General features: G+C 45.1%; 12 protein-coding genes and 2 pseudogenes across 44 annotated transcripts in view; 10 read left to right on the top strand and 4 right to left on the bottom strand.

The window, feature by feature from the left end:
- Nucleotides 1-1749, bottom strand: part of LOC104676054 (zinc finger protein 845) — a 21950-nt gene extending 20201 nt beyond the window's left edge. The window contains exon 1 of the mRNA XM_030942020.1: nt 1705-1749. The gene's annotated coding sequence lies outside the window, so the exon portion shown is untranslated. The remainder of the gene's footprint in view (nt 1-1704) is intronic.
- Nucleotides 1750-13003: 11254 nt separating this feature from the next.
- On the bottom strand, nt 13004-16455 carry LOC104676045 (protein FAM90A27P-like). The gene is made up of 4 exons (XM_010380733.2): nt 16336-16455; nt 15691-15890; nt 15102-15210; nt 13004-13951 (listed from the first exon to the last, which is right to left on the bottom strand). Exons 1-4 carry the CDS (start codon nt 16453-16455, stop codon nt 13004-13006), a joined length of 1377 nt encoding a protein of 458 aa, XP_010379035.2.
- A 10551-nt stretch (nt 16456-27006) lies between these two features.
- Nucleotides 27007-47131, top strand: LOC104676046 (zinc finger protein 816-like). 3 transcript variants are annotated; one of them, XM_030942037.1, is made up of 5 exons: nt 27007-27142; nt 36557-36605; nt 37067-37144; nt 42436-42562; nt 44020-47131. In XM_030942037.1, the coding sequence occupies exons 3-5, from the start codon at nt 37082-37084 to the stop codon at nt 46341-46343; spliced, it is 2514 nt and encodes an 837-aa protein (XP_030797897.1). In that variant the 5' UTR covers nt 27007-27142; nt 36557-36605; nt 37067-37081; the 3' UTR covers nt 46344-47131. The 3 variants fall into 3 exon arrangements, with proteins under 3 accessions (XP_030797897.1, XP_030797898.1, XP_030797899.1); XM_030942038.1 differs by lacking the exon at nt 36557-36605 and having other exon boundaries at nt 27014-27142; XM_030942039.1 differs by lacking the exons at nt 27007-27142; nt 36557-36605; nt 37067-37144 and adding an exon at nt 41977-42025.
- Nucleotides 47132-54428: 7297 nt separating this feature from the next.
- On the top strand, nt 54429-72454 carry LOC104672713 (zinc finger protein 813-like). The gene is made up of 4 exons (XM_030942102.1): nt 54429-54463; nt 62268-62355; nt 71508-71634; nt 71830-72454. Exons 2-4 carry the CDS (start codon nt 62341-62343, stop codon nt 72363-72365), a joined length of 678 nt encoding a protein of 225 aa, XP_030797962.1. The 5' UTR covers nt 54429-54463; nt 62268-62340; the 3' UTR covers nt 72366-72454.
- LOC115900754 (zinc finger protein 845-like) lies at nt 72368-77906 on the top strand (the record flags this gene model as incomplete). Its single annotated transcript, XM_030942355.1, has 3 exons — nt 72368-72543; nt 72943-73428; nt 77894-77906. Coding segments are annotated over 3 exons (675 nt in total), but the record flags the coding sequence as incomplete, so codon positions are not given.
- A 34-nt stretch (nt 77907-77940) lies between these two features.
- Nucleotides 77941-78918, bottom strand: LOC104672652 (vomeronasal type-1 receptor 2). Its single transcript, XM_010376479.2, has one exon. It carries the CDS (start codon nt 78916-78918, stop codon nt 77974-77976), a length of 945 nt encoding a protein of 314 aa, XP_010374781.2. The 3' UTR covers nt 77941-77973.
- An 8296-nt stretch (nt 78919-87214) lies between these two features.
- ZNF677 (zinc finger protein 677) lies at nt 87215-113524 on the top strand. Of its 6 annotated transcripts, XM_030942085.1 has the most exons (6): nt 87275-87347; nt 89276-89349; nt 90733-90913; nt 91031-91274; nt 100563-100716; nt 111137-113524. In XM_030942085.1, exons 5-6 carry the CDS (start codon nt 100656-100658, stop codon nt 112705-112707), a joined length of 1632 nt encoding a protein of 543 aa, XP_030797945.1. In that variant the 5' UTR covers nt 87275-87347; nt 89276-89349; nt 90733-90913; nt 91031-91274; nt 100563-100655; the 3' UTR covers nt 112708-113524. The 6 variants fall into 6 exon arrangements, with proteins under 6 accessions (XP_010374780.2, XP_030797945.1, XP_030797940.1 ...); XM_010376478.2 differs by lacking the exon at nt 91031-91274 and having other exon boundaries at nt 87215-87347; nt 90843-90913; XM_030942080.1 differs by lacking the exon at nt 91031-91274 and having other exon boundaries at nt 111137-113523.
- Nucleotides 102465-103195, top strand: LOC104672650 (annotated as a pseudogene). Its single transcript, XR_749422.2, has one exon. The product of XR_749422.2 is annotated as an acyl carrier protein, mitochondrial-like (transcript).
- Nucleotides 113525-119082: 5558 nt separating the features above from the next.
- LOC104672714 (zinc finger protein 665-like) lies at nt 119083-146620 on the bottom strand. Of its 7 annotated transcripts, XM_030942035.1 has the most exons (6): nt 146467-146620; nt 142551-142637; nt 139116-139242; nt 138163-138291; nt 130228-130987; nt 127472-129723 (listed from the first exon to the last, which is right to left on the bottom strand). In XM_030942035.1, the coding sequence occupies exons 1-6, from the start codon at nt 146491-146493 to the stop codon at nt 128784-128786; spliced, it is 2070 nt and encodes a 689-aa protein (XP_030797895.1). In that variant the 5' UTR covers nt 146494-146620; the 3' UTR covers nt 127472-128783. The 7 variants fall into 7 exon arrangements, with proteins under 7 accessions (XP_030797896.1, XP_030797895.1, XP_030797890.1 ...); XM_030942036.1 differs by lacking the exons at nt 127472-129723; nt 130228-130987 and adding an exon at nt 119083-119445; XM_030942030.1 differs by having other exon boundaries at nt 127472-130987.
- LOC104672715 lies at nt 146530-153043 on the top strand (annotated as a pseudogene).
- A 13934-nt stretch (nt 153044-166977) lies between these two features.
- LOC104672654 (zinc finger protein 665) lies at nt 166978-177440 on the top strand. The gene is made up of 4 exons (XM_030942354.1): nt 166978-167091; nt 169817-169943; nt 175230-175417; nt 175824-177440. Exons 1-4 carry the CDS (start codon nt 166978-166980, stop codon nt 177438-177440), a joined length of 2046 nt encoding a protein of 681 aa, XP_030798214.1.
- Nucleotides 177441-181900: 4460 nt separating this feature from the next.
- Nucleotides 181901-202549, top strand: ZNF347 (zinc finger protein 347). Of its 7 annotated transcripts, none has more exons than XM_010376482.2 (5): nt 181901-181960; nt 187477-187537; nt 193110-193236; nt 193665-193796; nt 199498-202549. In XM_010376482.2, the coding sequence occupies exons 2-5, from the start codon at nt 187523-187525 to the stop codon at nt 201744-201746; spliced, it is 2523 nt and encodes an 840-aa protein (XP_010374784.2). In that variant the 5' UTR covers nt 181901-181960; nt 187477-187522; the 3' UTR covers nt 201747-202549. The 7 variants fall into 7 exon arrangements, with proteins under 7 accessions (XP_010374784.2, XP_010374785.2, XP_030797887.1 ...); XM_010376483.2 differs by having other exon boundaries at nt 193668-193796; nt 199498-202139; XM_030942027.1 differs by having other exon boundaries at nt 181928-182073.
- A 7942-nt stretch (nt 202550-210491) lies between these two features.
- ZNF415 (zinc finger protein 415) lies at nt 210492-232319 on the top strand. Of its 8 annotated transcripts, none has more exons than XM_030942067.1 (5): nt 210492-210556; nt 215941-216153; nt 219914-220029; nt 222952-223078; nt 230296-232319. In XM_030942067.1, exons 2-5 carry the CDS (start codon nt 216084-216086, stop codon nt 231825-231827), a joined length of 1845 nt encoding a protein of 614 aa, XP_030797927.1. In that variant the 5' UTR covers nt 210492-210556; nt 215941-216083; the 3' UTR covers nt 231828-232319. The 8 variants fall into 8 exon arrangements, with proteins under 8 accessions (XP_030797927.1, XP_030797930.1, XP_030797928.1 ...); XM_030942068.1 differs by having other exon boundaries at nt 210498-210556; nt 215945-216153; XM_030942070.1 differs by lacking the exon at nt 219914-220029.
- Nucleotides 232320-238351: 6032 nt separating this feature from the next.
- On the top strand, nt 238352-278743 carry ZNF160 (zinc finger protein 160). 6 transcript variants are annotated; one of them, XM_010376490.2, is made up of 8 exons: nt 238352-238634; nt 248175-248354; nt 251830-251914; nt 252020-252144; nt 257368-257427; nt 269109-269235; nt 270035-270163; nt 274425-278743. In XM_010376490.2, the coding sequence occupies exons 5-8, from the start codon at nt 257413-257415 to the stop codon at nt 276608-276610; spliced, it is 2457 nt and encodes an 818-aa protein (XP_010374792.1). In that variant the 5' UTR covers nt 238352-238634; nt 248175-248354; nt 251830-251914; nt 252020-252144; nt 257368-257412; the 3' UTR covers nt 276611-278743. The 6 variants fall into 6 exon arrangements, with proteins under 6 accessions (XP_010374792.1, XP_030797905.1, XP_030797903.1 ...); XM_030942045.1 differs by lacking the exon at nt 270035-270163; XM_030942043.1 differs by lacking the exon at nt 248175-248354 and having other exon boundaries at nt 238465-238634; nt 257372-257427; nt 274425-277889.
- The last annotated feature ends 6229 nt before the right edge of the window (nt 278744-284972 follow it).

Below are 284972 nucleotides of genomic sequence, written 5' to 3'. Positions count from 1 at the left end.
GAGAATGGCATAAACCCGGGAGGCGGAGTTTGCAGTGAGCTGAGATCTGGCCACTGCACTCCAGCCTGGGTGACAGAGCGAGACTCCTCAAAAAAAAAAAAATAAATAAAAATAAAAAATAAAAAAATAAAATAAAATAAAATAAAATTCTCAATATCATCTGTATAATTTAAACAAGTTTTAAGTTATTAGATTATATACAGAGAAGTCAACATGTCACAACTAATCATATCCAATGAACTCACCCATTCACCTGAACCCAAAGTCCCCCACTCCTTTTAATCTTTTGAGACAGGGTCCCCCTCTGTTGACCAGGCTGGAGTGCAGTGGCATGATCTCGGCTCACTGCAGCCTGGACCTCCTGGGCTCAAGTAATCCTCCTGCCTCAGCCTCCAGAGTAGCTGGGATTACAGGTGTGCACCATCATGCCCGGTTAATTTTTTTTTCTTTTGGCAGAGATGGGGGTCTCACTATGTTGGCCAGGCTGGCCTCGAACTCCTGTACTCAAGCAATCCCCTTGCCTCAGTCTCCTAAACTGCTGGGATTACAGGCGTGAGACACGGCGCTCAGCCCCTCTGTCTTCATTACTGTGCTTCCCTCCCTAATTCTGTACCTATCTCTCATTCTCCCCTTCTCTCTCTAGCTCTTGTTTTCTTTTTCCCTGGGATCTGCTCCTCCTGCTTTTTTTTCTTTTTTTTTTTCATTTTTGCTCTCTTGGCAAATCCCTCAGCCATCCTCTATTTTGCCATCTGTTATGGTCTTTCTCATTCTTCTTCTGTCTCAGGTTTTCTTTTTTTTTTTTTTTTTTTTTTTTTTGAGACGGAGTCTTGCTCTGCCACCCAGGCTGGAGTGCAGTGGCCGGATCTCAGCTCACTGCAAGCTCTGCCTCCCGGGTTTTTTACGCCATTCTCCTGCCTCAGCCTCCCGAGTAGCTGGGACTACAGGCGCCCGCCTCGTCGCCCGGCGAGTTTTTTGTATTTTTAAGTAGAGACAGGGTTTCACCGTATTAGCGAGGATGGTCTCGATCTCCTGACCTCGTGATCCGCCCGTCTCGGCCTCCCAAAGTGCTGGGATTACAGGCTTGAGCCACCGCGCCCGGCCTGTCTCAGGTTTTCTACTGCTCTCTCTCAGTGTCCTGATCCCTTTGGCCCACACAATCACAGGGGGCTTTGGAGTAAGACGCCCGCATCCCGGAGAAAGAAGCGCAGTTTCCAGGGGCTGGGCTGGGCAGGCAAGAACAACCGGTGTCATAGGACAGCCCGGGCACCTCCCCCACGCGGGCTCAGGGTAAGCGGTGACGGCGGCGGGGAGACCTGGGGAGCATAAGGGCCCGGAATCAGGAGGGAGGTGGGGGGCGACGGCGCCTTAAGACAAGGCTGGGAGGCGCCAAGGGCGGGAATCCGCCTTGCCTAAGGACTTTAAAAAGTGCGGGTCGGGAGGAGTCAGAAAAAGGTTTTGAGCAGGAAAACTACGCGATGGGAAGTGTATACACTGCCCTGTAAGAAAAAGACCCACGAAGGGACCATGTTCAGGGCGACTTTAAACCCAAAAGGAGGCAACCCCTGGACTCTCACGGGGACGTCTAAATTTGCCCTGGGCGAATGAAGACGGGTGAGAATTTCCAGGTCTATGGGGACTCCAGGTCCCAGGTACAGAAGCGCCGGGGACCTAGGAAACGCAGACTTAACACAGCGCAAAACTCACCGCTGCGGTGGGACCGTCACTCCACGCGATCCGCTTCCGGGTTTGCGCGAATCTGCGCGCGCAGGACAGCAGCCAGGCCGGGGCGGGACCCATGAGAAGGTGGGGGGGGCCTGGGCGAGGTAGGGGCGGGGCGCGAGACTGAGAGACCGTACACTTTAGAATTAGCAGAGGGCGGGGCCGGGGCGGGACCTGGGCGCCTCTCGACCTCGCTCCCAGCGCCTCTGTTGTTTGAGCTTTGGAGGCCGGACCGGCCAGGAAGGCTGAGGCGTGATTCAAAAGCCCTGTAATTGTCTGAAACGGGGATGCAAACTAGAATGTGAAATGCAAAGCCCTGCCTGGGTGGAGCGTAACGATTTCAGGCTGGCGCCCCAAATAATAGAATAGAAATCCTCTCCCTTTTTATTCACTGGGAAAGGAGAGTCCACCCTATGGTCAGCTTCAGAGACTTTCCTAGGGCCACCGCCTGGGATGCGGGACGGAGTGCTCAGGCCAGGAAGGAGTGAGGTCACCACCTGCTGCTTAAACCCAGCAGAGATGCGGGCACAGGGCCGAAAGCCTGAGGTTGCAGCTACTCAGAAAGCAGCGGCGGGAGGATCGCTGAACCTGGGGCTTCAAGTTAGCCTGGGCGGCAAAGTAACACCTCCTCCTGCAGCGATTCCTTCCTCGTCTCTCTCTCTCTCTCTTTTAAATTTCTTTAAGTAAAATTTTTGATTGTGTGAGATAGGGATCCAACATTATTCTTCTTCATGTGAATATCCAGTGAGTTGTCCCAGCACATTTGTGGAAGAGATCTATTACTGTTATTCTTATATTAACATTTTTATTTTCTTTCTTGAGACAGAGTATTTATCTGTCACCCAGGCTAGAGTGCAGTGGTGAGATCTCGGCTCACTGCAACCTTCACCCCCTGGGTTAAAGTAGTTCTCTTGCCTCAGCCTCCCAACTAGCTGGGATTACAGACGGGAGCCACCAAGCCTGACTAATTGTTTTGTAATTTTAGTAGAGACGGGGTTTCGTCACGTTGGCCAGGCTGGATTCGAACTCCTGACGTCAAGTGATCCAGCCGCCTCCTCCTCCCAAACTGTTGGGATTACAGGCGTTAGCCACCGCGTCTGGTCAGGAAAACTCTTAGAACTTGGGTCTGCATACCACTGGACTCAGGTTGCATGACCACATTCCTTTCAAAGCTCAGAATTATTTAAAGGTCCATACCTTTACATTGGAATTATTTGATGTTTGAAATATTTGACTTCCTACCGAGGTACAGGTACTGTCTCCCTTGTTGTTTGCCTTTCAAAGAGAGACCCCAAGTCCTTCAGAAATACATCCCTGGGTTTTTAAGCTGAGAAAAGGATTACGTTGTTTCTAAAAAATACCACTTCAAGCCAGGCGCGGTGGCTCACACCTGTAGTCCCAGTGGTTTAAGAGGCCGAGGCGGGCGGATCGCCTGAGGTCGGGAGTTCGAGACCAGCCTGACCAAAATGGAGAAACCCCATCTGTAGTAAAAATACAAGGTTAGCTGGGCATGCTGGTACATGCCTGTAATCCCAGCTACTCAAGTGGCTGAGGCAGGAGAATCGCTTGAACCTGGGAGACAGACGTTGCCGTGAGCGGAGATCACGCCATTGCACTCCAGTGTGGGCAACAAGAGCAAAACTCTGTCTAAAAAAAAGCCTCAAGGCCGGGCGCGGTGGCTCAAGCCTGTAATCCCAGCACTTTGGGAGGCCGAGACGGGCGGAACACGAGGTCAGGAGATCGAGACCATCCTGGCTAACACGGTGAAACCCCGTCTCTACTAAAAAATACAGAAAACTAGCCGGGCGAGGTGGCGGGCGCCTGTAGTCCCAGCTACTCGGGAGGCTGAGGCAGGAGAATGGTGTAAACCCGGGAGGCAGAGCTTGCAGTGAGCTGAGATCTGGCCACTGCACTCCAGCCTGGGCGACAGAGCGAAACTCCGTCTCAAAAAAAAAAAAAAAAAAAAAAAAAAAAAAGCCTCAGGAGACAGAGAAAATGCATTTACAAATTTTCTAAATAAATGTCCTAGGAAAAGAGACGAAAAAGTATCTTTTTTTACTTTCAAAGGAGGAATTATACCTCTCATTTATTTGCTTGTTTGTTTGAGACAGGGGCTCGCTCTGTCACCCAGGCTGGAGTGTGGTGGCGAGATTAGAGCTCACTGCAACCATAAAATCCCTGGCTCAAGTGATTCGACCTCAGTGCCCCGAGCAGGTGGGACCACAGGCGTGCACCACCACACCTGACTCATTTTTTGATTTTTAATAGAGACGACGTCTCACTACGTTGCCCAGGCTGATCTTGAAATCCTGGGCTCAAGCGATCCTCCCGCCTCGGCCTCTCAAAGTGCTGGAATTACAGATGTGAGCCACCGCTCCAAGACCTGACTTTACTTCAGTGAAATATGAAATTATCCTCCACCTCCTATGTGTAATAGGCAGTTTTGCATGTCACCTTTCAGTTTCCATTATCCACTCAAACAACCCAGGACTTTGCTTAGTTTAATAAGACTTTCTAATTGTCAGTCCCTGCTGCAACCAGCGCCCCACTCCACCCCTTTACCGATGTCCCCGCCCCTCTCCCCCGCCCTGCCCCAGACGGAGGGGAGCTCAGCCCCGCCTGCAGGACGCGCGACTCTACCTGCTCAAAAAAGGCCCTTTGCATTAAAGCCATTTTCAATTTAAGAGGAAAAACTATTCAGCGTTCAGCACAGGTGGTCCACTACAGTAAGTTGTTTTACCTTCGATTGCTTGAAATATTAACTTAAAACGGGCAGGAAGCATCCATGTGATATTAGGGGTAACATCACGGCACATGAAAATCAATCCACCAATCGGAACCCGGAGGATCCAGTCCTAGAGGGAGAGGATGACAGCCGGTGACATCCATGGCCCAGCTGAGGAGAGAGCCCGAACCCACCCCCTCCAGGCCTGGCTCTTTAGAATCACACACCTTCGGGATTTCGCCCCCTTGACGACGATAACGCTCTGGCGCTGCTCCTGCCGGATGTCCGACCCGGCCCCAGGCCGCCTCCTCCCTCTTGCCCCGCCCCAGTTCCCTTCCAGGCCCCGCACCCACAGCGGCCTCCACCCTCTAGCCCCGACCCAGCACCTGTTCAGGCCCCGCCCCCTCTTTGACCTTCCCCCCCTCCCGCCCGTCACCGCCCAGTGTCCAGGCCCCGCCCAGAAAGAGTCCAGGACCCACCCATGGTTTTTCTGCACGTAGCGCCCGGGGCTGACTCACATGACTGTTTCCTTTTCTTTTTCTTTTTTTTTTTTCCTTTCTGCTTCAAACCTGCCTTTCGCAGCAGCACCCTAGCCCCGAGTCCAGCCACACCAGGAATCTGGGCGCTTCGGAATGTTGAAATCCCCACGCGAGTTTGTGCAGTTATCAGGGAGTCCCAGGTTCACCATGGGAAGCTCACAGGCCCGGTGGCTCTGCAGCTTTTACATCGTTTTACACGATGTCCTACCCCTTTCAGGATCCTATTGCCTTTTTCTTTTCTTTTTTTTTTTTTTTTTTTTTTTGAGACAGAGTCTCGCTCTGTCGCCCAGGCTGGAGTGCAGTGGCACGATCTCGGCTCACTGCAAGCTCCGCCTCCCGGGTTTATGCCATTCTCCTGCCTCAGCCTCCCGAGTAGCTGGGACTACAGGCGCCGGCCACCTCGCCCGGCTAGTTTTTTGTATTTTTTAAGTAGAGACGGGGTTTCACCGTTTTCGCCAGGATGGTCTCGATCTCCTGACCTCGTGATCCGCCCGTCTCGGCCTCCCAAAGTGCTAGGATTACAGCCTATTGCCCTTTTCATTAATCCCAGTTGGCGGCTGCTGAGTGCCTCATCCTTATCCACCCATGTTTCCCAGCTGTCAGCCCCTTTGTTACCATGAACGGTGACTCCAGTGTCCATCTTTTCTTGGCATGGTGGATGAGGACTACGAAATTCCTATTTTTATGAGAATTAGATCAACCTCGCCCGGCTAGTTTTTTGTAGTTTTTTTTTAGTAGAGATGGGGTTTCACCGTGTTAGCCAGGATGGTCTCGATCTCCTGACCTCGTGATCCGCCCGTCTCTGCCTCCCAAAGTGCTGGGATTACAGGCTTGAGCCACCGCGCCCGGCCCCTTTCTGTCTTTTTTTTTTTTTGAGAAGGTGTCTCGCTCTGTCACCCGGGCTGTAGTGCGATGGTGTGATCTCAGCTCACTGCAACCTCCACTTCCTGAGTTCAAGTGATCCTCCTGCCTCAGCCTCCCGAGTAGCTGGGACTACAGGTGTACACCACCACACTCGGCTTTTTTTTTTTTTGTACTTTTAGTAGAGATGGGGTTTCACCATATTGGCCAGGCTGGTCATGAACTCCTGACCTCAAGGTCCTGATCTGCCCACCTCGGCCTCCAAAGTGCTGGGATTACAGGCGTGAGCCACTGCACCCAGTCACAATTTTTTTTTTTTTAAGAAGTCGTTCTTCAAACAAATGACTTCCTGCAATTTGGGAGATGACTTTTTAGAACAGTTTTATTGAGGTATCATTGATGAACAAACCTCCCTATACGGAAAAAAGTAGAACTTGACGTTTTCATAGGGCATATTGTGGAATGATTACTATATTCCAGTTCAATAACATACCTATCACCTCAACATAGTTACTATCTTTTTGTGAGGGGTGAGAAGATGAAATTTAAGATCTATCCTCTTAGAAAATTTCACACATAACAATTTAGTATTTTTAAACAGTCATTCCTAAACTGTACGTTACATCTCCAGAAAGTATTAATCTTGCATACGTTTCTCTTTGTACCCTTTGACCAACTTTCTCCCATTTCTCTCCCCTGCTGTCCCTGGCAACCACCGTCCCACTCTCTGATTCTATGAGTGTGACTATTTTACATTCTATACGTAAGTAGGATCATTCAGTATTTCTCTTTTTAAAAAATAAATTTTACTGAACGGAGGTTCCCCAACAGGAAAACCCTTAGGTTAAAACAATTCGCCGGGCGCGGTGGCTCAAGTCTGTAATCCCAGCACTTTGGGAGGCCGAGACGGGCGGATCACGAGGTCAGGAGATCGAGACCATCCCGGCTAACACGGTGAAACCCCGTCTCTACTAAAAAATAGAAAAAACTAGCCAAGCGACGTGGCGGGCGCCTGTAGTCCCAGCTACTTGGGAGGCTGAGGCAGGAGAATAGAGTAAACCCAGGAGGCGGAGCTTGCAGTGAGCTGAGATCCGACCACTGCACTCCAGCCTGGGCGACAGAGCGAGACTCCGTCTCAAAAAAAAAAAAAAAAAAATTCAATTATTGATTCCTTGGCTAACAACTAGATTGAACTACTGATATGACTTGCAGCTGAAGTGTCCTGGAAAACATATTTTACAATTTTTCACTCTTTTCTTTTTTAAAATGTTGAATATTACAGGTCAAATTCAATTTCATATAACCAAACTGAAGCGGAAGACAGTGCTAAGGTGAAGAACTAAGGATTTGCATAGTAAAACAGGAACAGGGCAGTTATAATTTAATTTTTAAAACTCTCATTTAAATTTGCAGCACTTTAAACGAATATTACTTATTCGTTTAAATCAACTTTGTTCATTAGTACTTAGCAATCAACAGAGTTTAGGAGACCATAAAAATACTCTTTCTGTTGGAAATACAACAAAAATATAATTTTTAAAAGTTTAACTTTCAGCCGGGCGTGGTGGCTCAAGCCTGTAATCCCAGCACTTTGGGAGGCCGAGATGGGCGGATCACGAGGTCAGGAGATCGAGACCATCCTGGCTAACACGGTGAAACCCCGTCTCTACTAAAAAAATACAAAAATCTAGCCGGGCGAGGTGGCGGGTGCCTGTAGTCCCAGCTACTCGGGAGGCTGAGGAGGGAGAATGGCGTAAACCCGGGAGGCAGAGCTTGCAGTGAGCTGAGATCTGGCCACTGCACTCCAGCCTGGGCGACAGAGCGAGACTCCGTCTCAAAAAAAAAAAAAAAAAAAAAAAAAAAAAAAGTTTAACTTTCAAACTATTCTCTGTAGTAACTCACATCTACAATACATTTGTTTTGAGAATCTTGAAATGTGAACCCTGAGTGTTCCATGCAGCATTTTAAAACTTCCAGTTTTACCCATTTTTGACTCTTTTTAAGTGTATTTGAACAAATCTTCTTTTTTATTTTATTTATTTATTTTTTTTGACAGGGTGTCACTCTGTCATCCAGGCTGGAATGCAGTGTTGTAATCTCAGCTCACTGCAGCCTCCACCTCCCAGGCTCAGGGGATCCTCCCATCTCAGCCTGTCAAGTTGTTGGGACCATGGACATGTGCTACCACACCTGGCTAATTTTTGTTTTGCATGTTTAGTAGAGACAGGGGTTTTACTATGTTACCCATGCAAAATGTTAAACCATAGATTTACCTCTGTTCAATTTTATTAGAAACTGTGGAAAATTTCCAAGATGTTTTTCTTTCTTTTTTTCATAAATCAGTTTTGAAACCCACCAGCTGTATATGAGATTCCTGGTTTATCCACATTCTGTCAATACTTTATAATTTCTGTGATTTTCATTTTAGTCTTTGTTGGTGTGTGATGGTTTTAGGAATTGGTTTTATTTGAATTTTTTGATTACTAAGGAATTTGATTGCCTTTTCATATGTTTAAGAACTTTTCAGGTTTTTTTGGTTTTGTTTTGAAATGTCTTCTGGTGAATGTTTCATTTTTTTCAGTTGTGTTGTATTTCTTTTCCTTGCTGATTTATTGAAGTACTTTATATATTCTGGATTTAATGTTTTTCTTGGTTCTCTCTACCTTTCTTTCTCTTTCATTGCCTTTCTTTGGATGAAGATCAGCTCTTAAATTTAATGTAATAGAAATTGTCATTTCAAGGCCGGGCGCGGTGGCTCAAGCCTGTAATCCCAGCACTTTGGGAGGCCGAGATGGGCGGATCACGAGGTCAGGAGATCGAGACCATCCTAGCTAACATGGTGAAACCCCGTCTCTACTAAAAAATACAAAAAAACTAGCCGGGCGAGGTGGCGGGCGCCTGTAGTCCCAGCTACCCGGGAGGCTGAGGCAGGAGAATGGCGTAAACCCGGGACGCGGAGCTTGCAGTGAGCTGAGATCCGGCCACTGCACTCCAGCCTGGGTGACAGAGCGCGACTCCGTCTCAAAAAAAAAAAAAAAAAAATTGTCATTTCCACACTTGACTAATTTTCCCCGTGTCAGAATAATTTTCCTATTCTAACACCACAGAGGTGTACCCTTCTGATTTCTTCTATAAATTCCATTATTCACCTTTAAAATTTAAATCAACTCTCCAGTCAGATTCACTTTGTTGGGTTGAGAGTAACAATTGATATGATTTTCTCATCAGGTTGAGCAATTTCAGCTTATATGGAAAATGTCATAACCTGGTTGCTTTTCTCTTCTCCCACTTGTTATTGCCTTCCAGGAAACATCACATCCTCCTTGGAGCTCACTTCCCATGAAGACTCGAGGTCGCTCTCTCCAACGCTTCCTGCTTGCTGAAGTCGGCACCAATCCCTGGCACCGGCAAACGAGACCTTGGTGTCCAGAATCGTCAGCGGGTATTTGCTTAGATGATCAGTTACTCTCATGGTTTTAGGGCAGAGTCTATCCTTTTTTTTTTTTTTTTTTGAGATAGAGTCTCACTCTGTCGCCAGGCTGGAGTGCAGTGGCGCGATCTCAGCTCACTGCAACCTCTGTCTCCCGGGTTCAAGCGATTCTCCTGCCTCAGCCTCCCGAGTACCTGGGACTACAGGCACCCGCCACCACACCCAGCTGATTTTTGTATTTCTAGTAGAGACAGGGTTTCACCATATTGGCCAGGCTGGTCTTGAACTCCTGACCTCGTGATCTGCCCACCTCGGCCTCCCAAAGTGCTGGGATGACAGGCGTGAGCCACCGTGCCCGGCCCCAGTGTACCTTTTAGAGTCATTTTCCCTGTGTAGCCCTCTTGTTTTTGACATCATTTGTCCACTCCTGTTCCAAAGCATCCTTTCAAGGATTGTTGTGTAAGAAATCATTCTCAGAGATGTTAATGCTGCCATCACTGAGGGTAAAAGACAGACATGACCATGTAACAAAGATTCTGCCTCCCACTTGAAGGCCCTACATATTTCATGACAGCCTTGATGATGGTGGGATGCTGAGAGAGAAATGATTTTCTGGAAAAGGAAAGGATGGGTTGAGGGATGAGAGAAGGCACTGTGGTCATGGAGTAAATGTGTTCATCAAGCTGGAAACAAGGAGGAGTAGGAAGCCTCCCTGATCCTGCATGCTAGTGAAAGTGAAGCTCATGTCAGGGAAGAAGGATTTTTTTTTTTTTTTTTGAGACGGAGTCTCGCTCTGTCACCCAGGCTGGAGTGCAGTGGCCGGATCTCAGCTCACTGCAAGCTCCGCGTCCCGGGTTTACGCCATTCTCCTGCCTCAGCCTCCCGGGTAGCTGGGACTACAGGCGCCCGCCACCTCGCCCGGCTAGTTTTTTTGTATTTTTTAGTAGAGACGGGGTTTCACCATGTTAGCTAGGATGGTCTCGATCTCCTGACCTCGTGATCCGCCCATCTCGGCCTCCCAAAGTGCTGGGATTACAGGCTTGAGCCACCGCGCCCGGCCGGAAGAAGGATTTAAACAAGCAACTGAATGTGCTTTGCTTACTGTTCATTCTTTCCCTGGCAGAACAGTGAAGACTCAAGGGTGGCCAAATTGATAGAGAGCTCTGGGTGACTTGAAAGCATTCTAGCTTCCTTATTTGAGCCTTATGCAGACAGCAGGCAGGTGGCACTGGGAAGGCTGAGCTTTGCTGCTGCCTTCCTTACCAGTGCAGATGCTCTCCTTCTCTACTCCCCAGTTCCTTCTCTGTGCCTATCCTGACTTCGTCAGCATTAAAGAAGAAACTAAATATTCTTGGAATTTGTTGTAAGTGGGGAACTCAAACTTCTACAGCTCTGCTGGATACGCATGCCCCTGTTCCCATCCTGGCCTCTGTGGTGCAAGGCAGCGGGGGTGGGCTAGGTGCAGGAGAGGCTGAAAGCCCCCGGGGGATAAGCATGGGTCATGGATGCAAGCATGGGCAGAAAAAGCCTCAGTATCTGGCCCTCCCTGGTTGCTGAAAGTACAAGCAGAAGAAGGAAGCTTCACAGAACTTACTGTGAAGAAACGAAAGAGAAAACCTCCTCTACCCTGGCAGCCCCCATGCTCGCCTCGTCTACACCCCTGCATTTCCCTCAGGCTGCCTGGGATCACGTGGTACAGCCGGCTAGAGTGCAACTTCTGTATCAGGGAAACTGTTTGTGCAGCAAACTGGGTGGCCGGACTTGAAGAGGTGGCTCTCACGTAATGTATATTTAGAAATCACCGGACTGAAGCACGCTGGAGGAGTTCAACATGAGTTTCCAGATCACTCTTTATATTTTCATGGTTTCCGGCCGCCATCCACTAGGCAGCCTGGAGGCTTCCACCCACTGTGTTTTAGGGACCAGGTCCTGGGGAGACAGGGACGCTTTCCAGAGGCTGAAATCCCACCCTCAGAGCCTTCTGATCTTTCTGGATTCAGGAGGGTTTCCTCCCAAGGTGAAAAGGGGAGGAGGCGGGTTAGGGAAGCATTGTCTTCTCCCTCTCCCTCCAGTGTTTCCTAACCTTCACACCATGTTTGACTTAACCACACAGGGTCCACCCACCCCTATATCCAGCCTCACACGGGACTTACAGCATGACTCTCTCCACGGGTGGGACCCAGCCAGGAGTAGTGGTTGAAACTCACCAGGAGATTCCAATGTGCAACCCAATTGAGGGTCAGTTTCTTTTCGTGCTTATCCCACTTTAACCCACCTGTGAAACACCTGGGGTTGTTATTCAGCTGCAGATACTGATTCAGCCCGGGCAACCTGTGCCTGAGGGTCTGTGTTTCTCAGAAGCTACAGGTCTGCGGGTGACACTCTGGGCACCCAGTCCTCTTTGCTCAAGTAAATGAAACACGATGATTGGAATGTAAGGAAATTGGCCTGAGGTGAAAAGGAAAACTCAAAACACCTGTTAAGAGGTGTCATGGTTCAGAGAATTTTATTCATATGGAAAGAAATTAACCAAACAGAATTTTACAATGACTTTTAATAACAAAGGATCCAAGGCTAATAGAGTACATCGTTATAAATGAAATTCATTCACAAACTTAAAGTTACTCTATTGTTTACATGTGGTATGATAATGATAATAGTAAGATACATTTTACCATGTGCCATTCATGGCGTGCTTAGCATAAGTTACAGAATCCACTGAATCACTCCAACATGGAGAATATTGGTACCTCAACTTTACACGTGCGCTAGCTGAGATGCCCTCTCTGTCACAGTGGAAATCAGAGTCTAGGTAGCTTTGTAAAATAAATGGACTATTTCCCTTGTTTGGTATCCTGGTAAAATGTATACGGTATAAAAAAAGAACAGTTTCTTAAATGTTCGAATTCACTGATAAAAAAAACACATTCTTCCAAGAAAAAAAAAAAATCCCCATTTTTCCAAGGCTAAGCATTTCTCACTACAACTCTCCTTCACAGTCAAATATTGTGGAGTCAGTAGATACTGAGGTTTTCCACTACCATGGAAGGGCCCTTTGCCCAGAATTACTCAAATCTCAGTCGTTGGCTCCCTCCCCCAGATGAGTGTCAAAGCTTTCTATTGACACTAGTGGAACACTGTTTGCTTACGTTTACTCCGTTTCTCACATAATTATATGTAATTGAAAAAGAAAAGTAGGCCGGGCGCGGTGGCTCAAGCCTGTAATCCCAGCACTTTGGGAGGCCGAGACGGGCGAATCACGAGGTCAGGAGATCGAAACCATCCTGGCTAACACGGTGAAACCCCGTCTCTACTAAAAATACAAAAAAATTAGCTGGGCGAGGTGCCGGGCGCCTGTAGTCCCAGCTACTTGGGAGGCTGAGGCAGGAGAATGGCGTAAACCCGGGACGCGGAGCTTGCAGTGAGCTGAGATCCGGCCACTGCACTCCAGCCTGGCGGCAGAGCGAGACTCTGTCTCAAAAAAAAAAAAAAAAAAGAAAAGTATAGGACACTTTCATAAGCCCCCTTTTAATGCAGGTTACATTTACATAATGTAAATAGGCAGGGTTCCTTGATCCCCGGTAGTATCTGGGCTCCACGTTTGAACAGGCGCCGCTGCCAGGGAGTGCTGACCCCGCACAGGGCTGCTTCCTGCCTCTCCGCTTCTCAGCCCTTCAGCCACTTCCAAGTCACATGCGCTTGAAGCCGGGTCTCCTTGCCTTGGGGGCCTCAGTCACTGTCACTGTCCTCAGAGGAGGAAGTGACCCGAAGGTCCTCATAGAGGACACTCCTTGAGACCTGGGGACACCGGTCCTCAGGCTCCCTTGAGACGTGAGGGCTCTGAGCAGAAGCAGAGTTCTCAGGAGGGCGGGACGTGGGAGGCGTCCTGAACCTGGGGCTCTCCTGTCCCTCGTCCCCTCTCATGAAGGTGACACTGCCGGGCCTCCCTGGAACATGAACGGGTGGTCCAGCCTGGAGGACGGGGCAGCCCTGGGCTGGGCCCAAGAAAGGTGAGCTGGGTAGGGGCTGGAGGTTGACTCTGGGCTGCAGGGCTGCTGTCTTGGTGGCTGCTGTCTCTGTGGTCGCCTTGGGAGCCTGTTTGGATCCAAGTCCAGTTGCCATGAAGGGAGGCTGGAGTGTCCGCACAGCGCCCACATCCGGGAACTGAGTTCTCAGTGCGGGGGTCTGGAAGGAGCTGAGTCTCGCTCTCTTTGTGGGATTTTGGACGTTCTGGGTGGGGACGGGGCCAGGCTGCTTTCCTGGCATCTGGGTTCTGGAGTCCTGGCCACACTTTCGTCTGACTTGCTGTGGTCCGGGCTTTGCATCTGCATCAGGACGTTTGATTTCTGCCTGGGATTTCAGGCCGGGACCCAGCGCAGATGCCTTCATGGCAGGCTGGGGAGCCCCGTGGGAGGACACGTCAGGCCTGTTGGCTGGCGGCCTGGCACTGAGAGTGGGGTTCCGGTGGGAGCTCTTCAGAACAGGGAGCAGGGAGGCAGTAATGTCCCCGCCATGTCCCTTGGTGGGTCCACAGGTGCTCAGTTCAGCTCGATCATTGGGACCCGAAGGGCAGAGTAATGTCATCCCAGGTATGTAGACAGGCGGTGGACCTGTGGACACAGGGCCCAGGACAGATCTCTTCTTGGTGCCGTGGACAGGCAGAGGCATGGTAGGATGCTGCAGGAGAAAACACCTCACATGAGACAGCTCAGCAGTAGAATTTCCAAACTCTATGAAGCAGGGAACTCACATGTCAAACCACATCACAACAGAAGCTGTGTGAACACGAGAAGCTAGGACAGGCTGACATGAGAAACAGAGGAGAATAACACACACGGGGATTGCGTCTAAATCAGGATCAAATATAGGGAAGACCCTACAAAAGAGATAGCACACAGGAAATTAAACGTCACAGAAAAGGATGTACACATGGTCACTGGATATATGCAGAACTGTCACTTCAGGAATAGTGTTGGGGAAAGATGGCCTCCCATTCTGTTTGCTGTGACTATCACGTATGAAAATTAAAACTGTCTTTATGCTGTCTGTTGTTAATATCAAGGGAATATCAATTCCCCACACAACGTGGAGACTGGAAACGGCACAGCTCCTTTTGAAAGCAGATGTAAGAACATGTATAAGAATGAAGGAGATGCCTTATCTGCAGCCAGTATCCCGAAGGCATCTGATCAGTCACTCCCCACGGGCACTGAAATGCGCCCAGCAGCATCTGCTGGCCAACTTGCAAATAAAGGCACAGAAACCAACTTTCAAATAAAGAAGCTGAGGCTGGGCGCGGTGGCTCATGCCTGTAATTTCCACACTTTGGGAGGCTGAGGCGGGCGGATCACAAGGTCAGGAGCTCGAGATCATCCTGGCTAACACGGTGAAACCCCGTCTCTACTAAAAATACAAAAAATTAGCCAGGCGTGGTGGCGGATACCTGTAGTCCCAGCTACTTGGGAGACTGAGGCAGGAGAATGGCGTGAACCCAGGAGTCGGAGCTCACAGTGAGCCGAGATTGCACCACTGCACTCCAGCCTGGGTGACAGAGCGAGACTCCACCTCAAAAAGAAGAAGAAGAAGAAGGAGGAGGAGGAGGAAGAGGAGGAGGAGGAGGAGGAGGAAGAAGAAGGAGGAGGAGAAGGAGGAAGAGGAGGACGAGGAAGAGGAGGAGGAGGAAACTGGAGTATGCAAAGTCCTCGGGTAGCACAGTTCTCCTGCAGGGCAGCCTAGGTCTAAACATGATCCCCACCCATGAGGGGCACAGAAGTGAAGGAATCAGGCACCCAGAGGAGAAACAGAGGAGGGGCCAGGGAATGCTCACCCTCAGGAAGAAACAGGCTTTCACTGGCTCCTTCCAGGTTCCCTGTGTTTTCTCTTGGGGACTCCTGGGAAATGTCTGCGTCGGAGCTTTGCTCTGTTGCTGCTGGGGCCTGTGGAAGAAATCACGTTCACCATCCGGACCCACCTGGTTCTCCTGCCCACACCAGTGAATGGGAACCAAGCACCCTCCCGGAACCCAGCCCAGCCCTTGCTTTGGGTGAGGGAGACATTCAGGCCTCTATGAACTTGGCCAAGACAGCCCCTTCTCTCATCTCAGAGGTAGCCCTACTTCCAGGAAGCTCCCCCACTTGCATGGCCATGGCCCCAGGTCCCCTAAGTTCATTCAGACCCTGGTGCTGCTCTGCCGACCACAGGCAACATCCCCAGGTCTCCACAGCCCCTGCCCTCTAGAGACTCTCAGCACTGGAATAAGCTCAGAGTGTGGACCCTGGAAGGCAGCGGCCCCCGCCCACCTGCACGTGGAGCTTTCTTGTGTGTGCTTAGAGAAGGCTGCACAGAAAGAGTAGGGGAGACACCAGCTCCTGAGGCGCTGACCTCACGAATAGTCCTTGACCCTGCAAAATCCTTACCTTGAACCTTGCTCCTTTTCTCTGTCAATCCTCATGAAGGGCCCTGGAGCCTGGGGTAGCTGGGGCTTTGCTGGTTGCAGGTTCTCCTTCCCCTTGTGTGAGCCCCGGGGCTGCAGAGGAAGGGCCCCACTCCACCTCTTCATGGGGCAGGTCTCGCTCCTGGCTGAGTGCCCAAAGGCCCCGCAGTTCTTGCATTTCACCTGCAGGTGGAGGAGGAGAGAGGGCAGTGAGTCAACAGCAATCACAGGCACCTGCGAACGTTCACACACGACCTGGCGGTTGGAGATGGATTATTTTAGGAGGGGGACATAGGCCCATGGGCTGTGGGTTGCCAGGAAACTCAAAATATTATTGTCCTCCCGAGAGCCCATTTAACAGGGATTCTCAGGAGGAAGGACGCGTGTGTCTGAGAGTGAAGATAATGAACCGGTGTTGAGGACTTGGCAAACACCAGGCTGCACATGACACTGGACAGAGAATGAGGCTGCGCCTCAGAGACTCGGAATGGGCCAATCTGCCAGGGAGGAGGGCACAGACCTGTCAGCCTGAGTCCAGTGGGAACCCCTAAGTCATAAACACGGTTCCCATGTTCAAGCCCACTCTCTGGTGCCCATTGGTTACCCACATTTTCAAGCCCCCACTGACCCTGGATTCCTCCTCCTCTGCTGGGGGAGTCCTCTGCCCCATGGGTGTCCTCTGCTGCTTCTGTGGGTTCTTGGCTGTGGGGGGCCTCTGAGCCTGGTGACGGACAGGATGACCTGCCATCTGTGGCAGGTCCTTCAGCTTCTGATCAGTCCTCTTTATTAATTGATTGTTGGATTTCCTAGTCATCAGAAAAAGAGAAAGCATTACACAGACACCAGACGAAAGTCCCTCCTACCCTTATTTACCCAAGTAGGGATGGAGGGACACACTGGCCACTGAGTCTCACCCACTGTAACTTGGTCCTCTCTGAACCCAGGTCCCAGTTGTGCTATTTTGTGACTCTCTCCCAGCCTGGCCTACTCCCAGAACAGGACACAGATTTTATCAACCAAACGCTGCTTGATTTCTAAAGGGAGAAGTGAGATTTGCAGCCTTGCATAAAAGTTTTCTGGGCTCTGAGTTTGTGTGCAGTCAGTGCCTCAGAGCTGAAACCCTCTGACAATATTAATCAAAGCCAAGAGACGAATAGCTAACAACTAGTGATTTTTTTTCCAGCTAGTTCCAGACAACCCGCTGTTTCACAAAATGATTTCTCACTCTGAAAACCTACCAGAAGCTCAAAGCTTTGCAAAGCTTTCTTACTCAACCTATGGACACTCGTGACGTTCCACAGGAGACCCCTGTGACCACACGCCACTCTTCACACAGAGGCAGGCACAAAGCCACACCAGGACCAGCCTGCTGAGGATCCTGTGATGCTGACATGTATGTGCATGTTCACGCCAGGCATCGCACACATCACAGCCCATGTTGTGGGGGGACACGCAAGATGGACGCCCCCAGGTATGTTCAGCGGAAACCTTGAGCCCACACTGTGCTTGGCCGTCCCATCCTTACTCCCTAATATTTGTCTTACCTCCCCTCTTGGGATCCACGTCTTTGTGAAATTGTGGGGGGCCGGTCCACCAAAGCCTGACATTTTTCATTCGAGACACAGCGGGCGGTCAGATCCTCTCCGGGCTTCAGAGGAAATCGCAGAAGAACCTCCACAGAGGCAAGAACAACCCATTTCTCTGTCATCAAGTCAATCTAATGCAGAGAACAGAGAATGGAGCGGCAACCTGAGTTCTACAGGCAGGAGGAAGGCTTGGCAGAGGAGAGGAGGAACTCCCAGCTTCCTGAGATTTTAAAGGGAATGCTGGACAGTCTCACATTTCATTGTTTTTTCTTTCTTTTTTTCAAAGAAGCCATTATATGAAAAAGATACTTGTACACACATGTTTACAGCAGCACAATTCGCAATTGCAAAAATATGGAAGCAGTCCAAATGTCCAACAATCAACGAGTGGATAAAGGAACTATGGTGTGTGTGTCTGTGTGTAGGTATCTCTCTCTCTCTCTCTCTCTCTATCTATCTCTCTCTCTATCTATCTATCTCTCTATCTGTCTATCTATCAATCAATCAATCTGATAGAATACTACTGAGCCATAAAAGGAAGAAATTAATGGCCTTCGCAGCCACCTGGATGGGATTGGAGACTTTATTCTCTGTGAATGAGTCAGGAATGCAAAACCAAACACCTTAAGTCTTCACGCATGCGCGGGAGCTAAGCTATGAGGACGCAAAGGCAATCTCAACAGTTCTTTACTCCAGAGCCGCTGAGGAGTTTGCTGGTGACCTTCAAATGGCCCAAGAGTGACAGCCCAGGGTATCGGGAAGAGCTGCTGTTCCCAGGTGGGAACTAAGGGGCGGTGGCATTGCCATTTTCCCCTGTCCCTGAGAGGAATTACAAATCGATTTTAACGGGTCAGTGTCCGTGTGTGGAGGTTGTGACACCCTGACTATGACCCGATCCTGGGCGGGGAGCCTGCTTCAGCCGTCCCCCCTAGGCTTGGACTCCCCGCCTTCCACCTGCCTCCCAGGTGACCCCGCAGCTCCCGCACTCACATCTCTTTGTGGGATCCCCCACTGCTTTAAGAACTGCTTCCCCTGTTCCATGGAGAGAGTGTTGGGGTCCATTGCTGCTGGTCCTGCCCCAGGGATTCTGTTTCCCTGTGGAGGGAAGAAAACAAGACGCTGATTCCTTCCTATCCCTGGAATCTCCCAGGGGCAGGATGCAGTCAGCCCCATCTCTCTGCTGTGTCTACCGTGTCCCTAGGAGTAAACTCACACATCCTGTCATTCAACCTACACGGACGCAACTTTCTCTTTCTTTCATGTCTTTCTGGTGACACCAATGTGAATGAGAAAAGCAGGTGATCTAGAAAAGCAATTGTTCACTGGACTTAGCATGTTTGATATGTATGCAATGCAGGTCCCTTCCCTAGAGACCCTCATGGTATACCATCAAACATCTGGGTAATTTGATCATGGAATTGGCCTCAAAGAATATTCAATATATTAGAAAACTGGATATTTTAACCATCCGTACACCTCCTTGTCAAAACTAGATATACCTACATTTTATAAGTTCTTTCTAATATTAAGGATGTTTTAAACTATGAAGCACATTCTTTGAAATTTCTGAAATCAAACTCCTTGAGATCAAGCAAGATATTCAAGGGAAACCATCAAGTGCCAGGAAAATACAAAATAAAGCACTTTTATGTCAAAACTGATGAGCAGTGGAAAACCTAGGTTCAGGGGAAATGTCTTTGTCTAAATGACCACAGTGATAGGGAAACAGGAGCAGGGGAGAGTGAGGGCGACACCATTTATAAATCAACTCCATCTGAAGACTAGTGAGGCACAGTCCTGGCCAGTCACCAGCCATGTCCTAAGACGTTTGCAGCTGAGGAAGCAGCATAGCAATGCTTGCAAGACAGACTCCTATGAAAGCAAAAGGTCCAGATGCCCCACATCCAAAGCAATAGATGCCTTCAAGATAATGGTAGCTATGCTTTCCTAACCTACACATTAGAATGTCAAGAAGGGTTTTCTTTAAATCAACAGAATACTAAACGTTGTCACGCTGTCAGCCCACCGCATGTAGACACAGCTTAGTTAAATCTTCACATGGAAAAGACCTCTATATCAGAACAACTTAAAAAAAAAGACGGTGCATTTTCCGGTCACATTCTGAGGTTGCCCTACTCTGTAATGTAGTAGCTTTCAGTAAACTCTCTTCTCTCTGTTCTCTGCAACTCGCAAGGAATTTCTTCCTGTGTGAGAACAAAGAACCATCTCCTGGGGTCTCAATCGGGCCTTTTTTTTTTTTTTTTGCCACAACATGATTGAAAAAAGATAAAATTTGGGGAAGTGCTCAGGTCTATAGAGACAGAACAACATGCGATTACAAAAATGAAAAGATGGAAATGGTCAAACAATAAGTTGGAGCAGATGAAAAATAAAGAGAACATGACAGGAAAACGTGCTCTTTATTTGAAAGCAGCAGTAGGATACATTACCACGGGTTCCCACAGAAAGATAATAAAATGCACCTTCACAGATCATATTCGGAAAAAGAGAAGGCAATACTGCCATGAAAATACAAAAAAAAAAAGATCAGGGGATGCTACATTGGGGGCAAACACATTCGAAAATCTAGAATAAAGTGTGCTTTCCTCTTCAAAATCCAAATCACCAAAATTGAGAGGTAAAGAAACATTTTTAACTGCATACTTAAGTAGAACCATTCTTTATTCCAGCATTATAGATTGGGTGCTCCCAGCCTAACTCCTGCTTGGCTTACTCTATGGGTAGAGGCTCAGGGCCCTGAATTTTTACCAGCTCCTAGCCAAGGCCAATGAGTATACTGATATAAAAGATAAGTGAAGAAATCTCTTATTTAAAGACCCTCCATCAAAGGCACCAGGTCTCCATAACTGCTCATCCGGCACCCACACAATTCAGGGTGCTGGGTGAGTATTCCTTGCAAATGTTGACCTTCATGTGATCATTAAAATTTTGTTTTTAATTTTTTTATTTTGTTTTTTGTTTTTCTTCTTTTTTTATACATATATATATTTTTCGATCATTACAATTTCTGAAACGTTTTTTGAATCAGGCTCTGTCTTAAGAAATACTATGAAGCAATTAAGTAATCTTTACCTCAACATCTAAAACCACCCACTACAGAGGTTTCTCACGCTTCTATTTCTCCTGTTGGAATAAACCAAGGCCCAAAGTAGTAGTGGACAACCTGTTGTCTTCCTTCCCTCCAGCAGCCACTCGGGGAAGTGGACCCTCGGCGAACTCTACTCCTCACAGTGGGGCTTCCACGATGAAGGGAGCAAAGACCACTGAGGGGAAGGTCCGTTCTCCTGCTGGCATTTATACTGCCCCAGAGCCCCGCAGCCACTCCCCCTGGCTAACCTAATCGTGATGTAATCACATCTCATCTAATTACCTCTCCCTCTTTCTCCATTTCTTAGTTATTCTGTTCCTAGCACTTTCATTTTATCACACATGTGTACATCCAAAACAAATAACACAATTTTCTGTTTGCCCTTCCCATCATTTTAAAATTTAACCTAGAACTATATATTTGGAACAACATACACTATTTTCTGCATGTTTAAAATGTTCATACATAAGCCCAGGCTGTCTCATTCTGTGTCTCTAAAGGGGACGGGCAGCTCAGTCTCCCATGGCAGGGAGTTCAGTGGAAACCAGGACTGGACATTCTGGCCTTTGTGGGGCCAAGGATAAGTGAGGTCTAAGAACAGCCTGGCTCACTGTGAGTCCGGGAATGGACTAGAGTATGCAGTGTGGCTATGGGGGATGGGTCACCCAAACTCTCCATGTATCCGTGGGATTTTTAAAAGCCCACCTCAGACGGGGAGTACTGCAAGAAGCCAAGTGTCAGTTCCAGGGACAGCTCCTGGAAAGAGTCAGTGGCTCTTGCTTTTAATCTCTGATGGGAACAGGAAGGCAAGCACGGCTCCAGGGTGTGGACAGGAGCTCAGCAACTCACCGGGATTTAAACATCCTGAGGTCTGGGCAGCACTTGGGGGTTGGGGATGGAGTGTAGACTCGCCTCTCTGCAGAGATGAGATGGGAGTTGATAGAGTTTGGATGTGTGTCCCTGCCCCAATCTCCTATGGAACTGTCATCCCCAGTGTTTGACCTGGGGCCTGGTGGGAGATGATTGGATCATGGGGGCGATTTTCTCATGAATGGTTTAGCCTCCTCCCCTGTGGTTGTGTCCTTGCCAGAGTGAGTGAGTTCTCATGAGATCTGGGCATTTAACAGTGTCCAGCACCTGCCTCCCCACTCTCTTGTCTCTGTTTTTGCCATGTGAAATGCCTAATCCCTCTTTGCCTTCCGCCATGAATAAAAGCTCCCTGAGGCCTCCCTAGAGAAAGATGCTGCAATATTTCCCATACAGCCTGCAGAACCATGAGCTGATTAATTCTCTTTTCTTTATTTATGACCCAGCCTCAGTTATTTCTTCATAGCAATGCAAGGAAGGGCCTGATAAAGGAGTGTTCCCAAGAATTCTCGCAGAGATATCAGGGTGTGGGGTCTCTCTGTCCTATTCGGGTGGGTTTCTCACTCACAGGCTTCCCGAACCTCTCCTGTGACAAAGGACAGAGGGAGAGGTCGCCCTTTCTATATTTCAAGGTCCTTCTGCCTGTGGGTGCAATGGTGGTGTGGGGTAGAGAATATGAAGTTAAAAAGGCGTATTTTCAAAATTCACATGGGATTTCCCAAGATAATCTCATCTGAGGAAGACGCTCTGGGAATGAAGAAGAGCAAGAGAAACATTTTCATTTGCATTCATATTTTACCTCCCCCACATTTATACTAAAAATTCACATACAATGATTCAGTTAGACAGGAGGAATACTTTTTTGAGATATGGTATAGCATTGTAACTATGGTTAACAATAAGGTATATTATTAATACGTAGAATTGAAAAGACTGAATTTCAATCATCCTCACCAAAAAAGTGTTAAGTATGTCAGGAATTCAGATGTTAATTTGATTGACTTACAATTTCCACAGCATATACATCTATCAAATTAGCACAATACACCCCATAAATATAGACAATTATTATTTATCAATTAAATTTGTTTTATTAAATTCACACACAAATGAAAACCGAAAAACGGCCAGTAACTGATTTCTGCACCCAATTCTTTCACCCTCAATCATACAGTACGTACTGTGTGACCCTATGCAAAAATAAAATCTCACGTTTAGCGCTATCAATTACGGGAAAAAAGAGTTGGTTTTTTTTTGATACGGAGTCTCGCTCTGTCGCCCAGGCTGGAGTGCAGTGGCGCAACCTCGGCTCACGGTAAGCTCCGCCTCCAAGGTTCCCGCCATTCTCCTGCCTCAGCCTCCCGAGTAACTGGGACTACAGGCGCCCGCCGCCACGTCCGGCTAATTTTTTGTATTTTATTTAGTGGAGACAGGGTTTCAACGTGTTGGCCAGGGTGGTCTGAATCTCCTGACCTCATCATCTGCCCGCCTTGGCCCACCAAAGTGCTGGAATTACAGGCGTGAGCCACCGCACCCAGCCAAGAGTATTTTTTTTTAAGCAAAGATGTTTCCAATTATAGTGGATTATTTTTTATTGCAAATATTTAATAGATTCAAAAAGATTTCTAAGGTGTCTCTTATAAGTATATATAATTTGCTTTTAATTGACAAATAGTTCTTATGCATACTCACGGAGTACGTGGCGACCTTGGGATAGGTTTAATGCGTGGTGATTAGATTAGGGTGACTGGCATGTCGGTCGTTTCAAGCCTGGGTCATGTCTGTGTATTGGGGACGTTCACTCTCCTCCCTCTAGCTACTGGAAACCCTGCATTATTGTTAACGGTAGGCATCCTGCTGTGCCGTGGAGCACAACACAGTGGGCTCGAGGGCGCGCTCCCCAGCCTGGGCGCTCCGGAGGCGTCTCCTGGCAGGACTGAGCCACGTGGGCGTGGACCGCACGGGGTCGGTGACTTCAAAAGCCCCACTTAGGTCCTCTGCACTTACCCCCTGCAGAGCACCGACAGCCCTGCTCTGGAAGCGCGTGTCTGCTTAGATGTCCTGAGCAATGTATTGCACCAGGCGCTGGAAGGGAAGTTTGCAAATGAGGAGTTCAGTGGATTTCTAAACAAGCCCAATTTCACCGGAGCGGAGTCCCGCGGGGACCAGCAGGTTCTTTCTCGCTCCGGGAGAGGGCGCTCCTGCCCGGTGTTTGTAGCGGCGGCTTCCTGGCCGCTTCCCAGCGTGGATTTGCACCCGGTGGATTTCCTGCGGGTGGGCGGTGCATGACCCTGGTTGGGATCCTTGTTTACCCCAGCGTCCCGAGGAGCTGGGACTACAAGTGCCCACCACCACGCCCGGCTAATTTTTTTTTTGTATTTTTTTGGTAGAGATGGGCTTTCACCGTGTTAGCCAGGATGCTCTCGATCTCCTGACCTCGTGATCCGCTAGCCTTGGCCTCCCAAAGTACTGGGATTACTAGTTTGCTTTTTCTAAGGAGCTCTTAATAGCTTAATTTATCATTTCCCCCTTTACAGTTTATGATTTTTGCTCTCTTTAAGAAATCTTTTCCTATACTAAGAACAAAGCGATATTATGTTTTGTCGTGTTTTGTTTAAGTCGTTGTTAATTATCATTTACAATTTAATTGATCAACCCATTCAGAATGAGTTACTCCGTGGGTGGTGATTTCTATTTTTTCCATTAAGTCAACACATTTTAACTTCTTCTGGAAATGTTGTATTCTGCTTTCTGTTGATTTGCCCTCCCCTGTTCTTGCTTACTCAGGTCATCACCATCACACCTTTGGAGCTGATTTTTCTGTGAAGTCTCCTGACTATTCTATTTCTTCCTCCCTCCTTCAGTCTATAGCAATCCTACAGTTCCACACACCAAGGTCAGTCTTCCTTTGAAAATTCTCAATGGGCCTTTTTGATCTGAGTGTCCCTTATTGCCATATATTAAAGGGAAAGCAGACTGTGTTGGGAGAAAATCCTCCATGGATCCCTCAAGTGTTTTTTTCAAGTGATCTTATACCCACTTCTGTTCCAGATTACCTTTTCAGGTTTTTGTTCGTTTGTTTTGTTTTCTTTTTCTTTTTTACATCAAAGAGCTTTGGAATATAGCGGTAGTATCACTCTCCAAAGCAAGGAGCAGGTTAATTACCTGACTCATAAAGATTATGCCTTCCCTGAGGCAAAGATGGGGTAGTTTTGATTGCAGCCCTATTTAAAAGATTGGGGTTTCTTAAGCTCCAGGTTGTTCATCTGTGAAGCACATCTACTGTGCGTGTGGCGTCCACCTGGGCCCTTTTGCATCAACTCCATGGGGCTTGGCAGAGCAAGAGAAATGGATGTGAACGTGAAGCTCTTGGTGCCTATTGTGCCATGAATAGTAATGTCTTTTTCTCAGTCCCTGGAGTCTTGGATTTTCTGGTGGATCACCCTGAGGTCAGGAGTTCAGGACCAGCCTGGCCAACATGGCAAAACCTCATCTGTACTAAAAATACAAATATTAGCTGGGCATGGTGGCACGCGCCTGTAATCCCAGCTACTCGGGAGGCTGAGTCAGGAGAATCGCTTGAACTCAGGAGACGGAGGTTGTGGTGAGCCGAGACCGCGCCATTGTGCTCCAGCCTAAGCAACCTTTGAGTTTCATCTCAAAGATGAATAAATAAATTAGTTAATTTTTAAAACATAAAGATGGGGTTTAACCATGTTGCCTAGACTGGTCTCCAACTCTTGGCCACTAGTCATCTGCCTGCCTCGGCCTCCCATCGTGCTGGGATTACAGGCACGAGCCACCACCCCTAGTCACATTATGCTTTTTTAAACTTGCTAATATTTTAGATACGCTAATTTCCCCTCTAAACATAATCATATTTTAGCTGATTACCAGGGGTGTGAGAAAAATACAGTTCATAGTACATGTTAACTTCCAGATATTGCCATAAAATTATTGCATGCAGAAATGAGGTGATTTATAATTTTATACTTTTTTTCTTTTTTTGAGACGCAGTCTCACTCTGTCACCCAGGCTGGAGTGCAGTATTGAAATCTCGGCTCACTGCAACCTCCATCTCCTGGGTTCAAGTGATTCTCCTGCCTCAACCTCTTAAGTAGCTGGGATTATAGACGTGTGCCGCCATGCTCAGCTAATATTTGTATTTTTAGTACAGATGGGATTTTGCCATACTGGCCAGGCTGGTCTCGAACTCCTGACCTCGGGGTGATCCACCCGCCTTGGCCTCCCAAAGTGCTGGGATTACAGGTGTGAGGCACTGTGCCCAGCCCATTTTATAATTTAGTTATATTTTCTTCAGGCACACATAAAACAGAATAACCTGACTGCAATGTCTCCTTAGTAATATCTCATAATTATTCTCTACATGAAAATAAATCCCGGCCGGGCGCGGTGGCTCAAGCCTGTAATCCCAGCACTTTGGGAGGCCGAGACGGGCGGATCACAAGGTCAGGAGATCAAGACCATCCTGGCAAACACAGTGAAACCCCGTCTCTACTAAAAATACAAAAAACTAGCCGGGCGAGGTGGCGGGCGCCTGTAGTCCCAGCTAATTGGGAGGCTGAGGCAGGAGAATGGCGGTAACCCGGGAGGCGGAGCTTGCAGTGAGCTGAGATCCGGCCACTGCACTCCAGCCTGGGCGACAGAGCAAGACTCCGCCTCAAAAAAAAAAAAAAAAAAAAAAAAAAGTATTTGATGTCTAATGCCTCCCTAAAGTGTCTAAGAAGAAGCTGTTACTCATCACCTTGGACACACGTTCTCAGGACCTCCTGAGAGTCATTCATATTTAGCTTAGAATAAATATCTTAAAATATTTTACAGAGTTTGACTCTTTTCCATGACAAGAATAATTCATTTTAAGTGCGGCATGAAATAACAAACGTAAGGAACAACTGGGCAATTTATAGGCACTGTTAACAATGTCAGTGCTTTTTTTAAAAATCACTCTTTTGCTTATTGAGACGGAGGAGGGAGCTTTGGGGTAGAGCGTCTTACTTTGTCGCCCAGGCTGGCCAGGACCTCCGAGCTCAGCGATCCTCTCGCCCCTGCTTCCTGAGTAGCTGGGACCCTAGACTCCTGCCACCCCGCCCTTATCCCTGCTGTGTTTATGCAGCAGGTAGTGACCTCACTCCTCCCTGGCCTGAGCCCTCCGCTCCGCACCCCAGGCGGTGGCCCTAGGGAAGTCTCAGGAGCTGAGCACAGGGTGGACTCAGTGAATGGAGAATTGAAAGGGAGTGGATTTCTCTTCTGTTCTGTGGGCCATCAGCATGAAATTGTATGTTTCGCTCAGGCAAGGCTTTGCATTTCACATTCTAGTTTGCATTCCTGCCCTAGACAATTTCGAGGCTTTGGAATTAAATTGCTAAAATTGATTTCAATAGCAAGGAACTTTCCTGGATCCAATTTTCGCCACAAGGCGACTTCTCAGGGAGATACTGTCTCCCCAACTGCTGAGCCGCTCCAGCCTCACTGGCGGGTTTCGCCTCCAAAACCGGGAAAACAGAGGCACCGAGAGGGAGAAGTAGGGAAGCTCAGGCCCCGCCCCCTTCCCGCCCCCGCGGACCCCTCACAGTCCCAGGGCTCTACTCTCCCGCCCCCGGCCCCTGGTCCTTCGCGCCCTGCCCCAGCCTCGCTCAGGCCCCACCCACCTCTTCGGGGGACTAGCCCAGGTTTGGCTTCGGTCCTGCGCTGATTGGCACAGACCCGGAAGCGGATGGCGTGGTCTGAAGGTTGAACCATCACGTCTGCGCTTCCCAGTTCTCTTGGCGCTGCTATACCCGCGACGTGGGGTCCCCACAGACCGACCCCTCTTTCTCAACCCAGAGCAAATTGAGACGTCCGGGTGAGAGTCGGTGAGTCGCCTCCTTTTGAGTTTAAAATCGCCCTGAGGCTGGTCCCGTCCTCGGTCTTTCTGCAGTGGGGGCTGTGCAGACACCTCCTGTCGCGAAACTTTCCTTTCCTAAAATCCTTCCTGACTGTCCTCCTGCCTCGCGCTGTTTCAAATCCCCACCCGCGAGCTGGATTCTCGCCATGCTCGAGAGCGCCCGCCAGCCTCGCTCTCGGCGGCCCCTGGAGCGCAGCGCTGCAGCCCCAGTGCCGGGGGTCAGGAAAGCACTCCACACGGTGGGAGGGGGCCCGAGCGAGCGTCTCCAGGGCACCGTTTACAACGTGTTGGGGGATTAAAATATTTCTTTTGAGGTCCCTATGGGCTACCCCTTATCTGGATGAAGGATCTGGCCTTTGGCCAATGAAATGCTGAGGTGAATTGGCCCGAGGCCAGAGCAGATGGGTGCGCTATGCGGATGGAGGGGTGGCCGGTGCTTGGCCCTGGCCACTCCTGGGCTCTTTCCCTTTCCATCTGAGACGTGGTGGAAATGGAAGGGCTACAGGAGAGTAGCCTTTGTTCCTTTGTTACTCCGGGTGGGGAGATGGGGTTTTTACCTTTGGTCTAGTTTTGTAAAGTTCACGTTAATTGGCCTTAGAGTCCCAGAGCCAGGACCCAGGTGTTTCCTTTTCTTCTTTGTTATTGGAGATGGTCTCTGTGCCTACGTATCCAGTACAGTCCAGCGGGGGCCGTCCAGTCTCAGTGAAATTCTGGATGAGCCCAGGCAGTCTGTAATTTAGAAAATGTACTTAATGGGTCCTTTTCAGTAGGGTTTAGACCTCACCAAGTGGCTGTCCTTGTGCTGTTGTACAACTTCCGTCCTAGACAATTGAGCTTTCTTACGGGGATGGTGAAGTTTTTTCTTTCCTTAGCTACATAGCACTGTCTGATAATTGAGGTTTTCAGGACCCAGAAGTTGCTAGCTTGGGCTTTCTGAACTGGAATCGTGTCAGGAACTGGATCAGTGCGCACCAACTCTCGGGCTTCGGGCTTCCTAAGGCCATCGGTCTCTGACAGTGGTTCCTCCACATACATAACAAGAAGTAACATTGAGGGAATGAGCTACATTTTCTGCTAAGTACAGAAACAAGTTCCTTGCCTTTTTTTTTGGAAGCTCTGGTGCTGGCAGATTTAGCTCATTATAAAAAGCTTGAAACACTGGTTTGGGAGAGCGCATGTGGACCTCCCCTCGGACTAAAATGGCAGCTTGGGGGTTTAGCTTTGTCCTGTTGATCCTCAGGGTTACATGTTCTCTTGTTTTTCTAACGGGAGTGTAGGAGATTAGTGATTATTAGTTCTAGTAGGTTACAGTGACGGGTAGCACAGGAGGGGTTGGCTTTTTTTTTTAAGGTAAACTTGGTCTTTTTAATCCTTTTCTAAGTAGCCTGAATAACACATGGCCAATAGGCACAATTTTCACACACCTCTGCATCATGACAAACGTATTTATTTCTACTGTGTAGCTCCTTTCTTCGTTAAGAGATCCACATCTTAATCTGAGCTTGTTACTATTAATGGCTGCACAAGCATCAGATTTAAAGTTTCTTGTTTGGGGATTCTTTTTCTTCTGTTCTAGTTGTTATTTTACTTGTATCACCTAGGAAAAGACCAGTTCTTAATCTTATTTGAAAAATGGTGGTTGCAGCGGGCTTCATGGGTGACAACACATATCAGGTTGGTCATTTCCTGGGGTACATACCTTGTCCTGAGTGGCATTGTACAAATAAGTTCCTTTTAACATTCCTGTACATTCATAATAACTATAGAACAGAAAGATTGTTTTAATTTGCTGTCCTAGCTCAGTGACCTGATGAATACACTGGGAACAGTCCTTAGTTTGAGGAAGGTCAGGTGAAGCCTTTACTGTACAAGTCTAAAATTTAAGAAAAGCGAGTCCCATGATGAGCCTCCTCATGCTTCGGCCGTGTGTAGACCAGTCAGCTTCCGGGTGTGACTGGAGCAGGGCTTGTCATCTTCTTCAGGGTCACTTTCAGGGGTTATGTGGGCTTGGTCTTGCCTCCCAGGTTTCAGGTGCAGGTTTTACACAGCAGTGGTGGATCCAGGCTGGGATTCCTTCTACTTTCACAGCGGTGGGTGTGGTCAGGATGAGGGTCTGGGATCCTTTCCACTGTGGGCGCAAAGGGGCTACGTTCCAGTCCTTGATCCACACTCATCACCTGCGGAAAAAGAGTGAACGGGGGAGAATAAGCTAACGGGGCATCTCTCATTTACCTAGGCTGAAGTCGTTTGTGTCATTTTCCTAAGGCCTGTAGCTGTCTCTGTAACTCAGTTTCACCTAACTCTCGGAGTGCCCGGGAGTCCCCGTGGTATGGGAGGGGGTCTATGGTATAATATTTTATAAGGGGAATAGCCTGTTCTCTCAGAGGGAGGGAGTACATCTAGTCTTCAGCAATACCATAGGGAGAGCCTGTATCTATTTTAATCCTGTTTCCTGACACACTTTCCTTAAGCTATTTTTGATAGTCCGATTTATCCGCTTCACCTTTCCAGAACTCTGAGGTTGGTAGGTGGCAACCAGTTTCCATGTGATCTTTAATACCTTTGCCATCTTCTGTACTGAGTCAGCCACTAAAGCTGGCCTGCTATCTGAGCTGATCCATAAGGGCAGTCCAAATCTAGGAATTAGATCTCGAAGAAGCTTTCTTCACAGGTTACTTCACAAGCTTTCTCAGTTTGTGTGGGAAAAGCCTCCACCTTCCTAGAGTAGGTACACTCGAGAACTAGTAAATACTTGTTACTTCTACACTTTGGCATTTCTGGGAAGTCCACCTGGAGATCTTCAAAGGGGACTGCTTCATGAGCTTGTATGCCGGCGGAACGGCTGAACCCTGCCTGGCATTGTGCTGTCGGCAGGTAACACACCGCTGCGCCACGGTTTTGACAAGGGCTGACAAATGCTAGATGTAGAAGTACCAGCCTAACAACTTTTCAAGTGACTCCTGACCTAGATGGGTGGTTTCATGCACCCCCAGTACAACTGCGGCTCCTAGCAGCGGTGGCACAGCTACTCTCCTATTTGGTAACCGGATCCTTCCTTCTTCCATGACCTGTCCTCCCTCTGCCTGGAGAAAGTCTTTTTCTTCTTTAGAATAAGTAGGTACCAGGTCAGGTGCTTGAGGGAGCAGGGGGGCTGTGACTGATGCCTAGTGGGGGGGATGCTGCTTTTAGAGCTTCTGAGTCAGCTGTGGAGTTCCCTAAGGTAACTGAGGTGGACGCTTGCTGGTGTCCTCTGCAGTGCATGACTGCCACCTTGTGGGCTTTCTATACTGCTTCTAATTGCAAGATTTCTTGCTGATATTTTATGTCTTTTTTCTCCAGATTTCAACAGGCCCTTTTCTTTATATAATGTTCCATGCACTTGCAGGATTAAAAAGGCATACCGAAGGCCAGGCGTGGTGGCTCACGTCTGTAATCCCAGCACTTTAGGAGGCCGAGCCTGGCGGATCTCTACATCAGGAGATCGAGACCATCCTGTCTAACATGGTGAAACCTGGTCTCTACTAAAAATACAAAAAATTAGCCAGGCTTGGTCACGGGCACCTGTAGTGCACTCCAGCCTTGGCGACGGAGCATGACTCTGTCTCAAAAAAAAAAAAAAGGCATACTGAGAGTCAGTGTAAATGTTTTCAGTCTTACCTTCACTGAGTTCTAAGGCCTGAATTAAAGCAATGAGCTTGACTTTCTGGGCTGAACTGCCCTGGGGCAATGATCTGGTGTCAACGGCAGTGTCCAGGGTTACCACCGCATATCCTGCACATCTGTCTCCTTATGGGTTGATGAACCTGCTCCTGTCCACGTATTGCTGCCAGTCTACTGATGCCCAAGGCTGGTCCCGGAGGTCAGGCCTGCTAGAGTAAACTGAGTCCAACACTTCTACACAGTTATGCTCGACAGGGCTCTCTGATACCGGGAGCAAGGTGGCGGGTTCAGGGTGTTACAAACTTCAGTGGTTATGCAGGGATTTTCACAGAGCAAGCTTTGGTACTTGGTTAGTCTAGACTACCAATGATGTCCTTTGGTAGTCATTAAAGTCACCACAGCATGGGGGCCTTTATGTTCAGGTTTTGCCTAAGAGTTAGTTTATGTGCTTCTTGTGCTAGCAGGGCAGTTGCTGCCAAGGCCCTCAAACGTGGGGGCTAACCTTTAGAAACCCCGTCTAGTTGTTTAGAGAGGTAGGCCACTGGCCTCAGCCAGGGCCCCACAGTTTGGGTCAAAACTTTACCTGCCATCTTTTCTCTCTCGGAAACGTACGGTATAAAAGGCTGTGTCAGATCAGGTAATCCCAGGGCTGGGGCTTACGTAAGATTTTCTTTTAACTCATGAAAGGCTTGCTGTTGTTGGGATCCCCATTCAGAAGGCTCCTGGTCCTCCCCGTTTGTGACTGCGTACAGAGGCTTGGCAAGTACTGCAATGTGTGGGATCCACAGTCTGCAGAACCTCAGAGCTCCTAAGAATTTTTTCACCTGCTTTCTGGTTTTAGGCTTCAGTAGGTTGCAAAAGACCCGCTTTCTTTCTGACCCCAGGCTGCGCTCCCCCTGTTGGATAGTAAATCCTAGGTTACGTACCTGCTGTTAGCAGATCTGGACTTGCTTCTTGGACACCTTATACCTACAGTCCTCCAGGGGCTGGAGTAGGGCATCCGTTCCCTTGGCACACCCGACTGCCATGGGGTGTCCGTGCAGAATGTCATCAATGTACTAGCAACACGCAGCCCAGGCCTCTGGAGGGAAACTTCTGGAGGTCCCGAGCCAGTGCTTCCCCGAAGATGGTCGGGGAGTTCTTGAACCCTTGCAGAAGCCAGGTCCAAGTGTACTGAGTGGTGACACCTGACCCCAGATCTTCCTACTGAAAGGCGAAGAGCTTCTGGCTCTCAGGGGCTAGTCTAATGTTAAAGCATCTTTCAGGTCTAAGCAGGAGAACCAGCTGTCCTCAGCTGACAGCAACCTTAACAACGTGCACGGGTTAGGTACTGTTGGGTGTAAAGTCACTGTAGCTTGACTGACTAAGCGCAAGTCCTGTACCGGCCTGTAGTCCTTGGTCCCTGGCTTGGGAACAGGCAGGAGGGGAGGGTTCCATGGAGACTGACAAGGGACTATAATACTAAAGGCTCTCAGGCGCTTGAGATGGACCTGGATACTTTCAAGAGCTTCTCTGGAGACCGGGTACTGTTTTTGCTTGACTGGCTTGGCCCTACACGGAACTTTTGTAAGTACTGGGGATTGGTTAACTGCCAACCCTGGAGGGTTGTCTTCTGTCTACACCCTTGGCCACTGCTTAGCCAGAGTTGGTCTTATCTCTTGGCCCGGCTCAGTTAAGAAAACTCTCCATTCCTTCTCCCAGGGGACCGTAAGGGCCATAATGACTCCCGTTCCGGGTAACCTTGGCTGTAAAGAGCCATGCTCTGTAGAAGAGATGGTGGCTCTCAGCTTGCTAAGCAAGTCCTTTCCTAGCAAGGCCAAGGAGTCAGACATGTACAAGAACTGGTGAATCACTTTATGTTTTCCTACAGTACAATTCCAGGGCAAGCAGAAAGCTTGCTTTGCTGAAACTCCCATGGCTCCGATTATATCAATAGTCTTTTTGGATAAGGGGGCAACTGAGGTGGTTACTACTGAATGTTCAGCATCGGTATTGATAAGAAAATCAATGTCTTTGCCCCTAACTGTCATCCTGACCATGGGCTCTTTGGGGGCACTTGAACCCCGTCCTCGTCAGTCCTATAACTCTTCTGCCAGATTGAGCATGGCCCATTCCTCTTTGTCTGGGGCCTCCTGCTCTGAGTCACCTTGTTTTCCTTTTAGCTGAGGGCACTTGTCCTTCTAGTGTCCTATTTCTCGACAATAAGCACACTGGTTATGCTTCAAGCTTGGATAGCCAGGCCGAGTATCTTTCCAAGGGCCCCTCTTCTCTTGCCTCTTCGGGGGGGACCCCTCTGATTGCTGCGGCTAACAGGTGGGCGATTCGCCGGGCCTGGCATTCACTCTCTCTCTGCGGTTTTCCTTACGGTTTACTGCGTCCTTGTTTACAAACACCTGGTTAGCTTTTTTTTTTTTTTTTTTTTTTTTTTTGAGACAGAGTTTCACTCTTATTGCCCAGGCTGGAGTGCAATGGTGTGATCTCGGCTCACCGCAACGTCTGCCTCCCAGATTCAATCAATTCTCCTGCCTCAGCATCCCGAGTAGCTGGGATTACAGGTGTGCACCACCACGCCCAGCTAATTCTGTATTTTTAGTAGAGATGGGGTTTCTCCATGTTGAGGCTGGTCTCAAACTCCTGACCTCAGGTGATCCACCCGCCTCGGCATCTGAAAGTGCCGGGATTACAGGCATGAGCCACCGTGCCTGGCCTCTGGTTAGCTACTTCTCATAACTGTGACATATTCATCCCTGCAAACCCGGCCTGTTTCTGCAGTTTTCTTTTTTTTTTTTTTTGAGACGGAGTCTCACTCTGTCGCCCAGGCTGGAGCGCAGTGGCCGGATCTCAGCTCACTGCAAGCTCCGCCTCCCGGGTTTACGCCATTCTCCTGCCTCAGCCTCCCGAGCAGCTGGGACTACAGGCGCCCACCACCTCGCCCGGCTAGTCTTTTGTATTTTTTTTTTTTAGTAGAGACGGGGTTTCACCGTGTTAGCCAGGATGGTCTCGATCTCCTGACCTCGTGATCCGCCCGTCTCGGCCTCCCAAAGTGCTGGGATTACAGGCTTGAGCCACCGCGCCCGGCCTGTTTCTGCAGTTTTCTTCTAATGTTTTCTGAGCTTTGACTAAAGCCATGTTAATCATGTGCTGATTTTCAGGGCTATCGGGATGGAAGGGAGTAGACATACGATAGGCCTCACACAGCCTCTCGTAGAATTGTGCTGGACTTTCTTCTTTTCCCTGGATGACCTCAGAGACCTTGTTAACGTTTGTGGCCTTCCAGGCTCCGCTCTTTAATCCTTCCAGGAGAGCTGCCCTGTGTGGGTTCAGCCTTTGCATGTCCTCTCTTTCATTTGGGTCCCAGCGGGGGTCAGTTCCTGGGAACTGGGTCCTTACATACTCTTGGGGGTTTTGGTAACCAGCCGGTGCCTGTTCCTCCAGCCACTTAGTCGCTGCTTGGAGCTCTCTCCACCTTTCATCTGTGTTAGAGAGGAACGTGAGCGTGCTCTTCCTTATGAGGTAGCGTCAGCCTGAGTGGGGTTATAGGTCAGGATGATAGTTTGAAGCAGAACAGGTAGAGCTTGTGGCTTTTCAGTATAGGACGAAGTATTGTTTTTCCAGTTGAGAAGGTGGACAGAGGTAAATGGCTGGTACACAAAACACGCCTCTCCACCATGTGCCCATCCTCATCTATCCCAGTACACCGCTGCTCTCTCAGGGGCATTTGTACCCCAGTTTTGGGTTGTAAAGGAGCTGCCAAGGGAGGGGTTTCTCCTGAGGCTTCACATCCTCTCTTGTCTACTCTGGGTGGCCTAGAGGTGTGTGTGTCTTGTGGAGGCGCAAGTTCTGTGGGCTCAGGAGTGGGGAGCCTCTCTCCCTGGTAAGGGGAAGGCACCACTGGGATCACTGGTGCCATCTCCTGCAATGGGTCTTCTGGTGTTGGGTCGGACAGAACTTTAGGAGTTTTTTTCCTTCAGCGGGTGGAGCGGGATCTTTCCTTGGCTATCTGTCCCTTTGCTGCTGGCACTGCTGCTACCTGCCTTCTTAGCCACTGTGGGGGTCTAGTACCAGCTGTAACCAAGTATCTGTGTACGGGAACTGGTCTAGGTGTCCTGGCTTTCCAGTTACCTTGTGCATACCTTTGAAACAAGAGACCTGTCCTGGCTTCTCTCTGATGGCCAACCCACTTCTAATGCTGGCCAATCTATCTCACATAAGTTCTAAGTTTGCCTGGTGTCATAGTAACTCCATAGTCTCTGTTAAATCCTTTCTTGAAATTTTTCAACGTAGTTCCTCGTGGAGTGGGCTTACTTTGTGTCTGACTCATTTTTCCTCAAGACAAAACAACACTCACACTACAAGAAGGAAAGGGTAAAAGATCACTCACTCATCTAATTCACACTAAATCAAGATCAAAACCAACGCCAAAGGGTCGTTAAAGGCACGCCTGTTTGTCAAGCAATTCAAAACAAGTTAAAATCAAAACCAAAACCAAAGTGCCAATGAAGGCACGCCATGGGTGATCAAGCCACACTTCCACTCAAATGCAGTGGGCAAGTTCCCAAGACTGGTCTTACCGTGTTTCAGATGACCAGGCTCCAAGTCCCAGTTCCTTTCCGGTGTTTGGCCAGTGTTGATCCTCCATGGGGGCCTGCCATGCACCACTCTGATGAGGCATTCCACTGGGGCAAATGCCTACCTGGGAGCGCTCTCAGGATCTGCATCGTTCAAGCTGGTCAGAGTCCCCCGCAGGGATGCTCCACAGGGCAGGCCTAAGCCACCTAAGGGGCTTCCTCAACCATCCATTAATTACCTCACTTCCCAGTCATAGAACCAAGAAATGTAGCAGGACAAGCTGCAGACAAAACCCCTCAGACACCGGGTTAAAGAAGGAAGTGGCTTTATTCAGAGCCAGGAACATCGTTGGACTCCTGTCTCGAGAACCAAGCTCCCCGAAAAAGAAATTCCTGGCTTGTTTTTGTTTTTGTTTTTTTGAGATGGAGTCTTGCTCTGTCGCTCAGGCTGGAGTGCAGTGGCACAATCTCGGCTCACTGAAAGCTCCACCTCCCAGGTTCACGCCATTCTCCTGCCTCAGCCTCCCAAGTAGTTGGGACTACAGGCACCCGCCACTGCACCCGGCTAATGTTTTGTATTTTTAGTAGAGACGGGGTTTCACCATGTAGCCAGGATGGTCTCGATCTCCTGATCTCGTGATCCGCCCAGCTTGGCGTCCCAAAGTGCTGGGATTACAGGCATGAGCCACTGTGCCTGGCCAATTCCTGGCACTTTTAAGGGCTTGCAACTCTAAGGGGTCCACGTGAAAGGGTCATGATAGATCAAGCAAGTGGGGTACATGACTAGGGACTACATGCATCAGCTAACAGAACAGAAAGTTTTGCAATGCTTCTTGATACAATGTCTGGAATTTACATATAACATAAGTAGTTTAGGTCAGGGGTTGATATTATTATTTTTATTTTTAACCACCAGGGCCGGGTGGTGGTGCCAAGGCCATCTGGCTATCTTCTGTTTCTAACTTTTTGCTTTCTCCCTTTTCTCCTGTCTTGTGAACTAGGCAAGGGGGAGGGAGGAGGGCTGCAGGAGAAGTGGTGGTCTTCCTACCTCAGCCTCCAGAGTAGCTGGGACCACAGCCACGCACCACCACACCACGCTGATTTTTGTGTTCTTGGTAGAGACGGGCTTTCACCATGTTGCTCTCCAACACCAGGGCTCAAAGGATCCAGTCTCATTGGCCTCCGGAAGTGCTGGGATTTCAGGTATGCTGTTTCATCAAAGATTGCTATTGTCATAGGATGGGACCCACACTCAATAATACTTACAATGGCGCTGGTGGTCCTCGTCTGTGTCCAGCATTAAACATCAAGGCAGTTTCCTCCATGTTGAGAGCTGAGATCAGCCTGTGATCCATAGGGAGGTGAGGGGACTGTGCTCTGTGTGGGGTTTGGTTAGGGCCAGATCTGTGGCCTGGAGATCTGTGCCCTGCTTCAGCATGTGTGTGTGTGTGGACTATTCCAGGAGGGGAGCAAGATCTAAAACGGGTCAAAATTACCCTTGTAGGTCTTGCTGTGGGACGTTCTTATCTCTGCATGATCTCTGGTGCAGTGGGCAGCAGAAGACCATCTTTCTCTCGGCTGAGGTCTCCCCCGTGTGTGTGTTTTGTCACAGGAAAGGAGTGAGTGGTTTCTAAACATTAAATCTCTGATTTTTTCACACACAGGATTTCCAAAGACTCATGTTACATGAGGAAGCCACCAAGAAGAGCAAAGAAAAGGATCCAGGGATGGCTCTTCCTCAGGTGAGTGATATTCCTCGGTGGATTCCGCTGTCTCTTTCCTTTCTGAAATGCCAAGCATTGTAGTAGCCAGTCTTCTGTGAGTCTGAAGCGTCCTGCCTCACACATTTGCTCGCACTCACCCAAGACTTTTCTCAGTCCTTGTCATGTTCACTTAAATTCCATCTCCTATAACCTAGTGAATGAGCTTGGGAAGAGGCGGCACAGGGCATGGGCCTGGGAAGGGCTCACACCAGACATGGATGAGGACGGGGTGAGGGTCCCGTGCAGTCAGTGATGTTGGGCAGCAGGGATTGTTCAGTGGCCACATCTGGATGCACGTTTAGCTCTTTCTGGACCAGATCAGAGAAACTGTATATGAAAGTCATTCATTAATGTGCGCTGGTATCTGGTAAATTCTGGAAAAGGAGACAAACTAGGGGAGATATTTTGTGTCTGATTTTGTAATGCATCTGAAGCTACACTAGTGAGTCAATATGTCTCTGACTCCACACTTTTTGTTTTAGGAGACAGGGTGTCACACTCGGGCCCAGTCTCGAGTGCAATGGCACAATTCTAGTTAACAGCAGCCTCCAATTCCTGGGCTCAAGTGATCCCCACATTAGACTCCCAAAGAGCTAGGATGACAGGCATGTGCCACCATGCATGGCTGATTCTTTTATTTCTTATTATTTAGAGTTAGGGACTTGCTATGTTGTCCAGGCTGGAGTGCAGTGGCACAGTCATAGCTCACTGTAGCCTTGAACTCCTGGCCTCAAGTGATCCTCCCACCTGAGCCTCCCAAATTGCTGGGATTATAGGTGTGAGAAAGCCCAGCAGGACTCTGCACTGTCAATGGCTTGGAATAGAATCGAAAGTGGAGATAGATGTCAGTGACAGAGTTAGCTTTATTCCATCACTGACTTCAAATTATAAAATCAATGTAAATATCTAAATGCAGGGGATTCTTTCAATCATTCCCAGCACTTTGACCCCACAGAGACTTTTGTTTTGTTTTGTTTTGTTTTTTGTTTTTTGATTTTTTTTTTGCACGGACTCTGATGAAGCAAGCATTTGAGGTAAAAATGATTATAAGTTTGCTCTGACATAAGAGTACAAGTTACGTCGTTAGAGATGATGGAGTCATTCTTTTTCTACCCATTATTATTAAATGATTCTTTTATTTTAAACACCACACACTGTATATATGTGTTGTGTAGTAAAAGTCCGAAGACAAGTGCACGTATGCATCCCCTATCCTGTCCAACCTTCCACCCATCCCCATGGCTCAATGGGGAATCACTGTTGAGGGTTCCGTGGCAAGTCAGTGCAATCCTTTAGTGTATCCATACATCGTTATGAGACTTTAGAAAAAATTATTTGATGAATGGCTTTTTTTGTTTGTTTGTTTGGCATGTTTTTTGAGACAGGGTCTCACTCTTGTCACCCGCCTGGAGTGTAGAGGCACATTGCAACCTCTGGCTCTCAGGTTCAAATGAGTCTTAGGCTTCAGCCAACTGAGTAGCTGCAGTTACAGACACGTGCTACACTCCTGGCTAATTACTGTATTATTAGTACAGATGGGGTTTCCCCATGTTGGCCAGGCTGGTCTCGTACTCTTGGCCTCAATTGATCCTCCCGCCACGGCCTCCCAAAGTGCTGGGATTTCAGGTGTGAGTCCCGCTCCCAGCCTGATGAATGTTTTGTTACGGTATTTTGTCCAGCAAGTTCTGAAAATGTTCATGTTTCCAAGGTAGAAAACAAGATAGCTCGCCTTTTAAATCCTCCTTGGAGCTTTCTCTGAATGAAGACACGTGAGTCCTTGACAGTTTTGTTTCGTTTCTTTTTGTTGTTTGTTTTTTTTTTAGATGGAGTTTCATTCTTGTTGCCCAGGCTGGAGTGCAGTGGCATGATTTCAGCTCACTGCAACTTCCGCCTCCCAGGTTCAAGTGATTTTCCTGCCTCAGTCTCCCAAGTAGCTGGGATTATAGGCATGCGCCACCATTCCCAGCTAATTTTGTATTTTTACTACAGACAGGGTTTGTCCCTGTTGATCAGGCTGGTCTGGAACTCCCGACATCAGGTTATCCACCCATTTCAGCCTTCCAAAGTGCTGGGATTATAGCCATGAGCCACCACGTTCGGCCTTTTTCTTAAAAAAAAAGAAATTTTATTTTTGAGTTGGTCTCCCTCTCATTTTTTTGAGATGGTACAGCCCAGGCTGGAGTGCAGTGGCATGATCTCGGCTTACTGCAACCTCTGCCTTTCATGTTCAAGCGCTTCTCCTGCCTCAGCCTCTAGAGTAGCCGGGACTACAGGAGCCCGCCACCACACCCGGCTAATCTTTATATTTTTACTAGAGACAAGGTTTCAACATATTGACCAGGCTGGTCTCCGAACTCCTGACCACAAGTGATCCGCCCACCTTGACCTCCCAAAGTCCTGGGACTACAGGTGTGAACCACTTCACCCATCCCCTTTTCACTACCTTTTTTTTTTTTTTTTTTTTTTTTTTTTAGACGGAGTCTCGCTCTGTCGCCCAGGCTGGAGTGCAGTGGCCGGATCTCAGCTCACTGCAAGCTCCGCCTCCCGGGTTCATGCCATTCTCTCGCCTCAGCCTCCCGAGTAGCTGGGACTACAGGCGCCCGCCACCTCACCCGGCTAATTTTTTTGTATTTTTTTTAGTAGAGACGGGGTTTCACCGTGTTAGCCAGGATGGTCTCGATCTCCTGACCTCGTGATCCACCCGTCTCGGCCTCCCAAAGTGCTGGGATTACAGGCTTGAGCCACCGCGCCCGGCTACTAACTTTTAATTTACATAATGATTTCTGATTTTGAACGCATGTATTGAGTTTTTCCATTTAGTTACTGTATTTTTAGCCTAAAAGTCTCTGTGTAGTTCTTCATAATTTCTGTATGTTGGTTGACCTTCTCCTTTTCTTCATGCATTGCTTTTGTGATTTCTTGAAGTTGTATCTTAATTCAATGAGCTTCCAACTTTTTGGGGGTTGGAGGTGACGAGATCTCACTCTGTCCCCCAGGCTGGAGTGCAGTGGTGTGATCTTGGTTCACTTCAACCACTTCACTTCAGTCTAAAGCAGTCCTCCCACCTCAGCCTGGCGAGTCGCTGTGGATGTGTCCTCTCCAGGTGTTTGCTTATAATCTCTGAACTGAAGTTAATTTAAGTGTGTGTGGATGTGATTTGAAGTATGTGCAGAAGTGCATTAATGGATAAGCCTTTTTTTTTTTTTTTTTTTTTAAGGCGGAGTCTCTCTTTATCACTAGGCTGGAGTGCAGTGGAGCTATCTCGGCTCAATGCAACCTCCACCTCCCGGTTTCAAGCGATTCTCCTGCCTCAGCCTCCCGAGTAGCTGGGACTACAGGCGCGTGCCACCATATCCAGCTAATTTTTGTATTTTTAGTAGAGAGGGTTTTCACCATGTTTGCCAGGATGGTCTCTATCTCCTGACCTCGTGATCCACCCACCTCAGCCTCCCAAAGTGCTGGGATTACAGGTGTGAGCCACCCGCACCCGGCTTTTTATATTTATTTTTTATTTTTTATATTTTGAGTCAGAGTCTCACTCTGTTGTGAGGCTGGAGTGCTGTGGCACCATCTCAGATCACTGCAGCCTCCACCTCCCAGGTTCAAGTGATTCTCCTGCCTCAGCCTCCTGAGTAGCTGGGACTACAGGCATGTGCCACCACATCCTGCTAATTTTTGTGTATTTTATATTTTCTTATTTTTTTGAGACAAAGTCTCACTCTTGTCCCCAGGCTGGAGTGTGATGGTGCAATCTCAGCTCACTGCAACCTCTGCCTCCCAGGTTCAAGCGATTCTCCTGCCTCAGCCCCCCGAGTAGCTGGGATTACAGGCGCCTGCCACCACGCTAATTTTTGTATTTTTAGTAGAGACGGGGTTTGACCATGTTGGCCAGGCTGGTCTGGAATTCCTGACTTCAGGTGATCCACCCACCTCAGCCTCCCAAAGTGAGCCACGGTGCCTGGCTTTTTTTTTTTTTTTTTTTTTTTTTTTTTTTTTTTTTTTTGAGACATAGTCTCACTTTGTCAACAGGGTAGAGCGCTGTGGCACCATCTCAGCTCATTACAACCTCCACCTCCCGAGTTCAAGCGATTCTCCTGTCTCAGCCTCCCGAATAGCTGGGACTACAGGCACGCGACCATGCCCAGCTAATTTTTGTATTTTTGGTAGAGACGAGATTTCACCATGTTGGCCAGAATGGTCTCTATTTCTTGACCTTATGATCCGCCTGCCTCAGCCTTCCAAAGTGCTGGGATTACAGGCGTGACCTACCACGTGCGGCCAAGCCCAGGGTTTATGTAGAAAAGACATCATTTGCAATATATATACTTTTTTTTGTTTGTTTAGAAAGAGTGTCACACTGTTGCCCAGGCGGCATTGCAGTGGTGTGATCTTGGCTTAGGGCAACCTCCGCTTCCAGAGAGTTCAAGCAATTTTCTTTCCTCAGCTTCCTGAATCGCTGGGATTACAGGCACCCCCCCACCATTCCCAGCCAGTTTTTTAATTTTTAGTAGATACAGAGTTTCATCGTGTTGGAGAGGTTGGTCTCAAACTCCTGACCTTAAGTGATCCATCCACCTTGGTCTCCCAAAGTGATGGGATTACAGGTGTGAGCCAACATGCCTGGATTTATTAATATATATATAGATACACATATCTATATGTGTATATATAGGTGTGTGTGTATATATATATGTGTGTGTGTATATATATATATATATATTTTTTTTTTTTTTTTCAGATGGAGTCTTACTCTGCAGCCCAAGCTGAAGTGCAGTGGCATGATTTTGGCTCACTGCAAACTTTGCCTCTGGTTATCAAGTTATTCTCCTGCCTGAGCCTCCCAAGTAACTGGGACTAGAGGTGTGTACCACCACACCTGGGTTTTTTATTTTTATTTTTTGTATCTTTAGTAGAGACAGAGTTTCCCCATGTTGTCCTGGGTGGTCTCAAACTCCTGAGCTCAGACGATCCAACTGCCTCGGCCTCCCAAAGTGTGGTGATTTTAGGTGTGAGCCACTGTGCCAGGCCATATATTTTTTATATTGTCCATAAAACTGAGACTTCCACAGTGACTTAGGGGATTTTAAAATCTATCATGAAAAAGTACAATAAAACGCAACTACACAGAAAAATTTTTTAAAAATACCTTAATGTGGATTTGTCAGAACACAGTCTTGGATCAAATCAATACTTATTTTCTCTTTTCTCATTTCATATGAAGGTGATAACTCAGTCCTCCATGTTTTGTTGAAATGTGTTTTTCATTTTAGGGACGCGTGACTTTCAGGGATGTGGCTATAGAATTCTCACTGGTGGAGTGGAAATGCCTGGACCCTGTGCAGAGGGCTTTATACACGGCCGTGATGTTGGAGAACTACAGGAACCTGGAGTTTGTGGGTGAGGAAAATGTCCCTCTAGACGTGAGGAATCTGTCCTTGTCTATCTTGGCTCTTCCTGGTTTTGTATTCTCTTGTGATGTTGCCCCGTCCATGTTTTTGATGTACATGTCATTGTTTTCTGCAGTGATGACCCTCCTATCTGTCATGGATAGCTTCTTTTTTTTTTTTTTTTTGAGACGGAGTCTCGCTCTGTCGCCCAGGCTGGAGTGCAGTGGCTGGATCTCGGCTCACTGCAAGCTCCGCCTCCCGGGTTTACGCCATTCTCCTGCCTCAGCCTCCCGAGTAGCTGGGACTACAGGCGCCCGCCATCTTGCCCGGCTAATTTTTTGTATTTTTTAGTAGAGACGGGGTTTCCCCGTGTTAGCCAGGATGGTCTCGATCTCCTGACCTCGTGATCCACCCGTCTCGGCCTCCCAAAGTGCTGGGATTATAGGCTTGAGCCACCGCGCCCGGCCATGGATAGCTTCTTAGAGCTGTCTGTTTTTACATAAAAACAGAAAATTCATGAACACTTTGACTAATACAATTGAACATCATCCTGGCAGAGATGTCCCTGGAAGCCCTGAGTAGAATTGTCAGCGTAGCCCAGGATACGAGATAGAAAGCATGACAGTGACTGAGAAGTGTTTCCAGCTGTGGTTCTGGTTTTGTTTTCTTTTTCTTTGTTTGTTTTGAGACAGAGTCTCCCTCTGTTGAACAGGCTGGAGTGCAGTGTCATGATCTCAGCTTATTGCAACCTCTGCCCCCTGGGTTCAAGCAATTCTTGTACCTCAGTCTCTCAACCTAACTAGAATTACAGGCACCTGCCTCCATACCTGGCCGATTTTTGTATTTTTAGTAGACATAGGGTATCACCATGTTGGCCAGGCTGGTCTTGAACTCCTGGCCTCAAGCAATTTGCCTGCCTCAGCCTCCAAGTGTTGGGATTACAGGCATGAGTCACCACACTTGGCCTTTCGTTCTGGTTTTTGAGAACCATCACAGAAGTGTCTCTCGCTGGCACTGTGACAGTGTTCATCACATAAACTAATGATAATTTTCTCTAAGCAGCAGTCACTGCTATAGAAAATTCCTCCTAGGGAGGACATCATTCAGGCTTACTGCCTCATACATATGAGGCTCTTGACTGAACTCTTTTTTTTTTTTGACACAGAATTTTGCTCTTGTTACCCAGACTGGAGTGCAATGTCATGATCTCCACTCACTGCCACCTCTGCCTCCTGGGTTCAAGCAATTCTGCTGCCTCAGCCTCCCGAGTAACCGGGATTACAGGCACCCACCACCATGCCTGGCTAATTTTTGTATTTTTAGTAGAGACAGGGTGTTTCTAAACTTTGAAGATCACATTTGGGAAGTTTAAGTATTCCTTTTTGTGTAATATTTACACACTTCAATATTAACTATTATTTACCATCTGTACTTAATTAGAAACCTATTGGTCTTTATGTTTTTTAGATAGCTTTTTAAAATTCGTGATGGAGTTCTCATCAACTGGGCACAGTAATACTGGAGAAGGGTTCCACACAGGGACATTGGAAAGACATAAAAGTCATCCCATTGGAGATTTTTGCTTCCCAGAAATCAAAAAAGATATTCATCACTTTGAGTTTCAGTGGCAAGAAGTTGAAAGAAATGGCCATGAAGCACCTATGACAGAAACCAAAGAGTTGACTGGTAGTACAGACCGACATGATCAAAGGCATGCTGGAAACAAGCCTATTAAAGATCAGCTTGGATCAAGCTTTCATTCGCATCTGCCTGAACTGCACATATTTCCGACCGAAGGGAAAATTAGTAACCAAGTGGACAAGTCTGTCAGTGGTGCTTCCTCAGCTTCAGCATCCCAAAGAATTTCTTGTAGACTCAAAACCCATATTTCTAATAAGTATGGGAAGAATTTCCTCCATTCTTCATTATCCACACAAATACGGGAAGTACGCATGAGAGAAAAACCTTGCCAATATAATGAGTGTGGCAAAGCGTGTAATTATAGCTCACTCTTAAGGAGCCATCACATAACCCATTCAAGAGAGAAACAATATAAATGTGATGTATGTGGCAAGATCTTTAATCAGAAGCGATATCTTGCATGTCATTGTAGATGTCACACTGGTAAGAAAACCTACAACTGTAATGAGTGTGGGAAGACCTTCAGTCAAACATCATCTTTTACATGCCATCGTAGACTTCATACTGGACAGAAACCTTACAAGTGTAGTGAATGTGGCAAGACATTCAGTTGGAAGTCATCCCTTAGATGCCATCGTAGACTTCATACTGGAGAGAAACCTTACAAGTGTAAGGAGTGTGGCAAGACCTTCCATCAGAAGACATCCCTTCAATGCCATCATACAGTTCACACTGGAGAGAAAGCTTACAAGTGTAATGAGTGTGGCAAGACCTTTAGTCAGATGTCATCCCTTACATGCCATCGTAGACTTCATACTGGAGAGAAACCTTACAAGTGTAATGAGTGTGGCAAGACCTTCAGTCGGAAGTCATCCCTTATATGCCATTGTAGACTCCATACTGGAGAGAAACCTTACAAGTGTAATGAGTGCGGCAAGACCTTCATTCGGAAGTCATCCCTTATATGCCATTGTAGACTCCATACTGGAGAGAAACCTTACAAGTGTAATGAGTGTGGCAAGACCTTCAGTCAGAAGACAACCCTTACATGCCATCTTAGACTTCATACTGGAGAGAAACCTTACAAGTGTAATGAGTGTGGCAAGACCTTCAGTCAGAAGACAACCCTTACATGCCATCTTAGACTTCATACTGGAGAGAAACCTTACAAGTGTAATGAATGTGGCAAGACCTTCCGTCGAAATTCAGGCCTTGTAATTCATAAGGCAATTCATAGTGAAGAGAAACCTTACAAGTGTAATGAGTGTGGCAAGACCTTCCGTCAGAAGTCATACCTTCAATGTCATCATAGACTTCATACTGGAGAGAAACTTTACACATGTAATGAATGTGGCAGGGTTTTTAGTAGAAGACAAAACTTTGCACATCATCATAGACTTCATACTGGAGAGAAACCTTACAAATGTGAGGAATGTGACAAAGTTTACATTCGCAGATCACAGCTTGAAACACATAGGATAATTCATACTGGAGAGAGATCATACAAATGTAAGGTTTGTGACAAGGCTTTCTGGAAAAAGTCATGCCTTGTACACCATAAGAGAGTTCATACTGGGGAGAAACCGTACAAGTGTAATAAATGTGGCAAGACCTTCAGTCAGAAGTCAAATCTTCAATGTCATCATACACTTCATACTGGAGAGAAACCTTACACATGTAATGAATGTGGCAAGGTTTTTGGTAGAAAAGCACACCTTGCGCGTCATCATAGAATTCATACTGGAGAGAAACCTTACAAATGTGAAGAATGTGACAAAGTTTTCAGTCGCAAATCACACCTTGAAAGACATAAGAGAATTCATACTGGAGAAAAACCGTACAAATGTAAGGTTTGTGACAAGGCTTTCCGGAGTGATTCATGCCTTGCACAACATCGGAGAGTTCATACTGGAGAGAAACCTTACAAGTGTAATGAATGTGGCAAGGTTTTTAATCAAAAAGCACACCTTGCACAACATCAGAGAGTTCATACTGGAGAGAAACCTTACAAGTGTAATGAGTGTGACAGAGCCTTTAGTGGGAAGTCAACACTCATTCACCATCAAGCCATCCATGGTGTAGGGAAACTTTACAAATGTAATGATTCTCACAAAGTCCTCAATAATGCTACGACCATTGCAAATCATTAGAGAATCCATAAAGAAGAGAGATCTTGTGAAGGGGGCCACCCGTTCCACACCTGTGGGTGTTTCTAGTCAGGTGGGACTAGAGACTGAGAAAAATAAGACACAGAGACGAAGTATAGAGGAAGAAAAGTGGGCCCAGGGGACTGGCTCTCAGTATATGGAGGACCCGTGCTGGCACCAGTCTCTGAGTTCCCTCAGTATTTATTGATCACTATCTCTACCATCTCGGTGAGGGGGATGTGGCAGGACTATAGGGTAATGGTGGGGAGAGGGTCAGCAGGAAAATGTGAGCAAAGGACTCTGCGTCAGAAATAAGTTTAAGGAAAGGTGCTGTGCCTCGACGTGCACGTAGGCCAGATTTATGTTTGACTTTACATAAGCATCTCAATGCAGTAAACAGCAGTATTGCCGCCAGCATGTCTCACCTCCAGCCATAAGGAGGTTTTATCCTATCTCAGCAAATAAAATGTATGATCGAGTTTTACACTGAGACATTCCATTCCCAGGAAGGAGCAGGAGACAGACGCCTTTCTCTTATCTCCACTGCAAAGAGGCCTTCCTCTTTCACTGATCCTCCTCAGCACAGACCGTTTATGGGTGTCGGGCTGGGGGACGGTCAGGTTTTTCCCTTCCCATGAGGCCATATCTCAGGCTGTCTCACTGTGGAGAAACCTTGGACAATACCCAGACTTTTTTGGGCAGAGGTCCTTGCAGCCTTCTGTAGTGCATTGTGTCCCTGGGTACTTGAGACTGGAGAATGGCAATGACTTTTACCAAGCATGCTGCGTGCACACACCTTTTTTTTTTTTTTTTTTTTTTTTTTTTGAGACGGAGTCTCGCTCTGTGGCCCAGGCTGGAGTACAGTGGCCGGATCTCAGCTCACTGCAAGCTCCGCCTCCCGGGTTCACGCCATTCTCCTGCCTCAGCCTCCCGAGTAGCTGGGACTACAGGCGCCCGCCACCTCGCCCGGCTAGTTTTTTGTATTTTTTAGTAAGAGACGGGGTTTCACCGTGTTAGCCAGGATGGTCTTGATCTCCTGACCTCGTGATCCACCCGTTTCGGCCTCCCAAAGTGCTGGGATTACAGGCTTGAGCCACCGCGCCCGGCCTGCAAACACATTTTTAACAAAGCATATCCTGCACAGCCCTAAATCCATTAAACCTTGAGTCAATACAGCACATGATTTTGCGAGCACAGGGTTGGGCCTAGGGTTACAGATTAACAGCATCTCAAGGCAGAAGAGTTTTTCTTAGTACAGATCAAAATGAAGTTTCTTATGTCTTCCTTTTTCTACATAGACACAGTAACAGTCTGATCTATCTTTCACCCACAATCTGAAAAGTGTAATAAATGTGGCAAATTTTTCAGACATTGTTCATAATTTATAGTTCATCAGTGAACTCATACTGGAGAGAAACCTTACAAATGTCATGACTGGCAAGGTCTTCAGTCAAGCTTCATCCTATGCAAAACAGGAGAATTCATACAGGAGAGAAACCTCACAAGTGTGATGATTGTGACAAAGCCTTTACTTCCCATTCACAAATCATTAGGCTTCAGAGAATCTATACTGGACAGAAATCTTACAAATGTCATAAGGGTGGCAAGGTCTTCAGTCCGGGTACTCCATGCAGAACATCAGAAAATTCATTTTTGAGATAATTGTTCCAAATGAATATAGAAAATCATAAAGCTTTAATTGACATTAGAGTCAACTCCGCATTGACTTGAGTTTGAGTTGACTTAACATTGAGTTCAAGCATTAATTGACATGAAAAGTGTTAATGTGAAGAAGAATGGGCCAGGTGTGGTGGCTCATGCCTATAATCCCAGCACTTTGGGAGGCCAAGGCAGGTAAATCACTTGAGGTCAGCAGCCTGGCCAACAGCCTTGAGCCACTATACCCAGCCTGGTTTCAATTTTTATTTTTTGAGATAGAGTCTTGCTCTTGTCGCCCAGGCTGTAGTGCAATGACATGATCTCAGCTCACTGGAACCTCTGCCTCCTGCATTCAAGCAATTATCCTGCCTCAGCCTCCTGCGTAGCTGGGATCAGTGGTGTGCGCCAACACCATGCTAATTTTTGTATTTTTATTTAATTTATATTTAATTTTATCTTTGTTTTGAGATAGAGTCTCGCTCTTGTCACCCAGGCTGGAGTGTGGTGTGACCTCACTGCAAGCTTTGCCTCCTGGATTCAAGCAATTGTCCTGCCTCAGCCTCCTGAGTAGCTGGGATGACAGGCGCCTGCCACCATGCCTGGCTAATTTTTGTATTTTTAGTAGGGGGTTTCTCTATATTGGTCAGGGTGGTCTCAAACTCCTGACCCCAGCTGATCCACCCGCCTCGGCCTCCCAAAGTGGAAGGATTACAGGCAAGAGCCACTGCGACTGACCTTTTTTTTTTTTTTTTTTTTGAGCCTGTTTTGCAGCCTTTACAAAAATCAGGGTTTTCCCACGAGATCACGAAGATTTTCACATAAGGGACTTCTGACCATTTGTGTTGGTGTTGCTGTTGGCAGTAAAGGTCAAGCAGGAATATGGTAATAACATTCAACCTTCCCACTTTTGGCCACGATCCTACCTTTCTAGTTGATATTTTGGCCAAACTCAGTTACTTGGGAGGCTGAGGCAGGAGAATCACTTGAACCCAAGAGGTGGAGGTTGCAGTGAGCAGAGATTGCACCATTGTACTCCAGCCTGGACAAAACAAAGTCTTTTTTTTTTTTTTTTTTTTGAGACGGAGTCTCGCTCTGTCGCCCAGGCTGGAGTGCAGTGGCCGGATCTCAGCTCACTGCAAGATCCGCCTCCCGGGTTTACGCCATTCTCCTGCCTCAGCCTCCCCAGTAGCTGGGACTACAGGCGCCCGCCACCTCACCCGGCTAGTTTTTTGTATTTTTTAGTAGAGACGGGGTTTCACCGGGTTAGCCAGGATGGTCTCGATCTCCTGACCTCGTGATCCGCCCGTCTCGGCCTCCCAAAGTGCTGGGATTACAGGCTTGAGCCACCGCGCCTGGCCAAAACAAAGTCTTAAAAAAAAAAAAGTCATGCCTTTTCTCCTCCTCTTGTGGTGTGTGCTTGACTCGTCTTCTCGCCAGGTCTTCTCACAAGACTTTCAGGATTAAGTGAGTCCTGACCAAGAAACAAAAGCAAAATTGTCCCATTTCCTAGTGGATTTGCATGAAAACTGGTAATAAGGTCACAACTATGTTACCATATCAAGCTGAAAATGTCACCACTGTCTGGAGAGTTGGACATGTTTCATTGGGAATATATTTTTTATCTCTGAATCTGTTATGAATGCATTTGTTGGCTGGGTTCGGTAATACGTGAAACATTTCGTTTCAAAAAAATGTCAAGTGAAGTAATTCAATAGAGTACCTTACTCTTTGTTTTGTTTTTTTTGAGATGGAGACTCCACTATGTTCAGTGGATCACAGCTGTGGTCCATGCACCTTGGGAGACTGAGGTGGGAGGATTGCTTGAGACCGAGTCTCCTGGGAATCTTCTCGTCTCTTCGAACCCATTTCATGACAGACCCTTGGACTCTACATTGTCATCTACCTGTGACCCGGAAGCCCCCCAATTCCAGTTATTCCACCTTTCCACAGCGAACCAGTATATATCTTACATGTTTTGATTGATGTATTATGTCTCCCTAAAATGTGTAAAAGCAAACTGCAGGCTGAACACCTTGAGCACACGTCGTCAGGACCTCCTGAGGCTGCGCCACGGGGGCATTTTTAACCTTGGCAAAATAGATTTCTAAATTGATTGAGACCCAGCAGATACTTCACAAACTCATGAACACAGAAAAAATCAAGAGAGAACAGGAAAAAAACTAGACGGAAAGCACAAAATCAGGTCCAAACTGTGAACCCCTTCGTATTTATTCAACATAAGGAAATGCTCTTCAACTTTGTGTGGAAGATAGATTACTAATATTTGATTAAAATAAAAACCCGTTCTACGTAATGTTAGCCAATTTAAACCGGCAAATAGTGATCAATTATATGCATGCATGAAACTTCCTAATATTTCACTTAGTATTGCTGTTACTGCGTTCTTGGAGTAGGAGCTCAGTCTGTCAGATACATTACAGGCGAGTGGTGTCTCTCCATAGTTGGGCTTAGGTCTCTGTGTTGCATGAGTGGATAAACTGTTAAGCAGGAACCTAGCAGAGCTAGGATGACAAAGTTCATGTCCGTTAAAACTAGCAAGACATATCCCTTGCTGCTCACGCATGAGTCACGGCTATAAGATGTTTACGGTTAAGGAAAGCAGCTTAATGATACCTGTAAGGACAAACTCCTACAGAAACATGATGTCCAGACGACCCAATAGCCCATGACAATGTTTGCTTTTAAGATAGCAGGCTGGTCTCAGACTCCTGACCTCCGGTGATCCGCCTGCCTCGACCTTCCAAAGTGCTGGGATTACAGGCGTGAGCCACCACGCCCGGCCAAAGATAGCTTCAAACCAACAAAGTAATAAGTTTTGTCACACTGTCAGCCCACTGGCAGGGAGACATACCTTAGCTTTCATGTAGGCCCCTATGTAAGAAAAACTTCATGAGGAGGCGGTCCCCCTGCTTTCTAAGGACACCCTGCCGTGTCACTGGTAGCTTTCAATCAACTCTCCTCACTGCACTGGGACACTCATCTTGAATTCTTTACTGCACAAGATCCAAGAACTCTAACGTGAGGTGTGGACTGTGACCCCATTTTAGGCAACAAAACGACTGAACGTTACACAAAAACAGACGGTTGATCTAATTCTCATAAAAATAGGAATTTCATAGTCCTCATCCACCATGCCAAGAAAAGATCGACACTGGAGTCACTGTTCATGGTAACAAAGGGGCTGACAGCTGGGAAACATGGATGGATAAGGATGAGGCGCTCAGCAGCCGCCAACTGGCATTAATGAAAAGGGCAATAGGATCCTGAAACGGGGAGGACATCGTGTAAAACGATGTAAAAGCTGCAGAGCCACCGGGCCTGCGAGCTTCCCATGGTGAACCTGGGACTCCCTGATAACTGCACAAACTCGCATGAGGATTTCAACATTCCGAAGCGCCCAGATTCCTGGTGTGGCTGGACTCGGGGCTAGGGTGCTGCGAAAGGTAGGTTTGAAGCAGAAAGAAAAAAAAAAAAAAGAAAACAGTCATCTGAGTCAGCTCCTGGCGCTACGTGCAGAAAAACTTTGGGTGGATCCTGGACCCTTTCTTGGCGGGGCCCGGACACTGGGCGGTGACGGGCGGGAGGGGGGAAGGTCAAAGAGGGGGCGGGGCCTGAACAGGTGCTGGGTCCGGGCTAGAGGGTGGAGGCCGCTGTGGGTGCGGGGCCTGGAAGGGAACTGGGGCGGGGCAAGAGGGAGGAGGCGGCCTGGGGCCGGGTCGGACAGCCGGCAGGAGCGGCGCCAGAGGGTTATCGTCGTCTAGGGGGCGAAATCCCGAAGGTGTGTGATTCTAAAGAGCCAGGCCTGGAGGGGGTGGGTTCGGGCTCTCTCCTCAGCTGGGCCATGGATGTCGCCGGCTGTCATCCTCTCCCTCTAGGACTGGATCCTCCGGGTTCCGAGTGGTGGATTGATTTTCATGTGCTGTGATGTTACCCCTAATATCACATGGATGTTTCCTGCCCGAATATTTCAAGCAATCGAAGGTAAAACAACTTACTGTAGTGGACCACTTGTGCTGAACGCTGAATAGTTTTTCCTCTTAAATTGAAAATGGCTTTAATGCAAAGGGCCTTTTTTGAGCAGGTAGAGTCACGCGTCCTGCAGGCGGGTCTGAGCTCCCCTCCGTCTGGGGCAGGGCGGGGGAGAGGGGCGGGGACCTCGGTAAAGGGATGGAGTGGGGCGCTGGTTGCAGCGGAGACTGACAATTAGAAAGTCTTATTAAACTAAGCAAGGTTCTGGGTTGTTTGAGTGGATAATGGAAACTGAAAGGTGACATGCAAAACTGCCTATTACACACAGGAGGTGGAGGATAATTTCATGTTTCACGGAAGTAAAGTCAGGTCTTGGAGCGGTGGCTCACATCTGTAATTCCAGCCCTTTGAGAGGCCGAGACGGGAGGATCGCTTGAGCCCAGGATTTCGAGATCAGCTTGGGCAACGTAGCGAGACGTCGTCTCTACTAAAAATCAAAAAATGAGTCAGGTGTGGTGGTGCACGCCTGTGGTCCCACCTGCTCGGGGCACTGAGGTCGGATCACTTGAGCCAGGGATTTTATGGTTGCAGTGAGCTCTAATCTCGCCACCACACTCCAGCCTGGGTGACAGAGCGAGCCCCTGTCTCAAACAAACAAGCAAATAAATGAGAGGTATAATTCCTCCTTTGAAAGTAAAAAAAGATACTTTTTCGTCTCTTTTCCTAGGACATTTATTTAGAAAATTTGTAAATGCATTTTCTCTGTCTCCTGAGGCTTTTCTTGAGACAGAGTTTTGCTCTTGTTGCCCACACTGGAGTGCAATGGCGTGATCTCCGCTCACGGCAACATCTGTCTCCCAGGTTCAAGCGATTCTCCTGCTTCAGCCACTTGAGTAGCTGGGATTACAGGCATGTACCAGCATGGCCAGCTAACCTTGTATTTTTACTACAGATGGGGTTTCTCCATTTTGGTCAGGCTGGTCTCGAACTCCCGACCTCAGGCGATCCGCCCGCCTCGGCCTCTTAAACCACTGGGACTACAGGTGTCAGCCACCGCGCCTGGCTTGCAGTGGTATTTTTTAGAAACAACGTAATCCTTTTCTCAGCTTAAAAACCCAGGGATGTATTTCTGAAGGACTTGGGGTCTCTCTTTGAAAGGCAAACAACAAGGGAGACAGTACCTGTACCTCGGTAGGAAGTCAAATATTTCAAACATCAAATAATTCCAATGTAAAGGTATGGACCTTTAAATAATTCTGAGCTTTGAAAGGAATGTGGTCATGCAACCTGAGTCCAGTGGTATGCAGACCCAAGTTCTAAGAGTTTTCCTGACCAGACGCGGTGGCTAACGCCTGTAATCCCAACAGTTTGGGAGGAGGAGGCGGCTGGATCACTTGACGTCAGGAGTTCGAATCTAGCCTGGCCAACGTGACGAAACCCCGTCTCTACTAAAATTACAAAACAATTAGCCAGGCTTGGTGGCTCCCGTCTGTAATCCCAGCTAGTTGGGAGGCTGAGGCAAGAGAACTACTTTAACCCAGGGGGTGAAGGTTGCAGTGAGCCGAGATCTCACCACTGCACTCTAGCCTGGGTGACAGATAAATACTCTGTCTCAAAAAAGAAAAGAAAAGAAAAATGTAAATATAAGAATAACAGTAATAGATCTCTTCCACAAATGTGCTGGGACAACTCACTGGATATTCACATGAAGAAGAATAATGTTGGATCCCTATCTCACACAATCAAAAATTTTACTTAAAGAAATTTAAAAGAGAGAGAGAGAGAGACGAGGAAGGAATCGCTGCAGGAGGAGGTGTTACTTTGCCGCCCAGGCTAACTTGAAGCCCCAGGTTCAGCGATCCTCCCGCCGCTGCTTTCTGAGTAGCTGCAACCTCAGGCTTTCGGCCCTGTGCCCGCATCTCTGCTGGGTTTAAGCAGCAGGTGGTGACCTCACTCCTTCCTGGCCTGAGCACTCCGTCCCGCATCCCAGGCGGTGGCCCTAGGAAAGTCTCTGAAGCTGAGCGTAGGGTGGACTCTCCTTTCCCAGTGAATAAAAAGGGAGAGGATTTCTATTCTATTATTTGGGCCGTCAGCCTGAAATCATTACGCTCCACCCAGGCAGGGCTTTGCATTTCACATTCTAGTTTGCATCCCCGTTTCAGACAATTACAGGGCTTTTGAATCACGCCTCAGCCTTCCTGGCCGGTCCGGCCTCCAAAGCTCAAACAACAGACGCGCTGGGAGCGAGGTCGAGAGGCGCCCAGGTCCCGCCCCGGCCCCGCCCTCTGCTAATTCTAAAGTGTACGGTCTCTCAGTCTCGCGCCCCGCCCCTACCTCGCCCAGGCCCCGCCCCTACCTCGCCCAGGCCCCGCCCACCTTCTCGTGGGTCCAGCCCGGCCTGGCTTCTGTCCTGCGCGCGCAGATTCGCGCAAACCCCGAAGCGGATCGCGTGGAGTGACGGTCCCACCGCAGCGGTGAGTTTTGCGCTGTGTTAAGTCTGCGTTTCCTAGGTCCCCGGCGCTTCTGTACCTGGGACCTGGGGTCCCCATAGACCTGGAAATTCTCACCCGTCTTCATTCGCCCAGAGCAAATTTAGACGTCCCCGTGAGAGTCCAGGGGTTGCCTCCTTTTTGGGTTTAAAGTGGCCCTGAAGATGGTCCCTTCGTGGGTCTTTTTCTTACAGGGCAGTGTATACACTTCCCATCGCGTAGTTTTCCTGCTCAAAACCTTTTTCTGACTCCTCCCGACCCGCACTTTTTAAAGTCCTTAGGCAAGGCGGATTCCCGCCCTTGGCGCCTCCCAGCCTTGTCTTAAGGCGCCGTCGCCCCCCACCTCCCTCCTGATTCCGGGCCCTTATGCTCCCCAGGTCTCCCCACCGCCGTCACCGCTTACCCTGAGCCCGCGTGAGGGAGGTGCCCGGGGCTGTCCTATGACACCGGTTGTTCTTGCCTGCCCAGCCCAGCCCCTGGAAACTGCGCTTCTTTCTCCGGGATGCGGGCGTCTTACTCCAAAGCCCCCTGTGATTGTGTGGGCCAAAGGGATCAGGACACTGAGAGAGAGCGGTAGAAAACCTGAGACAGAGAAGAAGAATGAGAAAGACCATAACAGATGGCAAAGTAGAGGATGGCTGAGGGATTTGCCAAGAGAGCAAAAATGAAAAAAAAAGAAAAAGAAAAAAGAAAGCAGGAGGAGCAGATCCCAGGGAAAAAGAAAAGAAAACAAGAGCTAGAGAGAGAAGGCGAGAATGAGAGAGATGTACAGAATTAGGGAGGGAAGCACCGTAATGAAGACAGAGGGGCTGAGCGCAGTGTCTCACGCCTGTAATCCCAGCAGTTTAGGAGACTGAGGCAAGGGGATTGCTTGAGTACAGGAGTTCGAGGCCAGCCTGGCCAACATAGTGAGACCCCCATCTCTGCCAAAAGAAAAAAAAAATTAACCGGGCGTGATGGTGCACACCTGTAATCCCAGCTACTCTGGAGGCTGAGGCAGGAGGATTACTTGAGCCCAGGAGGTCCAGGCTGCAGTGAGCCGAGATCATGCCACTGCACTCCAGCCTGGTCAACAGAGGGGGACCCTGTCTCAAAAGATTAAAAGGAGTGGGGGACTTTGGGTTCAGATGAATGGGTGAGTTCATTGGATATGATTAGTTGTGACATGTTGACTTCTCTGTATATAATCTAATAACTTAAAACTTGTTTAAATTACACAGATAATATTGAGAATTTTAAAATTCTTATCTATAAGGCATGTACATTCTATAAATCTTGGCATCAGAGGTCAGCTTCCACTTGGAATCCCTATACAGCCAGAGGGTAGTGACTTAATTCAATTGTGAGACACTCTCTTCCCTTTTCCCATGGTGGGGTAGGGGCAGTGAAATGGGAGAATCATTTTCTGTTGTTATGTAATAGTTTTACTTTAATTAATGTATATTTTGAGACAGGGTCTGGCTCTGTCCCCCAGGCTGGAGTGCAGTGGTGTGATCTCCTCTAACTGTAGCCTCGACCTCCTAGACTCAAGCAATCCTCCTGCCTCAGCCTCCTGAGTAGCTGGGACCACAGGCGTGAGCCACCAAACCCGGCTAAGTTTTATACTTTTTTTTTTTTTTTTTTTTTGGCAGAAATGGGATTTCACTATGTTTCCCAGGCTGGTCTCAATTCTGGCATCAAAGGATCGTCCGGCCTTGGCCTCCCAAATTACTGGGATTACAGGTGGGATTACAGAGAGGAGCCACCGTGCCTGGCCTACATAGTCATCGTTTGTTTGTTTGTTTGAGATGGAATCTCACTCTTTTCCAGGATGGAGGGCAGTGGCACAATCTCGGCTCACTGCAATTTCCGCTTCCCAGGTTCAGACGATTCTCCTGCCTCAGCCTCCCGAGTAGCTGGGATTACAGGCATGAGCCACCATGTCCAGCAAATTCTGTGTTTTTAGTAGAGACGGGGTTTCTTCATATTGGTCATGCTGGTCTCAAACTCCCAACCTCAGATGATCCACCCGCCTTGGCCCCCCAAATGCTGGGATTACAGGCATGAGCCACCACGCCTAGCCCATAGTACTTTTTAAAGGAGCAGTGGCTCACGCCTGTAATCCCAGCACTTTGGTAGGCTGAGGCGGGTGGATCACAAGGATCACAAGGTCAGGAGTTTGAGACCAGCCTGACCAACATGGTGAAATCCCTTTGCTCCTAAAAATTTTAAAATTAGCTGGGTGTAGTGGCACGTGCCTGTAATTCCAGCTACTTAGGAGGCTGAGACAGGAGAATCACTTGAACCTGGGAGGTGGAGGTTGCAGTGAGCCAAGATTGCGCCACTGTACTCCATCCTGGGTGAGAGTGAGACTCCATCTCAAAAAAAAAAAAAAAAAAAAAAAAAGACCATCAAAGCTGAGTGTGGTGGCTCCTGCCTGTAATCACAGCACTTTGGGAGCCAATCACCGAAGGTCAGTAGTTCACGACCATTCTGGCCAACATGCTGAAACCCTGTCTCTAGTAAAAATACTGAAAACCTAAGCCGGACGTGATGGCGTGCACCTGTAGTTCCAGCTGCTCAGGAGGCTGAGGCATGAGAATCACACGGACTTGGGAGGTAGAGGTTACAGTGAATCGAAATGATACCACTGCCCTGCAGTCTGGGGGGCAGAGCGCGTCTTCATCTCAGAAAAACAAAGAAACAACAACAAAAAATGAAAGCAAAAGGGACATCGAAAGTGCTTTTGTTCTCATCGTGTAACATATTTTCTTTCTGGTTCCTCTTCATTTCTTTCCTTCTTTTTTTTTGGCAGTTTTACTTTGAGATAAATCTTGGTTTTAAATATTTCTTTTTTAATCCATAATCACTTCTGAAAGATGCCTTTGTGGCATCCTATAACCAGCTCCCATCATTCCTTTCTGTACATGTATACGGTCCAGTTATTTTCCGGTTGACATCTGAATTTGTTCGATTTTTGAAAAAACAATTTCAAAATAGTTTCTGTTTGAAATTAGTTGCGTCCGATCAGATCGAGGTCTGCATGCTTTCTAGTCTTTATTATTTATTGGAAACCTTTAATATCGAAATGTAATTTAACCAGTTAGTCTATTTTTCGGTTTTCTTTCCTTATGTCATTTGTTAAAATCTTGAGCTGTGAGCTATTAAGTGCATGTTTCCCTCAAGGCACCTCTGGTCCATTTGGACAAATGTTGAAAGCCCAGCTCCTCACTGTGGCTCCACAGCCCGGTGTCCAGGGCCCCTGCCAGTGTCCAGCCTCCTCCTGGGAGCTTGCCCTCATCTCCTGACTCCCTCTGCCCCAGGCATATTGCTTTTCTCTTTTCCCAAACACTAAAACCCTTCCTGTCTCAGGTCGCTGTCCCTGCTCTTACCCTATGTCCCTAAATGATCACAGCCCTGTCCCTTTCTCCTCTTTCAGGTCTAGGCTGAGAGATGTCTCCCATGCCCTCCCACCCCCATCTGAAGTTCCCTCTGCCTGTCAGTCTCTATCATGTTACTCAGATTTTATTATCTCTGCATCAGTCACATCAGAAACACTCTTCTTATTTTATTTTATTTTTTTTGAGACAGTCTCACTCGATCATGCAGTCTGTGAGTGCAGTCTCGTGACCTTCTCTCCCTGCAGCCTCTATCTCCTGGGTTCAAGCGATTCTTCTGCCTTACCCTTGCAAGTAGCTGAAATTAAATGTGTGTGCCACCACACCCGGCTCATTTTTGTATTTTAATTTAAATTTAATTTAATTAATTTTACTTTTGAGTCCCAACCTGTCTCCCAGGCTGGAGTGCAGTGGCGTAATCATGGTTCACTGCAACCTCCACCTGCCGGGTTAAAGCAATTCTCCTGCCTCAGCCTCCTGTGTAGCCGGGATTTACAGACTCCCACCAAGCCCAGCTACTTTGTCTATTTTTAGTAGAGATGGAGTTTCACCATGTTGGTCAGGCTGGTCTCAAACTCCTGACCTCAAGTGATCCACCTGCCTTGGCCTCCCAGAGTGCTAGTGTTACAGTCATGAGCCACCACGCCCGCCCCAACTTTTGTGTTTTTAGTAGAGACAGGGTTTCACCATGTTGGCCAGGCTGGTCTCGAACTCATGACCTCCGGTGATCCATCTGCCTAGGCCTACCAGTGTGCTGGGATTACAGGCAAGAGCTGCTGTGCCCGCCCCGAGATGCCATTCTGCTTGGATTATTTTGAGTGTTTTGTGTCTCCCTTTGTTGGAGGATACACATTTCCCATCTTGGCCACAGGACAACTGCAGCACCTACTCTGGGGTTGTGGTTTAGATGCTGAGGCGTCCTCAGGGAAGACTCAGGGCCTGCGGCAAGTGTGAGGATGGTCCCACATTTCTTCTGGAAATTTCAACTCTAATTGGTCTGAAATTCTTGTGGCTATTTATTTCAGTCAAAATAAGAGGAGAAGGGCTCACTAAGGTCAGAAGAGCCCTACAGACCAGACCCTGGGTCCTCAGGCAGTGCCGAGTCATCCCCATTTTTGTCATCTGTGTCACTGCCTCACTCCAGCTCCCGGGTCTTCCGTGCTCTGCACATCACCAGGGCCCAGGTTGGCCATCATGAGCAGGGGCTTTGCCACCAGCAGGTGATGCACTCAGAGTCAGGGTCCTGGGTTCCCTTCAGGAAGGATGGGGAGGTAGTCAGGGACCTGAGGGGCATGAAGGACACACCCCTACACAACTAGTTCTGTTCCGGAGGAGCTGGAGGCTCCGTGACTTCAGGAAAGATTCTTCCAAGGATGAGAGTGCAAATAGCACAGTGAACTGCAGCCCGAGGGCCACCTCCTCCTGCCAGGACAGTGGCGATGATTCTCTACTGGCTTTTCCTTGCCTGTCACAACACATGAGCATACACACACACACACACACACAGTCACAAGGCTGCTGGGGAGCCGAAGGTCAAGATGCTATAATGTAAATATGTGGCCAGGTGTGGTGGCTCATGCCTGTAGCCCTACCGCTTTGGAAGGCCGAGGCAGGCAGATGATGAAGACCAGCCTGGCCAACATAGTGAAATCCCATCTCTACTACAAAAAAAAGAGAAAAGAAAAGAAATGAGCCAGGCATAGCAGTGTGCATCTGTAATCCCAGCTACTTGGGAGACTGAGGCAGGAGAATGGCTTGAACCCAGGAGGCAGAGGTTGCAGTGAGCTGATTGTGCCATTGCACTTCAGTGCAGTGACAGAGCAAGACTCCATCTCTGTATGAATAAATATGCTATAATGTAAGTGTGGAACACAAATATTTTTTCCACAAAGAGGGGCCACCGGTTCCTAGGAAGGAAGTTTGAGGGTTACATCACTGGTCATGGCTGGAAGACTTAGGAACTGGAGGAAGGAAAAGCCGTATTTATCCTCACAGGATGCTCCTGTGCTCAGCAGTTGGTAAGACGGATGGGCTGAGCTATTGCAGTGACATTTAGAAAAAGGAATTTTTCTCTCCACCTGGCACACACCGTCACCCACCCTATTACACACTCCTCCCTTTCCCGTTGTCTTCTCTAGAATGGCAAAGTTGGTGCTTCCCCAGGTGGGCCTCTGAGGGAGGGGAGTGGCTTCTCTGCCTGTCCTTGACCCCCTCCCTCAAATCTTCCACCTTCCTGTCCACTGTTCTATTCTGACGCTCATTGCCTGCAATTCTGTCAGTTCGCACCATCCCAAGACCCAACTAAGACCCAAGGATTTGTGTCTGGGAATATTTAAGCCAATGTCATTGCCAAGTGAGAAGTGTTAGACCCCAGGAATTTTTCTTCCCTGAGATTCTGGGCAGTAAGGAAGCGTCTCGTCTTTCTGCAGAGTTTAAGTCAACCAGGACCCTGGCACACGAGACCCCAGAGAGGACATACTAGTATCGCTCAGTCATTCTCATTCACTCACTCACTCAGTAGCTATGGAGCCAGGGGACACAAATCTAGGTGCTGTCTGTGCCAGGCATGAAAATGGCAAACCAACAGACTATAATTTCCTGCTTTCTCCAGGTTATTTTTCGTTTTTATTTATTTGAGGCGGAGTCTCCCTCTGTCACCCAGGCTGAAGTGCAGTGGCACCATCTCGGCTCACGGCAACCTCCGTCCTCTGGGTTCAAGCGATTCTCATGTGTCAGTCTCCCAGGTAGCTGGGACTACAGGCGTGCACCAGCATGCCTGGCTAATTTTTCATTTATTGATTTGGAGACAGAGTTTTGATATTGTGCCCCAGGCTGGAGTGCAGTGCCATGATCTCGGCTCACCGCAGCCTCCACCTCCCGAGTTTAAGTGATTCTCATGCCTCAGTCTCCTGAGCAGCAGGGATGACAGGCATGTGCCACCACGCCCTGCTAATTTTTGTATTTTTGGTAGAGACAGGATATCACCACGTTGGTCAGGCTGGTGTTGAACTCCTGACCTCATGATACGCCTGCCTCAGCCTCCCAAAGTGTTGGGATTACAGGCATGAGTCACTGCACCTGGCCTCATTTTTGTATTTTTAGTAGAGATGGGGTTTCACCGTGTTGGCCAGGCTGGTTTCGAACCTCTGACCTCAAGTGATCTGTCCACTTTGGCCTCCCAATGTGCTGGGATTACAGGTGTGAGTCACCGTGCCTGGCCTCATCTCATGGCTTTAAACTTTACCCCCATGGCCCCTGCAGACCTCTCCCCTGAACGCTACAGTCCTGTGTCCAGTTGACTCCTTACCTCTCTGCTGGGAGGATGAACAGGCATCTCCACCTTCACGTGTCCAAAGGTGACCTCCCGAACTTCCGTAAACGCATTCCCCCATGCTCCTGCCCTTCTCAGATGAGGTGACCATGTGCTTCCTAGGATATCATTAAAATCTCAGCATGCTTTTAAAATGTAAAGGATAATTACATTATTTGTAAGGGTTTTAATTTGTGATATAAGGAAAAAATTACATGTTTACTCAAAATGGGTGAAGAAATTCATCATTTTAAAAATTCTTGGCTGGGCGCGGTGGCTCAAGCCTGTAATCCCAGCACTTTAGGAGGCCGAGATGGGTGGATCACGAGGTCAGGAGATCGAGACCATCCTGGCTAACACGGTGAAACCCCGTCTCTACTAAAAAATAAAAAAACTAGCCGGGCGAGGTGGCAGGCACCTGTAGTCTCAGCTACTCAGGAGGCTGAGGCAGGAGAATGGCGTGAACCCGGGAGGCGGAGCTTGCAGTGAGCTGAGATCCGGCCACTGCATTCCAGCCTGGGCGACAGAGCGAGACTCTGTCTCAAAAAAAAATAAAAAAATAAAAAAAATAAAAATTCTTTGGAGTTGTGGGAGAAAAATGTTAGAAGACCTTGTCCCTGCCGGATCTATGCCCCCAGGACCTCTCTGACCTCATCTCTTTCCTGTGTCTCCTCCCTCCCTCTGCTTCAGCCACGCAGGCATCTTTCCTCTTCCTGGGCCCTGGTTGCTCCCGCTTCAAGGCCTTCATGGGGGCTGTCCCTCTGCTGGAACTCGCTGGCCCCTCAGCTGCAGGTGCAAACACCCTTCCTTCCCCAGGTTTCTGTTCTGATATCACCCGCTCAGTGGTGACTTCTGTGACCCACCTCCCATTTAACACTCCAGCCACCCACTCACCCCCTCCTCTGGTCCCTATTGGCTGCTCTGCATGCTTCTTTTTGTTTTTTCACCTTCCACTGCCTGTAGGAGTTGATCGTCCCTGGTTCCGTGGGCAACAGAGGGCACCCTATGTTCTCAGGGTGAGGTGTCCTTTGTATGTGTGGTTGTGTTACAGGGAGGGGATGTGTTGATTCTGAGCAATAAACAGCATATTTTTAAGTTTCAGGACTGATTTCTAAAGACTCTTGGTCCATGAGGAAGAAACTGGGAAGAGGAAGAGGAAAGCAGAGGAGTCAGGGATGGCTCCTCCTCAGGTGAGATGATATTCTCGGTGGAATGTTCTGTCTCCTTCCTTTCAGAAACGCTGGGCCTTGGAGTTGGGAATCTTCTCTGAGTCTGAAGCGTCCTGCCTGACAGGTTTGCTCACACTCACCCGTGCCTTCCCTCAGTCCCTCTCATCTCGCTTAGATTCTGTCTCTTGTGACCCAGTGACATGAACTTGGGAAGAGGCAGCACTGGGCATGGGCCTGGGAAGGGCTCACACCAGACATGGATGGAGACGGGGTGAGGGTCCCGTGGTATCAGTGCTGTTGGGCAGCAGGGATTGTTCAGGGGCCACATCTGGATGCTCTGTCAGCTCTCTGTGGACCAGGATTAGAGCAGCTGCCAGTGGAGGTCACGTATTCATGTGCACAACATACATGGTAAATTCTAGAAAAGGAGACCAATAAGGGGAAAATATTTTCTGCCTGATTTTATACTACATTTTGAGGTAATTGAGTGAGTTACTGTGTTTCTGACTCCAAAAATCTTAATAATTAGAATTGAAAGTTCATACGCAGAAATAAATGATATAAGGTGTTTTATTCCAACATTATTTTAAGAATATGAAATCAACATAAATAATAGGAGATTCATTAATCCATTCGTAGCACATTAAGCTCATGGAGACTGTGGAGAGGCTTGTGAAACAGGTGTTTTCAGTAAAAACGGTTATAATTTTTCTCAAATATGGGAGCAGTTCTTTTTTGTCCTGGAGGATGGAGCCATATCCTCATTCCACCTATTATTATTATTATATTATTATAATATTATATTTTAAATATGCAAAGTCTTGCTCTGTCGCCCAGGCTGAAGTGCAGTGGCATGATCGTGGCTCACGGCAACCTCCACTTCCCGGGTTCAAGAGATTCTCCTGCCTCAGCCTCCTGAGTAGCTGGAATTATAGGCACGCGCCACCACACCCGGCTAATTTTGTTGCATTTTTTATTAGTGGCAGGTTATCACCATGTTGGCCAGGCTGGTCTCAAACTCCTGACTTCAGGTGATTGTGATAGAAAGAGAAAAACTAAAAATGCTAAGTGGAAAAGTACTGGAAACCAGAGGTGGCAAGAACCCCCCCCCCCGCCCGCCCCATGCTGAAACAACAAGATTATGTGGAAAGTCCCTAAATGCGTCACGGCCGTTTGTGGTTTTGCCAAAAGGCGGGAACGGCCGTTTATGATATGGCCGAAGGGCGGGAACCAATGAACAACTGACTAATGTATAACTTTAAATGTCAGCCAATTGTAAACTTACAACTGTAAAATTCCCCAGATTCTCTGTAACTTGTTTGTGCCGGACTATAAAAACGGCTGAAACCCCGAGCTCGGGGTCTCTCCCTGGGAACTAGTGCCTAGCTGGAGAGAACTGAGTTTGAACTCGAAATAAAGCGAACCCTGCCGCTTGGCTTTGACTCTGGTCTCTGGTGGTTGCTTTTGGGACATCGTGGATCTGGGCACAACATTTGGGGGAGCGTCGGGATTGCCCCTAAGCCCACCAGACCCCAGGCCAACGGGTCATCGCAAAAGTAAGTAAGCCGGCTCAAATCTGTATGTTGTCTGTCTGCCTCTGAACAATCCCGCGGGGTCTGTATTTGAGACTGATCTAGTCCTGGCGGACGCGCTATAGGACAGTCAGTAGAGGCCGGTGGGAGACGTCCTCCGGTACTCATCTGGGGCTCTGTATTCCGTGGCATGTCTGACTCTGATCGGGTACTACGCCCGAGGCGCGCTTGCGATCAAAATTATCTTATTTGCTGGACCTCACTTGCTGTTTGTTGTTCTCTGTTGCATGCCTCCTTCTAATTTACCTTGATTCACAGGAGCTGTTTCGGAGCCAGTTCCGGACCAAACACTAACATCCCTTACTACCCATCTTTTACCAACAGGAATTCCTTGAAATGGGCAACTCTCAGACCACACCACTTTCTCTCCTTGTCAATAATTTTAGGGATGTAAGAGCAAGAGGACATGATCTTAGTGTAGAACTTAAAAAGGGAAAATTAGTAACCCTCTGCCACTCTGAGTGGCCCACCTTCGGCATTGGCTGGCCAGCCGAGGGAACTTTTTGTCTCCCCATCATCCTTAAGGTAAATCAAGAGTTTTCCTGCCGGGCCATACGGGACATCCAGACCAAATCCCCTACATTTTGGTATGGCAAGATCTCGTGGAAAATCCGCCCCCTTGGCTAGCTCCCTTTCTGTTGACTTCTGAACCTTGTAAAACCTTAGTCGCGTGGCCGGCTGGGACCACCCAAAAACCAAAAACCCCAACTGCCCCCTTGCCCCCTGTACTGCCTGATAGCCAAGACCCCATATCCCTGGAACCCCCGCCTTATCATCCCCCTGGACCCCGGCCCCAAGTCCCACTGGTCGCACCCCCCAGAAAGCCATGAGGGTCGAGAAGCGGCTGCTGCGTTGGGGGAAACTGAAAGTGAGCATAGTTCGGGAGGGCTGGCGGGACGAACGCGCGGGCGTACCTAACGCGAGGTAACTCCGTGAGTTCCCGATTCCACTGTAGCGCTCCCCTTAAGGGAGATTGGACCCCCTGATGACACGGGTAACCCTAGACTCCAGTATTGGCCATTCTCTACCAGTGACCTGTACAACTGGAAAACCCAGAATGCCCGGTTCTCTGACAACCCCAAAGACCTTACAGCCCTTCTAGACAGTGTCATGTTCACTCATCAGCCCACCTGGGATGACTGCCAACAGCTCCTCCGAATTCTGTTCACAACAGAGGAACGAGAAATAATACAGGTAGAAGCTAGAAAGCTGGTTCTCGGAGATGACGGTCAACCGACTGCAAACCCCGACCTCATTAATGCAGCATTTCCCCTGACCAGGCCCGCGTGGGACTACAATACAGCAGAAGGTAGGGGAAAACTACTCGTTTATCGCCAGACTCTAATGGCGGGTCTCTGGGCTGCAGCTCGCAAGCCCACTAATTTGGCTAAGGTATACTCTGTTTTACAGGGAAAAACAGAAAGTCCCGCTGTTTATCTAGAAAGACTAATGGAAGCCTTTAGACAATATACACCTATAGATCCAGAAGCCCCCGAAAATCAGGCAGCAGTTGTTATGTCCTTTGTCAATCAGGTGGCCCCAGATATTAAGAAAAAATTACAAAAATTAGAAGATTTAGAAGGAAAACAGGTCCAAGACCTTCTTCGCATAGCGCAGAGGGTTTATAACAACAGGGATGCTCCAGAGGAAAGACAAATTATGGCCACCGAAAAAATGACCAAGGTCCTAGCGGCAGTCATCCAAAAGGAACAACCTCCGCCAGACGGTACCCAATCCATGCGTGCCCCTAGACGCAACCTAAACAAAGATCAGTGTGCTTACTGTAAAGAAATTGGCCACTGGATTAAAGACTGCCCCAAAAAGAAACAGCGCCAGCCGGGCCAAGGGCAATGGCAGCCCAAACCCATGCCGATACTAGTTACTCAAGATACGGAATAGGGGCTGGGCGCAGTGGCTCAAGCCTGTAATCCCAGCACTTTGGGAGGCCGAGACGGGCGGATCACGAGGTCAGGAGATCGAGACCATCCCGGCTAATATGGTGAAACCCCGTCTCTACTAAAAATACAAAAAACTAGCCGGGCGAGGTGGCGGGCGCCTGTAGTCCCAGCTACTTGGGAGGCTGAGGCAGGAGAATGGCGTAAACCCAGGAGGCGGAGCTTGCAGTGAGCTGAGATCCGGCCACTGCACTCCAGCCTGGGCGACAGAGTGAGACTCCGTCTCAATAAAAAAAAAAAAAAAAAAAAAAAAAAAAAAGATACGGAATAAGGAAGACAGGGTTCGGACCCCCTCCCCGAACCTAGGGTAACTTTACAAGTGGAGGGGTCCCCAGTCCAGTTCCTGGTCGATACTGGGGCACAACATTCGGTCCTAGTCAAGCCCTATGGAAAGTTATCTTCCAACTCCTCCTGGGTTCAAGGGGCCACAGGAGTCAAGAAATATCTGGACAACTCAGAGAACGGTGGACTTGGGAACCAGGAAAGTGTCCCACACCTTCCTGGTCATCCCTGAAAGCCCTTGTCCTCTGTTGGGAAGAGATCTGTTGACAAAAATGGGGGCCCACATCCACTTTCAACCGGAAGGGCCCAAAGTGACTAACTCCCAAAATAAGCCACTATCTGTCCTTACTGTAACTCCAGAGGAGGAATATCGGCTTCATCAGGAGTTGACACCTCCTAACCAAAATATGGACTCCTGGCTCCAAAATTGCCCAGAGGCCTGGGCGGAAACAGGAGGTCTAGGGCTAGCAAAACACCGTCCCACCATTTTTGTTGAGCTTAAGCCCGGGATGGACCCTGTTCAGGTGCGCCAATACCCAATGGCGCTAGAAGCCAGAGAGGGGATTATGCCACACATCCGCCGACTCCTAGATCATGGAGTCCTGCGCCCCTGCCACTCACCATGGAACACTCCGCTGTTACCAATACAAAAACCTAACAGTAAAGAATACAGGCCGGTACAGGACTTAAGAGAGGTCAACAGAAGGGTAATAGACATACACCCGACGGTGCCAAACCCATACACCCTCCTGAGCACTTTGAGCCCTGCAAATCAATGGTATACTGTTCTAGACCTAAAAGATGCCTTTTTCAGCCTGCCTTTAGCCCCTAAAAGCCAAGAAATTTTTGCCTTCGAGTGGACAGACTCTGAAAGGGGCATAAATGGCCAACTGACATGGACCAGATTGCCACAAGGATTCAAAAACTCCCCAACTCTGTTTGATGAAGCCCTCCACGAAGACTTGGGTGAGTACCGGCGCCAACACCCCAGTATAACTCTTTTGCAGTATGTTGATCTCTTAATAGCGGCAAAGTCCCCAGAGGCCTGCATCCAAGGAACCAAAGACCTCCTAAAAACCCTGGGAAACCTAGGTTATCGGGCCTCAGCTAAAAAGGCCCAAATCTGCAAGCCAGAAGTAACCTATTTGGGATATCTACTGAGAGGGGGACAGCGTTGGCTAACAAATGCCCGAAAAGAAACTGTCCTACAGATCCCTAGACTACAGTCAACACGACAGGTAAGAGAGTTCCTGGGATCTGCAGGGTTCTGCAGGCTTTGGATACCTGGCTTCGCTGAACTGGCAAAACCCCTCTATCAGGCTACCAAAGAGCAACAGCCCTTCAATTGGACTGAAGAGGCTGAGCTGGCTTTCCAGCAAATTAAAACTGCTCTGCTCTCAGCCCCCGCGCTGGGTCTTCCGGATGTCTCTAAGCCTTTTCACTTATACGTAGACGAAAGCCGGGGCATAGCAAAAGCAGTTCTAACTCAAAATTTGGGTCCGTGGCGCAGGCCAGTTGCATACCTCTCAAAGAGACTGGACCCGGTGGCTGCAGGATGGCCTCCTTGCCTCCGGATGATTGCAGCAACAGCCCTGATGGTCAAAGATGCTGATAAACTGGCCATGGGCCAAGAATTACAAGTCACCACCCCCCACGCTGTCAAAGGCATCCTTAGACAGCCCCCTGACCGATGGCTCAGTAATGCTCGGCTTACCCATTACCAGGGGCTGTTGCTGAACCCCCTCAGAATAACATTCAAACCCCCGACGGCCCTAAACCCAGCATCGTTACTGCCAGACCCAGACCTAAGTAAGCCTCTCCACAACTGCACTGAAATAGTAGCCCAGGTACATGGAGTCAGAGAAGACCTCCAGGACCGGCCGCTGCCAGATACAGACCTCACCTGGTTCACTGACGGGAGCAGCTTCGTTCACCAAGGACAGAGGTATGCGGGGGCGGCAGTAACCTCAGAGACTGAAATAATTTCGGCTGAGCCATTACCTCCAGGAACATCGGCTCAGAGAGCTGAGTTAATTGCCTTGGCACAAGCCCTAAAACTGGGCAAGGGCCGTAAACTGACAGTATATACTGACAGCCGATACGCCTTTGCCACCGCCCACATCCACGGTGCTATATACAAAGAGAGGGGGCTTCTCACAGCTGAAGGAAAAGACATTAAAAACGAAGAAGAAATCTTAAATCTTCTGGCTGCCCTTTGGGAACCCAAAAAGCTGGCTATTGTCCACTGTCCGGGACATCAGAAGGCCACTAACCCGGTCACCCAAGGAAACAACCTGGCTGACCAGATTGCAAAAGACGTGGCTAAAACCACTCCTCAGCTGCTGGCCCTCCAGCTGCCTGACCCCGGCCCCAGAGAATTGCCGTCTCATCCAGACTACTCAGAGGACGACCTCCAGTGGATAAGTAAGCTCCCCGGAACACAGGTCAGTAATCTGTGGTGGAAAGACTCTAACAACAATACTATCCTCCCAGAAAAGCTAGGACAGCGGGTAATAGAACACATCCATCGAAGCACTCATCTAGGCATGCGACGGATGCTAGATTTAATTCAACATACTGGACTAAAAATCAAAAATGCCTCTGAAAAAATAGACGCCACGGTTAAGAACTGTGTAGTGTGCCAACTCAACAACGCCGGACACGGGACCCACACCGCAGGGAAAAGACTAAGGGGAGATAGACCTGGGATATATTGGGAAATTGACTTTACTGAAATAAAACCAGGAAAATATGGATACAAATACTTACTAGTTTTTATAGATACATTTTCAGGATGGGCGGAAGCTTTCCCGACAAAAAAAGAAACTGCACAGATCGTAACGAAAAAGATCCTAGAAGAGATCCTGCCCAGGTACGGCTTTCCAGTCATGATAGGGTCAGATAACGGGCCGGCCTTCGTTGCAAAGGTAAGTCAGGAACTGGCTTCCATCCTTGGGGCTAATTGGAAACTACATTGTGCCTATCGACCCCAAAGCTCAGGACAGGTAGAAAGAATAAATAGAACGTTAAAAGAGACCCTAACTAAATTGACCATGGAGACTGGCGCTAGATTCCTCTTAAGTTAAACAAAACTTGCTACTTTTTGGCCGGGCGCGGTGGCTCAAGCCTGTAATCCCAGCACTTTGGGAGGCCAAGACGGGCGGATCACGAGGTCAGGAGATCGAGACCATCTTGGTTAACACAGTGAAACCCCGTCTCTACTAAAAAATACAAAAAACTAGCCGGGTGAAGTGGCGGGTGCCTGTAGTCCCAGCTACTCGGGAAGCTGAGGCGGGAGAATGGCGTAAACCCAGGAGGCGGAGCTTGCAGTGAGCTGAGATCCGGCCACTGCGCTCCAGCCCGGGCGACAGAGCGAGACTCCGTCTCAAAAACAAAAAAAAAAAAAAAAAAAGTGCTACTTTTTATATTTTTAAAACTTTTCTCTATACGCACACCCACATACACAAGTATACACACACACACATATATATACATACATATATACACACAAAAATGTATATATTTTGAACATCTTATTTTTTGAAAATCTGGGGAAAATGGCAATCCTTTGTATTAACATCTAGTTTGTTGTGAGTCTGTGTAGGTTTTATTATTTTGTGGACATATATATATAAAATGTATTTTCATACTTTGAGTAATTTAGTTTTCATGTATTTTCTTTTATTTTGAGACTGGGTCTCACTGTGTTGCCCAGGCTGGAGCACAGTGGCACGATCTTAGCTCACTGCAACTTGCACTATCAGGCTCAAGCCATCCTTCTACCTCAGGCTCCCAAGTAGCTGGAACCACAGGTGCCTGCTCCCATGCCCGGCTATTTTTTTTTTTTTTTTTTTTTTTTGAGATGGAATCTCTGTTGCCCAGGCTGGAGTACAGTGGCACAATTTTGGATCATTGCAACCTCTGCCTCCCAGGATCAAGCAATTCTCCTACCTCAGCCTCCCTGGTAGCTGGGATAACAGGCATGTGCCACTGTGCCAGGCCGGATTTTAGCTTCTGATTCTGATCTTTCACTGTGGACGTTGTCATGTCTGAAGACATCACTCATACCCTGTCTCATCTAGATACTGAATGTCACTTGCATTGTCAATAAACGTTTCTGGGCTGGGTGTGGTGGATCACACCTGTAATCCTAGCACTTTGAGAGGCTGAGGCAGACGGATCATGAAGTCAGGAGTTTGAGACCACACTGGCCAATATGGTGAACCATTTCTACTAAATATGGTGAACCATTTCTACTAAAAATACAAAAATTAGCTAAGAGTAGTGGTGTGCACCAGGAATCCCAGCTACCCAGGAGACTGAGGCAGGAGAATCACTTGATCCTGGGAGGTGGAGGTTGTGGTGAACTGAGATGACACCTTTGCATTCCAGCCTGGGTAACAGAGCAAGACTGTCTCAAAAAGAAAAAAAAAGTTTCTAACATTTCTATAAGGAGAAACCTGCACTGATTTTTATTTTATTTTATTATTATTTTTTTCTTTTGAGGTGGAGTTTCCCTCTTGTTGCCCAGGCTGGAGTGCAGTGGTGCAATCTCGGCTCACCGCAACCTCTGCCTCCCTGCTTCAAGCGATTCTCCTTCCTCAGCCTCCCAAGTAGCTGGGATTACAGGCATAAGCCACAACGCCTGGATACTTTTTGTATTTTTTCTTTTTTAGTAGTGACAGGGTTTCTCCATGTTGGTCAGGCAGGTCTTAAACTCCCGACCTCAGGTGATCTGCCTTTCTCAGCCTCCAAAAATGCTGAAATTACAAGCATGAGCCACTGTGCCCTGCTCCTGTATTGATTTCTTTTGTATTATCCACAAACATCAGAAATTCATACTGAGAGGGTATTGTGACCTCTTCAAAAGGTATAATAAGGCCAGGTGTGGTGGCTCATGCCTATAATCGCAGCACTTTGCAAGGCCGAGGCAGGTGGATCACGAGGTCATGAGTTCAAGATCAGCCTGACCAACATGGTGAAACTCCGTCCTACTAAAAATACAAAAATTAGCCAGGTGTGATGGCGCCTGCCTGTAATTCCAGCTACTCATGAGGCTGAGGCAAGAAAACTGCTTGAATCTGGGAGGCAGAGGTTGCTGTGAGCCGAGATTGTGCCACTGCACTCTGGCCTGGGCAACAGAGCGAGACTCCATCTCAGAAAAAAAAAAAATAGTATAATAAAGCACAACTCAGAAAACATCATGTGGTGAAACATCCCTTACTTGGATGTCAGAACTTTCTCTACAGTTGAATCCATGCTTTCCCCTCTCTCCTCTTCTCATTTTCTGTAGAGATAAGAACTCCTCCCATAGCCATTTCCTTAAAATGTGTTTTCATTTCAGGGTCTACTGACATTCAGCGATGTGGCCATAGAATTCTCTCAGGAGGAGTGGAAATGCCTGGACCCTGCTCAGAGGACTCTATACAGAGACGTGATGCTGGAGAATTATAGGAACCTGGTCTCCCTGGGTGAGGAGAACTTCCCTCCAGAAGTGGGGGTGTGCCCTTGTGTATCTTTGTATTTTCTCTTTTTTTTTAGATACAGTGTCTTGCTGTGTTTGGGAAGTTTACAATAAGTATTGCTTTTTGTGTCCTATTTACAGATTTCAGTATTATATACCACCTGTACTTAAGTGGAAACCTATTGGTGTTTATATTTTGTAGATATCTCTTCCAGATACGTGATGAAGGAGTTCTCATCAACAGCACAAGGCAATACGAAGGTGATCCACAGAGGGACAATGCAAAGACGTGAACGTTATCACATTGGAGATTTTTGCTTCCAGGAAATGGAGAAAGATATTCATGATTTTGAGTTTCAGTGGAAAGAAGATGAAAGAAATAGCCATGAAGCACCCATGACAAAAATCAAAGAGTTGACGAGTAGTACAAACCGACAGGATCAAACACATGCTGGAAACAAACCTATTAAAGATCAGCTTGGATTAAGCTTTCATTCGCGTCTGCCTGAACTGCATATATTTCAGCCCGAAGGGAAGATTGGTAATCAAGTTGAGAAGTCTATCAACGATGATTCCTCGGTTTCAACATCCCAAAGCATTGAGAAGTCTATCAACGATGCTTCCTCATTTTCAACAGCCCAAAGAATTTCTTGTAGGCCCAAAACCCATATATCTAATAACTATGGGAATAATTTCCTGAATTCTTCATTACTCACACAAAAGCAGGAAGTACACTGAGAGAAAAATCTTTCCCATATACTGAAATTGGCAAAGCCTTTAATTATAGGTCACTCTTAAGGAAACATCAGATAATCCCTTTAGGAGCGAAACAGTATAAATGTGATGTGTGTGGCAAGGTCTTTAATCAAAAGCGTTACCTTGCATGTCATCGTAGATGTCACACTGGTGAGAAACCTTTTTTTTTTCTTTTTTTTTTTGAGACGGAGTCTCGCTCTGTCGCCCAGGCTGGAGTGCAGTGGCCGGATCTCAGCTCACTGCAAGCTCCGCCCCCCGGGTTTATGCCATTCTCTCGCCTCAGCCTCCCAAGTAGCTGGGACTACAGGCGCCCGCCATCTCGCCCGCCTAATTTTTTGTATTTTTTTTAGTAGAGACGGGGTTTCACCGTGTTAGCCAGGATGGTCTCGATCTCCTGACCTCGTGATCCGCCCGTCTCGGCCTCCCAAAGTGCTGGGATTACAGGCTTGAGCCACCGCGCCCAGCAAGAGAAACCTTACAAGTGTAATGACTGTGGCAAAACCTTTAGTCAGGAGTTAACCCTTACATGCCATCGTAGACTTCATACTGGAGAGAAACATTACAAGTGCAGTGAGTGTGGCAAGACCTTCAGTCGAAATTCAGCCCTTGTAAATCATAAGGCAGTTCATACTAGAGAGAAATCTTACAGGTGTAATGAATGTGGCAAGACCTTCAGTCAAACGTCATACTTTGTATACCATCGTAGACTTCATACTGGAGAGAAACCTTACAAATGTGAAGAATGTGACAAAGCTTTCAGTTTAAAAGCAAACCTTGAAAGACATAGGAAAATTCATACTGGAGAGAAGCCGTACAAGTGTAATGAATGCAGCAGGACCTTTAGTCAGAAGTCATCCCTTACACGCCATCGTAGGCTTCATACTGGAGAGAAACCTTACAAATGTGAAGAATGTGATGAAGCTTTCAGTTGCAAATCAAACCTTGAACGACATAGGATAATTCATACTGGAGAGAAACTTTACAAGTGTAATGAATGCGGCAAGACCTTTAGCCGAAGCGACTTCCTCGGCCTCCATCGCTGGAGACTGACGAACCTCGCCTCCTCTTCTTTTGCATTAGCTATGCAATAAAGTTTCTTTTTTTTACCTTGCCTACTTGCCTCTTCTCTGGCACCTGCACCGGTGGTCGCATAAAACAAAACAGTTCTCTTCTCTTCTCTTCTCTCTTCTTCCTTCCTTCCTTCCTTCCTTCCTTCCTTCCTTCCTTCCTTCCTTCCTTCCTTCCTTCCTTCCTTCCTCCCTCCCTCCCTCCCTCCCTCCCTTCTCTCTCTCTCTCTCTCTCTCTCTCTCTCTCTCTCTCTCTCTCTTTCTTTCTCTTTTTGAGACAGGATCTTGCTCTGTTGCCCAGGCTGGAGTGCAGTGGCATGACCATAGTTCACTGCAGCCTCTACCTCTGGACTCAAGGAATCCTCCTTCCCCAGCCTCCTAAGTAGTTGCAACCACAGGTGTACACACAGTGCCTGGCTAATTTATTCTTTTTTTTTTTTTTTTTTTTGTAGATATGGGGTCTCCCTTTGTTGCCTAGGCTGGTATTTTTCTCTGTTAATAGGGCAAAGTCCTTCACAGGACTGACTGCCCCACTTCAGATGTCAGCTGAAAGTCTCAGGCAGCCCCAAGCCAAATGCATCCCTGCTAAGCCAAAGACAAACCTGGGACTTCCCACACCTCTTTTAGTTCAATAATTTGCTAGAATGGCTCACAGAACACAGGAGAATGCAATACTAACAACCACCATTTTATTATAAAAGCTGTCAACGAGGAGCCAGATGAAAAGATACATGAAGTAAGGTCTAGAAGGTCCCAAGTGTAAGAGTTCCTGTCCCTATCAAATTAGCAGGTACCAATTTCTCAGTCCATTGATATGTTTCCCATGCCAGAAAGCTCCCCCAAGCCTTCATGTCTGAATTTATCAGGGTTTAATTACCTAGGCATGGTTGATTAATTCAATGGCCATGAGCTTGAACTCAGTCTCTAGCCTCTTCCCTTCCCAGTGATCTGTTGACTGAAAGTTCTTACTTCTAATTACATAGTTGGTCTTTCTGGTGACCAGTCCTCATTTTAAAGCTATGTAGGGACCCGTGCCACGAGTCACTTCATGAATATGACAAAGGCATTCATCATTCAGGAAATTCAAAAAGATTATGAAGACTTGGCCAGTCATGGTGGCTCACACCTGTAATCCCAGCACTTCGGGAGGCTGTGGCAGGAGGATCACCGGAGGTCCAGAGTTTAAGACCAGCCTGGCAGCCGGGCGCGGTGGCTCAAGCCTGTAATCCCAGCACTTTGGGAGGCCGAGACGGGTGGATCACGAGGTCAGGAGATCGAGGCCATCCTGGCTAACACGGTGAAATCCCATCTCTACTAAAAAAAATACAAAAAACTAGCCGGGTGAGGTGGTGGGCGCTTGTAGTCTCAGCTACTCGGGAGGCTGAGGCAGGAGAATGGCATAAACCCGGGAGGTGAAGCTTGCAGTGAGCTGAGATCCGGCCACTGCACTCCAGCCCGGGCGACAGAGCGAGACTCTGTCTAAAAAAAAAAAAAAGACCAGGCTGGCCAATATGACGAAACCCCGTCTCTACCAAAAATACAAAAATTAGCCAGGCGTGGTGCCATGCACCTGTAATCCCAGTTACTTGGGAGGCTGAGGCAGGGGAATTGCTTGAACCCGGGAGGTGGAGATTGTAGTGAGCCAAGATCATGCCAGGCACTCCAGCCTGGGCAACAGAGCAAAACCCCATCTCAAAAAAAAAATTTTTTTTTTGAAGCTGTGTAACAGGAACCAGGATGAAGACCAGATATATATTTTTTATTATTCCACACCTCTCAGTGACCAAAGCTGTAAACACTTAAGTAACAAAATTAATTCCTTAGCATTGAATTATAAAACAAAATATAAATATGAGTTCATGTTGATATGAATAAACAATTGAATAAACAAATAAAGGAGAAAAGATATATCTTCCTTACAGAAGGATGGCAAATAATCTATGTGGATACCACCCAGCAGATGAAGGTTAATTCAATGCCCCTTGCACACAAACACACATACTCGCTTTAATTGTGTGATGGGCTTAGACACTCCCTTCCAAAGCTTAGATTGTGGAAAGGAAAACACAGTAACCATATAGTGAAGAAACTTGACAAACACCATCTTAACTGATCAAGATTAACATCACCAGAGATAACTCATTCAAATTGCCTTAGACTGCTGACAGTATATGACATGATAAGTGTGGTCTTCCCTAAAACCCATAAAACTAGTCTACCCACAAGAAAAAAGACAAATTCAATTTTCGTGACATTCTAAAAGTAAAACAGTGCTCTTCAAATGTATCAAGATCATGAAAAACAAAACCACAGAGTAAAACAGGCTGGGCAGGCAAGATGACTAAACATAATGTGATGTCTGGCCGGGTGTGGTGACTCACGCCTGTAATCCCAGGACTTTAGGAGGCTGAGGTGGGTGGATCACCTGAGGTCGGGAGTTCGAGACCAGCCTGACCCACACGGAGAAACCCCATCTCTACTAAAAATACAAAATTAGCTGGGCTTGATGGCACATGCCTATAATCCCAGCTACTTGGGAGGCTGAGGCAGGAGAATCGCTTGAACCCGAGAGGCAGAGGTTGTGGTGAGCCAAGATCACGCCATTGCACTCCAGCCTGGGCAACAAGAGCAAAACTCCATCTCATAAAAATAAATAAATAAATAATATATATATATAATGTGATGTCCTGGACTGGATCCTGAAAGAGAAAAAAGACTGTTAAAATGGGTGAAATGTAAATAAAGTCAGTTAAGAGGAATGAACCAACGTTTGTTTCCTAGACTTGACAAACGTTTCATGGCAACATGTTTACATGAGGGATACTGGGTGACAGATATTTCCGAACTCTCTGTGTTATACTTGCAAATTTTCTCCAGATCTAAAATTATTCTAAAATAAAATGTTTAGTTTAAGAAATTACAACCATTTATAATTTACAGAGGATCATATTAAAATATTTCCTATGTTTGAATTAATATCCTTTTCATTTCTTTTGAAGGTGTTCATTTTGCTCCCTTGGTGACTGCAAAATCAATATAAAGCTCTGCATTACGCCAGGCGCGGTGGCTCACCCCTGTAATCCCAGCACTTTGGGAGGCCTTGGTGGGCGGATCACTTGAGGTCAGGGGTTCGAGACCAGCCTGGCCAACATGGTGAAACCCTGACTCTACTAAAAATACAAAACTTAGCCAGGCATGGTGGCGTGCACCTGTAATCCCTGCTATTTGGGAGGCTGAGGCAGGAGAATCACTTGAATCCGGGAGGCAGAGGTTGCCTGCCTCAGTGAGCTGAGATCATGCCACTACACTCCAGCCTGGGTAACAGCGAAACTGTCTTAAAAAAAAAAAAAAGAAAGAAAGAAAGAAAAAAGAAAAAAAGTTCTGCATTAAACAAAACAAATTTGTGTATTTTGGCTTCAAACTGGTATTCATCTGCTGCTCCAAGGCTGATGGTTTCTTCCAAAAACTTGTCTCCTTAAGTTGGAAATGAAAAAGTCCATCCTGAAACCTACTTCTTGCCAATGTAGCCAGCTGCTATCAAGGCTTAACCCAGAACAATCTACCTTTTGAATATCTCAAAAATCCATTCAATTTCTTTCCCACCTGCCAAATCCCTATTTACTTGTTGTCTCCTATCTGCACCCTTTGTTTGTTTTTGAGACGGAGTCTCACTTTATCACCCAGGCTGGGGTGCAGTGGTACAATCTTGGCTCACTGCAACCTCTGCCTCCTGGGTTCAAGCGATCTCCTGCCTCAGCCTTGCGGGTAGCTGGGGTTACAGGTGCCCGCCATCATGCCAGGCTAAATTTTGTATTTTTAGTAGAGACGGGGTTTCGCCATGTTGGCCAGGCTGGTCTCGAACTCCTGACCTCAGGTGATCCTCCCGCCTCAGCCTCCCAAAGTGCTGGGATTACAGGTGTGAGCCATCATGCCTGGCCCCATCTGTACCCTTTGTAAAAGTCAGCTGACACAGCTCCCTATATTCCTTTTGGTCTCTTATGGATCATTCTTCAAATGTTTACCTGGAAATATTTTAATATACTAATCTTTCTCAATAAGCATTATCACATTTCAAATGTCCACAGTTTTTTCTGGGATGTAAGGCATAATTTCAAAATGAGGTTTGAAGACGTCAAATACCCAAACCATAACAACCACCCACATGCTATGCCCATTTATACAATTCCAAGCTCGAGTACATCTTGGGAAAATTTAATATCTCAGATTGAATGTTATACATTCAAAGATGTTTTCAGTATCTATACATTATTTCAGGACTATTTTGTGGAATCTGAAGTTCTTCACTGCAACCATTAATAAAAAATGCAACTATATAAGTACTTACATGTTAATTACATAAGATTTCATTTACTATGGCTATCATTATTTAGTATTTCACACTGGACAAGCCTCAGTCTGTCTTGTTCACCCCTCTCTCTGCAGTGAAATTGGCTGATAATCATTCTTAAGATCCCTTGAGGTCTGAATGCGTCAGTGGCCGACCATGAACCGAGAGAGCCAATTCACATTTTCCTGAAAACATGAAAGAATTGTCTATTTCTTCTGCAGCAGATACAGCAGAGCCTGGATCTGCTGGGGTCATGGCACATGAGAACAAAAGGGCTAACAATTGGAAACCATGCAGTGATTAGTGCAACAATGTTCACTAGCCACCAATTGGAATTATGAAACAGAGCTAAATAAACATAGGTGATGAAGGAAAGGGCACAACATGATACAAAGGTGCTCACCAATGCAAGGATGCTTTGGATGGCTCTGTTCTCAGGAGAAGAGATGGGGTAGAGATTGTTCCTATGGATGTATTCTACCTGCTGTTGGTGCCTGTACAAGACCAAAACTATGGAGCTACTGGCCCAGAGCAGGAGCCCCAGACACAAAACATCATGGAAGGATGTCAATGCTGCATAAACTGACTTGATGACTTCATCACTAAGTGAGGTGGAACAGCATCCCAAATCTCCTTTATTTGTGATGTTGTTGTTGCTCCATTTGCCAGTTGTATAAATAGGAAAAATGGCATTTACCAGCATGTGGAAGGCCGGGCACAGGATATTGGAGAGGCCAATATACGTTGAGGTTTTCACTTTCATTTCTGCCCCCCTGGAGCTCCTAGTGTTGATGGTGATCACCTGGAAGACACTCAAGAGGCAGGTGCTTCCAATGGACACACCCCTGCCTACCCTGTGTACATACAAAAGAACTTTGCATCCAAAATAATGGTCAAAATGTTTCAACCCAAAAGCTGCTATGGTCTCTGGGATTCCTCTAGAGAGGATAACCAAGGAGTTAGCTACAGTCAAGTGCCTGAGAATCAAATCTATGGATCTTGGCTTGTATCCCCTAAAGTAAAGGGACATATAATAACATAAGAGTGAAAAATTCCCCAGGATTCCAACAACTACCTGGAATAGGAAGTTCATTCCAATTTTCAGATCCACAGAGGCCATTCTGTCATTTTCCAGCACTCAATATTCAGTAAGCAGAAGGTTCTGCATGGTAGCATGAGTTGTGGGCCACATTTTCATGGAAAATAATCTTTCACTTATGACAATTTCTTCCCCCTGAGAATTAAAAGTGAAATATATAGAGAGATATATTGTTAAGAAATTTCCCAAGTTTCATGTGTTTCTTTTTACAGCACCTACAATGTATGAGTGACTTTTATAAATGCTGTACCTATTCTAACATTTAATATTCACAACCCCATGAGTTAGGAATTCATGTTATTCTCCTTTCGCCAACTAAAAGAGTTTAAGCACAAGGAGGTTAGGTGACTCATTTAAATACCAGAAGAGTGAAGATTTGAACGTGAGTAGCCTGATTGCAGTGACACTGGTGTTCACCACTGCGCTATACCATAATAGTTGCCTTGTTGTGTTCTTTATATATCTATACATATATTTGTATATATACATATATACACACATACATACACACACTACATATTTATAAATATTTGTCATATTCACTTTATAAATTTGGTTTGATAATTTCCTATTTTTGTCAAAGTATTTATTCTACATATCAATATAACTTCTGAGTGAACATTCATAGGTCTGAATAAATTATAATAAGCACTCAATAATTTTATATGACCCAATGTATTTAATGTGGGTAGATGTTAAGATACCAGTGGAAAAACTCATTTAATTATCTGCAAAGACTAAAAATACTATGGCACCCATCACGGAAATTAATGTACAAAATTAGGTAGGTTGTGCACTAAAATATGAGATATGAAATATAAAAGGTGATAAAGTATTTTAGGGTAGAAAACAAATTAATCATTTTAAAGATTATGTAACTATATATTTATTATTTTAAAACAACTAACTGAAACTTGAATTAATATTTGATTTGGGAAACTTATGAAAATATAATAAATATGCAAAATGGAATTTGAAAGTATGGAATCTTGTGCATTCAATACATTGAAAAGAGAAAGAGGCTGGGCGCTGTGACTCACACCTGTAATCCCAGCACTCTGGGAGGCCAAGATGGGTGGATCACAAGGTCAAAAGATCAAGACCATCCTAGCTAATACTGTGAAACCCCATCTCTACTAAAAACACACACACACACACACACAAAATTAGCCAGGTGTGGTGGCACGCACCTGTAGTCCCAGCTACTTAGAAGGCTGAGGCAGCAGAATCGCTTAAACCCGGGAGGCGGAGGTTGCAGTGAGCCCAGATCACACTACTGCACTCCAGCCTGGGTGACAGAGTGAAACTTCGTCTCAAAAAAAAAAAAAAAAAAAAAGAAAAGAAAAGAAAAAGAAAAGAGAGAGAGATGGGTAGTGAGCTTTGGAATAATGTTGAAATGTTCATAAAACAGAGAAAATATAACAAGATTTATATGAGCCTTAAAATTGCTTTCTTCTGATGAGATTATATTTAATAATTAGTTTTAAAATTTAAAATTTAAAATTAAGTCCTTAATCGTTTGCTGTCTGAAACCTTCTATTATGTTGTTAACTTTTTCTTAAAGAACCTTCCCTAATTTCAGGAAGGAAAATAGTCTCAGCATGATCAATAGACCACAGACATTTTCAGCAGAGACACATTTACTGTCTCTATTAAGCATGACACACCTATATTACAGAAAAATATTTATAGTTCAGCAATTCCTATTCAGTCACATTGCTTTTGCTGTGAATTAATAATTCAATGAGCTGTCATATTCGTTATCCCATGCATAGAGCTTTTACAGAAATAGTTATACTACTTCCAAAAATATCTCTGTGACTTTTGCACACCATATTAAACAGTAGGTTAATTTTGAAATTACAATCTTGAAGCACATTAAAATTCAGACTTTGATAACACTTGGATTAAACACCAAAAACCCCTTCAATGAGAATTTTGTTGTATTACATTAGCAGTAGTCACGGTTCAGTTTAGGATTTCAGACCTCCAGTCCCTCTCCACAAACTCAGCTCACGCCCCAGGCATTATTCCTTCTTCCTATCTAGTTTTGCCCCAGACCAATTTCTACCCCAAAAGAGTTTCTTTTCCAGACATGCACGCCTACCCAGATTCCTGATACATTTCCTATGTACAGACTCCTGATACAGACTATGTCCCTCAGTCTAAAGTAGAAAATACCCGACTCCTTCCTGCTGCCAGGACTGTGAGCTAAGGGTGACGATCTTAACATTCAAAGCATGTGTGGGAGGGAGGAAGGCAGAGCCTGAAATGTGGCTTTGTGATTCTGTGACCTCTTCTCCCCACAGAACTGCAATTAGGATTTCACCTGTAGTGTCAATGCCAGCTTACACTTGGGAAGCTGAGAATAGTTCTGGAAAACTTTTTTAATGCCTAGAATCTTTTTTTTTTTTTTTTTTTTTTTTTTTTTTTTGAGACGGAGTCTCGCTCTGTCGCCCAGGCTGGAGTGCAGTGGCCGGATCTCAGCTCACTGCAAGCTCTGCCTCCCGGGTTTACGCCATTCTCCTGCCTCAGCCTCCTGAGTAGCTGGGACTACAAGCGCCTGCCACCTTGCCTGGCTAGGTTTTGTTTTTTTTTTTTTTTGTATTTTTTAGTAGAGATGGGGTTTCACCGGGTTAGCCAGGATGGTCTCGATCTCCTGACCTTGTGATCCGCCCATCTCGGCCTCCCAAAGTGCTGGGATTACAGGCTTGAGCCACCGCGCCCGGCCTATGCCTAGAATCTATTAGAAGTTTCTAGTGAGCATATCCAAAGAGACCATTGGAGTGTTTGGGAAAGACTGTTTTCCATTATTTCTTATAAAAAAAAAAAAAAAAAAAAAAAAAAAAAAAAAAAAAAAAAAGGCTATGAAAAGATTTTGTGACTATTATATTCCTAATAAGAAAAAACATTTTAATTAAGTTCTGAATTTATATATAAAATAGCAGACCAGGTGCAGTGACTCACACTTGTCATCCCAGCACTTTGGGAGGATGAGGTGAGTGGATTGCTTGAGGCCAGGAGTTTGAGACCAGCTTTGGCAACACAGTGAAACCCCGTCTCTACCAAAAATACAAAAAATAGTCTCATAACCTGGTCTCAAAATAAATAAGATAACCTGGTCTCAAAATAAATAAGTAAATAAATAGACCTAAATGTAAAAATAAATTCAAAAAATAAATAGTAATTTAAATATTCAGCATGCCTGAGAAAGGTTTATTTAGAATACAAGACATGCAAATAAGAGAATGTGGTTCAACATATTTAAAATTAAATAAGAAGACCATATTAACTGGGAAAATAGTTTTATACCCTTGTAAATTATTTCTCATTAGCAAATTAACTTAGAAATCATACTCTATTAGAGTGTTTAATTATTAGTGATTACACATCAGAATATAAGAACAAATAAATTATTAGTGGGTATATATTCATTGGTTAGATACTTGAAATGTATTTTTAATAAAATACTTCAGTGAACCTCTTCATTTTCTTACATTTATGTTATTTTGACCATGAGCATGCTATTTCCACAGGTGATTATGTAGTCTTCCTTAAGATGTCCATTGTTTTACCATAATGCTAATCTTCAGAAGAAAGCTGAGGACTCAAAGTCAAGTGTTCAGATGACTGCAGGGTGACCGACAGTGTGACCACCACCTCCTCAAAGCCAGTGAGCTAGAACCACCCTGTTAAGTTGGTCCCAGCTTCGTGACCATCAGAAACTGTAGGATAAGAGAAGACTGTTAAGTTTTTAAAAATTATTTTCCTTTAAGTTTGGGGATACATGTGCAGAACGTGCTGGTTTGTTACATAGGTATGCATGTGCCATGGTGGTTTGCTGCACCCATCAACCCGTCATCCAGATTTTAAGCCCCGCATGTATTAGGTATTTGTCCTAATCCTCTTCCTCCCCTTTCCCCTCACCCCCTGACAGGCCCCTGTGTGTGATGTTCTCCTCCCTGTGTCCATGTGTTCTCATTGTTCAAATCCCACTTATGAGTGAGAACATGTGGTGTTTGGTTTTCTGTTCCTGTGTTAATTTGCTGAGAATGATGCTTTCCTGCTCCAACCATGTTCCTGCAAGGGACGTGAGCTCATATTGTATTTTACAGCTTCATAGTATTCCATGGTGTATAGGTACCACATTTTCTTTATCCAGTCTATCATTGATGGGCATTTGGATTGGCTCCAAGTCTTTGCTATTGTAAATAGTGCTGCAACAAACATCCGTGTGCATGTGTCTTTATAGTAGAATGATTTATAACCCTTTGGGTATATATCCAGTAATAGAATTGCTGGGTCAAATGGTGTTTCTGGTTCTAGATCCTTGAGGAATCGCCACACTGTCTTCCACAGTGGTTGAACTAATGTACACTCCCACCAACAGCGTAAAAGCGTTCCTGTTTCTCCACATCCTCGCCAGCATCTGTTGTTATAAGAAGATCGTAATTTTAAGCCACTCAGTTTTGGGGTAATTTTTTATGCAGAAAGATATAACTAGTACAGCCTACGAGCCATCAATGCCACTTTTCAGAGACATCCAGATAACACACACACATTCAAAATTCGAGAAGTATGCTGATAGAATTGTACATTCTACCTAATATCTAAAAATGAAGCAATAGGGCCTGGGTGCAGTGGCTCACACTTGTAATCCCAGGACTTTGGGAGGCCAAGGCAGGCAGATCACTTCAGGTCAGAAGTTCGTGATCAGCCTGGCCAACATGGTGAAACCGTCTTTACTAAAAATACAAAAAATAGCCAGGCATTGTGGCACACGCTACTCGAGAAGCTACTCGAGAAGCTACTCAAGAAGCTGAGGCAGGAGGATTGCTTGAACCCAGGAGGCAGATGTCACAGTGAACTGAGATCGCGCCACTGCTGGGTGACAGAGCGAGACTCTGTCTCAAAAAATAAATAAATAAATAAATAAATAGAACAACATTGAAAGTCTAAAATGAAACTATTAAATAAAGTCTGGTACATTCATATTCTTTTTTTTTTTTTTTTTTTGAGACAGAGTCTCGCTCTGTCGCCCGGGCTGGAGTGCAGTGGCCGGATCTCAGCTCAACTGCAAGCTCCGCCTCCCGGGTTTACGCCATTCTCCTGCCTCAGCCTCCCGAGTAGCTGGGACTACAGGCGCCCGCCACCTTGCCCGGCTAATTTTTTGTATTTTTAGTAGAGACGGGGTTTCACCATGTTAGCCAGGATGGTCTCGATCTCCTGACCTCGTGATTCGCCCGTCTCGGCCTCCCAAAGTGCTGGGATTACAGGCTTGAGCCACCGCGCCCGGCTCATATTCTTTAAAATCAGAAAATAACCCCAGAAAGTACTTGTGATTAAGAAAATCAATTGGTGGGTTTATGTAAAATATCAGTACAGAATTAACAGCGCACTGTGACTATATGTACTATCCTACACCTTAAATACATATTAAATGGTCTGGAAAGATACAGCTCAAACTAATGAAGGTATATGTTGATACAAAACTAGTATGAAACAAGGGATAATCAATGGGAACATATTACCATCCACAGTATTTCCTTATTGTACAAAATTGTTCCCAGTATGAGTTATTAAGCAGAGTGAAAATTAAAGATTTTTCAAGTTTAGGAACACATTTCCTTAAACTTTTAACCCTATCCATCTCAATTATTTACTAGAACGGAGGGGTCAGGAAAAGGAAAACTTTCATTTTCTACTTCTGAATTTTCTTCACCCCCAAAATTGCAGCATTAGAACATTAAAATACACATCCAGAAATAAATTCCATTTCATCATGAAAAAAAAGTGACACAATCTTGGAGTATGTGCATTTTGAAGCTCTCAGGAGAAAATCAAATGTCTCTCCCTGTTTCCTACACTGGGAGCCATGATGTCCTCAAATTTCCCTCCTGACAGCCTTACATGTGACTATGTCCCCATCCAGGGGAATTAGACTCTCCAACCTACAGTTTATATATTCCACCACCAAGAACTGTGCCCATACACTTTAAAAACATTTCTTAAGGCCGGGCGCAGTGGCTCACGCCTGTAATCCCAGAACTTTGGGAGGCTGAGGCGGGTGGATCATGAGGTCAGGAGTTTGAGACCAGCCTGACCAATATGGTGAAACCCCGTCTCTACTAAAAACACAAAGTTAGCCGGGTATGGGGGCACATGCCTGTAATCCCAGCTACTCAGGAGGCTAAGGCAAGAGAATCACTTGAATCCGGGAGGGAAAGGTTGCGGTGAGTCAAAATGGTGCCACTGCACTCCAGCCTGGCAACAGAGCGAGCCTCTGTCTCAAAAAAAAAAACACACAAAACAACAACAACAAAAAATTAGCTGGGCGTGGTGGCGCGCACCTGTAATCCCAACTATTTGAGAGGCTGAGGCAGGAGAATCGCTTGAACCTGATAGGCGGAGGTTGCAGTAGGTGGAGGTTGCAGTGACCGAGATCACGCCACTGCACTACAGCTTGGCGACAGGGTGAGACTCCATCTCAAAAAAAAAAAAAAAAAAAAAAATTAAATACATATATGTATTTTATATGTAAAATAAACAGAATTTTTTATGTGTATGTTTATATTGTAAATAACATATATATGTATTTTTATGCTAAAATGCACTCTCATTTTTTCACCCTTCACCTGTTATCAGATGTAATTCCCAGTTACGAAAACAGAGACTCAAAGGCCTTGGTTTACTCAGATACCACCCAATATGGGCTCCTCTTCTCTTGAGGAGCCTCCAGTCAGCAAGTTTCCTCTCTGGGGCCAAGAGAAATCAATTCAGTTGGCCAGGAGCACGGCCAAACACATATTATGTTAAAAATACTCTTCCGGGCCGGGCGCGGTGGCTCAAGCCTGTAATCCCAGCACTTTGGGAGGCCGAGACGGGCGGATCACGAGGTCAGGAGATCGAGACCATCCTGGCTAACCCGGTGAAACCCCGTCTCTACTAAAAAATACAAAAAACTAGCCGGGCGACGAGGCGGGCGCCTGTAGTCCCAGCTACTCCGGAGGCTGAGGCAGGAGAATGGCGTGAACCCGGGAGGCGGAGCTTGCAGTGAGCTGAGAGCCGGCCACTGCACTCCAGCCTGGGCGGCAGAGCAAGACTCCGTCTCAAAAAAAAAAAAAAAAAAAATACTCTTCCGAATAACTGAGAATAAAGACTTTACAAACTAAAGGCCAGGAGCAGTGGCTCACGCCTATAACCCCAGCACTTCGTGAGGCCCACGTGGGCGGATCACCTGAGCTCAGGAGTCCCAGACCAGCCTGGCTAACACGATGAAACCCCGTCTCTACTAAAAATGCAAAAATTAGCCAGGCATGGTGGCATACCCCGGCAGTCCCAGATACTCGGGAGGCTGAGGCAGGAAAATCGCTTGACCCAGGAGGCGCAGGTTGCCGTGAGCCGAGATCGCGCCATTACAATCCAGCCTGGGAAACAGAGAGAGACATCATTTCAAAATAATAATAAAAATAATAATAACGGTATTATATTAGTAATTAATAACTTAGGCAAAATACAAGATACCAACTCCAATAAATCCAGTACTTGGATTTGTAATTTATCTCAAGAAGCGTGCATTAGAATAATAAACTAAAGAAAGGAAAATACATTTATATCGATACAAGCAGAAATTTTTGTTCTTTTAAAGCCAAGCCTCAGCCTTCCACCCCCACAGCCCAGGGTCTGATCCCATAAATTCTCTGGAACTCAGTCCACGAATCTCTGCCTCCTGGGTGACTGGGGAACAGAAACAAAAATTATGTTCCAGTGAAAGTCAATATAAAATTTTACAGTCCGCATAGGCACAAAAATGCATCTCATTCTAGTTTCCATCACCTACGCAGACAACTCCAGCTTTCGCTTGATGAAATAAAAATTCTAATCGTCCAGATCTCAGAAGTTCCTGGATCCAAGCGCCCCCCATACCGTCGCCCTCTCCCATCCACCAGGTCCCAGCGCTCCTCCTGATTGATCGCAGGACGCGCCTCCATCGCTCGCAAAAACGTTTTCAAGCAAACCTTTCCCAACTTAAGCTCCGATTCCAATATAAGGGACCTACGGGTCTCTAATTTTTTGCTTAGCTAGGCTCCAAAGGACACCAAAGAGATTAAAGGGAATCCAAAAGTGAAGAATCGAGTACTGCTGGACTACAAACAGACCAAAAAATGCCGCTGGGACGCGCCGAGGGGAGGTCCTGCAGTCCGATCCCTAGGCCCCGCCCCCGCCCCGCCATTGTCCCCGCCCATCCCGTCTTTGTCCCCGCCCATCCCCGCCATTTGCCCGCCCATCCTCGCCATTTGCCCGCCCATCCTCGCCATTTGCCCGCCCATCCCCACATTGGTCCGCGCCCTGCCCCTGCCCTTGCCCCTTGCGCCTCCCCAGTGCACTCGCGTACGCGCAGGTTCCTGCCGACCCGGAAGCGGATCTCGCGGGGCTACTGGCACTCTCGGGTGAGTCTCGGTCTTTGGGGTTCAAGCCTGCGCGTCGCGGGCGCCAGGTTCCCACCCTCGGCTGTCGGGTTTTGGGGTCGCCCTGTAGGTTGAAACCCCGAACCTGCTCATTCCTCTCGCTGCGTGGCCCCTAGACGTTCCCCGTCCCGTAGCTCCGAGAGGGTCTGGAGGTCTGCGTCCATTTCGGATTAAAATCGTTCTGAAGTGGGTACTGGCTCCTACTTTTTTGCCTTAGGTCAGTGTGGTCACCGACCGCCCACCGCTTGGTTTCTCTGCTTAAAACTCTTCTCTGACTCCCTCTTCGCTCCCTCTGGTAAAGCCCTCATTCGGGGCGGATACACACCCTTCGCCCTCCACCAGGGAGAACAGAGGGGAAGCAGAAATGGAGAAAGAGGGAGAAATGCAGAAAGAGTAGCAGGGACTGAAAAAAAGGATGCTACCAAGATGGGGCCAAACACTGTCAGAGAAGGAGGGGAAGGGAAGCAAAATGAGCAGAAATGGACAGGGAAACGCCAAAATGGGAGAAAGAAAAGGAAAGAGACAGAAGATGGGAGAGAGAGATTGACGGGGACCCAAATCCAAGTGAGTTTGGAGTTGATTTAATATGGAACATTAAGTTGTGAAGTACTGATGCATGGCTCTATAATTAATTTAAAATTTGTTTCATTGTTTATGCAGAAGAGAATGAACATTGCAAAACTAGGGTGTGAGGTTTCTGCGTTTTCTAATTATTACATCTGAAGTAACCCGTATTCAGCCAGAGGGTTAACTGACTTAGCTCAGTTGATTCCAGCTTACCCTCTTCCCTTTCTCTGATCTTGAGGAGAGTCAAGAAATGGGAAGAAACTGTGACACCACATGCTGCTTTACAAACAGACATTAACAATATTATTCCCTCCTTTTTTTGTGTGTGGCTGTGTCATTTTCTAAATTTGATGTATATACAACTTGTCTTAAATGTAATTCCAGAATTTATTGGATTTTTAACAATGTTTTCAAATTATTTTCTCTTAAATGTATTGTTCAGCTTATGAGTTTTAAATGCTTTGTTTTTCTTTTCTTTTCTTTTTCTTTTTTTTTTTTTTTTTGAGACAGAGTGTCACTTTGTCGCCCAGGCTGGAGTGCAGTGGCTCGATCTCTGCTCACTGCAACCTCCGCCTCCAGGGTTCAAGAGATTCTCCTGCCTCAGACCCCCGAGTGGCTGGGATTACAGGCCCACGCCACCACCATGCCCGGCTAATTTTTTGTATTTTTGGTAGAGATGGGGTTTCACCTTGTTAGCCAGGCTGGTCTCGAACTCCTGACCTCGGGTGATCTGTCTCCGCCTCCTAAAGCACTGGGGTTACAGGCGTGAGCCAGCGCCTGGCTTTCCACTTTTTATCATATATTGGAACTATTCTTTTATGTCTGGTACCTGATTTCACAGTGTTTCACTCTAAGGGTGTTGATAATCTTTTAGCCCTTAACATCTGGTTTTTTTTTTTTTTTTTTTTTTTTTTGAGACGGAGTTTTGCTCTGCGGCCCAGGCTGGAGTGCTGTGGCCGGCTCTCAGCTCACTGCAAGCTCCGCCTCCCGGGTTCACGCCATTCTCCTGTCTCAGCCTCCCGAGTAGCTGGGACTACAGGCGCCCGCCTCGTCGCCCGGCTAGTTTTTTTTGTATTTTTTAGTAGAGACGGGGTTTCAGCGTATTAGCCAGGATGGTCTCGATCTCCTGACCTCGTGATCCGCCCGTCTCGGCCTCCCAAAGTGCTGGGATTACAGGCTTGAGCCACCGCGCCCGGCTAACATCTGGTTTAACCAGTTAGTTTAATACAGTTGACCTTGAACAACACCAGTTTGAGCTATGCAGGTCCAACTATACAGGGGTTTTCTTCTACCCCTGTCACTCCTGAGACAGCAAAATGAACCCCTTCTCTTCTCCACTGCAGCCCACACAATATGACCTCGGGGAGGATGGGAGGAAGATGAAGAACTGTGATGATCCACTTCCTCTTAGTGAATGGTAAATATATTTTCCCTTCTTTATGGTTTTCTTATTAACAGTATCATTTCTCTAGCTTACTTTATTGTAAGAATACAGTATACAATACATGTAACATACAACATATGTGTTTATCAACGGTTTATGTTTTCAGTAAGACTTCTGGTCAACAATGGGCTATGAGTAGTTAAGTTTTTGGGGAATCAAAAGTTGTACCTGGATTTTTGACTGGGTGCGGGGCACGGTTAGTGCCCCTATTACTGGTGTTGGTCAAGGCTCAGCTCTGTTCAGTTTCTTTACTCCCTTATATCATCTAAAAGCCTCCCACTAAGTAGATTTCACCCAGGTCCTCTTTGTCCTTTCTCTGCAAGATGTTGAAGAATGGCCTGGATTGGTGTGGAATTTTGTTCCAACAGAGCCCATCTGTTCATAATGAAGAGATTACTCAGCACGAATCTCCACAGCTGACCCCCTTTCATGCTTTCCAAGAATAATAGCTATTTGTAATTTCGTATTTTTGAATATTTTTCTGGAAAAGAGGAATTAAATCCTTGGGATTGATTAAACCCATGAAATAGAAGCTTCTACTCAGGAATGTGAATGGTAATCTGGAAATAAGGATAAACCTTTCCTACTGCCCTATCCAGGCCACCATTTCAGAATTCATTTACAACTGAGTTCTGCTCACTCAACTCAGACCTTTTCCAGGTAACTTGGTGAAATGTCTCCTCTCTCTGAGGCTCAGTGTGCCCACCGGTAACATGGAGATGATGGGTATACCAGAAATTCTGAATCTGAGCTGATGGAACCCCTGAAATGATGTTTAGGATTGAGCATGTGTCTGCATGTGGCAATTTTTTGAGAGAGGGTGCCCAGTTACAGTTAGTCTTAAATGACTCTCAGACCTCCAAAAATGATGGAAACTACTAGGAAAGGGGTGGGGGCATAGGCTTAGAGATAGAGCTGCTTCTCTCAGCTTTTTATTCTTTCTCACTATCTCTGCATCAGGAGTAAGTCTTCAGTTTTATTATGTCATCTCCTGGCATTAAATCCTTTTATGCTTTCCCTCTGCCTGTGGGACAAATATCTAAACTACGTAGTATGGCTACAGCAGGGATTTCTGGAGCTATGGTGGCTCTTCACCTGTTCCAGTTTTAGGCTTTTGTTATCCTGCATTGACTGACAGTCACTGGATGCTGGCTACCCAGGGAGAGGCTGTGAACTTGGACACAGCAGTTTTTCTTGGCTGAGCATCAGGTGGACAGAGGACAATGCGGTTGATGCAGAATGTTGGGTTTCAGCAAGAAGGGAGAACTTTTTGAAGACATAGGTGGAATAACTCACTTCTTAGTCTCTGTTTAGGAGTTTATTTTTTTCATGAGTTTATTTTCACCCTTGTTGCAGTTGGAAGCTAAGGACCATCTTATTGCTATATCAAGCCTCTTCCTGTGTGTGTGGTAGAGAAAGGACCTGTATTGATTTTAAGCATCAAACAACATATTTTTGACATACAGACTGATCTTACCTGAGAAAGAGACTCAGAGGAAGAGGAAAGAAAGAAGAGGAGGGAATGACTGTTTCTCAGGTAAGTTATATTCTTGGTCGATTGTTTTGTCCTCTCCTTCCTGAAATGCCGTATTTTGGAGCTGCTGATTTTATCTGACTCTGAAGTGTCCTGACTAACATGTTTATTCACACCCAGGGCTTTCCCTCAATTCCATCTCCACCTAGATTCCATCTCACTGTGACCCAGTAACCTGGGACTTTGGAAAAGGCTCCGTGTGGACGATTGTTCTGGGAAGGGTTTTATGCCTACTCATGGATTGGGTGTGAGGCAGGCTCCGCGGCGCCAGTGAGGCTGGCTGGTAGTGACTGTCGAACAGAGACTTCGCTTGGATGCCCTTTCAGCTCTTTATAAGCCAGGATGGATTAAAGAAGCTGCGTATGTAAGTGATTTTTTTTTTTTTTTTTTTTTTTTTTTTGAGACGGAGTCTCGCTGTGTGGCCCGGGCTGGAGCGCAGTGGCCGGATCTCAGCTCACTGCAAGCTCCGCCTCCCGGGTTCCCGCCATTCTCCTGCCTCAGCCTCCCGAGTAGCTGGGACGACAGGCGCCCGCCACCTCGCCCGGCTAGTTTTTTGTAGTTTTTAGTAGAGACGGGGTTTCACCATGTTAGCCAGGATGGTCTCGATCTCCTGACCTCGTGATCCGCCCGTCTCGGCCTCCCAAAGTGCTGGGATTACAGGCTTGAGCCACCGCGCCCGGCGTAAGTGATATTTTAATATGCACAAATACCTGGAAAACTTTGGAAAAGAAGGCTGATGGGGGAAACTTGCTTAGCTTGAGTTTATAATACATTTGTAGCTAAACAATTGAGTCTGTGTTTCTGGCTCTAAAATATTAATTTGGAATAGAATGGGAAGTTCAGAAGTAGACATTGGGGATGGAGAAGGTAGTCTTTTTTCATAATTGGTTTTAAAATATTAAATCAACATAATTGTCTTAACAGCAGGAGGTTCTTTAAATTCTTCACAGTGCATCCGTCTCATGAAGACTCTGCTGTTCATTTAGGAATTCTCATGCAGTGGGTGTTTAGATAAAAATGTCGATAATTTATTATTTTTCTTAATTTAACTTTAAGTCCAGGGGTAGGTTTGTTACATAGCTAAACTTGTGTCATGGGGGTTTGTTGTACAGATTATTTCATCATCCAGATACGAAACCTAGTACCCATTAGTTATTTTTCCTGATCCTCGCCCTCCCACCACCCTCCAACCATGATAGGCCCCAGTGTGTGTTGTTTCCCTCTATGTGTCCATGTGTTCTCATCATTTAGCTCCCACTTGTGAGAACATGCACCATTTGGTTTTCTGTTCCTATGTTAGTTTGCTAAAGATAATGGGCTCCAGCTCCATCCATGTTCCTGCAGAGGACATGATCTTTTTTTTTTTTCATGGCTACATAGTATTCCGTGGTGTGTGTGTGTGTGTGTACCACATTTTGTTCATTCAGTCCACCATTGGTGGGCATTTAGGTTGATTCCATGTCTTCGCTATTGTGAATAGTGCTACGGTGAACATGTGCACGTATGTGTGTGTTCGTGCACGCATGATGGGATTGCTGGGTCGAATGGTAGTTCTGTTTTTAGATCTTTGAGGAATCACCACACCGTCTTCCAGGATGGTTGAACTCCCACCAACAGTGTGTAAGTGTTCCTTTTTCTCCACAACCTCACCAGCATCTGTTATTTTTTTTTTGGCTTTTTAATAATAACCAAAAGGGGCCGGGTGCAGTGGCTCACACCTGTAATCGCAGCATTTTGGGAGGCTGAGGCAGGTGGATCACCTGAGGTCAGGAGTTCAAGACCAACCTGACCAACATGGTGAAACCCTATCTCTACTAAAAATACAAAATTAGCTGGGCATGGTGGCACGTGCCTGTCATCCCAGCTACTCGAGAGGCTGAGGCTGGAGAATCACTTGAACCCGGGAGGTGGAGGTTGCAGTGAGCCAAGATCGTGCCATTGCACTCCAGCCTAGGCAACAAGAGCGAAACTCTGTCTCAAAAAAAGAATAATAATAATAATTAAAAAATAATAGCCGGCCGGGCACGGTGGCTCATGCCTGTAATCCCAGCACTTTGGGAGGCTGAGGCGGGCGGATCACGAGGTCAGGAGATCAAGACCATCCTGGCAAAACACAGTGAAACTCCGTCTCTACTAAAAATACAAAAAAATTAGCCGAGCGTGGTGGTGGGCGCCTGTAGTCCCAGCTACTCGGGAGGCTGAGGCAGGAGAATGGCGTGAACCAGGGAGGCGGAGCTTGCAGTGAGCTGAGATCCGGCCACAGCACTCCAGCCTGGGTGACAGAGCGAGACTCCATCTCAAAAAATAATAATAATAATAGCCAAAAGATGACTATAATGTAGCTAAGACCTATGAGCAGAACTTCCTGTCATCAGAGAGGCAGGAGCCAAATTCTCATTATACTACTTGTTGTTAAATACTACATTTCTTTTGTAGTAAGCATCATATGATATATATATATATATTTTATGATAAAATGTCACACAGCAATGCTTAGGGACTAAGGAGTAAAACATTATGTTGTCCAGTCCACCATCACTCACTGTCTCATCAGAAACTACTGTTCGTTCTCTTCAATGGAAGAAAAATCATAAAAATCATAACTTAATTTTAGAAAATGTTTAGTGAATATTTTGTTGTGATATTCTGTTTTGCAAATTTGTATATTTGTATACTGTATGTCTTCATTTCGTATTTCGTTTTTAGGCTGGTAAACAGAGATAACTTGAGTTTTTGCTTTCTCATTGGAGCATTCTCTTACTGAGGACACATTGGTTGTTTACACTTTTTTTCCGTTATAAAGAATCCGCATTGGCTGCCTCTGAGCCGGCCAACTGTACTACAGCTGTGTGAGGATTCCTCCAGGTTGGGCAATTTGAAGCATGATTACTGGCTTAATAATGATGTTTCTGAGGAAGCTCAGACACTGCACTTACTAAAAAAATACTTTAAATCAACTATCTTAACCATACTTAGACAGCTGAAGTAAACGGTGGACAAAGAACTAAAGGAAAGTAGGACTACAGTGTTTCAACGAATATCAGTAAAGATATAAAAGTTATTAAAAAGAAGTGAAATAGAAGTTTTGGAGCTGGCCGGGCACGGTGGCTCAAGCCTGTAATCCCAGCACTTTGGGAGGCCGAGACGGGCGGATCACGAGGTCAGGAGATCGAGACCATCCTGGCTAACATGGTGAAACCCCGTCTCTACTAAAACATACAAAAAACTAGCCGGGCGAGGTGGCGGCGCCTGTAGTCCCAGCTACTCGGGAGGCTGAGGCAGGAGAATGGTGTGAACCCGGGAGGTGGAGCTTGCAGTGAGCTGAGATCTGGCCACTGCACTCCAGCCTGGGTGACAGAGCGAGACTCTGTCTCAAAAAAAAAAAAAAAAGTTTTGGAGCTGAAAAGTATAACATGAAAATTTCAGCTATAAAGTTTCAAGAGTAGATTGACAGAATACAGAAGCAGCTAACTTAAACTTTAATTGAAATTATTTAATATGAGCAGGAGAAAGTGAAGAAAAATAAAATATAAGAAAGCTTTGGAACACCATGAAGCATAGGCATGTATGCTTAATAAGAATTTTCAAAGAAAAAGAGAAAGCAGGCCGGGCGCGGTGGCTCAAGCCTGTAATCCCAGCACTTTGGGAGGCCGAGACGGGCGGATCACGAGGTCAGGAGATCGAGACCATCCTGGCTAACATGGTGAAACCCCGTCTCTACTAAAAATACAAAAACTAGCCGGGCGAGGTGGCGGGCGCCTGTAGTTGCAGCTACTCGGGAGGCTGAGGCAGGAGAATGGCGTAAACCCGGGAGGCGGAGCTTGCAGTGAGCTGAGATCTGGCCACTGCACTCCAGTCCGGGCGACAGAGCGAGACTCCGCCTCAAAAAAAAAAAAAAAAAAAAAAAAGAAAAGAAAAAGAGAAAGCAAAAGGCAGAAAGAATATTTGAAGAAATAAGAACTGAAACCTCCCAAATATATAAAGAGCATGAATCTGTATACCTAGGAAACTCAGTGAACTTCAATTGTGATAAACTTATAGAGATCCACAGCAAGACACACAATCAAACTGTGGAAGGAAAAAAGAATCATGGTAATAGCAACATAGAAATGATCTGTCATGTACAGTGATCCTCAAAAAGATTAACAGGCAAATTCTCATCAGAAACTATGGAGGCTAGAAATTAGTGGAATGACATATTCAAAGTTTGAAAGGAAGAACTATCCAGCAGGAATTCAATATCAGGCAAATTATCCTTCAGAGTTGACAGTGAAGTTGAGATCCCCAGATAAACAAAAGCTGAGGGAGTTTGCATTAGTGGACTTACCCGCATGAAATGTTAAACAAAGTCTTTTAGGCTGAAATAAAAGGACATCAGCAGTACTTTACCGTAAGAACAAACTAATACAGGCAAAATAACTGTATAGGTGTAAATATAAAAGCCAATATTACTGGGTTTTTTAAAAACTTTTTTTATATGATTTAAAAGGCATGTATAAAACAATAATTGTAAATCTGTTACTGGCTATAAAATGCATAGAGAAGTAATTTTTTTTTTTTTTTTTTTTTTTTTTTTTTGAGACGGAGTCTTGCTCTGCCACCCAGGCTGGAGTGCAGTGGCCGGATCTCAGCTCACTGCAAGCTCCGCCTCCCGGGTTGACGCCATTCTCCTGTCTCAGCCTCCCGAGTAGCTGGGACTACAGGCGCCCGCCTCGTCGCCCGGCTGGTTTTTTTTTTTGTATTTTTTAGTAGAGACGGGGTTTCACCGTATTAGTCAGGATGGTCTCGATCTCCTGACCTCGTGATCCACCCGTCTCGGCCTCCCAAAGTGCTGGGATTACAGGCTTGAGCCACCGCGCCCGGCGAGAAGTAATTTTTGACGGTTTAAAGAGAACCAGCCAGAGCTATATAGAAACAGAAGTTGTTATGCAATTGAAGTTAACTTAGCATCAATTGAAACTTAATTATTATCAGCTTCTGATATAAATTTTAATCCCCAGGGCAACCATTAAGAAAATAGCAAAAATGTAAAGAAGGGAACTGAAATGATATACACACACAAACTTATACACACAAAGAAGGAATTAAGGGAATAATTACAAAACAAAAAAGATAGGCATATAAAAAATAAGTAGCAAAATGGTAAAAGTAGTTCTTTTATCAGTAGTTACTTTTATCTGACTCTGAAGTGGATTAAATTCTCCATTAAAAGGCACTTATTGGAGGAATAATTTTTTAAAACTATGATTTCACTGTATGATGTTTATAAAAGACTTCCTTTAGAGCTAAAGACACAAATAGGCTGGAAAGTATAATAAAAGGATGTGAAAAGGTATTTCATGCAAATATTAAACCTAGCTGGATAGCTATACAGATAGCAGACCAAATAAACTTTAAGTCAAAAATTGATACCAGAGATGTTGAAGGACAGTAAATATTGGGGTTAATCCGTCAAGAACATGTAACCGCTATAAAAAATATGGATCAAATATCAAAGCCCCAAATATTTTGGAGCAAAAATTACAAGGAGATACAGTCCTGCTATAGTAGTTAAAGAATTCAGGGCCGGGCGCGGTGGCTCAAGCCTGTAATCCCAGCACTTTGGGAGGCCGAGACGGGCGGATCACGAGGTCAAGAGATCGAGACCATCCTGGCTAACACGGTGAAACCCCGTCTCTACTAAAAAATACAAAAAAACTAGCCGGGCGAGGTGGCGGGCGTCTATAGTCACAGCTAGTCGGCAGGCTGAGGCAGGAGAATGGAGTAAACCTGGGAGGCGGAGCTTGCAGTGGGCTGAGATCTGGCCACTGCACTCCAGCCTGGGTGACAGAGCAAGACTCCGTCTCAAAAAAAAAAAAAGAAAAAAGAAAAACTATCAAAGAATAATAAAACTTAAAAAAAAAAAAGAATTCAGTGCTCTCTTTTTAATAATGGATAGAACAACCATACAGAAGATCAGTAAGGAAATAAAGGGCTTGAACAACACTTTAAACCAAGATTATCTAACCCATGGAACACGGACTGCATGTGACTCAGGATGGCTTTGAATGTGACACAACACAAATTTGTAAACTTTATTAAAACATGAGATTTTTTGTGTGTTTTTTCTTTTTTTTAAAGCTCATCAGCTGTCATTATTGTTAGTGTATTTTATGTGTGGCCCAAGACAATTCTTCTTCTTCTAATGTGGCCCAGGGAAGCCAAAAGATTGGACTCCACTGCTGTAAACTACACCGAACAAGCATGGAAAGAAAACTGCACTCAGTAAAAACGGAATCTGTACTATTCTCAAATGCACATAGAATATTCTCCAGGATAGACCACGTGTCAGGCCACAGAACAACTCTCAGTACAAAGCTAGAACTCATAAAACTGTGTTCTAACACCACAATCGAGTGAAATTGGAAATCAATAAAAGGAAAACTGAAAAATTCAGTTTTAAATGAATTTTAACTTCCTTATTGAGGTATGATTGACATAAAAAAGCTATACATATGTAATGTGTACAATTTAATGAGTTTGGAGATAAGTATACACCTCTGACACCACCACTGCAATCTGTCATAAACATATCCAATGCCTCAAAAAGTTTTTCTCTGCTGTCTTTATTATTTCATATTTTTATAATACAACCTAAGAACTACTGTCTTAACAAATTTTTAAGTATACAATACAGAATTAACTGTAAGCACTGTGTTATTCAGTAGATCTCTAGGACTTTTTCATCTTGCATAACTGATACTAATTACTACCTCACCATTTCCCCACTCAGCACCTAGCAACCACCATTCTATTCTCTGTTTCTATGAGTTTTACTGTTTTCAGTTCCTCATGTAAGTGGAATCATGTATTTGTTCTCTGTGTGGCCTATTTCATTTATATAATATACTTCAGTTTCCTTCAGGTAGTCTATAGCAAATAGCAGAATTTCCTTCTTTTTTAAGGCTGAATAATATTCGTGTGTGTGTGTGCGCACCACATTTTCTTTATCCAGTCATTCCTTGATGGACATTTAGCCATGACTTGGCTATTAAGAATAAAGCTGCAATAAACATGGAAGTCCCAATCTATCTTCAAGATCGTGATTTTAATTCTTTTGGATATATATCCAGTAGTGGCATTACTAGATCATGGTTGTTTTACTTTTACTTTTATTTTTATTTTCATTTTTTCCTGAGATGGAGTCTTCCTTTGTTGCCCAGGCTGGAATGCAGTGGCATGATCTCGGCTCACTGCAACCTCTGCCTCCTGGTTTCAAGCAATTTTCCTGCCTCAGCCTCCTGAGTAGCTGGGAGTACGGGCGCCCACCACCACACCCGGCTAATTTTTATGTTTTTAATAGAGATGGGGTTTCACCATGTTGGCCAGGCTGGTCTTGAACTTCTGATCTTATGATCCGCCTACCTTGGCCTCCCAAAATGCTGGGATTACAGGCGTGAGCCACCAAACCCAGCCTATTTTTAATTTTTGAGGAACCTCCATACTGTTTCCATAGTGGCTGCACTAATTCATATTCTGACCAACATTGTACAACAGTTCCCTTTTCTCCACATCCTAGACATTGCTTGTCGATTTTTTTTTCTTTAATGGTCATCCTAATATATGTGAGATCATATTATGTTGTTGATTTGCATTTTCCTGGTAATTAGTGATATTGAGCACCTTTTCATGTACCTAATGGCCATTTTTATATTCTCTTTGGAAAAAATGTCTGTTCAGCTCTTTTGCCCATTTTTTATTGGGTAATTAGTTTTTTTGGCTCTTGAGTTGTAGCAGTTCCTTATATTTTTTGGATATTAACCCCTTCTCAGATACATAGTTTGCAAATATTTTCCCATTCCATTTTCATTTTGTTGGTTGTTTCTTTTCATTTTGTTGGTTGTTTTCATTTTGTTGGTTGTTTTCATTTGGTTGGTTGCCTTTTCATTTTGTTGGTTGTTTCTTTTGGTGTGCACAAGTGTTTTGGTTTGAGGTAGTCCCACTGGTCTATTTTTGCTTTTCTTACCTGTGCTTTTGGTGTGATATCCAAGAAACCATTGGCAAGATAATGTCAAGAACATTTTCTCCTACGTTTTCTTCTAGGAGTTTTACAATTTCAGGTAAAACTAAAGACACAAGGTAAATTGAGTAAATTTACCTTGAGTCTTTAGTCAATTTTGAGTTTATTTTTATTTATGGCATAAGATAAGCATCCAGTTTCATTCTTTTGCATTTGGATATACAGATTTCCTAGCACTATTTACTGAAGAGAGCATCTTTTCTCCGTTATGTATTCTTGACACACTTGTCAAAGATCAGTTGATTGTATATGTGTGAGTTTATTGCTGGGCTTTGTATTCTAGTCCTTTTGTTTTGTGTGTCTATTTTATGCCAGTACCATACTGTTTTGATTACCATACCTTTGTAATACACTTTGAAATCAGGAAGTGCACTTGCCAGCTTTGATATTCTTGCTCAAAATTGCTTTGGCTCTTTTGGGTCTTTATAGTTCTATATGAATTTTTTTGTTGTTGTTGAGACAGAGTCTCACTCTGTCGCCCAGGCTACAGTGCAGTGGTGCTATCTTGGCTCACTGCAAGCTCTGCCTCCCGGGTTGATGCCATTCTTCTGCCTCAGCCTCCTGAGTAGCTGGGACTACAGGCACCCGCCACCACGCCCGGCTAATTTTTTGTATTTTTAATAGAGACGGGGTTTCACCGTGTTTTGCCAGGATGGTCTCGATCTCCTGACCTCATGATCCGCCCACCTTGGCCTCCCAAAGTGCTGGGATTACAGGTGTGAGCCACTGCGCCTGGCCATAGTTCTATATGAATTTTAGGATTATTTCTTATATTTTTGTAGATTGCTTTGGATAATACGGACATTTTCATAGTATTAATTTCCTAAGTTCTTGAACATAGAATATCTTTCCATTTATTTGTTTTGTCTGCTTTAATTTCCTTCATTAGCATTTTATAGTTTGCAGCATGCAAGTCATTTACCTGTTTGGTTAAGCTTATTTTGTGTTAAAGTCACATGGGGAGTGACTGCTTAATGGGTATGGCATTTCTTTTGGAGATGATAAAAATGTTTTTGAACTAGACAGAGGTGGTGGTGTGTAACTTTGTGAATGTACTAAATGCCACTGAATTGTACTTTAAAATGGCTGATTTATTTGTTTTATTTTGAGGTGAAGTCTTGCTCTGTCGCCCAGACTGGGGTGCAGTGGCATGATCACTGCTTACTGCAGTCTCCACCTCCCAGGCACAAGTGATCCTCCCACCTCAGCCTCCTAAGTAGCTGGGACCACAGGCCCATGCCACTGTGCCCAGCTAATGTTTAAAAATTTTTTGGTAGAGATGGAGTCTCACTTTGTTGCCCAGACTGGTCTCAAACTCCTGAGCTCAGGAGGTCCTCCTGCCTCAGCCTCTCAAAGTGCTGAAATTACAGGTGTGAGCCACTGCACCTAGCCTAAAATAGCTAATTTTATGTTATATGAATTTCATCTCAGTTTAAAAAAATAAAATCAGGGATATATAAGTTGCTTACATTAACTCACATAAATCAGCCACATCACTCTGGCCAAGTGAATATTTACACCTCTTTTCTGTCATTTTGTGTGAAAATAAGAAATTTTCCTGTGTCCACTTGGTGAAATGTGTTTTTATTTCAGGGACTGTTTACATTCAAGGATGTGGCCATAGAATTCTCTCAAGAGGAGTGGGAGTGCCTGGACCCTGCCCAGAGGGCCTTGTACAGGGACGTGATGTTGGAGAACTACAGGAACCTGCTCTCTCTGGATGAGGATAACGTCCCTGCAGAAAACGGTAACCACCCTTGTACATCTTTACATTTTTCCTTGTGAGTCTCTTGGGAGCCCCCAGTATGCTTCTCTGAATCCGATCCCTGTTCTAAAAGGGGAGACTGAAACTTTTTGATTCAGAGTGGAAATGCTTCATAATGTGGCATATAGACTTTACACTTCCCCTTTCGTCAGAAGTTCTGCACATAATCAGGTTTGACGAGTGGTGGTTCCAGAACATCAGTACTTACAAAACCTTATGGAAAACGTTTTAAAGTATCTGGTATCATGGTTTTATCTCCATGCCTTTGATTCAGTAGTTTTTTCAGAGTCTGCATATTTAAAATAATCCCTAAGCATTCAGAAGAAGGCAGTCAGTTGACTGATTTATTAAATCGTTTTGGGAAATAGTTTTTCAGTCCCGTTTGTAATATCTTCTCTTCATAGCTGAACAAAGGGCTGGGAATGTATCCAGGAAAAGCACAACACACCATGTTCCTTTTTTCTTTATAAGTTGAAATCTTTCCTGAGCTGAATATTATATTCATTTTGGAGCACAGGAAAGAGTCCTAGACTATGGAGAGTGAAGTGAAAATAGTGGAAAAATCATGTAGGTCAGAATGTGAGCACAAATATGCACTCAGATGGCCACAGAGTAAGCTACTCCATTGAGTATTGTTTGGGAAACTCTGTGAATGGGAAAGATCAGTGGGAAAACAAAAGTTTATTTCTTATGAGCTCTCAAATTAAAGTCCACACCCCCTCCCACTTTCCCCCAACAGAGTTATTCAAATGTGTAAAAGGTTGAACTCCCACTCTCCCATGATGCCCCAACTCATGCAGACACAAAAGCAAAGGTGCTATCATGACCTACAATACTCTGTTTGGCCCCTCTGATCATTTTGGTCTTTTGGTTTTGAGAGGGACCGAGGTGGCTATTTTTAAGGACTGTCTTTTTGTGTATATAATTTCATCTGATACGTGGTTTTCAGTCTGTGCAGATCAGAGCTGGGGCCTTTGTAGCCCTGCCTCCAGAACCTATTCAGTTTCTATTCCCATTTCTTATACCTGCAAGAACTTCTCAGGAAAATGAGAAAACAATGGCTCCCCGCCAGATGTATCTGGGGTTCCCTGAAATTTCAAAGACTGTCAGTCTCTCTATTTGTTCAAGCCCCTTGGTCATTCCTTCAGTTCTGCTTTTGCCACATGTGTGTGTCTAAAGGGGAGGCTTTTCAGATTGTTACTCAGCAGTAATATAAAGACGTGACAGAGAGATCCTCTTTTTGATTGCCATTCCAAAATGGGAATATATCTCATTCTTTTAGGTTCTCATCTTGCAGCCTGTGGACAGAGCACGCTACCTCTTCTTAAGAATCCTACAAAATCCAACCCTTTTATTTTACCCCCATGTCTTTTATTTCTCTCCCTTTTCTAGTTTTCTACCCTGTCCAGGAACTTAGAGAGACCTTAGTCTTCCTGATTTCATATTCTTCTAAGATTTACCTCTGAAAGTTGGTTTTGAAATACACATTCTGAATGGGCATGGTGGCTCACACCTATAATCCCAGCACTTTGGTAGGCCTAGGTGGGTGGTTCACCTGAGGTCGGGAGTTCAAGACCAGCCTGACCAACATGGAGAAACCCCACCTCTACTAAAAATACAAAAATTAGCTGGGTATGGTGGTGCATGCCCGTAATCCCAGCTACTCGGGAGGCTGAGGCAGGAGAATCACTTGAACCCGAGAGGCAGAGGTTGTGGTGAGCCGAGATCGCGCCATTGCATTCCACCCTGGGCAACAAGAGCGAAACTCCGTCTCAAAAAAAAGAAAAAAAGAGGCAGTGCGTCCTGGGTCGGCGTAGCTATGGCGTCTCGTGTCCTTTCAGCCTATGTCCGCTGCCTGCCCGCGGCCTTTGCGCTGCTGCCCCGGGTCCGGATGCAGACGTGGCCCGGCCTCTCAGCACCGGTCTGTGCTCCGCGGGGACTCAGACGAGGCTCGGGCCTTTGCAGCCGGCCTTAAAGCTCGCGCAGGTTCCTGGTAGAGTTACACAGTTGTGCCGCCAGTATAGCGACATGCCCCCTTTGACATTAGAGGGCATCCGGGACCATGTTCTTTACGTATTGAAACTCTATGACAAGATTGACCCAGAGAAGCTTTCAGTAGATTCTCATTTTATGAAAGACCTGGGCTTAGTTTGGACCAAGTGGAGATTATCATGGCCATGGAAGACGAATTTGGGTTTGAAATTCCTGATACAGATGCTGAAAAGTTACTGTGTCCACAAGAAATTATAGATTACATTGCAGATAAGAAAGATGTATATGAATAAAGTATCAGACCCTTTGGCTTTGGGGAGAGAGGACTCAGATGATAGTGCCGAATGTCTGGTAGTGAGGACACATTTTCGCATCATTGCTGACTCTGACAGAGTGATTCTGATGGACTTGTATTTAAATTGTATAAGTGTTTTACTCTTTGAAAATAAATCTATAAAACCAAAAAAAAGGCCGGGCACGGTGGCTCAAGCCTGTAATCCCAGCACTTTGGGAGGCCAAGACGGGCGGATCACGAGGTCAGGAGATCGAGACCATCCTGGCTAACACCGTGAAACCCCGTCTCTACTAAAAAATACAAAAAATTAGCTGGGCGTGGTGGCGGGCGCCTGTAGTCCCAGCTACTCGGGAGGCTGAGGCAGGAGAATGGCGTAAACCCGGGAGGCGGAGCTTGCAGTGAGCTGAGATCCGGCCACTGCACTCCAGCCTGGGTGACAGAGCAAGACTCCGTCTCAAAAAAAAAAAAACCAAAAAAAAAAAGAAATACACATTCTTAGAGTCTTAGAGTCTGCAATTTCCTCTCTTTCTGCTGTGATAACCCACCAATAGGTGATGGACAACTTTTGGTGGACTCTCCCATGGAAGAGGTTTCCTTAGTAACAGAATATTCTTGAAAGAGAACATTAATTAATCTGTTACAGTATCATTCTGCTACATACAGAGGTGCCTCTTGACGCCACTGAGTAGAGTAGCCAGCGTGTCCCAGTATGCTGAGAGAGAATCAGAGGAGCCTGAGGGATAAGTGCTTCTGACCTGGTTTTTGTGGAGTTTACAGTGTCTCCCAAGGGCAGTATGACAATGCTGATTAGATATATAATGATCATTCCCTTGGAGCCAGCAATACAAGGGGTAGGAATTTATCCTTGAGAGAGCATTGTCCAAGTTCCCAACCTCATCTCTGCAAAAATGTTGACCAAACTGTTGTTCATACCACATTGTTCATCCCATATGTGCAGTTGTACATTTTTCTTCAGTATGATTTTTATGCTTTTATTGAGGGAGCTGATAAAGTTGAATTATGTATACATTTTTATTTTTTTTTTTTTTTTTTTATTTTTTTTTTTTATTTTTTTTTTGAGGCGGAGTCTTGCTCTGTCTCCCAGGCTGGAGTGCAGTGGCCGGATCTCAGCTCACTGCAAGCTCCGCCTCCTGGGTTCCCGCCATTCTCCTGCCTCAGCCTCCCAAGTAGCTGGGACTACAGGCGCCCGCCACCTCGCCCGGCTAGATTTTTGTATTTTTAGTAGAGACGGGGTTTCACTGTGTTCGCCAGGATGGTCTCGATCTCCTGACCTTGTGATCCGCCCGTCTCGGCCTCCCAAAGTGCTGGGATTACAGGCTTGAGCCACCGCGCCCGGCCTATGTATACATTTTTAAAGTTCACTATAATTTGTTTTGTTTAAGCCACTGACACTTTCATTTTGCCAATGTCACAATGTCATTGATCTAAATGAACTTTTATTTAATCACCAGTTACATGCTTTTATGATACTCTTAATGTTTTTTGTTTTATATCTACAGTGTGTGGGGACATGAGATGAATGAATATTTTATATATATATATATATATATTTCTGCTTCATATTCTCTCATGATGTTTTATATATTTTACCAGAAGATTTCTTCCTTGAGTGTTTATGTCTGAATATTCGTTTCCTCAAAACATATATAACCTCCAAAACTTTGTTAAAGGATAGTGTTAGTTATTCCTTTTACTTCTGTTTCCTGTAACTTTATATCAACTCTTAGCTTGTACTTTTTAAAAACAGACTTTTATTTATTTATTTTTTTAGCAATTTTATGTTCACAGCAAACCTGATGGAAGGTACTAGATTTCCCATACACTCTGTGCCCCGACACATGCACAGCATCTTCCCCCATTATCACCTTCCCCCACCACAGTGGTACATTTGTTAAAATTGATAAACCTACATTGACACATCATTATCGCCCAAAGTCCATAGTCTATGTTGGGGTTCACTCTATATATGCTTAGGTTTGGGCAAATATATAATAGCCATATATCCTCCATAATAGTATCTTATGGAATAATTACACTGCCCTAAAAAATCTGTGCTCTGAAGATGGCCGAATAGGAACAGCTCCAACCTCCAGCTCCCAGCGTGAGTGACACAGAAGATGGGTGATTTCTATGTTTTCAACTGAGGTGCAGACCAACCCCTCACACCTCACATGGCTGGGTACACCTCTGAGACAAAGCTTCCAGAGCAAGAATCAGACAGCAACACTTGCTATTCAGCAATATTCTATCTTCTGCAGCCTCCACTGCTGATACCCAGGCAAACAGGGTCTGGAGTGGACCTCAAGCAAACTCTAACAGACCCGCAGCTGAGGGTCCTGACTGTTAGAAGAAAAACTAACAAACAGAAAGGACACCCACACCAATACCCCATCAGTATGTCACCATCATCACAGACGAAAGGCAGATAAAACCATAAAGATGGGGAAAAAGTAATGCAGAAAAGCTGGAAATTCAAAAAATCAGAGCATATCTCCCCCTCCAAAGGAACACAGCTCATCACCAGCCATGGAACAAAGCTGGATGGAGAATGACTTTGACGAGTTGAGAGAAGAAGGCTTCAGTTGATCAAACTTCTCAGAGCTAAAGGAGGAACTATGTACCCAGTGCAAAGAAACTAAAAATCTTGAAAAAAGAATGAATGGATAGCTAGAATAATCAATGTGGAGACCATAAAAGAACTGATAGCGATGAAAACCATGACACGAGAACTACGTGACAAATGCACAAACTTCAGTAACCGACTCAATCAACTGGAAGAAAGAGTATCATTGATTGAAGATCAAATGAATGAAATGAAGCAAGAAGAGAAGTGTAGAGAAAAAAGAATAAAAAGAAATGAACAAAGCCTCCAAGAAATATGGGATTATGTGAAAAGACAAAATCTACATCTGATTGGTGTGCCTGAAAGTGACGGGGAAAATGGAACCAAGTTGGAAAACACTCTGCGGGATACCATCCAGGAGAACTTCCCCAACCTAGTAAGGCAGGCCAACATTCAAATTCAGGAAATATAGAGAACGCCACAAAGATACTCCTCAAGAAGACCAACTCCACGACACATAATTGTCAGATTCACCAAAGTTTAAATGAAGGAAAAAATGTTAAGATCAGCCAGAGAGCAAGGTCGGGTTACCCACAAAGGAAAACCCATCAGACTAACAGCAGATCTCTTGGCAGAAACTCTACAAGCCAGAAGAGAGTGGGAGCCAATATTCAACATTTTTTTTTTTTTTTTTTTTTTTTTTTGAGACGGAGTCTCGCTCTGTCGCCCAGGCTGGAGTGCAGTGGCCGGATCTCAGCTCACTGCAAGCTCCACCTCCTGGGTTTACGCCATTCTCCTGCCTCAGCCTCCCGAGTGGCTGGGACTACAGGTGCCCACCACCTCGCCCGGCTAGTTTTTTTTTTTTTTTTTTTGAGACGGAGTCTCGCTCTGTCACCCAGACTGGAGTGCAGTGGCCAGATCTCAGCTCACTGCAAGCTCCGCCTCCCGGGTTCACGCCATTCTCCTGCCTCAGCCTCCCGAGTAGCTGGGACTACAGGCGCCGCCACCTCACCCGGCTTTTTTTTTTTTGTCTTTTTAGTAGAGACGGGGTTTCACCGTGTTAGCCAGGATGGTCTCGATCTCCTGACCTCGTGATCCGCCCGTCTCGGCCTCCCAAAGTGCTGGGATTACAGGCTTGAGCCACCGCGCCCGGCCATTTTTTTGTATTTTTTAGTAGAGGCGGGGTTTCACCAGGTTAGCCAGGATGGTCTCGATCTCCTGACCTCGTGATCCGCCCGTCTCGGCCTCCCAAAGTGCTGGGATTACAGGCTTGAGCCACCGCGCCCGGCTCAACATTCTTAAAGAAAACAATTTTCGGCCGGGACCTGATTTCAAACTATACTACAAGGCTACAGTAACCAGAACAGCATGGTACTGGTACCAAAACAGAGATATAGACCAATGGAACAGAACAGAGCCCTCAGAAATAATACCAAACATCTACAGCCATCTGATCTTTGACAAACCTGACAAAAACAAGAAATGAGGAAAGGATTCCCTGTTTAATAAATGGTGCTGGGAAAATTGGCTAGCCGTTAGTAGAAAGCTGAAACTGGGTCCTTTCCTTACTCCTTATACGAAAATTAATTCAAGATGGATCAGAGACTTAAATGTTAGACCTAAAACCATAAAAACCCTAGAAGAAAACCTAGGTAATACCATTCAGGACATAGGCATGGGCAAGGACTTCATGTCTAAAACACCAAAAGCAATGGCAACAAAAGCCAAAATTGACAAATGGGATCTAATGAAACTAAAGAGCTTCTGCACAGCAAAAGAAACTACCATCAGAGTGAACAGGCAACCTACAGAATGGGAGAAAATTTTTGCAATCTACTCATCTAACAAAGGGCTAATATCCAGAACCTACAAAGAACTCAAACAAATTTACAAGAAAAAAACCCATCAAAAAGTGGGCAAAGGATATGAACAGACAGTTCTCAGAAGAAGACATACAGCCAACAGACACGTGAAAAAATGCTCATCACCACTCACCATCAGAGAAATGCAAATCAAAACCACAATGAGATACCATCTCACACCAGTTAGAATGGCAATCATTAAAAAATCAGGAAACAACAGGTGCTGGAGAGGATGTGGAGAAATAGGAACACTTTTACACTGTTGGTGGGACTGTAAACTAGTTCAACCATTGTGGAAAACAGTGTGGCAATTCCTCAAGGATCAGGAACTGGAAATACCATTTGACCCAGCCATCCCATTACTGGGTATATACCCAAAGGATTATAAATCATGCTGCTATAAAGACACATGCACACATATGTTTATTGCAGCACTATTCACAATAGCAAAGACTTGGAATCAACCCAGATGTCCATCAGTGACAGACTGGATTAAGAAAATCTGGCACATATACACCATGGAATACTATGCAGCCATAAAAAAGGATGAGTCCGTGTCCTTTGTAAGGACATGGATGCAGCTGGAAACCATCATTCTCAGCAAACTGTCGCAAGAACAGAAAACCAAACACCACATGTTCTCACTCATAGGTGGGAATTGAACAATGAGATCACTTGGACACAGGAAGGGGAACATCACACACCGGGGCCTATTGTGGGGAGCGGGGAGGGGGGAGGGATAGCATTAGGAGATATACCTAATGTAAATGATGAGTTAATGGGTGTAGCACACCAACATGGCACATGTATACATATGTAACAAACCTGCACATTGTGCACATGTACCCTAGAACTTAAAGTATAATAATAATAATAATAAAAATCTATGCTCTGTTCACCTCTCCCTCCCCCCAGCACCTGGCAACCACTGCTTTACTGTCTCCACAGATTTGCCTTTTCCAGAATGTCATATAGTTGGAACCATATGGTATATGGCCTTTTCAGATTGGCTTCTTTCACTTAATAATCTGCATTTAAATTTCTTCCATGTCTTTTTATACCTTGACAGCTCATTTCTTTTTAGCACTGAATAACATCCCTTCATTGCACATACTGTGTAATGAATGACTGCTGCTTATACACAGGACAGCTTACGCAGGACAGCAACATGATCTGGTCACTGTCTAAACAACATGTGCAAGACAAGGTGACTCATGCTAACTGAGAGCAGTGGTGCTGTCACACTATAGGTGACACAGCTCAAGTCCCATATCTGCCTTGAAACATTGCTTCCTACATTCCTGGTACTTGCTGTGACTTATAATCTGTCCTGCTCTGGGTGTCCAGTGGTGCTTAATGCTATAAACATGGCATCTCAGGCTGCACAGGCAGGTTCAGATTCTGCCTCTTATAGTTGCTTTCTGTGTGAGTGAGGGATAGGTATGTAAACCTCTTCAGCCCTTTGTTGTGGTATGAAAAGGTGTAGTAATTTACCTCAAGAGGATTTAAATCAATTAATGCTGTTAGAGACCTTCATAACTTGCATAGCATTTAGGATGGTTTGAAAAGTTACCTTTATTGGCCGGGCACGGTGGCTCAAGCCTGTAATCCCAGCACTTTGGGAGGCCGAGACGGGCGGATCACGAGGTCAGGAGATCGAGACCATCCTGGCTAACACGGTGAAACCCCGCCTCTACTAAAAATACAAAAAACTAGCCGGGCGAGGTGGCGGGCGCCTGTAGTCCCAGCTACTCGGGAGGCTGAGGTGGAGAATGGCGTAAACCCGGGAGGCGGAGCTTGCAGTGAGCTGAGATCTGGCCACTGCACTCCAGTCCGGGCGACAGAGCGAGACTCCGCCTCAAAAAAAAAAAAAAAAGAAAGAAAAGTTACCTTTATTAATAAGATATGTCAAGTGTCTGTCATGTTTCTTATGAGATTGACCTTTGCCTGCATTGTGTCTTACATGTTTTCTTTTTTGTAATTTTTTTTCATATCAACATTTTCTCTGACTCTACATCATAAAATGTTAAAGCACATAGCTTTCATTATACGTATTTTTTTTTTGGCCATAGAACTGGAAAACTAGATGACATTTCCTAGTCAGGGAGTTTCTCTCTATACTGCTGTCATATAACTGCAGGCGTGAAATTATTTCAGACTCCCCTCCTAATTCTTTGTCTTTATAATAATGTGCATTTACCTGAAGCTGATATTTCAAAATTTAGTGATTCTCGACATATTATTTTTCCTGTTATGTGTTCCTTCTGTTTTTTCTGTAGTTCATAAGCAATAATTCTTTTTTTTTTTTTTGAGACGGAGTCTTGCTCTATGGCCCAGGCTGGACTGCAGTGGCCGGATCTCAGCTCACTGCAAGCTCCACCTCCCGGGTTCACGCCATTCTCCTGCCTCAGCCTCCCGAGTAGCTGGGACTACAGGCGCCCACCACCTCGCCCGGCTAGTTTTTTGTATTTTTTAGTAGAGACAGGGTTTCACCGTGTTAGCCAGGGTGGTCTCGATCTCCTGACCTCGTGATCCGCCCATCTCGGCCTTCCAAAGTGCTGGGATTACAGGCTTGAGCCACCGTGCCCGGCCGCGCAATAATTCTTTAGAATTGCACTGACAATGGTGTTTAATTGTGGTTATTAACTTGCCTGTTAGATTTTCACAGGTTACTAAAAAGTGTTTTATTTGTTTTTTTTGTTTGTTTTTTGTTTGTTTTTTTTTTTTTTGAGATGGAGTCTTGCTCTGTTGCCCAGGCTGGAGTGCAGTGGCGTGATCTCGGCTCCCTGCAAGCTCCGCCTCCCAGGTTCATGCCATTCTCCCGCCTCAGCCTCCCAAGTAGCTGGGACTACAGGCGCCCACCACCATGCCCAGCTATTTTTTGTATTTTTTTGGTAGAGACGAGGTTTCACCGTGTTAGCCAGGATGGTCTCGATCTCCTGACCTCGTTATCTGCCCATCTCGGCCTCCCAAAGTGCTGGGATTACAGGCGTGAGCCACTGCGCCCAGCTTTTATTTGTTTTTATGATGATTTACAGATGATGGTTTTTCAGTATATATTATGCAATATAACCACCATGCACAAATTGTTAATGCTACAAAATGCACATTCTACATGGGTATAGTAGTTTTATAACAAGTATTCAGATTTGTAATTTGTAAATATTCAAAATTTTATTAAATTCTTTCTAATTTTTCCTTGCAGTGTTTTTTGCAATTATGAATTGCCATTTTTAAATATTTCTATTAGATAAGTTTGAGCTGTGCCTTACCTTTTATTTGTGTGTAATAATTATGTACTAAATAATGCATTACTATTTATCTTCAAATATGAGACTACAATATAGCTATGCCAATTTACGTGTTCCTTGGAGTGGTGGTGGAAAAATACCTCTTCTGTCAGGGTTTATGTGGATTTACATAGTATGAGTGTTTTAGCTATAGGGTATTTTAAACTGTGCTTAAAGTAATTTGTTGCACGTTTTGTTACTATGTTACTTTATTGAGGACAGCTAGTCCTTTTGTGTTCTTAAACGTTTAAAGACGATTGAGAAGCTTCATAACTGTTCATTGTAAATCTTAGTTTTCTTGTAATATTATGTATTTTAATAAAATATTTACCTTGCAACTCTATTTGATGGAAAGCCTGTGGTTTTTTATATCTTTCAGATATTTCTGTTGGATTTACAAGCAAGGGATTATCACCAAAGGAAAACAATAAAGAGGAATTATACCATCTGGTAATACTAGAAAGAAAGGAAAGTCATGGCATCAACAATTTTGACCTCAAGGAAGTCTGGGAAAATATGCCTAAGTTTGACAGCCTGTGGGACTATGATGCAAAAAATTACAAAGGAACGCCTTTGACCTCTAACAAAAATCTCACTCACAGAAAAGATCAACAACATAATAAATCCTCAATACATTTCTCTTTAAAGCAGAGTGTTTCTATAAGAGATAGTGCATACCAATATTTCATACGTGACACGTCATTTATAAGGAATTTGTTAAAACTGAAAAGTAACATAAGGTATGCTGGAAACAAATACGTGAAATGTTTTGAAAATAGAATTGGATTAAGCCTACAGGCACAGCTGACTGAACGACAGAGATTTCAAAATGGGGAGAAAATGTATGAATGTAATCCAGTTGAGAAGTCTATCAATAGTTCCTCAGTTTCACCACTTCCTCCTTGTGTCAAAAACATTTGTAATAAATATAGGAAGATTTTGAAATACCCTTTGTTATATACACAGTATGGGAGAACACACATTAGAGAAAAATCATACAAATGTAGTGACTGTGGAAAGGCTTTTAGCAAAAGTTCGAACCTCACTAATCATCAGAGAATTCATTCTGGACAGAGACCTTACAAATGTAAGGAGTGTGGCAAAGCCTTTAACCAGTGTTCAAACCTCACTAGGCATCAGAGAGTCCATACAGGAGAGAAACCATATCAGTGTAATATATGTGGCAAGGTCTGTAGTCAAAATTCAAATCTTGCAAGTCATCAGAGAATGCATACTGGTGAGAAACCTTACAAATGTAATGAATGTGGTAAGGCATTTATCCAGCGTTCACACCTTTGGGGTCATGAAAGAATTCATACTGGAGAGAAGCCTTACAAATGTAGTGAATGTGACAAAGCCTTTGCTGAGCGTTCAAGCCTTACCCAACATAAGAGAATCCATACTGGGGAGAAGCCTTACATATGTAATGAGTGTGGCAAAGCTTTTAAGCAGTGCTCACATCTCACTAGACATCAGAATATACATCCTGGAGAGAAACCACACAAATGTCATGTGTGTGGCAAGGCTTTTATCCAAAGTTCAAGTCTTGTGGAACATCAGAGAATTCACACTGGAGAAAAACCTTACAAATGTAATAAATGTGAGAAAGCTTTTATCAAACGTTCACACCTTTGGGGTCATCAGAGAACTCATACCGGAGAGAAACCTTACAAATGTACTGAATGCGGCAAAGCCTTTACTGAACGTTCAAATCTTACTCAGCATAAGAAAATCCATACTGGAGAGAAACCTTACAAATGTACTGAATGTGGCAAAGCTTTTACCCAATTTGCAAACCTTACCAGACATCAGAAAATACACATTGAAAAGAAACATTGTAAACATAATATACATGGTAATGCTTTATTCCAAAGTTCAAACCTTGGGGATCATCAAAAAATTTATAATAGAGAAAAACGTATCAAATATAATGAGACAAAAATTAAATAAGTATTCAAGCTGTACTTAGCATCAGGGATTCCACTGTGAAAAGAAACCATATAAAATGAAAATGTGGTAAAGCCTTTAGCTATGGCTTGTACCTCACATGATACCAGAATATACATCTTTGAGATAAACCACACAAAGATAACGTGTATGGCAAGGCTTATCCAAAGTTCAAGCCTTGTGGAACTCACAGAATTCTTACTGTAGAGAAGCCTTACAAATATAATGAATGTGAACAGCTTTATAAAAATATTTACCCTATTATGGATATAACAGAATATATTCAGGATGGAAACCGTACAAATGTGGCAAGTCCTTTAAGTAATGTTCTGACTTCAGGATACACCATTCATTTTGGAGAGAAACATTACAAATGAAGGTGGTAAATTATCTTAAATTTCTCAATGGAAATTCATCCTTATACGAAAGCATTTTGTCATACAAAAATTCAGGCTAGAGGGAACTAAGTCTTTATTCCTTCTTGAAGATTAAGTGATTGATGTTAAAATCACAGACAATTTTTAAAAGTCACAAACTCATGAGATGGCATGTGTCAGAGGAGCAAGGACATCTGTGGAAAGATGTAACTCTTCAGTGTTAATTTTTTATTCAGTTATTTCATATGGTTAAAAGTATTGATGAATTACACCTTGAAGTCTGAAATATGTTGTTGTTACATCTTCGTGACATGCTTTTCATTTATCATGTTTGTCTCAAGGAATGGATGTAAGATGGAAGGGACTACTTCCAAAGGTGTGGCTTATATATATTATTGAAACCAGGAAAAAGCAAGAACACTAATTTTTTTTTTTTTTTTTTTTTTTTGAGACAGAGTCTTGCTGTGTTGCCCAGGCTGGAGTGCAATGGCATGATCTCAGCTCACTGCAACCTCTGCCTCCCGGGTTCAAGCAATTCTGCCTCAGCCACATGAGTAGCTGGGATTACAGGCATATGCCATGATGCCTGGCTAGTTTTTTTTGTTTTCTTTGTATTTTTTAGTAGACATGGGGTTTGGCCATGTTGGTCAGGCTGATCTTGAATTCCTGACCTCAGGTGATCCATCCGCCTTGGCTCCCAAAGTGCTGAGATTACAGGCGTGAGCCACTGTGCCCAGTCAAAAACACTAATATACAATATACTATAAGAGCATGGGGGTTTGTGACAGAAGAGAGGTAAAACTATTGTCTAACATATGCTTTATGTGGTCAGAACCCCTTAGAATTGTTGATATGACTGGGGACCTTTGTCGATTATAGGAAAAATAGGTTACACTACAAGATGACCATGAAACAAGAAGAGTAGGATGGGACATTGAGAGATTTCATGGAAGTAAAATGGTCGGTTACTAGAGACTGCATATGTGGTAGAAAGAAATGGAGGGGGAATGATGATCACCTCTCTTTTGAAAGGTAGTAACTGTTGCATATCACAGATTATTGAACATAGGTCTTATTTTTGGAAACTGAAGAGAGAATGGTTACCATAGAGGACAGTCCATCAAAAGAACCAGAGTAGAGTGTTCTTATAAGGGATTCACATTTGGCCCCTGAGATTGCATTTGATACTATTTTATTTAGAATATATTACACTTCTCATGTCTTAGTAAAATATAATTATTTTTAGTAATGCTGAATGAATCATGTGCCTTCTGTCAACCCAAGCATATCCCACCTCACTGGGACACTTAAACACTATAATATATCGTTAGACTCTCAAGGTTGAATGTCATCTATAACAATTTCTATCCATGTTATGTTCAAACAATATATAATTTGAGAAATACATATTCATAATTTGCACTTGAAATATTTTCTCCACACTCTGCCCCAGATGTCTTCTATGGCTATAATGCAAATGCCATGCCATAGTGGTACAATATTAGACCCCCTGAAACCTGCCTTCCCATTCATGAATGTGCACTGTGGGATCATATTTCTCCATGCCTTTTTTCTACATAACTTTCTGCATGCCTTTGCAAGAATGGCTTGTACCTTCTTTTACATGAGAGGAAAGTACAAATGTAAGCATATGAAAATTATTAGTAACTAAAATTTCTGAAATAATAACTTCTTTTTTTGTACTTGGAGCACTCCATGAAATAATTTGAAAAAAATCAGTGTTCGTGAGTTTCCTGTTAATAATGAACATAGACGATGGAATTAAAAAAAATAAACTAGAAACCTCATGTATTTAGCTTTTTTTTTTTTTTTACTGATTTGCACTTGTCGCCACTCCACTAGAACAGGAGGGAACCCCATGCAAAGTTTGGTTTAGATTTCAGGATTGGTGCTACTGTACATCAAAGTATTATAAGAATGTTTACTACAAAAGGCTTTCTGGAGAGAATGGGGTAGACTTCCCTAGCTGGTTGAAAAATGGCTAGAGAAGGCAGTGAAAGATGACTGACTTGGGGTGTTGTGATGTTTGTCTGGTTGGGCTGCAATGAGTACTCATCTGTGGTTTAAATATCCCGCTAGCCAGCTGGGCATGGAGGCTGACATCTGTAATGTCAGCACTTTGAGAGGCCCAGGTGAGAGGCTTGCCTGAGCCCAGGAATTTGAGACTAGCATAGGCAACATGGCAAGACCCTGTCTCTACAAAATTTAAAAATTAGTTGGGCATGGTGGCACATTTCTATAGTCCCAGCTACTCAGGAGGCTGAAGCAGGAGAATTCATTGAGCTCAGGAGTTGGAGGTCACAGTGAGCTAGGATCATGCCACTGCACTCCAGCCTAGGTGACAGAGCAAAGCCCTGTCCAAAAAAAAAAAAAAATCAATTTCTAGGCCAGACACAGTGGCTCACGTTTGTGATTCTAACACTTTGGAAGGCCAAGATGGGCAGATCGCTTAAACCCAGGAATTCGAGACCAGCCTGGGCAAACTTTGTCTCTATAAAAAATACCCCCACCCAAAATTAACATTTGTTAGTACCTCATAACTTCATTCATTCATTCATTCTTTTATTTATTTATTTATTTGAGACAGAGTCTAACTCTGGTGCCCATTCTGGAGTGCAGTGGAGCAATCTCAGCTCACTGCAACCTCCACCTCCCAGGCTCAAGCAATTCTCCTGCCTCATCCTCTCAAGTAGCTGGGACTACAGGCATGTACCACCATGCCTGGCTAATTTTTTTTTTTTTTTTTTTTTTTTTTTTTTTTTTTTTTTTTTTTTTTTTTTTTTTTGAGACGGAGTCTCACTCTGTCACCCAGGCTGGAGTGCAGTGGCCGGATCTCAGCTCACTGCAAGCTCCGCCTCCCGGGTTTACGCCATTCTCCTGCCTCAGCCTCCCAAGTAGCTGGGACTACAGGCACCAGCCACCTCGCCCGGCTAGCTTTTTGTATTTTTTAGTAGAGACGGAGTTTCACCGTGTTAGCCAGGATGGTCTCGAACTCCTGACCTCGTGATCCGCCCGTCTCGGCCTCCCAAAGTGCTGGGATTACAGGCTTGAGCCACCGCGCCCGACCAATTTTTGTATTTTTAATAGACACAAGGTTTCACCATACTGGCCAGGCTGATCTTGAATTCCTGACCTCAAGTGATCTGCCTGCCTAGGCCTCCCAAAGTGCTAGGATTACAGGTGTGAGCCACCATACCCAGCCTAGTACCTCATCACTTTGTGTTGCTGAATAATATTCTACGGTTTGTCTATCCATTCATTGTTTGATGGAGATTTGAACTTTTTCTACTCTTTGAAATTAGGCTATTATGGGACGGGTGCAGTGGCTCATGCCTGTAATCCCAGCACTTTGGGAGGCCGAGATGGGCAGATCACGAGGTCAGGAGATTGAGACTGTCCTGGCTAACACAGTGAAACCCTGTCTCTACTAAAAATACAAAATATTAGCCGGCCTGGTGGCGGGCGCCTGTAGTCCCAGCTACTCGGGAGGCTGAGGCAGGAGAATGGCGTGAACCCGGGAGGCGGAGCTTGCAGTGAGCCGAGATCGCGGAGATCGCACCACTGCACTCCAGCCTGGGCGACAGAGCAAGACTCCATCTCAAAAAGAAAGAAAGAGAGAGAGAGAGGAGAAAGAGAGAGAGAGAGAGAGGAGAAAGAGAGAGAGAGAAAGAAAAAGAAAAGAAAGAAAAAGAAATTAGGCTATTATGGAAAATGCTGCTATGAACAACTTTCTACAAAATGTTTTTGCAGATACATGGTTTCACTTCTCTTGGATATGTTTGTAAACATGAAATTTCTGGGTCATATGGTAATTATCGGTGATTATCTTTTTGTGGATCTGCCAAACTGTTTTCGAATGCACCTGCACCATTTTACTTTTCTATCAGCAATGTTCCAGTGTTCCGTTTTCTGCACTTCCTATCGATTATTGATGTTTGTAGTTGTTGGGTTAGCAGTAGTAACAGTATATACCCTTCTAGTCACTTACAAGTGATATTTCATTGTGATTGGATTTTCTTAATGATGAATGTTGAGTATCTGTTCATATGCTTATTAGCCATGTGTATCTTCATTGGAGAAATGTTTACTCAAAAATTTCTTTTAATATTTTAAAAATCAGATTTTGTTTTTGGTTGAGTTGTAAGAGTTATTTTATATTCTGAATACTACACCCTTATGACATATATAATTTGCAAATACTTTTTTCACTTCTGTGTACTGTTTTTCCACTTTCTTAATAGCATTCTTAATTTCGGCAAAGTTGGCAAGGTTCTTTGGCTCATACCTGTAGTCTCAGCACTTTGGGAGGCCCAAGAGGGAGGATCACCTGTGTCCAGGAGTTCGAGACCAGCCTGGGCAACATAGTGAGACCTCATCTCTACCAAAAAATAAAAAATTAGCTGGGTGTCATGGCATGCACCTGTAGTCCTAGCTACTTGGGAGGTTGAGGGGAAAGGATGGCTTCAGCCAGGGAGGTTGAGGCTGCGGTGAGCCATGACTAACACTGCACTCAGTCTGAGTGACAGAGTGAGACTCAGGATCAATACAGTAATGCAGGTTGTGATGAATAAACTTTGAAAACATGGAATTAGCTTTATTCTGGATGTTTGTATAAAGTCTGTGTTTAGAAAAATGTATACAATTATTTCAAGAATAAGAATAGTTATATAAGTTAAGAATATTGGAGGTGCTTGAGCAGTGAAATGTGTGGAAGACTGCAGTAGGAATATCAAAGAAAAATAGTCGGCCGGGTGCGGTGGCTCAAGCCTGTAATCCCAGCACTGGGAGGCCGAGACGGGCGGATCACGAGGTCAGGAGATCGAGACCATCCTGGCTAACACGGTGAAACCCCGTCTCTACTAAAAAATACAAAAAACTAGCCGGGCGAGGTGGCGGGCGCCTGTAGTCCCAGCTACTCGTGAGGCGGAGGAAGGAGAATGGCGTAAACCCGGGGGGCGGAGCTTGCAGTGAGCTGAGATCCGGCCACTGCACTCCAGCCTGGGCGACAGAGCGAGACTCCGTCTCACAAAAAAAAAAAAAAAAAAAAAAAAAAAAAAAAAAACACAACAACAAAAAAAAAGAAAAATAGTCACTGGCAGCTTCAGTGAGAAACCATAGCTCATGGAGATGTCTTAGAAGTTACTGCTTCTGGCTGCTTGATTGGGATTAGAGATGGTGAAGTCTGTGCCGTATTCATCGGAGATTAATGGCTTAGTGCTTCACTTCTGCCTTTCCTATTCCATTCAGGGTTTCCTTTTTTTTTAAACAGCATTTAAAATTCTTTTAAGTTTTTATTTATTTATATTTATTTGTTTTGAGACTGGGTTAAGAGATGGGCTAATTTTTGTATTTTTGGTAGAGACAGGTTTTCGCCATGTTGCCCAGGCTGGTTTTGAACTCCTGACCTCAAGCAATCCACCCACCTCAGCCTCCCATAGTGCTGGGATTACAGTTGTGAGCCACTGTGCCCATCCCATGCAGGTTTTTCTCATTGGCAAAGTTTAGCAAGAACCATACAGGAAAAGCCTTCTGGAAAACAGTTCTGAGCACCAGATTGCAGTGATGGTAGTGTTAAGTGGACAAAGGATATTGCAGTATAGAAAAGTAGCTGAGACATATTGAACTCAAAACTAGAGATGGTTTTAGAAACTTTGAGAGGGAAGGCCGGGCGCGGTGGCTCAAGCCTGTAATCCCAGCACTTTGGGAGGCCGAGACGGGCGGATCACGAGGTCAGGAGATCGAGACCATCCTGGCTAACACAGTGAAACCCCGTCTCTACTAAAAATACAAAAAAAAACTAGCCGGGCGAGGTGGCGGCGCCTGTAGTCCCAGCTACTCGGGAGGCTGAGGCAGGAGAATGGCGTGAACCCGGGAGGCGGAGCTTGCAGTGAGCTGAGGTCTGGCCACTGCACTCCAGCCTGGGTGACAGAGCGAGACTCCGTCTCAAAAAAAAAAAAAAAAAAAGAAACTTTGAGAGGGAATGCAAATGGTGCCTAATGTCTTTGTTCAGTGATTTTGGGTAGCTGCGGTATTACTCTTTTAGAAAATGGTGACTCGGTGCTGTGTTTGAATGTATTCCCCAAAAGTTCACGTTGGAAATTTAATCCTCCAATCCATATGTTGATGGTATTCAGAGGTGGGAGCCTTTGGGAGGTAATTAGGGATAGATGAAGTTATGGGGGCGGGTCCCTATGTTGGGATTTAGTAGCCTTAGAAGAAGAGGAAAAGAGAGCTGAGCTGGCATGTTTCCTCTGTCTCACCATGTGATGACTTCTGTTATGATGCAGCAAGAGGGCCCTCACCACATGTGGCCCCTCCGCCTTGGACTTCCCAGCCTCCAGAACTGGAAGAAATAAATTATATATGTAAACATACATAAATTATATACATACATATAAATTACCCAGGTCAGGTTTTCTGTTACAGCAACAAAAAATGGACTAAGACACAGGATAGGCTGAGGTTTGGGGGAGATATTTTGAATATCTAAAAAAATTGGCAGTGGAAACATGACACAGTGATTTATAGCAATTGATGAGCATCACTGAGGAGGAAATGATGTAGAAAGACAGATTTTATTGTCACTTCCCTGCACTTCAGGCCTAGATCTCTAACAGTTTGTCAAGAAAGAGGGTATTGCTAAAGCTGTCTAGGCTTTGCTTTTAAAAATCTTGTAAGGAATGGCATGTCCTGTCATGCCTGGAGACACAGAACCATTTTTTGTTAAATCCCAGAAACTTACTGTATAAAATGAGTCTTTTCTGTCAATTGCACCACTGGGATAGTTGACCCTGTAGGGCAGCTGATGTTTATGTGGTAACTCAGAGATGGAGGTGCTTCCATATTATGGTTTCTGCATCTCAAAAATGGGCCTCTGATTATTGCAAAGGAAACGAGCAAGAAGGTCACACTTAGTTTTAAGTGGTTTGGCCTGAAAGTGATACATTACACTTACACCCTGTTTGGCAAAACTGGTCTCATGGTTTTTTTTTTTTTTTTTTTTTTTTTGAGGCGGAGTCTCGCTCTGTCGCCCGGACTGGAGTGCAGTGGCCAGATCTCAGCTCACTGCAAGCTCCGCCTCTCGGGTTTAGGCCATTCTCCTGCCTCAGCCTCCCTAGTAGCTGGGACTACAGGCGCCCGCCACCTCGCCCGGCTAGTTTTTGTATTTTTAGTAGAGATGGGGTTTCACCGTGTTAGCCAGGATGGTCTCGATCTCCTGACCTCGTGATCCGCCCGTCTCGGCCTCCCAAAGTGCTGGGATTACAGGCTTGAGCCACCGCGCCCGGCCCTGGTCTCATGGTTTTAACTTGAGGCAAGGTGGCTGAGAAATTAGGGGAATGTTGGCTATGTATGTGAAGCTGTTAAAAGAGTGAGGAAAGTTAGGGCTGGGTGCGGTGGATCATGCCTGTAATCCCAGCACTTTGGGAGGCAGAGGCGGGCAGATCACGAGGTCAGGAGTTCAAGACCAACCTGACCAACATGATGAAACCCCGGCTGTACTAAAAATACAAAAATTAGCTGGGCATGGTGGGATGCTCTTGTAATCCCAGCTACTCTGGAGGCTGAGGCAGGAGAATTGCTTGAACTCACGAGGCAGAGGTTGCAGTAAGCTGAGATCGCGCCACTGCACTCCAGCCTGGGTGACGAAGCGAGACTCCATCTCAAAAAAAAAAAAAAAAGAATGAGGAAAGTCATATTGGAGTGATCGCCATCATAGCTAAAAAACAAGGTATAGAATATCATATATGGTATTCTCTTTGTGATTAAAAAAAATCTAAAATTAATACCTATCAAGAAACCTATTTAAAAAAATAAAAAGTTTGAGAAGGCAAATCAGAATAGGATTTTCATGTATTTGTAATATAATTTTGACTTTAGAGACAAAAAAGTTTTACATGTGGAAAAACAAAAAAGGAACTAAAATTGAAAACTAAAACAAGATGGGATTATTCATTTTTTGGAACAAATATATCCTTAAACATTTTAAAAGTTCACCCCAATTGAGTATATCCTATGTACCTGAGGAAATCCTGTGAAGGTCTTTAATGCTTCATTGGAAATACAGGCTCCCTCTGAAAATTCCCGAGTTATGATATAACAGTTAGATTACCTTTAAGTTATAGTCTAATATGAAAATATATTTGGAAGTGTATACATCTCTCACTTTAAGGTAAGAGGGCATGACTTTTTAAAAAAATCTCAAATTCTTTCATTTTCCTACTTTGATAGTGGAATTAGACTATATTAAAACCTGGAGAAATATTTTCATTTAGATACAAATAGAGCTCAATAGAAGTAAATCTGTAAGTTAAAAAAAAAAAAAAAAAACTAAGGACAGTTTGATAATTTTTGTCTTTCATTTCGAACACCTAAAAACAGGCCATAGGTTACATAGAATATTAGGCTCTCAGGATAAAGAACAAAGTCAGTTGATATAATCTGGCTCTTCCCAAAATTATGGTGACCATGTTGTCATTGATATAATTGGTAACACGTATTTGGTCTGCAGCATGTTTGTGGATTTTGCTGTTGTTGGTTGAGAAAGGGTGTCCCTCTGTCCAGCCCCAGCTGCAGTGCAGTTGTGTGATCACTGTTTATTGTAGCCTCAACCTCCTGGGCTCAAGTGATCCTCCCACCTCAGCCTCCCGAGTACCTGGGACCACAGGTGTGTGCAACTACAGCTGGCTAACTTTTTAATTTTTATGTAGAGATGAGGTCTCACTATGTTGCTCAAGCTGGTCTTGAACTCCTGTGCTCAAGCTCAAACCATCCTCCAACCTCAGCCTCCCAAAGTGCTGGGATTACAGCCATGAGCCACTGTTCCTGGCTTTCTAACTTACTGTTTCTTTCTCTTTCTCTGTTTTTGATGTGTGAATATGAAATTTGAAAATCCTCGTTCTTCATTATAATTACAGTAGCCTTGTAACAGAATTAATATTCTTTGGAAAAAAATATGGAAATATTGCTTTCGGGTAAACAAGACAAAGCCTAAAAATGAAAATGGTTTTGCCCCTCATCCTATACCCTTCTCAGTCATACACCAGCCATCTGCATTCTCCTCAAGGAGAAGGAAGGCTGAGTGCTGATGGAGGTAGAGTAGGCGGAATGGACTTCTCAGAGGACCTGCCACATCCCAAACTGCAGCCTCTGGACTTGCTATTATGTGAGAAAGATAAATTTCCTACTTGTTTTTTAGTCCCTGTTTTTCAGATTGTCATTACTCACATAAGTTTTTCTACCTGACAAATAAGAGTGTTATTTTTCACTGGGAGTAGAATGGAGCATTTGAGAGTGAATCTTCCATTTTCATGGCTTAGAAAAACTTCATGAAAACCTTTTTCCACTGCTGAGATGGATCTATTTAGCTCATGTTGCCTGAGATATAAAATGTGGGAATAAAAGTAGAATCTATGACCTGCTAATCTATGAGCCCATGCATTGCAGTAACTTACTTCTTTGCATCAAAAAAAATGCATTCATTCATTCATTCATTCATTCATTCAACACAAATGCACAGAGTCCCTGCTTTCAGGGATTATTCTAATCATTGATGATCTAGCAAGAAACGAAACCAGTTCCCTGCTCTCAAGTAGCTTATGTTCTATATGAGTAAGTCAGCCTTAATTATAATATGGGGATAAGTTCAATGAAGTGTACATGTGGTGATAGAATGACAGGATGTCCTACTTTAAACTGTTCAGGAAATGCCCATAGGATAAGATGATGTTTGAGCAAAATCATTAATTTTACTCTGTCATATAGATACAAATGGGGAAAAATAATTGGGCAGAGGAAATGGAGAAAATTGTTAGGATGGGAACATATTTATAATGATTGAGGAATATCCACAATCAGAGTGGCTTGGTGAGGTGTGTGATCATATCTATTGGAGACATTTCAAATTTGAGACTTCTTATGGTTCACAATTTTTTATTTCGGGGGACTTAAAAGTCAAAAAACCTATATAAACTGTGTATATTTTTGCATGTTGATTCTTCTAACAACAATTATTTTCCTAGAGGGGTTAAGATACAAGTGTGGATCCAGAATCATGATGACTTATTTGTGGAATGCACAGACAAATGTATTGACAGGAGCCTCGCAACTTACTGGGAAGATGTGGGGGTAGGGTGAGGTAATGGGTTAATGAAAAGACAGCAAATACCATTTGTCAAAACTGAGAGATTTGATGGTACCGGTTCTGCAAAGACTTGTTAGGATGCACACCTCTGTCATCTACCCCTGGAGCCACTTAGGAGCATATTGCTACTTCTACTTATGAATGCATGTCAAGTAAAATTAGTGGAGTTTTTAAGCCCCAGTTTATATCTTTACTGTCAATGTCATCAAACATTATTTTCACATAAAATACTGTAGTTTCTTTTTTTCTTTTTTTGAGATGGAGTTTTGCTCTTGTTGCCCATGCTGGAGTGCAATGGTGCGATCTCAGCTCACCACAACCTCTGCCTCCTGGGTTCAAGCAATTCTCCAAGTAGCTGGGGTTACAGGCATGCACCACCGTGCTCAGCTAATTTTTTGTATTTTTAGTAGAAACAGGGTTTCCCCATGTTGGTTAGGCTGGTCTCGAACTCCTGACCTCAGGTGATCCACCTACCTCGGCCTCCCAAAGTGCCAGGATTACAGGCCTGAGCCACCGCGCCCAGCCAATACTGTAGTTTCAAATCAAATAGCAACACAATCACATATTTCCTATGTTTTCCCTGGTATAAGGGAAAAGACCTACCAGTTCTTCTTTTCCAATTAGAAGAAACCTTGCGTCCCCCTTGCACTGACCTACAAAATTGACTGTATGCTTTAACTCCCCAACTTTATTGTAATTCAGATATGTGATGAAAATATGACTCTCAGCCAGGTGCGGTGGCTGATGCCTGCAATCCCAGCACTTTGGGAGGCTGAGGCGGGTGGATCACCTGAGGTCAGGAGTTCGAGACCAGCCTGGCCAACATAGTGAAACCCCATCTCTACTAAAAATACAAAAATTAACCGGGAGTGGCGAGCACCTGTAATCCCAGCTACTTGGGAGGCTGAGGCATCTTATTTAAGTATGTATTTATAGTAATTTGGCCCATGAAATAAAAATACAGACATAATGCTTACTACAGTCACAATTATGTGTGAAGATAAACCAGTATAAAATGACAAAAGATACTAACAAAATTAAGTCAAGATGTTGAGTTCATGAAAGATAGAAATAACTAGCCATGCTGGGCGAGGTGGCTCACACCTGTAACCTGAAACCCCGTCTCTACTAAAACTACAAAATTAGCTGGGTGTGGTGGTGTATGCTTGTAATCACAGCTACTCGGGAGGCTGAGGCAGGAGAATCACCTGAACCAGGGAGGCAGAGGTTGCAGTGAGCCAAGATTGTGCCATTGCACTCCAGCCTGGGCAACAAGAGTGAAACTCCATCTCAAAAAAAAAAAAAAGAAAGAAAAGTAACTAGACATGTTAGTGGAGCACCATGGTTAAGACATTCACTGTATTGGTCCATTCTTGCACTGCTATGAAGAAATACCTGATATTGGGTAAATACCTGATATTGGATAATTTATGAAGAAAAGAAGTTTAGTTGGCTCACAGTTCTGCATGCTGTACAGGAAGTATGATGCTGGCATCTGCTCAGCTTCTGAGTAGGCCTCAGGAAACTTATAATGATTGCAGAAGGCAAAGTGGGAGCAGGCATTTCACATGACCAGAGCAGGAGGAAGTGAGAGAGGGGAGGTGCTACACACTTTTAAACAACCAGATCTCATGAGAACTTACTATCACAAGTGTAGCACCACAGGGGAATCTGCCCCTATGATCCAGTCACCTCCCATCAGGCCTCAGCTCCAACACTGGGGATTACAATTTGACAGGAGATCCGGGCAGGAACACAGATTCAAATTGTATCACTCATCTTTGCAGCCAAACGTGAATCCTGATTCACCCACTTACAGGGATGTGGATGAGTCCTTAAACCATCTTGGCCCTAAGTTTCCTCGTTTGTGATAGGTGAATAACATCAGTACTTATCTCACAGGTTCAGTGATTACACATAAAGCACTAATAACACTGACTCTTACTCAAAGTGTAATGTAAAGGAAAAAATAAATGCAAACTTGAAAAATCACTTATTAAAGAAAAACATATGGATTAGTTTTGGATGAGAACAAATTAAAGGGGAGGATACTGGATGTCAGTTGCCACAGTCAAAGCCCAAACCTCATGTTTCCTTGCAAGACTCCTTCCACCTAGAGAGCCTAATGGTGCACTATTACTATCTGTTATGAAATACCCAACTGAGGTGAGATAAAACTGTGGTAGCAGAAGAAACATGAGTCATTAAAAGTTATGATTACATTTTATTAATTAAAGCATAAAACGTGTGATAGATTCTAAATAAAACAGTAGTAAAACATGCCAGTTGTGAAACGCCTATGTACACGTGCACACGCTATTCTGGTTCTTTTGTCTCGTTTTGTTTTTGTTTGAGGCAGTCTCACTCTGTTGCCCAGGGTGGTGATCTCGGCTCACCGCAACCTCTGTCTCCGGGGTTCAAGTGATTCTCCCCTCAGCCTCCCAAATAGCTGATATTACAGGCATCCACCACCATGTCTGGCTAATTTTTGTATTTTTTGTAGAGACAGTTTTGCTATGTTGGCCAGGCTGGTCTCAAACTGCTGGCCTCAAGAGATCTGTCTGCCTTGGCCTCCCAAAGTGCAGGGATTACAGAACGTGAGCCACCATGCCCAGTCCTGGTTCTTTTACTTGAACTACCCTCTATGATAACCATTCTTTCTTCAATTTACAAGAATAACTATTTTTTCATTAATCATTGGTATACAACAGCTATTGCTTTTTAAAGAAGATGATTGCCATTTCCCCTACATTACTTCTACCACACAATCAGGTCCTAGTAATCTATCACTCTCATAAAAAGCCCAGTGTCGGTCGGGCACAGTGGCTCAGGCCTGTAATCTGAGCACTTTGGGAGGCTGAAGTGGGCAGATCACGAGGTCAAGAGATTGAGAACATCCTGACCAACATGGTGAAACTCTGTCTCTACTGAAAATACAAAAATTAGCTGGGCATGGTGGCGTAAGCCTGTAGTCCCACCTACCTGGGAGGCTGAGGCAGGAGAATCACTTGAACCCAGGACATGGAGGTTGCAGTGAGTCAAGATCACACCACTGTACTCCAGCCTGGCAACAGAGCGAGACTCCATCTCAGAAAACAAACAAACAGAAACCCAGTGTCTTAATGTCCTGGCATGCCATCTCGTGGTCAACTGGTAGAGCAGCAATCCTTTCCTATAAGCCAGTGGCCCTCTGGAGAAGGGCACACTGAACACAGTAAGCATGACTTACGGTTTTGTGCTATTCTCCACCTCTCCCTGACGCTAATTCACACAATGTTAAATTTTAAAATTCAGCATTCTTGGTGTTCCAGGGAGCATGAATAGGAATGAACCACACCTAATGAAGTAGGCCCTATAATTTTATTGATTCCTTCCGAAAGACCATAATGAAAGGCCTGTAAGAAAAGCATAAAATCGACAGATCTCAAACTTCAGATGGAAACCAGTAATAGTAGTGTAGCCTTTCCAAGAAACTTCACATAAATGACTATTTTATACACTAATGTGTCATTTCCACATGTCCTTTTTTCCTTTGATGTATACATCATGTTATGAATTTAACATATTTTGGCCTGGAACTATTCTGCAGTTTGTAATATTTCCAGTTAATTTTGAAAAATTAGAGACTTTGTGATTCCTGGTATGAATTCTATGTGTAGACTGTTGTGGGTGTTGGTTTAAAAAACTACCACCGGCCGGGCGCGGTGGCTCAAGCCTGTAATCCCAGCACTTTGGGAGGCCGAGACGGGCGGATCACGAGGTCAGGAGATCGAGACCATCCTGGCTAACACGGTGAAACCCCGTCTCTACTAAAAATACAAAAAACTAGCCGGGCGACCTGGCGGGCGCCTGTAGTCCCAGCTACTCGGGAGGCTGAGGCAGGAGAATGGCGTGAACCCGGGAGGCGGAGCTTGCAGTGAGCTGAGATCCGGCCACTGCACTCCAGCCTCGGGGACAGAGCAAGACTCCGTCTCAAAAAAAAAAAAAAAAAAAGCCTTAGCATGCATGTTACTTTTGTGTGATTTCTCTAAAAGATGTATACTCTTTTTTTGTTTTGTTTTTTGAGATGGAGTCTTGCTCTGTCGCCCAGGCTGGCATGCAGTGGCACGATCTCAGTTTGGCAACTTCCGTATCCCAGGTTCAAGCAATTCTCATGCCTCAGCCTCCTGAGTAGCTGGGATTACAGGCAACTACCACCACGCCCAGCTAATTTTTGTATTAACAGAAACAGGGTTTCACCACGTTGGCCAGGGTGGTTTCAAACTCCTGACCTCAGGTGATCCGCCCGCCTCAGCCTCCCAGAAGTGCTGGGATTACAGGCGTGAGCCACCACGCCCAGCAAAAGATGTATACTCTGATGTCCAGTGCACTGTGAAGCCTGAATACAGCCTCTGCCACATACCTTGTACTTACATGGTTTCTCTTCAATATGAACTCTCTGATGTCATGTAGTACCTGAACTGATAGGAAAGTTTTTCCCATGCTCATTGGATTTCTAAGGTTTCTCCCCAGTACAAATTATTCTGTTCCCCAACTTCTGATCCTCAGATAAAATCCTTGTCACACACATTACATTTGTGTGCCTTTGCCCCAAGATATATTTGATACTAATATCTAATGAGTAGTGAGCACTACTTTTAAAACACTGCTACATTCATTGCATTTCCAAGTATGATCTATTTGGTGAGTCCTGAGTTTAGGGCCATGCTTAAAAGCCTTGCTACATTCAGTACATTTGGAAGGTCCTCTCCAGTATGAACTATCTGATGATTAATGAAGTGTAGGTCTCCAGTAAAGGCTTTGCCACACTCATGACATCTGTAGGATTTCTCTCCAGTCTGAATTCTCCCATGATTTACAAGGTGTGAATTTTGACTGAAGACCTTGCCACACACACATTTGTAAGGCTTCTCTCCAGTATGAATCCTACGATGACTTTTGAGATGTGAATTTTGACTGAAGACTTTGCCACAAACATCATATTCATATGGTTTCTCTCCAGTATGGATGATCTGATGTATAGTGAGGTGAGAGGCCTGGGTAAAGGTTCTTCCACACTCATCACGCTTGTAAGGTTTCTCTCCAGCATGGATTTTTTGGTGAATCCTGATGTCCGCCCATTGTTTAAACGCCTTGCTGCGTTTGGTACATTTGTATGACTTCTCTCCAGTATGAATACTCTCATGATGTCTAAGGTGGGACTGCTTCATATAAGCCTTTCCACACTCATTACATTTGCAAGGTTTCTCTCCAGTATGAATTACCTGATGGTTAGTTAGGCTTGAATGCCCAATAAAGATTTTACCACACTCATTAAACTTGTAAGGTTTCTCTCCAGTGTGAGTTCTCTGATGGTCCACCAGACTTGAATTTTGAATAAATGCCTTTCCACATTAATTACATTTGTTTGGTTTCTCCCCAGAATGAATCCTGTGAGGTTTCACAATTTTGAACTCTGAAAAAAAAGCCTTGCCCCACTCATTACATTTATAAGGTCTCTCTCCAGTTAAGTTTGAGTGCATGCTAAAGGCTTTGCCACACTAATTACACTTGTAAGGTTTCTCTCCAGTGTGAATTCTCTGATGATTTTCAAGGTATGAATTTTGACTGAAACCTTTGCCACATATATCACATTTATATGGTTTCTGTCCAGTATGGATTCTCTGATGTCTAGTAAGGTGGAACATCCTATTAAAGGTCTTGCCACACTCATTACATCTGTAAGGTTTCTCTCCAGTATGAATTCTATGATGACATGCTAGGTTTCCAATTTGCCTGAAACCTTTGCCACATATATCACATTTATATGTTTTCTGTCCAGTATGGATTCTCTGATGTCTAGTAAGTAGGGATCTGTAATTAAAGGTCTTGCCACACTCATTACATCTGTAAGGTTTCTCTCCAGTATGAATTCTATGATGACTTGCTAGGTTTCCAATTTGCCTGAAACCTTTGCCACATATATCACATTTATATGGTTTCTGTCCGGTATGGATTCTCTGATGTCTAGTAAGGTGGAACATTCTATTAAAGGTCTTGCCACACTCATTACATCTGTAAGGTTTCTCTCCAGTATGAATTCTATGATGACTTGCTAGGTTTCCAATTTGCCTGAAACCTTTGCCACATGTATCACATTTATATGTTTTCTGTCCAGTATGGATTCTCTGATGTATAGTAAGTTGGGATCTGTAATTAAAGGTCTTGCCACACTCATTACATCTGTAAGGTTTCTCTCTAGTGTGAATTCTCTGATGATTTTCAAGGTATGAATTTTGACTGAAACCTTTGCCACATATATCACATTTATATGTTTTCTGTCCGGTATGGATTCTCTGATGTCTAGTAAGGTGGAACATTCTATTAAAGGTCTTGCCACACTCATTACATCTGTAAGGTTTCTCTCCAGTATGAATTCTATGATGACTTGCTAGGTTTCCAATTTGCCTGAAACCTTTGCCACATATATCACATTTATATGTTTTCTGTCCAGTATGGATTCTCTGATGTCTAGTAAGTAGGGATCTGTAATTAAAGGTCTTGCCACACTCATTACATCTGTGAGGTTTCTCTCTAATGTGAATTCTCTGATGATTTTCAAGGTATGAATTTTGACTGAAACCTTTGCCACATATATCACATTTATATGTTTTCTGTCCGGTATGGATTCTCTGATGTCTAGCAAGGTGGGACCTGTAATTAAAGGTCTTGCCACACTCATTACATCTGTAAGGTTTCTCTCCTGTATGAATTCTATGATGACTTGCTAGGTTTGCAATTTGCCTGAAACCTTTGCCACATATATCACATTTATATGGTTTCTGTCCAGTATGGATTCTCTGATGTCTAGTAAGGTGGAACATCCTATTAAAGGTCTTGCCACACTCATTACATCTGTAAGGTTTCTCTCCAGTATGAATTCTATGATGACTTGCTAGGTTTCCAATTTGCCTGAAACCTTTGCCACATATATCACATTTATATGGTTTCTGTCCAGTATGGATTCTCTGATGTGTAGTAAGATTGAATGTCTGACTGAAGGTCTTGCCACACTCATTACATCTGTAAGGTTTCTCTCCAGTATGAATTCTATGATGACTTGCTAGGTTTGCAATTCGCCTGAAACCTTTGCCACATATATCACATTTATGTGGTTTCTGTCCAGTATGGATTCTCTGATGTATAGTAAGGTTGGACCTCTGATTAAAGGCCTTGCCACAATCACTACATTTGTAAGGTTTTTCCCTAATGTATGCTTTCTGGTCTTGTGTGAGTAATGAAGGATGCATAAAATCATTCCTATACATATTAGAAATGCTGGTGTTGACACGAGGAAGATTTGTTTGAAGTAATGAAACTGAGGAGCCGCTGGTGACAGACTTCTCACTTTGATTACATTCATAAATTTTCCTTTCAGTCTGAAATCCCTGTAGTTCAGCCAGATGCGACCAAAAGCTTAGTTCAAGCTGATTTTCAACTGGTTTATTTCCTGCATTCCTTCCATCACCTTGATCTCTTCTTCCAGTGATGTTTTTAATTTTAATTGCAGGTATTTCTCTGTAATTTCTTTCATCATTGTGACACTGACACTCAAAGTCATGAATATTTTGCTGCATTTCCCTGAAGTAAAAATCTTTGATGTCACGGATTTCATGTTTTTCCAACATCACTGCTTGGAATACTTTTCCTGTGCTATTGTTCTCTTTTGGTGGTGATTTCTTGATCATATATGTAGGAGAGACATCTACAAGATATTTAAAAAACAGGTTTTCTATTAACTATAGTTGGCAAATCAGTAGTTCATATTGAAAAAGATATTGGCCGGGTGCAGTGGCTCACACCTGTAATCCTAGCACTTTGGGAGGCCGAGGCAGGTGGATCACGAGGTCAGGAGATCGAGGCCATCCTGGCCAACATGGTGAAACCCCATCTCTACTAAAATACAAAAAATTAGCCAGGTGTGGTGGCATGCGCCTGTAGTCCCAGCTACTAGGGAGGCTGAGGCAGGGGAATCACTTGAACCCAGGAGGTGGAGGTTGCAGTGAGCCAGGATTGTGCCACTGCACTCCAGGCTGGTGACAGAGCAAGACTCCATCTCAAAAAAAAAAAAAAAGAAAAGAAAGAAAGAGAGAAAGAGGGAAGACAGAAAGAGAGAAAGAAAAAAGATATTATACCAAAAATAGTATTTATACTGAACAATTATAAAATTTTCAACCATGATCTTCAAATTTTTAGGAACAGGATTTTTAATAAAGACAAAGTGATTATATGTAATGCAAATTAATTTTAGAGAAATCCAGTTTCAAATGACCTATAACCCAAACATTTGTGTTGTGCAAACTTATGTTAACTCTAAAAAGAGGGGGCAGGGTGTACAAGGAGCATGGCACCAGCAGCTCCTTCTGGTGAGGGCCTCAGGCTGCTTCCACTCACGGCAGAAGGCAAAGGGAAGATGGCATGTGCAGAGATCACATGGCAAGAGAGGAAGCAAGAGGGGAGGAGGCGCCAGGCTCTTTTCAACAGCCAGCTCTCACGGGAAGTAATAGAATAAGAACTCATTCATTACCTCAAGTACAGCACCAAGCCTTTCGTGAAGGGTCCACCCTCATGATCCAAACACCTACCATTAGCCCCCATATCCAACACTGGGGATCAAATTTCAACATGAGATTTGGAGGGGACAAACATCCCCTCCAGACTATAGCGGTAACCTTATAAAGAAAATAAGTAAATGACCCACAGTGGGTAATGGCTTATACTGAAGGGAGCTGTTAGTGAATGCAAAGTGCAGAAACATTTCCTGGCAGTGCACGGAGACCCATGGAGCTAGGTTTTCAGCAACATAGCAGCACATAAGGAGCAGAGAATAACAAGACAGCACCAAGAAATGGATTGACAGGAACCAAGTGAACGTTACAGAAAATTCAGATGGAAAGAAAGGTGGGGAACAAAACAGTCATGTATTAACTGAAGAATGCGACTTGCAGAACTTCAGAAATTTGTAGAAAATACAGGTGATATACATAACAGTGGAGAAGTCCTTGAAGTATAAGAAATGAGACACGTTTCCTGTAAAATACTGTGAGATATTTAAATATTAATTTAGTATACCAAGATGGATGTGACAAGTCTAGATAAGCAGCATAATTTTTACAAAATAAGGTATGGAGGACATAAAAATTCAGTGACATTTAACCCAAACCCAACAAGTTATGATTAGACAATTGAAAATATACTATAGAAAAAGCAATGTTATCTTCTATAACAAATTATGTCAAGTCAATGTAATGGTATTTCTGAAAATAAAGCATTGAATTAATTGTAAAAAGTATATTCTCAACAAATAAAAAAAATTTTTAAGGAAAAAAAAGAAAAAGAAGAGTATTCTTAAGACAGAAAATCCCCCAATTTAGGAGCTCTAACAAATTAGCCTGACACTTTAATAATAGATATTAAGTCAGGTGTAACAAAAATAAACAACAATTTAGACAATCTTTTTTTTTTTTTTTTTTTTTTTTGAGACGGAGTCTCGCTCTGTCGCCCAGGCTGGAGTGCAGTGGCCGGATCTCAGCTCACTGCAAGCTCCGCCTCCCGGGTTCACGCCATTCTCCTGGCTCAGCCTCCCGAGTAGCTGGGACTACAGGCGCCCGCCTCGTCGCCCGGCTAGTTTTTTGTATTTTTAGTAGAGACGGGGTTTCACCGTGTTAGCCAGGATGGTCTCGATCTCCTGACCTCATGATCCGCCCGTGTCGGCCTCCCAAAGTGCTGGGATTACAGGCTTGAGCCACCGCGCCCAGCCTAGACAATATTTTCAATATATTCTGGAGTTTATGCAGATTTTAAGGGAACTGCTACTGGGCCATTCCCTCAAACTAAAGAAGGAAAGCTTGTAAAATATATTTAAAAATGGATTCCCCAATACAAAGCCCTATTATATTGTACATAAAACCATCACTAAACTCATCAAAATATGGACTGCTGATTAAATAAAAACAAGTTCATTTACAAAATATAGAAATGTACTATAATAAAAGTAGCACTGGCTTAAACAAGACAAGGTACGGTAGACATTAAAGAAGGTAGGCATCATTCAATTTCATAAGCTCCCTCGAGATGCTTCACAAAGACCTACAAAGAGACTTAGACTCCCACACAATAATAGTGGGAGATTTTACCACCCCACTGTCAATATTAGACAGATCAATGAGCCAGAAAATTAACAAGGATATCCAGGACTTGAACTCAACTCTGGACCAAGTAGGCCTAATAGACATCTACAAAACTCTCCACCCCAAATCAACAGAATATACACTCTTCTCAGCACCACATGGCACTTATTCTAAAATTGACCACATAATCGGAAGTAAAACACTTCTCAGCAAATGCAAAAGAATAGAAATCATAACAAACCGTCTCTCAGACCACAGTGCAATCAAATATCAAATTAGAACTCAGGATTAAGAAACTCACTCAAGGCCGGGCGCGGTGGCTCAAGCCTGTAATCCCAGCACTTTGGGAGGCCGAGGCGGGTGGATCACGAGGTCAGGAGATCAAGACCATCCTGTCTAACACGGTGAAACCCCGTCTCTACTAAAAATACAAAAACTAGCCGGGCGAGGTGGCGGGTGCCTGTAGTCCCAGCTACTAGGGAGGCAGAGGCAGGAGAATGGCGTAAACCCAGGAGGCGGAGCTTGCAGTGAGCTGAGATCCGGCCACTGCACTCCAGTCCGGGCGACAGAGCGAGACTCTGCCTCAAAAAAAAAAAAAAAAAAAGAAACTCACTCAAAACCGCTCAACTACATGGAAACTGAACAACCTTCTCCTGAATGACTACTGGGTAAATAATGAAATGAAGGCAGAAATAAAGATGTTCTTTGAAACCAACGAGAACAAAGACACAACGTACCAGAATCTCTGGGACACATTTAAAGCAGTATGTAGAGGGAAATTTATAGCACTAAAAACCCATACGAAAAAGTGTGAAAGATCTAAAATCAACACCCTAACATCATAATTAAAAGAACTAGAGAGGCAAGAGCAGAGAAATTCAAAAGCTAGCAGAAGACAAGAAATAACTAAGATCAGAGCAGAACTGAAGGAGATAGAGACACAAAAAAATCCTTCAAAAACCAGATGAATCCAGGAGCTGGTTTTCTGAAAGATTAACAAAATAGGTAGACCACTAGCCAGACTAATACAGAAGAAAAGAGAGAAGAATCAAATAGATGGAATAAAAAATGATAAAGGGGATATCACCACCGACCCCACAGAAATACAAACTACCATCAGAGAATACTATAAACACCTCTATGCAAATAAACTAGAAAATCTAGAAGAAATGGATAAATTCCTGGACACATACACCGTCCCAAGACTAAACCAGGAAGAAGTCGAATCCCTGAAGAGACCAATAACAAGTTCTGAAATTGAGGCGGTAATTAATAGCCTACCAACCAAAAAGAGTCCAGGACCAGACGGATTCACAGCCGAATTCTACCAGTGGTACAAAGAGGAGCTGGTACCATTCCTTCTGAAACTATTCCAAACAGAAAAAGAGGGAATCCTCCCTAATTCATTTTATGAGGCCAGCATCATCCTGATACCAAAATCTGGCAGAGACACAACAAAAAAGGAAAATTTCAGGTCAATATCCTTGATGAACATCGACGTGAAAATCCTCAATAAAATACAGGCAAACTGAATGCAGCAGCACATCAAAAAGCTTATCCACCACGATCATGTCAGCTTCATCCCTGGGTTTCAAGGCTGGTTCAACATATGCAAATCAATACATGTAACCCATCACATAAACAGAACCAATGACAAAAATCACGATTATCTCAATAGATGCAGAAAAGGCCTTCGACAAAATTCAACAGCCTTCATGCTAACAACTCTCAATAAACTAGGTATTGATGGAATGGATCTCAAAATAATGAGAGTTATTTATGACAAACCCATAGCCAATATCATACTGAATGGGCAAAAACTGGAAGCATTCCCTTTGAAAACAGGCACAAGACAAGGATGCCCTCTCTCACCACTCCTATTCAACACAGTACTGGAAGTTCTGGCCAGGGCAATCGGGCAAGAGAGAAATAAAGGGTATTCAATTAGGAAAAGAGGAAGTCAAATTGTCTCTGTTTGCAGATGACATGATTGTATATTTAGAAAACCCCATTGTCTCAGCCCAAAATCTCCTTAAGCTGATAAGCAACTTCAGCTAAGTCTCAGGATACAAAATCAATATGCAAAAATCACAAGCATTCCTATACACCGATAACAAACAAACAGAGAGCCAAATCATAAGTGAACTTGCATTCACAATTGCTACAAAGAGAATAAAATACCTAGGAATACAATACAAGGGACATGAAGGACCTCTTCAAGGAGAACTACAAACCACTGCTCAAGGAAATAAGAGAGGACACAAACAAATGGACAGACATTCCATGCTCACGGATAGGAAGAATCAATATTGTGAAAATGGCCATATTGCCCAAAGTAATTTATAGATTCAATGCTATCCCCATCAAGCTACCACTGACTTTCTTCATAGAATTGGAAAAAACTATTTTAAATTTCATGTGGAACCAAAAAAGACCCTGTATAGCCAAGACAATCCTAAGCAAAAAGAACAATGCTGGAGGCATTACGCTACCTGACTTCAAAGTAGACTACAAGTTTACAGTAACCAAAACAGCATGGTACTGGTACCAAAACAGATATATAGACCAATGGAACAGAACAGAGGCCTCAGAAATAATGCCACACATCTACATCCATCTGATCTTTGACAAACCTGACAAAAACAAGCAATGGAGAAAGGATTCCCTATTTAATAAATGGTGTTGGGAAAACTGGCTAGCCATATGCAGAAAGCTGAAACTGGATCCCTTCATTACACCTTATACAAAAATTAACTCAAGATGGATTAAAGTCTTAAACATAGGACCTAAAACCATAAAAACCCTAGAAGAAAACTAGGCAATACAATTCACAACATAGGCATGGGCAAAGGCTTCATAACTAAAACACCAAAAGCAATGACAACAAAAGCCAAAATTGACAAATGGGATCTAAACTGAAGAACTTCTGCACAGCAAAGGAAACTATCATCAGAGTGAACAGGCAACCTACAGAATGGGAGAAAATTTTTGCAATCTATCCATCTGACAAAGGGCTAATATCTAGAATCTACAAAGAACTTAAACCAATTTACAAGAAAAAAACAACCCCATCAAAAAGTGGGCGAAGGATATGAACAGACACTTCTCAAGAGAAGACATTTATGTGGTCAACAAACATATGAAAAAAAGCTCATCATCACTGGTCATTAGAGAAATGAAAATCAAAACCACAGTGAGATACCATCTCACACCAGTTAGAATGGTGACCATTAAAAAGTCAGGAAATAATAGATGCTGGAGAGGATGTGGAGAAATAGGAATGCTTCTACACTGTTGGTGGGAGTGTAAATTAGTTTAACCACTGTGGAAGACAGTGTGGCGATTCCTCAAGGATCTAAAACTAGAAATACCATTTGACCCAGCAATCCCATTACTGGGTATATACCGAAACGATTATAAATCATTCTACTATAAAGACACATGCACACATATGTTTATTGTGGCACTGTTCACAATAGCAAAGACTTGGAACCAACCCAAATGCCCATCAATGATAGACTGAATAAAGAAAATGTGGCACATATACACCATGGAATTCTATGCAGCCATAAAAAAGGATGAATCCATGTCCTTTGCAGGGACATGGATGAAGCTGGAAACCATCATTCTCAGCAAACTAACACAAGAACAGAAAACCAAACAGTACATGTTCTCACTCATAAGTGGGAGTTGAACAATGAGAACACATGGACACAGGGAGGGGAACATCACATACCAGGACCTATTGGGGGTTGGGGAGCTAGGGGAGGGATAGCATTAGGAGAAATACCTAATATAGATGATGGGTTGATGGGCGCAGCAAACCACCATGGCACATGTATACCTATGTAACAAACCTGCACGTTCTGCACATGTACCCCAAAACTTAAAGTATAAAAAAAATACAAAAATTAGCCAGGTGTGGTGGCATGCGCCTGTAGTTCCAGCTACTCTGGAGGCTGAGGCAGGAGAATTACTTGAACCTGGGAGGCAGAGGTTCCAGTGAGTTAAGATCTCGCCACTGCATCACACATAGCCTGGGCAAGACAGCCAGACTCTGTCTCAAAAAAGAAAAAAAAGGACCTCTCTGTCTAGTGCCATTCCAGTACTGAGTAAACAATCCCAGAAAACCCAGTGTACTCCCCTGTTGCACACACTGCAATCTGTGGCAAAAGCAGAACAAGAGAAATGACTGAGGCTGAAAGACTTCAACAGGCAGAGAGGTCTGGAGACAGCACCATGAGGTTTCCGGAGCCCCAGATGCAAAGGAGGAGTTGCCAATGTTTTCCTATCAACTGATTAGGCCTCCCAAGTACAGGAAATGAGGCAAAATCTGAATACGTCAAGGGGGCAGGTCTATGGAGGCCTCAGCTCTGATCTGTATAGACAGAGAGCTGAGCATCAGATGCAATCAGGTACAGGAGAGATCACAGGAGACCCCTTTGACACAACCCTCCCTCTGCCCCTCAGAGTGACGAAACCAAAGAGGTCACAAAAGCCACATGACAAGGTGTTGTCCATCATGATAAAGACTTTGCCTTTGTCACTGTTTGAGCTGCAGCACCATGGAAGAGTGAAAGGATAAACTATTACACGTCAGAAGAGCCCAGGGATAAATGAGGGCAAATAAAAGTTTCCATTGAGAGCTCACAGGATTTAAACCCTTTTTGTCCCATAGAACTCTTCAACTCGGAAAGAGTTACCCGACTACTAACGGCGCAGCTTCCTCTCTGTCCATTTGAGCTCTTACCTGCGTTCACACCTTTGGTGCGTTCCCAGCCATTTGATGTTGTTATTCTCACTTCACTCTCCACAGTCCAGGGCTCTTTCCCTTGCCCCAACATGGAAATAATACTCATTTCAGAAAGAGAGATTCCTGCTTAGAAAAAGAAAGGAATGTGATGTGCTGTGGCTTTTACAGAGTCTCAGCCCTTTGTTTAGAGGAGGAGAGAGGACATTACAAATGGATCTAGAAAAATGTTTCACAAATTCACCCACTGAATGCCTCCTTCTGAATGTTTAGGGAACATGGTAAGATACGGACATCAAGCTGTCCTCTAAGAAGTACTAAATCACAAGCAAAGGGATAGAAAACAGCAAAGTGGGTTTTTTTTACTTTTCCTTTTTTTTTTTTTTTTTTTTTTTTGAGATGGAGTTTCGCTCTTGTTGCCCAGGCTGGAGCGCAGTGGCGCAATCTCTGTTCACTGCAACTTCCGCCTCCCGAGTTCAAGTGATTCTCCTGCCTTGGCCTCCCAAGTAGCTGGGATTACAGGCACTTGGCACCATGCCTGGCTACTTTTTGTATTTTTAGTAGAGACGGGGTTTCACCGTGTTGGCCAGGCTAGTCTCAATCTCCTGACCTCAGGTGATCCACCCACCTTGGCCTCCCAAAGTGCTGGGATTACAGGCGTGAGCCACCGCGCCCAGCCCAAAGTAGATATTTTTAAAGTCTACCATAGGATTTATTTCTGCTTAAGCTCTGGAACCACCAATGACATATCTTGAAGCGGGTAGATCATTTGAAAATGGGATAATTAATGAAAATGGGATAAGTCCAGATGCTGCACTATTAAGCTTTTCATCTGAGAATTAACATAACTTCAATCTTAATTGAGCAACGCAGGGGCTCCCAAGAGGCACATAAGGTAACACGCAGAGATATAGCAGAGCAGATCCCAGCTTCTGGAGGGGCATTATCCTCACCCAGGGAGACCAGGTTCCTGTAGTTCTCCAACATCACGTCCCTGTACAAAGCCCTCTGACCAGGGTCCAGGCATTTCCACTCCTCCTGAGAGAATTCGATGGCCACATCCCTGAATGTCAACCTTCCCTGATATGAAAAGACACATTTCACCAAGAAGTCATGGGTAGAGCTATTATCTTCACACAGAATGACAAAAAGAGAGGTATACGTCCATTTAGTTTAAATGAACGTTCTGGGAAATCCATGGAAAGGTATTTTCAGGCAAACTGTGTCTGAAAAACACTTTTTCCTAAGCACATATAGGGAGAGTTATCATCTTTACATAAAATGAGGAGAGAATTGTACTGATTTAATGAAGGGAGAGTTCTGGCAGATCCATGCTAAAGTATTTTGGGGCACTTAGGGACGTTAGGAAGAACATTAGCTATGTCTCCCTAATTGCATTTTATTTTACTCTTCTGTAAGAGCTTATGATATCTTCTAAATAAGTGTGGATTTCTCTTTCTGTAGACAATGGAAGAAACATAGAAATAAAAAATCAACACACGGCTATCTCTATAGTAGTGCTAGATATTATGTTTGACACACAAAGTGATATTCAGTATCTAGATGATCCAGAAGAGGTGTGTTGTCTTCAGAGATGACAATGTCCATGGTGGCTTTAAAGAAAGAGAGGTCAGAATCTAAAAAGTGTGGCCGGGCGTGGTGGCTCACGTCTGTAAACCTGGCACTTTGGGAGGCTGAGGCGGGCGATCACGAGGTCAAGAGATCGAGATCATACTGGCCAACATGGTGAAACCCCGTCTCTACTAAAAATACAAAAACTAGCTGGGAGTGGTGGTGCACGCCTGTAGTCCCAGCTACTCGGGAGGCTGAGGCAGGAGAATCACTTGAACCCAGGAGGTGGAGGTTGCAGTGAGCCAAGATCACGCCACTGCACCCCAGCCTGGGCAACAGAATAAGACTCCATCTCAAAAAAAATAAATAAATAAAATAAAAAATAAAAATACAAAACTGATTCATGAAATGGTGATGTGTCTTCTATAAAAGCCATAGGACTGTGCATCCATACATTCATGCACACACACATACACAAACGTAAATTAACAAAGAAAAAACATGCCTCTCCATGACATATTTTTTATGACTTTTTTCATTATCATTTTTCCTCATGTGCATTTCAGCATCTTGGGGACAGTAAAGTGTGTAAGTTGTATTTAACTTAGTTTGTCAACATTATGTTATATCAGGCCGATAAAAGAATGGTAAAAACATGAAAAAATATTTAAAACTTTAACTTCAATCCCTATGAAATAGTTATAGTCAAACTACAAATAAAATTCTATCCACTTAAATTTAAATATTTAGGCTGGGCACAGTGGCTCACGCCTGTAATCCCAGCACTTTGGGAGACTGAGGCGGGCGGATCACCTGAGGTCAAGAGTTCGAGACCAGCCTGGGCAACATGGTGAAATGGCAGGCACCTGTAGTCCCAGCTACTCGGGAGGCTGAGGCAGGAAAATCGCTTGAACCCGGGAGGCAGAGGTTGCAGTGAGCCGAGATCGCGCCACTGTACTCCAGCCTGGGTAACAACAACAACAACAAAAAAAACAAAAAACAAAAACAAAAAAACAAAGCAAAAAAAATGAATTAAAAGCCTGAACGTAAGACCTAAAATGATAAAACTCCTAGAAGAAAGTATAGGAGAAAAGATTTGTGAAACTGAATTTGGCAACGATTTCTAAGACAGGACACCAAAGACACAGGCAAGAAAAGCAAAATATACAAACGGGACTACATCAAACTTACAAACATCTCTACACCAAAGGAAAGAATCGAGACTGAAAAGCAACCTCCGAAAGAAGAACGTGCTGAAAATGACTTAAATCATCTCCTGCTGTTAGAGATTTAGATAGTTTTCTGGCCGGGAGAGGTGGCTCATGCCTGTAATCCCAACACTTTGGGAGGCCAAGGCGGGTGGATCACCTGAGGTCAGAAGTTCAAGACCAGCGTGGCCAACATGGTAAAACCCCGTCTCTACTAAAAATACAAAAATTAGCCCAGCGTGGTGGCGGGCGCCTGTAATCCCAGCTACTCGGGGGGCCGAGGCAGGAGAATCGCTTGAACCCCGGAGGCAGAGGTTGTAGTGAGCCGAGATCGCACCATCACACTCCAGTCTAGGGGATAAGAGCAAGACTTTGTCTCAAAAAAAAAAGAGATTTAGATTGATTTCATATTTTAAAATTGGTGGAACCAAGCATGGTGGCTCACACCGGTAATCCCAGCACTTTAGGAGGCCAAGGCAGATGGATCACCTGAGTTTGGGAGTTTGAGACCAGCCTGACCAACATGGAGAAACCCCGTCTCTACTAAAAACACAAAATTAGACGGGCGTGGTGACACATGCCTGTAATCCCAGCTACTCGGGAGGCTGAGGCAGGAGAATTGCTTGAACCTGGGAGGCGGAGGTTACAGTGAGCCAAGATTGCACCATTGCACTCCAGCCCGGGCAACAAGAGTGAAACTCCATCTCAAAAAAAAAAAAAAAAAAAAAAAATCAGTGGTAGAATAAAATACCCTCCCCTCACTAAGGTGTTTCTGAACTTTCCATTCCATTCCAAATCTTAACAATTCTGGAGCCAAAAACATAGATTCATGTATTTATCTTTGAATGCATTATTAAATCAGACAAACAACATGCCAGAATTCCCCTTATCAGCCTACTTTTCTGGAATTTACCAGGTACTTGTGCACATTAGTACGTGACTTACATGTGCAGCTTCTCTACTCCTGATCCAGAGACCTCACAGTGCATCCAGATGTGGCCGCTAAACAATCCACGTTGCCTAACAGTCCTGACACCACGGGGCCCACACACCATGTCCATCCATGTCTGGTGTGAGCCCTTCCCAGGCCCATGCCCAGTGCAGCCTCTTCCCAAGTTCATGTCACTGGGTCACAGGCAATGGAATGTAAGTGAAATGAGAGGGACTGAGGGAAGGCACAGGTGGGTACGAGCAAACGTGTCAGGCAGGATGCTTCAGACTCAGAGAAGATTTGCAACTCCAAAGAATGAAATTTCGGAAAGGAAAGAGAAACAGAATAAGCTGGGCATGGTGGCTCACGCCTGTAATCCCAGCACTTTGGGAGGCCAAGGCGGGTGAATCACGAGGTCAGGATTGGAGACCAGCTTGGCTAACATGGTGAAACCCCCATCTCTACTAAAAATACAAAAAGTTAGCTGGGCGTGGTGGCGGGCGCCTGTAATTACAGCTACTTGGGAGGCTGAGGTAGGAGAATCGCTTGAACCCAGGAGGTAGAGGTTGCAGTAAGCCAAGATCACAACACTGCACTCCAGCCTGGGTGACAGTGTGAGACTCTCTCAAAAAAAAAAAAAAAAGGGAAACAACAATCCACCGAGAATATCACTTTACCTGAGGAAGAGCCATCCCTGTCTCCTCTTTCTTTCCTCTTCTCGTCTGGACTTCTTCCTCAGGCCACATGAGTCTTTCAAGGTTAATCTGGAATGTGAAAAAGAAGTTATCTAATGCCTAGAATTAACACACCCGCTCCGTGTGCCACGACCATACACACAGGGAAGACCTCACCCCGTGCAAAGACAGTTTTCTGCCACCGACTGCACCAGGAGTGATGGAGGAAAAAGAAACATGTAGGAAGACCAATAGGTGAGTCTGTAACCGCTTTCTTCAGAACCCACTCTCCTCCTAGAGAAGCCCACACGCACGCTGCAGCGGTGGGGAGCTGGGCTGGACTGAGCTCCCCTTCAGGGCGCACACCTGGCCTTGAGCAAGCCTCATGCAGAGCACAGCCGCCCTCACATCTCTATAGATCCCAGGCGGAGCTTAGACCTCAGAAATGGAGGACACAGTCTGTAATCCCAGCACTTTGGGAGGCCGAGACGGGTGGATCACCTGAGGTCAGGAGTTCAATACCAGCCTGGCCAACATGGTGAAACCCTGTCTCTACTAAAAATACAAAAATTAGCCGGATGTGGTGATGCACACCTGTAGTCCCAGCTACTCGGGAGGCTGAGGCAGGAGAATCGCTTGAACCCAGGAGGCGGAGTTTGCAGTGAACTGAGATTGCCCCATTGCACTCCAGCCTGGGCGACAGCAAGTGAGACTCCATCTAAAACATTTTAAAAAAAGAAATGGAGGATACAGAGCCTCAGTATCAATGCTGGACACAGATTAGAATCAGCTGGGGTAACATAACTACTATCAAGGCTGGACTCCAACCCCATTACATTAATGGAAATCTCAGGTAAAGAGGTACAAGAGTTTTATTTGCAAAACGACTCAGTACTCTCAAGTCAAACCAGGATTGAGCTCCACTCAGAGGGAGTGTGAAATAACAAGAAATATATTTTTGGTCTCTGCCCCTGGTTCCTGGGACATAGATCCTAAACCTCTCATAGAAAGGGGTGTTAGGAGAATCTTTTGTTCTCATACGTGGTCTTTGACCTCGCATCCTTGCACAAAGCTCCTAAATCCTTGGAATTTCCTGCATGATAGGAGTGTCTTTGGTCTAATGAGGCAAGTCTTGGTGGGCTCCTGGATACAGCCAATTGCCAGAAAGACTAAGCCATGATTAGAAGCTTGGAAATTCCAGCTCCATCACTCATTTCCCAAAGAGTGGAACAGGCTAAAGATTGAGTTAATAATCTCTCATGCCTACAGGATGAAGCCTCAATAAAAATTCCTGATCTATAGAGTTTGGAGAGCTTTCTGGTTGACAAACACATCTGAATGCCAGGAGGATGGTACACCCAAATCCACAAGGACAGAAGCTCCTGTGCTCAGAACATTCTCAGCCCTCACCATACGTATCTCTTCATCTGGCTGCTCATGGCTATCATTTATGATATCCTTTATTCATACACCAAATCCTCACTTGATCTTATCAACAGATTCTTGGAAACAGGAACTTTAAGTGAAATGGCAACTTTTTTCCTCATCAACATAAAAAATGGCATTGCAGCCATTTTTAGCATGGCAGCACGTGTCTGTAATGCCAGCTACTCGGGAGGCTGAGGCAAGAGAATCACTTGAACCCGAGAGGTGGAGGTTGCAATGAGTGGAGACCGCGACACTGCACTCCAGCCTGGAGACAGAGCTAGACTCCATCTCAAAATAATAATAGTAGGCCGGGCGCGGTGGCTCAAGCCTGTAATCCCAGCACTTTGGGAGGCCGAGATGGGCAGATCACGAGGTCAGGAGATTGAGACCATCCTGGCTGACACGGTGAAACCCCGTGTCTACTAAAAAATACAAAAAACTAGCTGGGCGAGGTGGCGGGCGCCTGTAGTCCCAGCTACTCTGGAGGCTGGGGCAGGAGAATGGCATCAACCCGGGAGGCGGAGCTTGCAGTGAGCCGAGATCATACCACTGCACTCCAGCCTGGGCCACAGAGCGAGACTCCGTCTCAAATAATAATAATAATAATAATAATAATAATAATAATGACATTGAACAAAACAACGTTATTTGAGGACCTGCTGTATATCATTTCATTCATGACCCAGTTTCCAAGAACCTATAGAAAACATTAAGCGAGGACTGACTGCAAAAAAAATCAGTAAACATCAGTAAGTGCTTCCAGCAGTTCTGTGAGCTGTCCTCACAAATTAATCAAACCCATAGAGGGAGTCATGGGAGCCCCAATATATAGGTCAGTTTTTTTTTTTTTTTTTTTTTTTTGAGACGGAGTCTCGCTCTGTCGCCCAGGCTGGAGTGCAGTGGCCGGATCTCAGCTCACTGCAAGCTCCGCCTCCCGGGTTCACGCCATTCTCCTGTCTCAGCCTCCTGAGTAGCTGGGACTACAGGCGCCCGCCTCGTCGCCCGGCTAGTTTTTTTTGTATTTTTTAGTAGAGACGGGGTTTCACCGTATTACCAGGATGGTCTCGATCTCCTGACCTCGTGATCCGCCCGTCTCGGCCTCCCAAAGTGCTGGGATTACAGGCTTGAGCCACCGCGCCCGGCCTTAGGTCAGTTTTAAGGACAGGTGACAATCTATTACTTTTGACTGATGTCTGAAGTGGCAGCGGGGGGGGGGGGGGGGGGGGGGGTCTTGTGGGACTAAGACCTTAACCTGTTGGATCTGACTCTAACTCCAGGTGCACAGTGTGAGAATTGAATTTAATTATAGGACACGCAGCTGGTGTCCACTGGAGAATTACCTAGTGTGTGGGGAAAAAACTCCCACACATTTGCTGTCAGAAGTGTTCCATGTTGGCTGGGCACGGTGGCTCATGCCTGTAATCCCAGCCCTTTGGGAGGCCAAGGCAAGTGGATAACCTGAGGTCAGGGGTTCGAGACCAGCCTGGCCAACATGGTGAAACCCCTGCCTCTACTGAAAATACAAAAATTAGCCGGGTGTGGTGGCGCATGCCTGTAATCCCAGCTACTCAGAGGCTGAGACAGGAGAATCGCTTGAACTTGGGAGGTGGAGGTTGCCGTGAGCCAAGGTTGCACCACTGCACTGCAGCCTGGGTAATAGAGGGGGAGACTCGTTCTCGAAAAAAAGAAAGAATACTGGGTGTCACAGGACAGGCCGAGGTCACCTCCTCCACCATGGGTGTCACAGAACAAGCCCAGCTCACCTTCCCACCAAGGGAGGTGACTGCCTAGAGGGGCGTGGGAGCTGAAGGCCCTCCCTGAGAAAGATTTCAGATGAGAAAGACAGAGATGGCACCTTAGGACAGGGGTGGGGTCTGCAGAATCCCAGAACCAAGGTAAGGAACCGGCCCCTCCGGACTGAGGCTGCAGCGCTGCGCACCAAGGGCCGACAAGGGCGAGTCTTGGAGAACCGGATAGACCTGAACCCACCTTGCAGGTGAAGGCTCTAAAAAGTGCCCCAGGCCGGGCGCGGTGGCTCACGCCTATAATCCCAGCACTTTGGGAGGCCGAGGCGGGCGGATCACGAGGTCAGGAGATCAAGACCATCCTGCCTAACACGGTGAAATCCCCTCTCTACTAAAAAAAAAAATACAAAAAAATCAGCTGGGCGTGATGGCGGGCGCCTGTAGTCCCAGCTACTTGGGAGGGTGAGGTAGGAGAATGGCGTGAATCCGGGAGGCGGAGCTTGCAGTGAGCCGAGATCGCGCCACTGCGCTCCAGTCTGGGCGACACAGCGAGACTCCGTCTCAGAAAAAAATAAAAAAATAAAGTGCGAAGAAAAATCGGTAAAGGATTTTAGGCAGCAAAAGACGCGAAAGGCCATGTTTACCTAGCGCAAGGCAGAAAGACCAGATTCAGGAAGTAGCCTTAGAGTGACTTTAACCCAAAGGGAAAGCGATCCCCGCACTCTTGCAGCAACGTCAGAATTTACCTGGGGTGGAGGGCGCGGTGCGGGCATTTTAAGATCTGTAGGGATCCTCTCCAGACCCGGCGGATGGAAGAAGGGCGACTGCGAAACGCAGATTTAATCTGGAGAGAGCGAAACTCACGCTCTGCGGCGCAGCCTTCACTCCCGGCGATCCGCTTCCGGGTTTGCAGAAAACCGCGCGTAGCTAGGACTGGGCGGCTTGGGGGCGGAAAGGGGCGGGGCCTGGCCAGGGAGTGTCGGGTAGGGGGCGGGGCCGGAGAGGACTGAGGGGTCTTAGGGGCGGGGCCTAGGAGGGGCGCGACCGGCGCAGGGAGGGGACCGAGGAGAAAACGCGCAGGGTGGGGCGGGACCTGGACAGGCAGGGGGCGGGGCCGGGAGGGACCAAAGGAGGGCGGGTGGGAGCCTGCGTTCCCAGAGCGTCCCTGTTTTCTGGGTTTGGGAACACTTAAGTCTATTTCGTGTCCTGGGGAGCAGTTTTGCTTTCTGCTTATTTTAAGTTAATGTTTCAATTTTAAGGTAAACCGTTAGAATTATGTGGGCCATCGCTGTTGGAAACTAAGATGTTTTCCTAAGTTGCAAACTTAAATTGCTCAACTATTTTTAAAAAGTTACTGCTTTTTCTAAAGCAAGAGTTAATGTCACCGGTATTAGCCCTCCTCGCTCCACACCCCAGGTATTTACCATATGAAAATCTCTGCAACTGTGCACAGGGCTGACTCTGTCCCTCCATGGTGAATGGGTGTAGAATATGGAGGGGATTGTGTTAAGTTCTGTTGCGAGGTGACTTGAAATTACTTACACATTCTGCCCAGGCAGAGTTTTACATTTCACATTCTAGTTTGCATACCCTTCACAGACATTTTCAGGGCTTTTTAGTTAAGCTTAAATTAATTCAAGGCCGGGCGCGGTGGCTCAAGCCTGTAATCCCAGTACTTTGGGAGGCCGAGGCGGGCGGATCACGAGGTCAGGAGATCGAGACCATCCTGGCTAACACGGTGAAACCCCGTCTCTACTAAAAAAAATACAAAAAACTAGCCGGGCGAGGTGGCAGGCACCTGTAGTCCCAGCTACTCGGGAGGCGGAGGCAGGAGAATGGCGTGAACCCAGGAGGCGGAGCTTGCAGTGAGCTGAGATCCAGCCACTGCACTCCAGCCCGGGCGACAGAGCGAGACTCCGTCTCAAAAAAAAAATTAATTAATTAATTAATTCAAATTGCAGAAACTTCCGGGGATTCAATCTACCCCAGACCGACACCCCCGGAGATGCCAGACACCCCCAGAGATGCCAGAGACTGAAGAGTTGCTTCAGTCTCACTAGTAGCTCTTCTGTCCTACCTGCTGGCAGAAATAACCATTTCAACATAAACCATTTCAACTTCTGTCCCATTCGCTGGCAAAAATACCTTTTAACGTATTTTAACGTATTAACATATTAACAATTTCAACTTTCCTTTGCCCAAGATTCCTGTTCCCACGGTCAGGTTGGGATCTACCCTCAGTAGTTAACTACGGTGGCCCAGGGGATTGTAATCTGTGTGCAGCATTGAGCACCAAGGCTCTGTGTTCTGCGTTTCTGATTACATTTTTCAGCTCTAAAATTTCTCTGTTTCTCCTTTATAGCTTTTGTCTCTTTATTGTAGTCTCATTTTGCTCATATCTTGTTTTCCTGATTTCCTGTGGTTGTCTGTGTGCTCTCTTAATTCATTGACCATCTTGTGACTCTTATTTTCAATTCTTTGTCTGATAATTCACACATCTTCATCTCTTTAGTGTCAGTTTGTGGTGGTTTCATTTGTTCCTTTGTGTGAATCGTGTTTCCTTATCTTCTTGAATCTCTTGTTATCTTGGCACCTCAGCATTTCACTAATCAGCCACTCCTACTTTTTTATTTCTGGTTTCCTTCAGGGAAGACATTCTCTATTCAGCCTGACTAGAGATTCTGGAGACCTCTGAAGCCTTTTCTGGGAATGTGAGGTCTCTGGGCTTTTGCTTCTAGTTACCTGAGAAGATTTGCCAGTTTTTCTTCAGGAACGCTCCTGTTGACAGTCTGTAACTCTGCAGTCCCTGTGTTTTCATGGTAAGCTGTGGTCTGGTCTCCACCTAGTGTCTGCTTGCGTTACTGCAGACTCTGGTTTATGTTGATTGCCTTTGTTCTCAGTGATTTCCCTGATCTGGCATCCTTTCACTTTCAGTGTTTAAGTTCAACCAAGACAGAAACTTGTCCCTCAGGCAGTGCCCTGAAAAGTCAGGATGTTAGATGGACTTTTCCATACTTTCCCTATCTTTTGAGAAATCAAGAGTCGGTGGTTTAATCACAGTGATACCCCGTGATGCCAGGGTAGGACCTCTATCAGTAAGTGTCTCCAATTTTCCTACTGGGCATTTATTAAGAGTTCCAGGCTGGGCTCAGTGGCTCACGCTCAGCACTTTGGGAGGGTGAGGTGGGCGGATCACTTCAAGTCAGGCATTCGAGACCAGCACAGCCAACATGGTGAAACTCTGTCTCTACTAAAAATACAAAAAATTAGCTGGGTGTGACGGCGTTCACCTGTAATCCCATCTACTCAGGAGGCTGAGGCAGAAGAATCGCTTGAACCCAGGAGGTAGAGGTTGCAGTGAGTCGAGATCTTGCCACTGCACTCCAGCCTGGGCAACAGAGTGAGACTCGGCCTCAAAAAAAAAAAGTCCAACCACTTACATGGTGTCTAGATTTCTTACAAAGGCAGTTGGTAAATGTGTTGTTACTAGATGTGTGTCTTCGTGATGGAGATAGTGTTTAGGACTTCCTATTCCTCTGTCTGAGGAATCACTAATTCAGCAGTTTTGTAATTTATTTACATAGGTCTGGAAATGTATTTTAATTAGGTGCCATAGCATATTTTCTATTGGAAATATAGGATGTGGTGTGTGTGTGTGTGTGTGTCTGTGTGTGTGTGTGTGTTTAATGGGAGCTACTTTGAAAAGAAGATTGTTTTCATTATACTGTTACTAGTTCTTTTTTCTTTTTCTTTTTTTTTTGACAGAGTCTCGCTCTGTCACCCAGGCTAGAGTGCAGTGGCACGATCTTAGCTCACTGCAACCTCCGCTTTCTGGGTTCAAGTGGTTCTCCTGCGTCAGCCTCCCGAGTAGCTGGGATTACAGATGCATGCCACCACGCCCGGCTAATTTTCGTATTTTTAGTAGAGACGGGGTTTCGCTATGTTGGCCAGGCTGGTCTTGATCTCTTGACCTTGTGAAACACCTACTTGGGACTCCTAAAGTTCTGAGATTACAGGTGTGAGCCACCACGCCCAGTCCTATTGTTACTAGTTTTTTACGTAAACGACATTGTTTTTCTATGTTATGGTCATGTTTTCTGTTAGTTTTAACAAATAGATCTCTTTATTTCCTTTCCCGCTCCTTTATTTTCCACCCTTTTCCTTTTTATTGGTCCCTGCTCAGCCATTCTGGACAGTGGTGTTTCCTGGAGCCCTGGCCAGCCCCCTTTTCACCATCTTAATTAAAGGAAATGTATCCCATGTTTACTGGTGATCATGATATCTGGTATAATTTTGTTGCTTTAATGTTTGATTGTGATAATGTTTTTTTTCCAAATTTCCTTTTCGGACTGATTTTTAATGACCCAATAATTTTTTGATGTAAGTACTGCTGCTAAACATATTTTTCTTCTAAATCAGTTAAATTAATATGTAATACTAAAAAACTGTCTAATTGTTTGTTATGGTTTTATTAGTGGAACAAACTAATAAACTCCATTGGGCTTTTGATAATGCCTAAATATCTGAATTTCATTGCATAAACTTGTATTTTTTTTTTTTTTTAGATATGTGTATTTCATAGATATTGGAGTTCAAGTTTTTTTTGTGTGTGTGTGTTTTGTTTTTTGTTTTTTTTGAGACGGAGTCTTGCTCTGTCACCCAGGCTGGAGTGCAGTGGCGTGATCTCGGCTCACTGCAAGCTCTGCCTCCTGGGTTGACACCATTCTCCTGCCTCAGCCTCCCAAGTAACTGGGACTACAGGCACCCGCCACCACGCCCGGCTAATTTTTTTTTTTTTTTTTTTTTTGTAGTAGAGATGGGGTTTTACCATGTTAGCCAGGATGGTCTCCATCTCCTGACCTTGTGATCTGCCCATCTCGGCCTCCCAAAGTGCTGAGACTACAGGCGTGAGCCACCGCGCCCGGCCTGAGTTCAGGTTTCTATATGGTACTTTTATGTTATACCATTTTTTAATAGTTTTAATTTTTTTATTTTTGAGACAGGCTGGAATATGATGTCTATCATAGCTCACAGCAGCCTCAAAGTTCTGGGTTCAAGAGATCCTCCCCCTCAGCCTCCTGAGTATCTGGGACTACAGGCATGTACCACCATCCCCAGCTCATTTTAAAATTTGTTTTGTAGAGATGATGTCTTGCTTTGTTGCCCAGGCTGGTCTTGAACTCCTGAGCTCAAGTGATCTGCCCGCCTCAGCCTCCCAAAGTGCTGGGATTACAACCATGAGCCACAACAGCTTGTTGTACAATTTTTAGTAGTTTGATATACAATAGTGTTTATAAACTACATTAAGTACAATTTGTACATTTCCAGTGTCCCAAACTTGCTGCAATGCTCATGAGAAAAAGTGGTGATTTTAAAAATCCTTGAAAAAAGTGAATCCTTGAGACACAACTCTTCTTATTTAACTGTGTGTACATGTGATGTGTGTGCATTAGTGTGTGGAGGCAGAAGCACATGGTTTTTATCAAGGACACATCATCATGTGAAGTAAGTTTTGTATTTTTTTAACAATTGAAATTATATCTTAAATGTTTTCCATGGCCTTAAATTTGTTCTGTGCTATCACATGACTGGCTTAATCATAAGAGTAGTAAAGTGTTAGGGATGTAGATGTGTGTGTGTGTAATGACCTTTTATGCCGCTGCATGTTGTACCCTTGAACTATTTCAACTTTTCTCACTTAGGTAACCTCCTGTCAATTTACCTGTGAAGCTGGATGCAGTGGTTCATGCCTGTAATCCCAGCCACATGGGAGACCAATGCAGCAGGGTTGCGTGAGGCCAGGAGTTTAAAACCAACCTGGGCAGTATAGCAAGCCCTTGTCTCTAAACAAATTTTTTTGCGAGACGTTCTTTGCCGAGAGTCGGCAGGGTTTCCTGTTTCAACAGTGCTTGGACAGAACCCGGCGCTCGTCCCCCACCCTGGCCGGCCGCCCATAGCCAGCCCTCGGTCACCTCTTCACCGCATCCTCGGATCGCCCCAACCAGGACTCAGAGGGCGCCATCAACCGCCAGATCAACCTGGAGCTCTATGCTTCCTATGTTTACCTGTCCATTTCTTACTACTTTGACCGCGGTGATGTGGTTTTGAAGAACTTTGCCAAATAGTTTCTTCACCAATCTCATGAGGAGAGGGAACATGACGAGAAACTGATGAAGCTGCAGAACCAAAGAGGTGGCCGAATCTTCCTTCGGGATATCAAGAAACCAGACTATGATGGGCTGAATGGGATGGAGTGTGCATTGCATTTGGAAAAAAAATGTGCATCAGTCACTACTGGAACTGCACAAACTGGCCACTGACAAAAATGAACCCCATTTGTGTGACTTGATTGAGACACATTTGTGGGGAAAAGAGAGGTCAGCCTGTTACTGTGTCTATATAGAAAGAAGTAGATTTAAGAGACTCCATTTGGTTCTGTATTTGAGATGCTGTTAATCTGTGACCCTACCCCCAACCTTGTCCTTGCAAGAGACACTTGCTGTGGTAACTTAAGGTTTAAAGGATTTTGGGCTGTGCAGAATGTGCTTTGTTAAACAAGTGCCTAAAGGCTGCTTGTGGTTAAAGGTCATCACCATTCTCTTAATCTCAAGTAAGAGAAAAACATTTGTCTCCTGCCCATCCCTGGGCAATGGAACATCTCCGTGTAAAACCCATTGCGTGCTTTGTTTACTGAGCAAAGAGAAAACCGCCTTTAGGAATAAGGTGGGATTTGCCGGAGCAATACTGCTAAAAGGTTTATGGAGATGTTTGCATATGCATCTCAAGGCACAGCATTTTCCTTGAACTTATTCAGGTCACAAAGATCTTTATCTATATGTCTTACTGCTGATTTACTCCCTTATCTTTTTGATGGTAAAGATAATTATCAATAAATACTAAGGGAACTCAGAGACCGGGCCGGTGTGGGTCCTCTGTAAGCTGAGCGCCGGTCCCCTGGGCCCCGCTTTTCTTTCTCTATACTTTGTCTCTGTGTCTTATTTCTTTTCTCAAGTCCCTCGTTCCACCTAACGAGAAACACCCACAAGTGTGGAGGGGCAGGCCACCCCTTCACACATTACCTGAATGAGCAGGTGAAAGCTGTCAAAGAATTGGGTGACCACGTGACCAACTTGCGCAAGATGGGAGCACCCGAATCTGGTTTGGCAGAATATCTCTTTGACAAGCACACCCTGGGAGACAGTGATAATGAAAGCTAAGCCTCAGGCTAATTTCTCCATAGCCAGGGGGTGACTTCCCTGGTCACCAAGGCAGTGCATGCGTGTTGGGGTTTCCTTTACCTTTTCTATAAGTTGTACCAAAACATCCACTCAAGTTACTCGATTTGTACCATTCCTTCAAATAATGATATTTGGTATCCGCCCCCCCGAAAAATAAAAAAATTTAAAAAATGTTTTTGTTTGTTTGTTTGAGGTGGAGTTTCTCTCTTGTTGCCCAGGCTGGAGCCCCATGGCACGATCTTGGCTCACTGCAACCTCCACCTCCTTGGTTCAAGCGATTCTCCTGCCTCAGCCTCCCAAGTAGCTGGGATTACAGGCATGTACCACCACACCCAGCTAATTTTGTATTTTTAGTAGAGATGGGGTTTTTCCATGTTGGTGAGGCTGGTCTCGAACTCCCGACCTCAAGTGATACTCCTCAGCCTCCCAACATGCTGGGATTACAGGTGTGAACCACCGCGCCCAGCTAGAAAAGATTTTTTTTATTAGCCAGGTATAGTGTTGTGTGCTTCTAGTCCCAGCTATTCAGGAAGCTGATGCAAGATGATCATTTGAACCCAGGAGTTCAAGGCTATAGTGAGCTATGATGATGCCAATGCATTCCGGTCTGGGTGACAGAGTGAGATTCCATTTCTTTAAATTCTTTTTCCTTTTTTTTTTTTTTTAACTTTTGATGTTACTTTTGTTACTTAAGTGATTCTTTAGGTTTAATTGTAATTGTTGAGGTTTTTTTGTTTTTGTTTTGTCTTTATTTTGTTGAGATGGGGTTTCACTATGTTGCCCAGGCTGGTCTTGAACTCCTGGACTCAAGCAACTCTCCTGCTTCAGGCTCCCAAAGTGCTGGGATTACAGGTGTGAGCCACCGCTCTCAGCCTAATTGTAATTCTTAGATGCCTGGGTTCAGGGCTTGCTCTGTCATTTCCAGCTCTTGGACCGTAGGCAAGTTTCTTAGCATATCTGTGACATACTTGTCTCCTAGTAAGATAGGAAAACATCTTTTTCTCATGAGCTATTGTAGGGGCCAGCCCTACAGGGTCTGTGGGTTTTTCTCTCCATCTGCGGAGACGAGAGATAGTAGAAATAAAGACACAAGACAAAGAGATAAAAGACAGGCCGGGCACGGTGGCTCAAGCCTGTAATCCCAGCACTTTGGGAGGCCGAGACGGGCGGATCACGAGGTCAGGAGATCGAGACCATCCTGGCTAACATGGTGAAACCCCGTCTCTACTAAAAAAATACAAAAAAAAAACTAGCCGAGCGAGGTGGTAGGCGCCTGTAGTCCCAGCTACTCGGGAGGCTGAGGCAGGAGAATGGTGTAAACCCGGGAGGCGGAGCTTGCAGTGAGCTGAGATCCGGCCACTGCACTCCAGTCCGGGCGACAGAGCGAGACTCTGTCTCAAAAAAAAAAAAAAAAAAAAAGAGATAAAAGACAGCTGGGCCCCGGGGACCACTACCACCAAGACGTGGAGACTGGTAGTGGCCCCGAATGCCTGACTATGCTGTTATTTATTGGGTACAAAGCAAAAGAGGCAGGGTTAAGAGTGTGAGCCATCTCCAATGATTGATAAGGTGACGTGAGTCATGTGTCCACCGGACAGGGGGCACTGCCCTGTTAGGTAGCTAAGGTGGAGAGAGAGAGGATAGCTTACGTCATTATTTCTTCTATGCTCTTTTCAGAAAGATCAAAGACTTTAATACTTTCATTAATTTTGCTACTGCTATCTAGAGGGCGGAGCTAGGTGTACAGAGTGGAACATGAAAGTGAAACAGGAGTGTGACTGCTGAAGCACAGCATCACAGGGAGACGGTTAGGCCTCTGGATAACTGCAGGAGGACTGATGTCAGGCCCTCCACAAGAGGTGGTGGAGACTCCCTTTCCCGGTCTGCTAAGTAGCGGGTGCTTTTCCTTGGCACTGACACTACCGCTTGACCATGGTCCACTTGGCAACGGGCATCTTCCCAGATGCTGGCGTTACCGCTAGACCAAGGAGCCTTCTAGTGGCCCTGTCCAGGCGTGACAGAGGGCTCACACTGTCCTCTTCTGGTCACTTCTCACTCTGCCCCTTCAGCTCCTATCTCCATATGGCCTGGTTTTTCCTAGGTTATGATTGTAGAGCAAGGATTATTATAATATTGGAATAAAGAGTAATTGCTACAAACTAACGATTAATGATATTCATATATAATCATACCTATGATCTATATCTAGTATAACTCTTGTTATTTTATATATTTTATTACACTGGAACCTCCGTCTCTTACCTCAGCACCTGGGTGGCTTGCCGCCCACAGCTATTATGTTGTTATATGAGTTAATACAGGTAACATATTCAGAATAATGCCTTGCACATAATGTTCAGAAAAGTCAGTCATTGCTATTGCCATTATCATCACAGTTTTTACTTCTGGCCAGTGTTTCTGTAAAGCCACTGTGGACCTTGTCATCTCTGAAGACATCATTCATGCTTTGGGTTTTTGTTTGTATATTTATTGTATTGTCCACAAGACTGAAAACTCCACACAGATTTAGAGGCTATTATAACTACTTAGGGAAAAGTACAATGAAACAGAATTAGGGAGACATAACTTGCTCAAAAATGCCTTCATGCTGGGTGCGGTGGCTCACGCCTGAGATCCCAGCACTTTGGGAGGCCGAGGCAGGCAGATCACGAGATCAGGAGTTCGAGACCAGCCTGGCCAACATGGCAAAACTCCATCTCTACGAAAAATACAAAAATTAGCCGAGTGTGCTGGCAGGCACCTGTAATCCCAGTTATCCGGGAGGCTGAGGCAGGAGAATCGCTTGAACCCAGGAGGCGGAGGTTGCAGTGAGCCGAGATCATGCCATTGCATTCCAGCCTGGGTGACAAGAGCAAGACTCCATCTAAAAAAAAAAAAAAAAAAAAAAAAGAAGGAAGGAAAAAAAAAACTTCACATATTTAAGAATATAGGAAAAACTGATTCAGTTTGTTCTACTATTCTCTCACAACACAGAATGCTACTGTTAGCCCAGAGGTGCTGGGTTTTCCCACACACACCAAGCAAGCAATCCTGCCACACACACCAGGTGCGTGTTCTCTCATTCCGTTTCATTCTGACACTGTCTGCCTGGACACGGCATCAGAGCCCACACTTTGAGGGCTCAGTCCCACAATAGTGCACACATTTCAATGCCAGTCTCAAGCACAGGTTGTGACCTGTGCTTACTGATCAGATATAAATCCTGGAGTCCCTTGACCCCCTCCTCGGGTTCAACGAATGTGCGGGTTCAACGAATGTGCGAGAGTGGCTCACAAAATACAGGGAAACACTTTACATAGTGTAAACACTTTACCTTTACATAGTGTAAACACTTTACATAGTGTAAACACTTTACCTATTATAAAGGATATTACAGAGTTGACAGATGAACAGCCAGATGGAAGGGATCAGTGAGGTGAGGCATGGGAGAAGGGGCGTTGAGCCTTGGTGCTCTCCCTGGGTGCACCACACTGCGGGAGCCTCCAAGTGTTCACCTATCCAGAAGCTCCTCTGAAGGCTCTCCTTTTGGGTTGTTATGGAGCCTTCATTACATATGCATGATTGCTTATATTACTGGTCATTGGTTACACTTTTAGATAGGCTAAGTGGTTTTTTTGTTTGTTTGTTTTTGGTGAGACGAAGTCTCACTCTGTCACCCAGGCTGGAGTGCAATGGCGCGATCTCGGCTCATTGCAACCTCCGCCTCCCGGGTTCAGGCCCCGCCCCTGCCCCGCCCATCCTATGCTCTCAGTCACTCCCGGCCTTTCCGCCCGCAACCCGCCCCTTTGCCCCGGTCCGCCCAGGCCCCGCCCCCAGCCGCCGGCGCCGTTTACTGCGCGGGCAGTTTCTTGCAAACCCGGAAGCAGATCTCTTGGAGTGAAGGCTGTTCCTCGCCGCGTGAGTTTCCTTCTATCTAGATTAAACCTGCGTTTCGGAGTCCCCTGCATTTCCGTACAGGATGTCCGGGGGTTCCTATAACGCTTGAAGTCCCCGCACTGCTCCCTCCATTCCGAGTAAATTCAGACGTTGTCGCGAGACTCTGGGGGTCGCATCGCTTTGGGTTAAAAATCACGCAGGCTGGTCCTGCCTGCGGTATTTCGGCTTTCAGACCATGCAGACACCTCCTTTCCTGCGCCGTTTCCTGCTTAAAACCCTTTGCTGACCTCTGCCCCTGCGCTCTGTGAAGTCCTCATCCGCGAAGTGGGTGCAGGATTTTGCCGTCCCCTCACCTCGCCCTAGTCGGCTACTCGAGCGCAGGGCCGCAGCCCCAGTCCCGGGGAGGCCGAGTCCTCTGCCTGGTTCTGGGATCCTGCAGACCCTACCCCTCTCCTAAGGCGCCGTCGTCCCCCACCTCCCTCCTCCTCATGCCGGGCCCTGCTACTCCCCAGGCCTGCCCTTCGCAGTCACCGCTTCCCCTGAGCCCGCGTTGGGGAGGTGCCCGGGGCTTGTCCTGTGACACCCGGTGTTCTTGCCTGCCCAGCTCCACCCGCTGGAAAATGTGCTCCTCCAGAATGCGGGCGTCTTACTCCAAACCCTGCCTTGTGAAGGTGTGGGCCAAGGGGATCAGGAGATAGAGAAAGGGGCTGAGGGAAAAGCAGAGAAACGGAGACAGAGGAAAGAATGAGGGAAACCAATAAACATGGCAAAGTAGAGGATGGGTCGGGATTTGCAAAGAGACAGTAAGGGTGAAAGAAGTCGCTGAGAAAGTAACAGCATGGAGAAACAACTGGAGAAATGTAGAGAAAAGCTCGATGTCTAGAGAGATGAAGGAGAGCAAGGTAGGGAGAGGGGCAGCTCCTCCGACAGAGAGTGGGGGAGAGAAGGGGGGATTTGGAGCCAGGACAGACAGCAGCATGGTGCTGGGACAGCAAGAGGGGGCAGCCGGTGACAAGGAGAGCAGAGGGAGAACCACAGTAGGGGAGACCTGGGATCTGGGGGTGCCAGAGAGTGGGGACAAGGAGGTGAGACAGGGAAGAGGGGATTTAACAGAGAGAGCAGAGATAAGGGAAGAAAGAGGCAAAAATACATGGAGATTGAGGACAACCAAAAGATTGGGGTGAAAGAGGAATAAGAAGTGAAACAAGTTGCAAGAATAGAGCAGAACAGGTGGAAGAGAAGGAATAAAGCGAAGGAGAAACAGCAGGAGAGGAGAAGGGCTCAAAATGAGGAGCAGCGACCCAGGCTGAAACACAGACAAGAAAAAAAGCCAGAGAGAGAAGAAGAGAATGAGAGATGTACAGATTGAGGGAGGAAACACACAGGAAGGAAGAAAGAGGGGGACTTTGGCCCAGATGTGTGGTGGTTTCATTGGGTATGGATAATTACATCGTGATATATTGATTTCTGTGTCCATAGTCTAACAATTTTTTTTTTTTTTTTTCTTGAGACAGAGTCTCTATTGCCCAGGCTGGAGTGCAATGGCATGATCTCAGCTCACTGTAACTCCGCCTCCCGTGTTCAAGTGATTCTCGTGCCTCAGCCTCCCGAGTAGCTGGGATTACAGGCATGCACCACCACACCCGGCTAATTTTTTTTTTTTTTTTTTTTTTTTTTTGAGACGGAGTCTCGCTCTGTCGCCCAGGCTGGATTGCAGTGGCCAGATCTCAGCTCACTGTAAGCTCCGCCTCCCGGGTTTACGCCATTCTCCTGCCTCAGCCTCCAGAGTAGCTGGGACTACAGGCGCCCGCCACTTCGCCCGGCTAGTTTTTTGTATTTTTTAGTAGAGACGGGGTTTCACTGTGTTAGCCAGGATGGTCTCGATCTCCTGACCTCGTGATCCACCCGTCTCGGCCTCCCAAAGTGCTGGGATTACAGGCTTGAGCCACCGCGCCCGGCCACACCCGGCTAATTTTGTAGTTTTAGTAGAGATGGGGTTTCACTATGTTGACCAGGCTGGTCTCGAACTCCTGACCTCAGGTGATCCACCCACCTCAGCCTCCCAAAATGCTGGGATGACAGGCGTGAGCTACTGTGCCCGGCCCCTAATAATCTAACAAATTTTATATGTTTATATTTTGTTTCTGTTGTGGAGATGCTGGTGAGAATTGCAAAAGTCCTGTCTGTAAGACACGTGCATTTTATAATTCCTGGCATCAGAGGTTAGCTTCTATTTGCAATCTCTGTTCTGCCAGAGGGCAGTGACTTGACTCATTCAGTTGTCGGTCACTCTCTTTCCTTTTCCTAGGATGGGGTAATATGTAGGCAAGTGTATGAATGAGGAGGAAAAACTAAAGTGTTTTTCCTCCCCCATAATCAGCTAATGAACACTAAACAAAGAATGCATCGCCTCTCATCACCAAAATGTGTGGGGTGGGGATTTCTCCCCACCAACACGCAATTCTTCAACAGACACTACCTGACTGTCCTGTAATTTAATTCAATTCGGACACTAGCTACCCAGAGTTAGCATTAGATCCCACTAGTTGAGGGTTCCTACTTCAGATACCAGCCCCAAGTCCCAGATTCTGAGCTTCAGACCCATTGAGTATAAATTGGGGATTCTCCTCATCCCTCCCTGAGGTGCAATTAATTTGCCACAGCAGCTTGTAGAACTCGGGGAAACATTTTCCTTGGTTTACCCAGTTGTTTTTTGTTTGTTTGTTTGTTTGTTTTTGAGATGGAGTCTTGCTCTGTCACCCAGGCTGGAGTGCAATGGCACAGTCTCGGTTCACTGCAACCTCCGCTTCCCGGGCTCAGCAATTCTCCTGCCTCAGCCTCCCAGGTAGCTGGGATTGCAGGCATCCGCCACCACGCCCGAGTAATTTTTGTATTTTTAGTAGGCAAGGGGGTTCACCATGTTGGCCAGGCTGGTCTTGAACTCCTGATGTCAGGTAACCCACCCACCTTGGCCTCCCAAAGTGCTGGGATTATAGGCATGAGCTACCGCACCCGGCCTACCCAACTGTTGTAAAGGATACTACAAATCATACAGATGAATGGTTTTAGCAAGTTAATTGAATCCAAGGAAGAGGTTAAGAGAATCACGGTATTTATCTGGTGAGAGTGTAGCCAGGAGTTACTACTAGCATATAGCACACTGAGATCTTCACCTGGGAGATCTGACAGCGTCAGAGTGGGGTGAAATTGTAGAACACCCCCCCTCCCCGCCACTGGGAGTCCACTGCAGAACTGGTCATTGTGGGGAAAACTACACACATTTTGGTGACTGCAGGTGAAGTATTCTGGGTTGAGTGTCACAATAGTATGAACAGTTTGATTTTTTCCTGTCTCAAACAGTAAAGGGAAGAGCTTTCCAACAGGCCCACCCACCTGTCTTGAGTCCTGCGATCTCAACTCAGTAGGTACTGGGAATGGTCTGTCCCTGCTCCGGGCTGTTGCTGGTTCTTCAGTTTTGCACCACAGTCGCAGGACGGTGGCACTCCCTCCTCCACTGCATCAACTTTTACTTCAAGGGAATTATTTTGATGAGCATATCCAGATTAGTGATCTTGTCTGTTCACACACGCACGCACACACAGGCCCGTACCAACACACGTGACTACATTTTGTACCTTTTTTAGAGATGGGGTTTTGCCATGTTGCCCAGGCTGGTCTCAAACTCCTGAGCTCAAGCATCAAGCAATCTACCCACCTGTGCCTCCCAAAATGCTGAGATTACAGGCAAGAGCCACTGCACCCAGCCTAAACATTCTTTGGAGGTGGGAAAAAAATTGTTTGAAGACCTCAGCCCTGCCTGACCTGCTCCCCTAGGACCTCTCTGACCTCATCTCCTGCCTGCGTCCTCCTCGCTCCCTCTGCTCCAGCCACTCAGGCCCCTTTCCTTTTCTGGGGTCCCCAAGTTGCTCCTGCCTCAGGGCCTTCACATGGGTGGTCCCTGTGCCTAGGACTCTGGCCCCTCAGCTGCAGGTGCAAACACCCTTCCTAACCCAGGCCTTTGTTCTGATATCACTTCCCCAATGGGGACTTCTGTGACCCTCTCCCTGACCCCCGCTTCAGCATTCCATCCCCACCCCCACCCTCACCTCTGGTCCATATCGGCTGTTCTGCATGTTTCTCTGTGCTGCTTCACCTTCCACTGTCTGGATCCTGGTGACAACAAGGCCCCCAGGAAGAGTAGAGCCAGAAGGTGGGGGGCTGTGCTGGGCTTGGCCCCTCTCAGTGGAGCTCAAGAACGCTGAGGCATTTTGCAAATACATCTCTTATGCCCCCTTAGCAGAGATTTTCATTCAAGTAAGTTGCAGCCCAGCTTCAATGACATTTAAGATTGGTTCTATTCTGTTATTCTGTATCTACCACTGAGCACCAGGGCACTGCTGATCCTTTCTGAAGGCTGAGCTCAGCCTGTGATCCACAGAGGGGAGGGGGGCTGTGCTTTGCATGGGGTTTGGTCAGGGCTGGGTCTGTGCCCTGAACGGAAGCTCATTCCAGCCCAGCCCCTCATTGCTGCAGCCTGTGTGGGGGCCTCTCCAGGAGGGGAGCGGGTTCTAAAGAAAGAGGTCAGAAACTCACTTGTTTTTCCTGTAGGAGTTTCTTAGCCCTGCATCTTTTCTGGTGCAGTGGGCGGCAGAGGATCATCTTTCCACAGGGTAAGGTCTTCCCTGTGTATAAGGTTATGGCACAGGGAGGGGGTGTGTTGATTCTAACCAATAAACAGCATATTTTTGACATTCAGGATTGAATTCTAGTCTCTTTCATGTTACCCAAGGTAGAACCCTGGAAGAAGAGGAAGAGGAAAGCAGCAAAGGAGTCAGATGGCTCTTCCGCAGGTGAGATGATATTCTCGATGGATTGTTCTCTCTCCTTCCTTTCAGAAACGCTGGGCCTTGGAGTTGGGAATCTTCTCTGAGTCTGAAGCGTCCTGCCTGACAGGTTTGCTCACACTCACCCATGCCTTCCCTCAGTCCCTCTCATCTCACTTAGATTCCATCTCTCGTGACCCAGTGACATGAACTTGGGAAGAGGCTGCACTGGGCATGGGCCTGGGAAGGGCTCACACCAGACATGGATGGAGACGGGGTGAGGGTCCCGTGGTGTCAGTGCTGTTGGGCAACACAGATTGTTCAGGCCATATTTGAACATATTGCCAGCTCTGTGTAAATTCTGATGAGAGAAACTGGTTATGAAGTCAGATGTTACTGTGTACAAGCACCCATGAAATGCTGTAAAATGAGACCACTGTGGGGAAAGCTTTGTAGCCTCATTTATATTACATTTGATGCTGAACAAGTGAGTCACTGTGTTTCTGACTCCAAACTCCTTTTTTGTTTGTTTGCTTAGACAGTCTTGCTCTGTTGCCTAGGCTGAAGTGCAGTGACGCAATCTCAGCTCACTGCAACCTCTGCCTCCTGGGTTCAAGTGATTCTCCTGCCATGGCCCCCCGAGTAGCTGGGACTACAGGCGTGCATCACCATGCCTGGCTAGTTTTTTTTTTTTTTTTTTTTAATACGGAGTCTGGCTCTGTGGCCCAAGCTGGAGTGCAGTGGTGCGATCTCGGCTCACTGCAAGTTCCACCTCCCGGATTCACGCCATTCTCCTGCCTCAGCCTCCCGAGTAGCTGGGACTACAGGTTTTTTGTATTTTTAATAGAGATGGGGTTTCACCATGTTGCCCAGGCCGGTCTCCAACTCGTGAGCTCAAGCAATGCACCCGCCTCGGCCTCCCAAAATGCTGGGATTACAGGCGTGAACCACCGCTCCCGGCCTTCATTACTGATATTCAACCAAGAGAGAAACTTATCCCTCAGGCAGCACCCTGAAAAGACAGAATATGGATGAATGTTTTCATACTTTTCCTCTCCCAGGAGAAATGGGAAATGGGTGTTTTTCTTGCAGTGACACTGCATCATGCCAGGGTGAGGCCTCTGTAAGCAGATGTCCTGTATTTTCCTACTAGACTTCTGTTAAGAGTTCCAGCCTCTTAAATGATTACTGGATTTCTCATAAAGGCAATTGGTTCATATATTGTTACTAAATTTGTGTCTCCATGGTGGAGGTAGTGTTTGGGAGTTCCTATTCCTCTATTTTATTGACATCATCACTTTAGTACACTTTTATAATTTTTTTTTTTTTTTTTTTTTTTTTTTTTTTTGAGACGGAGTCTGGCTCTGTCGCCCAGGCTGGAGTGCAGTGGCCGGATCTCAGCTCACTGCAAGCTCCGCCTCCCGGGTTTACGCCATTCTCCTGCCTCAGCCTCCGGAGTAACTGGGACTACAGGCGCCGCCACCTCGTCCGGCTAGTTTTTTCTATTTTTAGTAGAGACGGGGTTTCACCGCGTTAGCCAGGATGGTCTCGATCTCCTGACCTCGTGATCCGCCCGTCTCGGCCTCCCAAAGTGCTGGGATTACAGGCTTGAGCCACCGCGCCCGGCCAATATAATTTCTTTAAATACGTGTGGAAAGGTATTTTAACAGGTAGCATTGTATCATTCCTAATGTACTCGTGGGATGCATTGAATGTTTAATGAGAGCTGCTAAAGAAAGAATGAAGATTGTTTTCACAGTGTTGTTATTAGTTCTTATACTTCATTGCGTTCTTTTCCTAGGCTGTGAGTATGTCATCTGTTAGTTTTAACAGATCTAGCTCCTACTTTACCATTTTCTTGGCCTCAGCTCAGGCATGCTCTGAAGTGGGCTTTAGCTGGAGCCTTGGTGAGCCTCATTTTCTTCTTTTTTTTTTTGATACAAGGTCTGGCCCCGTCGCCCAGTCTGGCGTGCAGTGGTGCAATCTCGCCTCATGGCAGCCTCCACCTCCTGGGCTCAAGCCAACCTCCCACCTCAGCCTCTCAAGTAGCTGGGACTACACGTGCATGCCACCACACCCAGCTAATTTTTATATTTTTTGTAAAGATGGGGGATCTCACTATTTTGCCCAGGATCGTCTTGAATTCCTGAACTCAAGCAATCCACCTGCCTTGGCCTCCCAAAGTGTTAGGATTACAGGCATGAGCCATCGCGCCCAGCCCATTTTCTCCATTTTAATGTAGAGCAAATGCATCCAGCATTTACTGCTTGATTATGATGTTTGGTGAAATTTTCTTGTTTAATATTAGCTTTTGGGTGTTTTTCAAATTTCCTTTTTGGACTGATTTTTAATTATCCAATAATTTCTTCGAGTAAGTATTGTTGCAATATATACTTTTTTTTTTTTTTTTTTTTTTTTTTTTTTTTTATTTTTTTTTTTGAGACGGAGTCTCGCTCTGTCACCCAGGCTGGAGTGCAGTGGCGGGATCTCAGCTCACTGCAAGCTCTGCCTCCTGGGTTCACGCCATTCTCCTGCCTCAGCCTCCCGAGTAGCTGGGACTACAGGCGCCCGCCTCGTCGCCCGGCTAGTTTTTTGTATTTTTTAGTAGAGACGGGGTTTCACCGTGTTAGCCAGGATGGTCTCGATCTCCTGACCTCGTGATCCGCCCGTCTCGGCCTCCCAAAGTGCTGGGATTACAGGCTTGAGCCACCGCGCCCGGCCTGCTTCTTAAGTCTATTGAATTAATGTATGATATTTAAAAAGTCCTAATCTTATGTTATGATTTCATGAGTAAAATAAACTGAAACCTCCATTGGGCTTTTGTTAATGCCTAAATATCTAAATTTAACTGGAAAAAATGGTGTCTGTATTTTTAATAATTGTATTTAATACCAATTGGAGTTCAAGTTCTTACATATTTTTGTTTTAGCATTTTTACAGCTTAACTTACAAAAATGTTTATAAACTAAATTAAGTACATTTCATGGATTTTAATTGTTCCAGACTTTCTGAAATGCACATGAGCAAAAAAGACAACTAAAGATATCATCAAAAACAAATACATCATTGAGACACATCTTCTTATTTCACTTAATTTAACTGGTATGCGTGATGTGTGCACGTGAATATGTAGATGCATACGCCCATGGTTTTATAAAAGATGTACCGTGATTTAAATAAATTGTATGTGTTTTATCGTTTGAAATCATATTTTAAATATTTTTATGGCCTTAAATTTGTTCTCCGCTGCCTTTTTTTTTTTTTGAGATGGAGTTTCACTCTTTCACCCAGGCTGGAGTGAAGGAGCACAATCTTGGCTCACTGCAACTTCCCCCTCCTAGGTTCGAGCAATTCTCCTGCCTCAGCCTCCCAAGTACCTGGGATTACAGGTGTGCGCCACCACACCTGGCTAATTTTTGTATTTTTAGTAGAGATGGGGTTTTCCGTGTTGGCCAGGCTGGTCTCAAACTCCTGACCTCAGGTGATCCATCTGACTCGGCCCCCCAAAGTGCTGGGATTACAAGTGTGAGCCACCGTGCCCGGCCTGTTCTCCACTATCTATTAATGAACTAATAGGATAGTAACATATGGGCACAAATGTGTTTGTGTATATAATGACGTTTGGTGAAGTTCCATATTGTTAGCCTTGAACTTGTTTCGGTTTTTCTCAGTTAGGTGACCTCGTGTCAATTTACTTTTGGTGCTGTTTAGGCAGAACAACTCAAACACCATGTTTCCCTCTGCTGTCCCACCAACACCACAATCCACACAGAAGACTTCTGTGGCCACATGCGAGGGATTTCTCCCCACCAACAAACAGCGAGCAACCAGTTCAGTTCCAACACTGTCTGCATGAAGATAGTGTCAGATCTCACAGATTGATGGCTCAGTTCCCAGTTGCACGTCCAGGCCTCTGAAACTTCTGACCGACCAACCTCAAGTTGAGGTTCCCATGAACCCTTCTTTAATTTGCTGGAGCAACTCTTACAGGTCAGAGAAACACTGAGTTTTACAGGTTGATTATAAATACTATTACAGAAGATACCAGTGAAGAGATGCAGAAGGTGAGGTATGGGGAAAGGGGTGCGGAGCTTCCCTGCCCTCCCTGGGTATGCCGTCCTCCAGGAACCTCCATGTGTCAGCCATTTGGAAGCTCCCTGAACCCACTGCACTCCAGGCTGGGTGACAAAGCAAAACTCCATCTCCAAAAAAACAGCAAAAAGAAATTTACATATTTCTACAAAAGTCATAGCCACTTTTATCTTTATTTTCTCTTTTGATTCTACCCAAATTTCCAGTGACAAAGTCCCGAATTCAGTGCTGAAATTAGGCTTTGACACGTGCTTTCTTCTATAAGTGTGACATTGTAATAAAAGAAGTGATTTGTTGTCCTTGATAATCTCATTTGGCTCCTGTGTAGTTCTTTGAGATAATTCCCTTGCCAGCTGGTTGTTTTACAAATGTGTGCAAACTATATCATACTACTTTATGCAAACTATATTATACTACTTTATGCAAACTATATCATACTACTTTATGCAAACTATATTATACTACTTTATGCAAACTATATTATACTACTTTATGCAAAGACACAGACACTACTTTTTACTATATCTTTCTAGGACTTTTTATTCTGTTTTCAGTTTAAATTTGCTTACCCCTGAGATTTTAAAGTCTCTTTCTTCATAAAACACTATTTGAACTGGAATATATTAACACATTCTGTGGCCAGTTTTGCTCGACATCATTTTACCCTTCATTCTCCGACATTCTCTTATTTCTTGTACTTCTTTATTTATTTGCATTTGTTTATTTTTCCTTTTATTATTACTTTTACTTTTTTGTAGAAACAAAGTCTTGCTATGTTGCCCAGGCTGGTCTCAAACTCCTGGGTTCAAACAATCTGCCTGCCTTGGCCCCCCAAAGTGCTGGGACTACAGGCATGAACCACCATGCCCGGCCAACTTCTTTAGTTTTTAAACCTCATTTTCAGAGTAGTTGAGAGGATTTCAGCCACAGTGTAGCATCTTAAAGACTGGGAAAATTCTTTCCTAACCAGTTTAATGACCAAGAAACTATTCAGACCAATCTACATGTCAGTCATTCACAGTAGAATGGTAAACCAAAGAGCTGTGGGCAGCTGCTGATACATGTTGCACAAAAGGATGTTGGGAATCTCTTAGACATTGGTACATGTTGTTACATCAATGAATTCTTCCAAAATGACCTCCCTTTCAGGACCTTGGACAGATACACGGACTCCTTTGTGCTGATCTCAAGACACTGAGATTCTAAAATGAAAACTCTGAAGGCGCTTGACTATGTAGCCTTCCTTAATGCTTTAGCATTCCAAACTGCCTACTTACTCTCTTTGGAAGATTATTCAGGGCTTTGTGAGCTGCTCTTTCAGGTAGCTTGCCTGTTGCTTAACTGATTGCTTAGGTTTAATTTTAATTCCTAGACACCTGGGTACCGGTACTTGCTCTGTCATTTTTAGCTCTTTGACCTGAGACAAGTTTCTCAGCATGTCTGTGAAACAGCTGTCCCCACAGTAAAATGGGAGCAGATCTTTCTCTCATGGGCTACAGTGTTGTACGTATTCGTATACATAAAGGATTTCAAATGCTACCTCGCATACGGACCTTGTTCTTAAATCCCTAGCATTGCTATTGCTCTCATCATAGTTTTAAGGCTCCGACTTGTTTTTTCTTCAAAGCCACTGTGGATGTTGTCATCCTTGAAGACACCACTCATTCTCTAGGTCATCTAGATGCTGAATATTACTTGATGTATCAGACATAATATCTATCCAACACTGGTAGAGATGAATTTGTGCTGGGCTTTTTTGTTTTGTTTTGCTTGTCCCCCTGTTGCCCGGGCTGCAGTGCAGTGGCACCATCTTGGCTCACTGCCACCTCTGCCTCCCAGGTTCAAGCAATTTCCGGCTAATTTTTGTATTTTTCGTAGAGACAGGGTTTCACCATGTTGGCCAGGTTGGTCCCGAACTCCTGACCTCAAGTGATTCCCCCACCTTGGCCTCCCAAAGTGCTAGGATTACAGGCATGAGTGAGTCACTGCGCCCAGCCGATTTTGTATCTGTATATTTATTTATTGTCCACAAAACTGAGAAATCCACACTAATTTAGAGGATATCATAACCTCTTAGAGAAAAGAATAATAAAACAGGATTAAGCAGACATAACTTGCTCAAGTAAACCTTAGTGTGTGAGAATATAGGGAAAAACTGATGCAGTTTCTTTCTTTTTTTTTTTTGAGATAGAGTCTCGCTCTGTTGCCCAGGCTGGAGTGCAATGGCATGATCTCAGCTCACCACAACCTGCACCTCCCAGGTTCAAATGATCCTCCTGCTTCAGCTCCCGAGTAACTGGGATTACAGGTGCCCACCACCATGCCTGGCTATTTTTGTGTTTTTAGTAGAGATGAGGTTTCGCCACATCGGCCAGGCTGGTCTCGAACTCCTGACCTCAGGTGATCCACCCGCCTCGGCCTCTCAAAGTGCTGGGATTACAGGAGTGAGTCACCGCGCCCAGCCGGATACAGTTTCTTCTACTACTTGCAACACAGAATGCTTCCGTTCTCCCAAATGTGTTGGGTTTTCCATCACGTCAGTCAAGCAGTTCTGCAGTGGACGTGACCTGGGTGTCCTCCCATTCAGTTCAGTTCTGACGCTGTCTGGATATAGCATCACACCCCACAGATACAGGGCTCAGTCTCACAAGGTGCAGCCACCTCAATGCCATTCGCAAACACAGGTTGTGGGTTGGGTTTCTCGCTAACCAGCTTAAGTTGTAAATTCTCATGACCTCTTCATTGGGATCAATTAATTGGTGACAGTGGCTCACAGAACTCAGGGAAACACTTGATTCATATTGATTCATTTATTGCTCAGGATATAACAAAGAATGCAGATGGAAGCGATCTATTGGGTGAGATAGGGAGGAGCTCTGAGCTTCCATGCCCTCTGTGGGTGCACCACTCAAGGAGCCTCCATGTTATCATCTGTCCCAAATGCTCCTCAGAACCTTAATTTTTTGCATTTTTGTGGAAGCTTCATTACATAGGCAAGACTGTTTACATTATTGGCCACAGATGTTCAACTGAACCTTCAGCCCTTCTTCCCTTTTGCAGTGCTGGAGATTGAACCTGGAAGTCCCAACCCTGTAATCTTTTATTTATTTTTTTATTTTTATTTTTATTTATTTATTTTGAGACAGAGTTTCATTCTGTCACCCAGGCTGGAGTGTAGTGGCGTGATCTCAGCTCACTGCAACATCTGCCTCCCAGTTGAAGTGATTCTCCTACCTCAGCCTCCTGAGTAGCTGGGATCACAGGCGCGCACCACCATGCCCAGCTAATTTTTGTATTTTTAGTAGAGACAGGGTTTCACGGTGTTGGCCAGGCTGGTCTCGAACTCCTGACCTCAGGTGATCCACTGGCCTCGGCCTCCCAAAGTGCTGGTATTACAGGCATGAGCCACCGCGCCCGGCCTAACCCTGTAATGTTGTCTTTGTCTTTCAAGTGTCCAGCCCACACCCTGAAGCTATCTAGCGGCCTTCAGCCGCCAGTTAGTCTCACTGACGTACAAAAAGATACTTATCACCTCACAGATGTCAAGTGAGCTCTTTTCAGGAAAAGGGGATGAAGATCAAATCTGTATGTACAGTGATCACAGCCTGAACGTGTCAGTCTGCTTACTTGAATTGAACCTATTCTTACAGCTCTCTTCTCCTCTCGTTTTATGTGAAGATTCAAATTTGCCTTATAGGCTGGGCGCGGTGGCTCATGCCTGTAATCCCAGCACTTTGGGAGGCCAAGGCGGGCGGATCACGAGGTCAGGAGATCGAGACCATCCTGGCTAACACGGTGAAACCCCGTCTCTACTAAAAATACAAAAAATTAGCCGGGCGAGGTGGCGGCGCCTGTAGTCCCAGCTACTCGGGAGGCTGAGGCAGGAGAATGGCGTGAACCCGGGAGGCGGAGCTTGCAGTGAGCCAAGATTGCGCCACTGCACTCTAGCCTGGGCGACAGAGCGAGACTCCGTCTCAAAAAAAAAAAAAAAAAAAAAAAAAAAATTTGCTTTATAGTCACTTGGTGAAATGTGTTTTTCATTTTAGGGACAGTTGACGTTCAAGGATGTGACCATAGAATTCTCTCAGGAGGAGTGGAAATGCCTGGACCCTGCTCAGAAGACTCTGTACAGGGACGTCATGTTGGAGAACTACAGGAACCTGGTCTCCCTGGGTGAGGATGACTTTCTTTTAGAAGTCAGGGTCTGTTCTCATGTATGTTTTCATTTTCCCTGTGAGTCTCTTGAGAGCCCCTGCATTCCTCGATGAGGATTGATGTCCTGTTGACTCAGAAATGAAAAGCCTGATCATGCAGAATCTGGACTTTTTTTTTTTTTTTTTTTTTTTGAGACGGAGTCTCGCTCTGTCGCCCAGGCTGGAGTGCAGTGGCCGGATCTCAGCTCACTGCAAGCTCCGCCTCCCGGGTTTACGCCATTCTCCTGCCTCAGCCTCCCGAGTAACTGGGACTACAGGCGCCCGCCACCTCGCCCGGCTAGTTTTTTGTATTTTTTTAGTAGAGACGGGGTTTCATCGTGTTCGCCAGGATAGAGAATCTGGACTTTAATCTTGCTGTTTCTTGAGATGGTCTGCCCACTTTGTGGAGAGTTTTAGAGCTTTGTATGCATAATACCTCGTACCAGACTTTTAAAATGTTTGATTTTCTGTTTTCTACTTCTGTGCTTTTGATTTAGTGGTTCATGGAAGAAAGCTAGATATCTGTGTAGTGTGATGTTTCCTAATCACTCAGGAGGCATTCAGTGGATCAACTGTTGAAATGTTTTTCCAAATCCATCTGCAGTTTCCTCTCTTCTCATGTTAACCTAAGGGTACAATTCCGGAAAAGTCGCAGCACATTATATTTCTTTTTCTTTTTTTTCTCTCTTTTTTTTTTGTTTTGAAATGGAGTTTCACTCTTCTCACCCCGGCTGGAGTGCAATAGCACGATCTCAGATCACTGCAACTGCAACCTCCGCCTCCTGAGTTCAAGTGATTCTCCTGCCTCAGTCTCCTGAGTAGCTGGGATTATCGGCTTTAGCCACCACGCCCAGCTAATTTTTGTATTTTTAGTAGAGACAAGGTTTCACCATGTTGGCCAGGCTGGTCTCGAACTCCTGACCTCAGGTGATCTGCACATCTCAGCCTCCCAGAGTGCTGGGATTACAGGCATGAGCTACCATGCCTGGCCTTCTTTCTTTTCATAAGCAGGAATCTCTCCTTTTGATCTGAGTATTATCTCCTTGTTGGAACAAGGGAAGGAGCCCTGGAATGGGACAGCCAAGAGAAAATAGCAAGTGGGAGTGGATCAGAGGTGTGATTACAGGTCAGAGTTCAGATGTGCAGAGAGAAAGCATCTCATTAGACAGTGTTTGAGAAACACCCTGCAAATGGGAGAATTTTTTGGGAAAATAAAAGTTTATATCCTGTGATCACTGATAAGAATTGTTTTCCCTACCACTTAATACTCTGTTCTTTAGATGTGTAAAAGTTTATCCTTCCAATCTGCAGTGGTGCTACAGCCCAAACAGCAACACATGCAAAGTCTTGATCATGACCTACAACCGTCTGTTACTTGGTTTCTATGAACTCTTGGTTCCTTTCAAAAGGGTTGCTTTCCTCCTTAGTCTCTCCTTCTGTGCTTCATTCAATCAAAAATCCTTATTTTTCTGTCCACAGAGATCAGACATGAGGTCTCCATAGTTATGACAAGTGCCCCTATCCATATTTTATCCCATTTTATGAGCTTGGAAGATAGAAAAAGTTGGCTGCTCCTCCTTTGCACCTGGGGCCCCAGAAACTTCATGGAGCTATCTTAAGCTTTCCTTGCCTGTTGAAGTTGCAGCTACTTCTTCTATTCCACTTTGCCACAGTTTGTGGATGTGGGTGACAAGGGGAGTAGGTTGGATCTTCTGAGATGGTTAGCCAAATTGTTAAGTACAGTGGACAGAAACTTTCTCTTTTTGATCCCAGTCCTATATGGGGTGTATATCCTATTTTTTCACACTTGAGCATGGGATTCATTGAACAAAAAGAACAAACCTGGAGGCATCACACTACCTTATTTCAAACTATATTACGAAGATATAGTAATTAAAACAGGATAGTACTTCCTTAAAAATAGACACGTCAACCAGTGGAACAGAATAGAAAGAGTAAAAAGAAAGCCGGATGCGGTGGCTCACCCCTGTAATTCCAGCACTTTGGGAGGCTGAGGTGAGTGGATCACGAGGTCAGGAGTTCGTGACCAGCCTGTCCAATATGGTGAAACCCTGTCTCTACTAAAAATACAAAAATTAGCCAGGCGTGGTGGTCAGCTACTCGGGAGGCTGAGGCAGAAGAATCACTTGAACCCAGAAGGCAGAGGTTGCAGTCAGCTGAGATTACGCCAGTGCACTCCAGCCTGGCTGACAGAGTGAGACTCCATATCAAAAAAAAAAAAAAAGTGAAGAAAAAAAAATGATGAATATATGGCCAGTTGGCTTTTGACAGAGGTGCCAAAAACACACAATGAAAAAAGGACAGTTTTTTCAGTAAGTGTTGCTAGAAAAACTCAATATCCACACACAGGAGAATGAAATGGATATTAATCTCACATCAGATATCAAAATTGATTCAAAATGTATTAAATACTTAAACGTAAGACCTGATAATGTAAAACTACTAGAAGCAGTCATAGGAGAAAACCTACATGACGTGATCCAGGCAATGATTTTTTGGCCTTGACGCCAGAAGCTTATGCAACAAAAGCAAACAGATAAATGGGGTAGCATCTACTGAAAATCACCACAAAGGGAACAATTAACATAATGAAGAGATAACCTACGGATTGTGAGGAAGCATTTGCAATTTGTATATTTGACACCAATTTAATGTCCAAAATATATGAGAAATCAAAACTACTCAATAAAATGAAAACAAACCAATTTAAAAATGGCCAAAGGATCTCAATATACATTTATTTTTCCTTTTTTTTTTTTTTTTTGAAACAGAATCTCTCTCTGTCACCCAGGCTGGAGTGCAGTGGCGCAATCTCGGCTCACTGCAATCTCTGCTTCCCAGGTTCAAGCTATTCTCCTGCCTCAGCCTCCCAAGTAGCTGGGACTACAGGTGCGCGCCCCCACGCCTGGCTAATTTTTGCATTTTTGGTCACCGTGTTGGCCAGGCTGGTCTCAAATCCCTGGTCTCAGGTGATCTGCCCAACTTGGCCTTGCAAAGTGCTGAGATTACAGGCGTGAGCCTTGATATACAGTTCTTGAAGGAAGACAGACAAATAGTCAACAACATCACTACTTGCAGAGATGCAAATTTAAAGCAGAATAAAATATCATATAGCTGTCAGGATGGCTACTGTCAGAAGGACAAAAGGTATGTGTTAGCAAAGATATGGAGACTAGGGGGTTCTCATACACTATTGATTTCATGTAAATTAGTCTAGGCATTATGAAAAATTATATGGAAATTTCTCAAAAAAATAAAAACAAAAGTACTATATTATCCAGCAATCCCACTTCTCGGTATACAGTTGGCCCTTGAACAGCACAGGTTTGAATTCCATGGGTCATCTTATACATGGTTTTTTTTTTTTTTTTTTTTTTTTTTTTTTTGAGACGGAGTCTCACTCTGTCCACCAGGCTGGAGTGCAGTGGCACGATCTGGGCTCACTGCAAGCTCCACCTCCTGGGTTCATGCCATTCTCCTGCCTCAGCCTCCCTAGTAGCTGGGACTACAGGCGCCCGCCACCGCACCCGGCTAATTTTTTGTATTTTTAGTAGAGATGGGGTTTCACCGTGGTCTCGATCTCCTGACCTTGTGATCCGCCCGCCTCGGCCTCCCAAAGTGCTGGGATTACAGGCGTGAGCCACCGCGCCCAGCCTATACATGGGTTTTATTCCAGTAAATATACTGGAAATTTTTAAAGACATTTGCAACAATTTGATAAAGCAGACAAATTGCATAACCTAAAAATATCATAAAAATTAAGAAAAAATTAGATATGTCATGAATGCATAAAGTACTACTCTATTATTTACCACCATAAAAAAATACACAAATCTGGCTCTTGAGCTGCTTGCTAGAGGCCGCTCCCACTCTGTGGAGTGTACTTGCATTTCAATAAATCTGTGCTGTTCTTTCGTTGCAAAAAAAAAACAAAAACAAACAAAACAAAAACACACAAATCTGGCTGGATGTGGTGGCTCACGCCTGTAATCCCAGCACTTTGGGAGGCCAAGGTGGGTGGATCACCTGAGGTCAGGATTTCAAGACCAGCTGGCCAACATGATGAAACCCTGTCTCTACTGAACATACAAAAAGTAGCTGGGCGTGGTGGCACATGCCTGTAAACCCAGCTAGTTGGGAGGCTGAGGCCGGAGAATCACTTGAACCTGGGAAGCAGAAGTTGCAGTGAGCCAAGATTGCACCACTGCATTCTAGCCTGGGCATCAGAACGAGACTCTATTTCAAAAAAAAACACAAATCTAAGATAAAAAATTAAAACTTATCAAAACTTATACACACACTTACTGCATGTGACACCATTTGCAGTCAAGAATAATATAAACAGGCTGGGTGCAGTGGCTCATGCCTGTTATTTCAGCACTTTGGGAGGCCAAGGCGGGTGGATCACGAGGTCAGGAGCTCAAGACCAGCCTGGCCAAGATGGTGAAATGCTGTCTCTACTAAAAATACAAAAATCAGCTGGGCGTGGTGGCAGGCACCTGTAATCCCAGCTACTCAGGAGGCTGAGGCAGATAATTGTTTGAACCCAGGAGGTGGAGGTTGCAGTGAGCCGAAATCGTGCCACTGCACTCCAGCCTGGGTGACACAGTGAGACTATATTCCAGTTCTTATGTCCTGTGCTGGTTCTAAAGTAGAACTCCTTTTTCTTTCTTTCTTTTTTTTTTTTTTCCAATTCAGAAAGTTTTTTCTGACATTTTAAAATTGAATTCCTCCTCATTTTTTCAGTGCTATTATTTTTTTCCAATTCAAAATTACTACTTCTTTATTCATTACATATGTTTGCTGTGAGTTATTTACCATTACAGTATATCATGTTGTGCTTTAGCATTTACTTGTGCATAACAAATATGCTCTAAATAGGCACAATATAAGAATTCTTTCTCTTGAATTCTGAGACAGCCATATAAAACATATTGCCAATTGGTAGCCTTGGGTCATGGTTGGAAAATACTCCTTTCAGGGCTAATATGGGTTTGTACAATATGAGGGTTTTGTTCACAGATTGTTTAAAACTAGGATCCCCTACTATTTGAATTACATGTTACCACCTTTTCTTTGATAAGGAATCCTATTCCTTTTGTGTTTTGGAAAATTATGGTTCTGAAGAATCATAAGTCTGTTCACTATAACTATTACTTTCGGTGTAACATTAGGTTTTTCAGTGGGAAATAATTATTTACATACTATAATTAATTGGAAACCTATGGTTTTTTATATCTTACAGATATCTCTTGTAAATGTGTAAACGAGGATTTGCCACCAAAGGGGAAGAACAATATGGGAGAAGCATTCCACATGGTGAAGTTGGAGAGACTTGAAAGCCGTGATGAAGTCCTGTCCTTCCAGGAAGTTCAGAAAAATACATATTACTTTGAGTGTCAGTGGAAAGATGATGAAGGAAATTACAAAAGAGTACCTATGTTGCAAAAAGAAAATCTCCCTGGTAGAAGAGATCAACATGATAGAAGGGCTGCAGGAAACAAGCTTATTGAAAATCAGCTTGGCCGGGCGCGGTGGCTCAAGCCTGTAATCCCAGCACTTTGGGAGGCCGAGACGGGCGGATCACGAGGTCAGGAGATCGAGACCATCCTGGCTAACATGGTGAAACCCCGTCTCTACTAAAAAATACAAAAAACTAGCCGGGCGAGGTGGCGGGCGCCTGTAGTCCCAGCTACTTGGGAGGCTGAGACAAGAGAATGGCATAAACCCGGGAGGCGGAGCTTGCAGTGAGCTGAGAACCAGCCACTGCACTCCAGCCCGGGCAACAGAGCGAGACTCCGTCTCAAAAAAAAAAAAAAAAAAAAAAAAAGAAAATCAGCTTGGAGTAAGTTTTCAGTCACATCTGCCTGAACTGCAGCAATTTCAAGGTGAAGGGAAAATTTATGAATACAATCAAGTTGAGAAGTCTCTTAATAATCGGGGAAAACATTATAAATGTGATGAATGTGGCAAGGTCTTCAATCAAAACTCATGGCTAACAAGTCATAAGAGAATTCATACTGGAGAGAAGCCTTACCAGTGTAATGAGTGTGGCAAAGCCTTTACTGTTCGTTCAAACCTAACTATCCATCAGGTAATCCATACTGGAGAAAAACCTTACAAATGTCATGAATATGGAAAGGTCTTCAGTCAACCTTCAAACCTTGCAGGTCATCGGAGAATTCATACTGGAGAGAAACCTTACAAGTGTAATGAGTGTGGCAAAGCCTTTAGAGCACATTCAAAACTAACTACACATCAGGTTATCCATACTGGAGAAAAACCTTACAAATGTAAGGAATGTGGCAAGTGCTTCACTCAAAATTCACACCTTGCAAGTCATCAAAGAATTCATACTGGGGAGAAACCTTACAAGTGTAATGAGTGTGGCAAAGCCTTTAGTGTTCGCTCAAGCCTAACTACCCATCAGACAATCCACACTGGAGAAAAACCTTACAAATGTAATGAGTGTGGCAAGGTCTTCAGGCACAATTCATACCTTGCAAAGCATTGGCGAATTCATACCGGTGAGAAACCTTACAAGTGTAATAAGTGTGGGAAAGCCTTCAGTATGCATTCAAACTTAACTAAGCATCAGATCATCCATACCGGAGAAAAACCTTTCAAACGTAATGAATGCGTCAAGGTTTTCACTCAGTATTCACACTTAGCAAATCATCAAAGAATTCATACTGGAGAGAAACCTTACAGGTGTGATGAGTGCGGCAAAGCCTTTAGTGTGCGATCAAGCCTAACTACCCATCAGGCAATTCATACTGGAGAAAAGCCTTACAAATGTAATGACTGTGGTAAGGTCTTCACACAAAATTCACACCTTGCAAGTCATCGGGGAATTCATTCTGGAGAGAAACCTTACAAGTGTGATGAATGTGGTAAAGCCTTCAGTCAAACGTCACAACTTGCAAGGCACTGGAGAGTTCATACTGGAGAAAAACCTTACAAGTGTAATGAGTGTGGCAGAGCCTTTAGTGTTCATTCAAGCCTAACTATCCATCAGACAATACGTACTGGACAAAAACCGTACAAATGTAACGATTGTGGCAAGGTCTTCAGGCACAGTTCATACCTTGCAGTTCATCAGAGAATTCACACTGGTGAGAAACCTTACAAGTGTAATGAGTGTGGCAAAGCATTTAGTGTACATTCAAACCTAGCTACCCATCAGGTCATCCACACTGGAGAAAAACCTTACAAATGTAATGAATGTGGCAAGGTCTTCACTCAAAATTCACATCTTGCAAATCATAGAAGAATTCACACTGGAGAAAAACCTTACAGGTGTAATAAGTGTGGGAAAGCCTTTAGTGTTCGCTCAACCCTAACTACCCATATGGCAATCCATACTGGAGAGAAACCTTACAAATGTAACGAATGTGGCAAGGTCTTCACTCAAAATTCAAACCTTGCAAAACATCGAAGAATTCACAGTGGATAGAAACCTTACAAAGGACGCCAGGTGTGGTGGCTCATGCCTGTAATCCCAGCACTTTGAGAAGCCAATGAGGGCAGATCACCTGAGGTCGCGAGTTCAAGACCAGGCTGGCCAACATGGTGAAATGCTGTCTTTACTAAAAACACAAAAATTAGCTGGGCATGGTGGTGCATACCTGTAATCCCAGCTACTCGGGAGGATGAGGCAGGAGAATTGCTTGAACCTGGGAGGCGGAGGTTTCAGTGAGCGAGATCATGCCATTGCACTCCAGCTTGGGCAACAAGAGTGAAACTCCATCACACACACACACACACAGAAAAAGTAACCTTACAAAGGAGTGTGGCAAGTTCTTCAGCCACAAATTACTTCTTTCACAACATCGAGAATTCATTCTTGAGACAATTCTTACAAATGCAGTGACTGTGGCAAACTTCTGATGAGTTTAAGCATTAACAGACATCAGAGTTCATAACAGAGAAATCCTGTGAATATACTATGTATGACAGAAGCTTTTTTTTTTTTTTTTTGAGGCGGAGTCTCACTCTGTCACCCAGGCTGGAGTGCAGTGATGCGATCTCGGCTCACTGCAAGCTCCGCCTCCTGGGTTCACGCCATTCTCCTGCCTCAGCCTCCCGAGTAGCTGGGACTACAGGCACCTGCCACAACGCCCGACTAATTTTTTGTATTTTTAGTAGAGACGGGGTTTCACCGTGTTAGCCAGGATGGTCTCAATCTCCTGACCTTGTGATCCGCCTGCCTCAGCCTCCCAAAGTGCAGGGATTAGAGGTGTGAGCCACCGCGCCTGGCTAGTTTTTGTATTTTTGGTAGAGACGGTTTCACCATGTTGGCCAGGCTGGTCTCGAACTCCTGACCTCAAATGATCCACCCGCCTTGGCCCCCCAAAGCTCTGGGATTATGGCCGTGAGCCACCACGCCCAGCCCAGAAACTAATTGTATTTTGCACTTGAATTAGTCTATCCACACTCTGCCTTGGGATACTTATGTGGTATAATGAAAATCCCATAGAAAGGATATTTCAGACTCTCATGCCCTGAAGTCTGCATTGCTCTTGATGCGTATGCACTGTATTATTATTATTATTTTTGTTTGTTTGTTTTTTGTTTTTTGTTTTTTGTTTTGAGACGGAGTCTCGCTCTGTCGCCCAGGCTGGAGTGCAGTGGCCGGATCTCAGCTCACTGCAAGCTCCGCCCCCCGGGTTTACGCCATTCTCCTGCCTCAGCCTCCCAAGTAGCTGGGACTACAGGCGCCCGCCAACTCGCCCGGCTAGTTTTTTGTATTTTTTAGTAGAGACGGGGTTTCACCGTGTTAGCCAGGATGGTCTCGATCTCCTGACCTCGTGATCCGCCCGTCTCGGCCTCCCAAAGTGCTGGGATTACAGGCTTGAGCCACCGCGCCCGGCTGTATTATTATATTTTTGCATGTCTCTTTCTTGCATGCCAAATAACACCTATGGCATTTATCTTGACGTACATGAAGTGAAAATACAAGTATAGTAAAAATATGACATTAGGAAACAAAAAGTGTGGGGAATATGGATAAAAACAACAACATCTCTTTTTTACCCTGGAATGATCAGTGGCAATTGGAGAAATTAATATATATATACTTTAAGAATGAACATAATACATTCAGATTTTTTTTTTCCTGGCAGATAAACTACAAAGTTTGAAAGTTCACCCTCATAACATTTTGATAATTTGAACTTGTGACCTCTCTACTGGAACTGTATTGAATTTCACCTCAAATTTGGTTGAGAAGTGTTATGAGACTGTTTATTACATAATATGGGTTTCTGGGGAAAGCTGGGTAGACTTGCAAAGCTGGTCCAAAAATGGCTTGAGAGCCCAGATAAGCAACTTGCTTGGTGTGTTATGGTTGATAAGGTGTGGGGCTGGGTTAGAGGAAGCTTTGTGTGGTTTGAACATCCATCTAGTGACAAAGGAGGAAGCACTCAAGCATGATCAGTTTGACCAAATGGGCAGAACAGGAAGAGGAAGTGCAGTGCTGTAAAAGTGTTAGTAGTGCAACATCACAAAATGGAGACTGACTGTAGTACACTGAATTACTGTGGAAACTCCTGAATTCTTGGTTTGGGAAGACCCCAGTTTTCTTTTTTGTTTGTTTGTTTTGTTTTGTTTTTTGAGACGGAGGCTTGCTGTGTCACCCAGGCTGGAATGCAGTGGCGTGATCTCGGCTCACTACAACCTCCATCTCCCAGGTTCAAGTGATTCTCCTGCCTCAGCCTCCCAAGTAGTTGGGACTACAGGTGTGTGCCACCACGCCTGGTTAATTTTTGTATTTTTAGTAGAGACAGGGTTTCACCATGTTGGCCAGGCTGGTCTTGAATGCCTTACTTCAAGTGATCCATCCACCTCTGCCTCCCAAAGTGCTGGGATTACAGGCGTGAGCCACCACACCCTGCCCTAGTTTTCTTCATAGTAATATTCTACATTTATTTTTCCACTGTACCCATAGGACTCATTCAACAACTGTTGAAAATGTTTTTGAAATCCTGTTTACTTATAATGCCTAAGATATTTTTATACTAACTCAGTGAAAAATTGTGGAAAAGTTTATTACATAATAAATATGATTAGGCGGTTTTACTGGAAGGGCATTTCTCCAAAGGCTATGGAAATGTTCTTTTCAGTTTATGGTATTGAACAATATATTTAATGGTTTATGTTCAATTGTAGTAAAATTACTTTTTATTTTTTAATCTGATTTTCCCTGTTATTTTTTTTCTTTCATACATTGTAACCCAGATGAAAGGTTTAATATTTTGTTGTCTGTGTTACTAAAGTGAAAACTAGACTGTATATAAATAAGGGTGTTGTTTGGAGATAAAATTGTGTGACATGAAAATGTACATAAGACAATAGCAGGTATAAACTAGGTTTTCTATAAACATGAAAAAAGGGTGTCCCTGTGAGTCTTTAGTTCTACCGGGATAATACGTTAGAAATACTGGAAAATTATTCTTTAGGTGAAAATAAATCCAGTTGTCATGTGGTGACTATTTTCCACACTCTGTTATCCACATCTAATAGAGCATTAAGAAACAGAAAACAAAAAATAGACCCAATATAGATTATAATTTCAAAATAAAAAGTACTGTGTCTAGTTACCTTCAGAACACCCATAAAGTGAATTTGAAATTACATGATATTTAGAAATTATTGACTTAAGCATATTTTGATGCAAAGAAAGATTATGTCAAAGTTGTTTGTGGTTAATTTCGAGTGTGGAACGTAATAACGAATATAAGCAAAAATAATGCAGTTTATCTCTATTTTTAAAAAAATTTGCATGATTTAAATGAGCAGTTAACTGGGCACAGTGGTTCACTCCTGTAATCCCAGCACTTTTGGAGGCCCAGGCAGGAGAATTGCTTGAGGCCAAAAGTTGGAGACCAGCCTGGGCTGAGACCCCCATCTTTATAAAAATATATATTTTAAAGAACAATAAAGCAGCCCTTGGTGATCTAACTTACTGGGGGCCTTAACTTTCCCATGAATTGAGCACAGGCTTGACTCTTCCACTGGGGAGAATGGGGATTTGAAATGCAAAGGAGGTTCCGATGGGCTACTGCATTAAATTGCATATCCGTCCAGGTAGGGCGCTGCATTTTCCATTCTACTTTGCATCATCCTCAGAGATAATTTCAGGACATTTTAGTTAAATTAAATACACTTTAATTGCAGGAATTCCTGGATCCAATCGCTGTGCCTCGTGAATCCTCCACTAAGATCCCAGTTCCCAGACCGAGATCCCCGAATCCCAGATCCCCGTTTCTGAGCTGCAGGAGACTTCCTAGCAGAATTGGGTCCAACCCGCCGGCAAACAATTTTAACATAAACCGTTTTCAACTTGGTAAGAGGAAATCATTTTGGTTTGTGTCATAAGGGGTCCACATAAGTGTATTCTTTCCCCTTAAAACTGCTTCAGGCCGGGCGCGGTGGCTCAAGCCTGTAATCCCAGCACTTTGGGAGGCCGAGACGGGCGGATCACGAGGTCAGGAGATCGAGACCATCCTGGCTAACATGGTGAAACCCCGTCTCTACTAAAAAATACAAAAAAACTAGCCGGGCGAGGTGGGCGCCTGTAGTCCCAGCTACTCGGGAGGCTGAGGCAGGAGAATGGCATAAACCCGGGAGGCGGAGCTTGCGATGAGCTGAGATCCGGCCACTGCACTCCAGCCCGGGCGACAGAGCGAGACTCCGTCTCCAAAAAAAAAAAAAAAAACTGCTTCAAATTGGAACGCTGCTCCCCGGGACACGGTGGACACTCCAGCATTTCCAAACCGGGAAAAATCAAGACTGCCGGCGGGGGCAGCTGAGAGAAGCGCAGACCCCGCCCCGGCTCCGCCCCAGCGTTTCGTCCGCAGACCCCGCCTCTCGCCCAGGCCCCGCCCCCAGAGTGCTCGGGCTCTTTTCCGTGCACGCGCAGCTTTATGCAGTTCCGGAAGCGGATCGCGTTGGGTGGAGGTGACGCCGCCGAGCGTGAGTGTCCCTCAGTGTGGATTAAACTTGCGAATCGCCCTGCCCTGTGTCCGCAGCCAGTTCCTGGGCTCGCTACAGACCTTAAGATCCCCGCACCGCGCCCTCCACCCCAGGTGACTCGCGGTTTGGGTTCGGAGTCGCTTCCCTTTGGGTTGAAGTCGCTCTGAGGCTGCTGCTTGTCCCCGGCCTTTCGCGTCTTCCTCCCGCTTAAAACCCTTTCCTGACCCCTCCTCCCGCCCCGGGTTTTTTAAAGTCCTCACCCGCGAGGTGGATTCTTGCCGTGGGCACCTCCCAGCCTTGCCCTCGTCGGACCCTGGAGCTCAGCGCCGCAGTCCCGGTCCGGGGGAGGCCGCGTCCTCTGCCTGGTCCTGGGATCCTGCAGACCCCACCCCTCTCCCTAAGGCGCCGTCGCCCCCCCACCTTCCTCCTCCTCGTGCCGGGCCCTGCTGCTCCCCAGGCCTCGCCTTCGCAGTCACCGCTTCCCCGGAGCCCGCGTTGGGGAGGTGCCCGGGGCCTGTCCTGTGACACCCGGTGTTCTTGCCTGCCCAGCTCCAGCCCCAGGAAAATGCGCTCCTCCAAGATGCAGGCGTCTTACTCCAAACCCTCCTGTGAATGTGTGGGCCAAGGGGATTAGGAGACAGAGAGAGGGACAGAGACAGAGAGAAGTAGAAAAACTGAGAGGAAAGAATGAGGGGAACCCGTAAACAAATGGCAAAGTAGAGGATGGATGAGGGATTTGCAGAGGTAGTAAGAGTGAAACAAGGAGCTGAGAAGACAGGAGAAAAGCAACTGGAGAAATGTAGAGAAAAGCTCGATGTCCAGAGAGATGAAGGACAGCAAGGTAGGGAGAGGGGCAGAAAGTGGGACGCTCCTCAGGCAAGAGAGTCCGGGAGAGAAGGAGGAAACTGGAGCCAGGGCAGACAGAGCAGCGTGGTGCTGGGACAGCAAGAGGGGCCCGCCACTGACTAGGAGAGCAGAGGGAGAACCACAGTAGGGGGAGGCCTGGGATCTGGGGGTGCCAGAGAGTAGGGCAGAGGTGTAGCAGGGAAGAGGAGAGTTAACAGAGAGAGCAGAGACGGGAGAAGAAAGAGGCAGAAATATATGGACCTGGGGACAATGAAAAGATTGGGGAGAAATAGGAATGAGAGTTGAAACAAGGCCCCAGAATGGGACAGAAGAGGTACGAGAGGAGGAAGAAGGGGAGAAACAGCAGGAGACGAGAGGGGCTTAAAACGACATGCAAAGAACCAGGGGAAAAACAAAGAAAATAAAAGATAAGCTAATGTGAGCGAGACCTATGAAGAGAATGAGGGAGGGAAACACAATATGGAAGCAAGAGAGAGACCCTGGGGCCAGGTGAGTGGTGCGTTGATGAAATGTGATGGTTACGTTGTGACATTGGTTTCTGGGTATATACTAATGCAACACATTTAAAATATGTTTACTCAAATCATTCAGCTGCAAGTGAGAAGTGAAGAAACTCCTTTATGTAAAATGCGTAAGATGTGCATTTGACGGTTATTAGTATTAGGGTATAGCTTCATTTGCAATCACTATTCAAACCAGAGCGCAGTGACTTCGCTCATTTAGTTTTGAGTCCACCCACTTCCCTTTTCCTGGAATAGGGTAGGGTGTGGATGAGTGTATGAACTAAGAGGAAAACATATTTTTCCTTTGGTTTTCCTTCTGTCACACTCAATACAACAGTGCACATTCCACACAATGTCTCACCTCCACTCAGGAAAATGTGTGCGGATTTCTCCCACCAACAACCCATTCTTTATCAGACACTAACGAGTGTCCTATAGTTTAACTCTATTCTGAAACTCTGTACCTGGAGTTAGCGTCAGATCCCACTGATTGAGGCTCAGTTCCACGAAATTGCGCCCGAATCAGGTGCCAGTTGCAAGTCTCACGTTGGTACCTGAACTTCTGAGTGACCAGCTGTACATTGGGAATTCCCTTGACATCCCCCTCCGCACCACCTCAGGTTCTATTAATTTGTAAGGGCAGCTCAAAGAACTTGGGAACACTTCACTTAGTTTACACATTTGTTGTAAAGGATATTACAGAGGATACAGATGAACAGTCAGAAGGAAGAGCTGTCCTAGAAAGTTAAAGCAGAGGAGGGGTTAAGAGAACCACAGTATTTATCAGGTCACTCAAAAGTATAAGTGACAGTTACCACTTGCATACTGTGTCTGAAGTGAGGGACAGTTTTAGACTGAGCTCTGAACCTGTAGCACCTCATCATGCAGTCTTTTTTTTTCTTTTTCTTTCTGAAACAGAGCCTCGCTCTGTCGCCCAGGCTGGAGTGCAATGGCACAATCTTGGCTCAAGGCAACCTCTGCCTCCCGAGTTCAAGCGATTCTCCTGCCTGCCTCAGCCTCCCAAGTAGCTGGGATTACAGGTGTGCGCCACCACACCCAGCTAATTTTTGTATTTTAGTAGAGATGAGGTTTTGCCATATTGGCGACGCTGGTCTCGAACTCCTGACCTCAAGTGATTCACCTGCCTTGTCCTTCCAAAGTGCTGGGACTACAGGCATGAGCCACCGCACCCAGCCTATGCTGTCTTCTTGTAGATAAAGTCAGAGTTGAGTGAAATTGTAGGACCCCCGCCTCATGCCCCGAGCTGGGAGTCCCTTGGGAGTCCTCTGGTCATTGTGGGAAAAGCCACACACATTTTGGTGACTAGAGGTGAAGTATTCTGTGTTTAATATGAGAGCAGAATGTAGAGTTGGGTATTTTCCTATCTCAGAGACTAAAGGAAAAGAACTCCAAGTGGCCCACCCACCTGTCAGGACCTGTGATCTCTACTCAGTAGTGACTGGGAATGGCTTGTTCCTACTTCTGGCTGCTGCTGACCCTGCAATTGTGCACCACATGCCAGCGTCACTCACAGTCTCAGGACAATATGCATGCCATCAATTTTAACTTTGTTTTTCTTCTCAATCCGTAAAGCTTTCAAAATTTTAACTTCAAGGGAATTCATCCCTGTACCCAGGGGGTGGTATTCTCCATTAATTCACATACACAGGGCTGGGCACAGTGGCTCACACCTGTAGTACCAACACTTTCAGAGGTCAGGGTGGGAGGATTGCTTGAGTCTGGGAGTTCAAGACCAGCCTGGGCAACATAGTAAGACTCTGTGTCTACGAAAAATAGAAAAAAATAAGCTGGACGTGGTGGCTTGCACCTGTGGTCCCAGCTACTTGCAAGGCTGAGTTGAGAGAATTGCTTGAGCACAAGAGCTTGAGGCTACAGTAAGCCATGTTCATGCCATCACACTCTAGCCTGGGCAACAGAGTGAGACCCTGTCTCAAAAAAAAAAAAAAAAAAAAGATACACACAGAATAAAGTCTTTTTTTCTTCTATGCTCCATCTTTAAAACAAAAAATACTCTAAATTGGCCAGGTACAGTGGCTCACGCCTGTAATCCCAGCACTTTGAGAGGCCGAGGCATGTGGATCACTTGAGGTCAGGAGATCGAGACCAGCCTGCCCAACATGGTGAAACACCGTCTCAACTAAAAATAGAAAAGTTAGCCAGGCATAGTGGCATGTGCCTGTGATCCCAGCTACTTGGGAGGCTGAGCTAGGAGAATTGCTTGAACCTGGGAGGCAGAAGTTACAGTGAGCTGGGATCGCGCCATTGCACTCCAGCCTGGGTGATAAGAGTGAGACTTCATCTCAAAAAATAAAGATAAAAAACTCTAAACTACATTTCACTCTGTAGTAACTACCCCTCTTCTATGCTCTGTTGAAGTGCACAATACACTACAGTTTTTTTTTTTTTTACTTTGTGTTTAATTCTTGCCTTCAGTTCTTTTTTTTTTTTTTTTTTTTTTTTTGAGACGGAGTCTCGCTCTGTCGCCCGGGCTGGAGTGCAGTGGCCAGATCTCAGCTCACTGCAAGCTCCGCCTCCCGGGTTTAAGCCATTCTCCTGCCTCAGCCTCCCCAGTAGCTGGGACTACAGGCGCCCGCCACCTCGCCCGGCTAGTTTTTTGTATTTTTTTTTTTTTTAGTAGAGACGGGGTTTCACCATGTTGGCCAGGATGGTCTCGATCTCCTGACCTCGTGATCCGCCTGCCTCGGCCTCCCAAAGTGCTGGGATTACAGGTGTGAGCCACCGCGCCCGGCCTGCCTTCAGTTCTTGCTTGAACTGTTGCTTAAATCAAGCTCGCATACCCAACATTATTTTTCATATACCACTGACATTCTTTTTCATTTACCACTGATGGCTCCATTTGAAATTCAATGTTTAATGTCCTGTCATCTTTCCATTCCTATCAGTAGCATGTGGCACAGTTGAACACTTTCTCTTCTATTTTCTTGGCTTTTAGAACATCCCGTTAAGCTTTACACATCTATTTGTTGTAATTTCCTTTTTTTTTTTTTTGAGACGGAGTCTTGCTCTGTCGACCAGGCTGGAGTACAGTGGCGCGATCTTGGCTCACTGCAAGCTCCGCCTCCTGGGTTCACGCCATTCTCCTGCCTCAGCCTCCAGAGTAGCTGGGACTACAGGCGCCGCCACTATGCCTGGATAATTTTTCGTATTTTTAGTAGAGACGGGGTTTCACCGTCTTAGCCAGGATGATCTCGATCTCCTGACTTCATGATCCGCCCGCCTCGGCCTCCCAAAGTGCTGGGATTACAGGCTTGAGCCACTGCGCCCGGCTATTTGTTGTAATTTTCTTATTGCCTCCCTAATCACATTGTGCTTTCCTCTTCTTGTGTGTCCAGAGCTTTCTGTTCTCTGAACATGGGCTTAGTCCTTCAGCCACTTTTTTTCTCTGTCCACACTCATTGCCTTTCCTTATCAACTCAGCTCATGGCTTTGAACCCCACCTGCACAGCTTTGTGTCACCTGCGGGAACTCTCCCGTGAACTCTGGATCCTGTGTCTAGGCCTCCCAAAGTGCTGAGATTACAGACGTTAGCCACTGTGCCTGACTAAATCTATCTATCTATCTATCTATCTATCTATCTATCTATCTATCTATCTATCTATTTTAAGAGAAATGGTGTCTCACTATGTTATTAGGCTGGTCTTAAACTCCTGGCCTCAATTGATCTTTCTGCCTCAGCCTCCCAAAGTGCTAGGATTATAGTGTGAGCCACCACGTTCAGCCTCTACCTTTCGTTTCTGAGGCCAGAGAGGTGAGGGAGGCTGTTCTCTGCATGGGGTTTGGTCAGGGCTGGGTGTGTGCCCTGAATGGGGGAGCTCAGTCCAGCCCACCTCCCAATTGCTGCAGCGTGTGTGTGGGCTTCTCCAGGAGGAGAGCCGATTCTGAAGAAAGGGGTCAGAAACTCACTTACTGGTCTTCCTGTAGGAGCTTCTTGTCCCTGCATCGCCCTGGTGCAGTGGGCAGCTGAGACCATCTTTCCACAGGGTGAGGTCTTCCCTGTGTGTGTGTGATTGTGCCATAGGAAGAGGATGTGTTGATTCTGAGCAATAAGCAGCACATTTTGGATATTCAATATTGACTTCTAAAGGCACTTTCCTGTTACCTAAGGAAGAACCCTCGAAGAGGAGGAAGAGGAAGGAAAGAGAAGTCAGGCATGGCTCTCACCCAGGTAAAATAATATTATCAGTGGATTGTTCTGTCTCTTATTTCTTCCTGAAATGTTATTCTTTGAAGTTGGGAATCTTCTGAGTCTGAAGCTCCCTGCCTGACAGGTTTGCTCGCACTCACCCATGCCTTCCCTCAGTCTCTCATCTCGCTTAGATTCCATCTCCTGTGACCCAGTGACGTGAACTTGGAAAGAGGCTGCACTGGGCATGGGCCTGGGAAGGGCTCACACCCAGACATGGATGGAGACAGAGTGAGGGTCCCGTAGTGTCAATGCTGTTGGGCAGCAGGGATTGTTCAGGGGCCACATCTGGATGCACTGTCAGCTCTCTATAGACCAGGAGTAGAGAAGCTGCCTGTGGAAGTCACGTGTTAATGTACACAAATGCCTGCTAAATTCTGTAAAATAAGGCTAATAAGGGGAAATTTTTTCTGGTTCATTTATATTACATTTGAAGCTGACCAAGTGAGTCACTGTGTTTCCAACCCCAAACTCTTATTAATGACTGGGAGTGGAATGGGAATTTTAGACTGACAGACATCAGTGGCAGAAGATTCTTTCATCCCATCATCTATTTTATTTTATTTTATTTTATTTTATTTTATTTTATTTTATTTATTTATTTTTTTTGAGACGGAGTCTCGCTCTGTCGCCCGGGCTGGAGTGCAGTGGCCGGATCTCAGCTCACTGCAAGCTCTGCCTCCCAGGTTTACGCCATTCTCCTGCCTCAGCCTCCCAAGTAGCTGGGACTACAGGCACCAGCCACCTCGCCCGGCTAGCTTTTTTTGTATTTTTTAGTAGAGACAGGGTTTCACCGTGTTAGCCAGGATGGTCTCGAACTCCTGACCTTGTGATCCGCCCGTCTCGGCCTCCCAAAGTGCTGGGATTACAGGCTTGAGCCACCGCACCCGGCCTATTTTATTTTATTTTATTTTATTTTATTTTTTGAGAAGGAGTCTCGCTCTGTCACCCAGGCTGGAGTGCAGTGGCCAGATCTCAGCTCACTGCAAACTCCGCCTCCCGGGTTTACGCCATTCTCCTGCCTCAGCCTCCCAAGTAGCTGGGACTACAGGCGCCCGCCACCTCACCCGGCTAGTTTTTTGTATTTTTTTAGTAGAGACGGGGTTTCACCGTGTTAGCCAGGATGGTCTCGATCTCCTGACCTCGTGATCCGCCCGCCTCGGCCTCCCAAAGTGCTGGGATGACAGGCTTGAGCCACCGCGCCCGGCCCATCATCTATTTTAATACATGAAATCGACCTAAATGGAAAATGCAGGAGAATCATTGAACTATTCTCAGAAAACCCATACGATGGAGATTGGTGTTTCTGCAGGGACCGTTGTGCAGCTGGTGCTAGGTGAGAATGGTTATTATTTTGTTCGGTTATAGGAGCAGAACTTCCTTCCCATTAGAGAGGATAGAACCACGTTCTTGTTTTACCAATTTTTTTTTTTTTTTTGAGACGGAGTCTTGCTCTGTCGCCCAAGCTGGAGTGCAGTGGTGTGATCTTGGCTCACTGCAAGCTCCGCCTCCCGGGTTCCTGCCATTCTCCTGCCTCAGCCTCCCAAGTAGCTGGGACTACAGGCACCCACCACCGCGCCTGGCTAATTTTTTTGTATTTTTAGTAGAGACGGGGTTTCACTGTGTTAGCCAGGATGGTCTCGATCTCCTGACCTCATGATCCACCTGCCTTGGCCTCCCAAAGTGCTGGGATTACAGGCGTGAGCCACCGTGCCTGGCCTGTTTTTACCAGTTATTAAATACTCTATTTATTGTATTTATTTATTTTGAGAGAGTCTCACCATGTCACCCGGGCTGAAGTGCAGTGACATGATCTCAGCTCACTGCAACCTCTACCTCCTGGGCTCAATCAATCCTCCTGTCTCAGACTCCCAAGTAACTGAACTACAGGCACACACCATCATGCCTGGCTAATTTTTGTATTTTCTGTAGAGACAGGGTTTTACCATGTTACCCAAGCTGGTCTCGGACTCCTGAGCTCAACTGATTCACCCACCTTGGCCCTTCAAAGTGCTGGGATTACAGATGTGAGCCCCCTCACCCGACTCTGTTTCTCTTATTTTAAACATTATATGTTGTATTTATCTGTTTTACAGTATAACTCCAAACAAACTTACAGCTTATGCCCTAAGACATAAAGCATCAGCTTTCCTGTCCAGTCTTCTACCTTCCATCTCATCTCAGTGGGGAAACAGTGTTGTCAGTTTTGTGTCAGGAGACAGCTCAAGTCCTGTAGAGATGTGTTTATAGATTGTTATAACATTAAGAACAAAATTTTTCAGTGAATGTTTTTTGGGTTTTGTTTGTTTGTTTGTTTTGAGACAGAGTCTCACTCTGTCACCCAGGCTGGAGTGGTGCAATCTCGGCTCACTGCAACCCCTGCCTCCTGGACTCAAGCAGTTCTTTTGCCTCAGCCTCTAGAGTGGCTGGGACTACAGTTGCATGCCACCATGCCCAGCTAGTTTTTATATTTTTCGTAGAGACATGGTTTCACCATGTTGGCCAGGCTGGTCCCAAACGTTTGACCTGAAGTGATCAGCCCCCTTGGTCTCCCAAAATGCTGGGATTACCAGCATGAGCCACCATACCCGGCCCTTCAGTGAATGTTTTGTTGTGACATTTTAGCCTCCAGATTTTGAAAATTTATGTGTTTTCATGTTAGGAAAGATTGATAGCTCATTCTACATCTTTATTGGAGCATTCTCTGAATGAGGAGAGAGTGGATGTTTTAACCTTCACTGTTGTTATTACTAAACTGTGTATCTGTGATGTGAGTGCATGTTTTTTTATTAAGCACACATCATGATTTTTTTTTTTTTTTTTTTTTGAGACAGAGTCTTACTCTGTCACCCAGGCTAGAGTGTGGTGGTGCGATCTCAGCCCACTGCGACCTCTGTCCCCTGGGTACAATCGATTCTCCTACCTCAGCCTCCCAAGTAGCTGGAATTACAGGCATCCGCCATCAATCGGCTAATTTTTATATTTTTAGTAGAGACAGGGTTTCACCATGTTGGTCAGGCTGGTCTCGAACTCCTGATCTCAGGTGATCCATCTGACTCGGCCTCCCAAAATGCTGGGATTACAGGTGTGAGCCACCGCACCTAGCCTACACATCATGATTTTAAATAAGTTTTGTGCTTTTTAGCAATTCAAATTGTATCTTAAATATTTTCTGTGCCCTTAAATTTATTCTCAACTATTACATTAATGATTTAATAGTAAGAATAGTAACATATTATGGGCATGAATAAATGTGTGTATATATGTAATTACCTTTTATGAAGTTCCATATTGTTATTCATGAACTTGTTTCAACTTTGCTCATTTAGGTACTTTTCATGTTCTTTTACTTAACTATTTGATTCTTTTTTTTTTTTTTTTGAGACAGAGTCTTCTCACTCTGTCACCCAGGCTGGAGTGCAGTGGCGCAATCTTGGCTCACTGCAAGCTCTGCCTTCCGGGTTCACGCCATTCTCCTGCCTCAGCCTCCCGAGTAGCTGGGACTACAGGTACCCGCCACCACACCCAGCAAAGTTTTTGTATTTTTTTAGTAGAGACGGGGTTTCAACGTATTAGCCAGGATGGTCTTGATCTTCTGACCTTGTGATCCGCTTACCTCGGTCTCCCAAAGTGCTGGGATTACAGGCATGAGCCAACGGGCCCGGCCAACTATTTGGTTCTTTAGGTTTAATTCTTATTCCCAGACACCTGGATTCAGGTGCTTGCTCTGACGTTTTAGCTCTTTGACTTGACACAAGTTTCTTAGCGTATCTGTCATATATTTATCTACTAGTAAGATGGGAACAGATCTTTCTCTCATGGGCTATCATATTCATATACAAGTTAGTACATGCAAGACATTTATTTAGAATAATGCCAGACCAAGCACGGTGACTTGCGCCTATAATCCCAGCACTTTAGGAGGCCAAGGCGGGCAGATCATCTGAGGTCAGGAGTTTGAGACTAGCCTGGTCAACATGGTGACACCCCGTCTCTACTAAAAGTACAAAAATTAACCGAACATGGTGGTGGGTGCCTGTAATTCCAGTTATTTGGGAGGCTGAGGCAGGAGAATTGCTTGAACTCAGGAGGTGGAGGTTGCAGTGAGCCGAGATCATGCCACTGCACTCCAGCCTGGGCGATAGAGTGACTCTGTCTCAAAAAAATAAGTAAGTAAATAAATAAATAAATAAATAGAATAATGCCTTGCACTTGGGAAGTGCTCAGAAACATCTGTCATTGTTATTGCGATGGTCATCACAGTTTTTAGATTCTAACCTGTCTTTCTGTAAAGTCACTGTACACATTTTCATCTCGTAAGAGATCACTCACGCTGTAGATCATCTGGATACTGAATATCACTTGGTCTGTCAGACATAATATGTAACACTTCAATAAAGATAAGCCGGTGTTGGGTTTTTGTTTGTATATTTGTATAGTTTTTGTATTGTCTACCAAACTGAGAAATCAACAGTGATTTAAAGACTATCCTAACCGCTTATAGAAAAGTATAGGAAGACAGAATTAAGAAAACATTCTGCCCAGAAATACCTGTGTGTGTGAGAATGTGGTGAAAACAGACCCAGTTTCTCCTACTGTACTCTCACAACAGAGAACACGATCCTAGATGTCCTGGGTTTTCCCCCACATACACCAAGCGAGCAATTCTGCACTGGACACCAGCTGAGTGACCTCCTATTCAGTTCAATTCTGACACTATCTACCTGGACATAGCATCAGATCCCACAGATTGAGGGCTCAATCCCACAAGAGTGTACCCACTTCAATACCAGCTGCAAATACAGATGACCTTTGCTTCTCACTGACTGGCTTATATATCATGAATTCCCATGACCCTCTCCTCAGGTTTGAATGATTTGCTAGAATGGCTCACAGAAATCAGGGGAACACTTTATTTATATTGACCCATTTATTATATAGGATATTACAGAGTATACAGATGAACAGCCAGATGTAAGCAGTCTATTGGGTAAGGTATGGGAAAAGGAGCATGGCATGGTGGTGCATTCGTGTAATCCCAACTACTTGGGAGGCTGAGTGCTGTCTTTGGTGGGGGTCGGGGGGCATTCTCAGAGCCTCCATGTGTTTCCCTATCCTGAAGCTTGTTCAGGCCCTGTCCTTTTGGGTTATTATGGGGGCTTCATTACGTGGGCATGATTGCTTACATCTTTGGCTATTGGTGATCAACTGAGCCTTCAGCCCCCATCCCCTCAGGGGAAGTTGGGAGATGAGGCTTGAAGTCCCAACTGTGTAATCCGGCCTTGGTCTTTCTGGTAACCACCCCCCATTCTGAAACTATCTTGGGGCCTCCAGCCACCACTCGTCTCATTAGCTTACAAAGGCACTTATCACTCCAGAGATTCCAAGTGAGATGTATGTCAGGAAAGGGGGATGAAGACCATATGTATATTTTATTATATCACAACTTTGATGTTGTCCCACTCACTTCAGTTTCATCTATTTTCCCTTCTCATTTTATGTGAAGATTGGAACTTTCTTCATATCCCCTTGGTGAATGTGGTTTTCATTTTAGGGACAGGTGACATTCAAGGATGTGGCTATAGAATTCTCTCAGGAGGAGTGGACATGCCTGGACCCCGCTCAGAGGACTTTGTACAGGGACGTGATGTTGGAGAATTATAGGAACCTGGCCTCCCTGGGTGAGGATGACTTTCTTCCAGAAGTCAGGATCTTCCCCTGTGTATCTTTTCATTTTCCATGTGGGTCTCTTGAGAGCTCCTGCGTTGCTTGGCTGAAACTGAAGTTGTGTTGACTCAAAAATGAAAATCTCCATAATATGGAAACTGGATTTTAATTGTCCTCTTTCTGATATCACTGGAGAGTTTTAGGACTTTTAAAATATCCAATTCCCTGTTTTCTATCCCCACGCTTTGATTCAGTGGTTTTGGGATGAGAGCTATATATTTGCATATTATAGTGTTTCTTAACAATTTATAAGGAAGCATTTAGTGGATGAATTTTTGAAGTGTTTTTTTGGATACAGCTGTAAAGTCCTCCCTCCTCATGTAAACATAGGACTGGGACTCTGGAAAATCTACAGCCCATTGTTTTCCTTTCTTTTCATAAGCAGGAATCTCTTGTTTTGACCTCAGTATTATCTCTATGTTGGAGCAAGGGAAGGAGCCTTTCACTGTGGAGAGCCAAGTACAAATAGCAAGAAACCCAGATGGATGGGAATGGATCAAAGCCGTGATTACAGGTAAGAGTTCAGATGGGTAGAGAAAATGCCGGTTATTAAATAGTGTTTAGGAAACTCTATGCAAATCTGAGAGTTCTATGGGAGAACAGAAATTTGAATCCTGTGACCTCTGAACAGAAATCTTTATTTGCCCCCTTTTGTCTATCCTTTAGAGTTGTACTATATATCCTTTCACCTTCCAATGGTGCTGCAGCTCAAACAGACAAAGGCAAAGTCTTTATCATGAGGGACAACAATGTTATCTAGCTTCTGAGAACTCTGGTTCCTTGACTCTGTGTGGCACAGGGAGGGCTGTTACAAAAGGGTTGTTTGATGTCCTTTGGTGTTTCCTTCTGTAGTTGATTCTGTCTGATGCCCAGTTCTCAGTCATATAGATCCAAATTCTATATAGTTTGCTAAATTTTAAGAGTGTTTTAGTGGAGTTGTTAAGTTTTTCTAAATATAAAATCATGTCATCTGCAAAGAAGTATGTTTTGACTTCTTCCTTTTCAATTTGTATGTTTTTTATTTCTTTCTCTTGTCTAATTGCTTTGGCTAGAACATCAGTGCTATGTTGAATAGAAGTCGTGAAAGTAGACATCCTTGTCTTTCAGATCTTAGCATTTTTCTTGTTTACTACATTCCCTCTGGATTTGTCATATATGGCTTTTATCATGCTTAGGTATGTTTTTTCTGTACCCAAGTTGTTGAGACTTTTTATTATGGAGAGATATTGATTTTATTGAGTCATTTTCCAGCATCTATTGAAATGATAATATGCTTCTTGTCCTTGATTCTGTTGATGTGATGAATCACATTAATTGATTTGTGTGTGTTAAACTATCCTTGCATTCCTGGAATAAATCCTACTTGATCATGGTCAATGTCTTTTTAATGTGTTGTTGAATTCTATTTGCTAATTCTATTTTGTCAAGGATTTTTGCATGTATATTCATCAGGGGTATTGGCCTATAGTTTTCTTTTTGTTGTTGTGTCCTTGTCTGCTTTTTGGTATCAGGGTAATGCTGGCCTCATAAAATGAGTTTGGAAATATGTGCTCCCTTCAATTTTTGAAATAGTTTGAGTAGAATTAGTGTTCCTTATTTTTTCTTTTCTTTCTTTCTTTATTATTATTATTGTTATTTTTATTTTTTGAGATAGTCTCTCTCTCTATCTCACCCAGACTGGAGTGTAGTGGCACAATCATAGCTTACTGCAAAAAACTCCTGGGCTCAACTGACCCTCCCTCCACATCCTCCCCAGTAGCTGGCGTTACAGGCGCACACTACCATGCCCAACTAATTGTGTTTTTTTTGTTTGTTAGTTTTTTTTTGAGTTGGAGTCTCATTCTCTTGCCCAGGCTGAAATGCAGTGACGTGATCTCAACTCAGTGCAACCTCTGCCTCCCAGGTTCAAACGATTCTCCTGCCTCAGCCTCCCAAGTAGTTGGGATTACAGGCCTGTGCCACCACACTTGGCTGATTTTTGTATTTTTAGTAGAGATGGGGTTTCACCATGTTGGCCAAGCTGGTCTTGAACTCCTGACCTCAGGTGATCCTCCTGCCTTGACCTCCCAAAGTGCTGGGATTACAGGCATGAGCCACCGTGCCTGGCCAAATCCTTTTTTATTTTTTAGTAGAGCTGAGGTCTTGCTGTGTTGCCCAGGCTGGTCTCAAACTTCTGGCATCAAGCAATCCTCCCATTTTAGCCTCCCAAACTGTTGGGATTATAGGCATGAGCCAACATGCCTAACCAGTATTAGCTATTCTTCAAGTGTTTGGTAGAATTCAGCAGTGAATTCATTCAATCCTGGGCTTTTCTTCTACATGAATTTTCTTTTTTTTTTGCAGCTTCAATTTTGTTATTGGTGTATTCAGGTTTTCTCTTTCTTCATGGTTCAATCTTGATAGGTTGTATGGTCCAGAAATGCATCCCTTTCTTCTAGGTTTTTAAATTTGTTTGTACGTAGTTGTTCATAATTGTCTCTAATGGTCCTTTGTGTATCTGTGGTATCAGTTCTAATGTTTTCTGCTTTGTCTCTGATTTTATTAATTTGGGTGTACCTCCTCCCGACCTTTTATTTCAATTTAGCTAAAAGTTTGTCGATTTTGCTTATCTTTTTTAAAAAACCTACTTTTCAAGTTAGGCATGGTGCCTTACGCCTATAATCCCAGGAACTTGGGAGACTGAGGAAGGAGAATTGCTTGAGGTGGGGAGTTCAAACCAGCCTGGGCAACATAGTAAGAGACCCCATCTCTAAAAATAAAATGAAAATTGGCCAATCATGGTAGTGCATGCCTGTAGTCCCAGCTACTTGGGAGGCTGAGGCAGGAGGATCACTTAAACCCAGGAGTTCAAGGCTGCAGTGAGCTATGATTGGGCCACTGTACTCCAGCCTTTGTGAGGGAGGTAGACCCCATCTCTAAAAAAAAATTTTTTTTAGCCGGGTGTGGTGGCTCACACCTGTAATCCCAGCACTTTGGGAGGCCAAGGTGGGTGGATCACCTGAGGTCGGGAGTTTGAGACCAGCCTGACCAACATGGAGAAACCCCATCTCTACTAAAAATACAAAATTAACCAGGTGTGGTGACACATGCATGTAATCCCAGCTACTCAGGAGGCTGAGGCAGGAGAATCTCTTGAACTCAGTAGGCAGAGGATGTGGTGAGCCAGTATCGCACCACTGCATTCCAGCCCGGGCAATAAGAGTGAAACTCCATCTCAAAAAAAAAATTTTTTTTTAATCCTACTTTTCATTTTATTGATCTTAGATACTGTGTTTTTAGTCTTTATTTTGTTTAGTTCTGCTGTGATCTTTATTATTCCTTTCGCTCTACTACTTTTGGGTTTAGTTTGTTCTTGCTTTTCTAGTTCCTTGAGGTGTATCATTAGGTGCTTTATTTGTTGACTTACTGTTTTTTTGATATAGGTGTTTATTGCTACAAACTTTCCTCTTTTTGCTGCTTTTTCTGTATCCTATAGATTGTGCTATTTTGCATTTTAATTTGTTTCAGGAAATTTTTAGCCAGGCATGGTGGTGGCTCATGCCTGTAATCCCAGCACTTTAGGAGGCTGAGGCGGGCGGATTGCTTGAGCTCAGGAGTTTGAGACCAGCCTGAGCAACATAGCCAAACTCCGTCTTTGTAAAATATACAAAAATTAGCTGGGCATGGTGGTGTGTGCCTGTGGACACTGCTACTTGGGGGACTGAGGTGGGTGGATCACTTAGCCCAGGAAATGGAGGTTGCAGTGGGCTGAGATTACACCACTGCACTCTAGGGTAGGTGACAGAGCAAGACCTTATCTCAAAAAAAAAGAAAAAAAGAAAAAGAAATGTTTATATTTCCTTCTTAATTTCTTCATTAACTCAATGGCTGTTCAGGAATATGTCATCTAATTTCCATGTGTTTGTGTATCTTCTTTTTTTTTTTTTTTCTAGACAGAGTCTTGCTGTGTCACCCAGGCTGGAGTACGTGGCACAATCTTGGCTCACTGCAATCTCCGCCTCCTGGGATTCAAGCAATTCTTCTGCCTCAGCCTCCCAAGTAGCTGGGATTATAGGCATGTGCCACTACTCCTGGCTAATTTTTATATTTTTATTAGAAACAGGGTTTCACCATATTGGCCAGGCTGGTCTGTAACTCCTGACCCCAGGTAATCTGCCCACTTTGGCGTCCAAAAGTGTTGGGATTACAGGTGTGAGCCACCGTGCCCAGCCATATTTGTGTATCTTCTTTTTTTTTTTTTTTGAGATGGAGTCTCGCTCTGTTGCCCAAACTGGAGTGCAGTGGCTGGATCTCAGCTCACTGCAAGCTCCGCCTTTCGGGTTCATGCCATTCTCCTGCCTCAGCCTCCTGAGTAGCTGGGACTATAGGTGCCCGCCACCTTGCCCAGCTAGTTTTTTGTATTTTTTAGTAGAGACGGGGTTTCACCGGGCCAGGATGGTCTTGATCTCCTGACCTTGTGATCCGCCCATCTCGGCCTCCCAAAGTGCTGGGATTACAGGCTTGAGCCACCGCGCCCGGCCGTTTGTGTATCTTCTGAGGCTCTTCTTGTTGTTGGTTTCTAGTGTTATTTTACTCTGGTCAGAAAAGATACTAGATACAATTTTGACTTTTTTGAATTTATTGAGACTTGTTTGGTGTGTTAACATATAATCTGTCCTGAAGCGTAATGCATGTGCTGATGAGGAGAATATGTATTTTGCAACAGTTGGATAAAATAGTCTGTAAGTGTGTGTTAGGGCATGGAACATCCTGTAATTTTAGCTACTTGGGAGGCTGAGGAGAGAGGAATGCTTAAGGCCAGAAGTTCAAAGCTGCAGTGCACTGTGAACTCACTTGTGAATAAGCACTGTACAACAGCCTGGGCAACACAGGGAGATCCCATCTGTTTACAATAGGGGGAAAAAAAAGTCGTTTTTAAGTTCATTTAGTCTGCAGTATACTTTAACTCTAATTTTTTTAGTTGGTTTTCTGCCTGAATGATCTATTCATTACCAAAAATTGTGTTTTGAAGTCCTTTAATATTATTGTATTGCTTCCTATCTCTCCCTTTAGATTTATTAACATTAGTTTTACATATTAGGATGTGTACATATTTGTTATATCCTTTTGCTAAGTTGATCCTTTTCTCTTTATGTGCTGACCTTGTCTCTTTTTACACTTACTGACTTGAAGTCTGTTTTATCTAATTATACCTACTACTGCTCTTTTTTGATTTCTTTTTCCATCCCCTCACTTTTTGTCTACATGTATCCTTATAGGTGAAGTGAGTTTGTTTGTTGTAGGCAACATATAGTTAGCTGTATGTTTTATAATCCATTCAGCAGGCCTCTCTCTTATAATTGGAGAATTTAGTCCATTTATATTTAATGTTATTATTGATAGGTAAGGACTTATACTACCAGAGAAAATCACTTAAGCACAAAGGAAGACAGTAAGAAAGAAAGCCAGAGAGGAGTTAGAAAACAATTAGAAAAGAAGTAACAAAATGGCAGTATGTTTTAATTCATTGCTCTTTATTATTAATATGTCTATTACAGGCTTTTACTTTGTGGTAACTATAAAATAAGACTTACAAAAACATCCTATAGCTTTTAACAATTTATCTCAAATCAATATCAACTCATCTTTGATTGAAGAAAAAAGAAACTAAAACCTCTGTGCGTATTCATTCCCTTCTCACCCTGCATTTTGAATTTTTTATGTCACAATTTATGTTGTGTACTGCCTATCTCTTAACAAATTGTTGTGCTTATTTTTAATAGTTTTATCTTTTGGCCCTCTTAGTAAAAATGGTTTGCACACCATGATTATGATATTAATATTAGTGTAAAAGTTACATTGTGTCATTTTCTTTGGATTTGAAGAACTCCCTTTATCATTTCTTGTAAAACAGGTCTGATCATGGTAAATTCCCTTAGCTTTGTTTGTCTAGGGAAGACTTTCTCTCTTTTATTACTGAACGATTGCTTTGCTGGCTACGGTATTGTAGGTTGGGAACTAGGCTTCCATACTATTAATTTGAATTACATGGAATCAACTTTATTAAACAATCCTCTTTCTTTTTTGTATTCCTAAAAATTGAATATTATTGTTCTGAAGTTTCATAAATCTGTTCAATATAAGAATTGCTTTTGGTGTAATATTGTTTTTCAGTGTAAAATACTTGTTTACATACTACAATTAATTGGAAACCTACGGATCTTTATATCTTGTAGCTCTCTCTTCTGAATTTGTAATGAAAGATTTACCACACAAAGGGAAGAATAATAAAGGAGAAGTATTCCAAACAGTGATGTTGGAAAGACAGGAAAGCCATGACATTGAAGGCTGTTCCTTCAGGGAAGTCCAAAAAAATACGCATGACCTTGAGTATCAATGCAGAGATGCTGAAGGAAATTACAAAGGAGTGCTTATGACCCAAGAAGGCAATCTCACTCATGGAAGAGATGAACATGATAAAAGAGATGCAAGAAACAAGCTTATTAAAAATCAGCTTGGATTAAGCCTTCAGTCACATCTGCCTGAACTGCAGCTTTTTCAATATGAAGGGAAAATTTATGAATGTAATCAGGTTGAGAAGTCTTTCAGCAATAGTTCCTCAGTTTCATCACTTCAACAAATGCCTTATAATGTCAAAACCCACATTTCTAACAAATATCTCAAAGATTTTATCTCCTCTTTATTACTCACACAGGGGCAAAAAGCAAATAATTGGAGAAGCCCTTACAAATCTAATGGATGTGGCATAGTCTTTCCTCAAAATTCACACCTTGTGAGTCATCAGAGAAGTCATACTAAAGAGAAACCTTACAAATGTTATGAGTGTGGCAAAGCCTTTAGAACACGTTCAAACCTAACTACCCATCAGGTAATCCATACTGGCGAAAAACGTTACAAATGTAATGAGTGTGGTAAGGTCTTTAGTCGAAATTCACAACTCTCACAACATCAGAAAATTCACACTGGAGAGAAACCTTATAAATGTAACGAATGTGGCAAGGTCTTCACTCAGAATTCACATCTTGCAAGACATCGAGGAATTCATACTGGAGAAAAACCTTACAAGTGTAATGAGTGTGGGAAAGCCTTTAGAGCTCGTTCAAGCCTAGCTATCCATCAGGCAACCCACAGTGGAGAAAAACCTTACAAATGTAATGAATGTGGCAAGGTCTTCACTCAAAATTCACACCTTACAAATCACTGGAGAATTCACACTGGAGAGAAACCTTACAAATGTAATGAGTGTGGCAAAGCCTTTGGTGTTCGTTCAAGCCTAGCTATTCATTTGGTAATTCACACCGGAGAAAAGCCTTACAAATGTCATGAATGCGGCAAGGTCTTTAGGCGTAATTCACACCTTGCAAGGCATCAGCTAATTCATACTGGAGAGAAACCTTACAAGTGTAATGAGTGTGGCAAAGCCTTTAGAGCACATTCGAACCTAACCACCCATCAGGTCATCCATACTGGAGAAAAACCTTACAAATGTAATGAATGTGGCAAGGTCTTCACTCAAAATTCACACCTTGCAAATCATCAAAGAATTCATACTGGAGTGAAACCTTATATGTGTAATGAGTGTGGGAAAGCCTTCAGTGTGTATTCAAGCCTAACTACCCATCAGGTCATCCATACTGGAGAAAAACCTTACAAATGTAATGAGTGTGGCAAGGTCTTCACTCAGAATTCACACCTTGCAAGACATCGGGGAATTCATACTGGAGAGAAACCTTATAAATGTAATGAATGTGGCAAGGTCTTTAGGCATAATTCATACCTTTCAAGGCATCAGCGAATTCATACTGGAGAGAAACCTTACAAGTATAATGAGTATGGCAAAACCTTTAGTGAACATTCAAACCTAACTACCCATCAGGTCATCCATACTGGCGAAAAACCTTACAAGTGTAATGAGTGTGGCAAGGTCTTCACTCAGAATTCACACCTTGCAAGACATCAGAGAGTTCATACTGGAGATAAACCTTACAAGTGTAATGAATGTGGCAAAGCCTTTAGTCAAACATCAAAGCTTGCAAGGCATCAGAGAGTTCATACTGGAGAGAAACCATATGAGTGTAATCAGTGTGGGAAAGCCTTTAGTGTCCGTTCAAGCCTAACTACCCATCAGGCAATCCATACTGGAAAAAAACCTTACAAATGCAATGAGTGTGGGAAGATCTTCACTCAGAATTCACACCTTGCAAGACATCGAGGAATTCATACTGGAGATAAACCTTACAAGTGTAATGAATGTGGCAAAGCCTTTAGTCAAACTTCAAAACTTGCAAGGCATCAGGGAGTTCATACCGGAGAGAAACCATATGAGTGTGGGAAACTCTTTAGTATCTGTTCAAGCCTAACTACCCATCAGACAATCCATACTGGTGGCAAACCTTACAAATGTAATGTGTGGAAAGTTCTAAAGTCAGAGTTCAAACCTTGCAAGTCATCACAGAATTCATAGTGGGGAGAAACCTTACAAATGAAGGTGGTAACTTTTGCAGTTAGAATTCATTCCTTTGACAACATCAGAGAATTTACTCCTGAGAGATTCCTTGAAAATGTAATGACTGGCTGGGCGCGGTGGCTCACACCTGTAATCCCAACACTTTGGGAGTCCAAGGCAGGTGGATCACCTGGGGTCAGGAGTTCAAGACCAGCCTGACCAACAGGGTGAAACCCCATTTCTACTAAAAGTACAAAATTAGCTAGGCCTGGTGGCACATGCCTGTAATCCCAGCTATATAGGAGGCTGAGGCAGGAGAATCACTCGAACCCAGGAGGCGGAGGTTGCAGTGAGCCAAGATCGTGCCATTGCACTCCATCCTGGGCAAAAAGAGTGAAACTCCATCTTAAAGGAAAAAAAAAAATGCAATGACCGTGGCAAACTCCTCATGAGTTCAAGTATTAATAGACATCCAAGAGTCCATAATAATGAGAAATTACATAAATGTACTGTGTGTGGCAGAGGGTTTATTCAGGCCTCACGGCTTTGTAGGCATTAAAATCTACATATTTGATGGAATCACAAAAATGTGATGTGCATCCTGAAGCTCTTACTCTAAGACTAACTAGGTGAGGATTCATACAAAGAGTGACTCAGTCTCTAGTTCTTTGATTCACTTTTAATATGATAAACTGAACAATAATTATACATCCCCATATGGTAAAACTTAAGACATTAGTTCGAGACCATCCTGGCTAACACGGTGAAACCCCGTCTCTACTAAAAAATACAAAAAAACTAGCCGGGCGAGGTGGTGGGCGCCTGTAGTCCCAGCTACTCGGGGAGGCTGAGGCAGGAGAATGGCGTGAACCCGGGAGGCGGAGCTTGCAGTGAGCTGAGATCTGGCCAGTGCACTCCAGCTTGGGTGACAGAGCGAGACTCCGTCTCAAAAAAAAAAAGAAAAAAAAAAAAAACTTAAGACATGATATATTTAAAAGGTTGAAGGACATTTGGAAATGGCTACTTACCTTGAGGTTATAAAATCTTTCATTCCATTGTTTGAGGTTTCTCAAAAAGAGTACTGTTTGTGACTTTCAACCTGAACTATGGATCTGTGGCTATTTTGCATCCTGAAGCACCTTTCACGGTGCCTGTCTGGGAAAGAATCGCAGTATGGAAAGGCCTACTTCATTACATGAGGATAATTTTTATCTACGTTTATTGAAGAAGGAGGACTCTGCCTTATAAAGTTAAATATTCTCTCAATTGAGAGACCATGGTTTAGGAGCAGAAAATAATGTAAAACTATGATTATCAATCATCATACTGATTGTGTTCAAGGTGCTCTTCTGAGAGAAAGACACGTTGGGCTTTAGGGAAGTCAGGCTCTACCTGCATTGAGTAGGCCAAGACCTCAGGACACTGGAATTTTTATGAGAGGAGAGTAACAAGTTATTAGTGACATGTATGTGATAGGTTATTAGTGACATATATGTGATAGGAATAGTGCAGGGGAAATGGTTGCCACTTTATTGAATGGCAGTAGCTACTTTATAGCAGAGATTGATGAAAAATAGGCTTATTTTTGAAATTGAAGAGATAACAGTTATTAGAGTGGAGAGCTTGGTCAGAAGAACCAGAATACCATGTTTTTTGTTTTGGTTTGCTTTTTTTTTAGTAGAATTCACACTAATTGCTGGAGTTACATTTTGCTACAGTTTTATTAAGAATGTGTCACAGACAATGTTTTGCCAAAAATTCAATGTTTTGTTATAACTATGAACAAATCACATTCTTTGTACCAACCCTGTTTTATCCTACCTCAGTAGGATACTTCATAACAGATAATAACAGTACACTCAGTCTTTTAGGTTGGAGGATCTAGAACAATTTTTTTTTCTCTGTGAAATCAATATACAATTTTGGGAAACTGTAATCATACTCTGCACTTGAATTATTCTCTCTACACTCTGCCTTAGAATATTTATATGGATATAATGAAAATCCCATAGAAAGTGCAATTTTCATACTCTTACACTCTGAAACGTGCCACAGTGTTGGTGAATATATATCATATTATATTTTTACATGCTTGTGTGCCAAATAACCATGGCATGCATCTTTATTTACATGAAGTGAAAATACAAATATAGAAGATGTATGGGGCCGGGCGCGGTGGCTCAAGCCCGTAATCCCAGCACTTTGGGAGGCCGAGACAGGCGGATCACGAGGTCAGGAGTTAGAGACCATCCTGGCTAACACGGTGAAACCCCGTCTCTACTAAAAAATACAAAAAGCTAGCCGGGCGAGGTGGCTGGCGCCTGTAGTCCCAGCTACTCGGGAGGCTGAGGCAGGAGAATGGCGTGAACCCGGGAGGCGGAGCTTGCAGTGAGCTGAGATCCGGCCACTGCACTCCAGTCCGGGTGACAGAGCAAGACTCCGTCTCAAAAAAAAAAAAAAAAAAAAAAAAAAGAAGATGTATGGGCTGGGTGTGTTGGGTCGTGCCTGTAATCCTAGCACTTTGAGAGCCCAAGGCAGGTGGGTCACTTGAGTCCAGGAGTTCGTCCAGCCAGGGCCACCTGGCAAAACCCTGTTTCTACAAAAAAATAGAAAAATTACCTGGACAGACGGGCTCACGCCTGTAGTCCCAGATCCTCTGGGAGACTGAGGCAGGTGGATCACTTGAGCCCGGAGGCAGAGGTTGCAGTGAGCCAAGATCACGCCATTGCACTCCAGCCTGGGTGACAGAGCGAGACTCTGTCTCAAAAAAAGAAAAAATTGTATGGAAAATATTAGCTGTAATCCCAGCACTTAGGGAGGCTGAGGTGGGTAGATTATGAGGTCAGAAGGTCGAGACCACCCTGGCCAGCACAGTGAAACCCCATCTCTACTAAAAAATACAAAAAAAAAAAAAAAATTGGCTGGATGTGGTGTCATGTGCCTGTAATCCCAGCTGTTGGGGAGGCTGAGGCAGGAGAATCACTTAAACCCAGGAGGCAGAGGTTGCAGTGAGCCAAGATCGCGCCACTGCACCGCAGCCTGGGCAAGAGAACGAGACTCCGTCTCAAAAAAAAATTACGAAATTATAAATAGTGCAGAATAACAAAAATAACACTAATAAAGAATGCTATGCTCAGTGACATAGTTTGACAAGAATAATATTCATGAGTTTCCTCTTAAAAATGAACATATAAAGGCCGGGCGCGGTGGCTCAAGCCTGTAATCCCAGCACTTTGGGAGGCCGACACGGGCGGATCACGAGGTCAGGAGATCGAGACCATCCTGGCTAACATGGTGAAACCCCGTCTCTACTAAAAAAAATACAAAAAACTAGCCGGGCGAGGTGGCGGGCGCCTGTAGTCCCAGCTACTCGGGAGGCTGAGGCAAGAGAATGGCGTAAACCCGGGAGGCGGAGGTTGCAGTGAGCTGAGATCCGGCCACAGCACTCCAGCCTGGGCGACAGAGCGAGACTCCGTCTCAAAAAAAAAAAAAAAAAAAATGAACATATATAATGGAAATTTCATATTGTTTTGGTAGGTAAACTAGAAGTTTCATAAATTTAGGCTTATCACGTTTTTGGTAATGTTAATTTGTCACCTCTCCACGGGAAGTGGATTGAACTCCACCTACAGTTTGGTTTAGATATGGAAAATGATGCCAAACAATGAAGTTTTAGGAAAATGTGTATTGCATAATGAGGCTTTCTGTGAGAAGCAGGATTGACTTCCCAAACTGGTCTAAAATGGCTTGAGAGAGCAAGGATAAATAACTTGCTTGGGGTATTATGGTAATAACCTTTAATAAAAGGGTGAGGTTGGGGTGAGGGTCCCACATGTGCTTTGAATTTCCATCTAGTGCCAAAGGAGGAAACACGGGCATTACCAGCTTGGCCAGGTGGGCAGAATAAGAAGGGGGAGTGCAGAGGTATAAAAGGTGTTATAAGACAAAAATCACAAAATGGAAACTGATTCTAGTACAACACTGAATATTTACTCTTGAAACTTCTGATTTCTGGCCAGGCATGGTGGCTCATGCCTGTAATCGCAGCACTTTGGGAGCCTGAGGCAGGTGGATCACCTTAGGTCAGGAGCTCAAGACCAGCCTGGCCAACATGGTGAAATCCCATCTCTACTAAAAATACAAAAATTAGCCAGGTGTGGCAGCGCACACCTGTAGTTCTAGCTACTAGGGAGGCTGAGGCGGGAGAATCACTTGAACCTGGGAGATGGAGGTTGCAGTGAGCTGAGATCTCACCACTGCACTCCAGCCTGGGCAATAGAGTGAGACTCTGTCTCAAAACAAAAGAAAAAAGAAATTTCAAACTTCTTTGTTAGGAAAGACCTCCGCTTTCTTCATAATAGTAGATAACTACTCTTCCTTTTCTGCTGAACCCATAGATCCCATTACACAACGTTATTCTTGAAAAATGTTTGTGAAATGCTGTTTAAATTGCCTAAAATATTTTTACAGTAGTTCAATGCAAATGAATTTGTGGAAAAGTTTTTTTTTTTTTTTTTTGAGACGGAGTCTTGCTCTGTCACCCAGGCTGGAGTGCTGTGGCCAGATCTCAGCTCACTGCAAGCTCCGCCTCCCGGGTTCACGCCATTCTCCTGCCTCAGCCTCCCGAGTAGCTGGGACTACAGGCGCCGCCACCTCGCCCGGCTAGTTTTTTGTATTTTTTAGTAGAGACGGGGTTTCACCGTGTTAGCCAGGATGGTCTCGATCTCCTGACCTCGTGATCCGCCCGTGTCGGCCTCCCAAAGTGCTGGGATTACAGGGTTGAGCCATCGCGCCCGGCCTCAAGGAAAAGTTTATTACATAATACGATCAAGCAACTTTAGCCAAAGGGTATTTTTCCAAAGGCTGTGTTATGTTAATGTCATGTTCAGTTTATGGTATTGTGTAATATATTCCATAGCATCTTTTTTTTTCTTTTTCTTTTTAGATGTGAGGTCTCGCTATGTTGGCCAGGTTGGTCTTGAACTCTTGGCCTCAAGCATTCCTCCTGCCTCAGCCTCCCAAAGGGCTAGGATTACAGCCGTGAGCCAATAGAAGTAAAATGACTTTTTGTTTTTGTGTATGATTTTTACTTTAAGGATTTTTTCCTTCCATACATTTTAATCCAAATTATATGTTTACTGCATTTCTTCTCTGTGTTACTCCAGTGAAAACTTAGAAGATACATAAATTAGGGTGTTGTTTGGAAATAAAATTTTGTGACATGAAAATGTATGTAAGACAATGGCAGGTACAGACGAGGTTCTCTGTAAATAGGAAAATGGAGTGTCCGTGTAAATCTTCAGTTCAGTTAAAGTACAGGGATACTAGATGGCAAAATGAAGTCTCTTAATATGGAAGTTATCAAAGATCAGCTGCTTGAAAATCAAGCGTGTGGATGTTAACCAGCATCTGGAGAAGTAAATGAAAATACAGTTAATAAGAGAGTCCCCAAGATACTATCATTTATGCAAAAGAGGTAATTTCTCTCAGTGAGTCCCTGGAGGCAATTCAGCTTCCCACTGTGGCTGGTATTTCTGTGCTGAGCCAGAGGCTCTTACAGCGAAACATGATATTTGTGCAACTTTTGCCATGATAGCTGCCATTTAATATACTCCCTTTAGATTTGTTTCCATTTTAAAAAACTGATATATATATATATGTATACTTTAATAAGTGATTGATCTTTGCATATATATTTTCTTTTATATCAATTACAGAGTAAGAATCACAGTTATTAATGCTTTATATGTAACAGCTGAACTGTCAGCTCCCTGAAATAAGTATTGATGATATTCTCATTTCAGAGGTGAAGAAACCTAGGACAGATAGGCAAAATAATCAAATTAGGCCAGGCACAGTGGCTCATGCCTGTAATCCCAGCACTTTGGGAGGCCGAGGTGGGGGGATCACCTGAGGTCAGGAGTTCAAGACCAGCCTGATCAACATGGTGAAACCCCGTCTCTACTAGAAATAGAAAAATTAGCTGGGTGTGGTGGCGGGCACCTGTAATCCTAGCTATTTGAGAGGCTGAGGCAGGAGAATCGCTTGAGCCTGGGAGGTGGCCGTTGCATTGAGCTGAGATCCCGCCATTGCACTCCAGCCTCAGCGACAGAGCAGGGCTGCATCTCTCGCTCTCTCTCTATATATATAAAATATATATAATATGTGTATATTATATACATATAACATGTATTATATATAATATATGTATAATATGTATATGTTATATATACATATATAGTATGTATATATACTATATACATATATAGTATATACATATAGTATGTGTATATACTATATATACTATATATGTATATGTTATATATAATATATGTATATAGTATATGTTATATATAATTAGAAAATGGATAAAACTATGAAGAGACATTTTACTGAAGCAGATATACTGAGATAAATAGGCACATAAAAAGATTTCCAACATCACCATCCATCAAATCTCAGACCTCAGCATTTTCTGCTTTAAAAGACTCAATCTAATCACATTTCAGTAAGAGGCAGAATCGAGATTTGAATCCATGTTGTCTGGCTGCAAAGACACAGCTTTTAATGATGATGCTACAGTAACAATGCTAGTTATTTTGTCCTTTACTCACCATCTATGCCTATTTTGTTAGTATCTCTTGTAATTTTTAAATGGTTTATCTTCATATGTCATTGTGATTGTGGTAACTGTATTAAATCTATATTTTTATAGATCAATTAAGTCTACATTTTTATAGATCACTATTGCCTATGCATCTTACCTAAATGAATGACAGAGACACTCATTACCACATAATCCTGTAAGGAAGATTATCACATCTTTCGAAGGAGGCATCCAGTACCTGAGGTGTGAGTTTAAGAATTCACTAATAGTGGCCAGGCGCGGTGGCTCACCTCTGTAATCCCAGCACTTTGGGAGGCCAAGGTGGGCAGATCCCTGAGGTCAGGAATTGCAGACCAGCCTGGCCAACATGGCAAAACTCTATCTCTACTAACAATACAAAAAATAGCTGGGTGTGGTGGCACGCACCTGTGGTCACAGCTACTCAGGAGACTGAGGCAGGAGAATCTCTTGAGCCCAGGAGGTAGAGGTTGCAGTGAGCCGAGATCACACCACTGCACTCCAGCCTGGGTGACAGAACAAGACTCCATCTCAAAAAAAAAAAAAAAAAAAAAAAAATCACTAATAGTGACAAAGACAATGCACATTTTTTGAGCTAATATTTTTGTATCTGTGTTTCCATTGTTAGTTTCCAAAAACAATTACAGGTTGCTAATACACATCAACTGCACTGTTCAGTAGAAGCTCCTGTGTTTCCCATGATCTCTGACAGCATCCAGGGGTTCACATGGAGAAAGCAGAAAATGCTGAGTTCTGAGATTTGATGGATGGTGATGTTGGAAATCTTTTTATGTGCTCATTTATCTCAGTATGTCTGCTTCAGTGAAATGTCTCTTCATAGTTCTATCCATTTTCTAATTTGATTATTTTGCTTTTTTGTTTGTTTTTAAGTCATTCTAGAATTCTTTATACATTCCACATACCAGTTTTATGTCAGATACATGGTAGGTAAATATTTTCTATTATTCACTACTGTATTAGTCCATTTTCACACTGCCATAAATATACAGTCTGAGACTGGGTGATTTATAAACAAAAGAGGTTTAATTGACTCACAGTTCCACATGGCTAGGGAGGCCTCAGGAAACTTATAATCATGGAGGAAAGCAAAGGGGAAGCAAGGCACGTCTTGCATGCAGCAGGAGAGACAGTGATCAAAGGAGGAGCTATCACAGATTTTTAAACCATGAGATCTCCTGAGAACTCACTATCATGAGAATGGCATGGGAAAACCATCTCCATGATCCAGTCAGCTCCCACCAGGTCCCTCCCTCAACACCTGAGGATTATACTTGAAGATGAGATTTGATGGGGACATCGATCCAAACCATATCAAATACCTTTTCTTTCCTTGTCTTAAGGTCTTTCACAGATCAAAAGGTTTTAATTTGGTAAATACCAGTTGATTTTTTTTCTTTAATGAATCAGGCTTTTGCTGCCATGGCTAAGAATTTTTGAACAAGCTCTTGATGCTTACGATTTTATTCTGTGAGTATTTTTTTCTTTCAGTCTCCTACAGGATGCCATTTTATGGTTTGATATTTTACATTTAGGCTGTGGTCAATGTTGAGCTAATGTCTGTACCCTTGTGAAGTTTCAGTAAAGATGACTTCTTTTCTGCTATGGATATTAATTTAGCCCCTCATCAGTTTTTAAAAATTCTTCCTTCATTCAATTCCCTTGGTAACTTTGTCAAAAATCAATTGGAAGTACCTGTAGAGGCTATTTTTGCACTCACTTACTGTATTGCATCAATCCATATGTCTTTTATTGCCCCAATACCACACAATTTTTATTATCTTTCCTATATTGGTAGTCTTGAAATCCAGTGGAGTTATTCCAGACACTTTATTTTTGTTTTTCGATAACGTTTATGGATCCAGCCACTGCTAGTTGTGGATCCCCCACCGAAATCCCAGTTCCCAGACTGCTAAGCTGCAGGAGACTCCCTAGCAGGATCGGGTCCAACCTGCAGGCAAAATAGTTTTACCATAAACCGTTTTCAACCTGGTAAGTGGAAAATATTTTGGTTTCCAACATGAGTGGCCCACACAACTCTGCTTCTTAACCTTGAAACGGCGCAGGCCCCGCCCACTCCAACCGCGCCACGCCTCCAGGCTGCCCGGGCCCTGCTCTCCGCGCATGCGCAGTTTCCTACAGTCCCGGAAACGGATCGTGTTGGGTGAAGGTGACGGCGCTGAGCGTGAGTGGCCCTCTGTGTAGATGAAACCTGCGCTCCCTGTTTCCCATTTCCACAGCCGATGCCCGGGGTCGCTACGGGCTTTAAAATCCCCGCACCGCGCCCTCCACCCCCGGTGAATACAGGCGTCACGGTGTGGGTCCGGAATCGCTTCCCTTTGGGTTGAACTCGCTCTGAGGCTGCTCCCTGTCCCGGGCCCTTTGCTTCTTCCTCCCGCTTAAAACCTTTTCCTGACCCCTCCTCCAGCCCCGGGCTTTTTAAAGTCCTCACCCAAGAGGTAGATTCCCGTCCTGGGCGCATCCCAGCCTCGCCCTCGTCGGCCCCTGGAGCGCAGCGCTCCAGAGCCCGCGTGCTCTGCCTGGTCCTGGGATCCTGCAGACCCCACCCCTGTCCGAAGGTGCCGTCGCCCCCCACCTCCCTTCTCCTCGTGCCAGGCCCTGCTGCTCCCCAGGCCTCCCCTGAGCCCGCGTTGGGGAGGTGCTCAGGGCCTGTCCTGTGACACCCGGTGTTCTTGCCTGCCCTCCTCCACTCCCTGGAAAATGCTCTCCTCCAGGTTGCAGGCATCTTACCCCAGACCCTCTTGTGAATGTGTGGGCCAAAGGGATCGGGAGACAGAGAGGGACAGAGAGAGCAGTAGAAAACCTGAGACAGAGGAAAGAATGAGGGAAACCAATACACAGATGGCAAAGTAGAGGATGGTTAGAAATTTTCAAAGAGACAGGAAGAGTGAAAGAAGAAGCCAAGAAAGTAGCAAGGAGAGAAAAGTAACTAGACACATTTCGAGAAAACGCACAGTATCCAGAGAGATGAAGGACAGCAAGGTAGGGCGGGGGGCAGCAAAGGGGGAGGCTCCTCAGTTAGAGAGTGGGAGAGAGGAGGAGGGATTTGGAGCCAGGGCAGACAGAGCAGTGTGGTGCTGGGACAAAAAGAAGGGGCAGCCGAAGACAAGGAGAGCAGAGGGAGAACCACAGCACGGGGAGGCCTGGGATCTGGGGGTGCCAAAGAGTGGGGACAAGGGTGTGTAACAGGGAAGAGGGAATTTAACAGGGGGCGCTGAAATGGGGAACAAAGAGCCAGAAATATGTGGAGATTGGGACGATGAAAAGATTAGGAAGAAAGAGGAATATGAGGTGAAACAAATTTCAAGACTGGAAAAAACAGGTGAAAGAGAAGAAACAGAGGGAAGAAGGGGAGAAACAGCAGGAGAGGAGAGGGGCTCAAAATGAGCAGAATCCTAGGGAGAAAATAAGGGGGAAGGAAAGAGCTAGAGAAAGAAGGTGAGAATGAGAGCTATGTACGGAATGAGGGAGGGAAACACATGGTAATGAGGAAAAAGGAGGACCCTGGGTCCAGGTGAGTTGTGAATTGACTGGATGTGTTATCTACATTTTGACCTGTTGGTTTCTGTCTTTATAAGTTTAAAATACACAGATGAAGATGAGAATTGCAAAACTCCTGTCTATTAAGGCTGGTGCATTTTATAATTATGACATCAGAAGTTAGCTTCCACTTGCAATCCCTGTTAAGGCAGAGGGAAGTGACTTGACTCATTAATCCCACAGCTCATCCTCTTCCCCTTCCCTGGCATTGGGGCAGGGGGAGGGGAAGGGGAGTGGGAGAGTAAAGCTGGGCAGAAAGTGAAAGACTCTTATCACTCACTACATAGTGTCTCTCCAAAGCAGGGGTGTCCAATCTTTTGGCTTCCCTGGGCCACATTGGAAGAAGAATTGTCTTGGGCCACATTGGAAGAAGAATTGTCTTGGGCCACACATAAAGTACACTAACACTGACAATAGCTGATGAGCTAAAAATAAATAAGTAAATAAATAAATTTAAAATATGCAAAAAATCTCAAAGTGTTTTAAGAAAGTTTAGGAATTTGTGTTGGGCTGCATTCAAAGCCTTCCTAGGCTGCAGAGTGGACAACCTTGCTCTAAAGGAACATTAAAAGTGTTGAGGCCGGGCACGGTGGTTCATGCCTATAATCCCAGCACTTTTTGAGACGGAGGCTTGCTCTGTCACCCAGGCTGGAGTGCAGTGGCGTGATCTTACCTCACCGCAACCTCCGCCTCCCGGGTTCAAGTGATTCTCCTGCCCCAGTCTCCCGAGTAGCTGGGACTACAGGCGTGCGCCACCACGCCCAGCTAATTTGTATTTTTAGTAGAGATGGGGTTTCACCATGTTGGTCAGGCTGGTCTCAAACTCCTGACCTCATAATCCGCCCACCTCGGCCTCCCAAAGTGCTGGGATCACAGGCGTGAGCCACTGCGCCTGGCCCCCGTTTTAATTTTAAAATGATAGAGATATGGCAGGCATGATTGCTCATGCCTATAATCCCAGCACTTTCAGAGGCTGAGACAGGACAATCACTTGAGCCCAGTTTGAGACCAGCCTAGGTAACATAGTGAGACCTTGTCACTATAAAAAATTTAAAAATTAGCCAGATGTGGTGGTTTGTGCCTGTTGTTGTCCCAGCTACTCCAGAGGCTGAGATGGGAGGATTGCTTTAGCCCAGGAGGTCAAGGCTGCACTGAGCCAGGATTGTATCGCTGCACTCTAGCCTGGCCGACAGAGCAAGATCCTGTTTAAAAACAAAAAAGGCCAGGAGCGGTGGCTCATGCCTGTAATCCCAGCACTTTGGGAGGCTGAGGCGGGTGGATCACGAGGTCAGGAGATTAAGACCATCCTGGCCAACATGGCAAAACCCCGTCTCTACTAAAAATACAAAAAATAGTTGGGCATGGTGGCACGTGCCTGTATTCCCAGCTACTCAAGAGGCTGAGGCAGGAGAATCGCTTGAACCCGGGAGGCGGAGGTTGCAGTGAGCCGAAATCACGCCTCCGCACTCCAGCCTGGTGACACAGCGAGACTCCATCTCAAAAACAAAACAAAACAAAACAAAATTGGATATGAACAGACCCTTTCAGATACTACATGCTTTGCAAGTCAAGTGTACGACATCATGTGTTTCTCCCAGACATCCCCACATCCAACTCTGTTACTTTGCTTCTGTCCCTGTGTAGCTGATCACAGCCTGGAGAAAACATACACCCAGATTTCCTGGCGTCATTTAATTCCTGCCCCGCACCTCTTCCATTCTCCTATTTTTCTATTCTGCACCTTGTCTCTGGAACTTTTCTTTCTTTTTTTTGCTCACTTAAAGGCCTTGTTTTTTTTTTTTTTTTTTTCACTGTTGAGCCCCTGGAAGCAAAGGAAGAGATCTTTTCCAACTTACCCACCCACCTGTCTCAGGGCTTGGGATCCCTACCCCGTAGTGACTGGGAATGGTCTGTTCCTGCTCCTGGCTGCTGCTAACCCTCCAATTGTGTACTAGACGCCAGCCCCACTCATAGCCTCAGAATGTGCAATTGTTTGGATATGATTTGTTTTGCCCCACCAACTCTCATGTTGAAATGTGGTTTCCAAACTTGGGGGTAGGGTCTGGTGAGTGTCATGGGAGCAGATTGCTTGCGAATGGCTTGATGTCATTCTCTAGCGAGTGAGTTCTGACTCTTAGTTCCCCTGAGGGCTGGTTGTCAAAAAGCCTGACCTCTCTCTGTCTCTTGCCTCCTCTCTCACCATTTCATCTGCCCTGCTGGCGCCCCTTCACCCTCCACGCTGAACGGAAGCTTCCTGAGGCCCTCATCAGAGGCAGATGGTGGCACTGTGCTTCTTGTACAGCCTGCAGAACCATGAGCCAAATAAACCTCTTTTTTTTTTTTTTTTTTGACATGGAGTTTCGCTCTTGTTGCCCGGGCTGTAGTGCAGTGGCGCAATCTCGGCTCACCACAACCTCTGCCTCCTGGGTTCAAACGATTCTCCTGCCTCAGCCTCCCGAGTAGCTGGGATTACCAGTGCCCACCACCATGCCTGGCTAATTTCTTTTTGTATTTTTAGTGGAGATGGGGTTTCACCATGTTGGTCAGGCTGGTCTTGAACTCCTGACCTCAGGTGATCCACCTGCCTCGGCTTCCCAAAGTGCTGGGATTACAGGCGTGAGCCACCGTGCCTGGCCGTCTCCTCAACTTTCTGCTAGGACATCTAACAGGTATCTCCACTTTCAGGTGTCCAGAAGTGACTTCCTGACTCCCTAGATGCCTTCCCCGGCAGTCCTGCACATCTCAGATGAGGGTGACCATGTATTTCCTGGGACTTCAAATATATAAGATATTACATTGTAACTGTGTTAATTTATAAAGAAAATATTATATGTTTAATTAAAATGGGTGAGGAAATACATCATTTCCAAAATTCTTTTGAGATATGGGAGAAAAATGTTTGAAGGCATCTGCCCTGTCTTATCTGCCCTCCCAGAGGACCTCTCTGACCTCATCTCCTACCTGTATCCTCCTCGCTTCCTCTGCTCCAGCCACGCGGGTGCCTTTCCTGTTCCTGGGCCCTGGTTGCTCCTGCCTCAAGGCCTTCACGTGGGCTGTCCCTCTGCTGGAACTCGCTGACCCCTCAGCTGCAGGTGCAAACACCCCTCCTTCCTCAGGTTTCTGTTCTGATATCACCCTCTCAGTGGGGACTTCTGTATTGGACAGTGTATTGGAGCTGCAAATCTTCTCCGACTCTGAAGTGTCCTGCCTGACACACTCCAGCCACCCCCTCACTCCCTCCTCTGGTCCCTATTGCCTGCTCTGCATGCTTCTCTCGATTCTTTCTGCTTCCACTGTCTGGATCCTGATGAACCCAAGGTCCCAAGGGGAGAACAGAGTCAGAAGGTGGGGGCTATGCTGGGCTGACCCTGTTTGAGTAGAGCTCACCCCTGGCTTCATGTGGCAGTACTGAGGTACTTTGCAGATACACTTCTTGTGCCCGCACCCATGTCCCAGAGATTCCCATTCACATAGGTTGGGACCCGCCCTTGATGATACAGTGCCCAGCATGATTCTCGTCTAGATCCAGCCCTGAGCACCAAGGCTCTGCGTTCTCTATTTCTGAGGGCTGAGCTCAGCCTGGGAGCCACAGAGAGGGAAAGGGCTCTGCATGGGGGTTGATCAGGGCTGGGTCTACTCACTGCTGCAGCGTGTGTGCGAGCTTCTCCAGGAGGGGAGAGGGTTCTGAAGAAAGGGGTCAGAAGACTCATGTATGGGTTTTCCTGTAGGAGTTTCTTGTCCTTGGGGCCACCCTGGTGGAGTGGGCAGCAGAGGACCATCTTTGCACAGGGCGAGCTCCTCCCTGTGTATGTTTGTGCTTGTCACACAAGAGGGCGTGTGTTGTTTTTGAGCAATAAAGAGCACTTGTTGTTGTTACTCAGCATTGACTTCTAAAGGCCCTTGGCACATGAGGAAGAAACCCAGAAGAATACAGCAAAGGCGTCAGGAATGGCTTTTACTCAGGCAAAGAAAGATTCTGTGTGGATCATTCTGTCTTCTTCCTTTCAGAAAGGCGGGAGACAGTGTGCTGGAGCTGCAAGTCTTCTCCGACTCTGAGGCGTCCTGCCTGACACGTTTGCTCACGCTCACCCATGCCTTTCTGCAGTCCCTCTCATCTCTACTGAGATTCCGTCTCACTCTGACCCAGTGACATGAACTTGGGAAGAGTCCAGTGGGCATGGTCCTGGGAAGGGCTCACACCCAGACATGGATGGAGACGGGGTGAGGGTCCCGTGGTGTGAGTGCTGCTGGACAGCAGGGATTGTTCAGGGGCCACATCTGGATGCACTGTCAGCTCTCCGTGGCCCAGGAATAGAGAAGCAGAGAAGCTGCCCATGGAAGTCGTGTTTCTTTTTGTTGTTGTTGTTTGTTTTTGAGACAGAGTTTCGCTCTTGTTGCCCAGGCTGGAGTGCAGTGGCACAATCTCGGCTCACCGGAACCTCTGCCTCCCGAGTTCAAGCGATTCTCCTGCCTCAGCCTCCCAAGTAGCTGGGTTTACAGGCCTGCACCACCATGCCCGGCTAATTTTTTATTTTTAATAGAGATGGAGTTTCTCTATGTTGGTCAGGCTGGTCTCGAACTCCTGACCTCAGGTAATCCACCTGCCTTGGCCTCCCAAAGTGCTAGGATGACAGGCGTGAGCCACCATGCCTGGCCTAAAGTCACATATTAATGTAGACAAATACCTGGTAAATCCTGGAAAAGGCAGCCAATAAGGGGATATATTTTGTGCCTGATTTTGTCATCCAGATGAAACTAGTGTATCAGTATGTCTCTGACTCCAGACTGTTAATGACTTGGAATGGAATGTAAAGTTGAGATGCAGACAGACATCAGTACCAGAGGGCGTTTTTTCCTTTAATGACTTTGAAACATAAAGTCAATGTAGAAGTATAACTGTAAGGCCGAACACAGTGGCTCAGGCCTGTAATCCCAGCACTTTGGAGGCCGAGGTGAGTGGATCACTGTAGGTCAGGAGTTTGAGACCAGCAAACATGGTGAAACGCCGTCTTTACTAAATATACAAAAATTAGCCAGGTGTGGTGGCACACATGTGTAATCCCAACTACTCAGGAGGCTGAGGTAGGAGAATTACTTGAACCTGGGAGGCAGAGGTTACAGTGAGTGGAGATCGCATCACTGCATTGCACTCCAGCCTGGGTGACAGGGCGAGACTCTGTCTAACAACAACAACAAATGTAACTGTAGGACTTTTTTTTGTTTTTGAGACAGAGTCTTGGTCCGTCGCCCAGGTTGGAGTGCAGTGGCACGATCTCGGCTCACCGCAACCTCCACCTCCCGGGTTCAGATGATTCCTCTGCCTCGGCCTCCCAAGTAGCTGAGACTACAGGCGCCCGCCACTGTGCCCGACTAATTTTTGTAGAGATGGGGTTTCACTATGTTGGCCAGACTGGTCTTGAACTCCTGACCGTATGGTCCGCCTGCCTCAGCCTCCCAAAGTGCTGGGATTATAGGCGTGAGTCACCATGCCCGGCCAGCTGTAGGAGTAGGACTTTTTTTTTTTTTTTGAGTCTTGCTCTGTCACCCAGGCTGGAGTGCAGTGGCACGATCTCAGCTTACTGCAACCTCCGCTTCCCGAGTTCAAGTGATTCTCCTGCCTCAGCCTCCTGGCTAGCTGGGATTACAGGTGCATGCTACCATGCCCAGCTAATTTTTGTATTTTTAGTAGAGACGGGGTTTCACCATGTAGGTCAGGCTGGTCTCCAACTCCTGACCTCATGATCCATCCACCTCAGCCTCCCAAAGTGCTGGGATTAGAGGCGTGAGCCACCGCGCCCAGCCAAGTTTTTAAACCATTCTCAGCATTTGCATACCACGGAGATGGTGCTGTTCCTGCAGGGTCTCTTAGGCATCAGATATTTTAGGCAAAAATGGTAACAGTTTTGCTCAGGCATCAGAGCAGAACTCCTTTTTCATTGAAGAGTATATAGCCATATTCTTATGATATCTATTAAGTATTATGCTGCTTTTATTTTAAACATCACACGATGTATATATTTGTTTTATGGTGAAACTCTCAATAGAGATACATTTAGGTGCTTAGATACAGAGCATCCCTTTTCCTGTCAAGCCTTACACCCTCGCACACGTTTCAATGGTGAGCCACTATTGTCAGTTCTGTGAGAAGAGACAGCTCAAGACCTGTTGAAATGTGTTTAATCATTGTGAGATTTTAGAAGAAAATTTTCAGTAAATGTTTTGTTGGGGTATTTTATCCTGCAAGTTGTGAATATTTACATGTTTTCATATTAAGGAACCAGGATAGCTTGCTCCTTTTTCAAGTCAATACATAATATTGGTTCACATTTAAGGGGCAGATGTGATATTTTGTTGCATGTGTCATAGAATGTGTAATGATCAAGTGATGGTATTTGAGGTGTCTATTTCCTTGATTTTTTATCACTTTTAAGTGTTGAGAATATTTCAAGTCCTCTCTTCTAGCTGTTTTGAAAATATACGATACATTGTTGGTAACTGTAGTCACCTTACGATGCTGTCCAACATTAGAACTTATTCCTTCTAACTATAGTTGTACTCATTAACCAACTTCTCTTTGTCCTCCCTGCCCGCACCCACCCACACACCCTTCACAGTCTCTGATAACTACCATTCTACTTTCTACCTCCATGCAATCAACTTTTTTTAACTCCCACAAGTGAGTGTCAACATGCGAGATTTGCCTTTCTGTTCCTGATGTATGTCACTTAATATAATGACCAGCAGTTCCATTCATGTTGCTACATTCTTTTTTATGGCTGAATATACCACATTTCGTTATCCATTCACCTGTTGATAGATAGTTAGGTTGATGTCATATCTTTGCTATTGTGAATAGTGCTGCAGTAAACATGGGAGTACAGGTGTCCTTTTGATATACTGATTTCTTCTTTCTTGATAAATACCCAGTAATGGGATTGCTGGATTATGTGGTAGTTCTAGTTTTAGTTTTTGAGAAGTCTTCATACTGTTCATAATGGCTATACTAATTTATTTATTTATTTATTTTAATTTTCTTGAGACAGAGTCTCACTCTGTCGCCCAGGCTGGAGTGCAGTGGCACGGTCACAGCTCACTGCATTGTCTGGCTCACAGGTTCAAGCAGTTCTCCCTGCCTCAGCCTCTTAAGTAGCTGGGATTATGGGTGCCCACCACCACACCCGGCTAATTTTTGTATTTTTAGTAGAGACGGGGTGGTGAGTTTTGTCATATTGAGTAGGCTGGTCTCGAACTCCTCGCTTCAGGTATCTGCCTGCCTTGACCTCCCAAAGTGCTGAGATTACAGATGTAAGCCACCACGCCTGGCCTGTAATGGCTATACTAATTTACATTCCCACCAGCAGTGTATAAGAGTTACCCATTCTCCACATTCCTCACCAGCATTTGTTATTTTTTTTGTCTTTTTTTTTTTTTTTTTTTTTGAGACGGAGTCTTGCTCTGTCGCCCGGGCTGGAGTGCAGTGGAGTGCAGTGTCTTTTTTAGTAATAGCCAGTCTAACTGGGATAAGATGATACTGTGCTTTTCTCATTCTTTGAGGATTACTGATGTTGAGCATTTTATATATATATATCTGTTGCCCATTTGTATGTCCTCTTTGGAGAAAGGTCTATTCTGTCCTTTGCCCAAGTTTTAATGGGATTATTTCTTTGTTACTGTTGAACTGTTTGAGTTCCTTGTACGGTTTGAATATTAGTCCTTTGTCAGATGAATAGTTTACAAATATTTCCTCCTATTCAACAGGTTGCCTCTTCACTCTATGCAAAGCTTTTAAATTTAATATAGTGCCATTTATCTATCTTTGTTTTTGCCATTGATGCTTTTGAGGTCTTAGCCATAAAACCTTTGTCTAGACCAGTGTCCTGAAGTGTTTGTCCTGTTTTCTTATAGTAGTTTTATATTTTGGGGGTCTTATTTTTAAGTTGTTAATGCATCTGTGTTGATTTTTGTATATGGTGCCATATAGGGATCCAATTTCATTCTTCTACACATGGATATCCAATTTTCCCAGCGCCATTTATTAAAGAGGATGTCATTTCCCCAGTGTACGTATTTGGTGCCTTTGTCACAAATCATTTGGCTGTAAGTACATGTATTTATTTCTGGGTTCACAATTTTGTTTCATTTGTCTGTGTGGCTGTTTTTATACCAATACCATGCTCTTTTGTTTACTATAGCCTTGTAATATATTTTGAAGTCAGGTAGAGTGATGCCTTCAGCTTTACTCAGGATTGCTTTGACTTTTTGGGCTCTTTTTTGATACCATACAAATTTTAGGATTCTTTTTTCTGTTTTTAGTAAAATGACATTGGTATTTCAATAGAGATTGCATTGAATCTGTAAATTCTTTGGGCACTATGGTCATTTTAACAATATTAATTCTCACTTTGGGAGGCCAAAGCGGGCAGATCATGAGGTCAGGAGTTCGAGACCAGCCTGGCCAACATGGTGAAACCCCATCTCTATTAAAAATACAAAAACTTATCCAGGTGTGGTGGTAGGCACCTGTAATCCCAGCTACTCAGGAAGCTGAGGCAGGAGAATTGCTTGAAACTGGGAGGTGGAGGTTGCAGTGAGCTGAGATGACACCATTGCACTCCAGCCTGGGTGACAGAGCAAGACTCTGTCTCAAAAAAAAAAAAAAAAGAAAAACCGAGGAACGGATTTAACCAAGGAGGTAAAAGATGTCTACAAAAGGAACCCTACAGCTGGGCACGGTGGCTCACGCCTATAATCCCAGCACTTTGGGAGGCCGAGGCAGGTGGATCCCTGAGGTCAGGAGTTCAAGACCAGCCTGACCAACATGGAGAAACCCCATTTCTACTAAAAGAAATACAAAAGTAGTCAGGTGTGGTGGCACATGCCTGTAATCCCAGCTGCTTGGGAGGCTGAGGCAGTAGAATCCCTTGAACCCGGGAGGCAGAGGTTGCAGTGAGCTGAGATTACACCACTGCACTCCAGCCTAGGTGACTGAGAGAGACTGCGTCTCAAAAAAAGAAAAAAAAAAAAAAAAACACCCTACAACATACTGATGAAAAAAAATTCAAGAGGACACAAACAAATGGAAAGACATTTCATGCTCACAAATTGAAAGAATTAATATATATATATTTTGAGACTGAGTCTTGCTCTGTTGCCCAGGTTGGAGTGCAGTGGCATGGTCTTGGCTCACTGCAAACTCCGCCTCCTGGGTTCAAGCGATTCTCATGCCTCAGCCTCCCAAGTCGCTGGGGGACAGGCGCCTGCCCCCACGCTGGGCTTATCTTTTGTATTTTTAGTGGAGACGGGGTTTCATCGTTTTGGCCAGGCTGGTCTCGAACTCCTGACCTCAGGTGATGCACCCGCCTCTGCCTCCCAAAGTGCTGGGATTATAGGTGTGAGCTACCATGCCCAGCCTGCCGTTCCTAGGTATTTTAATTCTTTGTTAACTCTTATAAATTGATTTTACCCTCATGATTCCTTTTTCAGGTAGTTATTTTTGGTGTATAGAAACACTACTGATATTTGTATATTGATTTTGTAACTTACAACCTTACTGAATTTATCAGAACTAAGTATTTTTTGGTGGGCCCTTGAGGTTTTTTTAGATTAATATCATCTGTACAATAGGACAGTTTGACTTGTTCTTTTTCAATTCGATGTCCTTTGTCTCTTTTTTTTTTTTTTTTTTTTGAGACGGAGTCTCGCTCTGTCGCCCAGGCTGGAGTGCAGTGGCTGGATCTCAGCTCACTGCAAGCTCCGCCTCCCGGGTTCACGCCATTCTCCTGCCTCAGCCTCCGGAGTAGCTGGGACTACGGGCGCCCGGCACCTCGCCCGGCTAGTTTTTTTTTTGTATTTTTAATAGAGACGGGGTTTCACCGTGTTAGCCAAGATGGTCTCGATCTCCTGACCTTGTGATCCGCCCGTCTCGGCCTCCCAAAGTGCTGGGATTACAGGCTTGAGCCACCGCGCCCGGCCTTGTGTGTTTTCATGATGGCCAATATTGTCCTTTTGCTTCTAGATGTAGGGATCCCTTAAGCATTTCTTGTAGGGCCAGTCTACTGATGAAGCGTTCCCTAAGCCTTTGCTTCTCTGGGAAAGACTATTTCTCCTTTTTATGAAGGATAATTTTGCTGAGTATAGTATCCTTGGCTGGCAGGGTTTTTTTTTTTCTTTCAGCACATTGAATATATCATACCATTCTCTGTTGGCCTGTAAGGTTTCTATTGATAAATTTCCTGTTTTATGGAGCACCCTGTGTAAGTGACCATTTGCTTTTCTCTTGCTTTTTTTTTTTAGAATTCTCTTTCTTTTGACTTTTGACAGTTTGACTATAATGTGCCAAGGAGAAGACATTTTTGGATTGTCTCTCTTTGAGAATCTATGAACTTCCTGTATCTAGGTATCTAAACCTTTTACTACACTTAGGAAGTTTTTGGTTATTATTTTGTTAGATAGGTTTCTATCCTTTTCATTTTCTCTCCACCTTCTGGGACACCAAAAATTCAAACATTTGGTCACCTTATGGTGCCTGCCCCATATGTCACATAGACTGTGTTCATTCTTTTTTATTTTTGTCTTTATTTTTGTCTGACTCGTTTATTTCAAAAGACCTGTCTTCACATCCTGAAATTTTTTCTTCTGCTTGATCCCTAGTTCATCATTGAAGTTATCAAATGTACTTTGTACACACATGCCTATAGTCCAGCTACTTGGAAAGCTAAAGTCAGAGGGTCACTTGAACCTGGGAGTCTGCAGTGAGCCATGATCATGCCACTGCACTTCAGCCTGGGCAGCAGAGCAAGACCTTGTCTCAAACAAACAAACAAAAAAAAAAAAAGAGAGAGAGAGAGAGAAAAAAAAGCACAATTAGGAAGAGATATATACTCAAAAATACCTTAGTGTGGGTTTATCAGAACACACACTTCAATTAAATCTGTACTTAAAATTCTCTTTTATTCTTATTTTGTGTGAAGATGGTAACTCCCTTCATAACCCCTTGGTGAAATGTGTTTATTATTTTAGGGACAGTTGACATTCAGGGACGTGGCCATCGAATTCTCTCAAGAGGAGTGGAAATGCCTGAATTCTACACAGAGGACTTTATACAGGGACGTGATGTTGGAGAACTACAGGAACCTGGTCTCCCTGGGTGAGGATTATTTTCTTCCAGAAGTCAAAATCTGCCCTTGGTATCTTGCCATTTTCCCTTGTGTGCCCTCTTGGGAGCCCCTGCATTGCCTGAGTTTGAGGCCTTGTTGACTCTGAAATGAAAAGCTCCATAATGTGGACTCTGGAGTTTAACCATCCCCTTTTTCCAGATGCTCTGACCCCTTCCTGATACAACAGTGGTGGTTTCAGAGCTGAAGTATGCATGAAAGCATATAGTAGACTTTTGAAATACTCACTTCTTGTTTTCTACCCCTGTACTTTCATTCAGTAGTTCTTGGAGGGGAGCTAGATATTTGCATATTACAGTCTTCCCTACACATTCAGAGTAGGCATTCAGTGAAAGAATTTGTGAAATATTTTCCTAGATCCATCTGTGATATTCTCTCTTCTTATCCAAGCAAAGGGCTGAGATTCTTGAAAAGCCACAGCACATCATGTTCCATTCATTTTATAAGCAGGAAGTTCTCTTCCTGACCAGAATATTATCTCATGTGAGAGCACAGGAAAGAGCCCTGGACCATGGAAGCCAAGTGCAAATAGCAAGAAAACCAAAAGGGTGGGAATGGATCAAAGGTGTGAAAATAGGTAACACCTCAGATGGGGGAGAGGAAGCCACACCATTCAATTATGTTTGGAAACTCTCAGCCAGTGGGAGAGTTCTATAGGAAAACAAATGTTTATATCCTGTGAGCTCTTAGAGGAAATTTTAAACTTCCCCTACTTCTGCCTCTGCTCTTGAGACGTGTCATAGATGATCCTTTCGCTGTCCAGTGGGGGCTGCAGCTCAAAGAGAGACAAATGGAAGTGCTTATCATGATGGACAACATTGCCCTCTGACTTCTATGAACTCTCTGGCTCCTTCACTCTGAGGGGTCCAGAACGGGCCATATCACAAGGGTCTGCTTCTCTGTTGGTCTCTCCTGTTCTTTTTTTTTTTGAGATGGAGTTTCACTCTTGTTGCCCACGCTGGAGTATAACGGCGCAATCTCAGCTCACCGCAACCACTGCCTCCCAGATTCAAATGATTCTCCTGCCTCAGCCTCCTGAGTAGCTGGGATTATAGGCGTGCACCACCACACCCAGCTAATTTTGTATTTTTAGTAGAGACGGGGTTTCACCATGTTGGTCAGGCTGGTCTCAAACTCCTGACCTCAGGTGATCCGCCCACCTCAGCCTCTCGGAGTGCTGGGATTACAGGCGTGAGCTGCCGCGCCCTGCCGGTCTCTCCTGTTCTTGATGCCCACCTGATGCTCAGTTCGCTTTCCATATAGATCAGAGCTGAGGCCTCCACAGTCCTGATGCCTGGAGCTATCTATGCTCCACCTCATCTCCAGTGTTTGGAAGACCTGCGCAGGAGATGGGAAACACTGGCTGCTCCTCCTTTGCATCTGAGGCCTCGGGAGCTGCAAGGAGTTGTCTCAAGCCCTTTGTGCCTGTTGTGATCCCTCAGCCATTTCTTCTCTTCTGTTTTTGCCACAGTTCATGGGTGTGTGGACCAGCGGAGGGGGTTGGATCTTCTGAGACTGTTACTCAGCAGAACTGTAAGAACAGTGGACAGGTCTTCACTGGGATCCCCCGTCCTACACAGGGAGTATATCTTAGTCTTTCAGGCTCTTAGCTTAGGATCCATCTATAGACAGAGCAGACAATCCCCTCTCAAGATCTCTCAAAATCCAGCCTCATATGTTGTATTTTTCTCTCTTTTCCATTGTTCTCACTACTACATGAATGTAGAAACCCTTGGCTCTTCCTGATTTTGTTTTCTCTTAAGTTTGCATGATTTTTCCTCTGAAAACCGACTTTTGGTCAGGTGCAGTGGCTCACGCCTGTAATTCTAGCTCTCTGGGAGGCCGAGGTGGGCGGATCACCTGAGGTCAGGAGTTCATGATCAGACTGACCAACACGGTGAAACCCCATCTCTATTAAAATACAAAAATTAGCCGGGCATAGCTGGGCACGGTGGCTCATGCCTTGTAATCCCAGCACTCTGGGAAGCCAAGGCAGGTGGATCACCTGAGATCAGGAGTTCGAGACCAACCTGGCCAACATGGTGAAACCCCGTCTCTACTAAAAATACAAAAATTAGCCAGGCATGGTGGCATGCGCCTGTAAGCCCAGCTACTCAGGAGGCCAAGGCAGGAGAATTGCATGACCCCACGAGGCAGAGGTTGCAGTTAACTGAGACGGCACCACTGCACTACAGCCTGGGTAACAGAGCGAGACTCCGTTTCAAAAACAAAACCCGGCTTTTGATATACACACCCCTAGGGTCTGTCATTTGTCTGTATTCCTGCTATGATAACCAGCCTATAGGTTATGCATACCTTCTCCTGGAGTCTCTTATGGAGGGTGTTTATGTGATAACAGGAAATTTGTGAGGGAAAACTCTTTGACTAATATAATTGAATAGCCTCCTGCTACATGTAGAGATGCCCCTTAAAGCGCTGAGCAGAATTGTCAGCATGGCCCAGGATATGAGATACAAAATATCAGGCGAGCCTGATTGACACGTGTTTCCAGCTGTCCTTCCAGTTTTGAGGAGCCTCACAAAAGTGTATCTGAAGGGCACTGTGACAGTGCTGGACACATAAACTAATGATCGTCTCCCCTAAGCCAGCAGTCGGTGTGGGATGTTCTCCTAGCGAAGACATTGTCCAACTTCACAGCATCATATGTGTGAGGCTCTTGACTAAACTATTGTTCACGCTGTATTTGTTCGTTTTCCATCCTCTGTGCACCATTGTTCATTCTCATCAACAAACCTTTGTTCAGCCTGGGTTCAATTTGTTGTAGGTTCAAACCTACAACAAATACAGTGTTGACACATCACATCTTGTGGAGGGAGCTTGTGAAGCTGAATGATGCCTTGGTTTTTTCTCGTTTGTTCTTTTTTTTACTTCACATCGCTGTAATGCCTCGGTTTTTAAAGTCCAGTGTCATTTGTTTAAGCCACTACTACTTTCGTCTTGTACATTTACATGTGGTATAAATGCACACTTTTTTCATTTAGTCAAATTCTATATTTTTTATGATCCTTTTTTTTTTTTTGGAGATGGAGTTTCGCTCTTGTCGCCCAGGCTGGAGTACGATGGCACAATCTCAGCTCACTGCAACCTCCGCCTCCCAGGTTCAAGTGATGCTCCTGCCTCAGCCTTCTGAGTAGTTGGGACTGTAGGCGTGCACCACCACACCTGGCTAATTTTGTGTTTTTAGTAGAGACAGAGTTTCTCCATGTTGGTCAGGCTGGTCTTGAACTCCTGACCTCACGTGATCCACCCACCTCGGCCTCCCAAAGTGCTGGGATTACAGGCGTGAGCCACCGCGCCTGGCCCCAAGGTCAGAATTGTAACTGTCCTAGTGGAATTATATCCCACAGATGTGCATGCACAAATTTTCCTCCTACATTCCCATTCCTCCCTCCCCTGTGTTCTTGCCCTTCCTCTCTCCTATCCTCACATGATACCTTGATCTGCATGGGATATACTGTTGCTTTTTAGCATATTGATTTTGTATTCCTGAACACCCCAATTTCCACAGGACTTCTTCACCCTCCACACTACTCACAGTATGCAAGACTAGATGCTACTCAAACGCTTTGTAAGTCAGGATCTGCCTAAATCAGTATGTGTAGGAAGTGATGACTCACATACCATTATCCATGAGAGCTAACTGACTAGATGTGTTGGTGGTGTAGTGGTGAGCATAGCTGCCTTCCATGAGAGCTGACTGAATAACACTATTACCAACACAGTCCAGCTCTTGTATCTCCTTTTCTTCATGTGCTCCTTGCCTGGGTGCATTCTTGCTGTAACTGATTGTTTTCAACATTGCACATGTCCACCCAGGTTTTCCGTACTGCCTGGGTGGACATGTGCTTAAAAACATGTCTGGTGGCCTGGCGCGGTGGCTCACACCTGTAATCCCAGCACTTTGGGAGTCCGAGGTGGTCAGATCACTTGAGGTCAGGAGTTTGAAACCAGCCTGGCCAACATGGTTAAACCCCTTCTCTACTAAAAATTAAAAAAAAAATTAGCCAGGCATGGTGGCAGGTGCCTGTAATCCCAGCTACTCGGGAGGCTGAGGCAGGAGAATTGCTTGAACCTGGGAGGCAGTGGTTGCAGTGAGCCGAGATCACGCCACTGCACTCCAGCCTGGGCGACAGAGTGAGACTTTGTCTCAAAAAGGAAAAAAAAAAGAAAAAAAGTCTGAGCCTCCTGGCCCAGGATTTAGTCCTGTTTTTCTCTCTTATTTTCTGTAAAATTTGAGATTAGATACATGAATACCATGTGCCTAATGTCTTTACTTGAAAAATAATAACAGTTTACCTGAAAGTTTTTAAAACAAGGTGGTGGTGTGTGATTACTTGGAACATTGCATGTCTTATAGTAAAGTCCCAAAGTTTCTTTGTTTCATAAGATTGATCAAACTTCTGTGATGATTGTGATGAGATTGTCCTTTTTCTGTCTTACGTAACTCATCATGCCATAAGAAATTTCACAGGCGGGCCAGGCACGGTGGCTCACACCTGAAATCCCAGCACTTTGGAAGGCTGAAGTGGGCAGATCAGCTGAGGTCAGGAGTTCGAGACCAGCCTGGCCAACATGGTGAAACCCCATCTCTACTAAAAATACAAAAATTAGCCAGGCATGGTGGTGGGCGCCTGTAATCCCAGCTACTTGGGAGACTGAGGCAGAACAATCACTTGAACCCAGGCGGCGGAGGTTTCAGTTAGCCGAGATTGCCCCATTGCACTCCAGCCTGGGTGACAAGAGCGAAATTCCATCTCAAAAAAAAAAAAAAGAGGCTGGGCGCGGTGGCTCAAGCCTGTAATCCCAGCACTTTGGGAGGCCGAGACGGACGGATCACGAGGTCAGGAGATCGAGACCATCCTGGCTAACACAGTGAAACCCCATCTCTACTAAAAATACAAAAGACTAGCCGGGAGTGGTGGTGGGCGCCTGTGGTCTCAGCTGCTTGGGAGGCTGAGGCAGGAGAATGGCGTAAACCCGGGAGGCGGAGCTTGCAGTGAGCTGAGATCCGGCCACTGCACTCCAGCCTGGGCGACAGAGCGAGACTCCGTCTCAAAAAAAAAAAAAAAAAAAGAAATATCATAGGCTAGGAGAGCTAAACCACAGAAATTTCTATCTCCCAGACCTGGAGGCTGGGAAGTCAAAATTAAGGAGCCGGGTGAATCAATTCCTGGGGCAGGCCCACTACCTGGTTTACCCCAGCCATCTTCTGACTGTTCCACATGATGGAAAGGGCAAGATGAAACATGCTCTTACATCTCGTCCTATAAGGACATTAATCCTATTTTTGAGTAGTCCAACCTCATGACCTAATTATATCCCAAATGCCCCATCTGCAACAACATCACACTAGGGAACAGGACCTTAGCATATGAATTTTGGCCAACATATTCAGACCGTAGAGACTGCATTCTGTTTCGTTTGTTTTTATTTTTCAGTCCGTTCTAAACATTGTGTTCTCTGATTTCAGTTAATAAATTTTCCAAGTACAAACTCTGTTATGTGTATTTTGTGGTCGATGAACTAGGTCACGAAAGGACAGTGCATATGTAGGGAATTGCTTTATTGACTGGCTGTTTGTTATGTAAGTGCAGGTGTGAAGTCATAATTGTGATTTCTGACTTTGTTCTTCACTTCTTCTTTTTTTTTTTTTTTGTTTTTTTTGAGACGGAGTCTCGCTCTGTCGCCCAGGCTGGAGTGCAGTGGCGCGATCTGGGCTCACTGCAAGCTCCGCCTCCCGGGTTCCCGCCATTCTCCCGCCTCAGCCTCCGAGTAGCTGGGACTACAGGCGCCCGCCACCGCGCCCGGCTAGTTTTTTTGTATTTTTAGTAGAGACGGGGTTTTACCGTGTTAGCCAGGAGGGTCTCGATCTCCTGACCTCGTGATCCACCCGCCTCGGCCTCCCAAAGTGCTGGGATTACAGGCTTGAGCCACCGCGCCCGGCCTTCACTTCTTCTTTATAATGCTATGTATTTACCTGACCTCATGCATCAAATGTCAGAGATCTTAACATATATTACGGTTCACAGGTTGTGTGCTGGTTCTGAAATTAGTCCTTGTTTTTTTCTTAGGAGAGAATCATTTACAGGCTATATAACTTTGTACAAGTGTAGTTACTAGTTTTTGGTTTGCTGGTTTTATCATGGGTTACTATAGTGTTTTATTCATTAATTGTTATGATTTACAGATGATGGGTTTTTAGTAAGTTTCATGCAATATAACTGACATGCATCACTCATTAATGTCAAAAATGCCTGGTCTGGGTGGGTACAGATAGTTTCATGACAGGTATTCAGAAAAATTAGCTATTTTTAACAATGTTTTATTAATTTTTTTCTCATTTTGTCAGTGCTGTTACTGTTTTGCAATTCAGAATTATCATTTATGTACCTTATTCCATAAGTTTGTTGCGGCTTAGTTACCATTATGATATCTTGTGTAGTACTTTTTTCATGTATATGGGCACAGTAAATATGCTGTAGCTAGGTAAAATGTAATATTTATTTCCTTTCAATAATGAGACAGCCATGTATTTTCTGCCAGTCGGTGTGTACTTTGTCGTCAAGGTGAAAAAATACTCCTTTCAGGGCTAACATAGGTTTGAACAATGTGTTTTGGTCATAGGATGTTTGAAACTGTCCTTCCCTAGAATTCATTTGAATTACATATAATCACCCTTTTTTTTACTAAAGAATGTGATTCCTTTGTGTTCCTAAAAATTAAAGATCTTGATTGGGAAGTTTTATAACTCTGTTGTGTATAAATATTGCTTTTTGTGTAATTCTGTTATTCAGTATAAAATTTTTTTTTTTTTTTTTTTTTTTTTTTGAGACGGAGTCTCACTCTGTCGCCCAGGCTGGAGTGCAGTGGCCAGATCTCAGCTCACTGCAAGCTCCGCCTCCCGGGTTTACGCCATTCTCCTGCCTCAGCCTCCCGAGTAGCTGGGACTACAGGTGCCCGCCACCTCGCCCGGCTAATTTTTTTGTATTTTTTAGTAGAGACGGGGTTTCACCGTGTTCGGTGGTCTCGAACTCCTGACCTCGTGATCCGCCCGTCTCGGCCTCCCAAAGTGCTGGGATTACAGGCTTGAGCCACCGCGCCCGGCCTCAGTATAAAATATTTATATACTGTCTCTAATTGGAAACCTATGGTTTTTTATTTCTTATAGATCTCTCTCGTAACTGTATGATCAAGGAATTAGCACCGCAATGGGAAGGTAACAGAGAAGAAGTATTACACACAGTGACATTGGAACAACATGAAAAACATGACATTGAAGAGTTTTGCTTCAGGGAAGTGAAGAAAAAAATACATGACTTTGACTCTCAGTGGAGAGATAATGAAAGAAATTACGACAAAGCGACTATGGCCCCAAAAGAAAATCTTACTTGTAGAAGAGACCAACATGATAGAAGTGGTATAGAAAACAAGTCTATTAAAAATCAGCTTGGATTAAGCTTTCTACCACATCTCCCTGAACTGCAGCAATTTCAAGCTGAAGGGAAAATTTATGAATGTAACCATGTTGAGAAGTCTGTCAACCATGGTTCCTCAGCTTCAGCACCCCAAATAATTTCTTCTACCATCAAAACCCATATTTCTAATAAATATGGGACTGATTTCGTCTGTTCTTCATTACTCACACAAGAACAGAAATCATGCATTAGGGAAAAACCTTACAGATACAATGAGTGCGACAAAGCCTTGAATCATGGCTCCCACATGACTGTACGTCAGGTAAGTCATTCTGGAGAGAAACGATATAAATGTGATCTATGTGGCAAGGTCTTTAGTCAAAAATCAAACCTTGTGCGTCATCGGAGAGTTCACACTGGAGAGAAACCATACAAATGTAATGAATGTGACAAAGGTTTCAGTCGCAACTCATGCCTTGCCCTGCATCGGAGAGTTCATACTGGAGAGAAACCTTACAAATGTTATGAATGTGAGAAGGTCTTCAGTCGCAATTCATGCCTTGCACTACATCAGAAAATTCACATTGGAGAGAAACCTTACAAGTGTAATGAGTGTGGCAAAGCCTTTAGTGTGAGGTCAACACTTAGCAACCATCAGGTAATTCATAGTGGCGAGAAACCTTACAAATGCAATGAATGTGGCAAGGTGTTCAGTCAGACTTCAAGCCTTGCAACTCATCAGAGAATTCACACTGGGGAGAAACCATACAAGTGTAATGAATGTGGTAAAGTCTTCAGTCAAACTTCAAGCCTTGCAAGGCATTGGAGAATTCATACTGGAGAGAAACCTTACAAATGCAATGAATGTGGTAAGGTTTTCAGTTATAATTCACACCTTGCGAGTCATCAGAGAGTTCATACTGGAGAGAAACCTTACAAGTGTAATGAGTGTGGCAAAGCCTTTAGTGTGCATTCGAACTTAACTACCCATCAGGTCATCCATACTGGAGAGAAACCTTACAAATGTAATGAGTGTGGCAAAGCCTTCAGTGTGCATTCAAGCCTAACTACCCATCAGGTCATCCATACTGGAGAAAAACCTTACAAATGTAATGAGTGTGGCAGATCCTTTAGTGTGCGCCCAAACCTCACTAGACATCAGATAATCCATACTGGAAAGAAACCTTACAAATGTAGTGATTGTGGGAAGTCCTTTAGTGTGCGCCCAAACCTCTTTAGACATCAAATTATCCATACTAAAGAGAAACCTTATAAAAGAAATTAGTATGGCAAGGTCTTCAGTCAAAGTTTAAATCTTGTGAGTCATCAAAGAATTTATACCAGAGAGAAACCATACCAATATAATAAATGTGGCAAGGTTTTCAGTCACAATTAATTCTTACACAGCATCAGAGAATTTCATTCTCGAGGGAATCCTTTCAAGTATGGCAAACCCTTCATCACGAGTTCAAGCATTCATTGACGTCAGAGTCCATGCTAAAGAGAAATCATATAAACCTAAGTATGTGGCAGAGGCTTCATTTAGGTCTCAACTCACTGGATATCAAAATGTATATACATCTTTGTATATTTTGTGCATGTTGAAGCTATTAACCAAGGATCAAAACTGTAAAACATCCAAGGATTTATGTGAGGAATAATTCAGTCTAGTGCTGATAAACTTTTCATATACGTTGTAGAACAACTGCAAGTTCAAATGTGTTAAAACTCATACACAACATGATATGTATTAAAGGCTGCAGGATGTTTGAAGTCACTGGTTATCTTCAGATTTTAAAATATTTATTTATTTTAGGTGTCTTGCAAGGCTACTACTTTATATTTTAGGATTTATGACTTTCAACCTAAACCTTGAAATCTGTTGATATGCCTCCTTACCTGCCTTTCATGGCGATGTCTGGGAAAGAATCAGTAAGATGGAAGGGCTCACTGCATTAGATGAGGATCATTTCTATTCAAATTCTTTGAAGAATAAGGACTCTGCCTTGGCAAATTGCCAAGCATGGGGGCAGGCAGAGAATAATGCAAAATGATGATGTTGGTCATCATCCTTATTGTGTTCAGGGTGTTCTGACAGAGGGCCCTTTGGTTACAGGAAAGAGATGACCTACAAACTGACCATGAAACAGAGCAGAGCACGACTGGGCACGGTGGCTCACACCTGTAATCCCAGCACTTTGGGTGGCTGAGGCGGGTGGATCATGAGGTCAGGAGTTCAAGACCAGCATGGCCAAGATGGTGAAACCCCGTCTCTACTAAAAATACAAAAATTAGCCAGACGTGGTGGTGGGTGCCTGTAATCCCAGCTACTTGGGAGACTGAGGCAGGAGACTCGCTTGAACCCGGAAGGCGGAGGTGGCAGTGAGCCGAGATTACACCACTGCACTCCAGCCTAAGTGACTGAGAGAGACTGCGTCTCAAAAAAAATAAGAGCCGACCAAGACCTTAGACATTTTGATTTGTGGGAGGAGCGTAATGAGTTATAAGTGACTGATTCCATGGTGGAAATAATTCAGGGGAAAATGGTGGCTACCTTCTGCATGGAATAGCCATTGCTATTGTACAGCCAAGATTGAAACCACGATAGAAACCACAACCTCAAAGATAAACCACAATACCATGTTACTAATTAGAATTCACATTTACTGCTGTTATTACATTTTGCTACCATTTTATTCAGAATGTATCATAGATCTCGTGCTAATTAACAAAATCTAATTTTTGCATAACTATGAATGCATCATGTTCTTTCTACCAACATAGTTTTATCCCACCTTAGTAGGTTACTTTGTAACAGATGATAACAACACACCATTAGACTCTTAAGGCTGAAAGATAGAACCATTTTGTTTTCTTGGAATTAAATAGAATGTTGGGAACGTACACAGAGTGCACTTGAGTTGTTCTCCACATGCCCTGCCTCAGGATACTTATGTGAATATAACGAAAATCCCAAGAAAGTTATTTTACACCACGAAAGCTGTATCACTCTGTTTTTTTTTTTTTTTAATTTTTTGAGACGGAGTCTTGCTCTGTCCCCCAGGCTGGAGTACAGTGGCACAATAGCTCACTGCAAGCTCTGCCTCCCGGGTTCAAGTGATTCTCCTGCCTCAGCCTCCCGAGTAGCTGGGATTACAGGCGCCTGCCACCATGTCTGGCTAATTTGTGTATTTTTAGTAGAGACAACGTTTCACCATGTTGGCCAGGCTGGTCTCAAACTCCTTACCTCCTTAGCCTCTTGAAGTGCTGGGATTACAGGCATGAGCCACCGTCCCTGGCCAGCTGTATCACTCTTGGTGACTATTGCACTATATTATTATTTTTCTACATGCCTCTTGTGTGTCAGATAAGACCCAAGGAGTGAAAGCACAAATATAGTAAGAATATGGATGTAATCCCAGCACTTTGGGAGGCCGAGACGGGCGGATCACGAGGTCAGGAGATCGAGACCATCCTGGCTAACACGGTGAAACCCCGTCTCTACTAAAAAAACACACAAAAAACTAGCCGGGGGAGGTGGCGGGCGCCTGTAGTCCCAGCTACTTGGGAGGCTGAGGCAGGAGAATGGCGTAAACCCGGGAGGCGGACCTTACAGTGAGCTGAGATCCGGCCACTGCACTCCAGCCTGGGCGACAGAGTGAGACTCCGTCTCAAAAAAAAAAAAAAAAAAAAAAAAAAAAAAAAGAATATGGAAAATACCCTAAAATGTTTTAAATGTGGGGGATAAGGAAAAAAATAGCACTGTGTTTTTTTGTCCTTAGAGTGTTCAACGTCATAATTTGAAAAGACTAATGATTGTTTATGACCTTCCTTTTAAAAATTAACCTACACAATGTGAATTTTGTTCTGTTTTGGTAGATAAAGTAGCAATTGTATATTCACCCTGATAACATTGTTAGGAATTTTAACTTGTGACCACTTTACAGGAACTGCAATGAACTCCTTCTAAGGTTTAGTTTCAGTATTGACAGTGATAATGGCAAACACTGAAGTGTTTGTTTATATTCCAAGGTTTATTTTCAACTTTAGTAAAATTACTTTGTTATTTTTTATGATTTTTACTAGACTTCTGTAGTCAACCACCTTGCTGAGGTCACTCCAGCACTGCTACTTTTGTCTTGTACATTTCCATGTATTATAAATGAACTTGGCTTTTTATTTAATCAGCAGTTTTGCTGATGACACCTTAGTACTCATAGTTTTAAATCTGCGATATGTGGAACTGTTGTATCAGGGAATGTCTATTGATTTGTGTGTTTTAGTGTAACATTTCCTTCTCTAGTGCAGAGGGTATGGCTCAGCAGGAGTTTCTCCAAAACCTACACAAACTCCAGAACTTTTTTTTTTTTTTTTTTTTTTGAGACGGAGTCTCGCTCTGTCACCCAGGCTGGAGTGCTGTGGCCGGATCTCAGCTCACTGCAAGCTCCGCCTCCCGGGTTCACGCCATTCTCCTGTCTCAGCCTCCCGGGTAGCTGGGACTACAGGCGCCGCCACCTCGCCCGGCTAGTTTTTTGTAGTTTTTAGTAGAGACGGGGTTTCACCGTGTTCGCCAGGATGGTCTCGATCTCCTGACCTGGTGATCCGCCCGTCTCGGCCTCCCAAAGTGCTGGGATTACAGGCTTGAGCCACCGAACTCCAGAACTTTTTAAACGGTCTTTTTTTTCTATTTTTGGAGACAGACTCTTGGTCTCTTGCCCAGTAGAGGGCAGTGGTGCAATCCTGGCTCACTGCAGCCTTAACTTCCTGGGCTCAAGTGATCCTCCCACCCCAGCTTCCCGAGTAGCTGGGACTACAGATGCGCACCACCACACTTGGCTAATTTTTGTATTTTTTGTAGAGACAGGGTTTCGCCATGTAGACCACGCTGGTCTCAAATTTGTGAGCTCAAGGGATCTGCCTGCCTCGGTCTCCCAAAGTGCTGGCATTGCAGGTGTGAGCCACCATGTACAGCTACAAACTTTTCCTTTTTAAGGTTTTTGATTACTAATTCACTATTTATTTATTCATTAATTCATTCATTCACGGGATGGAGTCTCACTCTGTCGCCAGGCTGGAGTGCAGTGGCACGATCTCGGCTCACTGCAACCTCTGCCTCCTGGTTTCAAGCAATTCTCCTGCCTCAGCCTCCTGAATAGCTGGGACTACAGACGTGTGCCACCACGCCCAGCTAATTTTTGTATTTTTAGTAGAGACAGGGTTTCACCATGTTGACCAGGATGGTCTCGATCTCTTGACCTCATGTGATCCGCCCATCTCAACCTCCCAAAGTGCTGGGGTTACAGGCTCGAGCCACCGCACCCAGCCTTATTTATTTGTTATTATTTATTTATTTGAGACAGAGTCTCGTTCTGTCAACCAAGCTGGAGTGCAGTGGCACAATCTTGGCTCACTGCAGCCTCTGCCTCCCTGATTCAAGCAATTCTCCTGCCTCAGCCTCCTGAGTAGCTGGGATTACAGGCGTGTACCACCATGCCCGGCTAATTTTTGTATTTTTAGTAGAGACGTGGTTTGGCCATGTTGGCCAGGCTGGTCTCGAACTCCTGACCTCATATCCGCTCGCTTCGGCCTCCCAAAGTGCAGGGATTGCAGGCATGAGCACCATGCCGAGCCCTCTGAATCATTATTTGTCAGTGTAATTTGGAACAACTTTTCCTTAACAACACCCCTCCCAAGAGTAGGCTTTTTTTTTTTTTTTTTTTTTTTTTTTTTTTTTTTTTTTTTGAAAGAGAGACAGGTTCTCACTCTGTTGCCCAGACTGGAGTGCAGTGTCGGGATCATAGCTCACGGCAGCCTCGAACTCCTGGGCTCAAGCAATCTTCCTGAGTAGCTGGGACTATAAGTGTGTGCCACCATGCCCAGCTAATTTTTAAAAATTTTCTGTAGAGATGAGAGTCTTGCTATGTGGCCCAAACTGGTCTTGAACTCCATGATGAGCCAGGCTCACACCTGTAATCCCAACACTTGGGGAGGTCGAGGCAGGAGGATCAGTTGAGGCTAGAAGTTCAAGACCTGTCTGGGTAACATAGTGAGAATCCACCTCTGCAAAAAGTAAAAAAATTAGTAAAGTGTGGTGGTGCAAACCCATAGTCCCAGCTACTTGGGAGGCTGAGGTAGGAGGATCACTTGATTCCAGAGTTGAAGGCTGCAGTGAGCTATGGTCTTGATACTGCACTCCAGCCTGGGCAACACAGCAAGATGCTCTCTCAAAAAATAAATAGACCGGGCACAGTGGCTCATGCCTGTAATCCCAGCACTTTGGGAGGCCAAGGTGTGGGGGATCCCTTGAGTTCAGGAGTTCAAAGCTAGCCTGAGCAACATGGCAAAACCTCATCTCTACAAAAAGTACAAAAATTAACTAGGCGTGGTGACGTGTGCCTGTAGTCTCAGCTACTGGGGAGATTGAGGTGGGAGGACTGCCTGAGCCTGGTAGATGAAAAGTTGCAGTGAACAGAGATGATGCTATTGCACTCCAGTCTGGGTGAGTGCACTGTACTCACCCAGAGTTGGACAGAGCAAGACTCTCTCCAACAAATACATAACATAACATAACATAACATAACATAACATAACATAACATAATTTCCCTGAATAACTGTAGTCATGTCAAATGCTCATCCACAGCTCCATAACTTCTGCTTGTGCTTTCTAGCCTTGTTTACTCCTCCATATATGAAAAAAAAAAAAATGCTTGTTAGTTTGTGTCTCTTGGACATTTTCAGATCTTGTAAATGGAACATTCTCTCTATTGCAATAGTCCTTTTGAATAAAATCTTTCCTTCTCTAAGTCTGAATTTGTCATTTACAGTGGTGTCTTAATTGTCCTGAGATAAATTATGTATATTATCTTTTTGTGGCAAAGGGCTTAATATATATTCAGTAGGTGAAAGTGGTTCCTGGGGCCAGGCATGGTGGCTCACGCCTGTAATTCTAGCACTTTGGGAGGCTGAGGCGGGTGGATCACTTGAGATCAGGAGTTCGAGACCAGCCTGAGCAACGTGGTGAAACTTCATCTCTACTAAAGGACGTGGTGGAGGGCGCCCGTAATCCCAGCTACTCGGGAGGCTGAGGCAGGAGAGCTGCTTGAACCCGGGAGGCCGAGGTTGCAGTGAGCGGAGAGCATGCCACTGCACTCCATCCTGGGCGAGAGAGTGCGACTCCGGCTCAAAAAAAAAAAAAAAAAAAAAAAAAAAAAAAAATGCATAGGCATTTGAGGTTGTCATCTCGTACGGAATAGAATAGTAAGTATTAAAAAAGGGCAAAACAATTTATTACATATTTTAAAAGTTGTTGCTAATTTCAGGGTTTTTAAATTACTTAATTTTAATCGCAGAAACTTTCCAGGATGCCATCACCGCTCCGTGTCGACCCACATTCCCAGACTCCTGGGCTGCTTCAGCGTCAATGACATTACTGTGTAAACGCGCTAGCAAAAAATGGTTTCAACATAAACCGTTTCCATTCTAAGAGGAAAGCAGTTTGGTTTCCAAAATAACCTACACAACTGTGCCTTTAACTTGAAACCTTTTGAAACACCTACGCCGTTCCACATGACACTATAGACTAAAGGCTCTGGGCGCTGGGCGCTGGGCAGTGGGCGTCACACGAAATCGCAGACCCTAGCGTGTCCCGGCCCGGCCCGCCCCGCCTCTCCCCCGAGACTCTCCCTGGCGGTCCCTCCCCGCGGTTCCTCCCTGCCCTTCCCCGGCGGCTCCTCCCCGGCCCGCCCCCGGGTCCCTCCCACTCGGCCACTCCCCGCCCATCCCCGGGGGCTCCTCCTAGTTCCTTCCCTGGGGTCCCTGCCCCGGGGCCCCTGCCCCAGCCAGGCTCTCTCAACGCCCCGCCCTTTTCCGGTTCCGCCCACCTCGGACCCCGCCCCAGGCCACTGGGTCGCTTCCCTCCGCGCAGTTGCCCCCAGACCCGGAAGTGGATCGTGCGGAGCAAGCATCACACCATGGCGTATGAGTGTTCCTCTGTGTAGAGTCAACCTGCGCCTCGCCGTCCCCCGTTCGCACACCCGATGCCCGGGGGTTGCTACGGACTTAAAATCTCCGCACCGCACCCTCCACCTCAGGTAAATAGGCCTTGCGGTGTGGGCCCGGAGACGCTTCCTTTTGGGTTAAAGTCGCCCTGAGGCTGGTCCCTGCCCCCGGTCTTTCTGCCTTGGGCCAAGTAAACATGGCCTTTCCCGGTTTTTTAAACGTTTAAGCAGGATTTTCCTGCTTAAAATCCTTTATTGACGCCTCCTCCCGCCCCGCATCGCTTGAAGTCCTCACTACCTGCCCTGGGCGCCTCCCAGCCTCGCCCTCGTCGGCCCCTGGAGCGTAGCGCCGCAGCCCCAGTCCCGGGGAGGCCGCGCCTCTGCTTGATCCTGGAATCCTGCAGATCCCACCCCGTCCTAAGGCGTCGTCGCCCCCCACCTCCCTCCTCCTGGTGCCGGGCCCTGCTGCTCCCCAGGCCTCCCCTTTGCAGTCACCGCTTCCCTTGAGCCCTTGTTGGGGAGGTGCCCAGGGCCTGTCCTGTGATACCCAGTGTTTTTGCCTGCCCAGCTCCACCCCCTGGAAAATGTACTCCTCGGACATGCAGACATCTTACTCCAAATCCTCCCGTGAATGTGTGGCCCCAGGGAATCAGGAGAGAGAGAGACAAAGAGCGACTGAGAGGAGATGGAAAAACCAAGAAAGAGAAAAAGACAAATGAGGGAGACCCATAAACAGATGGCAAAGTGGAGGATGGGTGAGGGATTTGCAAAGAGACAGAGTGAAAGAAGCAGTCAAGAAAGTAGCAGGGGGCCGGGCGCGGTGGCTCAAGCCTGTAATCCCAGCACTTTGGGAGGCCGAGGCGGGCGGATCACAAGGTCAGGAGATCGAGACCATCCTGGCTAACACGGTGAAACCCCGTCTCTACTAGAAAATACAAAAAACTAGCCGGGCGAGGTGGCGGGCGCCTGTAGTCCCAGCTACTCGGAGGCTGAGGCAGGAGAATGGCGTGAACCCGGGAGGCGGAGCTTGCAGTGAGCTGAGATCTGGCCAGTGCACTCCAGCTTGGGTGACAGAGCGAGACTCCGTCTCAAAAAAAAAAAAAAAAAAAAAAAAAAAAAGAAAGTAGCAGGGGCAGAAAAGCAATTGGCGAAATGTAGAGAAAAGCTCGATGTCCAGAGATGAAGGACTGCAAGATAAGGAGACGGACAGCAAAGAAGGAGCCTCCTCAGACAGAGAGTGAGGGAGAGGCGAAGAGATTTGGAGACAGGGCAGACAGAGCAGCGTGGTGCTGGGACAGCAAGAGGGAACAGCCAGTGACAAGGCGAGCAGAGGGAGGATTACAACACGGGGAGGCCTCGGTCTGGGAGTGCCAGATAGCGAGGATAAGCGGGTGTAACAGGAAAGAGGGAATTTAACGGGGAGAGCAGAGGAGGCGCAGAGATGGGGTAAGAAAGAGGCAGAAATAGTTGGAGACTGGGACGATGAAAAGATTGGAAAGAAAGCGCCACAAGAGGTGAAACAAATTGCAAGAATGGAGTAGAACAGATATAAGCGGGGAAACAAAGAAGGGAGAAACAGCAGGAGAAAAAAGAGCCACAAAATCAGCAGAATCCTAGGGGGAAAATAAAAGGCGGAAAAGAAGGGCTGGAGAGACAGGGTGAAAGTGAGAGGTACAAAATGGGGGGAGAGGAACACATAGTTACAAAGAGGGGCGCCCTGGGGCCAGATGAGAGGTGAGTTGAGATTGGATATGACAATCTGATTTCTCTATTTATAATGTCTTACATTTAAATTGTAACCTTACTGTTTAAATTCTACATGTAGGGATGAGAATTACGAAGCTCTGTAAAAGGCTTGTGCATTTTATAATTATGGCATCAGAGGCTAGCTTTCATTTGCCCATGCTGTTCAGCCACTTGGGCGGTGACTTGCCTCATTCAATTGTGGGTCTCCCTCTTCCTGTTTCCTAGGATGGGGTAGAGTGTGGGGCAGTGAAGAGGGGCAAGGCGTGACTGACTGTGTCACTGCCTGGTGCCTTGCCTTTACCTCTCATCTCACAGTTCATGTTGAAGGCTGAGATAAAGCTTATCTACTTCAGTCTCTTTTTCTATACATAATTATTGCTGAAGTAAGCTTTTGTAGAATCCTATATCGGCTCATGTCATTCTTTTCTAAATGTGATATATTTTCAATTTTTTCCCTTTGTAGAATTCCATATATAGTTAAATAATATATACATGTTAAATAATATATATATATATTCAAAATTGTTTCCATTCGAAGTTAATTGTGTTGAGTTCAGATTGAGGTCTGCACGCTTTCTACTCTTTATCACATATTGGAAATACTCTTTGGTAGTCAGTAGGTAATTTTATTCATATTTATTTATTTATTTATTTTTGAGACAGAGTCTCACTCTGTCACGCGGGCTGGAGGGCAGTGGCATGATCTCAGCTCACTGCAACCTGTCTCCCAGGTTTAAGCTATTCTCCTGCCTCAGCCTCCCGAGTAGCTGGGATTACAGGTGTGCGCCACCATGCCTGGCTAATTTTTTGTATTTTTAGTAGAGACGGGATTTCACTATGTTGGCCAGGCTGCTCTTGACTTCCTGACCTCAAGTGATCCACCTGTCTTGGCCTCCCAAAGTTCTGGGATTACAGGCGTGAGCCACTGCGCCCGGCCCTTATTTATTTATTTATTTTGAGATGGAGTCTTACTCCATCGCCCAGGCTGGAGTGCACTGGTGTGACCTTGGCTCACTGCCCCCTCCACCTCCCAGGTTCAAGCAATTCTCCTGCCTCAGCCTCCCAAGTAGGTGGGATTACAGGCACCTGCCACCACACCTGGCTAATTTTTGTATTTTTAGTAGAGATAGGGTTTCATTATATTGGCCAGGCTGGTCTCGAACTCCTAATCTCAAGTGATCCCTCCCAAAGTGCTGGGATTACAGGCGTGAGCCACTGCGCCAGCCATCAGTAGGAATTTTAGATGGTGTCAACGTGTATTTGGTAAAGATATCAATGACGCTTTTTTTTTTAACCTTAACATGAGAACCTATTAACTAATTTGGTTTTTTTTTTTTTTTTTTTTTTTGAGACGGAGTCTTGCTCCATCGCCATTTTTTGTATTTTTAGCAGGGACAGGATTTCACCATGTTAGCCAGGATGGTCTCAATCTCCTGACCTCGTGATCCACCTGCCTCAGCCTCCCAAAGTGCTGGGATTACAGGCGTGAGCCACTGTGCCCAGCCAACTAATTTGTTACTAGTCCGTTTTCTTCCCTTATGTCATCTGTTAAAATAGTGACCTGTGAACTGCTAAGTGGATGTCCCCTCAAGTCCCTTTTGTCAGTTCTATTTTCTGTAAATGTGGAAGGATGGGCCGGATTGACTCAAAAGCTTATTCCAGCAGAGCTTATTATGTGTTCATGAAAAAACTTGCTGAGAGAGTTCATTTCTTTTTTTTTTTTTGAGACAGAGTCTTGCTGTGTCACCCGGGCTGGAGTGCAGTGGCCGGATCTCAGCTCACTGCAAGCTCCGCCTCCCGGGTTCACGCCATTCTCCTGCCTCAGCCTCCGGAGTAGCTGGGACTACAGGCGCCCGCCACCTCGCCCGGCTAGTTTTTTGTATTTTTAGTAGAGACGGGGTTTCACCATGTTAGCCAGGATGGTCTCGATCTCCTGACCTCGTGATCTGCCCGTCTCGGCCTCCCAAAGTGCTGGGATTACAGGCTTGAGCCACCGCGCCCGGCGAGAGAGTTCATTTCTACAGCTGACAGTCTTTCACTGTTTTCAACACCAATAGCCATGTTTTCACAGTTCTGCGTTTCCTAAGTATGTTGTGTGTTTCTGGAAAAGAGGAATTAAATGTTTGGGATCAGCGTGATAAAGCCGTGAAAGAGAAGTTTCTTTTGCCCAGGTATATGAAAGAAGATCCTGGAATTTTCCAGGGGAGGTGTGAGAAAGTCTCGTGTTACCCATTGGCCCTTCGAGGCTGTCGTAGAGTCAGATACATCTTCTAATTCAACTTCGATGACTTGGTGAAACGTCTCCCCCTCTAGCCCTCAGTAAACCCACCTGCAACGTGAAGATGAGAGACTCAGTCAATATACCTCAGTCTGAGTGACACTGACCCCCTTAATGTTTGGCAAAATTGGGTGTCCATCTGTGTTTTGCAGTTCTTCTAGGAAGTGGGGAGTGCCCACTGCAATTAAAAATTTAAATGGGACTCAGTCCTTTAAAATTTAAAACAAAACAAAACTAAAACCACAAGGATGGAAGCCAGGGCATAGACTCAGAGTCAGACCATCTTCAGAGACCTGTCTCTGCATTAGAGTTATGGCTAAATCTAAAACAGTCATGTCAGTCCCTGGCAGGGAACCCTCCACCGGCTTCCCGTGTTCCCCAGGATAAAAGCCCAACTCTTCACTGTGGCTCCACAGCCCTGTGTCCAGGGCCCCTGCCAGTGTCCAGCCTCTTCCTGGGAGCTTGCCCTCATTTCATGACTCCCTCTGCCCTGGTGACGTTTGCTTTTCTCTTTTCCCAAACATCAAAACCCTTCCTGTCTCAGTCTTTGCCCCTCCTCTTACCCTATGTCCCCAAATCATCACAGCTCTGTCCCTTTCTTCTCCTTCGGATCTAGCCTCAGAGCTGTCTCCTGCCCCCTTGCACCCCCATCTGAAGTTTTCTCCACATCACTGTCTATCACGTTACTCAGGTTTCACTGTCTCCGCATCCATCACCACATCGGACACTTTTCTGCGTGGATTATTTTGAGTGTTTTGTGTCTCCGTTGGAGGACGCAGTCTCCATCTTGGCCACAGGACAACTCTAGCACCTTCTCCGGGGTTGTGATTCAGATGCTGGGGCTGGGGTCGGGCTGAGGAGTCCTCAGGGAAGACCAAAAGGATAGGGCGGGTAGTGAGGATGGTCCCATATTCTGGAAATTTCATCTGTAATTGGTCTAAACCTCCTGTGGCTATTTATTCCAGTCTATATAAGAGCAGAAGGCACGGCCGGGCGCGATGGCTCACGCCTGTAATCCCAGCACTTTGAGAAGCTGAGGCGGGCAGATCACTAGGTCAAGAGATCGAGACCGTCCTGGCTAACACGGTGAAACCCTGTCTCTAGTAAAAATACAAAAACTTGGCCAGACATGGTGGCGGACGCCTGCGGTCCCAGCTACTCGGGAGGCTGAGGCAGGAGAATGGCGTGAACCCGGGAGGCGGAGCTTGCAGTGAGCCGAGATCGCACTACTGCACTCCAGCCTGGGTGACAGAGCAAGACTCCGTCTCAAAAAAAAAAAAAGAAAAAGAGCAGAAGGCCTCACTGAGGCCTGAAAAGCCCCGCAGACCCTGTGTCCTCAGCCAGTGCTGAGGCGTCCCCACTGCCTTATCCAGCTCCCGGGTCTCCCACACTCTGCACATCACCAGGGCCCAGTGGCCATCCTGGTCAGGGGCTTTGCCTTCCAGCAGTGATGTCCTCAGAGTCAGGGGTCCTGGATTCCCTTCAGGAAGGGCAGCGAGAAGTTCAGAAGCTAAATGGGCCATGAAGAAGGCACTCCCTAAACAGCAGGGGGATTTTGCAGGTGACTGTGAGTAGAGAGACAATGGGACAATGGCAGCCTCCCTCATGAGATCTGGGGCCTCTCTTTTTCTTGGACATCCTCCATCAGCTCAGTCCGGCCGATCTTTACCTGCCTTTAAACTGGACTCCATGGTGTCCCCATATCGCTGGCAACTCCTTCCAGCAGGGCCAACTTCTAGAATCTATACTCGAGGCCCACTGTCCTGCAAATAGCGGCTGGTGTCCATTCCTGCCACATCGCTTGTGTCCGGGGCCTTTCGATCCAGTGTGCTCCTCAGGCTGGAAGAGAAGTAGAAAAATGGGGCAAGTGAAGAAGTACTTAGAGGTGTCAAGTGAGGCATGGAAGCAAGGCTGAGCCTCTGGAGGAGCTGGATGAATGCTGTATGCACCCGGCCCATGCGTGGCTGTGGGCTCACGGGGTATGTGGCACACTTGGAAAGAAGTCTTAGGTCTGGCTAAGTGGATTTTGGGGTGGTTGTGGGGCTGCAGGATCATTTTGTAACGCCCTGATGTCTCAGCTCAGGTTACCTGGGAAACAGATGCTGACCCAGAGATTTGCACACAGGAGTTTGATTGGGAAACTCATCACAGTGAAGAGGACTGAAGGTGGTGGAATCATGCAGAGAAACATCCTGAAGTGTACTTAGAACCAAGGCCTAAGCTGAGCCCATAGGGAGCTTCGGTAGCAGGAGGATGGGTACCTTGGCCTGAGGGTGTGGATCCCAGAACTGCTCCACAGCATAGCTCCACAGGGTGATTTCTGCGGAGGCTTTGGGAAGTGCGGAAACCCTCCTGAAACCCATAGAGGAAAGATAGGAGGAATCTCAGATTATTTTCTGGGTTACCTTTGGCATTCGGGGTATTTTCAGTTGTGTTTCTGAGGATGAAATGATCATGTGGAGTGTTTCCTTTCATGACGCTGGGGTCTAATTGGGGCACTGCATCATGAGAGACATCTCTGTTGTAGTGGTAGGTTTTAGTGGTATTTCCGTGTGGGGTGGAGTCACTGTGAGTAGAAATACGTTGTCCTGGGTCAGCGAGTCCCTGGGGTGTTTGTGTATATTATTCCATGAGTTTCTGGGGCTTGTGAGATTTCATAACAGGGCTTCTGGATCTTTATGAAGTACCTGGGGAATATGGGATCTTTATGAAGTATATGAGGGGTGTGGGAGTTTATAAGCATGTCTGGGTCCAGAGGGCAATGCAGGGCCTAAGAATCAGGCGCAGATGGCTTTCATTAGGGAGGGTTTGTTGTGGGGGCGTCTATGGGTGCGACTCAAGAGGGCGTGGTTGTCAGGGTCCCAGAGCAGGGGAAGGATTTCTCCAAGAATCAAGGCGAAGCAGCCCACAGGCTTCCACTGGGACTGTCCTTTGGAAGATAAAGCTGACACATTCTTGCTGCCAGGCCGGTGGCCTCTCCCTGTTTATTCCAAGATCACAGAGTCACAGGGCAGCTTGAGGACCTGAGGGGCAAGGTCCTTGAGACCGGCTGTGGAACACGGATCTTTCTCCAGTGGAGAGGGGCCACGGGGCCCTGGGAAGAGAGTTGGAGGATTACAGCCCTGGTCATGGCAGGGAGACTCAGGAACCAGAGGGAGGAAGAGCTGTGTTCATCCCCACAGGGTGCCCCTCTGCTCAGGAATTTGTGCAATAGAATGGGGTGAGCTAATGGGGTCACATTTAGGGAAAGGAGTCTTTCTGTCTGCCCAACACACATCTCACCCTATGCACACACTTCTCCCTTTCCCCATTGTCCTCTCTAAGACGGGAAACTGTTTCCCCAGGCGGGTGATTGAGGAAGAGGAGGGGTTGGTCTGTTTGTGTCTCTCCTTTCTCCCCTCCCTCAAGTCTTCTGCCTGCCTTTCTGCTGCTCTGTTCAGACTCTCAGTTCCTGCATGTCTGCGGTCAGTTTGTCCCACACAGGACCCAAGGATTTGGGTCTGAATAATATTCAAGCCAACATCATTGGCAAGTGAGAAATCTTAGACCCCAGGACCTTTTTTCTGTGTAGGGCTCTGGGCACAGAGAGGTCTCTCTTCTTTTGCAGAGTTTAGGGTCTTTTATTGGCCAAGTGGGTCTGCTCAGCCTCAGACAACGATCCCATAGTCAACCAGATGTGTTTTGGGGTGAACTTAGGCTTGCCCTTCCACCTGTTGGGCAAGCAGAGTGTCTTCATGAAGGCTCTGCTTGGCTCTGCCCTCAGCTGGTCCTGCTCAGCTCTCTTCTCACAATAAAGACCACCCCAAGGACAAACAAGTCCCCTGCATACATCAGTCTCCCAATGTGAAGGCCATAAAAGTGGCCTAATATTTCATTCATTCATTCATTCATTCATTCATTCATTCATTCATTTTGAGACGGAGTCTTGTTCTGTTTCCCAGGCTGGAGTGCAGTGGTGCGATGTCAGCTGACTGCAACCTCTGTCTCCCGGGTTCAAGCAATTCTCCTGCCTCAGCCTCCTGAGTAACTGGGTCTACAGACATGAGCCACCACTCCCGGGTCATTTTTTTGTATTTTTAGTAGAGACGGAGTTTCACCATGTTGGTCAGGCTGGTCTTGAACTCCTGACTTCATATGATCTGCCCACCTCAGCATCCCAAAGTGCTGGGATTACAAGCATAAGTCACTGCGCCTGGCCATATGTCATTTATTTTTAATTATTTACTTATTATTTAATTTTTACTACACCCCCATTTTAGCAATACTAATATTTCGTGTAATGTTGCTATTATTATTTACTGTTATTGAGACAGAGGCTTTGTCTGTGTTAGACACTGATCTCGTTTAACGGGATTCTTTTATAATGGTGCTTAGGATTCCACGGGAGACGAGTGAATGAACGACTGAACAGGGTGCATAAACAGACAATTTATATTCATTAGATTAAGGCATTTTGTATTCCTCATCCGTTATGCAAAGCAGAGACTAGACACTGGAGTTATCTCTCATGAGAACAAACCAGCAGACAGCTGGGAAGCACACCAGCCACCAACTGGGAGTATTAAAAAGAGCAGTCCAGCCTCCAAATCAAGCAGAGGGTTCAAATCATAGAAAAGTTGGAGAGCCACCGGGTCTCAGAGTTTCCCACGGGAACCCTGGGACTCGCTATCAATCCCATGGGCGCACCTGGAGATTTTATCTGGTGGGATGGTGGATTCCGAGTGTGGCTGGACAGGGCTGGAGTGCCCTGAAAGGCAGGTTTGAATGCTCTCCTGCAGGTGAGAAAACTGGAAACGGATTCTGGGTAGGGCTGTGGCCAGCGAGGGGCGGGTCTTGGATAGTGGTGAGAGGCCAGGTAGGGAGGGTGAGGTGGGGTTTGGGCAATGGGAAAGGGGTGGAAGAGGGTCGGGTGGGATGGTGGAAATGCTGTGGGGCGGGGCCTGGGCAGTGGGGAGGAGGCTGGGTGGGAGGGTGGAAGCCGCCGTGGGGGCGGGGCTTGGGCATTGGGAAGGAGTGGGGTGGGAAGGGTAGAAGCCACCGTGGGGGCGGGACCTGGACAGTGGCAAGGGACCAGGGTGGGCAGGGTGGAAGAGGGTCGGGTGGGAGGGTGGAACTACTGTGGGTGCGGGGCCTGGACAGTGGGGAGGGGGCGGGGTGAGAACGGTGGAAGCCGCCCTGGGGTGGGGTCTGGGCAATGGGAAAGGGGTGGAAGAGGGCGGGATGGGAGGGTGGAAGCTGCTATGGTGCGGTCTGGGCTGTGGGAACCGGGCAGGGCCAGGAAAGGAGCGGGTCTGGGCTCTCTTCTCCTCTGGGCCCCAGTTCATTTTCTCTCCACTAGGACTGGATCATCAGCATTGTACTGCTAAAAGAAAATTTCAGCTAATTGAAATTAGGTGGGGATGCTTCCTGCTTATTTTCAGTTAATAAGTAGGGATGCTTCCGGCTTATTTTCAGTTCAGGGATGCTTCCTGCTTCTTTTCAGTTAATACAGCATTTCAAACAATTTAAGGCAAAAGAATAGAATTGTACTGGGCCACTTAATTGAAGGCGAAGGTTTATTTACTCTTACATAGAAAACGATTTAAGTGAAAAACTCATTTTGTTTGCAGGTGGAGACAGGCATCCTACCCTTAAGAGGATCACAACTCATTTTAGCTCAAGGTACCAGGAGGAGTGCAGGGGCATCAGCGGATGGTCCTTGTGGGGCCATGGTTTCACCCTGGAACTGGCAATTAGACCTGCTTAATTAATCCAGGACCTGATTTGTCTGTTTAGAGGATGAAACGAAGGTGAAATTTCTACTTGTGCTGTATTCAGTTTCATGGTGACAACAATTAGAACATCGTTTCCATTTCTGGATGGAAGAGAGAAACTCTGGGCTTAGGTCCAGGGACGTTTCAAGGGCCCTGGACCAGGGTGTGTGGAGGAAGGGTGTCTGGTAATTTAGGTCACCAACCATTCCCTTAAACATAAACAATACTTAAAATAGAGGAATTATAGGGGAAATATCAGAGATAAATTTCTGGGTTAACTTTGGTATCTTGGAGTATTTTGTGTTGTAGATCAAGAAGCTTTCAGATGCATTTTGGAAGATAAAATGATAGTTGGGAGTGTTACCTCGTATGATATTGGGGTCTCATTGGAGCATGTGCATCACTAATACCTTGTTTCCTTATATTTCAGTTGTTGATCTGTTACACGATTGTAAGGGATTTTAGATGTATATGGCTTTGAAATAAACTTGGTGCATCTCATTTTTTCAATTAGCTGAAATTTTCTTTTAGCAGTTAATGATGTATCTTATGTGTGGCAGGAATAGTCAGTACACCCACAGTGAAGATTGAGTGCCCTGCAAAGCTTTTTTCTTTTTCTTTTTTTTTTTTTTGAGACGGAGTCTTGCTCTGTCGCCTGGGCTGGAGTGCAGTGGCCGGATCTCAGCTCACTGCAAGCTCCGCTTCCCAGGTTTATGCCATTTTCCTGCCTCAGCCTCCCGTGTAGCTGGGACTACAGGCGCCCGCCACCTCGCCCAGCTAGTTTTTCGTATTTTTTAGTAGAGACGGGGTTTCACCGTGTTAGCCAGGATGGTCTCGATCTTCTGACCTTGTGATCCGCCCGTCTCGGCCTCCCAAAGTGCTGGGATTACAGGCTTGAGCCACCACGCCTCAGTCTGTGGCCAAAGGCCTGAGAGCACCTGGCAAAGCACAAAAGGCTGAAGCACCTGAAGTCTAATGTCCAAAGGCAGGACACATGGAAGGAAGCATCCAGTGTGGGAGAAAGATGAAAGCCAGAAGACTCAGCAACCCAGCGTATCTCACCTTCTGGGTGCTTTGTTCTAGCCTCACTGGCAGCCAACTGCATGGTGCTGACCCACATTGAGGGTGGGTCTTCCCAGCCCAGTCCATTGAGTCAAATGTCAGTCTCCTGTCGCCCAGGCTGGAGTGGCGTGATCATAGCTCACTGCAATCTCAAACTCACTTCAGCCTCCTGAATAGCTGGGACTATAGACATGCACGACCACACCTGGATAATTTCTAAATTTTTTTGTATAGATGGGGTCTTACTATGTTGCCCAGGCTGGATTCAGTGCCTCTCAAAGGCCAAGGTACCAGGGCAAGTTTAAAGTTTGTCATATTCCAATTTTCAGATATTTGTGTATTCATTATTTTTGAGTTTTACTTGTTATGTGTTTACAATGTAGAAGCTGATTTTGACCCTGTAGTCCTAGCAAATAGCAAAGGTTGAGCCTCCCCTACCATTCTTTCTTCATTTTTTTTTTTTTTTTGAAATGGAGTCTTGCACTGTCACCCAGGCTGGAGTGCAGTGGCACGATCTCGGCTCGCTGCAACCTCCGCCTCCCGGGTTCAAGTGATTCTCCTGCCTCAGCCCCCCTAGTAGCTGGGATAACAGGCGCTGCCACTGCACCTGGCTAATTTTTGTATTTTTAATAGAGATGAGGTTTCACCATATTGGCCAGGCTTGTCTTGAACTCCTGACCTCAAGTGATCCACCTGCCTTAACCTCCCAAAGTGAAGTGCTGGGATTATAGGCGTGAACCACTGTGCCCAGCCAGAAATAAAGATCCTTTTTCAGTCTCTTGTGAATATGTTGATTTTGCTTCAATGAAAATTTTGTAAGCATTTAAACTCTGCATATAGAAAATGGATTCATGGCTTTCACCTATAATCAGATTCACCCCTACTATTCTCAGTTTAATGAAAAGATCCAAAATCAAATCATTTCTTTGCTTGGAATCATGGAAGTGCATGCTGAAACTGCTTTCTTGGCAACACAGTTACTTAGCAGTATTGCATAACACAGAGCAGTCTACCTTGCAAAAGTCCCCAAATCCCAGACACCATGTCTTTTGATACTGTGTAGATATAGTTGTTAAATATGCTATTTTTCCTATCTAAACAATTGTGTTTTCAATTAATCACCACTTTTCCATGGATGAAATCTTCCACATGTAGGGAGGTGAGAGGCAAACGTACTTCAAAGTAGAGGTAAATTCACAGATGTTGACATAAAATTCTTGCTAGTAGATACGATGCCATTTAATATTTGATCATCTAGTTTTACTTTGTATAGAGTTCATATGAAGGAGAATATCCAGCAGGGCATGGTAACTCACGCCTGTAATCCCAGCACTCTGGGAGGCCAAGGCAGATAGATCACTTGAGGTCAGGAGTTGGAGACCACCCTGGCCAATGTGAAACCCCGTCTCTACTGAAAATACAAAAACAATTAGCTGGGTGTAGTGGCGTGCGCCTGTAATCCTGGTTATTTGGGAGGCTGAGGCAGGAGAATTGCTTGAACCCAGGAGGCGGAGGTTGCAATGAGCCAAGATTGTGCCATTGCACTCTAGCCTGGGTGACAGAGAGACTTTGTCTCAAAAAAAAAAAAAAAGAGAATACCACCGGGCGCGGTGGCTCAAGCCTGTAATCCCAGCACTTTGGGAGGCCGAGACGGGCGGATCATGAGGTCAGGAGATCGAGACCATCCTGGCTAACACGGTGAAACCCCGTCTCTACTAAAAAATACAAAAAACTAGCCGGGCGAGGTGGCGGGCGCCTGTAGTCCCAGCTACTCGGGAGGCTGAGGCGGGAGAATGGCGTGAACCTGAGAGGCGGAGCTTGCAGTGAGCTGAGATCCGGCCACAGCACTCCAGCCTGGGCCACAGAGCGAGACTCCGTCTCAAAAAAAAAAAAAAAAAAGAGAATACCCTATCAAATATGCTTAAAATCTTGCAAAATTAATTACCCTTGAGGTGAATATAAATGCAGATGTTTTCTGAAGATGATTTTACAGGCTTTTTTTCTACAACAGATTAAAATAAGTACTTAGAAAACAATTTTTATTTAAAAATTGTAATCTATGTTTTTTTGTTTCTCTTCTATTTTTTCAAGTACTTTCAGAATGCATGTAAAGTGAATTTCAAATTACACTACATGTAGAAATTATTGACATAAGCATATGATGACAAAGTTTATCTCAAAAGTATTTGAGGCTGTGTCATCTCAAGAGTGGAATGGGATAAAGGAAGAACAATGGAATTTGTTTCTATTTGTAAAAAGTTACTGCTTTTTAAAAAGCAAGTTATTGACCTAACTAATCATAGGCCTTAGCCCTGCTCCAGAACCAAGGTTGACACTGTCCTTCCTGGGTGGGTGGGGAATAGAAATGGAAAGGAGGTTCTGCTGGTCAGCATGAAATTGTACAGTCCCTGCTAAGCTCAAGTTTTGCATTTCATGTTCTATATTGCAGAAACATTCCTGGATCCGAACACTGCCCACTCGATGACCTAGAGAGATCCTAGCTCCCAGCCCACTGAGTGGCTTCAGCCTCACTGGTAGGTCTCTCTTCCAAAGCTCTGGAAACAGACTCCTGGGAGCAAGACGAAGGGAAGCGCAGGTGTTGCTGCCTTTCCCCAAGCCCTCCCCTCTTCATCCCTCAGGCACCTCCCAACTGCTGGCCCCTCTGCATGAGGCGCCCACCCAGGCCCGGCCTGCAGGGAACCCAGCTCTTCTTATAGATTCCTGCAGCCTCTAGAAGCTGATACTTGGAGTGAAGGCCTCACACGTGAGTTTCCCTCTGTTTAGGTTAAACTTGGCCTCCCCAGGCTCCTGCAATCCATACTTGATTTCCAGGAGTCCTCAGAGACATACATACACGTGTGTATATATATATATATATATATATATATATATATATATAAATTAAGATAGGGTCTGGCTCTGTAGCCCAGACTGGGGTACTGTGGCGTGATTGTAGTTCACTGCAACCTGGACCTCCTGGGCTCAAGTGATCCTCCCATCTCAGCCTCCTGAGTAGCTGGGACTGCTGGTGTGTACCACCACGTTTAAATAATTTTTTTAGTATATATTTAGTAGAGAGGAGGTCTCACTGTGTTGCCTGAGCTGGTCTCGAACTCCTGGGCTCAAGTGATCCTCCTGCTTCGACTGGAATTACAGCCCACAGAGTGCTGGGATTACAGACGTGAGCCATCTCTCTGGGTCCTATAGACCTTATATCCCTTCATGGCTCTCTCATCCCCAAGTAAATTCAGAGATGTCCATGAGATGTCAGGGGTCACTTCCCATTGAACCACACAGGCTGGTCCTGCTTGCAATATTTCAGCCTTCAGGCCATGCAGACACCTTTCACGCCATTTCTTGCTTAAAACTCTTTACTCACTTCTCACCCTGTGCCTTGTAAGGTCCTCACCCGTGAGGTGCATTCACCCTTTGGATCCCCTAAGCCTCACCCTTCATTATGTCTGCACCGCAGCACCGCAGCTCCAGTGCAAGAGTCCTCACCCTGGTCCTAGGATTCCACAGATCCCACCCCTCCTCTGAGACACCTGCCCATCTTGCTCTCATTGAGTCTTGCCCTCCACCCTGCAGGCCTGCCCCTCATAAGCATGGCTTCCTCTGACCCAGTGTTGAAGGAGGTGGCTTGGGCCTGTCTGTTCACCTCCAATGTTCTTTTGTCCCAGATTCCACTCCACTAGAACATGTGCTTTCAGTAGGTGGGCATCTTATTCCATGCCCTTCCCTGTAAATATGTGGCCAAAGGGGATCAGGAGAGAGATGGGATCAGGAGAAAGAGAGACAGGAGAAAGAGAGAGAAAAAGAGAGGAAATAGAAAAACTGGGAAGGAGTGAAAAGGATGGGTGAGAACCATGAACAGATGGCAACGCAGAGGATGGGTGGGGAATTTGCAGACAGACACAGAGTGAAAGACAAAGCTGAGAAAGTGTGGGGCAGGGAGCAACTGGAGAAATGTAGAGAAAAGCTGTGTCTCCAGAGAGATGAAGACAGCAGGACAAGGAGAGGGGCAGAAAGGGGGAGGCTCCTCAGACAGAGTGGGGGAGAGGAGGAGGGATTTGGAGCCAGGGCAGACAGCAATGTGGTGCTGGGACAGCAAGACGGGACAGCTGGTGACAAGGAGAGCATAGGGAGAACCACAGCATGGGGAGGCTTGGGATCTGGGGGTGCCAGAGAATGGGGACAAGGGGTGTTAACAGGGAAGAGGGGATTAAATGGGGGGGAGCAGATGGGGAGCACATATGAGGGAAGAAAGAGGCAGAAATATGTGGAGATTGGGATTGGAACAATGAAAAGACTGGGCAGAGAGAGGAATAAGAGGTGGAAGAAGTTGTAGGAATGGAGCAGAACAGGCAGAAGAGAAGGAAAGGAGGGAAGAAGGAGAGAAAGAGCAGGAGAGGAGGGGGGCTCAAAATGAGGAGCAGAAACCTGGGAGGAAACAGAGAAAAAGCCAGAGAGAGAAGTGAGGATGAGATATGTACAGAATGAAAGGGAAACACACAGGAAGGAAGGAGCGGACCTTGGTTCAGGTGAGTGGTGAGTTGATTGAATATGGGTAATTTAGTTGTGACATGTTGATTTCTGTCTTTATAATCTAACAGGTTTTAAATATGCTTAAAATACACAGATAAAGATGAGAATTGCAAAACTCTTGTCTATAAGGCTATGCATTTTATAATTATGGCATCAGAGGTTAGCTTCCACTTACAACCTTTTCAGCCAGAGGGCAGTGACTTGACTCATTCATTTGTGGGCCACCCTTTTCCTCCCTTTCCCTGGGATGGGGTTGGGTAGAGGCGAGAACATGAGTTAATGTAATACTGATTACGTAATATTTAGTATTATATGATGCTGATTATAGTCAATATAATAGTGTACAGTCAATATAATAGTGAACACGCAACACGGAAAACTCATCACCAAAATGTGGAGGAACTTTTTCCCACCAGCAATGCATTTTCCATCCTACACTAACTGGGTGACGTTCTAGTTCAACTCAATTCTGACACTGTCCAACTAGCATTAGGATCAGATGCTGTTTACTGGTTGGTCAGTTCCACAGGGCTGCCCCCACTTCAGATGCCAGTCACAAGTCACAGGTTGGGACCTGAATTTCTGGGCGACCAAATGTAAATTGGGGATTCACTTGACCTCCCTCCTCAGGTTGTAGTAATCTGCCACAGTCATTCACTGAACTCAGGAAAACGCTTGGTTTACTCATTTGTTATAAGGTATGTTGCAAAGGACACAGATGAACAGCCAGATGGAAAAGCTGTGCTGGCCAGTTACTCAAACCCAAGGAAAGTGTTAGGGAAGCACATTGATCAGGTCAGTCAGAGCGTACAGCGTATGAAGTGAGGGCAGCCTTGTGTGACTGAGCTCTCAAGCTGTGGTGTCTGATTCTGTTATGTAGACAGTGTCAGAATTGAGGAAAACGGCAGGACTCCCTACCTGGGACTCCCTAGCTGGGAGTCTGCTGGAGAACCCGCCATTGTGGGGAAAATGACACATTTTGGTGACTAGAGGTGAAATGTTCTGTGTTGAGTGTCAGAGTAGTATGAACAATTTTTTTCCTCTCTGAACAGATCTCCAATGTGTAATAAAGCCTTTTTTTCTTCTACTTTTCCATCTTTAAGACAAAAAAATACTCTCAACTACATATCCCTTTGTAATAAGGACCTATTTATGCTCTATTTAAGAGCATAATATACTAAAAACTAGTTTTACTTTGTCTTCTTTTTTTTTTTTTTTTTTTTAATAAAAATATAGAGACAGGATCTTGCAGTGTTGGCCAGGCTGGTCTCAAACTCCTGGGCTCAAGTAGTCTTTCTACCTCAGCCTCCCATAGTACTGGGATTACAAGCGTGAGCCATGTGCGGCCACTTTGTCTTCAATTCTTGCTTAAACCTTTGAATTACTGCTTGAATCTAGCTTTCACATCCAGCATTCCACTGATTCTTCCTTTTTCAGTCATCAGTGACCTCCCCATTCCTAAATGCCGTCATTCATGTCCTGTCCTCATCTTTTTCTTCCTATCGGTAGCGTGTAGCACAGCCAATCACTTCCTCTTTTGTTGTCTTGGCTTTTATGACACCCCGTTAACTTTTACATATCTATTCAATCTTCTTGCCACTCTGATCACTTTCTGCTTTCCTCTTCTCTTCTGGTGTCTCCAGAACTTTCTGTTCTGGAGTGTGTGTGAGTGCTCATGAATGTGTGTGTGCTCATGGCTCAGTCCTTACACCTCTTCTTGTCTCCTTCCACACCCACTGCCTTTCCTTACTGTCTCATCTTGTGGCTTTATGTCCCACCTATTAATACACGGCTCCATGTCCCCTGCAGACCCCCCTCTGAGGTCTAAAATCCTGTGTCCAGTTGTCTCCAAAACTCTCTGCAGGAATATCCCAACAGGCATCACCATCTTCATATGTCTAAAAGTGACTTCCTGGCTGGGTGCGCTGGCTCATGCCTGTAATCCTAGCACTTTGGGAGGCCGACGCAGGCAGATCACCTGAGGCCAAGAGTTTGAGACCAGCCTGGCCAACATGGCAAAACCCTGTCTCTACTAAAAATACAAAAAATTAGCCAGGTGTGGTGGAGGGCGCCTGTAATCCCAGCTACTCGGGAGGCTGAGGCAGGAAAACCGCTTGAACCCAGGAGGCAGAGGCTGCAGTGAGCCAAGATTATGCCACTGCACTCCAGCCTGGGCAACAAGAGTAAAACTCCGTCTCAAAAATTAATTAATTAATTAATTAAAAGTGACTTCTCAAACTCCTCCAAACATGTCCACCCCCTGTAGTCTTACACATCTCAGCTGAGGGCAACCCTGTACTTCCTGGGGCTCAGCTGAACTTCTTGTCATGTGTAAAATATGTAAGATATTATGTTGTAAGTGTGTTACTTTGTAAAATAAAGAAAAAATTATGCATTTACTTAAAACAGGTGAGGAAATACATGGTTTCATAAATTCTTTTGAGGTATGGAAGAAAGAATGTTTGAAGACCTCTCCCTGTGTGATCTGCCCCCTCAAGACCTCTCGGACGTCATCTCCTTCCTGTGTCCTCCCCGCCCCCTCTGCTCCAGCCACACAGGCCCCTTTCCTTTTCCTGGAGCCAAGGTTGCGCCTGCCTCAAGGCTTCCATGTGGGCTGGCCCTCTGCCTAGAACTCTCTGGCCTCTCAGCTGCAAGTGACAAGCAGCCTTTCTTCCTGAGGTCTTTGTCTGACATCACTTTCTCCGTGGAAACCTTTGTGGTGTCCCACAGCCTCCCATTTGACATGGCAGCCCCACCTTCACCCCCACCTCTGGTCCATGTTCCCTGTTGGGTGTGATTCTTTTTGCTCCTTCAATATCCAGTCTGGATCCTGGTGAGAACAAGTCCCCAGCAGAAGAGCAGAGGCAGAAGGTGGGGCTGTGCTGGCCTCGCCCCCTCAGTGCAGCTCAACCCTGGCTTCACGTTAGAGTGCCTAGGCGTTTTGCAGAAACATCTCTTGTACCCCCTTGGCATATTTTCATTTCAGTGTTTTAGAGCCCAGCCGAGTAATATTTAAAGTTGACTCTATTCTGTAGCCAGCATAGTACCAATCCCTGTCTTTTGTTTCTGAAGGCTGAGCTCAGCCTGGGATCCACAGAGAGGTGAGGGGGCTGTGTTCTGCATGGGGTTTGGTCAGGGCTGGGTCTGTGCCCTAAAGGGAAGCGCAGTCCAGCCCGGCTCCCCACTGCTGCAGCCTGTGTGGGCTTCTCCAGAAGGAGAGCAGGTTCTGAAGAAAGGGGTCAGAAACTCACTTCTTCCTGTAGGAGTTTCTCGTGCCCGTATTCCCCCGGTGCACTGGGGCGCAGAGGACCATCTTTCCACAGGGTGAGATCTCCTGTGCATGTGATTGTGGCACATGAAGGGGTGTATAGATTCTCAGCCCTAAGCAGCATATTTTGGATATTCAGTATTGACTTCTAAGGACTCTTTTATGTTACCCAAGGAAGAAGTCTGGAAGAAGAGGAAGAGGAGAGAAGAGGAGGCAGGAATGGCCCTTACTCAGGTAGAGCGATATTCCTGGCGGGTTGTTCTTGTATTTCTTCTGAAATCCCTGGTATTGCCGTTGCGAATCTTCTCTGAGGCTGAGGCGTCCTGCCTGACAGCTTTGCTGACCCTCACCCATGCCTTCCCTCAGTCCCTCTCATCTCGCTTAGATTCCGTCTCATCGGAACCCAGTGACATGAACTTGGGCAGAGGCGGCAGTGGGCATGGGCCTGGGAAGGGCTCACACCCAGACGTGGATGGAGACGGGGTGAGGGTCCCGTGGTGTCAGGGCTGTTGGGCAGCAGGGATTGTTCAGGGGTCGCATCTGGATGTACTGTGAGCTCTGTGTAAACCGTGATAACAGGAGCTGCCCATGAAGTCAGGTATTACTGTGCACAAGTACCTGCTCACTGGCGTAGAATAAGAACACAAAGGGGAAAGCTTTCCTGCCTCATTTTTAGTGCATTTGAAGCCGAACAAATGAGTCATTGTGTTTCCGACTCCAAACTCGTAAAGACTGGGAACGGAATGGAAAATTTAGACGCTGATATTGGAGACAGATGATTCTTTCATTCCATCATCCAGTTTAATGTATGACATCAACATAAATGTGTAACAAGATTCATTAAACTCGTCTCAGAAACTCTATCCCATGGAGACTGTGATGCTCTTACAAGAAGCTTTGTCTGTCGGGTATTGCAGGTGAGAAAGGTATATGAGCAGAACAACCTTGCCGTTAGAGAGCCTGGAACTGTATTTTTGTTTTACTGGTTACGAGTCAACATTTCGTTTCTTTTATTTTAAACATGGCATCATGTATATATTTGTTTTATAGTGAAACAGGACATTTATGCGCCAAGAGGTAAAGCATCCCTTTTCCTGTCCAGCCTTCCACCCTCCCTCACATCTCAGTGGGAAGCCACTGTTCTCAGTTGTGTGGGAAGGGTCAGTGTGAGTCCTGTAGAAATGTATTTTGACATCATTATGAGATTTCAACAAATTCCTCAGTGAATGTTTGGTTGTGATATGTTAACCTGCAAGTTTTGAACACTGACATGTTTTCACGTTAGGAAACAGGAGCTCACTTTTCTACATCCTTGTCGGAGCATTCTGGGAATGAAGACAGGTGGATCTTTTAACTTTCTCACTTTTATGAAGAATACCACACAGGGTGCTGCATGGTGGCTCACGCCTGTAATCCCAGCACTTGTGGAGGCCGGGGTGGGAGGATCATTTGAGCCCCAGAGATTGGGGCTGCAGTGAGTCATGATAGCACCACTGCACTTCAGCCTCAGTGACAGAACAAGACCTTGTCTCAAAGAGAAGAAAAAAGGTGCCACTCTGGCTGCCTGTGACCATGCTGACTTCACTACAGATCATGGAGGGTTCCTCCAGGCTTGGCGATTGGAAGAGTGATCTCTTCTAGGATGGTGCATTGCCTGTGTTGCTAGATCTGGCAAGATTCTATCCCTATCCCAGGTGCAGAGGCGCCCTCTCGCACCAATACCACGTCAGATTTCCCCCTCATTAAGCAAACTTGCCACTGTGTTCATTTTATATTATGAAAATCTGGAGATAATGCACCCCATTGCATTTCCATTTTCTTATTCCTTGTGAGTCTGAGTGGGTTGCATTACTTTGTAGATGTGTATATATGAAATGAATTTTTATATTTTGCTCCATTTTCTGTTCCTGGAATTCAGGAGCTATTTTGTATTCTGCAGTTTATTTTCTTTTTAACTTTTATGACATTTTTTGAGATGGGGTCTCACTCTGTTGCTGGAGCGGGGCTGAAGCACAGCGGCTCTGTCACTGACATGCAGGTTCAGTTGTTCGCTGCTTGCAGAGTTCAGTTAACAAGAGCAAGGTCTGGTAGAACGACAGTGACTTTTTAATTCCAAAGCTAGCTTTGGGGAGGAAGTACAGGCTTCCTGCCTTAAGGTACTGCATTGCTTTTGGAGCAGAAAGCAGGCACTTTTAAAAGGGGGGCTTGGCATGAATGACACGCAGGAGAGGAAGCAAGCATGTGGGGGTCCCCCTAACTTGCTTCTGTGCCTTAGGTACTGGGGGGTTGAGCTGGCAACCACTGGTGCCTTCGTGGGCAGAACTAGGTCGTAAAAGTGGCTGAAACTCTCCGGGTGGGAGAGAGTGTTGTAGCAGCACTGTGGGTTGTAGATTGATTGCTGTCTCGAGGCCTGGCAGGTGAGAGTCCCCTCTGGAGCTCCAAGCACATAGTTAGATGAACTTGCCCTGTAGAGAGTGTCTGGTGAAGGGGAGGTAAAAGGTTCTAAGTGTATTTCTAAAGGGCTAAGTAGGAAGTAGAGAATGGGGGAAAATGGAGAAAAGAGAAAATAAGAGAAAAAAATAATAACTCACCCCCTTTTTCTTGGAAGAATGAGGGTACTCGGTGACAGTACAGTCGTGACTCACTGTAGCCTTGACCTCCTTGGCCCAAGCAGTTGTCCCACCTCAGTCTCCTGAGTAGCTGGAACTACAGTTGTGTGCTGCCACACCTAGCTAATTTTTTATGTTTTTGTTTTTTGTAGAGACAGGTTCTCACTATGTTGCCCAGGCTGGTCTTGAACTCCTGGGCCCAAGCCATCCTCCTGACTGTGCCTCCTAAAGTGCTGGGATTACGGCCATGAGCCATCGTGCTTGGTTTAATTCTTTATATACGCACTGTTGTCTTCCTTTCAATTACACATTATTCTATTGTAAAAGTAATCTTTCTTTGCTTACCCCTTTCTCAATTATTTGTTTGGTTTATCTTGTTTTGGAAGGCCTTATGAAATGAAATGGTATGCTTTATCTTTATCTACTGGTGGGTTGTTCACATGGCCTTTGTCTTTGACCCAGTTCCTGGCATATACAGCTCCTAAAATCTGTAGAGTTTCCCAAGTGTCGTCTTTTTGCATGCTGATGTAATGACTGATAGCTGGCAGCCTCCAACAGGCTTCAGGATAGGGCGTGGGTCACCAGAATATCCACGGCAAGATTGGAAGATTGGGGCTTTAAACTCCACTCCTCAGCTACCAGGGAGAGGGAGAGGCAATGACGGTTGATCACCAGTGGCCAATGGTTTAATCATGCCTATTTCATGAAATTTCTATGAAAACCCAAAAGGACACAGTTCAGAGAGAGCTGCAGGGTAGGTGCGCATGCGGAGATTCCTGACGGTAGCATGGCCAGGGAGGGCGTGGGAGTCCCAGCCCCTTTTCCCATACCTCACTGTCTGCATCTCTTCATATACATTTGTTGTAATATCCTTTATAATAAATGGGTACATGTACATAAAGTGTCTCCCTGAGGTCTGTGAGGTCTAGCAAATTAACTGAACCCAGTGAGGGAATTACAGGAACCCCGATTAATAGTCTTGTCAAAAGCACAGGAAGAACAACCAGGGGCTTGCTATTGGCACCCAAAGTGGGACTGAACCCTCAACCTGTGGGATTTGACACTGTCTCCAGGTCGATGGTGTTGAAACTGAACTGGGGTTGGAGGACACCCAGGCGGTGCCTGCTGCACAATTGATTGCTTGCTGGTATGGGGGAAAACTATACATCCGTTTATATATTTATTTGTTTGTTTGTTTATTGTTTTGAGACAGGGTCTCACTCTGTTGTCCAGGCTGGAGTTCAGTGGTGGGATCACAGCTCACTGCAGCCTGGATCTCGGGCTCAAGGGATCCTCCCACCTTGGCCTCTGGAGTAACTGAGACTATAGGCACACACCACCATGCCCAGCTTGAATTTTTGTAGAGATGAAGTTTCATTCCATTTCCCAGGCTGGTCTCCTGAGCTCACGCAGTACTCCTGCCTTGGCCTGCTAAAGTGCTGGGATTATAGGCGTGAGCCACTGTACCTGGCACATCTGATTTTAGAAGCATTTTCTGAGATTATACTAGGAAAAACAATTTGATTTTTCCACAGAATGTGTCTTATGAATTTGAATGTTTGTGTGTACATTGGTACATACTTTATTTGATTCATTTTATACTTTTTTTTTTTTTTTTTTTTTGAGACGGAGTCTCACTCAGTCGCCCAGGCTGGAGTGCACTGGCCGGATCTCAGCTCACTGCAAGCTCCGCCTCCCAGGTTCACGCCATTCTCCTGCCTCAGCCTCCCGAATAGCTGGGACTACAGGCGCCCGCCACCTCGCCCGGCTAGTTTTTTTTTGTATTTTTTAGTAGAGACGGGGTTTCACCGTGTTAGCCAGGATGGTCTCGATCTCCTGACCTCGTGATCTGCCCGTCTCGGCCTCCCAAAGTGCTGGGATTACAGGCTTGAGCCACCGCGCCCGGCCGATTCATTTTATACTATTTAGCTTCAGGGGGTACACGTGAGATTTCTTACGTGGGCATATTTTGTGATGTTGAGGTTTAGTCTTCCGAAGATCCCGTCACCCAAGTAGTGAACATGGTACCCGATAGATAGTTTTTCAGCCCTTCCCCTCTTCCTTCCTGTTGCTTTTTGGAGTCCTCAGTGTCTGTTGTTCTCATCTTTGTGTTCTTGTGCACCTAGTGTTTAGCTTCCATCGTGAGAATGTGCAGTATTTTTCTATTTGTGCATTAATTCGCTAGGGATAATGGCTTCCAGCTGCATCCATGTTGTTGCAAAGGACATGATTTTGTTTTTTAATGGCTGTATAATATTCCATAGGGTATATGTCTACTGTATTTTCTTTATCTGATCCACTGTTGATGGTCACCTAGGTTGATTCCATGTCTTTGCTATTGTAAATAGTGCTACAATAAACATACGAATACAGGTGTCTTTTTGAGAGAAAAATCTATTTTCCTTTGGGTACATATCCAGTAATGGGATTGCTGGGTTGAATTGTAATTCTGTTAGTCTTTGAGAAATCTCCGAACTGCTTTCCACACGGTCTGAACAAATTTGCATTCCCATAAGTGTATGAGTGTATAAGTGTTTTCTTTTCTCCGAAGCCTTGTCAATATTTGTTATTTTTTTGACTTTTTTTTTTTTTTTTTTTGAGACAGAGTCTCGCTCTGTCGCCCGGGCTGGAGTGCACTGGCCGGATCTCAGCTCACTGCAAGCTCCGTCTCCCGGGTTTACGCCATTCTCCTGCCTCAGCCTCCCAAGTAGCTGGGACTACAGGCGCCCGCCACCTCGCCCGGCTAGTTTTTTTTTGTATTTTTTAGTAGAGACGGGGTTTCACCGTGTTAGCCAGGATGGTCTCGATCTCCTGACCTCGTGATCTGCCCGTCTCGGCCTCCCAAAGTGCTGGGATTACAGGCTTGAGCCACCGCGCCCGGCCGATTCATTTTATACTATTTAGCTTCAGGGGGTACACGTGAGATTTCTTACGTGGGCATATTTTGTGATGTTGAGGTTTAGTCTTCCGAAGATCCCGTCACCCAAGTAGTGAACATGGTACCCGATAGATAGTTTTTCAGCCCTTCCCCTCTTCCTTCCTGTTGCTTTTTGGAGTCCTCAGTGTCTGTTGTTCTCATCTTTGTGTTCTTGTGCACCTAGTGTTTAGCTTCCATCGTGAGAATGTGCAGTATTTTTCTATTTGTGCATTAATTCGCTAGGGATAATGGCTTCCAGCTGCATCCATGTTGTTGCAAAGGACATGATTTTGTTTTTTAATGGCTGTATAATATTCCATAGGGTATATGTCTACTGTATTTTCTTTATCTGATCCACTGTTGATGGTCACCTAGGTTGATTCCATGTCTTTGCTATTGTAAATAGTGCTACAATAAACATACGAATACAGGTGTCTTTTTGAGAGAAAAATCTATTTTCCTTTGGGTACATATCCAGTAATGGGATTGCTGGGTTGAATTGTAATTCTGTTAGTCTTTGAGAAATCTCCGAACTGCTTTCCACACGGTCTGAACAAATTTGCATTCCCATAAGTGTATGAGTGTATAAGTGTTTTCTTTTCTCCGAAGCCTTGTCAATATTTGTTATTTTTTTGACTTTTTTTTTTTTTTTTTTTGAGACAGAGTCTCGCTCTGTCGCCCGGGCTGGAGTGCACTGGCCGGATCTCAGCTCACTGCAAGCTCCGTCTCCCGGGTTTACGCCATTCTCCTGCCTCAGCCTCCCAAGTAGCTGGGACTACAGGCGCCCGCCACCTTGCCCGGCTAGTTTTTTTTTGTATTTTTTAGTAGAGACGGGGTTTCACCGTGTTAGCCAGGATGGTCTCGATCTCCTGACCTCGTGATCCACCCGTCTCGGCCTCCCAAAGTGCTGGGATTACAGGCTTGAGCCACCGCTCCTGGCCTTTTTTGACTTTTTAATAATAGCTATTATGCCTGGTATGAAGTGGTGTCTCATTATGGTTTTGATTTGCATTCTCTGATGATTGGGGTGTTGAGCATTTTTTCATATACTTGTTGGCCAATAGTACGACTTCTTTTGAGAAGTGTCTATGTTATTTTCCCACTTTTTAGTAGGGTAATTTGTTTTCTTCTTGTTGATATGCTTATGTTTCTTATAGATTCTGGATATTAGTCATTTGTCAGATGTGTAGTTTGCAAGTATTTTCTCCCATTCTGTAGATTGTTTATTTTGTTGATAGTTTGTTTTTCTGTAACAAGCTCTTTAATTAAGTTCCACTTGTCTGTTTTTCATTTTGCTGCATTTACTATTGAGGTCTTCATAAATTCCTTGCTTAGGCCAACGTCTTCTAGAATTTTTATAGTTGGAGGTCTTATATTATTTAATCCATCTCAAGTTAATTTTTTTATATGGTGAGAGATAGGGGTCCAGTTTCATTCTTCTGCAGGTGTTTAGCCAGTTTTCCCAGCACCACTTATTGAATAGGGTATCCTTTCCTCATTGTTTATTTTTGTTGATTTTGCTGAAGATCAATTGGTTGGAGGTGTGGGCCTTTATTTTAGGGGTCTCTGTTCTATTCCATTGGTATATGTGTCTGTTTCTGTACCAGTACCATGCTATTTTGTTTACTGTAGCCTTGCGATATAGTTTGAAGTCAGGTAATGTGATGCATCCAGCTTTATTCCTTTTGCTTAGGATTGTCTTGGCTCTTTGAGCTCTTTTTTTGCTTTCATATACATTTTAGAAGGTTTTTCTAATTCTGTGAAAAGTGATGTTGATCATTTAATAGGAAATACTGTTGAATCTATAGATTGCTTTGGGCAGTTTGGACATATCAGTGATATTGATTCTTTCAACCCATGAGCATGAAATGCTTTTCCATTTGTTTGTGTTGTCTCTGATTTCTTTCACTGGTATTTTGTAGTTCATAGAGATAGTTCACCACCTTGGTTAGACATATTTCTAGGCATTTTGGGGTGTGTGTGGCTATTTTTAATAGGATTGCATTCTTGATGATGTGTTTCTCAGCTTGAACGTTACTGGCGTTTAAGAGTGCTGCTGATTGGGCCGGGCACAGTGGCTCACACCTGTAATCCCAGCACTTTGAGAGGCCAAGGCAGGCCTTTTTTTTTTTTTTTTTTTTTTTTTGAGACGGAGTTTCGCTCTTGTTGCCCAGGCTGGAGTGCAGTGGTGTGATCTTGGCTTACTGCAACCTCTGCCTCCTGAGTTCAACTGATTCTTCTGCCTCAGCCTCCTGAGTAGCTGGGATTACAGGCACACATCACCATGCCTATTTTCATCATTCTTCTATTTCATTTTCTCCTTTTATTTTTTAATTTTTTAGAGACAGGGTCTCACTTTGTAGCCCAGGCTGGAGTACAGTGGTGTGATCATAGCTTACTGCACCTTCAACCTCCTAGGCTCAAATGATCCTCCTACCTCAGCCTCCTGAGTAGCTGGGACTACAGGCTCCTGCCACTACACCCAGCTAATTTTGTGTATTTTTTTTTCCTGATATGGCAACTCTTGTTGCCCAGGCTGGAGTGTAATGGTATGATCTCAGCTCATTGCAACTTCCATCTCCTGGGTCCAAGCGATTCTCCTGCCTGAGCCTCCCAATTAGCTGGGATTACAGGCGCCCGCCACCGTGCCCAGCTAAGTTTTTGTATTTTTGTAGAGACGAGGTTTCATCATGTTGACCAGGCTGGTCTTGAACTCCTGACCTCAGGTGATCCACCTGCCTCGGCCTCCCAAAATGCTGGGATTACAGGCATGAGCCACCGCACCTGGCCCATTTTTTGTAAAGACGACAGTCTCCCTATGTTGCCCAGACTGGTCTTGAACTCCTGGCCTCAAGCGACCCTCCTCCCTCAGCATCCCAAGGTTCTGGGAGAAGGGGCATCAACCACTGTGCCTAGCCTCATTTTCTCCTTTTTTCACTTCACTATTGATTTCTTCTGCCTGGTCAAGTCTGCTTTTTTTTTGTTTGTTTGTTTTGTTTTGTTTTGTTTTGTTTTGTTTTGGTGACAGAGTCTTGTTGTCACCCAGGCTGGAGTGTAGCGGCACAATCATAGTTCACTGGAACCTTGAACTCTTGCACTCGAGCAGTCCTCCCACCTCAGCCTCTCAAGTAGCTGGGACTAAAGATGCATGCCACCATGCCCCAGCTCATTTTTATTTATTTATTTTTTTTGTAGAAATGGGGTCTTACTATGTTGCCAGGTTGGTTTTGAACTCACAGGCTCAAGCAGCCCTCTCGGCTCAGCCTTCCAAAGTGCTGGGATTACAGGCATGAGCCACTACGCCTGGCTCTAGTGTGTTTTTTAATTCAGTTATGTTTTTCAGTCTAGAATTTCTGTTTCTTCTTCATAGTTGTTATCTCTTTGTTGATAATCTCATATTTATTGTTTTTCTGATTTTCTGAAGTTGTTTATGAGTACTGCCTTAATACATTGAGCAACTTTAGGAGTCTTTTTATTTCTTTGATAATTGTGTGTGTGTGTGTGTGTGTGTGTGTATATATATGCTTCTTTAGTATTACTTTGTGGTGATTTAATGTGTTGCTGTATACGGTCCATGTTTCATTTTTTTCTTTTGATATCTTTTTTTTTTTTTTTTGAGACGGAGTCTCACTCTGTCGCCCAGGCTGGAATGCAGTGGTGCAATCTCAGCTCACTGCAACCTCCGCCTCCTGGGTTCAAGCGATTTTCTGCCTCGGCCTCCTGAGTAGCTGGGATTGCAGGCACCTGCCACCATGCCCTGCTAATTTTTATATTTTAAATAGAGATGGGATTTCACCGTGTTGGCCAGGCTGGTCTCGAACTCCTGACCTCGTGATCCACCCGCCTTGGCCTCCCAAAGTGCTGGGATTACAGGCGTGAGCCCCCGCGCCCGGCCTCTTTTGATATCTTGTTACCTCCTGTTGGGACCTCAGCTTTTCACTAATCAGCCACTTCTAGTTTTTGATTTTGGCTTCCCTCAGGGAAGACATGCTACAGTCATCCTGACTAGAGGCTCTGGAGATCCCTCAAGCCTTTTCTAGGGACCTTTTGCTTGTAGCTTAACTACAGCAGTTGTGCAGTTTGTGTGCCGGAAAGCCTCTGTTGTCTGCCGGCTGTTCCGCAGCAGCTTTGCTTGGCTGGTGTTCTAGTCAGCTGGGGGCTGCACCGCCACCTAGTGTCTGCCTACGTTACTACAAGCTCTGGTTTAGGATGGATGGCTTTGTTCTCAGCAGCTTCCTTACCTGGGGTCCTGTTACTTCAGTGTTTATATTCAGGCAAGACAGAAACTTGTCCCTTAGCAGTGCCCTGAAAAGTCAGAACGTTATGAGCCTTGTGTGGTATTACAGGAAAAAAGAGAAGAAAAGAAGTCAGAATGTTAGATGGATATTCCCATACTTTCTCTCCCCAGGAGAAAATGGAAGTGTGGTTTTCTCACAGGGATACTGCATCATGCCAGGGTAGGGCCTCAGGTGAGTAGGTGTTTCACAAGAGTTCTAACCTCTGATGTGGTTGCCAGATTTCCCACAAAGGCGACTTAGTCCATGTAGTGTTATTAAATCTGTGTCTCCATGGGTAGTGGTTGGAACTTCCTACTCCTCTGTCTTTTTTTTTTTTGAGACGGAGTCTCGCTCTGTCGCCCAGGCTGGAGTGCAGTGGCTGGATCTCAGCTCACTGCAAGCTCCGCCTCCTGGGTTCCTGCCATTCTCCTGCCTCAGCCTCCCGAGTAGCTGGGACTACAGGCGCCCGCCACCGCGCCTGGCTAATTTTTTGTATTTTTGGTAGAGACGGGGTTTCACCGTGGTCTTGATCTCCTGACCTTGTGATCCGCCCGCCTCGGCCTCCCAAAGTGCTGGGATTACAGGCGTGAGCCACCGCGCCCGGCCTCCTCTGTCTTATAGACAGCATCACTTCAGTACAGTTTTCTTTTTCTTTTTGAGATGGAGTCTCACTCTGTCGCCCAGGCTGGAGTGCAGTGGCGTGATCTTGGCTCACTGCAACTTCCACCTCCTGGGTTTAAGTGATTGTCCTGCCTTAGCCTCCTGAGTAGCTTGGACTACAGGCACATGTCACCATGCCTGGCTAATTTTTGTATTTTTAGTAGAGACGGGGTTTCACCATGTTGGCCAGGCTGGTCTCGAACTCCTGACTTCAAGTGATCCACCTGCCTCGGCCTTTCAAAGTGCTAGATTACAGGCATGAGCCACCACGCCCAGCTGCATTATCATTTCTTAAGGTATCAGTTGTGCTTTAGTTCATGTAGATATTGAATATCACTCAGTATGGCAAACATAATATCTAACACTTCCATAGAGATAACCTTGTTTCCAGTTTTTTATTTGTATACTTATTGCCCATAAAGCTGAGAAATCGACACTAATATAGAGGATATCACAACCTCTTAAGTAAAAGAATAATCAGACAGAATTAGGGAGACATAACTTGCTCAAAAGTCCTTAATGTGTAGGAAAATAGGGGAAAAACAGACTCAGTTTCTCCTACTTTGCTTCCATAATATGAATATTTCTGTGATCTTGGAGGTATTGGGTTTTCCTCTACACATCAAATAAACAGTTCTGCAACAGACCCCAAATGGCTGTTCTCATACTCGATTCCATTCTGACACTGTCTCTCTGGATATAGGGTCAGCTCCCATAGGCTGAGGGTTCAGTCCCACAACAGCGCACACACTTTCATGCCAGTTGCAAACACAGGTTGTGGCCTGTGCTTCTCAATGACCAACTGTGAATTGTGAATTCCGGTGACCCCCTCCTTGGAATTGATTAGTTTGCTTGAGTGGCTCACAGAACACAGGGACACACTTTACTCATATTTACCCATTTATAAGAGAAGATAGTACAAAGCACACAGATGACCATCTAGATGGAAGTGATCTATTAGCTGAGGTCTGGGAGAGGAGCGAGGAGCTGGGATGTATTCTCTCATGTATTCTGTCTTTTTTGAGTTTTCATGGAGGCCCCATTATGGAGGCTTTGCTCCCATCATTAGCATTGGTGATCAACTGAACCTTCATTCCCTCTGCCCTCCCGAGAGGACAGAGGCTTAGTCTAGCCGAGCCTCAGTCTTTCCAGTGGACCACCCTCCGAGCCTTAGTTCCAGTGACCGCTCTCCATCCTGAAGCTGCCTCAGTGCTCCAGCCACCAGTTATCCCATTAATGTACAAAAAGATACCACTCCACAGATTTCAATAGAGCTCTCATGTCAGGAGAGGGGGATGAAGACCAAATCTGTATGTCACATTGTCACAATCTGGATCTGTCAGCTCACCCACTTCAGTTTAACCTATTCTCACAGTTTTCTCCTCTTCTCCTTTTATGTGAAGTTTTGAACTCTCCCCTTAGCCACTTAGTGAAATGTGTTTTTCATTTTAGGTACGGTTGACATTTAGGGATGTGGCCATAGAATTCTCTCAGGAGGAGTGGAAGTGTCTGGACCCTGCTCAGAGGACTCTCTACAGGGACGTGATGTTGGAGAACTACTGGAACCTAGTTTCTCTGGGTGAGGATGACTTTCTTCCGGAAGTCAAGATCTGTTCTTGTCTGTTGTTGCATTTTCGCCTATGAGTCCCTGGAAAGCCCCTGCATTGCTTGGCTGAGATTGAAGTCCTGTTGGCGCTGAAATGGAAAGCTTCATCGTGGGAAACCTGGACTTTAACCTTCCCCTTTTTCAGGTGTTCTGCCTCCTTTGCGCTTCATCATTTGAGGTTTCCGAGCTTCTATACGCGTGATACGTTGTGTTAGACTTTTGAAACGTCACATTTCCTGTTTTCTACCTCTCCGCTTTGGATTCAGTTGGTAGTGGAATAGAGCCTTCTATCTGCATGTTACCATGTTTCCTGGGTATTCAGAAGGAGGCATTCAGTGGATGATTTTTTTTTTTTTTTTTTTTTTTTTTTTTTGCAGAGTCTCGCTTTGTCGCCCAGGCTGGAGTGCAGTGGTGCAATCTCAGCTCACTGCAAGCTCTGCCTCCCGAGTTCACGCCATTCTCCTGCCTTAGCCTCCCGAGTAGCTGGGACCACAGGCTCCCGCCACCACACCACATGCAGCTAATTTTTTTGTATTTTTAGTAGAGACAGGTTTCACCGTGTTAGCCAGGATGGTCTCCATCTCCTGACCTCGTGATCTGCCTACCTCAGCTTCTCAAAGTGCTGGGATTACAGACATGAGCCACTGCGCCTGGCCCAGTGGATGAATTTTTGAAGTTTTTTAGATCCACCTGTAATATCCTCTCATGTAAACATAGGGCTGGGATTCTGGAAAAGCCCTAGCACATTGTGATCCTTTCTTTTTATAAACAGGACTGTGTCATTTTGATATGAATATTATCTCCATGTTGGAGGAAGGGAAAGAGCCCTGGACTGTGAAGAGCTGTGTGAAAATAGTGAGAAAACCAAGAATGCGGGAATGTGTCAAAGGTGTGATCACAGGTAAGAGCTCAGATGGACAGAGAGAAGGCCACTCCTTAACTAGAGTGTGGGAGGCTGGGCACAGTTGCTCATGCCTGTAATCTCAACACTTTGGGAGGCCAAGGCGGGCAGATCACTTGAGGTCCGGAGTTCGAGACCAGCCTGACCAACATTGTGAAACCCTGTCTCTACTAAAAATACAAAAAAATTAGCTGGGTGTGGTGGCGCATGCCCATAGTCCCAGCTACTCAGGAGGCTGAGGCAAGAGAATTGCTTGAACCCAGGAGGCGGAGGTTGCAGTGAGTCAAGATCATGCTACTGCACTGCAGCCTGGGTGACAGAACGGAACTCCGTCTCAAAGTAAATAAATAAAAAAAGTGTGGGAAACTCTCTGCAAATGAGAGAGGTCTTTGGGGAAATAAGTTGCCTCCGAGACAGAGGCAAAGTCTTTATCATGATGGACAACACCCTGTCATTTGAACTCTGTGGTTCCTTTTGAAGAGACTGCTTTCTTTCTTGGTCTCTCCCTCTGTGTTTAATTCCATATGGTGCTCAGTTCTTAGTCCATATGGGTCAGAGGTGAAGCCTCCATAGTGCTTAGTCCTAACATTTAGACTTATTTATGTTCTACCCCATTTCCTGTGCATGGAAGACCTGCTCAGGAGATGGAAACATTGGCTGCTTTCCTTGGCATCTGCTGCCCCGAACCTCATGGAAGAGTCTCCAGCCATCTCTGCCTGTCGAGTTCCCTCAGCCATTTCTTCCATTCTGCTTTTGCCATTCTTCATGGGGGTGTGTGATAAGCGAGTGGGTTCTATCTTCTGAGATTGTTCTCAGCATAACTGTAAAGACACCTAACAAAATCATTCTCTCATTGATTCTTAGTCTTACATGGGGTGCATATTCTGTTTTTCCAGGCTTTAGCGTAGAAGTACATGTACTTCATGTCCTCACTTATATTTGGAATCTAAACCAATAAAACTAATAGCAGCAAAGAGTAGAGTGTGGGTTACCACAGGTTGAGGACTGGAGGGAATAGGGAGATGTCGGTCACTGGGTGAAAACATTAGGAGTAAATGATAGGTTTTTGAGATGACTTATATGGTAATAAGCTTGTTTCCATCAGTCCACATTGTATACCTATAACAGAATATCAGTTTGTTTCCTGTAAATATATATAACTATAATTTGTCAATATAGAATTTTTTTTAAAAAAATCATATTCTAGTTCTTGTTATCTGTGCTGGTTCTAAAATAAAAATCTTTCTTTTTCTTAAGAGAAAATTGTTTATTTTTCCACAGACAATAATTTTTTTTTTTTTTTTTTTTTGACACAAAGTTTCACTCTTGTTGCCCAGGCTAGAGTGTAATGGTGGGATCTCAGCTCACCACAACCTCTGCCTCCTGGATTCAAGAGATTCTCCTGCCTCAGCCTCCCAAGTAGCTGGGATTACAGGCATGTGCCACCACGCCTGGTTAATTTTGTATTTTTAGTAGAGACAGGGTTTCTCCACGTTGGTCAGGCTGGTCTCGAACTCCCGACCTCAGGTGATCCACCTGCTGCAGCCTCCCAAAGTGCTGGGATTATAGGCGTGAGCTACTGCGCCTGGACAATAATTTTTTTTTTTAAGTTTCCACACATGGCCTTAAACAAGAACATTTTATATATATAGTTATTCCTCTCAATTCATTTTATCATGGGCTGCTAGTATTTAGTTGATTTTAATAAAATTAACACATTATGGTTTTCAGCATGTGTTATGAAATATAACTGTCAGGCCAGGCGCGGAGGCTCATGCCTGTAATCCCAGCACTTTGGGGGGCTGAGGCAGGCAGATAATGAGGTCAGGAGTTCAAGACCAGCCTGACCAACATGGTGAAGTCCTGTCTCTACTAAAAATACAAAAATTATGCAGGTGTAATGGTGCACGCCTGCAGTCCCAGCTATTCGGGAGGCTGAGGCAGGAGAGTCACTTGAACCCTAGAGGCGGGGATTGCAGTGAGCCGAGACCGTGCCACTACACTCCAGCCTGGGGAACAGAGCAAGACTTTGTCTAAAAAAAAAAAAAAAAAAAAAACAAAGAAATATAACTGTCATGTACCACTTACTAATGTTGCAAAATGCCTGCTCTGTGTGGATATAGTTATATAATAGGTATTTCAAGACATTTTTTTCTGACATAGTTTTATTGAATATTCATTTTCCTAGTGCTGTTATGGTTTTGCAGTTCAGAATTCCTGCTTCTTAATTATGTTTCCTGTGAGCCCTTTCCATCATAATATATTATGTTGTATTTTAGCATGTATTTGTACATAATGAATATGCTTTAAATATGTATAATTTATTTTTCTTCAACTGAGATAGCCATATGTTTTTGGCCAATTGGTATGTGCTGTGAGGTCATGGTGGAGAAATAATCCTTTGATTGCTAACATAGGATTGCATAATGTGAGTGTTTTGGTCATAGGTAGTTTGAAGCTAGGCTGCCCCGCTTTATTTTTTTATTTTTTAAATTTTTTTTATTTTTTATTTTTTATTTTTTTTTAGACGGAGTCTCGCTCTGTCACCCAGGCTGGAGTGCAGTGGCGCCATCTCGGCTCACTGCAAGCTCCGCCTCCCGGGTTTACACCATTCTCCTGCCTCAGCCTCCGGAGTAGCTGGGACTACAGGCGCCCGCCATCTCGCCCGGCTAATTTTTTGGATTTTTTAGTAGAGACGGGGTTTCACCATGTTAGCCAGGATGGTCTCGATCTCCTGACCTCGTGATCCACCCGTCTCGGCCTCCCAAAGTGCTGGGATTACAGGCTTGAGCCACCGCGCCCGGCCTATTTTTTTATTTTTTAAGACATCTCAGTGGCTCTAAGGCTGTAGTGCAGTGGTACAATCATAGCTCACTGTAACCTTGAACTCTTGGGCTAAGACAATCCTCATGCCTCAGCTTTTTTTTTTTTTTTTTTTGATGAGATGGAATTTTGGTCTTATTGCCCAGGCTGGAGTGCAGTAGTGCAATCTTGGCTCACCACAACCTCCACCTCCTGAGTTCAAGCAATTCTCCTCCTCAGCTTCCCAAGTTGCTGAGATTACAGGTACCCACTACCATGCCCAGCCAATTGTTTATATTTTTAGCAGAGACAGAGTTTCGCCATGTTGACCAGGCTGGTCTCGAACTCCTGACCTAAGGTGATCCACTTGCCTCAGCCTCCCAAAGTGTTGGGATTACAGGCATGAGCCACTGCGCCCGGCAGCCTCGGCCTCTTGAATATCCAGAACTTCAGGCACATGCCAGCATTCCATACTGATTTATTTATTTATTTATTTTTTGATGGAGTCTCGCTTTGTCACCCCTTTTGGAGTGCAGGGGCATAATCTCGGCTCACTGCAACCTCCACCTCCCAGGTTCAAGCGATTCTGCCTCAGCCTCCTGAGAATCTGAGACTACAGGTGCATGCCCCCACGCCTGACTAATTTTTGTATTTTTAGTAGAGATGGGGTTTCACCACGTTTGCCAAGCTGGTCTCAATCTCCTGATCTCATGATCCACCCTCCTCAGCCTCCCAAAGTGCTGGGATTACAGGCATGAGTCACTGCGCCTGGCCTAATTTTTAAATTATTTTGTTATTGTAGAGATGGGGTCTCGCTATGTTGCGCAGACTGGTCTCAAACTCGTGGCCTCCTGTGATCCTCCCACCTTAGGCTCCGAAAGCATTGGGATTATGGGCATGAGCCATAACACCCAACCCTTCCCAAATATTTGAATTACATGTAACTGCATTTTCTTTGTTAAAAAATACTGCTTTTGGCTGGGGGTGGTGACTCATGCCTGTAATTCCATCACTTTGGGAGGCCGAGGCAGGTGGCTCACGAGGTTAGGAGATCGAGACCATCCTGGCTAACATGGTGAAACCCTGTCTCTACTAAAAGTACAAAAGCAAAATTAGCTGGGCATGGTGGTGGGCGCCTGTAGTCCCAGCTACTCAGGAGGCTGAGGCAGGAGAATGGCGTGAACCCGGGAGGCAGAGCTTGCAGTGAGCCAAGATCGCACCACTGCACTCCAGCCTGGGCGACAGAGCGAGACTCCGTCTCAAAAAAAAAAAACAACAACAACAAAAAAAAAAACAACAAAAAAAAAACTACATTTTTGTTCCTAAAAATTGAAATTCACGGTTCTGAAGTTCCAAAGTCTGTTCGATGTAAGTATTACTTTTGGTGGAATATGTTTTCAATGTGAAATACTTATTTACTGTAATTAATTGAAAATGTGTGGTTCTTTATGTCTTATAGATATCCCTCCTAAATGTACAACCAAGGATTTGCTACCAAAAGAGAAGAGCAGTACAGAAGCAGTATTCCACACAGTGATGTTGGAAAGACACGAAAGCCCTGACATTGAAGACTTTTCCTTCAAGGAACTTCAGAAAAATATGCATGACTTTGAGTGTCAATGGAGAGATGACACAGGAAATTACAAAGGAGTGCTTATGACCCAGAAAGAACGTAAAAGAGATCAACGCGACAGAAGAGACATAGAAAACAAGCTTATTAACGATCAGCTTGGAGTAAGCTTTCATTCGCATCTGCCTGAACTGCAGCTATTTCAAGGTGAAGGGAAAATGTATGAATGTAAGCAAGTTGAGAAGTCTACGAACAATGGTTCCTCAGTGTCACCACTTCAACAAATTCCTTCTAGTGTCCAAACCCACAGGTCTAAAAAATATCATGAACTTAACCATTTTTCATTACTCACACAAAGACGAAAAGCAAACAGTTGTGGAAAACCTTACAAATGTAATGAATGTGGTAAGGCGTTCACTCAGAATTCAAACCTTACGAGTCATAGGAGAATTCATAGTGGAGAGAAGCCTTACAAATGCAGTGAGTGTGGCAAAACCTTTACTGTTCGTTCAAATCTAACTATTCATCAGGTCATCCATACTGGAGAGAAACCTTACAAATGTCATGAGTGTGGCAAGGTCTTCAGGCACAATTCATACCTTGCAACTCATCGGCGAATTCATACTGGAGAGAAACCTTACAAGTGTAATGAGTGTGGAAAAGCCTTTAGAGGACATTCAAACCTAACTACCCATCAGTTAATTCATACTGGAGAAAAACCGTTCAAATGTAATGAATGTGGCAAGCTCTTCACTCAAAATTCACACCTTATAAGTCATTGGAGAATTCACACTGGAGAGAAACCTTACAAGTGCAATGAGTGCGGCAAAGCCTTTAGTGTTCGTTCAAGCCTAGCTATCCATCAGACAATCCACACTGGAGAAAAACCTTACAAATGTAATGAATGTGGCAAAGTCTTTAGGTACAATTCGTACCTCGGAAGGCATCGGAGGGTTCATACTGGTGAGAAACCTTACAAGTGTAATGAATGTGGCAAAGCCTTTAGTATGCATTCAAACCTAGCTACCCATCAGGTCATCCATACTGGAACAAAACCTTTCAAATGCAATGAATGCAGCAAGGTTTTCACTCAGAATTCACAACTTGCAAATCATCGAAGAATTCATACTGGAGAGAAACCTTACAAGTGTAATGAGTGTGGGAAAGCCTTCAGTGTTCGTTCAAGTCTGACTACCCATCAGGCAATCCACTCTGGAGAGAAACCTTACAAATGTATTGAATGTGGCAAGAGCTTCACTCAAAAATCACACCTTAGAAGTCATCGGGGAATTCATTCTGGAGAGAAACCTTACAAGTGTAATGAATGTGGTAAAGTCTTCGCTCAAACGTCACAACTTGCAAGGCACTGGAGAGTTCATACTGGAGAAAAACCTTACAAGTGTAATGACTGTGGCAGAGCCTTTAGTGATCGTTCAAGCCTAACTTTTCATCAGGCAATACATACTGGAGAGAAACCTTACAAATGTCATGAATGCGGCAAGGTTTTTAGGCACAATTCATACCTTGCAACTCATCGGCGAATTCATACTGGAGAGAAACCTTACAAGTGTAATGAGTGTGGCAAAGCCTTTAGTATGCATTCAAACCTAACTACCCATAAGGTCATCCACACTGGAGAGAAGCCTTACAAATGTAATGAATGTGGCAAGGTCTTCACTCAAAATTCACACCTTGCAAATCATCAAAGGACTCACACTGGAGAGAAACCTTACCGATGCAATGAGTGTGGGAAAGCCTTCAGTGTTCGTTCAAGCCTAACCACCCATCAGGCAATCCATACTGGGAAAAAACCTTACAAATGTAACGAATGTGGCAAGGTCTTTACTCAAAATGCGCACCTGGCAAATCACCGAAGAATTCATACCGGAGAGAAACCTTACAGGTGTACAGAGTGTGGGAAAGCCTTTAGGGTGAGGTCAAGTCTAACTACCCATATGGCAATCCACACTGGAGAAAAACGTTACAAATGTAATGAATGTGGCAAGGTCTTCAGGCAGAGTTCAAATCTTGCAAGTCATCACAGAATGCATACCGGAGAGAAACCTTACAAATGAGTGTGGTGAGGTCATTAGGTACAATTCACTCTTTTCACATCAGTTAATTCATTCTTGACAGAATCCTTACAAATGCAGTGACAGTGGCTAATCCCTCATGGGTTGAAGCATTAATAGATATGAGAGGCTGTAAGCAAGAGACATCATGTAAACATGTGGCAGAGGGTTTATCCAGGCCTCGCAGGTTACTAGGCATCAAAATTTATATCTTTGATGAAACCAAACAAATGTAATATGCATCCTGAGGCCATTACCCAGTGACTGACGGTAAGTGAGGATCCCTATGAGGAATAACAGTCTCTGGTTTCCCTGTTTGCCTTTGATATTATACACTGTAGAATACTCAGCAGTCCAAATATGATAAAAATTATATATTTTTAACTCATATATGAAAAGATTGCAGGATATTTGTAGGCAGTCAGTTACCTTCACCTTATGAAATGTTTTATTGAGTTATTTAAGGTTTTTTGGAAAGCCTACTATTGAGTTTCAGTGTGAACTCTGAAATCTGTTATTGTGCATCCTTACACACCTTCCATGGTGGTTTCTTGGAAAGATCATTGGGATGGAATGATCATCAGTTGGGTGAAGATCATTAATTAGGTGAAGGATTATTTCTATCCAATTTGTGAAGAAGGAGGACTTTGCTTTTAAAATCAAGTATTGTCGGAATTAGCATTTGGGAGTGGCGAAAAACAATGTAAAACCATGATGTCACTCACCATTCTGATAATGTTCAGGGTGCCTTTCTCCTACCAGGAGAGTACTGTGGCTTAGAAGAAAGAAATGGTCTATCAACTGAACATGAAATGGAGCAGGCCAAGACCCTAGGACATTGGGATTTTTGTGGGAGGAGAGTAATAGGGAATTAGACACTGTGTGGTAGAAATACTGCAGGGGAAAAGGTCGCCCCCTTATCCATTAAAGAGCAATACCTGTTGTTTAGCAAAGAGTGATGAAAAATTGATCTTGTTTTTGAAATTGAAGAGAGAGGCCAGGTGCAGTGGCTCACACCTGTAATCCCAGCACTTTGGGAGGCTGAGGCAGGTGGATCACCTGAGGTCAGGAGTTTGAGACCAGCCTGACCAACATGGAGAAACCCCATCTCTACTAAAAATACAAAATTAGCTAGGCATGTTGGCAGGTGCCTGTAATCCCAGCTACTTGGGAGGCTGAGGCAGGAGAATCGCTTGAACCCGGGAGGCAGAGGTTGCGGTGAGCCAAGATCGTGCCATTGCACTCCAGCCTGGGCAACAAGAACAAAACTCCATCTAAAAAAGAAAGAAATTGAAGAGAGAGTAGTTGTCAGAGTGAAGAGTTTAATCAACAGAAGTAGAGTAACATATTCTTTAGTAGAACTCACATTATCTGCTTAAAGCACACTTTGCTAATGTTTTATTCAGAATGTATCATAGATATAATGTTTTAACTAATCAAATAGAATGGTTTTTCTCTATGAATGAATCACATTCTTTCTGCCAACATAGTTTTATCCTGTTTCAGTAGGATACTTCATCACAATAACAACGCACCACTAGGCTCTTAAAGGATCAAGAACAATTTTTTTCATGGTGAAATCAAATAACACAGTTTTGGAAACCTATAACCACATTTTGCGCTTGAATTATGTGCCCCACACTGTGGCTTAGGATACTTTTGGGGGTATAACGAAAATCTTACTGAAAGTTAATTTCACATTCTTACACCCCAAAATCTTCATTGCCATTGATGCATATGCACCATATTATGTTTCCACATCAGTTTCTTGTGTGCCGAGTAAGACCTATGCTATGCATCTTGGTTTCCATGAAGTGAAAATACGTAGTAAGAATATGGGAAATATAAATTTGGCCAGGCACGGTGGCTCACGCCTGTAATCCTAGCACTTTGGGAGGCCAAGGCAAGCAGATCACCTGAGGTCAGGAGAAACCAGCCTGGCCAGCATGGTGAAACCCCATCTCTACTAAAAATACAAAATTAGCTGGGCTTAGTGGTGCATGCCTGTAGTCCCAGCTATTTGGGAGGCTGAGGCAGGAGAATTGCTTGAACCCGGGAAGTGGAAGTTGCAGTGAGCTGAGATCATGCCATTACACTCCAGCCTGGGCACCAAGAGTGAAACTCGGTCTCAAAAAAAAAAAAATTTTTAAAAGTTGGCCAGGCATGGTGGCTCACGCATGTAATGCCAGCAGTTTGGGAGGCTGAGGCGGGTAGATTACTTGAGTCAGGAGTTCAAGACCAAAGTGGCCAACATGGTGAAACCCCGTCTCTACTAAAAATACAAAAACATTAGGCAGATGTGGTGGTGCACGCCTGTAAATCCCAGCTACTTGGCAGGAGAATGGCTTGAACCCAGGAGGCAGAGGCTGCAGTGAGCTGAGATCATGCCACCGCACTGCAGCCTGGGCAACAAGAGCAAAACTGTCTCAAAAAAAGAAAAGTGGAGAATAAAGATAAAACCTCCTTCATGATGTTCTTGGAATATTGATATAATTTGAAAAGATTAATGTTCGTGAGTTTCCTCTTAAGAGTGAATATAGAAAATGAGAGTTTTATTTTGTTCTGGTAGATAAACTAGGAACATGTATGTTTGCTTACCACACACAGGCATGACTCTCCCATAACCTGTTGAGTATGTTTACTTAATGTTCAGCATGCTGCTATTCAGCATACATTCCTGCAGCAGCTTTCCTCCTCTGAACTACCTGTGTTGCTTCTGGTAGAGACCATGCTTCCCAGCCTACCAGATGGCTAGCCTGCAGGCTGCGACCCTTGGTAAGAAACAAAGGTCTCCTTGCTAAAATTAGACATTTTTTTACCTTTTTGGTCAATGCTGTTAAGGGTTTCTTGGTGGACACTCTGTGGCATCCTGAAGCAATGTGGCACGTCATTGTGAGAGCGCTGAGTATACTGTTTGCTCAGGTCTCTCTTCTTCCTATAAAACCATCACTTCTGTTCCCATGATAACGAAGTCCATTAATCTGTGCACGGATTGATTCATTCATGACAGCAGAGCTCTCATGATCCAGTGACCCCTTAAAGGCTCCACCTCTCAATATGGCCACACTGGGGATCAAGTTTCCAAATGAGTTTTGTTGGGGATAGTCAAACCAGAGGAGTATTGTATTTTATTTTCAATTTCCATGTATTACTTGCTAGTATATAGAAATAAAGTAGTTTTTGTATGTTAATTTCGTAGTCTATTTCCTTAAAATCTCGTTCTCCAGATTTTTTAGATTTCTTAGGGTTTTCTACATAAACTGTTCTATCAATTTCCCATTGCTGCTGTAACAATTACCACAAAGCGAGTGGCTTAAAACAACACAAATTTAGGCTGGCATGGTGGCTCACGCCTGTAATCCCAACACTTTGGGAGGCCGAGGCAGGTGGATCATGAGGTCAGGAGTTTGAGACCAGCCTGGCCAAGATGGTGAAACCCCATCTCTGCTAAAACTACAAGAAAGCCGGATGCGGTGGCATATGCCTGTAATCCCAGCTACTCGGGAGGCTAAGGCAGGAGAATTGCTTGAGGCAGAGGTTGCAGTGAGCCGGGATCGTGCCAACGCACTCTAGTCTGGGCAACAGAGCAAGACTCCGTCTCAAGAACAAAAAACAAAAAAACCCCACAAATTTATGCTGTTAATGTGTGGTAGTCAGAAGTCAAAACAGGTTTACAGAACTATGATCCTTCTTGGATCTCTAGGGGAAAGTTTATTTCTTTACCCCTGCTAGGTTCCAGAGGCCACTTAGATCCTTTACCTCATCGTCTACATCCCTCCGTTTTCACAGTCAGAAGGTAGTGTCATAAAACCTCCTTGTGTCTTTGCTATGCAAGCATTGCCAATTCTCTGTGATTCTAAGTCACCTGTATTTTTCCTATATGGACTCTTGTGATGATGTTGCTTTAACCAGATAATCCTGGATATTCTGCCACCTCAAGGTCCTCAGCCAGATGACATCTGCAAACTCTGCTTTGAGAAACCATGTAATAATGGGTATAGGGCTATTGATAAGGAAATCCTTTGTATGTGTATCTTTGGGGGTGGGGGTCATTAGCTTACCACAACCATCACATTGTCTACACTATTATGCTTTCCTTTTTGGTCTCTTATTTTTCTTATTTCATTTATTAGTATTATTCTTTTCTAGATGGAGTCTTGCTTTGTTACCCAGGCTGGAGTGAGGTGGTGCAGTCAGAGCTTACTGCAATCTTGAACACTTGGGCTTAAGGGATCCTCCTGCCTCAGCCTTCCAAAGTGGTTAAATTACAGGCATGAGCCACCTCGCCCAGCCACCAGCCAATTTTCAGGGTTTTTTTTTTGTAGAGATGGGGTCTCCCCATCTTGCCCAGGCTGGTCTCAAATTCCTGGACTCAATCAATCCTCCTGCCTCAGCTTCCCAAAGTGCTGGGATTACAGACGTGAGCCACCACCCTCAGCCAAGAATTGCCAACACTATGTGGAATAAAAGTGGTAAGAGTGTACATCTTTGCCTTGTCCCCAACCTTGGGAAGGAATCTCACTTTTTGACCATGAGGTATGCTGTTTGCTGTAAGGTTTTGTAGGTACCCTATTGAGGAAGTTTTCCAACATACTGTTTTCCATAGTGGGTGTGCCATTGTACATTCTCACCGCCAAGCGTAGGAGGATTACAAACTCTGTTAACTGTGAAGTAGGTTCACTTCGCACTGGTTACCAAATGTCTGACTCCAGTGAGACAGAACCCATGCACACAAGTTCAGTAAAGTGAGTTTACTACTGACAGGCAACAAGGGGCAGTAGAAGCCTAGGATTGATTCATTGCAAGCTGGTCCCCCAAGGCTCAGGAAAACTGCTTGGGGAAGATGGAGTCTTATCTACTGGTGTCCCACTGGCACTGATGCTGAGGGACCCCAGAGAGCACCCACCCTAGGTTTTATGGCACATGGCCTCGTGATGAGCCGCCCTAAAGCACTGAAGGATAGCCTGTTCTTTGAAAGGGGGGCAGGGGCCTCTGGAATGGAGCCCAGGCTGCTTTGGCCAGTTTCTTCATATTTCAGGGTATTACCTTCCCAATACATTCTGAAGTTATTCTTGAGAACTACAAGCAAAGAAGGAGAGAAAAATAATTTAAGATCGTTCCTTTAATGTATACATCCCATGGTACCTTACTTCTACAAAACCAAAAGACAGCTCAGGAAGCCTTATCAAATTTGCTGTCTCCACATCTCCTGTTGGAACTTTCAAGTGCCCAATTAACAATATCAAGTTAATTAAGAAGAGAATGGATGGGGGAAAATAGTGGAGATTCAAAGGACTTCTCTCATGAAGGTGGGCATTTTAAAACGGTCATTAAGAAAAAAAGTGAATAAAGCAAGCATTCATGAGCTGGGTATGGTGACTCACACCTGTAAACCCAGCACTTTGGGAGGCCGAGGCAGGTGTTCGAGACCAGCTTGGCCTACATGGTGAAACCCTGTCTCTACTAAAAATACAAAACAATTAGCTGGGTGTGGTGGTGCACACCTATAATCACAGCTACTCTGGAGGCTGAGGCAGGAGAATGGCTTGAACGTGGAAGGGGGAGGTTGCAGTGAGCTAAGATCGTGCCACTAAACTCCAGCCTGGGCGACAGAGCAAGACTCCGTCTCATGGCTGTCCTCCCAGCAGAGTGGAAATCTTTAGCTGGTAGTTAAGAAATGGGATGAGCAGCCTGGGCAATATGGTGAAACCCAGTCTTTACAAAAAATACAAAAATTAGTCAGGTGTGGTGGTCCACATTTATGGTCCCAGCTAACTTGGGAGGCCAGGATGGGAGGATCACTTGAGCCCAGGAGGTCAAGGCTGCAGTGAGCAGTGATTGAACCACTGCACTCCAGCCTGGGTGAGAGCGAGACCCTGTCTCAAAAAAAAAAAAAAAAAAACAAATGGGATGAGTGAAATGGAAATGGAAATTGATGGAGTTGAAACAAAGGTCTTAATACAACAGTTTCAAAGATTGGGTGGACCAAAGGAGCCCCTATTGTCCTGCAGCATTAAAGGGTTCCACACAAGTCTGCATGGCTCATGAGTCATGAAAACATGATGAGATATGGTGGTGGATGTGGCCTGCAGGGGCCATTACCAATGCATGCAGTTTGGCTAATTAGGCAAAATGTCTGTGTCTAGTCTTAGTCAAGAATGGCCTTCCACTGGCTGAATGGCCATTCACTGGGTCAAAGAATGGCCATCCACTGGGCTGAAGCCCAGTAGACCCTGTGTGTTTATTGTTTTGCAGAGACATCAGTAAACCATGCCATATACTTGGTGGGCATATATGTGAACCTTGGGTCCCAGGTAGCCACAAGAGGAGCCAAAGGATCTCTTAAGGATGGTTTGACACCTTATTGTAAGCTACCCATTTGTTCATGCAGTACAATGGTCCCTTGAGGTTCTGCTGTGACTCATCTTGAATATGCCATTCCATTTTATAGTTGAGCACTACCGAGCCTGTCCAATTTTATTGGTAAGGTTCGTGAGCATCCGAGTGAGAATGGGCAGTTCATGTTACAGGGTAACACAGAGCTCCAGCTGTAAGATGCACCGTTCCCATCAGTGTCCAACAGCAAGCAAGCAGTTACCATTGAAGAGGCATATATGTGGTGGGTATCTCAGGTAACTTACATGTCCAAAACCCAAGGAGGTTGGTTCAGGCACTGTGTTTTCAGGCTTTAAGTAGCCAGGGGTGTGGCCCAGCAAAAACAGGGAAGGGGGTGATGGAGTGTCTCCTACGTAGCTTGCTCCCAGGAGGTAGGGAGCTGCAGTAGCTCGGTTGGGAAATGGTGGACAGGTGTGAGCCACTGCACCTGGTCTACATGAACTATTTTTTCTTCCTCTTTCTTTCTTTTTTTGTTGTTTTTTTGTATTTTGGTAGCGATGGGGTTTCATCATGTTGCCCAGGCTGGTCTTGAACTCCTGAGCTCAAGCAATCCATCTGCCTTGGCCTCCCAAATTGCCGGGATTACAAGCATGAGCCACCATATCCAGCCATACACAAGCTCTTTCTATGGAACAGTGCGGGGCCAGGTGCGGTGGCTCATGCCTGTAATCCCAGCAATTTGGGAGGCCAACGCAGGTGGATCATTTGAGGCCAGGAGTTCGAGACCAGCCTGACCAACAATGATGAAACCCCGCCTCTAATAAATAAAAAAAAAAAAATTAGCTGGGTGTTGTGGCACATGCCCATAATCCCAGCTATTTGGGACGCTGAGGCAGGAGAATCACTTGAACCAGAGAGGTAGAGGTTGCAGTGAGCCGAGATTGCACCACTGCACTCCAGCCTGGGCAACAGAGTGAAACTTTGTCTCAAAAAATAATAACAAAAATAAATAAAGGAATAGTGCAGCCATGTGAACTCTAGGTAGCTCAGGAAAATTTTAACAGAAGATGAAACATGGCTTTACCAGTACAATGCTGAAAAAACCACAATCAAAGCTATGGTTACCAAGAGGTGGAAATAGTCCAGTCAAAGCAAAAGTCTGACCAGTGAACCGTGGCTCTGTGGCACACACCTGTAATCCCAGCATTCTGGGAGATGGAGGCAGAATGATTGCTTAAGCCTAGGAGTTCAAGACTAGCCTAGGTAGCATAAGGAGACTCTGTCTCTACAAAAAATTACAAAACAATTAGCCAGGTGTGGTGGTGTGTGCCTGTGGTTCCAGCTACTTGAGAGGCTGAGGTAGGAGGATCACTTAAGCCCAGGAGGTCAAAGTTGTAGTTCACCATGATTGCGCCACTGCACTCCAGCCTGGGCAACAGAGTGAGACTCTTTCTCAATAATTAATTAAAATAAGCTGAGTAGAAGAACAAAGGTCATGGCAATGTTTTTTGTTTTGTTTTTTGGGGGTAGGGGGATGCACAAGGCATTTTGCTTGTCGACTTTCTAGAGAGCCATAGAATAACATTTATTTATTTTTAGAGCATTTTGAGAAAGTGAGCCAAAGCTTTAGCAGAAAAATGTCCAGGGAAACTCCACCAGAGTCCCTCTCCACTAGGACAATGTTCCTGGTCAGTCCTCTAATCAAACAACGGTAGTTTTGCAAGAGTGGGTTGCAATGAGAAATCATTAGGCATCCACCTTACAGACCTGATTTGGCTGCTTCTGACGTCTGTTTCCTAATCTTAAAAAAAAAAAAAAAAAAATGCCGGGCGCGGTGACTCACTCCTGTAATCCCAGCACTTTGGGAGGCAGAGGCGGGTGGAACACCTGAGGGGGGGAGTACCAGACCAGCCTGTCCAACATGGAGAAACCCCGTCTTTACTGAAAATACAAAATAGCCAGGTGTGGTGGCGCATCCCTGTAATCCCAGGTACTCGGGAGGCTGAGGCAGGAGAATCGCTTGAACCCG

The sequence above is a fragment of the Rhinopithecus roxellana genome, chromosome 12, assembly GCF_007565055.1.
Source record: "Rhinopithecus roxellana isolate Shanxi Qingling chromosome 12, ASM756505v1, whole genome shotgun sequence".
Classification (NCBI taxonomy): Eukaryota; Metazoa; Chordata; class Mammalia; order Primates; family Cercopithecidae; genus Rhinopithecus; species Rhinopithecus roxellana.
This window is presented reverse-complemented; position numbering and strand designations above follow the sequence as displayed.

Bases quoted from the DNA above. Each gene is read 5' to 3' on its own strand.
- LOC104676045 (XM_010380733.2), bottom strand. From the start codon at position 16,455: ATGGCAGGTCATCCTGTCCGTCACCAGGCTCAGAGGCCCCCCACAGCC. The intron at 15,891-16,335 runs GTCAGTGGGGGC...CTCCACCTGCAG, and splicing joins CAGAGGAGGAGGAATCCAGG to GTGAAATGCAAGAACTGCGG. The intron at 13,952-15,101 runs GTGAGCATTCCC...TTTCTCCTGCAG, and splicing joins AAGCCTGTTTCTTCCTGAGG to CATCCTACCATGCCTCTGCC.
- LOC104676046 (XM_030942037.1), top strand. From the start codon at position 37,082: ATGTTACATGAGGAAGCCACCAAGAAGAGCAAAGAAAAGGATCCAGGG. The intron at 37,145-42,435 runs GTGAGTGATATT...TTTTCATTTTAG, and splicing joins CAGGGATGGCTCTTCCTCAG to GGACGCGTGACTTTCAGGGA. The intron at 42,563-44,019 runs GTGAGGAAAATG...TATGTTTTTTAG, and splicing joins CAGGAACCTGGAGTTTGTGG to ATAGCTTTTTAAAATTCGTG.
- LOC104672713 (XM_030942102.1), top strand. The intron at 71,635-71,829 runs GTGAGGAGAACT...TATATTTTGTAG, and splicing joins TAGGAACCTGGTCTCCCTGG to ATATCTCTTCCAGATACGTG.
- LOC104672652 (XM_010376479.2), bottom strand. From the start codon at position 78,918: ATGGCCTCTGTGGATCTGAAAATTGGAATGAACTTCCTATTCCAGGTA.
- ZNF677 (XM_010376478.2), top strand. The intron at 100,717-111,136 runs GTAACCACCCTT...TATATCTTTCAG, and splicing joins TAACGTCCCTGCAGAAAACG to ATATTTCTGTTGGATTTACA.
- LOC104672714 (XM_030942030.1), bottom strand. From the start codon at position 146,493: ATGCCCGCACCGCGCCCTCCACCCCAG. The intron at 142,638-146,466 runs GTAAATTCTGAC...TTCACATTCCAG, and splicing joins CACCGCGCCCTCCACCCCAG to ATTAACCTTGAAAGACTCAT. The intron at 130,988-138,162 runs GTAAGAGCTCAA...AATATCTTGTAG, and splicing joins CACCAAAGGTGTGAACGCAG to ATGTCTCTCCTACATATATG.
- LOC104672654 (XM_030942354.1), top strand. From the start codon at position 166,978: ATGAAAACTCTGAAGGCGCTTGACTATGTAGCCTTCCTTAATGCTTTA. The intron at 169,944-175,229 runs GTGAGGATGACT...TATATCTTACAG, and splicing joins CAGGAACCTGGTCTCCCTGG to ATATCTCTTGTAAATGTGTA. The intron at 175,418-175,823 runs GTACCTATGTTG...AAAGAAAATCAG, and splicing joins ATGAAGGAAATTACAAAAGA to CTTGGAGTAAGTTTTCAGTC.
- ZNF347 (XM_030942025.1), top strand. From the start codon at position 183,258: ATGAAGAGAATGAGGGAGGGAAACACAATATGGAAGCAAGAGAGAGAC. The intron at 183,317-187,476 runs GTGAGTGGTGCG...CTGTTACCTAAG, and splicing joins GAGAGAGACCCTGGGGCCAG to GAAGAACCCTCGAAGAGGAG. The intron at 193,797-199,497 runs GTAAGAGTTCAG...TATATCTTGTAG, and splicing joins GATCAAAGCCGTGATTACAG to CTCTCTCTTCTGAATTTGTA.
- ZNF415 (XM_030942067.1), top strand. From the start codon at position 216,084: ATGAACTTGGGAAGAGTCCAGTGGGCATGGTCCTGGGAAGGGCTCACA. The intron at 220,030-222,951 runs GTAAGTACATGT...TTATTATTTTAG, and splicing joins TTGTCACAAATCATTTGGCT to GGACAGTTGACATTCAGGGA. The intron at 223,079-230,295 runs GTGAGGATTATT...TATTTCTTATAG, and splicing joins CAGGAACCTGGTCTCCCTGG to ATCTCTCTCGTAACTGTATG.
- ZNF160 (XM_010376490.2), top strand. The intron at 269,236-270,034 runs GTGAGGATGACT...TTTTATAAACAG, and splicing joins CTGGAACCTAGTTTCTCTGG to GACTGTGTCATTTTGATATG. The intron at 270,164-274,424 runs GTAAGAGCTCAG...TATGTCTTATAG, and splicing joins TGTCAAAGGTGTGATCACAG to ATATCCCTCCTAAATGTACA.